At 40.1% G+C, this 240,043-nt stretch overlaps 2 protein-coding genes across 6 annotated transcripts; one reads left to right on the forward strand and one right to left on the reverse strand.

The window, feature by feature from the left end:
* Positions 1 to 5,522: 5,522 nt before the first annotated feature.
* On the reverse strand, positions 5,523 to 92,527 carry SHQ1 (SHQ1, H/ACA ribonucleoprotein assembly factor). Of its 5 annotated transcripts, none has more exons than XM_001373278.4 (11): positions 92,043 to 92,525; positions 85,253 to 85,317; positions 83,243 to 83,365; positions 82,152 to 82,312; positions 78,500 to 78,612; positions 72,094 to 72,224; positions 56,199 to 56,353; positions 53,005 to 53,058; positions 51,241 to 51,364; positions 40,118 to 40,238; positions 5,523 to 6,394 (listed from the first exon to the last, which is right to left on the reverse strand). In XM_001373278.4, the coding sequence occupies exons 1-11, from the start codon at positions 92,183 to 92,185 to the stop codon at positions 5,911 to 5,913; spliced, it is 1,674 nt and encodes a 557-aa protein (XP_001373315.1). In that variant the 5' UTR covers positions 92,186 to 92,525; the 3' UTR covers positions 5,523 to 5,910. The 5 variants fall into 5 exon arrangements, with proteins under 5 accessions (XP_001373315.1, XP_007500156.1, XP_056660408.1 ...); XM_007500094.3 differs by lacking the exon at positions 92,043 to 92,525 and adding an exon at positions 90,818 to 90,841; XM_056804430.1 differs by lacking the exon at positions 92,043 to 92,525 and adding an exon at positions 88,215 to 88,395.
* On the forward strand, positions 92,337 to 216,644 carry GXYLT2 (glucoside xylosyltransferase 2). Its single transcript, XM_016424446.2, has 8 exons — positions 92,337 to 92,567; positions 129,162 to 129,826; positions 153,040 to 153,229; positions 159,142 to 159,273; positions 181,883 to 182,134; positions 184,872 to 184,995; positions 205,083 to 205,255; positions 210,876 to 216,644. The coding sequence occupies exons 1-8, from the start codon at positions 92,337 to 92,339 to the stop codon at positions 211,059 to 211,061; spliced, it is 1,953 nt and encodes a 650-aa protein (XP_016279932.2). The 3' UTR covers positions 211,062 to 216,644.
* The last annotated feature ends 23,399 nt before the right edge of the window (positions 216,645 to 240,043 follow it).

Raw genomic sequence — 240,043 nt, forward strand, 5'->3', positions numbered from 1 at the left:
CCCTTTTTCAGAGCTTAAGTCGCCAAATAACCTGAGGATTCCACATTCATCCTTCTCTTCTAGCTTATCTTTTCAGAACTTTGGAGAGCAGCCTTCCTTATCTAGGAAACAAATGGCCTCTATGGAGAGCTCTGAACAGCAAAGTAATTTATCCGTTTGACACGCGTATCCCTGTTTGTTTTCTCCAGCCTTGAGACACCAATGGTGTCAGCTCTGGACGGCTATGCCCCGAGTCACTCTGGAGGCATGAATCAATTTCTCAGCCACATTTATCACTTGCTGCCTTAAATCTAATCTAATCAATGCTTCTCCTGCTTGATATAGATTGAACCTATATATAAAGAGTTTCCTTTTTTATGGATACAAAGGGGAAGAGGATGACAATAACACAGTTTGGGGAAATGGAAGTCTTCAGAAATAATCAGCAACAATTTTGCTTTTAGAAATGGAGACATTTAACAAACCAAATCATGGTAATGAGTTTGAGTACAAGTTGATCGAGTAACCATTTATCTTCTGTAAGTTATTGTTGTCAACTTGTTCAGCTGATATGGAAGCCATATTCCCTTCCGAATTTATTTATGTTCAAGGTCTTGAGCTGAATTTTCTTCCTCTTAAGATCTTTGGTAACCAGTCTTTCCCCCCTTATTTTCCCCTACTTTTCACTTTTATGTCTCCTTCCTCTGTGACTGTAGTATTCCTGATGGCTGGACCTCCCAGCAGTTGAAGCCTCCTCTCAAGTTGGTCAATACACATTTCAGCAGCCTCAGTTCCTATACCAAGTGACTACTGGGTGAACCTAGTAGCGTACATGGGGTGTTCAGGGAGGACCAGACCATTTTCAGGGTTGTTTTTATCCACGTCGGGGTCCACTTCTCATTCAACTCTCCCATGATTCCAAGAAACTGTAGCCCAAGTGTATCCCAATAAAACTGTCTTAGCAGATATGAAATTTAGATGAACTCCACCCTACTTATTCTTTAGAATTTTAGCCATCAGGAATGTAGATACCCCCACACTTAAGCAAAGATGCTGAGGTCATCCACTGCATCATTCTGACTTTTGTCTTGCCTCTGGACCTCAATGACTTGGGAAGAGAGAAAGAGGCTGATGACTTGTGCAAATCTACCTCTAAAATCTAATCCGTGTGCAAGTCAAGACAACACCCTGGGAAGTCATTAACAACTGAGTGAACAGAACTTGGTCCAGCTGAAAGTGGGTCCCTCTTGCTCAGGCTTTGTGGGTACCCCAGTTCTCTCAGTTCCTCAGTTCTTTATCCAAGTACTTTCCTAGCTCAGAGCATTGTCACAGTACAATCCCAAACCAAGAACTTTTGAATTTTGAAAGTCCAGGAGGGGGGGTAGAATTGAGTTCTGTTGCAAGTGCATGGTTCCTTGTACTACTGGATTGTAGATGAGGGAATGAATTAGGGGTTGGGGATTAGTCTTCTCTTTTATTAATTCACTGGCATTTTATCACATGCGTTCATGGTGTCCTAGATCAGAAGTATCAAACTCAATTAGAAACAGGGTCACTAAGCCATTCATAAGGATCCCTGCAGGCTGCATATTAACTTAAATACCATTTATTAACATTGTCTATGTTGATTTGTGTGTATATATATATATATAAATATATATATATATATATATATATATTTTTTAAGTATAGGCATCCCTTCCACATTGGGGTGGGGGTTAGGGATGTGGTGCCAATCTAGAGTCAATCTCCAAGCCACGGCACAGTGTGAGATCAGGAAGATGCAAGACCGATGGTGGGAAAAAAAGGCAGAAGAAATCCAGTGGTTTGCTGATACAAAAAACTACAAACAATTTTTCAGTGCCCTCAAGACTGTCTATGGGCCATTAAAACCCACCACCACTCCCTTGCTATCCTCTGACGGTGACACTCTCATAAAAGATAAAAAAGGCATCAGCAACAGGTGGAAAGAACACTTCAGTCAGCTTCTCAACCGACCCTCTTCAGTCGACCAAAGCGCCCTTGACCAGATCCCCCAAACTGCACCACTGAACAACTTGACGTCCCTCCTTCAATAGAGGAAGTCCAAAAAGCCATTAAACAAATGAGTTCAGGCAAGGCACCCGGTACAGACGGGATCCCAACCGAGGTGTACAAGGCCTTAAATGGAAAGGCACTCCAGGCATTCCACATAGTGCTGACCAGCATATGGGAAGAGGAAGACATGCCCCCAGAACTCAGAGATGCCTCCATCATAGCCCTATACAAGAACAAAGGCGCACGAGCAGCCTGTGACAACTACAAAGGGATCTCACTACTCTCCACTGCTGGAAAGATCCTCTCCCATGTTATACTCAACAGACTCCTATCATCTGTTTCAGAGCAGAACCTGCCTGAATCACAATGTGGCTTCCGACCAGATCGCAGCACCATCGACATGATCTTCATGGTGAGGCAAATGCAGGCAAAATGCCTTGAGCAGAACCTGAGTCTCTACATTGTCTTCATAGACCTGACAAAGGTGTTCCACACAGTGAACAGGGACGCATTGTGGGTGATCCTTAGCAAGCTCAGTTGCCCAGCAAAATTCGTCAAACTGATCCGGCTCTTTCATGTCGACATGACAGGGGAAGTCCTATCTGGCGGAGAGACTTCTGATCGCTTCAACATCTCCAATGGTGTGAAACAAGGCTGTGTCCTCGCTCTGGTGCTATTCAACCTATCCTTCACCCAAGTATTACGACATGCTGTGATGGATCTAGACCTGGGCGTCTACATCAAATATCAACTGGATGGCTCACTATTCGATCTTCGCCGCCTGACTGCAAAAACAAAGACAACAGAGAGACTCATCCTGGAAGCTCTCTTCGCAGATGACTGTGCTCTCATGGCCCACCAAGAAAATCATCTCCAAACCATTGTGGACAGGTTCTCCACCGCAACAAAACGGTTTGGCTTGACTATCAGCCTCAGCAAAACAGAGGTGCTGTTCCAACCTGCACCAGGGAGGCCAACGAACCAGCCGTGCGTTACAATTGACGGCACGCAGCTTTCTAACGTCAACACTTTCAAGTACCTGGGCAGCACCATCGCCAACGATGGGTCCCTAGACCACGAGATCAATGCCAGGATCCAAAAGGCCAGCCAGGCACCTGGGTGGCTGCGCTGCAAAGTCCTCCAACACAGCAGTGTAAGCACTGCGATGAAGCTCAAAGTGTACAACGCAGTGGTCCTCAGCTCGCTCCTGTACGGTGTGAGACATGGACACTGTACCGGAAGCACATGAAACAGCTGGAGCAATTCCACCAACGCTCCCTCCGGTCAATCATGAGGATCCGATGGCAGGACCGAATCACCAACCAGGAAGTCCTCGACAGAGCCAACTCCACCAGCATCGAAGTCCTGGTCCTCAAACCCAGCTACGATGGTCTGGACACGTCATCCGCATGGACCCACAGCGAATACCAAGACAGGTATTCTAGGGTGAACTGTCAGCTGGACTCGGGAAACAAGGCTGACCAGAGAAAAGATTCAAGGATCAGCTAAAGTCCAACTTGAAGTGGGCTGGCATGACACCAAAGCAACTAGAACTCGCTGCCTCTGACAGAAGCAGCTGGCGAGCCCACATTCACCAGGCCGCCACCACCTTTGAAGATGAGCGACGTCGACGTCTTGCCCCTGCGCGTGAACGCCGACACCAGACCACAACCGCACCTCCCGTAACAATTGGCGTCCCAGGCCCCGTGTGCCACACACTGTGCGCCTCAGCCTTTGGACTCCAAAGCCACATGAGGGTACACCGTAGACAAAACTGCACAAAGACAATAGTCATTCTCGGTCACCGAGAGACTACTACTACTGCCAATCTAGAAAATCCATGCAACATGTTTCGGTCCTCCCTTCTTATATTAGAGAAGAAATTCTTTTTCTCTTATGGGTATTTACAGTACCTTATATGCATTTAGATGCATTGATGCATTATTACATTTTTTAAGATATCTCTATTTCTAGGCTTTGTGTGTCATAGGCTGACTTTTGTGTTCTTTTTGTATATTTTAACTTTCTTACTTCTTTTAATTTTTATAAAGAAATCATATATGTTTATGGTATTCAAAGAGAAAATATGTTGATATTATACAATACTATACACATATTTTGTGTATTTCTGAGTTTCTAAACCTTTTCTGTATGCTGGTCTTCACATGTCATCCAGGACTTCCAAAGACCTCCCCAAAATTCCTATTTAATTTCTTATGACAACTCATGAGATATCAAAGCTACAATGGGGAAAGTCGCGATGTGGAAAGGATGCCTGTATTTCTCAGCTATATTTTAATCTAGATCAGATGGAACTCGGGAGTTTTGGGGCCAACGTGTTTGATATTTCTGTCCAAGACTGTGGAGGAAGCCGAAATGACTTCATCTCTTGTGTATAGTGCTATTTTGAAGAGGTTTGAAAAATGTTAAGGATTGGAGGAATCGTCTTATTGGTGCTGTGTCCCTGTCCTTGTGTAATGGATAGGACTGATGCCTATGTTATGTCGCTTACTCCTCTTCTGCCTTGGACCAATACAGTATTGATTCTAAGACAGAAGGTAAGGGCTTTTTTCTTTTTTAGTCTCATTAATTCGGGGGCAGCTAGGTGGCTCATTGGCTAGAGTCAGGACTAGAGACAGAAGGTCCTGGGTTCAAATCTGGCCTCAGACACATCCTGGCTATGTGACCCAGGGCAAGTCACATATCCCTCATTGCCTAGCTCTTACTGCTCTTTTGCCTTGAAATCAATGCACAATATTGATTCTAAGACAGAAGGGAAGGGTTAAAAATAAATTGGGGTTATCGTAATGCCATTCCACTGATTTGTCCACATTCTTCTGAATTAAAAAAAGAAAACCAGCTGCTCAGAACATGCCTGTGCTGAAGGAGTCACACTGGAAGATGTCTAGGCACAGAGATGTAACAGCCATAACGGGGTCTGGCTCTATAACCAACGAGAGGTTAGAATGAATGAATGAAGCAGGGCATCATAGAGCTGGATCGCTAGGGCTGGGTTTCTTGAGTGACGGGCACTCACGACAGCTTCTGTGTATCCTGCTGCAAATTCTGCTAATAACTGTTTTGCCAGCGATGACTAGAATCCCTGAGACCTTTCTTCATAGTCCACAGGGAACCTAACGATTCTCATTCTCTTCTTTACATTTCTCTCTCTCTCTCTCTGACTGAGCTCTTCTTATCAAGGTTATTTGCTGGATTTTGTTCACTCTTGCCTTTTATCATCACGGGCAGTTCCCACGGATGCCCCCCACTTCCTGATACCTCCATTCTATCCTTGACCAACCTTTGTGCACTGGTTGAAACATGAACTTGGGTCCACCACTTGCCAAATTGCCGATTTTTTTTTTAATCAATAGGCCACAGCTTCGGTGGTCCACAGGAGAGGTGAACAAAAAGGTAAAATTTATGCAAATATTTTATAAATTAAAGGGAGAAAAATGCTTCTTATTTTTGAAGTAAAAGTCCTCCTTAAAAGAGACCAATGACTATTCAGTTTCACCAGCTTTATTGTTGAATTTGTGCTAGAAATACATTTTAGATTCATTTCAACAAACACTTATTAATAGTCTACTTCATGCCAGGCACTCGCATTGTGCGCTGGGACTACAAAGACAAAACCAAACCATCTTCTGCCCTCAAGGAGCTTACAGTCTGCTAGAACTCTCAGTGTCACTTCAAAAGTTCCTTATGCTGTCACAATGCTTGAATACTTTATCTGTAAAATGGAAACACGGATACTGAACATTTTTATATTAATATGTCAAAATGTTGCTACAAAAAGAGGCAGTGCACAGCGACAGACTCAGGATGGATTTTATTCAACAGTAGCAGCAAGACAGTAAGAGATGTTTATGCATTTCAGCGGGGAGCCTGCCTTCATCCGCTGCTCAAGTTTCCTTCTGTTAAGAATGCTGAGGTTGTTTCCATTTTTTCTTCCAATTCTATAATGAGTGGCGCAGGAGCCCCAGGAGGCTGGGAAGAATCGACCCGCTCTCCTTGGCCTCTATCAAGTGTCCAGATGTCAGGTTTTGTACAAATTTCAAAAGAATCCGTCACCGGGGGAGCGTTTTCTTCCACATGATTCATTTTCTCCACCTTGCACTCACTGGACTTAGCTTGGGCTTCACTCAAGTCCTCTGTCTTAGAGGATGAAATCCCGTCTGATGCCGCAGAGCCAATGGTGAGTGAATCCAAGCTGGGGAGCGGGAGCCTGGAAGCCGTCCAGAGGACGTCTAACATGTTTTCCTCCCCCTGCACAAGAAGGGCAGCGGATTCGAGTTCTTCTATTTCTAATCCCAGCTGACCCTTCACAAGGACAGTTTTCTGGAGAGTTTCAGCGAGACTGAACAACTTTTTGGACCTTAAATAGACAAAATGAAAAGACACATTAGACAACGCTGCAAAAAGCTCTTTTCCTTGGGTGAGAACCATGGCACACACATGTGGAGGTGGGCCCTCTTAAGCTATGAACATACTGAAGATGTTCATTATTAAAGTGGAATTTTTAAAAATGCACCTGACGACATCCTGACATATGGCATCCTCCCTGCCCCCAAGTCACCATCTTTCAGGGAAAAGCCTCAGGCAGGAGCCTCAGCCAATGGAGTCTGGGGCTGGGCATGGGGAAAGGTCTACCATCTTGGAGCATGGGCTGTGGGCCAAACTGGATCAGGGTTAGTTAAGGGTTCATCTTCCCCTGCGTCCCAGATTAATATCCTACAACAGTCGTCAGCGCAGCACAGTGTGGGGCAGGGCAGAAAGTGGGTCAAATTTAGGACAAGCACCAGCCACTGCATCGGTGTTGAGAGCACCTGATGTTCTCCTAACGCCAGCCCTAGGCTTGAGGGCAAGAACTCCCAGAGTGCCTGGGAAAGAAGGGAGCATCAGACTGGGGCCAGCTTCAATCCCGTGTCACTGACAATGGTTCTCCGCGAAAGGGAGAGGAGACAGCCAACACCCCAAGAAGAGGGCAGTGCAAATCTGAGAAAGAGGCCAGGGTTCTGAAATGACCACCGGCACATGGGTCTGGGGGCTCGAGGGTAGAGTCTGGAGATCACGCACCAGCCTTTATTCCCCAGGAAACTCAACACTGGCCTGTAGCCTCGGTTTGGCAAGCCAAGACGACCTTTGGATTTTAAGGGGGAAAAAAAAGTTTAATCTTAAGATGAAGTCACCACTTGCTTCTTGTGGAATACCGGAGGAGACAGCTTTTGATTTACTGTGAACAAGCCTTGAGGCAGTGGGGTACAGAAGAGGGGAGACCCTCTGAAGGTCTTGTGCTCCCGGTGCCCACTGCCCTCAGTCAGGGAGGATTCCTGGGAGTTGGAGGAGAGCTGACCGGACCCAGCTCTTGCAAGGGAAGGCCTCGTGGCTGGTGCCTTCTCCTTTTCTGGCCCACTTGGTGTTATTTCATAAATAATTATAAATGAAGATACCGTTTCTAGAGAATTTTAATCATAACATTCTTAAATGATTAAAACACTTTTATTAAGTCCATTTTTCCTGCATTCCTCTTACCACATGGGCTTTACTCATCAGTGGCCTGTCTGCCAGGAGATTTCAGGGTATCAAGAAGCAGGGAGGCTGCTGGATACACAGACCAGGCACCATTTGAGGATATGGATGAGGGGTTCTGAACTTTTTGTGTGTCATGGACTTCCCCCACCCTTGGACCCTTTGATGAAGCTACAGACCCCTTCTCAGAATAATCTTTTTTTTTTTTAAACCCTCACCTTCTGTCTTGGAGTCAATACTGTGTATTGGCTCCAAGGCAGAAGAGCGGTAAGGGCTAGGCCATGGGGGTTAAGTGACTTGCCTAGGGTCACACAGCTGGGAAGGGTCTGAGGTCACATTTGAGCCCAGGACCTCCCGTCTCTAGGCCCGGCTCTCAATCCACTGAGCCACTCAGCTGCCCCCCAGAATAATCTTTAAAAAAAATTTTTTTTTTAAAATACCACGTAACATCTCCCATAACCTCAGCTCCCGAGCCCCATATTGTCTTACTGGTTGAACTAGAGAAGTCACAACTATAAACATAGTCTTGACCTATGCCTTCAGGATCCAGAAGTAAAAAGAGCAGGCTGCCCTGGACCCACATCCTCCTCAAGAAATATTTTGTTTCCAAATATTATCATTACACTTTAAAGAGACCATCCTATAATACATGTATAACCCAGAGGAACTGCTTGTCAGCTCTGGGAGGGGGGAAGGGAAAAGGGGAGGGAGATAACAAGAATCGTGTAACCATGGGAAAAAAAAACTATAACTTGAGGGCAGCTGGGTGGTTCAGTGGATGGATGGAGAGCCAGGCCTAGAGACAGGTCCTGGGTTCTAGTCTGGCCTCAGACACTTCTTGGCTGGGTGACCCTGGATAAGTCATTTCACCCCCATTGCCTAACCCTTACTGCTCTTCTGCCTTGGAGCCAATACACAGTACTGATTCTAAAGTGGAAGGTAAGAGTTAAAAAAAAAAAGAGGCATCCTACATCATCACACTAATATAACATAGGTAGAAGAGACTATATTATAGAGCAGTGATGGTAAACCTTTTAGAGATGGAATGCTAGGTCTCCCCCTCACCCCCCCCCCATTCCCTCCTTCCCACACACAGAGGAGGGAGGAGGCACTCCCATTGGGCTGCTGGGCAGAGGAAGTCAGGAATGTCCTCAGCAAGTGTAGAGAGGGGGAGGGAGTGGCCTGAGCCCTCTGCTTCCCTCCACCTCTGTCACCTGTGAGCTGCCCACCTCTGATCCACCCCCCCCCCCACCTCACTGACTGCTGGGCCAAGGGGCAGGGATATGAAAACATGTCCTTAGGCATGGTGGAGAGGGGGAGGGGAGCAGCTCCTCCTGAGTCCTTCTGCCTTTGTGGGGGTGGGGAGGGAAGCAGCATGTCCACAGAGAGTGCTCTGCATGCCATCTTTGGCACCCATGCCATAGGTTCACCATCCATGTTACAGCATAAAGCAGCAGGCTGTGAGTCAAGAACCTGGTTTCCCTATTTCTGCTGTTCATAAGCCGGGCGACCCTTGGGCAAATTCCCTTTTTAGCCTCATTATAGGAGGGCGACAAATCCCTTAACCTCTCTAATTAAGTAAGACGTTTTGATTGTAGCCAGACACACACACACAGGATGCATTCTAAGCTCCTTAAGAATGGGGCTTACAAAAAGATGCTTTATAAAAATTTCAAGCTTCATTGTTACAGAATATGAGTCTGAGGAATAAAAGGAGAGTTCATTCTTACTCAATTTTCCTGGACAGAGAACTTAGTAATGAACATCTGAGGCACAGGAAATTACCCCCTCCCCAAAAAAGAGAATCCTGAAGGGCAGTTTGTCTTATCAATCACTAATGAAATCATACATTGGTTTTAAAGCTGCTGTTCTGTTTATTGATTGACTGTCATTAAGACTGGGGGTGGGAGATGGTTCAGTGTAAGGACAGCCAGGCCTAGAGACAGGAGGTTATGGGTTCCAATGTAGCCTCAGACACTTCCTAGCTGTATGACACTGGGTAAGTCACTTAACCTTCACTGCATTGCCAGTCCTTACTGCTCTTCTGCCTTGAACCAGATGCACAGGATTGATTCTAAGATGGAAGGTAAGGGCTTAAAAAAAAAAAGACCATCCAGATACTTATCTAATGTCAAGGAGTTCATTGATGAATTAACTACATGACAATGTTAGCTATTGTTAATGTCATGCCCCTTTGCCTTCCCTCTGGTCTCTCCTCCTCAAGGCCCCCCATTAGGGGGAACCCCCAGACACTCCCCCACCCACTCACCTGTCACACACACCCTCTCTCTTGGCTTCTCTCCCTTCTCCCTTCGCAGCCAAACTTGCACAAACAGACTTGTCTCTTCTACAACCTCCCCAACTCCCTCCCTTTGCTGTCACTTCAAGGTAATTAATCATTCCCCGAAAGCTGATAGCCAGGATCCATTTGTTAGTCAGTCAGTGCACCCAGTGTGGGGTGCACAGGCAGGAAAGAGAACAATACCACGTGCCCGGAAGCCAGAAAGTGTCTTGGGATTTCACAGAACATGGAGAAGCCAGTGAGGACAAGCCAGGAGGGGAAGGGAGAAGGAAGAATTCTAGCTACAGTGGCTACCTGTTTAGTTTGTTTTAATTCCTATCAATAACTTTCTTTTGAACATTGCTTTCATACCCTAATATCTCACTCTCGCCTTGCCCACCCAGAGAGCAAGCCTTCTAAAAATGAATAAGAGAGAAAGATCTGGAGGAAAAGGCAGTAAAAAATGAACACGTGCCCCTCTCGGGGTAAAGCTGGTCAGGATTCTCAACAGTTTTAGTTTTCAGTGGCTACTCATTACAAGGTCACAGAAAATGTGTCCGCTGTTGTCCAGGTTCTTCCCATTTCACTTTGTATCCTCTGACTCTTCCCCACTTTTTGGAATTCTTTCTATCTGTCATTTCTTAGCAATCACACTCAGGCACCACCTGTCCCACTCTTTTAGAAACTCCTGACCCAAACGGGCAGCTAACCTTCCAATTCTTTACCACTACAAGAAAAGTCTGACTTTACTTGGTTGAGTATCATGCCTTTCTATCATTGAGGCACTTGCCTAGAAATAGGATCTCTAGGCCAAAAGCTAGAGACCTTGTTACTTTCTAAGCATAATTCAACCTGCTTTCTAAAATGGCTAAACTAATTTCTAGTCCCACCAACAGCTTCTTAGCGGCAGGCTTTTCTACAGACTCTCCAACAACCAATGTGACAAAGACCACAGAGGCTGGAAAGGAAGTGAGCCCATTTGTTAACTTATTCTGGCCAAAAAGAGAAAATGAAGGGGAATAGGTGTGAAATAATCCTGCAAAGACATCTGGGAGTTCTATCAGAAAGGAATCTATAGGCTTGGTTTGGCAACAGGGAGCTAAGGAAGATTTCTGAGTGGAGATAAGGATGATGTGGGCAGATCTGTATATGCAGAATGTCAGTCTGGTGGCTGGGCAGAGAATGATGTCATGCAGAGGCAAAAGTTGGAAGCAGAATAATATTCTAATAGTTTAGAAAATAAAGTGGTAAAACTTATACAACTTATAGACTTTTTGAGAACTAGACTAGATCAAAAAGAACCAATGACTCCATGCAATAGCAAGAAATATTAGAACAAAATAAAATATTTTTTTAAATGGAGGCAAATGTAAAATACTTGATACAAAAAACAAGTGACCTGGCAAACAGGACAAGGAGAATCTTGAAATCATTATGCTTCTTGAAAACCATGATTTTTAAAAGTCTGGACATTGTATTTAAAGAAATGATGAATGAGAACTGCCCAGATCTATTAGAACTAGAGAGCAAAGTGAAGAAAGAATCCACAAAACACCTCCTAAAAGGAAATACAAAAGGAAGTCCCAGGAATGTCACAGTCAAAACTTAGAGCTTCCATCTTAAAAGAAAAAAAAATACCACAGGCATCCAAAAAGAAGAAATTCAAGTACTAGGACACCATTGTCAAGATCATAGAAGACCTAAAAGCTAGAGAAAAAATATTGGAAGATAGCATTCTAAAAGTAAAAAACCAAAATAACTTAGTCCATAAAGATAATTATCATCTTACAAGGGAAGAAAATGAAACTTTAATAGAGAAATTTTCCAGCATTTTTTGATGAAAAACCCCTGGCTGAATAGGAAGGAACTCTGATATACAAACACAAAAATACAGAAAAACCTAGACAATTAACTTCATCTAATCAAGTGGAAGGAGTTGGAGGATGCTTAAATGCTAATGTTGTAATAGGGGAGAAGAAGCAAGTGTCCTTTTGGAAATTTAATGTCTTTCAAGGGTCCTGAGTGTGTTAAATAGGAAAAATAGGGAAGTTGGGAGGAGGAAGGCTGGTTCTACACAGGAACTTTCAAAGAAGAAAGAGGAAGACAGGTAAAAAGAATACACTAGTATAGAAAGGAGGAAGGTGGTAGAACTTGTTATTTTTCCTAACTGGGGTACATGAAGACAGCAATGGGTGGATCCAGTGTCAAATGAACCCTGAACATGCCTCACACTGATGTATATGTCAAACTCAATCAGGAACTTGTGGGAATGGGGAGTAGGGTGGAGAGATGGGCTAAGAGAATGGATAATGCCAGGGAGAAGGAGACGTGGGTTTTGGACACTGACACTATAAGGATTTGTTTTTCTTGACTATGCTCATTACAAAAGGTTTCCTCCGTTATAACTAGTTTTTTAATAGGAGAGGTTGTGAGATGGAGAACAGGTTAGATAAACCCTAAATGGTCAATGAAACATTTTTTAAAATGAGCAGATGAGAAGAAAACTCAGAAGGAAGCACAGACAAGCAAGAAAGTTTTGAAAATAATGGGAGGAATTTAACATATACTTTTTAGTATGAAATGGGAGATTCAGTTTCATATAGATTCTTCTTTTTATGTTCTGCTGTCTACGCAAATTCTTGTTTTTTGATGTTTGAAGTTTGAAGTTCAGAATAAAAAATGAAATTACAAGTCTTCCTAAGGTTTGCTGAATTCAATTCCTTGTCTTTATAATTTCTTCTGGAGGCAATATTTTATTCTATTAGCATATTAAAGTTAATTTATAATAGCTATAATTTATATAGCATTTTAAGGTTTGCAAAGCATTTCATTTCATTTCATTTGATCCTCACAAAAACCCTGAGGAGGAGGAATTTATAAGAAAGAACACTATCCACTTCCACAGAAAGAACTGTGTAAGTAGAAATACAGAAGAAAAACAATTGCTTGACTACATGGGTCGATGGGATATGATTGGGGATGTAGACTCTAAACGATCGCCAAATATCAGTAATATGGAAATAGGTTTTGACCAAGGACACATGTAAAACCCAGTGGAATTGCGTGTCGGTTACAGGAAGGGTTGGGGGGAGGGGAGGGAAAGAATATGATTCTTGTAACCAAGGAATAATGTTCTAAATTGACTAATTAAATAAAAATTTCCAAAAAAAAAAAAAAAAAACCCTGAGGAGAAACAGGATTCAAACTCAGGGCATCCTACTTCAAGTCAAACATTACCCACTAAGGCCCTGGTTGCTGTTTAGATTGTGAACTCCATTAATAATAGGGTCTGTGCCATGTTACCTTTATATTTACTCTAATACAATGCCTTTCTCATAGGAAGTACTTTAAAAATGGTCACAAAAATGAGATGTTGGTGGGATTATGGCTCTATTTGAGGTATCATGATTTTTGGAGTATTATCAGAATACTTTGTGAGAGGTTAAAACAACAACCAAACACTAAACCCTACGATTATGATCTCCCTTTCACAGCACAGTTTAACCACAGCTGTGCTGATACCATTTTAAATTTGGTGTATCGATTACACAAGCCTTCATTGGACCGCGGATTTATTGATCAACAGCTGAACCATGGTGCAAGAGGCGCAGAGATGCAGGAGAAGAAAAGTGGGTAGAAACAGAAAGCAGCCATCCTGCTCCTTGCTGGAGAGTTCTGCCACAGACCATCAATCAGCTTTTCACCACTTCCTGCCAACAGCGGGTCTACTATAAATCCTGCAATAACTGACGAAGTTTCATTTCCTTCGCCCAAAGCGGCCAACCTGCGAGGCAGACGGGGCAGCGGAGGGACCACAGTGAGAAGCTGTTCTCTGCTCAGATTTTAAAGCCTTTCTGTTTCCTGGGGCTAGTCATAATACAGAATTTGGTTTAATTCTATTTATGAGGTGTGGAGTGGAAAAAAGCAACCAGCGAACATTCTTGAAGTTGTCCGGCAGGGCTGAGCGCACTGGCTGCCCTGCCTCGCCAAGGATTCTTCAGAATCCCGAGAGGCTGTTCCACGTTTTACTCCTTTAAGCTGTGCCTGTGCCAGCAACACTTTCTCCATTTCTTAGGATCAGACGATCTGCAGAATACATGGAGCCCTGACATGTTGCCGGGGCCTATCTCTGAGGTGTCTCTGCCCCATGACAGCGTCAGAGTCCAGTCTCAGGAGCTGATGAGAGCCGCCCGAGAGGGATGACCCAGTGGCCCCGCTGAGCGGGCAGCACTCAGCCCCACCCCTCCCACTACAGAGTCTGAATGGTGCAGAGACTCTGGAGGAGGGCGGGACGCTGGGCAAGGCCTCTATGTCTTCATCTGTAAAATGGGGATCCTAAGAGCACCTACTTTCCAGCTGTTATGGGGCTGTGTCTGGCTCACAGCAAGTATCACTTCCCTCTGCCCCACCCCCCAAGATGAACATGACAGAAATTACATGAAGAACTTCACAAGAAACTCCAAGCCAACATCCATCTTGGTGCTCAGTGACCCCCTCGAAGTAAAGACAGTCCTGGGGGCAGCCAAGAGAAACCATCCTGGAAAGTGGAGTTTGGAATGGTGTTCATGAAGAAGGCCAAAGAGGGGCAGATTATTCAGAAGCCTCAAGGCTGCCCACCATGAATATATTCTTTTTTTTTTTTAAAAACCTCATACCTTCCTTCCATCTTAGAATCAATACTGAGTGTTGGTTCCAAGGCAGAAGGGCAGGAAGGGCTAGGAAATGGGGGTTAAGTGACTTGCCCAGGGTGACCCAACTAGGAAGCGTCTCAGGTCAGATTTGAACCTAGGACCTCTCGTCTCTAGGCCTGGCTCTCAATCCACTGAGCCACCCAGATGCCCACATGAATATATTCTTAAAGAAAAGTATATGAGATGGCAACCAGAACCGTTAAAAAAATATCATTGATTGTATCTTAACAAGAAACAACTGATTGCTGACCTGGGAGTTATTTTTGAATCAGCTATTGGTACTCAAGCAAATATTAACTGGTTAAAGCAAAAGTCAAAATTAACATCAAATTAGGATGAAGATAAAAAGACAACCCTGTGTAATTACAAAAGCTCCTACCTGACCTATTTAAATAAAATGTTGATGATTTTTTAAAAAGCAACATGAAAAATAGTCACTGATTCTGGTTATTGCCATTTGAGTAATTTGAAAGATATAAATAAAAATTGTCATTAATAGGAGGCCAAAGAGCTTGACTTTCTCATCAAGCATTGGATGAAAGCCAAGGACAACACAGGCAGCATTCATGCTCAGCCACAAAGCTCTAATGGGAGCAGGGTGACCAAAAGTAACAACACAGGCAGAAATAAGAGGAGAATAAAGGGAACCTGCACAAAACTTGGCCTAACCTCTCCAGGGCTTTGGTCTAGCTGCTCTGGGGCCAGGCTGCCTCTGGAGACCAGGTCCTCCTCTTCATTCCCTGCACCTTGTGAAAAAGAGATTACTACACCAGAGAAATATTGGCAAGCAAATGCAAGAAATAGAATTTTGAAGGAACTGTCAATCAACCAGAAGGAAGGAAGATTCTAATAGAATCTGAAGGAGTAGGCAGTTGGGAAAACCAGCAGCTGAAAGGGAGACTTTTCTTCCTGCTGTCTGGGAGGAAAGATCAACTGAGAGATAAGTTTTGCTCTGGATTCCTGTCTACTCACTGACTCAATATTGAAAAGATTGGAGCTTAGCTCTGAAGAAGCTTTTTAGTCTATCAACAATATCCCTACATAGACAAAATTACTTTATTTCCCTATAATGAACCCCAAAAGAGATTAGGGAGACCTTAACTTCCCTCTTCCCTCTCCCTTATTCCTTACTTCCTCTAAATGAAGAATAAAACCCCTTTCAGATAGGAGCTACAGTATGAGATTAGTCCTTTGAAACTTCAAATAACTTACTATATTGAGAAGAGGCATTAAGATCATCTGAGAGAGGGACAGGAAGTGGAGTTGGGGGGGGAAGGAGTGCAAACCCTAGCCTTTCCTCTAACTTATTTCCTGGTGTTATCGCTCCAACACCTCTCTGTTACCATAAATATCCTACTAGGAACGTCTATTACAGCCTCAGTGGATGATCTAGGGGCGGATATTTATCATTCCCTGGATGGCAGACAGTCACTTCCTCCTCAAGTACCAGCTCTCTCCTTCCAGAAAGCAATCTGAATTTGTTTCTTTGCTTTAGTTTAGTGGTCTTTCTTTATTCCTTCTAGTTTAGTGGCCTTTCTTTATTCCTTCCTCCTCTGGGGAACATTTTTCTCCCCTCTAACCTCCAAACAGAAGTCACTAATCAATTTCCCTTTTTATGCTGAAATCCTTGTTTCTGTTTGAAAAGGGACATGTCATTATGTGATAATCTGGCACAAAGAAAGGTTTTTTAAGAGCCCTTTTACTTTCTCTTAAGGAAGCAGACTAGTCAATACTTTTTTTTTTTTAAACCCTTACTTTCTGTCTCAGAATCAATACTAAGTATAGGTTCCAAGGCGGAAAAGTGATAAGGGATAGGCAACTGGGGTTAAGTGACTTGCCCAGGCTCTCATAGCTAGAAAGTGTCTGTGGCCATATTTGAACCCAGGACCTCCCATCTTTAGGTCTGGTTCTCAATTCATTGAGCAACCTAGCTGCCCCTGAAGTTTTTAAAAAATATAATCAAATCATGAGATAATAACTGGAAAATACAAAAATTGAGAAATCACACTACACAACATTAAAATTAATAGAAATCTGAATAAATAAATTGAAAGAACAGGTAGAAAGGAATGAAAAGGAAACCACATCTCTTCATGAATGTGACGAAAGAGTCAACCATTTTTTAAAACACCAAATTTAGAGGTACACCATATGGGCACTGAATCATAGAATGAGATTTGAAAGGAACATCATAAACAATCTAAGCCAACCCAAACCTGAATCCTTTCTACAACAAAGGACCCGAGAGCTGGAAGGATCCATAGAGGCCATCTAGTCCAACACACTGATTTTACAAAAGAGGAAAATTAGATTACACAACTTGTCCAAATTCACAAAGTTAGTGGAAGAGCAGAAAATCAAATGCAGGACCTTCAGCTCCAAATCCAGGGCTCTTTGCACGTGACCCAAACAAACAGGAAAAAATACTTGGAAAAAGAATAGAAGGAACCGACTTTACTTAGTTAATCTTTACAGTTGTTAAGATAACTACCAAAATGGAAGATCCATCCCTCTTAAGACAACAAATTACCTTGATTGTGGCTTGTCCTTATATGGGCTGATTTGTTTTCCTTTGGTGTAGTTGTCTATATTTCCATTCTGAATTGTGTCTGGAAACTACTGCCAAGTGTAAAACTTTAAATGTAGATTTAGCACTTGTAGATTTAACTATATAAAAGGATTTTCTTCACCAATTCATTACCCAGGCTAGTGGTCAGTAGAATGTGAAAAGAATGCTAGGACTATGTAGAAGAGTCCACCTACAAAAATGGCTCCTGAAAATACTTGTTCTTTAGTAAAAGACTGTAAATACTGAATTTGGGAGCCCTGTGTAGACAGAGTTTAGAAGACATCTAGACAAAAGTATAGGTTTATTTTACTAAGCCTAGGCAGATTTAAAGAGTAGATAGGAATTTAAGATCCTTGATTGATTTCTATTTCTAATTCAGTTATTTCACCTTAGAATAATGGCATAGTCTCTATATCTCGATTAATCAAGGTACTGAAAAAAGATAACCACTATGACTCATGTCAAAAACTCAAGTTATAAGGCAGCAAATGTTTATAGTGTTGGATGAAAGGAAAGTGTGCTGACTGAAAAATAAACTGTCAATCTGTCAAAAAAAAGCACCTTCATTGTATCCCCTTGAAATCAACACTATATCCTTCATATGAAGACTTCTAGTGAAGAAGAACCCATTCTCTTTCAAGAGCCTTTCCTACTTTTGGAAAGTTCTAATTGTCTGTACGATTTTATCATGTTGAGCCCAAATATGCCCTGGGCAACTTTTCCCTCTCCTTCTAATCTGGTCCTTTTGGACAAAGCAGAATCATTCTCTCACAAGCCAGCCCTTCAAATGCATACATGAAAACAGGTACAATGTCCTTTGAATCTTCTCTTCTTCAGGCTAAGCATCTCCTGTTTCTTCCATTAATTCTCCTGGCCTAGTATCAAGATCCCACACTAACCTGGTCACCCTCTCTGGCTTGTCACTGTCATTCCCAGAATCTGCAACCCAGAATGGACTGTGCTACCTGGTCGGGGCAGAGTTCAGAGGAATTCTCCCTTCCCATGTTCTGGACAGTCTGCCACAGGCATACGAATAGAAAATGCTGTCACATCACCATCAAATTATTTATGGGGTACCAAGTGTTACAGAAAATGAAAGACTGTGTAATGTCCACATTTTACCCACAGGTCCTTCTTCTGTTCCTCAGGATACATGGGAAGCAGGAGAACTAGGGGGAGTCACAAATAGCTGGGTGGAATGCTAGAGAATGAACCAAATAGAAGAGAAGAAGACAGAAGAGGCACAGACAGGAGGGGGGTTTGGGTGAACTATGCAAATGCAGCAAAAGGAGCCACAGAAAATTGACACTCCATTAGCCCAGATGACAAGCAGTGTCCAAAATAGGACAGGGATCAGCCCTCTGAGCTCTGCCCAGGCCAAAGTCCACATTTGGCTCTCAGCTGCACACCAACAAGCTGGAAAGCTTCTAGAGATGGGTGACCAGGAGGTGAGGAACTTAAGAGCAGACTTTAGGAGGTTTCACAGAAGGAGTGGGGGATGATTAGCCTGAGAAAAGGCTGAGGATGTTAGGCCTGTCTTCACGTTTTTGAAGGGCTAGCATGTAGAATAGAAAGGACAATTCTTCTCAACATGACATTATCTCTTAGATGTGCCAATGGCAGGCCTACAAAACATAATGAGGGGGAAAGTTCTTAAACTTTTGAATGAAAAGGAAAAGGAAAATGTTACTTTAATTTTAGCAGAGGAAGTCTAACTTTTAGTTGATGATAAAAAAAGAAAAATATGTAGCTAATGCTACAAGCTCAAAATCAAACTATTCTTTTAAGGACTGACTGTCAGTCAAAATTTTATAAAAGTCCTTATCAGAAAATATAATATATAACTTTTCAAAAAAACTGTAAAGAATATTAAAATAAAATTAAAATATAACTATTGATTCTTCTTCAGAAAATAATGATGAGTATTCTAATGAGATGCAAAAGCTTCTCATAAAGGCAACAATCCCATTCACTTTATTGCTATGCAATTGTCTCTTTTTTTATGATTAAGCTTTTTATGGGTTCATTTTGCCCTTTTTATCATTTTATCAGGCTCTGTCTACTGTTTAAGTGAAGGAAGCAAAAATTAACATTCCTTTTTCATTAATTTCCCATTCATATAAGTAATGCATATTTGATATATGGAATTATAGATCAAACAAAATGAAGAGAGAATATTCTTAACATGTCATTTAAATACTGTAGTTGCTGAACTGTGATGACAGTGTCAGAAACTTATCCCAGGCTATTTCAAGTTGGGGTGAATGCAGGATTATCAAAACCGGGCTCAACTGCCTAATTATTAGCATTTGCATATATTGGTCTGTTTTTTAAAGGCGGGCATTTTTAAAGGAAGAAATCAAAGATATCAATAGTCATATAAAAATGCTCTAAACCACAAATAATCAGAGAAATGAAAACTGAAACGACTCTAAGTTCCACTCCACACTCGCTAGATGGACAATATTAAAAGAAAAGGAAAATGACAAATGAAGGAGTTGAGGGAAAGTAAGACGTCAATGCACTGGTGGCATAGCTGTGAGTTGGCCATCTATTCTGCAAGTAATTCAGAACCGTGCTCCGTCACTAAATCGTGCATACCACTAGACTTGCCTCCTAGCGATCAAAAGGAAGGGGAAAGGATTTCAATCTACCAATGTGTTTAAAGCAACTCTCTCTGTAGTGACAAAAAGCTGAAAACTTAGGGAGTATCCACCAATTGGAAACTTGTTAAGCAATTTATTATCTGTAAATACAATGGGCTATTTATTACTGAACTGCAAGAAATGAAGAACAGGATTATTTCAGAGAACCTGGAAAGAGTTGTATCAGCTGATATACAAAAAAGTAAAACCAGGAGACCCATTTATGCAACATATAACATTGTAAAGAAAAGCAATTTTGAAAAACTGTAAGGACGTTGGCTGATGAATTATCCACCTCTAATGCATAGGATTGACAAGGAAGCATGCTGCCCACCTCCTTACAGAAGTGACAGGACTGAAGATGTAATTCTTTTGGATGTGGCCAATGAGGGAATCTATGTGTTCTGTCCCCACGCCACCCCAAACTGGTGAGGGGTGACCGGAATAGATCTTTCCACTCCCCCTCTGGCTCCAGAGACAAACATAAAGAGGAAAAGGGCTTTGATTATATTGGATATATATTATATATATATTCTATATTGCTTTGGGGAAACTTTAGTTTTGTGGGAAGATCTATATGAAGGGACACAAAGTGACCTGAGCAGAACCAAGAGAACATTGAACACACAGTAACAATACTACTGTAATGATGATCAGCTGTGAAAGATTTAGCTTCTCTAATCAATACCATGATCCAGGACAGTCCCAAAGAAATCATGACGGAAAATGCTACCAGAGAGAGAAATGATGAACCTGAGTGCAGAATGAAGCATATTTTATTTTTCTTGCCATTTGGGGGAGGGGGCGATGGCTAGTATGGAAATGTTTTGCATGATCTCACATGAATAGTTGATATGAATTGCTTGCCATCTCAATGAGGGACAGAGGGAAAGAATTTAGATCTCAGATTAAAAAAAAAAAAGGTAAAATAACGTACAGGTGGTCCCTTCCAGATTGTGACTTTCCCCACTGCGGTTTCTATATACCTCAGGTCAGCATAAATTAAATGGGAATTTGGGATGAGTTTTGTGGAAGCCACAGACAACATGCAAAGACCAGCAAATGACACAGAAAAAGTTTAGAAACTCAAAAATGCATAAAATAGGTCAAGACTCAGATATTTAACCCAAATTTTATAATAAGGTACTGTAGACACCCCATAAAAGAAAAAAAAATTCTACCTTTTTCTTGCTAAAACATTTGATGTGGATTTTCCAGCTGCTGGGAGCACTGCCCTCCGTCATCCCGTGATGTAGAGGGGCCACCGTGTTTTTTAAACTGCAGTGTTTTTAACAATGTGAAACAAAGGCTCATCTTTTTCATGATATTCTTCCAGTGATGTTTTAGGGCTGTGAATCATAGAATTCAATTAAATTAAGAAACAATTAAGTGCCTACCACACGCATGGCATTAAGCTCAGCATTGGCATACCAGAATGAAAAGAAAGCCAATCTGAGTGCCCTCTGGGAGCTTACGGTCCCATCAGAACGAGCGGCCCGATCTCTGGAGGATTCACACGATGAATCATCACCTCGAGAACTGAAAAGAGGTTCAGTGAGGCCATGCACAGGCCACGACACATTCCAAATTAAACACTGCACGAGAGACAGCTCTGGGGAGAGATCTGGCCCCCGAGCTCCCGTCTCATTGTGAAGCGGCAGAGGCTCTGGAAGTGAGAGTCGAGCCAGCAGAGTGGAGGGAGGCTTGCTTTAGGCCCGGAATAGATGTTTGTTAGGAAAGAATCAGCCTCAGTGCAGAGCAGCCCTTTGGAGAGGGGCTACAAGTGTATGAACTGTTAAGCTGTGGCAACTCACAGAAATTTCCTAAGGCATAAATCAGAAAGGGCCCCGGCAAGGCTCTTCAATCACAAGCAAGAGCCCGTGTAGTTATTTCACTGAATTATGGGAAGGCAAAGAGGCATTTTTAGCTGTTTTTTGTTTGTTTGTTTTCAACTCATCTTCTGTCTTAGAATGGATGCTAAGTATTGGTTCCAAGACAAGAGAGGTGAGGGCTAGGCAAGGGGGGTGAAATGACTTGTCCAGGGTCACTCCACTAGGAAATGTCTGAGGCTAGAGTTGAACCCAGAACCCCATCTCCAGGACTAACTCTCAATCTACTGAGCTGCCCAGCTTCCCCCGAGATAAAAGTTCAATATTAACATGTTACTTTTATTATTTGGCAGTCTCAAGAATAGAATTCTACCTATCAATCATTTCTTAAAAACCAGCCCTTGGAGATGTCCCTGGGCCATGATCCTTGAGGCCACGTCATCAGGAGGCTCCCAGCACGCTGCCTTCAGGTCATTCTGCTTCGCCTCCAAGGTCTCCCCGTGCAGTGCAGCCAGCATGGTCGCTCTGGCCCCCTCGGCAGGGCGGGGGATGTCTGCAGACAGCCGTTGTCCTGGCTTCACCGCTTCTCTTTGTCACAAGGAGGGTGCAGAGAAGAGGCCGGCCTTCCTCAAACAGTGACAGATTGAACAGCAAAATGGCCTCAATAAAATGTACTCTGAAATTATTTTCAACAGGGAGCGGTTTCCTGAGCGTCTCTTCCAGCCTTGACGGCGAGCGGCCCGATTACACTTGCTGGAGAAAAGCGTCAAGAACGGCTCGGGGTTGTCCCTGTGCCTGGGGCCAGAGGAGAACTCCGAGAAAGCCCACCCCACATCAGCAGCCGCTTCTGGAATTACTCCTGCTTGGCCTTCAGCGCCACAAGGGGGCCAACATGTCCCCCCGTTGGACCCAGAGGCCCATCTAAGGTTATGGATCGCTCCCGACCATAGAGAGGAAAAGTCCCGTGAGATTTGTGCGTTAAAAATCAGAGCACAGTCTAGGGTCCTCTGCCCATCGGCCTTTCACGGACCAAGAAACATGGGGTGGAAGAAGCCCCCTTAGGGCTCCCTTTCAAACCAGGATATCCAGGTCCTCCCTGCAGGCTGCGGAAGATCCAGAGTTTGGGGGGAACACGAGGAAGCCAGTCGGGCGGGCGGCGCAGGAGCAGGGATTTGCCTGGAATGGCTGTCACAGCCCACAGGACTCACAAAGGCGGGAGGGAGCCAAGAACACGGGACACGGACGGGAGCAGCTCCTCCCAGCTTTGATTCTCCAAAGCCTGAGCCTGAGCAGAGGCGGCCCTTCTTGCCCAGGCCTAATAAGGGGGGGGGGGGGGGGAAGAACTCCACCAAAGGGAAAACCCCCCAGGAAACCACCCCCAGCCAGAGGAAGTGCCTCACGCAGGCCCTCAGGCTTTCACCCTTTGGGGCTATTTTTGTCTCTGGGGTTGGAAAAGGAAGCTTTAGTAGATCAGCTTCCTGTCTACACCGGGCACTACACGTTTGGGGGTTTGTTTTAACCCTATTTTCTGTCAGACTCACAGGAGCGGTAAGAGCTAGGCCGAGGGGGTTAAGGGACCCACCCAGGCTCACCTAGCTAGGAAGGCTCTGAGGCCACACCTGAACCCAGGGCCTCTGGAGGAGGCCAGTCCTGGTCTCAGCCCGGAGCCCCCTTTGGTTTCAACTAGAAGCAGAGCCTCCCCCAGGCCCTGGGCAGCCTCCTGGCCAGCTGGCGGTGCAAGGCATGTGCCAGGCTATTGGCCGATGCCAGGTTTCCCACCCGCTCCCACCCGCTGCATCTTCCCGTTGTCAGCGCCAGCCAGATGCCCCAGTTCACCGGCCTCTCCGCAGAGTCATCTCTCAGGCTCTTCCCAGCACCTGGCAGGGATTTAATACTCGTTTGTCTCTTTTTTGAAGCCTTTTTTCAATTCCAAGTGTTTAACAGCATGAAAACTGGTCCCCATTTCTGTGAGATTCGTGTTTATTCTTGATTTCAGAGGGGCCCCAAGGAGGGGAGTCACCAGGGAGCGAGACTTTCCATCCTAGTCTGGGGACAAGAGCTCAACAGGGCGGCCTCTCGGGATTCGGATCTTTTAAGTTAGATTCTTCATTGGCAGTGGGTAGCACAGTGGATGGGGCTCCTGGGTTCAAGTCCGGCTCAGGCACTGCTTGGCTGAGTCGGCCCCTTAAGCCCCCCTCTTCCAAGCAGCCCTGCCTTTACCTGTCGCCGCCTCTCCTTTCTTGGCAGGGGTACATCCTACTGATTCTAAGACAGAAGGAGCCTTCCATGAAACAAACCACTGAGAAGCTGAAGCTCCTCCTTTCTGGGCTGGGGGAGGAGGGAGCCAGAAGAAACAAGCCAAGGGCCTATTCTGGGCCAAGCCCTTGCCTTTGCTCGAGGGGGCAGGGCCTTCAGAGTCCCCATTTTACAGATGAGGAAATGGAGGCCGACAGAGGAAGTGCTTCATCCTGCTGGGAAGCATCTGCAGCAGGATCTGAACTCGGGCCTCCCTGATGCTCTTGGGCGGCCCATAGAGGACCTTTGACTGCCCAGCTCCCTTTATACAGCCAGCTTTGCAGGATACGCATGGGCCGCTAGTGAAACAAGGAAACAAGGAGACGAGGCCCACTTAGCAAGGGAAAAAGGGGTGGCACCAAGAACACAGACCAGAATTCACCAGGACAGGAGAGAAATGGGGGGAGAAAGCCCTTTCCCTGCTGGGGAGGGAGAGAGGGAGGCTTTGGTCAGCGCATCCAGCTGGGAATCCAGAGAGGACTCTGGCAGCAGGAGCGATCCCCCACCCAGGAAAGGAGGGCCTCAACGAGGACCCCAGGTGGGACAGGAAGGAGCCTCATCCTGGCAGACCAGAGAGGGGAGATCCTGGGTCACTGCCCCTAGCACGGGTGGCCTGGTAGGGGGAGATCGAGGTCTATGTCCAGCCAGAATTCATTAACATGAAGTGGACAGTATAGAGGCTCACCTTTTTCCATTTTAACCCATCAATAAGAATAAAAAGCTGACATCCTCTACGTGATTTTTGAAGGATGTAAAGAAAACCTAAAATAGCACGATTTGTTTTCCTTGAAGTCTGACAGAAAACAGGTGTGGGGTTCTTCTCTCTCCTGCCTCTCAAAAGGAGAAGAAAAAAGCTTTTTGGTTCTAACAGGTTGTCTTAAATCATGGTTTGTTTGTTTGAGGGGAGCAGAATCTCAGAAAATAAGGTGGTTACTATAGACGCTGCCCTGCAAATTCACTTTGCCACTTACACCACCCAGCACGGAACTGTAAATCTGCGATGTAAAATGACACGGCCGGCACCACAGCGTTAAAAGAACAGGCACAAAGGGCAAAGGCAGTGTTACCTTACAGCGGCGCCTGGCTGGAGCCCTGCCGAGCATTTTAAAACTCTTAGAGAAAGCTACGTTCAAAGAAAACTGGAATTTCTTTTCTTTCACACACTTTCATTTGGCTAAAACTAAAATCAAGAATGTCAACACACAAGGAAAAATGTAGACTAGAAAACAACCCCAGGTTTCTTCATTCAAAGATGGGGCAGCATACATATCAGAAGTGAAGTAATCAATGATAACTGATTCAGCCTTCATATTTTTAATTTTTAAAGCCCTTCCAGGTCTAAAAGTCTGATTAATTTTCACCTTGCAAGCAAAATTATAAAGATGCTCTAAAGGTTATTCTGAAGGTTCTTCCTTTAAAAATAACTGTCGGGGGCAGCTGGGTAGCTCAGTGGATTGAGAACCAGGCCTAGAGACGGGAGGTCCTAGGTTCAAATCTGACCTCAGACACTTCCCAGCTGTGTGACCCTGGGCAAGTCACTTGACCCCTATTGCCTAGCCCTTACCACTTGTCTGCCTGGGAGCCAATACACAGTATTGACTCCAAGACAGAAGGTAAGGGCTTAAAAATAAATAAACAAATAAATAACTGTCAATGCTATTTCAAAGCTACGACAATCAAGAACACGTCGAGCAGGCTTTTTTTACCCAGGGCCTTCTGAGCCACAAGAGGTGTATGGATAGACTTCTAGGATTTCTCAATTTGGATCAGAAAAAAAGTTCATCTTTATTTTCATTCATCCCTATCTGAAATGGGGCATTTCTTTGAGTTATGAATGTAGGTAACAAATATGGTTCTGGAATCCATAGACTTTGCCGTATTCCCAGAGGTGTTCGTGTCACAAAATGATTAAGAACTCCTTCTGTGCGGGAACCATTTCATTAGCATCAATAAATGAAAATTTCATAGCTTTCTAAACACTTTTAAACCAATATACTTTTTGGAAAAAACAGCAACAAAGTGAAATTACCTGTGTACCTTTGTACACCTTATTCATGCAGGTGGTATGGACGACAAATATTTTCTGCTGATGGCTGTGCATCAACTTTAGGAGTTTAGACATATTCTCTTCCCTCTTCTCATCTAAGTCTTTGGGAAGTGACCACAGGCTGTAGGTAATCAGTAAAACATGGTAAGTGGCTTATCTGCCAGTTGTTTTCACTCCCCAATGGGACCCGCATGCTGCCAGGCTCTCTGGCTTATTAACGGTTCCAGCGTTCTCTCTAGCCTGGTTTCCTTTAGTGAAGGACTGTCAAGTCAACAAGCGCTGGATCATCCCTTACTCTGTGCCATCAGGGCTAGGCCCTGAACGACAAAGAAAAGGCAGGACAGCCTGGTCTCTAGGACACGCGGTGCCCACAGCTCTGTGCCAACCCGAGACCCAGAGGAGAACCCGGGGAATCTCCGAGCAAAGGTGGTGGGAAAGGCTTCTTTAGAGGACAAGATTTCAGTGGAAACTGGAAGGAAGCCAGGAGGCAGCATAGAGGAAGCTAGTGAAAAGGCCTGGAGTCATGAACAAGGAGGCCGGTAGCCCTGGACACAGAGGACGTGAGGAATGAAGGAAAGCCTTGAAAGGGGGAAGGGAAGCCTCTGCCCTGGACCAGGCGGGCAGGGGAAGAGGAGGCAGAGTGAACTTCAGGAACATCAGCAGGACCACTGAGTGCAGACTGGAGAGGGAAGAGCCGTGAGGCAAGGGAAACTGGCCAACAGATACCAGGGTGAGGAGGGCCAGCGAAAGGTGTGGCCAGATGGGCTGTACAGGGGGCCAGGGTGGCTGCTGCGGCAGCATGGGGACCCTTGTCCCTGGGGGCACCCCCTCCTGTCTCTTCTGCTCTCACTTTCCCTTTTGAAGAGGGGTGTTCAGGGGGTGCAGCAGGAGGTCTTGGGTAGCCCAGAGAGAACACAAATATAGGGGGTCGGGGAGGGTTTGCTGACCCCCACAGAAGGTCCCTTCCCAAGGGAAAGGCCAGATGTGCCCAATTTAAGATGCTGACCAGGCAGTGGGGGACAGAGGTTAGGGCTGGAGGATCGGCTCAGAGATTCCCCTGCAGAGATGACATTTGAGTGGAGGGAGGCTGAGGAAGCCTGGGGGCCACCCAGCATGAGCAGGCAAGCAGGAGGATCTGGATGGAGAGAGCCACGAGAAGCAGGAGGCTGACGTCGTTCCCAGCAGCAGGGGGGTCCGGGGTGGAGGACCGAGAAATGGGTGTTAAATGTTGTGGTCACAACAATGTAAAGGAAAAGGGCAACCACACACCCAAGTCAAGGGAATGTAACAAAACGATAATCTTGCAGGCACATCTAGGAGAGGCTCCCCCAACCCACCCCTTTGTGAGGACAGGAGCCCCACCCATGGTGTGACAGGGCATGTTTGTTCAAGGATCAATCAGTTGCTGATTTTTTCCCAAAGATGATTCCCTCTACTGGGCAGCCCTCTGGGAGGGGAAGACAAAAGATCCTGAGATAACAATAAGTGTGTGAGCAACAGAAGACATCAATAAATGTGTTTCAAGGGCTGTCCTTGGTCACTCTGGGGAAAGCCGGACAGCAGAGGAAGAGGGGAAACGAAGGCCAGATGACAGATGCCTTTCTCGAGGAGTCTAGGGAGGGGGAAAGCGAAGCAGGCTGGAGGAGACGTGCGTAAGTCACGCTTTTAGGTTCTCCCATTGCAGCTACCAGAGAACAGCTCTTGATAAATAAATAAATGTGTTTTTAAATTTAGTCCTTACTTTCTGCCCTAGAAATGATATATGTATCAATTCTAGGGCAGAAGAGCGCTAAGGACTAGGCAATGGGGGTCAAGTGGTCCAGGGTGACACAGAGAGGAATGTCTGAGGCCACATTGGAACTCAGGACCTCCCACCTCCAGGCCCAGCTCTCTATCCACTGTGCATCTAGCTGCCCCTGCATAAATAATGCTTGATTCTTTTTGTCCCCGTTCCTCTAAAAGTGCCAAGGACAGTCGGTTAGGATCTGATACTCAGGAACACCAAATACTACATGCCAGAGCTTAAGATGGAAAGATTTCCACAATGTGAAATATGCTGAGATGCTCTGATGAATCTGTGACCTCCTCAAAGCGGTTACTTTCTCATCTCCATGTCTTCTCACATTGGACACGACTTTTTCCATAGCAGAAATCGGGATGGTCGTGCACAGACCTGCCCAGAACACTTGAACACTCGCTTTTGGTCGTACCAACACCGCGCCCCGCCTGTCCCTCTATGGCCTCTCATCTTCACTGTCTGTAGCCAGTCCACTTCCCTCCCATTCCTGTATACCCAGGACAGAGGCTGCAGTGGCCAGGGCAAGTCAAGAAAAATCTGCTCTCGGGAGGCTGAGAAAACATGAGCGACCTAAGACCTGAGATAATCTTCAAGGGGCCTATAACTGCTAGGAATGATCATTATTATTAAGCGGAGCAGATCCTGTTAACAAAGTGCTACGGGTTACCCAAGGTAGATTCATTTCATATAGTGAGAAAAGGCAGGAAGCCAGCCATAAATAAGCCCCAAGGCCCACCCACAGCCAATGTCATGACAGCAAACAGTCATGAAGGTTAGCCAACAACAGCAACCACAAAGGCCTGAGAAAAATGTCTGGTGGGCAAAGTGCACTCAGGAATAACGACTGCTAAAGAGTGCACCTCTGCTTTCCCACCCGTGCCAAGGAAGAACTAAAGTGCTAAAGAAGGGCTAGATGAAGGGTTTTTCGACAGTTGAAGTTAATAAGGAAGTCTTCCTTGAAAGAACAGAAGACAAACTTAAGAAAGAAAAACCAGGAGGCAGAGAGCAAGCTTCACCTGTGTTGAAAGGTTGGAACACTGACCACATACAGGCAAGGAGCAGGTAGAAGAAGGAGCTGAAGCCTCTCAAGATAAAGGGCCTTCCTGGGCTCTGAGCAATAACGACGTGCATCCTCAGACAGAGAGGAGGAAGAGAGGAAGAGCAGTGAAGGGATTCAGGGGTGCTTGTTGCGGGGTGACACAAACAAGGGAAATGTCTGCTTCCCTCCTGTGGCAGCCATCCTGGAGATGAATGAGAATCACCAGGAGTTTCTCAAACCTGATGAAAATTAATCCCCAAATGGTCCTTCATGTGAAGACATAGGATATTCCTCAAGCATGAAAACAAGAGTATTAGATCCAGAAAGCATGGCTAAAAATGATGAAGTTCTACTAAAAAATAAAAAAAAAATTTTTTTAAGGGAACAAGTTGTAATTCAGCCACACCTACTGATTGAAATTGGGGCTTCTGGAACAAAGGAGGATCTGGAAAAGGAACACAACAAGATGGTTTATATTTGGATTTTTGGACCAATTTGGATTTCTGGACCAAAGATTAAAATATAGAAATAACGATTAGATCTCTGTACCTAACAATAGCTTGGTTTAAAAATAAATATCAAATAGTTGCTTGGAGTCTTGGGAATTTAAGCTAGAGGTCTTGTCATCTTCCATGGGAAGGAGAGTAGAACACTGTCCACACAGAGCTGGCCAAGTAGACAGGGTCACACAGGAGCAAAGATGGCAGAAGAAAGGCCTGGAGCAGGCAGCATCTTCACAAGAGCTTTAGCACAAAGTTCAGGCAACGAACAGAGTGAATTTCAGATCCTAACCTAAGCAGGCAGAAAAGCCCCTCTCCCCCACTCTGTGGGCCCAGACCTGTGCTCTCTCTAAAGCAGGCCCTTATGGAAATGCTTGTCAATCAAAAGGACCTCACTGGAAAGGATGGGCCAGCGGTCTGGGACAAGGCTTTGGGTAGGACGGGCCTGGCATCTCAGTAGGAAAATAATTAGCTTCATGGAAAAGGATAAGCAAAATTGGATTTATTGGTAAGTGTCAGTAAACCTTTTATAAATTATTTATATGTGTGTGTGTGTGTGTGTGTGTGTGTGTGTGTGTGTGTGTTCACACACACACACTTTTTAGCATAACAATGAAATAAACAAATTATTCTGCATTCTTTGCAGTCGTGTCCAACCCTTCGTGGCCCCATGAGCAATAGCTATCCATGAGATTTTTCTTGTCAAGATATTGGAATGGTTTTGCCATTTCCTTCTCTAATGGATCTAGTGGATCTTTTTGTCAGGCATTCAGAAGTTAAGTGACTTGTCCAAGGTCGTACAATTAGGACGTATTTGAGGCTAGATTTGAACTCAGGTCTTCCTGATTCCAGGCTGTGAAATTTCGATTACTCCACCCTACTTAGATCTTACTTTATGGAGAAGATGAAATTGTAATCTACTGATTGAACAATGAAGGTACTTAGTTCATACTTTATAGTGAAGCTAAAACTTTAGGCTAAGTCTATTTTAAGATCTTAATACAAAAAGGTGTTAAGTAACTATAAAGGGTAAATTAATCACAAAAAGGTTAATTAACTAACAAAAGGTGAACTTAACAAAGGGTTAAGTGACTCAAAAGATATAATCTAATCAAAGAAGATGAGAACTAAAGAATGGGCAGTCCTAGAGAAAAGCCTCTGATAAGATTAGTAGATGTGAAAATTTAGAGGGGACACAAGAGTAAAAGGTCTATATATTTCACATCACTTCCTCTCTCTGGTACCTTGGGCGGCGGAGAGTTGGTTGGTGGCAGCTTGCTGGGCGTTTCAGCATCTTGGCATGGTTACAGCTATTGTCCGGTTCAATGGTAAGTTTCTGGCTGAGTTTTCCCTCCTTTACTTTCCAAACTTTATCCTCTTAGAAGCCTCTAATCTCCTTCAGAGGCCTAGCAGTGGAGATCTTGAACTCCCCCTGGCACAGGCCAGGTGGGAGAAACCCTATACACTCTTCCCTCTTCTCCTTAAACCCTTCCCTCTATATTAATTAAAATTAACATAAAATTCCAGACTGACTTGGGTATTTTATTTGGGATTTTCCCTGGTGACCAATTAATTTAGATTTTAAATCACAACCCTTAAATTATCTTTATAAGGCCTAGCACTTTAACCACTAAGCAATAGCCGCCTCTCTAGTCTTTATTAGGTCAACCTAATCTATCTTTCAAAAGTCACCCACCTTCCATAAAATGACTCTACATTTTATATTTAAGTGAACATAGAAAATCATTAATGTTATGCATGGACAGAAAAAGTATTAGTCATATAAGAAGAGTAAGAAACCCTAAAGAGATCAACTGAGTGCTTCATATGTGAGCTGAAGGCAGAATGGCGCGAGTAGACAGCATATCTACACTACTGAGAGTCATTTCACCGAAGCAAAGAAGGTATCCCAAGTGAGAGAAAACAGAAGGGAAGGAACATGATTTCACTAAGGAGTGACCTTTCCAATGGGAATTGAGGGATAAATGATATGCCCCACCCTGCGGGAAGGATAGTTTACTTTCCCAAGGTAAATGCATTTTTAAAACTTTATTTTCAATTCAACTGAAAATATAAAAGAACAAATGTTTCTCCACATTTTTTCTCTTTTCTCTTAGGCCTAACTCTCAAATCCAAGGACCCAGAATGAAGGTTGAGAACCATACTTAGAATGAAATACATCTCCTGCGTTTCCCTCCCCATGGAAAGAATGGTTAGCAACGCCCAAAGGGCCTGACCCTCTTTCCTCATTTTCTGAAAAGCCCAGCATTTGTTTTGGGCAGTCAGTCTTAGAGGGGATGGCTTAGGAGAGTGACCTTGCTCCATTAAATGAAGCAGAAGGGGAGTTCTCACCAAACTTGAGTGCTGGAGAGCTACCTGAGGGTGTGTGGGTGTGTGTGTGTGGGGGGGTGTCAGGTCATTTGGGATCTTTCTCCAAGACAGAAATGTCTGGATTAGAAGAATGACAGATTTTTAAAGGCTGTTTCTGGAAGACAGGTGTATACTTACACGCAAAGTACAGTATTAATTTGGGGGGTGGGGGGGGGTGGAGGATATCAGTAAAAAGGAATGAATGTGTTACTCCAAAGACATGACTGAAGTTTGCTGACATCTCGGCACCCTTTAAGAAAGAATCTAAAAAAACACATATTAGAGGTCTGAGAGATGGCACACATCCACATTTATTCTAGAACTCTATACTATGCTACTTCTCAAATTGGACGTCAACCAATAATCCTTTAAAAACAAAAAAGAAAACTTATTTCAGTGTACACTTTCCAGATGGTTTCATGTAACAAAGGAAATACTATCTAAGGACTAATTTTGATACAGGATTACATGACACACAGTATAATTTTTAACTTCTATCACCAGACATTCATCCTTAATGATAGCCTGAATTCTAAGATCTTCTTTTCCTCAAACCAAGCAGCATTTTCCCCTTTCTCATTCTTCTCCTGACTGCTCTGACCACCCTTTTGCCCTCCCCAGTGTCATTTCATTTCCAATATGGCTCCGGCTGCCACTTTTAATGGGCTGGTCCTCACCCCAAAGAACCGTTCTGCATCTCCTCTCTCTCTCTAGTTCCAGATCTCTGTTCTGGGTCTCAGTTTCCTCATCACTAAAGGGATTGCACCAGATCTGTGTTGGCAAATCCATGGCATGCATGCTGGAGTAGGCTGCTCCCCTCCTTCCTCTATGAGTGTCTGAGAATATTTCTCCATCCTCCACCCCTCTGCCCAGCAGCCCAATGACAGCACTTCCTCCCTCATGTCTGAGGCGAGGGGGCAGCTCCCAGGTGGCGTGAGGGTAGTTTGGGCACTCAGTCTCTAAAAGGCTCACCATCATGGCCATGATCTCTAAGGCTCTGAGCCCCATGTCCCACTGGCCATCTCCAGCTAAACATTTTCTGGCACCTCAAACTCAAAAAGTTCAAACATGAAATCAAGATTTTCCCACCCAAATCCATCCATCTCCCTTTGACCTTCAGTCTTGGTTTCTGGCCCCGCCATTTAGTACATTTTTTAAAGGCATATCATGGCACCCCTCCCCAAACCCTCTGCTTGGCATTTAAGGTCCTCCAAGGTCCTGCTCGCCCTCCTGCACACAGCGCTTCCTTCACACCATTAATAATCCAGCCAAGAGGCCCTTCTCACTGTGGTTCCACAAAGAGGACAGCCATTTCTTATATCTGAGCCTTTGTCACGATTGTCCTCCACACTGGGAATACACACTTCATGTTCACCTCACAGAATCCCAAAGTTTCCTTCAAGACTCAGACCAGGAGGCGTCTTTGACATGAAGCTTTTCCCAAAGCCCCCCCATTCTTCTGCTGCCTTCCTCCCCCCAAAAACATGCTCGTCTCTCCCCTGAAGATACAGAACAACGGTGTCCCTTTTATTCGTTATTTCTGGCTCTTGGATTGCTGATTCACTCCCAAATCCCCTCCCAAACAGCCAGAGTTAAGCCCCCTTCCTTTGAAGCTTCAGAACATCCATCTCACACATGGTCACAGGCTTGGAATTATAGTCATTGGTTCAATTCAACAAGTACTTTTCAGAAACCCACAATGTGCCACTGTGCTAGCCACCCTAGATTAAAAAGTTGAAATAAGACACAGTTCTTGCCTTCAAAGGGTTTATAATTTAATTCACATTTTAGCCTACTTATTCCCCTACCTGGTCCTACAAATATATCTTATATTCCTATAGATCAAAATGTAGTCTAATTCATTTTTGTAGCCTTCTGAGTGCCTTTCATGGGGTAGTTGTTCAGTAAACTGTCATTAAAATACTGAATTGAATTTTAAGACATTATTCATGGAAAGTTACATATCTGGAAAATGTGTTTTAACTATTTAGAATGTCAGTTATTTCACTCTTTCTTTTAAACAAACAAACAAAAAATACATTTCCTAGATCTTATCATTTGGTTAGTTTCTAACTGCCACAGAAGGAGTTAATTCACAATTCCTAGAGCGGGAAAGGAAAAGAAATGAAAAATCATAATCAGTCTTATCACCTTCATGCCATAATGTAAAAGTAATTAATCTGGTTTATTTAGGGGGTTTCACACCTCTCACAATAAAATACCAACTCTCTAATGACTTCAGTTGAGGTAATTAAGATACAAAATGGATTGAATTTCAATCTCAACTAGCAGAGGAAAAGAACATTCTACTAAACTGCTTGTTAATTTAGGAAAAAAGCTTACTTTTACCTCCATTCAAATGACTCTCCTGACAAAGCTATATAAAACACAGATTTTTCTAGGTGTGGTGATTGTACAACTGTTTCTGTATTCAAGGATTCAAAATCTGTTACCCAAGTTTTATGTTAAATACAATCCAAAATACTTTTTAAAATGTATGTCAAAGACTTCTAGAATGATTTCTAAAATTGTAATTAATTAGTTATCAGCCATACTCATTCAAAGTACAAGTGAATACTCTTCAGGATGCAAAAAGATTTATGAACAAAAGTAGAGAAGAACAATTTGTTCACCCAAAATTCAATCAAAAACTTGAAAAAAATTGAAATCCAGGAAGCAAAATCACCAATCCTCTAAATCAGCTACGCCAATATCAAAAGTAATTCCCAAACAAACAAAAACATCCAAGACATGAATTGTGATTTTGGCAACTTTTTGGTCTAAGAGGAATAAACTAAAAAACAGTTTATGAAACTCAAAATTGTTTCTTGGGTAAACCTATAGTACTTTAATTCAGGAAACTTGTTCTCATCAGTCTCTGTTGGAAAAATATTATTTATCTATCATAAATTGATGACATTCAAAAATTTATTTTTTTCAAATTAAAAATATTAAAATAAAAATTCCACTAAATAATTTTTCATTAGCTTCCCCCTACAGCTGAAAATGTCATAAAGATGATGTATCCAAAAGTATTGTTGGTGACAAGGTCATTTCTATTTTAAAATGTAATATAAATTCTCAAATGTCCCCATCATATTTTGTTCAGACCTCAGATTTGTGATAATTTTTATAGTTGTGTGCTTTAAGTTCTTCTAAAGAAAGATGTTGCAAAATTCAAAGAATTTTTTATTATGTAATTAAATTATTTCACTCTATTTCTAGTAAGTACGAGTCCTTTTTACAGTTCAGAGAATAAGTATTGCTGAATTATGTTGTCGTTCTTAGCAGCAAATCTTAAAAGTGAGGGGAATAATTATTTTGCAAGGTTTCTCCACGAGTATATTTATGGATAGCATTCGTATCTTTATAGTTATCATATTACTTGCCTTCTCAATGGGTTGGGGAGAGGAGCTATAAGAAAAGAGAATTTGGAACTACAAATGATAAAAAATAGAAAGACACACACAATTTTAAACTATATATGCCTGATAACCCAGCTTCACTATTAAAATTGGGGATCCCGTTAGGTACCTCAATAGAAGCTAAGTCAGACTCTTCTTCAAAAAGGCAAATCCACCAAGGAGTTGGGGAAAGGTATTTTAGTTACAGGAAAGGCCAGGCTTTTCCCCTTTACAGAAAGGATGGAGAAAAGGAGAAAGAGCTGTAGGAGAGAGAAGTAGAATTCTGGGAGGCAACATGAGCATTCTAGACCAAATTCTGGCACTAAATCATTCTATTTCTTCCAATATACAGATTCTCAATTATCTCACCTATATGTGATAAAGAAATGTCACAGGGTTAATGAAATAAACCAGGATCCACACGCAAGAAATATGTAGTCTCTTGGCCTAAAACATTAGTTTCTTTTCCATAATTTAAAACCAAATAAAAACAGTTTTAAAAGGAAAAGACTCATTATTTCCACTATAACTTGAGGTCATCTATATTCATGAAATTTTCTTCCTTTTCTAAAATTAAAAGGAAAGTCATGAATAAATAAAGCAACTAATGGAAACCAAATGCAGGTATGTATGACAGTCATCCTATAAGTTTATATCATCCTTGACCTGAAATACCACTGCTAACAAATGCAAAATCCTGCATGAACAGACAAATTAAATTTAATTTTATTACAAAAACGAGAGTAATAACAGGAAATGACAGCAGGGTGTTTGATAAGCTCAATTAGCGGGAGGATCAAGTGAGGTGATGACATGCCATTATGACCTCAGGGGTTAAAGATGTAATTTTCCATCTGGCTGAATCTGGATTTTCCACACAAACACTGAGACCACCTGCTGTACATTAATATGAGTTGTCTTTAGCAGTGTCTTAGCATTTTCAGTATTAAAGGCTAACCTAATTATCTCTTTATTTCTTTAAGTTGTGAAATATGACTACTTCCCGTAATCAAAAGTTGAAAATAAAAAGCCACTTATGCCAATTCTAAACCAAGGTATAATTATATTAGGTATTAAAAAGCCATCTACAAAAGACAAGCCAGTTTTTAAAGGAAAACGTGCCTGTGGATTTGAAAAGAAATCCAGATGAATGCTCTCCCATTGTTTTTGAACACTCATTTCAGTAAAGACATGGAATTAGGGAATCAGAGAAGGACCCTGAGTTCAACCCCTTTCTGAAAGATAAACCCCTTTTCTATAACATTCCTGACAAATTACGGTCTACAACTGTGAGTGACCAACCACAGTCAGGACCCACCACAGACACGGAGGTTACGACTCCAGGACAGAGCTGAGTTGGCCGGCTCTCTCCTTGTCCCCGGAATGCTGAGAAGGTGCTAGCAGGCAGGGCGGAGAAGATGAAGCAGGTCCTCCAACCCTCCCAGGAAGCTTCCCCTGCCCAATAGCACACCTTTTTACCTCCTTGGACACGAGGCATATCTAGGCCGGAGTGATCATCGTCACTCCAGCCAGTTTAAGCTTTTGACAACTCCACATCACCAGAACCCTCTAGGGAAGGGGAACTTATAATTGTTCAGAGTAATTTCAATTATGGGTACCTGTAATTGTTGAGAATTTCTGATCTAAAATGGAAAGAGCAACAAACCAGACTGCTTTCTAATAATTATAATGGCCAAACTCGGCACAAAGAGGTGATATGAACTCTGCTTCTTTGCAGAGGTGGAGAACCATGAGTGTGAAATATGCATATATCCTGGCTGGCTTTGACTTCTCTTTCTTCTTCTTTTAAAATATTCTTTATTATAAAGATGGTTCTCTGGTAGGGAGGGAGTTAGGGATGAAACACTGTGGAAAATGTAGGTGATGCAATAAATAAGATACTAATAAAAATTACTTCTATAAAGAAGATTTTAAAAAATCATCCTGGGTCAAAATCCACCTCCTTATAACTTCTACCTATTGGTCATAATTCTGTTCTATAAGTCTAAACATAAATCAATTAAAAAATATTTCTTAGGTGTCTCCTAGGAATCAAATCATCATACTGGAATTTCCAACTAAGATGGCAATCTGGAGAGTTGTAGAAAAGCCCAGCTCTCCCACATATACGCCTTGCAAATATCTGAAAAGGATCCCAGGAAGACAAAAACAAAGAAATCCAAAGAACAGGTCTTCCATCCAGTCCAGAAATACACAGAGACCAAGGGTAGCTAGCAGAGGTTAGGTACATGCAGAAAGAAGCCAGTGGGTCCAGTGAGAAGAGCTGCCATCAGGGAAGAGAATATAAACTCAGACAAACACAGAAGCTTGTGGAAGTAGTAATAATCCAGGGAAACCAGTTCAAACTCAGGTAACTCATGAGTTCTCACAAGTACTCCCGATAGAGGGCAGTGCTCTGAAAAGGGAGGTAACAAGCAAGCCTGTCTGTGCACCAAAGTAAGGGGTAAAATATTTAATTTTTTTTTAATGTCCAAGAAAACAAGTCAAGGAGTAATAATCTAAGAATCATTAGGCTGCCTGAAACCAAGACCAGACAAAAAATTTGAATACAACATTTCAAGAAATTACATAACTGCCTAGGATCTATTAGAACTAGAGGGAGAAACCTGAAAATTGAAAAAAAACTCACCTTTCCTGAAAGAAATGCTAAATTAAAAACATTCACAAATGTCCTGGTCAAAATCTAGAGATTTCAAGCCAATTTTTTAAAATATGTATATTCTACTCAGCCAAAAAGAAAGAGTTCAAGTAACCACAATCAGGATCACACAAGACTTGGCAGCAACAACCAAAAAAAGAAAGGAAAAATATCCCCAAAAGCAAAAGATAGTGGCTCACAAAAAAGAAAACTTATCCTGAAAAACAGTATAATCCTTGGGGGAGAAGCTGAGAATGGATTTTTAATAGAGCAGTGAACTTTTAAGTATTCCAGATGAAGGAACTAAAGTTGAGGAGAAACTATGAAATACAAATATACAAGAGTCAAGAGAAAGAATTGTAAAAGAAAACAACTTTGAATGACTAAAGAAGTATAAACAGTACACTGATTGGTCACTGTTCAGTATGATAATGAATCACGCTTCTCTTCTTCTGACAGAGAAGTAATGCATTAAAAGTGCAAGAAACTTTTACATTTTTAGGCCTGATGTATGCATTTGTTTTGTGTAATTTATTAGAGGGCTTTTGGGGAGAGTAGGGGGAACATAGGAGGGAAGTATAGCGATAATAATAAGAAGAGAAAAAGGTATCAATAAAAAAAGTTTAAAAATATGGATGGAACACAAGCAGAAAGAAGTTCTTAAGGGGATATATATAGGTGCTGGTGACACAAATGCACTAATCAAAGTCTTCATCTTCAAAGAAAGCCTACATTATGTTGCGGGGAAAGAAGAAGAGACAGCATTTATACAAGGCAGTATAACAAGGCAGTCTCCTGAAGCTTATTCTGAAGGAAGTAAGGCAAGATATCCCAGATAGCATAAAGGGCCAGGGCACAGTAACAGAGGCAAAAGGTGAATAATCCAATTCCTGTTCCTTTGGAGACGCATTCAAATATTTGAAGAGTTGTAATTTCCCTAAATATCATGTATTCCTTCAGTGGACTTGTACACGACAACCTCCCACATGCTCAGTTAACAGAAAACAGCTCATAAAATGGAAGGCTCTAAAAACACTTTGGGATCTCCATTTCCTCAACCATAAAGATGCCCTGGACTCAATGTAAGGTTTCTTCTAACTCTAAATCTATGCTGTTATGGATCCTTGGAATCCATGATCCATGGAACAAATAATCCAGATACTTCACCAAATTAAACTCAGTTGCATCTTTAGACTTAACACAACATGTTTCTTATTTCTTGAATAAAATGGAACACAGAACAAAACCTATAAAACTCCAGATTTCCATGTGCGATTGCTCATTCCATACACCATTAGTTACAGGTATTTTTAAGAATTGACCCAGAAAATGGTTGAAGAAATTTGGCAGATGATGGTGATGGCATACTACTGTGCTCTAAGAAAGGATGAACAGATTTCAGAAAAAGCTGGAAAGACCTTCAGAGTGAGGCAGAGTGAAGTGACAGAACCAGGAGAACATCGTCCACAGTAACAGCAATACTGTTCAATGATCAACTGGGAAAGACTTGGCTCCTCTCAGCACTTCACTGATCAGGGCCTCTTGGAGGGACTCGGGACAAGGAATGCTCTCCGCCTCCAGAGAAAGAACTGCTGTGGTTGGAATGCAGATCAAAGCACACTATTTTTCACTTTAGTTTGTGTTTTCATTTGGGGGTTTTGATTTTGTGTGAGTATTCTCTTGCAACAATGACCAATATGGAAGTGTGTTTTGCATGACAATCTATGTATAAACCAGATCAAAATTACCATCTTCTGGAAACAGGAAGAGAAGGAAGAAGGAGAGGCAATTTGGATCTTATAATTTCAGAAAATGCATGTTGAAAATTGTTATTACAGCAATTGGGAAAATAAAATATTTTTAAAGAAAGAATTACCCTAGATCACTTGTTACTGTTGAATCTGACTTCCCTCAGACCTGTGAACCTCAGCAAGGCACAAAAGGTTCCTCAACTGAAGAGAAGTGGAGATCACAACAGCATCTATTTATCCCAGGGTTTTTGTGAGGAGTATAAGAAATAATACATCTAAAAGGGCTCTGCCATGCTATATTATACTCCAAAGGCTCTGGATGATCGACAATCTGTCCTGTCAATGGCTACATTCTTCTCCTCAGGCCTTTTAACTGTAGGCAGATGTCCCTTAATACACAAGATCTGTTTTGAGATGTAAAATTTGAACAGTAAACAAAGAAGCACTGGATAGGTGAGCATCAGTTATACTAGACAACGTATAAGCATTAAGACTCCTTCAACAACTCAATACTATTTTGACTAAAGAGTTCAGTCAGCTGCCTTCATCCCTTTCATTTTTAGGTATTGGCGCGTTTAGCTTTCCTTCCTACTCAAATTATTTCATATTTACGCTCACTAAGATGTTCAGAAAATAGGCTCGCTTCCAATGCTTTAACAGAGGCACATTCACAAGCGTGTTCACAGCTTACTTGGCTTTCTGAATCCATATGCAATAATCCGAGATATAGAGATCGTTTAGAATATATGCTGGGTCATTCTCTTGAAAAATTTTGTGAATGTTCAGGAGACACTTCAAAATAGCACTTTTTCCTGGAGGAAGAGAGAAAACACAACATCACAACTTGTTTCAAAAAGGCTAAGGATAATGTTCGATTGGAGTTGCACTAAAAATGTTAAACTTGTTGGAAAAGGGGAAGGGGAGAAAGTCTAACGTGACTTGTGCAGACCAATGTTCTAACACTTAGAATATCTTCCTACTCCTTTATTGCCTGGGAACATGTCGCTACTATCTGAGCTTATCATGTTCCATGTCTGGCATTCACTCAGTCCTTGATTCTATCAAAGTAAGTACCACTTGCTACATGAAGCCTTTTCTCCCCAACAACTTTGTATTTATTCTCTTTATGTCTGTCCTATATATAAATATATTTGTGCTTTTTGTGTCCCTGACTAGAAAATACACTCTGTGGGAGCCAGGATGATTTTATTCTAATAGTAGCTCTAATACTTAGCACAGTGTCTGGTACACAGCAATTGACTGAAATATGACTGTTGAAATGCAAACTTTTTGGGGCAGCTAAGGTAGTTCAGTGGATAAAGTGACAAACCTAAGTCAGGAGGTGCTGGGTTCAAATCTGACCACAGAGATTTCCTATCTGAGTGACTGTGGGCAAGTCACTTAACCCCAATTGCTTAGCCCTTGTCCTTCTGTCTTAGAACTGATACAAAGATAGAAGAGAGAAAGTAAAAATCAAACAAAATAAATAAGTAGATTTTTCCCCCCTACTTAGGCAAAACTAAACCTTTAGCTTCATCTCTACATACAGATAATGGCCTACAAACACCACCGTAGCTTCATAACATCATTAAAACAGGATAAACCCCCTCTATAATGTTGTTCATATAAAATAAGTTCCCCTTTAAATGGCTTCACGTGATTACCTCCCTCTCTTCAACACTCCTATACCTTGGAGAGATATGGTTTGCACGGGTGTGGCCAGCAGCCAGTCCCCTGTTAATGAGTCTCTCCAAATTAGGCTGATTCTCAGATGATGGGTAACCACTAACTGCTTACATACTTGAAGCTTTTCTCATCTGCTAAGACTCGCTGGAACTTATAATTGGCCAAAATACCCTTTAAGTGTTTAGCATCACCCCCTTGCCACAACAAGGTATTAGAACAAGGTTTTAGTGGATGCTGGATAAAATGTTAAAAGTAATCAAATGCTACAATTCAACAAGAATTCTCCATATTCTAAAGTTCATGAGATTCCTTTAAAGTGAATAATCATGAGGCAAATGACTAAATCTGCAGCACCTTCATCTATAAAATATGCTTTTGGCCTTGTGTTTTGCTTCATGGCGATCAAACATGACGTGTATATGAATTTGATGTGATGATGATATTTTGATCATTTCTTATTAGATTCCCTTAAAATGGTGTAAAAGCAGAGATTCGGTGGATTGAAAGCCAGGCCTGGAGATGAGAGGACCGGGGTTCATATCTGGCCTTGGACATTTCCTAGCTGTGTGACCCTGAGTAAGTCATTTAGCCCCACTTATCTAGTCCTTACCAGTCTGCTGCCTTGGAACCAATACCTGTACTGATTCTAAGACATAAAGAAAGGATTTTTTTAAAAATGAGAGAGAGGAGCAGAACCAGGAAAACATTGTACACAGAGACTGATACACTGTGGTACAATCCAAGGTGATGGACTTCTCCATTAGTGGCTGTGTAATGTCCCTGAACAACTTGCAGGGATCTAGGAGAAAAAACACTATCCATAAGCAGAGGACAAACTGTGGGAGTAGAAACACCGAGGAAAAGCAACTGCCCAACTACAGCGGTTGAGGGGACATGACAGAGGAGAGACTCTAAACAAACACTCTAATGCAAATACCAACACCACGGAAATGGGTTTGAATCAAGAACACATGTGATACCCAGTGGAATCACGCGTCGGCTATGGGAGAGGTGGGGGGGGGGAGGAAAAGAAAATGATTTTTGTTTCTAATGAATAATGTTTGGAAATGACCAAATAAAATAATGTTTTTAAAAAATGAGAGAGATAGAAAAAGGGTTTAAGACTGCTATTTTTTAAAGACAAAGGTCCCCTTCAATAACCGGATTTCAAGAATCTGGATTGTGCCTACATTGATCCCATTGATTAAGTGGGTCTTCCCTAGAAGGCTGCTCTGCCCAGCAGTCATCCTTCCCTGGCTCTCCTCCTGACTCCAGACTTTACCACCAAACTTTGGGCAGGTACCATCTCCTTTTCCCTTTCTCCCCCTTCCAGTTTCCTTTTCCTGCAGTCAGTCTTCTCCCTCCTTGAAGGCAGGGTCTGTCTTTAATTCTGCTTATATTTGAATACCCAGCCCTTAGACTGGCACACAAAGTAAGAGTTTAATAGGATGACTATTTCAAGCCAGGAATACTTGGCCAATAACCAAGGTAGCTATTTTCATGATTAAGAACGATCAAAGATTCTCCAGAATCTATCAACAAACATGCAAAAGACACTTACCTTAAGTTAATTTTGTCCATAGAAAGAAAATATTTATAAGCTTTATGAAAATTTTACTTTACAGAGAATTAAGAGTTCTTAGTAAAAGAGGTACATAGTATTTGTGAAAATCTATCATTCCTACCACCTCACAAGTTGTGTGGGTAGGACTATCTGACAATTCCTTGAGCTACCTAATATATCTATTCTCTTATTAGCTTTTCCTAATATTGGAGAGTGTCCAAGAAAAGGAGATTTTTCAGTTTCTGACAGATATAATGATTTCCGGGGTTAATTTCTATCTTACAGCCTCATTGTGAATGCGAGACAAGTTCAGATTGATCTAAATTAGGTCAAATTGGCTGTTTGGAATCTTACATTATTAACAGACTTGTTTGGAAGACAATGTGTATTGTTCACAATGACCATCAAGAAACCTATGTAGTCTCTTGACTAGGCAATTAAAAATTATCTAGGTTCGGATCTGGGCATGCTTTTGTGGGGTTTTAACTCAATCAATTAAGCAGGCAAGTATCAATTAAACACCTGTTATGTACCAAGCACTATCATAGGTACAAACTAAGTTTCTCCAGTTTCTGCCTTTATTTTCAATTATTCACATAATATAGCTGATTCTATGTGTTTTACTCTGTGCTTAGTCCTGCCCTCTAGAGGCTCCACCAATACAGGACAGTGAAAATAACTGATGGGTGAATAAGGGATGAGACCCCATGATTTGGCTAATAGAGGCTTTAGATAAAATCATTTCTAAATATAAATATACTCTTCCTACTATTTTTGAAGATAGATTTGAACAATAAAGCTGGCTGGATACACTTTGAATTATTTAAACTTCAATCTTAATAATAGTCTCACTTCTAGCAAAAGATCAAAAAGGCCCTTTTAGGACACAGCAAGTCTGTGGAATTAGTTTCTTGTTACTTTAGTTTAAAGAATGCTTTTCTCTATGCTTTGATGAATTTTCTGAAAGGAACGGAGAGTCTATCTAATTATAATTTGACTAAATACTGAAAAAGGCGAAGGGGGATAAAAGCCCTGGAAAACTAATCAACTTAGTTAAGGAAGGTAAGTGTGATCATTCTCCTTTAATTCAGGACACTGGTGAGACATTACATGTGCCAAATCACTAACAACAAAACATACACAGCCAATTATGATGAGAGCGCCTGAATATGTGGAATTGCCATTTTAAGTCCTAATAATTCACGCTATATCAGACAACAAGCATTTCTGAAGGGCCCTGTGTGGGCGATGCTCTGGGACTACGAAGCCCACATCCAGGCGGTGGCTATGTAAGCCGAGAGAAAGGGAAAGAGCGGGAGTTGTGGAGGTGGAAGCGGATGAGATGGAGCGGAAAGAGAAAAGGGAGAGCCGCGGAGGGGTACAATCACGGGTCGCCAAGCTGGATGGCGGAACTGTTAAGAGGAAGATGGAAGGCCGGAGGCAGAATACGGCTGGGGCATAGAGGATAGGTAACGAGGGATGTGCCAGGAAGGTCTAGCAGGCAGGCAGACATGTGCAGAGGGAATTCAAGAAACGTTGAATCCAGCCTGGGAAGGAGTAACAGGCCATGCGAGCAGAAGAGAATACCAAGGAAGAAGCGGCTGAGCTATGAGGCTGGAGGTGGCGTGACACACACCCTTGGCTGTTTGGGACAAAAGACAAACGATGGCCAGTAAAGGAGATCCGGGGAGGGGGCAGCTGAGTGGCTCAGTGGATTGGGAACCAGGTCTAGAGATGAGAGGTCCTGGGTTCAAATCTGGCCTGAGACACTTCCTAGCTGTGTGATCCTGGGCAAGTCACTTGACCCCCATTGCCTAGCCCTTACCACTCTTTTGCCTTAGAACCAATACACTGCATTGATTCCAAGACAGAAGGTGAGGGTTAAAAAAAAAGAGAGAGAGAGATCCAGGGAGACAGGCAGAGCACTTCGAGAGAAGTGAGAGAGGGCATCTAGGAAGAGGAGGAGTGAGCCATCTGGGGCAGAACCTGGACCAAAGGAGAATGAGGCCCGAGGGGAGAACAAGTGCCTTTGCACGGCATCCTGAGGCCCTGATGAAGAGCACATGCCTTTAAAAGTAAAGGATCGTGCCAAATCCGGGCAGCTAATCCCCATTCATTGAGGGCCCACCATGTGCTGGCACTGGCTAAGCTCTAGGGATGCCGAAACAGGACAGTCGCTGCCCCTGATGAGCTCACAGCCTACCGACGGAGACTCAGGGAAGCAGAGATGAACACAAGCGACATCCAGGACAAACCCACTACATCCAATAGAAGGAAGGCTTCCTGGACAAGGTGGCATCTTAGTTGGGTCTTAAAGGAAGCTACAGAAGTCGGTGGGCACACTTCCTGGCTGGGTGACCCTGGACAGGTCACTTAAACCCAAACCGATACTTCGTATTGATTCCAAGAAGAAAGTAAGGGTTTAAAAAATACCATCTTCTTTCATTTTATTTATATTTATTATATTTATATATATTATAAATATTATAATATATTATAAAATCTTATTCAAAGATTTTATCTTGGAAATGATAGGAGGTTCCAGGAGCTCACTGAATAGAGAGATGTTACACGGAGAAAATCTCTTTAGTGGCTAAATGGAGAAAGACCTGGAGTAGGCAGAGTCTTGTCCAGGGGGAGCTGGGGAGGGCCTGTACTCTTGGCAATAGTCTGAGGGCTGGAGCAGAGGCCAGGTCTCTGCCATAGACTGGATGAAGAGGGTGAGACAGTGACAAGACCAGGAGGACTCCTGATTTTCTGGCCTGAGACAACAATGATGCCCAGAACAGCAGAGTGAATGTAGTGAGAGTTCGGAGGAAAAAAGGAGCCAAGTTTTGGAAGTGCTGACTTTAAGATGTCTATCAGACATCCCATCTGAAATGTCTGAAAGGCGCTTACTATGTCAAAATAAAGCACAAAGAAGTTTATACTCGAGATGTTTCACTCAGAAGACATTGCTAAATGTAATTTGTTTTTAATTTCCATTTTTCTAACTACTAATTTAGTTATTAAAAAGGAAACACTAAACAATGTAAATAGAATTCAATTCTAACAAATTTTCCAGGTAACAATCTATTTTCACCTCTAATTGCTTTTGCTTTTAGTATGTTTCTACCAATTTCCTATGCATATACATCTTCTATGGATGCTTATAGGGAGCAGAAGGTTCAATTTCTCAAATCTTATATCATCCTTTGACTCTCCCTAGAGGAGAGAAAGCAGTGGGAAGAGAGCCGTATCACTCCACTATGGCATAAATTTGTCTTGTACTTTATGGGATGTTATGGCCAATGATCAGGATAATTAGACCTGCATACATAGAGAAAACACCGTCTCTCTAAAGAGGATAAGAAAGGACTCTCAGAAAGAGAGGCTGATTTTGAAAATCATTTAAATTTTAATCCTAGCCCAGAGTAGCTTCCCAAACAGATTCACCAGGGTTGTAAGCCAGGCAACATTTCTAGTCATTAAGTTAATTATTCACTGGTTGTGCTGAAAAAGGGAAAATCGACAAGTAAACCAAACAGTATGTGCTGCCCCCTAGAGCCTGTGTTAGAGGATTTCCAGGCAGTTTCAGTCCAGCGGAGGTCACCTAGTCCTTTGGACTCTGAGCCTCTTCAAGGCTCCTTTTGTCCCCCCAGCACGTGACCTGGTGCTGGGCCCTTAATGATGTCTCCTGATTATCCACTGATTGTCGCCACTAGAGAGACAGCCAACCCAGAGGACTGGTTCTGCCATTAACTATGTGTGTGATCCTGAACAAAAATGAATGAAGGAAAGCTTCCTGAAAAATAAAGCGACTCTCGTGCTTCTACACCCAGGAATGCAGCAGCCTCCAAGAGGGATGCCTGAGCATGGCCCTGAGAGGCCCAGTCACAAGGAATCATGCAAGTGAGAAGTGAGACGAGGGTGAGCTGGCCCCCGGGGGCAGCCCAGCCTAGCCATCGCTCTACTCTCCCTTCCATCCACCCAGCACTGTGTAGCTCGTCAGAGAAAGTTCGGGCTGCCCTTGCCGGCCCCTTTATTTTTAGGGTCTGCAGGCACAGCGGCCACAGCACAGGAAGCCCATCTCAGCAGCCTCAAACCCCCCCAACCAGGAGACTCGAAGTGGGTGGATGATGCCAAGTCATTGGTTCTGAAGCCTGGGCCAGGCATCCCGGCCTTTGTCTCACCCCTGGACTTTGATGAGTGGAAGAGTGACCAGGGGCCACGGTGCCTCACCTAGAGATGTGACTGGCCCTCTTCAAAAAGAGGAAAAACACCAGTTTTTATGAAAGTAAATGTAGAAGTGGGTGGATGCAAGCGTGCACGTTACATGTGATATGTGTAGACACATTAAATGGGATCCACAAGCTTGTGATAACAGATGCAGATTGAATAGCATTTCCAAATGTTATTTGAATTCATATAAAGTAAACTTTCCCAAAGCACTACTTTTCCTTAGAAATAAATACACTAGGGGGCATCTGGGTAGCTCAATGGATTGAGAGTCAGGCCTAGAGACCAAATTCAAATCTGGTCTCAGACACTTCCCAGCTTCTATTGACTCCAAGATGGAAGGTAAGGGTTTAAAAAAGAATAAAAAGAAAAGAAATAAGTACACTAATCATTCTGCAATGGGAAAAGGAATCTCAAATGGACCAGAAAAGACACAAGAATTGTTCAGAATCTGTAAGAAGGTATGAGAATTATCTTCTTTGGGTATTTTATTAACATAATTAATTTGATTTATGACTATATACTTCAAGCTAGAAAAACAGATACAATTTTGCAGGAAAAATTGTATAGTAAACCCAAGAGCCAATTACTAGGTCAGTATTAACAATTTAAAATCACAGCAGTTTTATGTTTTGTACTTAAGAGCAGATAAGAAAAGGCCTATTAGCAATTCCCACTTTTCCAATGATTTCTGTTTATTTGATTTTTTTTTTCTTAAGAGTTACAAGAACTGCCAAATGTTAGTACTGGAAGGACCTTGGAAATAATCTGGCCACATGAATTCAATAAACGTTTAATAATGTTACCATACACATGGTATTAGGCATTGGAGATTGAAAAAAAAGGGACAAGATAACCAAAAAATCCTGCCCTTCAAGAGTTCTACATTTTGCTAGTCTAACTCTATCAGGTTAATGTAAAAAAAAAAATCCCAAAGAGAGAAAGGTCACAGAGTGAATCAGCACCTGAACCAGAACTAGAATCCAGGTCTCCTGATTCTTAAGACAAAGCATTTTTCATTGGGGGGGGGAGGGGGCACGTGCAGAGAGCTTCTATGTACAGCACTGGAATGTAATGCTTTAATTCTAGTACTTTTTACAACTATTTTTTATATAAAAATTCTGAATTTGCCATGAGTGTTGGTGCAAATAGTAATCATGGCTTAAAATGTAAAGACTTTCCAGGGGCTTATTAAAAACTTAAGACAGTTTTGGAAATAAGACTACTTCCATTTCCATTGACCATCAAATTTTACCCTTTTGGGGGGGCAGGGGAGGATTCCTTTCCAAATCTCTCTCCAAAGTAACTAACGATCCTTTTATCAGCCCTCTCAGCCCTGTTGGCTCTGCTTGTCACTCTCCCCTCTCTGGGTCCTGTGGTCTTCCTCCAGGTCATACTCTCTAACCACAGCAGGGTCACCATTTGGTCCTGGGCGCTCTTCTCATATCCCTCTACGTGGCTTCACACCTGCTTTAGGGATAATCTCGAAGCTGTAGATTCTTTCCTGCCCCAACTGCTCTGCTGACCTCAGGTCTCTCTACCTTTCAAGCACCTCAAACCCAATGTCCAGGAGACACCTTAAACTCACTATGTCCAAGGCGGACCTCAGGGTCCTCCTCCCCCCACTACGACAGTTCCTGTGATTATAGAGGACAACCCTTCAGCCTCACAACCTGCAAGTCATCCTGACCTCCTCACAGCCTCTCACCCCAGGGGGCCACAATCTAGCTTTGTCCAAGGCCTGGGCATTTCAGCTTTGAAGCACAGTCGAGTATGAGCCAGTCTCTCCTCCTCCACACCGGGGCTACTGTAGCGGTCTGTCCAGGGGCCAGCCAGCCTCAGGTCTTTCCCTATTCTAATTCATCCTCCATTCAACCACCACGGGGATTTTCCTGAAGCCTCAATCTGGCCCTGATGCCCCCCTACTCCAGGCTCCAGGGGGCTCCCTTTCACCTCCAGGACCACATACAAAAATGCTCTGGGTGGCACCCTGGCCCTTTCCACTCTTCCTAAGTCGGCTTCGGGCATGCAGGCCAGAGATACTGGCCTCCTGGCTGTTCCATGAACAAGATCTTCTATCTCCTGACCCTGCACATCCTCTCCAGAATGCTCTCTCATTCTCTCCCTGACCACTGATCCCGCCTCATTTCCTTTAAGTCCACCTAAAATCCTACCTATTAAAGGAAGTCTTTCCCAACTCCTCTTATTTCCAGGACCCTCCTTCTGCTAACTGCTTCCTATTTATCCTGCATAGAGCCTGCTTTGAATTGCTTTGCATGCGGCCTCTCTCGTTAGATTGAAAGCTTCTTGAAGACAGGCACTATCTTTTGCTTCTTTTTTATTTCCATGCTTTTTAGCCCAAAATCAAGTCTTGGTAAGTGCTGGCACATAGCAAGTCCTTAATAATTTGTTTTGTGAATTGAACTGAACCTTTGTAACAATTTCATAAATTTATGTAACTAATTTTAAAGAAATAAATGATCATATTTACTGAATAGTTAGAAGTGGAGCAGTCTCTATAGAAATGACCATTAATAATTCATGACTAATTTTTTTAGATTGTTAATTGTCTAAGGTAAAAATGACAAAGTAGTTTTTAATTAGTGACAAGGACCAATCTTCTGAACTTTTTCTCAAATAAGCTTCCCTATGTAAAGCTCTGCTTTGCAGAACCTTAAATCATTAGCCTTCATAAAATATCTTCAGTACAAAGCAATTTCCAGTAGCCTCAAGATCTCTCACACAATTGTGCTATTTTAAACAGAAAAACACTGCTGCCAGAGCAAAAATGAAATTTTCATCTACATAAGGACTGGAAAAATAAAGAATACAGTAGATTACTTAAAGTGCTTTAATAATGTAGGCATATTTAGAAATCACATTGCTGAAATATATATTTTCGAAGAAATCAAGGTATATCTTAAATTGTATTATTAAATGGCAGAATTTATCAGCTTGGGGTGAGGGTAATACCATCTCAAACTATAATGAAATGTAAATATTAATACAAAAAAAGGAATTAGGACTACGTGGCATATAAATCACCGATAATAATGTAGTTAAAAAGTGTCACCCAGAACCCAATACACAGGATAACCATTAAAATTCTGAAAATATTTAGAAAGCCTCCTGACTCTCTGCCCTTTATCCTGTATTTTCAAATGTCTAAGTGAAAACAGTGATATTTCCAAGCAGGATTGTTCCGGGCCTCTCCAAATAAATGGCACATGGGTGTGTAAAGCTGTGACCCACACCACCAATGCTTCCACCTGACTGTCAATCTTAGAAATCAGTTATTGACGAGGGAATCTCCGCCCCAAACATCCCAAGCAGCCAGACCAGAGAGCACAAAGAATTCCTCTCCTATCACACCTGACTTTTGCCCTCTGCTTTAGGGAAGCAGCGGCTCTTTGGAACGCTGGACCATCTGTCAGCCACGCAGGCCGGACCTGAAGGGGAGCCAGCGGACCCTGGACAGGTGAATGGGTGATGATTGCCCAACAAAGGGAAGGACAGCCACTGCCTTCCCCAGGGGACATGCAAGCGGGATCTCGGCTTGTTTTCTATTGTACAAAAACAACAAATGTGGCAGCTCATTCAGCTCCCCCAGTCACAGGTGGACACACTCGAGATTCGAGCACTTCAATGATTGGCCTGAGCTGCCAAAGGTGCTGAATGTAGAAACGAGCTGCCCGGCATCACAGAGGAAACAGATGTCGGAGGCACAAAAGCCAACCTGAAGTCCAAGAGTGGGAGGAAAGGGAGTCCCCCACCAACAAGGCTACAGCCTCCCAGGAAAGGCCAGAGGAAGTGACAATGAGGCCTTCCGCAGCCCCAACCCCCAACGGAAACTTCAGAGTGGCTGGGGAGCCCAGAAAGGGGCCCTGGAAGCCTGGGCCACAGCCTCGACCAGGACAGTTCCTACACTTGAAGAATTGGAGGCAGCGAGACTCCACCGAGAGCTGTGGAGACCCCATGGGCTAACCCTCAAAGATCTCAAGCAGCCTAATTCCGGGAGGTGGCAGTCAGGGTAGGAATCCGGGAGCCAAGGTAAGGTCACAGAGGCCCCTGACACCACCCAGAACAGAGATGGATGAGCCAAAGAAGACATCAACCAGCATAAAAATGACAATAAAAGTCAAGAGCTATCCAAGCATGAGAGAGTGTTGCTCCCACAACTGCTTCTTCTCAGCTACAGTGGATAAAGGAGAGTGGGCCATAAACACCAGCCCCACCCCCCCACCCCCCAGACTTCTCAAGGATTATAGATAGATAGAGAATTCTCCCAGTTTATTGGAAGATGGGGGAATTTCTCCCAATTTAGGATGCAGGAAAATGTATCTTACCTAAATGCAATATCTTTACTGTGTCGATATGAGCTTTTGTCACCAGCTTGAAATGTCGATAAAGTGGATAACATAAAACTCTTCTTCCAAAAGAAACCAGGATTTCATGAACATTATTCCAACTCTGTTAATGGTCATTGAAAGCTATTAATTTCCAGAAAATATTACATGAAGAAAAACCCTTAAGCATTATATAATTTTCAATAAAAGAACCCCAAAACATGAGTATTACCACCAAACCAAGTACACAGAAAATACTAGCAGGCTTGAAATGAGAATATTTTAACTCTTTACCATAAATTATGAACTTGTTATCTTTATTATTCCTTTTATTAGATCAGTATATTAGATCTTCTCTTTTCATTGTATATTTTGGTTATAAATAGCCTTTAAAAATAATATAACTAAATTTAAAACATATGGCATTCCAGAACACATAGATATATGAGATTTTTTAAAATGACCTGTTTTATATTTCTTCCTTTCAAAAGTTCTGGATATTGCAGATGGAGATACATCTCTTCTTTATAAATTATATTTTCTGTCAGCCTGGATAAGCAATGAAAACTCATAATTTATTTTAATGGTAAGGTAAATGAGTCATAATATAATGCACACTTCTTTTTAAAGATAAAATACTGTATTGCTGACTTTTGAAATATGGGTCATATACTGATTACTAATTTAAAACCTACTAGAAATTGCATGAAGGTAGCACTGATTAAAGTTATATAAATTGTTCATTTCTTTTTAAAAATGGATTTTTATAAGCAATGTATAAAATGGACAGTATAATTACAAGACTAATTAAAAACTCCAAGAATTGAAACAGGTGCAGAAGAACCAGGATAACACTGTACACAGCAGTAGCAATATTGTAAAAATGACCAAATGTGAAAGACTTGGCTACTCTGATCACAACAATTATTCAAGGCCATTCCAAAGGACACCTGGTGAAAAATATTATTGGTGAATTGGTGAACTCTGATTATAAATTGAAGTACACGTTAAAATTTTTCTTTTACTTGAGATTTTTATATGTATATTTTCTTTTGCAACAAGACTAATATGGAAATGTTTTGCACGATTTCAAATGTATAATCAGTATCATATTGCTTGCCTTCTTGAGGGTTGGGAAAGGGCAGAAGGGAATTTGGAACTCTGCTTTTTTAAGCTTCTCACAGTAGACCTTAAATAACCCCACTACTCCTATATACCTAATTGTCCATATCTCTTTAAATAATGAAAAAGTGCTTTAGAAAGCATTAAAACACTATTCTAAGATGTTAGAATTATGACAGTCTACACCTTCTACTCCAGACATATAAACAGATTTCTCTCTTGTGTTTGTATATTTTCCTTTGCTCTCTCATCTCTGGACCATCACATAGATCCTTTATCCCACCATCAGGACTCTTTGTCCCCTATTCCTCTCCACTAATGTTCTCGATCTTTCTCACAACTCATCTATCAAATAATTCTACCTGGTTCCCATCACTTGCACTGTTTCTTACTTCTTCAGACTCCCTAACTTATGAGATGCTGGTAACTGAACTAATCTCTTCTCATAAAAGATCACTACAATAACATTTAAGTTGTTGAATTACTGGTACCAAAATGTGGCACAAACATATTAATAGAACTTACAAAACACAATTTCCATTTAAAAAAAATAAAGAATTGGTTTTATTCTCTAAGAAGAATGAAACAATTTCTAATCAATTTATGTAGAAACATTAGCTTTTAAGAGTTAGAAAATCTTACCTCAAACCAGCACAATGTTCCACTTAGTTTTCTGATATTCCATGGAGATTCAACCTTTATTCAGTAAAGGAAAAAAACTGTGTTCATCTTAAATAAAATCATTTAAAAATAAAACAAATGCATATTGAAATGGATGACAGTAGTTGAGTTTCTAAAGCTGTAACTGAGTCACAGTAATATACTTTTTGGAGAATTTAAGGATTAACAAGTACTCATGACTACAGAATGAAAATATAGTTATGGGTTATCCATGAAACAACAATATATCCATTCACTGATTGACAAATAACTGAATGATTAATTTTTGGAAAAAAAACACTTTATTATCACTTTTAATTTCCATTTGTAAAGAAAAATTTTATTGTAACAAAGAAATCTCTTCAACTCTTCAAAGATATTGAGATTTCATTACATTTTTTATTCTATATACTATGCCCAATTATTATAATGGAATAAATTCCTAGTAACTACTTCATACCAGAAGCTTCACAATAAGAAGATCTTATTATTAATTTAAGATTTACTCTGGAATGGAGGTTTAGAGCAGTTTAGAGGAGGTTTAGATCTTACAGCTCCCTTGGTATTAAGACAATGTTGACAAAAAGGAAATTTTCAATGGTTCATTACTACAACTATCAGTAACTTCAGAATTACTGCCCAATCAAGCATCATGACCAACCCTTTACAAGGTTAATTTTTCTGAGGTTAGTTAGAATTACTGTTTATTAATAATTCTAAATAAGTATCTGGCTTTTAATTAAATGCATTATGTCATGTTTCCATTTCCTTTTTTTTTTATCCTTATCTTCCGCCTTAGAATCAATACTGTGTATTGTGGTATGTGTGGTACTGTGTGGTGTTGGTTCCTTTCCTCTGGCTGTCTTGATATTTCTTCCTGTTCCTACTGCTGAGGCTACAGAGAAAGTGGATTTCTGCTGGTGCTGGTGATATTTCTCTGGGACTGCTGTCTGGAGCAAAGAAGGACTCTTAGATGTGAGATTTCTTTGGGCCCTGGTGTCTGTGCCCCTACAAATCTCTCTCTAACTTTAATTACCCTTTTAATTATTTAGTTTAGGATAATTTTAGGAAGTTTAGGGTTTTAATATCTGTGGTGGGGTTAGAAGTAAGGTTCTGATTCCCTTCCTTTCCCTCTTCCTTTTAGTTAAATAAACTTTTATTTTCTATATATAGCTTGTTTAACCCTTCCTTTTAACCCTCTCATAACAGTGGTAAGGACTAGGCAATGGGGGTTAAGTAACTTGCCCAGAGTCACACAGCTGGGAAGTGTCTGAGGCCAGATTTGAATCCAGGACTTCCCATCTCTAGGCCTAGCTCTCAATCCAATAAGCCACTCAGTTGCCCCCTCTATTTCCACTTTTAAAAAGACACAGACATTTATTTTTCATTATTTAATGCCAACTGGCAAAAACAGTATAACAAAAGTATTTTAAACCTAGATTAAACACACTTTACCTAATCAATTAAATGTTCTTTATGCACTAATTGCTTCAATAAATTGAGGAATGGGGTATACTGCCAGGAACCAAATTTCTACTTGGTTTATGGAAAAGTTGGAGGAACAATAAAATGTTTCTATTATTAAGTATAACAAAACATTAGAAGAACTAAGACAGTAAAAACAAAGTGCTTACTCAGTCTTTGTTCTTCTGAAGTTACTGGTGCCTGCAAAAGCAACATCTCTCACCAAAGAAACTATCACAGCTATTGTCAGCTATTATCATTTTTTAAGGTGTTGTTTCTAATTTTAAAGAGTTTTCTGTAGCCAAGAGTTGAGAGTATCAGTAGATTCTATAAATCTCAGTTATATTTTCATGCCTTCAAACATGCAAACTTCAAATTCAAAATGGTAGCCAAATAAGGTATGCAAAATCCTAGCCTGTCATTTTTTCCCCAACAAAAATCGCAGCATGAATTTTTAAAAGGTAAAATATTTTTGCTATTCACAAATTTATGAGACCAACTGTAGTGTCTTTAATAAATAAAGTACTTTTAAGTCATGCTATTCTAGGAAAGCATTTTGACATATAAATCTTGTTCAGTACAGGGAAAAAATAAAGAAATCTGAAAAAAAGATCTTTACTACTGTAAAATAGAAATCCTTTCAATATGATGATAAAAATTGACATATCAAACTCAAGCTCTACTAATATATTCAAGTAAGAAAAACAATAACTATACACTTTTTGATTCCCCCAGGATTTTTCAATGGATTACATAAATGTGACCATTCAGGTTTTTTACCTGGTTTCAAATTCTGCCTCTGACATTAATAAGTGACTCTAGGAAAGTCACTTCTTTGAACCTCAATTTCTAGTTCTATAAAATGAAGATAATATTACCACATATTCAGAATTTTTCTATGTACCAAATGAGGCAACATAATAGAAAGCATTCTCAAAACTAAAGGCTTTATATAAAGTTTAGCTCCTGTTACAACTGCTACTAACTTAGTTTCTGTGTGAGGCCTGCCTGAAACAACCCAATATATTTCAAAATCTTAATTTCCAAAAATAGTGGGTGATGGTTTGTCTTTTACATAACAAGGTGAATAGGCTAGGACCTAATCTGATCTGGAACACTTTGAGGGAAGGGAACTGAGGCCTAAGATGGGGCATATAGAATCAAAGAGCCTCAAGGGGAGAAGCAACTTCTCCTTAAACATCACCCGCTCTGCAACATGCCAGGAAGTAATCGTGCAGCCTATGCAAGGTCTTTGAGTAAGGAGTCCTTTTAAAAAACAAACTGCCTTCTCCTAACATCTGTGAGATCCTTCTGACGCGTCTGGTGGCATGTGCAGCCACATCTCTTTAGCTCCAACCATGAGGAAGTTTCTCCACAGTCAAGCCTAGACTGGCTTTTTGCAAACTTCTGCCCAATTCTCTGGGGGCAGAGCAGAGAACAATGAGAGTTCCCCAACTGCCCAACCACCAGGTCAGCCCTGTGAGGCTGCTTCTCTAGGGCCGGGCACTCTCTGGTTCCAGTTTGGCTGCCATTTCTGACAAAGAGGAAGAGCTAAACCAGAAGGTTCCTGACACCCTCCTGCTAACGCCTTTACGTCCTATCCCTAATCAAGTCCGGATGGCTAACAAAGCCCACGGGGTTCACATTGCATGGGGTTATTTGCAAAGAATCATATTTAAATAGTTGAGCGACAGAAATAAAAACATACTTACGTTATTCTCTCCTTCAGTAACCCGTATTTCATAGCAGTAAGCCAAAAGAATGTCAATCAAACCATAGTACACATGATATTGAGCTCTTTTATCCAGCAGATAAGATTTATTTTTGAATTTTAGCAGTTGATATTTCTCTTCGTCAGAAAAAGTAACTATAAAGAAAAAAAAGAAATTTTCAAAAATAGAACGTTAAAGAAAAATAGTGTTCTCACCATTAAAACATCTTGATTTGTCAAATGTCACGTTTTACAACTTCAGTAAAGAAAAAATCTGAATCACATTATTCTAATTTAGCTTTTAGAAATTTCAACAATCTTCAATAAAGACTTTATATGAACGTCAATAGGTAAAGTTATTCTGTCAAAAGATCTTCATTAAAAAGAAAATACAAGAAAACAAGAGTTCTTAACCTTTTTTGTACCATAGACCAGTTGGGCAGTCCAATGAAGCCTACAAACCATTTTTAAAAATGATATGCTTAAATATATAACATAAAATGCGTAAGATTACAAATATCAATAATAAAAATGTATTTTTTTCATTCAAACTTATGGACCCTCTGAGACCTATCTAGATTCCACAGGGGACTGCAACTCAAGTTAACAGTGCCTAAATTGCTAAAAGGTTATCTTTTCTTACTGTCATAATATTTAAGAGGTCATCTCCAAACCTCTACCCATTTCTAAAATAAAGCCATTGATAAAAGTGTTTCTAATACTAGTTTTCAAATTTGTGAAGAAAAAAACTTTGAAGAAAATTTTTTTATGGCTGTTCCTATGCCAACTATTTAAATATTAACATTAGGTTCTTTACAAACAAGACACATTGATTTCAAGTCACCAAGCATTAATTACGCCCCTAATCACCAACAGAATCATGTGACATTGTGAAAATTGTCTCATGATTAAGATAAAATGAAAGAACTAATGAGTTATTAATTTCCGTACCACCACACAAAGAGTTCAGATTGTTTTCACGTTATTTATTCTTCATGGAGTTATTTCTAAAATCTGCTGGGGAAACATGACCAGATTCCATTCTTATATCCTACAACATCTTTATATGGATTGCTGCCTAAAATATGCAGAGAGAAAAATAAGTCACAGAGGGACTAAATAAACTCTCAACAAGAATATTACAAACCAGTTAATTGAAAGAACAAGACCAGAAGTCAGGGCCCTGGATTCCTGGTACAGACCCTGCTCAGTCACCATCTGACTTCTCCAAGAGATATGAGAAGCTTTATGTAGCTTCATGAGCTGAATGCAAATACTACTGACAATACCATGTAGCATCCTTCTACTTTGGATTCTTCATCTGGAAAATGGGACTACCTGTTCCACCCTATCTGCTAAGGGCAATATTACAAAGATAAATCAGATACAAAATGTCTGTAAAATAATTCAAACTTTCTGAAAGGAAGTGACAGTGAATATGAGAAGGAAACATTTCTACTCAGAGCCACAAGAAAAGGCTTTGCTTTACTCAACACAGACTCTCTTGTATAAAATTCTAGCAGTTATTCAAATGGACCAATATTAGCAGGAACAAATGATCGCTATCTGGCTTTGTGCCACCACCCTTACAAAGAAAGAAGAGAACAAAGATAATTTGTTATAAAATGCTCAACAGTGATGTCACTTTCAGCGCTCAAAGAGAATATTCTTAATAAGCTTTTATTTTTGTGGCATAATTTTAAAATTTTTATCTCATTTTTATTGGTGCTTTTGGTTTTTCCAGCTAATTACTTTCTAAATATATTCCTCCACTTCCCAGATGACTATCCCATATATTAAAAAAAAAAAAAAAACTGGGGGGATGGGGGGGAGCATTTCGGCAAAGCTAGTCAGAGTATTAACTGAAAGCAAAATAATTCTCTATATCCAGGGTCATCTACTTTGGTAATAATGAAGGGAGGGAGAAATGAGAGGGTTGACAATATTTCACAGTGTGGTATTAATGTTAAGAGCTGGGCTGAGAGCAGAGTAAGAGGGTAATCTCAGTCAATGAAAAAGGATTTATCAAGCACTTATTATGTGCCAGGAATTATATTAAGGCCCGATACAAGGGAAGATAAAAATGATCTCTGCCCTCAAGAAACTCACATTCTAATGGGGTAGATAGACAAGACATAAATAACAAGGTCTATATGAGGCAGAGAGAGAATAAATGGGACATATCTCAGAGGGAAAAATTAGCTGTGGAGACTGGAAAAGACCTCCTGAAAGCAGGATTTGAATTGTGACTTCAAGGAAGCCAAGGAAAGTAAGAGGTGGAAATGAGGGAAGAGGAGGGGAATTCCAGGCTTGGAGAGAGCCAGCACAGAAGCAGAGGAGATAGCCAATCTCCTGTGTATTCTCCTCTAGGTTTTCTAGATGCCACTCTCTACCTATCTGCTACCCCCTGATCTCTCCTCAGTGTCCTTTGCTGGATCATACTAGATTTTTAGGATTTAATTTAATTAAGAGAATCCCATAATGTATCAGAAAGCCATATCATTTTAATCTTTTTCTAGAGGCAATGAAACAGTTTATGTTAAATTGCTTGAATACTTTAAAAAATTCCTTCTAATTTCAGAGAATATAGAATATTCTATAGAATATCTACATTGTACAAAATATGTTAAAAGAGAATGCTAGCATTTCCAGCTGATCTGATCTTAGGACAGCAACATCCCTACCATTGTCTCTCTTCTTTCTCCTTTCTGTTTCCTCCATGCCGTCACACTTTCAGAGGACTGTTCATGCTCCCTAATTCAGACAAAACCCTCCATTCTCTAGCTATGATCTCTTCCTCTGGGTTTACAACCTGGACCCGACAGATTTTAATGGTTCAGTTTGGAATGCCTTCTCTAAGTCCATTTTCTTTTCCCAAATGGGGTCTTACGGCCTCACTTCTTTTTCGATTTCAGGAGGTTTATATCCAGTCCTTGTCCCAATATGACCTTTTTTCCCCTCTCATGCCCTCAGCCCTCGATCTGTAACCTAGGTGGGCCCCTTGCTGCTTGTCCCTTTTGTGCTCCAGGGCCTTTTCTCCTTCTTCTTCCCCCTACATCAGACATGCCAGGCACTACTCCTGGGAAGTGTGGGTGATGGCAAACTTTCCACCACCCCGGCCAGGAAGGAGAACTTTGATCCTGGCACCAGCCTGGGAGCTGGGCTGGGCCAAGAAGTTTTGTGGGAGAGTTTTAGTGTACTACCTGGGTTTGATATGAGCCCAGTCTCACCTGGTGCTAGTTTGTTTGTCGTTTTGTTTGAGGAAAAATTATGCAAATTAGAACATTTAAGTGTAAATGTTTAGGAGGCAGCAGGGTGGCTCAGTGGATCAGAAATGGGAGGTCCTAGGTTCAAATTTGGCCTCAGACACTTCCTAGCTGATCCTGGACCAGTCACTTGACCTCCATTCCCTAGCACTTACTGCTCTTGGGCCTTGAAACCAATACACAGTATTGATTCCAAGAGAAGGTAAGGGATCAGGAGGATCATTCACTATGATCAAATAGGATTTATACCAGGGATGCAGGGCTGGTTCAATATTAGGAAAACCATCCACATAATTGACCATATCAACAAGCAAACCAACAAAAATCACATGATTATCTCAAAAGATGCAGAAAAAGCCTTTAATAAAATACAACACCCATTCCTATTAAAAACACTAGAAAGCATAGGAATAGAAGGGTCTTTCCTAAAAATAAACAGTATCTATCTAAAACCATCAGTTAACAGCATCTGCAATGGGGATAAACTAGATGCATTCCCAATAGGATCAAAGAGTGAAACAAGGATGCCCATTATCACCTCTACCATTTGACATTGTACTAGAAACACTAGCAGTAGCAATTAGAGAAGAAAAAGAAATTGAAGGCATCAAAATAGGCAAGAAGGAGACCAAGTTATCACTCTTTGCAGATGACATGATGGTCTACTTAAAGAATCCTAGAGATTCAACCAAAAAGCTAGTTGAAATAATCAACAACTTTAGCAAAGTTGCAGGATACAAAATAAACCTGCATAAGTCATCAGCATTTCTATATATTTCCAACACAGCTCAGCATCAAAAACTAGAAAGAGAAATCCCATTCAAAATCACCTTAGACAAAATAAAATACCTAGGAATCTATCTCCTGAGACAAACACAGGAACTATATGAACACAACTACAAAACACTCTCCACACAACTAAAACTAGACTTGAGCAATTAGAAAAAACATTTACTGCTCATGGGTAGGATGAGCCAATATAATAAAAATGAACATCCTACCCAAACTTATCTATCTATTTAGTGCTATACCCATTGAACTTCCAAAAAATTTTTTTTACTGAATTAGAAAAAACCATAACAAAGTTCAGTTGGAAGAACAAAGGATCAAGGATATCCAGGGAAATAATGAAAAAAAAAAAACATAAAGGAAGGTGGCCTTGCAGTCCCAGATTTCAAACTCTATTATAAAGCAGTGGTCATCAAAACAATTTGGTACTGGCTAAGACACAGAAAGGAGGATCAGTGGAATATATGAGAAAGATTAGGTTTGGATCAACACCTCACAACCTACACCAAGATAAACTCAGAATGGGTGAATGACTTGAACATAAAGAAGGAAACGATAAGCAAATTAGGCAAACACAGAATAGCATACATGTCAGACCTTTGGGAAGGGAAAGATTTTAAAACCAAGCAAGACACAGAGTCACAAAATGTAAAATAAACAATTTTGATTACATCAAATTAAAAAAGGTTTTGTACAAACAAAACCAATGTAACCAAAATTAGAAGGGAAGAAACAAATTGGGAAACAATCTTCATAACAAAAACCTCTGACAAAGGTCTAATTACTCAAAATTATAAAGAGCTAAATCAATTGTACAAAAAATCAAGCCATTCTCCAATTGATAAATGGGCAAGGGACATGGATAGGCAGTTCTCAGATAAAGAAATCAAAACTATTAATAAGCACATGAAGAAGTGTTCTACATCTCTTATAATCAGAGAGATGCAAATCAAAACAACTCTGAGGTATCACCTCACACCTAGCAGATTGGCTAACATGACAGCTATGGAAAGTAATGAATGCTGGAGGGGATGTGGCAAAGTGGGGACACTAATCCATTGCTGATGGAGTTGTGAATTGATCCAGCCATTCTGGAGGGCAATTTGGAACTATGCCCAAAGGGCAATAAAAGACTGTCTGCCCTTTGATCCAGCCATAGCACTGCTGGGTTTGTACCCCAAAGAGATAATAAGGAAAAAGACTTGTACAAGAATCTTCATAGCTGCACTCTTTGTGGTGACCAAAAACTGGAAAATGAGGGGCTGCCCTTCAATTGGAGAATGGCTGAGCAAATTGTGGTACATGTGGGTGATGGAATACCATTGTGCTAAAAGGAATAAAGTGGAGGAATTCCATGGAGACCGGAACAACCTCCAGGAAGTGATTCAGAGTGAAAGGAGCAGAACCAAGAGAACACTGTACACAGAGACTGATACATTGTGGTACAATCGAACGTAATGGACTTCTCCATTAGGGGCAATGCAATGTCCCTGAACAATCCGCTGGAATCAAGGAGAAAATAAAAACACTACCCTCAAGCAGAGGACAAACGGGGGGAGTAAAAACACCGAGGAAAGGCAACAGCTTGACTACAGGGGTGGAGGGGATATGATTGAGGAGAGACTCTAAATGAACACCTTAATGAAAATACCAACAACATGGAAAATAGTTCAGATTGAGGACATGTGATACCCAGAGGAATCAGGCATTGCCATTGGGAGGGGTGGTGGAGGGGGGGCGGGAGAAAAAGAAAATGATCTTTGTTTCTAATGAATAATGTTTGAAAATGACCAAATAAAATAATGTTTAAAATTTTTTTAAAAAGAGAGAAGGTAAGGGTCTAAAACACAAACAAACAAAACAAAACAAAATAAGTGTAAATGTTTAAAATCAGGCATTTGCGTGTTTCTACAAATGATGTCCAAAAGAGACCTTCTCTCCTCTTGTATCCTCTTTCTCCTTTTTCTTCCTCTTTTAAGAGTCTCGTATTGGTTCTAATAAATGGTTGTATTTCCAAAAAAAAAATGAGAAAAACAATGCACATGGTATGTCTCTTTTTTTAAAAGTTAGTAGCAAGAGCAAAAAATGTTATTTCCATTCCCTCTACTAAGAGAATTAATTTCTACCACCTACCCATGTGTTAGCAAGCCAGAGCTACAGAAAAGGAACTTCTCAAAATGGGATGAAGATGACAACTAAAAACATCTAAAACTTGAGAAAAACACAGAAAACCCATATCTAACAGCAAAGCCTCAAGTGACTCATTCGCTACCTGTACCAAAGCATTCGCTAGAGTCACAAAAGCAAAACAAAAAAACAACTGCTCCCCTCATGTCTAGATTTATTGCAGAAGTCATATTGGACCTTATTTCTTATATTTTGTGTTCAGTTGTATTGATGGTGTCCAATTCTTTGACCCATTTGGGTTTCTTGGCAGATATCCTGGAGTAGTTCACCATTTCCTTCTCCAGCTCATTTGGCAGATGAGGAAACTGAAGCAAGCAGAGGCAAGTGACTTGCCCAGAGTCATACTTATTAAGTGTCTGAGGCCAGATTTGAACTCGGGAAGATAAGTCTTCCTGACTCCAGGCCATATATAAAAAGAGAATGCAATTAAATAGCTTCTCACTGATCTTCAATTGTTTTGAATTGCTTAGTCAAACTGCTTTTACCTCCTATATCTAAAAGAAAAAGATATCACATTCACCTTTTTTTTAATGTTAAGTTTGTTGGAGAGGGACAGCATGGTGGCTCAGAAGATCAAGAGCCAGGTCTGGAAAAGGGAGGTCCTAGATTCAAATCTGGCATCTGGCCTCAGACACTTCTGAACTGTGTGACCTTGAGCAAGTCACTTAACCCCCATTGCCCAGCTCTTACCACTCTCCTAGTCTTGGCACCAAAGATCCTATGAGATGGTTTTTCTCAGTCACTCAATTTATCTATCAACAAGTATTTATTGAAGCACCCTGAGTACTGTTTGCTGGGGATACAAATTTAAAAAGGAAGACTGTTTCAGCACTTAAGAAATTCACCTTTTTTTTCATCTTTTCTTGAGAAATGTCAACTGCCTAATCAGTAAAAAGCCATTTAATTGCCCAAATCATTCCCTTCTTTTTCTTTGCCCAAGGGTAAGAAATGAGATTTTCTTCTTCACACAGCTCAGTAAACCCAGAAAAGAGAAAATATTCAAAATAGTCCTTCTCTAATCAAACTGGGATAATTATCTTTTCTCAAAGGAGAGTCATTCCTCCCATCATATTTTTGAAAATATAACTTTTTTGCTTTTACAGACTTCAAAGCTTTCCACCTTGGCCTATGATACAGACTTTTGACACAAGCTTTTTCTAGATCTTAGAGTCTAGCTAGTCTAGTTCCTCCACTCTTCCCTCCAAAAATGCATTCTTACACACAGAGTTATTATTTATTTACTTATTTTTAAGCCTATGCTTTCTGTCTAAGAGCCATACTAAGCACTGATCCTAAGGCACAAGAGTGGTATGGGCTGAGCCACTGTGGTGAAGTGACTTGTCCAGGGTTAAGCAACAAGGATGTAGCTGAGGCCAGATCTAACATCCCATTTGCAGGCCTGGCACTCGATCCCCTGAGCCACCTCACTGCCCCTGGATCTGTCTCAATACACAGCAATGCCTCTCACAAATTTTAAGTTTAATATCCACAAATATTATTTGTATGAGAAACTCTGTCCAAAATACTTATATATGAAAATGCAATCAATTTGTAGCCAACAAGTTAGAGGAATACCTATTAAAAGTAAGAACTGAAACATAAATGTGACTCCTAAAAAGGCCTAATACAGAGGCAGAGTCAAAGTGGCAGAAAGTTTTTCTGACCAGCATGCATAGCACACCTCCTTTACAATCTAGAAAATGTGCCAAACCAAATTTTCATCAGGAAAACTAAGAAAAAGTCACAGTGAGTTATTTTTCTAGTCCAAGGAAGCTTAGGGATTCAGAGAAAGAGGTCTGGGGAGCCTGGACAGAAAAGGTCCAGGAGTAGCCAGAAGCTGAAGTAGGGAGCATCCTAGCATCCAAGGATGGACAGAAAGAGACCCCAGGGGAAACCTAAACTAGCACACAGTACAGAAATAGGTGCCATCTGGCACCTCTGTTGCCCATCACCCAGATTCATCATCACCATTCAGTAAAGGGTCTTTGAAAAATAAATTAAAAATGGGAGATTAAAAAAATTAACTGGAAACTAAATAAGAATCCTAAAGAATGCATAGGTAAGAAAATTAAAGAAACAATCAAAAAATTCATTAAAGATAATGATGGCAATGAGACAGCATACCAAAATTAAATTTGTGGAATGCAGGCAAAACAATAATAATGGAAAAATTTATCTCTAAGTATTTAAATTGATAAAAGAGAAAAAGAACAAGCAAGATTCCACAGGTTACCTCTTTATCATCATACAATCAACTGAAAGGAGTTTTCTACAAGATCATATTGTGTTGATTGTTTCTTGTCCATAAAAAGGATTTGATTCAGTAGAAGCAGATGCTACCTTAAAAGCTCTCCTGCAAATCAACAACTTTCATGTACATGGTGAAATGATAAAGTATTATTATCCAATGACAGTCTGATCATGAATATGGAAAAACAGGGAAGCTCATTCACAGGAGCAAAGTGGAGATCCAGAGCAATCACAAGTTGGAGAGGGCTCTCCTAGAGATCCAAAATCTACCCTATCTTCACAGCAAACAATTCACTCTATAATCTCCTTCAGACTCCTAAAAATATGGCAGTGATAATCACCTACTTATTATTAATTCTCCAAAAGACACAGACAATTAATTAGTATGCCAACCCATACCCTTAAATGGGGAGCCCTCTCCCACTCCTCAAGTGCTACAGCTACAGGTTTTCTTTCAGAATTGACTGATGATTCCATCTCAAAACACTAAGTTCACAAGAGATAAAAAGGGCATTCTCGATAGGAAGTACAATGACTATAAACTTAAATTTTATGTGCCATTAGAACAAACAATAAGAATAAGCCAAGATTCTTAGACTGAAATGAACTACTCAAAGCCATCTTCCAGAAATCAGATCATCAACAAAACATCTGACATATCAATTTACAAGTCCTTGGGGGAAGAAACCTAGATAACTTCAAAGATAATTACTTTAATAATAGCCACAGTATCACATTTGGCTATAAGATTAGAATAACAGCCCCATAAAGAGGCCAAAGCACTTTACACAACTATAACTCAATTTTACATATTCAGGTTAAGATCCCTTTGATGGAACAATCAAAATCTAAAAGTCTCTTGTTACTATAACTTGTGTTAACTTCTTTAAGGGACAAGGGAGAAGAGGGCAGTGAAAAAAGTAATACCCTTCAGTTCCTAAGAATGAAGCCTTTCAGGAAGGGAAAAAGGAAGTGATGATAACAATCTCCAAGGAATGTGGACATAGGCCACTTTTTTTTTTTTTTAAACCCTTACCTTCCATCTTGGAGTCAATACTGTGTATTGGCTCCAAGGCAGAAGAGTGGTAAGGGCTAGGCAATGGGGGTCAAGTGACTTGGGAGGGTCAGGCATCTGGGAAGTGTCTGAGGCCAGATTTGAACCCAGGGCTTCTCATCTTTAGGCCTGGTTCTCAATCCACTGAGCTACCCAGCTGCCCCGACACATGCCACTTTACCACATTTCTGTCCTTCCGTCCGTATGCAAGATTCAAAAATCTTGACTTAGGAATTATCATTTCCTTTAAGGCTCATTTTTTTCAACCCATGTGTCATCCCAGTTAAAGAGAAAATGAGCTGGTCCCCTGGTGAGAGCAAGGTTTAACAGGTGGACAACCAAAGTGCTCTATGGGAAACTTTACAATGTTGGAAGACATTGAGTCAGAACTACCTGAGTATCTATTACACACAACATTTTTTTGAAGTTTTCTTATATTAGATAAAAAAATATACACAAGATTTAAAAAATCATACTTCCTATGCCTCAAATGTTTGTCTTAAAAAGAATTTTTGAAAAATCCCATTGAGACCATACAAAAGTATATCTATATGGAAAGATAAGAACTATCATTTTACATAAAAAGAGTACACACACATACTTCTTCCTCAATTCTACTATGGAACCTTGGAGAGATTCAGAAGCATCACTGTTCTATAATCTATTTCATGACCTTCCACCATGCCTACAAATAACCTGCTTTTAAAATGACAGCTCCTAGAGGGAATGTGGGCAAACTGGGACACGAATGCCCTACTGGTGGAGTTGTGAACTAATTCAACAATTGGAGAACAATTAAGAGCTATGTCCAAAGAGCCATAAAACTGTAGGTTTATACCCCAAAAAGATCAATGAAAAAGGAAGAACAAAAACATTTATAGCAGCTCTTCTTGTAATGGCAAAGAATTGGAAATGAAGAGGATGTCCAACAATTGGGGAACAGCTGAACAAGCTGTGTGGGATATGACTGTGATGGAGTACTCTTGCACTAAGAAGTGATGGGAAGGATGATTTCAGAAAGATGGGGGAAGACTTACATGAACTGATACACACTGAAGTGGGCAGAACCAAAGCATATTGTATACAGAAAGTGCAATACTGTAATGATGGTCAGCTTTGGAAGTCTTCGCTACTTGGATCAGTACAATGATCCAAAACAATTCCAAAGGACTCATGATTGAAATGCTATCCGCCTCCAGAGAGAAATGCTGAACTGAGTGCAGATCCAAACAGAGGATCACTTTACCTTCTTGCTGTTTTATTTTCAACATGGCTAATACAGAAATCTGTTCTGCATGACTTCACATGCAGAAAGCTTATCCTATCATTTGCCTTCTCAGTGAGAGGGGAAGAGGCTGGAGAGACGGAGAGAATTTGGAACCCAAAATTTTAAAAAGAATATTTAAGAAACCCTGCTTATAATCTAATAGTTATATTGAGTCTTACAGCATAGGCACAATAGCCAGGAGATAGAGAATACATTAAAGATCAAAGAAGATCAAGAATGAACTCAGGTCCTTAAATGATATTATATAGAGAGTTATCTTTGTAACATCCTGTCAGAGAAAATTAAGAATTTAAATAAAAGAAGATGGTTTCTTATGAATTTTGGGTAACCAGAGCTCAAACTTACAAAAAGGACACTGCAATGTTTTTTGCACACTACCTCTTTTTTTTAAAAAACCCTTACGAAGGTAAGTTTTAGAATTATTCAGAATATTGTTTTAGAATCAATACTGTGTATTCTAAGGTTCTCTGAAGCAGAAGAGCAGGTAAGGCTAGGGAATGAGGGTTAATTGACTTGCCCAGGGTCACACAGTTAGGAAGTGTCCAAGACCACATTTGAACCCAGGACCTCCTATCTCTGAGCCTGACTCTCAATCCACTGAGCCACCCAGCTATCCCCACACTACCTCTTTAATCTGATATAATTATAGCATAAGAACTGCTACTCAACTGTTAAGATTCAAAATTTTTCTAGGTATGTCATAACGTGCTAAGCAGGTCTAAGTGGCTTTTAGCCTTTTATTTTATAGCTGGTTATATGAAATTTATTCAATTTTGGAAAATGTCATTTACCAAATCAAGTGAAATGTAGATTCTAGAATATGTTGAAATAAATGTATGAATTTTTATCAAGAAGTCATTATAAATGTACTTTGATTACTAAGTAAGCCCAACTCTAAACTTTGTAAAGCGTAATTTCTTTGAAATCACACAAACTCCAACAAAACCATGTGGTCTTTCTTTCCTCTCTTGTGGCTTTGGAACCTCATTACATACTTCAATGTTTAGGGCAATGAGGTAGAGTACACTAATGCACTGAAAACCTAAAGGGCAGGATTTCTTTTGGGGCATGAATCTTAAATTCTTTTCAGGTTACACTTCTAAAATAACACAATCTGAATATTCTCAGGAATATTGCAAAGGGGATTATTTTAAGAAAAAGACATTTTACAGATTAGATTTAGTTTTCAAATTATGATATGGCAACTAATGCTGTCTCATGGAACCCCTCTGCTGTTAAGTTGTCTTTGATAATAAGTTGGACAGGTGGTCCACCTGGTGTTTATAACCCTCAGATGCAGCAATAAACTCTTGTCTGATGTCTCATAAAATCACCTCTAACAGATTTCAAACAAACATGTTAATTCATTTAACCAAAAGAGGGATGGAGAGAGACTATTTTTCTATTTTTCTGCTATTCAACTGTCCTTCCAACAATGAGACATTGAGAGCCCAAAGAGAGGAACAACTTAACATACTAAGATACTAATTTCTTTGAACTTATTAACAAGTGAACCTTAAAAATCAAAAGACATTTAAAAAAGTATTTTCCAAGAAAAAAATAGCTGAAAAGTTTCTCTTTCACTCAATTCAATATAACAAATACTATATTAAAGTGCCTGGCACTGTCCTAAGCCCCGGGGATATGAAAACAAAAATCAAAGTCCTTGATCTCAAGGAGCTAACAATGTAATGGAGAGATACAATGTGTGCACAGAGAAGAAAATATGAAATGATGTGGAAAAAATGACAGCACTAAGAATTGGACTAATCTAATATGACAAACCAGAGACCTTTACCCCAAAGAAGTCAAAGAAAAAGAAAAGGGCCTCATGTACCAAAGAAATTTAGAGCACCTTTTTTTGTATTAGCAGAAAACTGGAAACTAAAGGGGAATAAGTGAACAAATAATGGCACAGAAATAAAATGTGTCGTAAGAAATGATGCAAGGGATAGTTTCAGAGAAAATGGGGAATAACTGTATGAACTAATGCAGAGTAAAGTGAGCATACCAAGAGAACAATTTATATAATCACAATAAGCACTCTAAAACAAACAACTCTGAAAGCTATAAGAATTCTGATTCATACACTCCAATCTTGATTCCAGAAGACCAGTGATAAAGCACATTACTCACCTCCTAACAAAGGAATAAGACTCAGGTTGCAGAATGAAACATGTTTTAGATATGAACAATTTAGAGATTTTTTTTGCTTGACTATGTATAATTGGTTTTAAAAGGCTTCAGCACAGGGGGGGAAGGGAATGAATGATAAGTGGGTAAAAGAAAAATATCAATTTTTGTCCATTAAAAAATTGTTTTAAAAAAATAATCTAATAGATCAGGTCTATACTGAACACAAGAATATATTCTTCTTAGCTAAAAAAAACATTAAAGATTATTTTAATTCTTTGGGGGAAAACAAGTACAGGACTAATGAGGAAAATCTTTCTGTGGTAGCCGGTTCAGGCTTTGAAGGAAGCAAAGGGTCCTAAGAAGTGGAAAGGAAGGACAGGTGCATCCAAGAAATGGAAGGTAGAAAAAGCTCTTTGGAAAAGGGCTAGCAGGTCAGCTTGGCTTGATCATAGGGAGAAGTGATAGAATAGAAAATAAGTCTGGAAAGGCAAGAGCTAGTATGGAAGGAGCTTTTGATGCAAGGATAAACAATTTGTATTTTATTCCAGGGGTTCTCCAGAGCTACTAAAGATTTTTAAATAGAAGAGTTAAACAAGCAAATGTGTATCTTGTAAAAATGAATTCAGTATCTGACAGAAGAAGGACTGAAATGGGAGGAGAATAGCTAGAGGTAGTTATTACAGAGAAATGATAATGGCCTGAATTAGGGTGGCAGCTCTATGAATGGAAGGGAAGGCATGGTGAAATACAACCAGGCACCTGACAATGACTGACAGTGAAGACAAGGAGGGAAAGGGAAGAGACGGATGAATCTAGAATTTCAAACCTGGACAGCTGGACGGACGGCAGTGCTTTCACCAGAAAGAGATGTTTGGATAAGGCATGAATATGGGACAGGAAACAATGGAAAATGAGAGAATAGTTCAGAAGCAAGATTAGGGCTAGAGGGATTCAGTTCTCATAGATGCTGAGGAGACCATCTAGAGAGAAAAGACTAGAAGAAGGCTCAGGGCAGAGTTTTAGGGACACACTCATGCTTAGTGGGAAGGGGGTGAGGATCCCAAATCAAAGCACTGACAAGATAGCAAACACATAGGAACAGAACCAAGAGAAAGCAATGCCATGGAAGTCAAAGGAAGAGAGGATCCAGAGAAGGAGTGGTCAACAGTCAAAAGCAGCAGGAAGGCCAAGATGAATGCAAAATGAAAAAAGCCTGAAGAATTTAGCAGTTAAAAAGTACAAGCAGAACCAGGAGAACATTGTACTGAGACGGATAAACTGTGGTACAATCGAATGTAAATAACTTCTCCTGAGGGACTCGGGAGAAAGAAGTTCTCCACATCCAGAGAAAATCGTGGTAGCAGAAATGCAGAAGAAAAACGTGATCAATCACATAGTGCAACAGGCATGGAACTGGGGTTTGGATGTTAAAGGATCGCACTACTGCAAATATGAATAACATGGAAATAGGTTTTAAACAATGATATATGGATAACCCAGAGGAATTGCTTGTCAGCTCTGGGAGGGGGAAGGGAATCATGAATCATGTAACCATGGAAAAATATTTTAAAGAAAAAAAAGTACAATAATATTCATATAAAATCACAAGCTATTCCTAGGGAGCAGTCAGGTAGCTCCTTAGATAAAGCACTAGGCCTAGAGGCATAAGGTCCTGAGCTCCAATGTGGCCTCAGACACTTCCAAGCTGGGTGACCCTAGGCGAGTCACTGAACCCCCAAGGCAGAGCCCTTACTGCTCTTCTGCCTTACTTAGATCAACCCTTAATATCAATTCTAAGATAGAAGGCAAGAGTTTAAAAAAGCTATTCCCAAAGAGACAAATAGTCAAAGGATGTGCCCAGACAAAAAAGACCTGCAAATTCTTCACAACTATAAGAAGGAATGTTTCAGGTACTAAATAATATGAAAAATGCAGAGAAATCCTGGCGATGTTAAAAACAGACAACATTGATAAAAATGTATGTTGGGAAATGATCGCTGATGATGCTGGGGAAGCATTTCGGCTGAGTGCTGCAATCACATTCCAAGCTGCCTGGAAGGAAGAGACTTGAAGGTGGCAGCACAGAGGCCACCCCTTAAAGTGTCTCCCTCTCATGTGAGCGAATGGCTATATGAAGTGAGAAGAGGCCCAGGCACGCCTGCGGGAAGCAATGGAAAAAGAGGCTGAAAATGGAGAAGAATGAGAGGCGCTGCTGCGGGATGGGGTATCCTTGGCAGCACAAGCAAGGCTGTGGTTCTGGTCGAAAAGAAGGGTGGCTGGAGCAGGTGTGACAGGAACGAGAGGAGAGAGAAAGTCTGGGAAATGCCGAGTAGAGAAGCCACAGATTGACAAGGATGGCGTCTGTTTTCTGTGTACAGTAGGAGGCCCGAGAGGACTCCCTCCACTGTGAGAGAAGGGCGGAGGCTGCTGCAGGGGACCGATGGACCAACAATCTGGAATAATCACTGTGGGAAACGTGATGAACCCACCTCAGAAATACAGACATACAATTTCATGAAAATTAGTGCCCAAGTCCTCCCTCTGCACAAACCCAAACAGTGACCCTGTCAGGGTAAGCTGCGGCAGACAAAAGGATTCATCACCACATTTCCGGAGAGTCGCTCCTCCAGATTTAGCTCAGCCTATACGTGAGGTCTGTCCTGGAAGCCTCTCCAGCTCTGAAGGGCCAGCCTCCCACAGTCTGTACTCTGTTGGCACAGCTCTGGAAAACCCCAAACCCCTCCAAGGCCATGAAGAGACTGGAAGGAGACTAGAAGGAGAAATGAAAACTGAACCTCTGCACTATACAGGGTAGTGACAGTGTTGCCTTTAGTCAAAAAGTTAAGAGAGGGGGAAAAATACCCCAAAACTGGTAGCTCACGTGGACAGACCAAAAAGAGCAAAAAGAAGGTCATTGTGAGCTCACCCTGAAATGCTTCGTCTTTATTCTGCTCCGGATTTTTTCCTATCGAGTCCATCATTTTTGAAAAGGCTATCGTCCACCAGGGCTTATACTTCAAAAGGTGTCGAATAGCCGCATCTTCAAAGTAGTCTGCCCTGGAAAAAGAAGAGAGGCACTTGTTACAAAGAATAGTCACATAGTCTTTATTTTTAATCTTTCTTTCCGTTAATCACCTTAAATCAACTATATATATATATATATATATATATATATATATATATATATATATATATCTTCACTCTTTGCTGCCATTTCCCCATCTGTCAATGAACTGGAGAAAAAAAAATAAGGGCATTAAAGTAATTTCACTCCTAAAAACCATTGAACAAAAATAATAATCCTGGAAGGAAGAGTGATGTCCAATATATTCTCCTAGTAATTTCTAATTATATTTAACTTTTTCTCGTTGCTAATTACCAAGTAACTAAAGAACAGTACACATTGCAAAAGAGGTCATCCACATGTCTAATATCTTCCAAAAATAAAAGCATTCCCCCCACCAACCCCCCCCAAACACTTCTATCATTGGTATCCCACGGTGGAGCTGTGTGGCGGCACACAACCGTCTAACATTGCACCACACACATCAGGTTTTACAAAGGCAAAGGTTTTTCAATCAAATTAGCAAAAAAAAAAAAAGGGAAAAAATCCCCATAAAGCCACAAGCAGTTCCTGGAATCTCCACAGACAGATAGCCAGCATCTAGGTTGGATGATTTTCCTTATTTTCAGGGCAGTCTCCAGCAGTGCTTAATACAATGAAAGTGCTGGGCCAAGGAGGGGCTCAGCACATTAATTTTAGTTACCATCGCTGCTAACACGTAGGCAGACAAAAGGGAGAAAGGGGAAGTTCCAACCATCTCTCCCCAGCTTGGCCGGTTCTTCCACTGTGTCGTTTGTCACTCCCTCTCCTTCCTTCTTTCTGCCCCAGACACAGAAGACAACTTCTAAGATTTGTGTTTTCTTTTATTCTACTCCTTGGTGGAAGGCACCCCGGCATCAGGAAAAACTACTGGAACACAACATTCCCTGGAGGGGAATTTCTTTCCCATTCTCATTAATCATTCAACTTAAAGTCTTATTTATCGCTTCAAAGAAAACAGAAAACTATGCTAGAGAAATAATTCGGTACTTGGGGAATTGTCATAGTGGCTTCATGTCTGTCCCAAAGTTATTGTATTCCTCTTTACATGTAGTCCAAATAGAAAAGCAAGACCAAGTAGAGAGCCTAGCTAAATAAGCCATTTTTTAAATGGGGGGAGTTGGGAAAAGGAAGGTTGAAAGAAAAATTCAAGGTATGTGAATAAAGTCCTATAGCCTTTTAAAATTTTGAGTTTTATTTAAGAGTACCAGCCTCACAGTCAGGAAGATCGAAGTTTGAATCCAGCCTCAGATATTTTCTAGTAGTGTGCATGCGCAAGTCACCTAACCTTTGTCTGCCCAGTTTCCTCCACTATAAAATGGGGAACCTAACTCACAGGATTATAGTAAAGCTTAAATAAAATGAGATATTAGTAAAGTTCTTTGAAAATCTTAAAACACGATCTAAATGTTAACAATTACTCTTTATTTGTAATATTACTATCAATATTGACCATCACAAGACCAAATACACAACAACTTGGTAGGTTGATTACATGCAGTATTTGCAATGACTTTGAACTTTCTTTAAAAATACTTTTACAACTGTTTAAATACTTAAATCAGTGACATTCAAGATGATTTTGGAAATACAACATCAGCAGTATTCAGGCTTATAAAATGGAAACCACTATTTCTACCCAAAAATGTCAAAGAGAAGGGAATGTAATGGAAAATAATAAAAGCACTAATACCAAAAGACTCTATTGGCATTTTGCATAAAATATAATTAAGGCATATACCTGATAGTATTCAACTGCCAGGAAACTTTCAGATAAAGACTAAATTTATTTTAGAAAATTACCAGCACATTGTAAGTTTATCTATGCCACTCTGAGAATACACTTTCTGACAAGATTTTACCCAATAAAATTCACAGTTAAAAATTTAATCAATTAAGCTCAAATCCCTTTTTCAAATTTTGTTCTTTCAAATTTGGTCACTTCCTTTCCTTAGAGGAATAATATACTGAACATAGTTCAAATTTTCTTTGATGATTCTGATCAAAATTCTGAACATACAAGCCTTATTTTATAAGAATAACCCAAACACTACCTCTTTAACTGATGATTTTCCACAATATCCGTTTTAAGCACATTTCCTCACAAGAGTATGAAATCCTGTCATAATGTTTTGAAGTCATTAAATACATAAATCACATAATAAATTCTTATTTTAAAACTGTTGGGAATCTCTGAAATGTCCCTTGATAAAAAGATTCCTTCTTCTTTCTCTCTCTGATTCTACTAAGATACCTCTGTTTGACTTCACTATCACTTCTTTGCTTTATTTCCACCCCACCTTGGCCCCAGATGCCTGATCCCCAGTCCCTGCACCTCCCCCAGTCTGAGGAGTCAGGTCTTACTTTTCTTTAAGCCAAAAGATTACATCTCTAAAAAGCCAGTTCTTCCCTGCCCTTTTCTGGGAGATTTCAGCCACTCTTTGCAGAAAATAACAAAGACTGAGGGAAGAGTACAATTTAGAAAATTAGTCTAAAACTTCCATAAAGACTCTTTAAACACATCATATGTATGTGTGTATGTGTGTATACATATAAAGAGGTGTTTTGTAAAAATAATAAGCAATCAATGAATTGATTATGGATATAAATTGATTAGATACTCTGCTTGCTGAGCTTACAAAGTATCTTCAGTTTATGTAAGTGAAATGCAGCTCATAAGTGAACTTCTCTTCAGGGTCAGGCGCAAGGACGCTAAGGAGACTCTTTTTATACAAAAATAAACTATACATTGAGAATATAAGGATATAAAAGGATTTCTAACTGGAAGGGATTCTAACTCCACCCAAATAAAACTCCCTGGTTCCACAAGAAACAGTGTCTCCTGTTTCCAAAGGCTACACTGATCCTTCCTGATCTGACTAATCCAAATTTCCCCTAATTTAAAATAGTATAAACTAACACTATTATCCTCATAAGAAGTATATAATTCTTAACATTGTCTCCAAGTTAAAAAAATAACAAAGGCCAGTTGGCTGAGCCTCAGCAAGAACCAAGTTAGGAATCTAAGTCTTAGCAAACTCAGATTCCAAACCAAAGACCAGGTCTTTGTTTGGTCTCCTCAGAGATAAAACAATCTATGAAACAGCAATAGACAGTCACTAGTGTTTTCCAAGTTGGAAAAGGAAATCACTTTGCTCCTTCAGGTTTTTCCTTCTTTCCTTCTACCTTCAGACAGTGTGAAAAGAGAGAAAAGAAGATGTCACCTGCTCCCAGCACTCCAAGAGTGTAACTGCCACTCCCTGAGGCTACCACAGAAAAACTGTTATACCTCACACACACACTGTCAACATTTGAAACTGACACTCTGTCGCAGATCTGTTTCAAACTCCAATTCTTTCTCAAGCTAGCTTCTTCACTTCTTATCTCTAAACTAATGTAACAAGACTTAATTTCTAATACCATCCTTATAGGTTTTATAATCAATTTTGCTTCTTTCCACCACCAGAACTTATCTTTCATTTATAACACTGTTCTTACTAAACTAGCTATAGTATTGTTGCTTCTAACATTAAATTTCACAGAACTAATTAATGACTCTAGGAAAGGTATGCCTACATAATAATTCAGAAGAAGATGTAGTAAGGTAGGAGATTAAGGTAAATTTATATTAAGCCCAATAACTATTTTTGTCACAAATGGGGCATGGCTGAAAAAGCTGTGGAATATGAATGTGACTGCCTATAAGAAATGATAAAATCAGAGAACCCTAGGTAGTAGAACTGATTCTGGAGGAAATTAGCAGAACTGGAATTTTTTTAATTTAAGAGCAGCAATATTATTACAATTTTTTAAAAAGGAAATTACCAGGGCAGCTGAGTGGTTCAGTGAATGGAGAGCCAGGCCTAGAGACACTTCCTAGCTATGTGACCCTGAACAAGTCACTGAACCCCCATTGCCTAGCCCTTACTGCTCTTCTGCCTTGGAACCAATACATAGTATTGATTCTAAGACAGAAAGTAAGGGTTTATAAAAAAGGAAATTACATAATAACCATTTCCCCAAGCCAAAAATGTTAAATAGGATAAATCACCTCTTTTATTTCTAGGATGCCCAAGAAAATAAACCAAAAGACATAAATAGGAGAGGGGGACAAGTTTTTTTCTAAAGGATTCTTTTTCTTGGGGTCACATACCAGTTGAGAATGAAGTCTCAGTCTGTATGTCCAAGAAGTTAGGCTAGTCTCCTATCAAAATATGGGGAGCATGTAATTCTCACCCACAGTCAATAAGTATACATTTGACTTAGCAATTAACATTAATAACCTGTAACAATCTGTGAAATGATTAAGATATACAATTTCTAACATCACAAAATATCAAATGGCCCAAGACAACACAGCTTCCATTCTCCCATTTTCCCTAATTTTGAGACTTAATTTAAAATATTTTTTCAAAGGTTATGATAAAAAGAGGTATTATTTGTTAATAAACAGAGAAGATCATAGATCAAAAGAAAATAAACAGAAAAAACTAAAGTAATGAACTTCTGGGGAAAAGAAAAGGAAAAAAGGTGGAGAAAAATACAATTTTTATATTATTCTTCTAACTATAAAACCAAATTTCTTAACAGTTTTAGCCCAAGAATTTATTTTTTGTTCCCTTTTATAAAAGCTAGGCCATTGTTCTAATTAAGCTCCCTCCTTCTCAAACCTTCATGATGTCCTCACCCTCATCTGGAAATTTGCTGACAATAGAGATTCCATTTTAAATATTCAGCATGAATTTAAATGGGCTTCTTCAAACTGCTCTTCAGCAGACCTTTAAAACCATCCATTGGTGAGATAAACATAATTAGAAATGGCAACATAAATGGGATAGAAGCTCAGATGTCCTCTAAAATATAAAAGATATCCTGTTCTGAGGACCCTGTATAATGTCCCAAAGTCTTGCTACTTATCACTGTATCATATAGTACATGACATTTGCACACAAGATATACTTTATTCCAATTAGCATTATGCTCTGACAGGAGATAAAATATTAATTACCAGAGGAACAGCAAGCACTCAGATCATACATAAGAAGGAATTAAGGGGGGAAAATGTTACTGCTTTCTCTCATTTTAACAGCAGATCCCAGTTGTCAAAAATCTGTATCCCAGAAAAAGACAAATTTGCCAAGAATGAGAGTTTATGTTTGGAAAATAATCTGGAAAAGTTTTTGCAAGGAAATGACTCAGTCAAAATGTCAAAGTAAGAATAAAAAAGTTTTTTAAAATATATTCGTAATTGGCACATAGCATTATTAAAATCTGTAAATGTTTGAATAATCCCAGTTAAGTTCAAATAAAAACAAACACACAAAGTTGTCTATCCCCTAAGGGAGTCACACACTTAACTACACATAGCAAAGCCTGTTCTTACAACAGTGGTTTAGAACAATGGAGGTTCCTAAAACACTTTGTGATGCTTGACAGAAACATAGAACAGTCCCAGAGTCAATGTGAGAAAAGAATTCACACTGAGAGTAATGAAGCACTTTCAAGTTTGCCAAGAGTTTGACAGGCATCGTCTCCCCACTTCAGAGACAAGGAAGTAGAGCTGAGGAGAGGCAAGTGACTCAGGGGCAGAGGAGGGATTCACACCTGGCTCCCCAGGTCACGGCAGCTCTCAGAACTCAGCTCCAACCTCTACTCAAGAACTACTTCATTAGGTCTTGTTGAGAAGACTAAGAAAAAACAAAATTGCAATGTTAGAAGCAGATGACAGCTAACAGAGGAAAACGAGGGGGGGGGGGCATATAAATATTTCTATTAGCATTCTAGTTATACTTTCTTGGTGAAGAATTATTCATAAGTTAAAGACAGGATTTAGTATAATGAAAGTATTGACCGAGCCTGGACCCTTGCTAAAAAATGCCAGGTAGGTAAAAACTGGAACTATACTTATGAAAATTCACAGAGATGCATTTGCTCATGGCTTTGGATTTTTAAACCAATTAAATGATTAGCCTTAATACTCTATTTTACCCTCAACAAACAGAGCTTGAAGTATCCACTAAAAGCGCCAACTACGAAATAGCATTTGACGTCTAAATGGATCCCTGTCTTGTTCCTGGAGGTGCTGCCCTTAGAGGTGAGGTCAGGGCCCAGTTTAGCTAAGAGAAGCCACGGCCACAGTCAGCTCCCAGCTGAAGCCTGGCCATGGCCTACAAGAAGCAACAGCTTCCTCCTCTCTTGGGGATGGGAGTGAACCTCACACCATACTTACAAGTAATGGTCAGGATCAAACTTGAGTTCTTCAGTGGCCAGTCGCTGGCGTCTGCGCTCGGCAGGGGGCGTGGAGTCAGGCTCTCGGATGTCCACCACGTCACTCATTTCATCCTAGAGGCAGTCAGTCAAAAAAGAAGAGGGTGAATCACGTCACTGAAATCACACAAGCCACCTCAAGACAGAAAATGCAGACCAAGCATCCAGCAGAGCCATCTAGCTTGTCAGAAGTTGATGCCAGAACCCACCGGTACCGGAGCCTAGGAGTAAAAAGGAAATACATAGGGAGCTGCTGGGTTCCTCAGAGGATAAAGAGCCAGCTTGGAGACAGGAGGTCCTGGATTCAAATGTGACTCAGACACTTCCTAGCTGGGTGACTCTGGGCAAGTCACTGAACCTCCCACCATAGCCCTGACCACTCTTCTGCCCTGGAACCAATACACAGCATGGATTCTAAGACAGAAGGGGAAGGTTTGAAAAAAAAAAACAACAGAAGATAGGGATTTTAAAAAGGAAATAAACAGCTTTTTAAGATGATTAATAAATTGATTTTTCTACTGAATTCAATAGCGTTTCAATAGATGACATTTAATGAACTTATTATGTATACTACCTTAGATTCACAAAATGTTTTTAACTGTTCAAAGGGCTTTCATATTCATTTACAGAGAAAAGCCTCCTTAGAAGTGTTGTTGGACTTTTTCACTTAGGAAGCCAAAGACCACACCACACAAAAGCATTTTCAAGAAATTCATGTGTGCAATAAACCATTTCCCCCTCCATATACCCATCTTTCCCAACCAAACAGGAATAGAGAGATGGCTAAGAGGGTCTGCTGGAGCCACCATGGCCAGTGGCTCATCCCCAGTGACCAGGGGGTGCCTGCTGCTGGCTAGGAGGAACCCAGGCAACCCTCGGGTCATGGCTGGTTCCAGCTCCCTGGGTCAGGGATGCCACAACAAGCTGCTTAGTTATTAAAATGCAAAATCGTAATGAGTAGCACAGAGCAACAGGCGACAGAGGCGCCCCTGGGCTGTGGCGGGAGTCCAACAGGGCCCACAATTTGTACAGGCATCCCCAGAGGGCTTCCCCCGCAGAAGCTGGCAGCACTTTGCCCCAACATGGATCAACCCCAGCCCTGGGCTGCAGGCCAGACTGGCAACCTGGCTCTGGAGACTTTGGGGGGAAGCCCCTCTTGGCTGCTTTTTCGGTTGGCTTTTGGTCTTTTTTTTTTTCTGACTGCTTTTTAATCTCTCCACTGGTTCTTGTTTGTTTTTATCCTCAGCTTTGCTATTGAATAAGGGCTGAGAGTAGAAGAAGAGGATTTCAGAAAAAGAACCGTTTGTTAAAACCCTCCAACGCAGTGACCCTCGGCACCAAGTGCAGGACAGCAACCCAAACAGACACACAGACAGTATCTGCTCATTTAATTTTGGATGGTCTTTTCCCTGGTATTTCCAATTATTAAAGAGGGAAGTGGAGAGAAAAGAGCGGAATCAAGGGAGATCTGGGTGGCAGCCAGCAACAAGCCCAGGCAGAGTTCCAGGTGCCCAGAGGCCCTCAAACCCACAACCCTCAGGGCAGGACCATTAAATGGCTGGTCCAAAGTCAGGTGAATAATAAGCCTTAGAGGAGGGATTAAAAGCCAGGTCTGCCTCCATAGTCAAAATAACTTTAAGGAATTTATCTTGTCCAAAGACCCACCCTAGCTCCTCATCTTAAATGTGAAGGCAGTATTTTAAAGCATGTGAAAGTTGACTTTAAATCTACAATTTAAAATTAGTAGCAATTTCCTCAAAGCTATTTAATTCATGCAGCAATTATTTCAATTTCTTCTAACTGCATTACTGGCATGAATTATTAAAAGGGTCATATTTTTAGTCTAAAGCTATAAATCTGTTTTAATCACACAGAATGATTATCATAAATACAGTACATAAAATTACACTGGAACTCTGCATATAAAACCAACTATGCAAGTTTTTTGAGAAATTTCTAGACTAGTGTCCATAAAACACAGCTTTATGCCACATTAATATTCCCCCCCAAAATAGACTTTCACATCTGACATCTCGGTTTGCATGCATTTGTGGGAAGTTCTAGTTAATTTCTTAATGTTCATGAGCATAGTGTGTTAAAATTAATGCAAAAGGAAAAAAAGAATAATTTTACAAAATCTCAAAACTGGAAAAGACCAAAGAGATCACCTATCTAGTATATCCCATGCCTTGAAGAAAACCCCTTTTGAGAGTTAAATAGGTGGCTTTACTTAAATAAGCTCATTAAGTCTCTTTTTTATATGAAGAAAAAATTTAAACTAAGATTCTATTAGTATATTTTCTTTTCTTTTTTTTTAATCCCTTCTGCCTCAGAATCAATACTAAATATTGGTTACAAGGAAGAGGAGTAGTAAGGGCTAGGCAACTGCAGTTAAGTGATTTGGTCAGGGTCACACAGCTAAGACATGTTGGAGGCTAGATTTGAACCCAAGGCCTCCATCTCCAGGCCTGGTTCTCTCTCCACTGAACCACCTCACAACCCTAATAGATTTACTTTTCAATGAACATATTTTAGTATGAACACAGACTAATAAATCCTGTATTAGCCTGGCATCAGGGAAGGAAGCTGAAGTGACATAAAGCATTCCTGAATTATAACAGCAGCTTGTCTAGAAATCACTAACCCCTTATTTAACTATCTAAGGAAAGTCTAATCAAGGTAGAAGTAGCCTAGTTAAGAGGCTTCTTCCCAAGCAAATCACTGTTTCAGTGTGTTCAGAGGTTTATACATGCCACATGAGCTCATGAGCTCATGACAAAATAAATTGAGGCTCTGAAGAAAGGAAGGGATGAGCCCTGGCAGAAGGCAGGTGAAGAGTCAGGCCTCCCTCAAGCTTCCCTCACATGCTCGCAGGCAACAGAACCTCCTAAGAACTGAGAACCTGGAGCCCAGGCAGGGACCTCGGGGTGTTAGAACAGCATGAAGGGCCGTGACTTAGGATGTTCCTTACAAACAACACAGAAAAGATGGCCAGTCCCAATTGGAAAAATGACTGAAAATGTCTCCCCTTTGGGTCATTTATCGTCCAAGAACACAGCGTGACATTCACGTGACAGCAGAGAGGAAAAAGTCTCCCCTTGGCTGTGGCTTGTCCCTGTTTCCATCCCTATAGACGGATGTCAAGTGCCTATGGAGGGGATGACAACCAGAGCTGGCATTTGCAGAGCCTGTGGGATGGGCCAGGCACTGTGCCAGGTACTCGACCATCAGAACCTCACAGGATCCTCACAACCACTCTGGGAAGGAGGGCTCTTAGTATCCCCTTTTCACAGCTGAGGAAATGGAGGCAAACAGAGGTTCACAGACTTGCCCAGGGTCACACAGTGCGTCAGGGTCTGAGGCTGGATAGGAACTCTGGTCTCCCTGATGCCAAGCCCAGCCATCTGGGCCCCACAGCACCCCCTTGCTGTACCCTGGTCATTACGAGCTTTGTATGATGATGATGATAAGAATCATAGTCAACATGCACTGAATAATAACTCCCATTTTTAACAAACACCATGGCTTGTAAAGCAATGACTCTTGGTTTGTGAAATGCTGAATTCTCAGCTAAGAAAGATGTCCTGGAGAGTCTTCAAAGGAAAACCACAAACCTGTAGTCTCTTAAACACGCCTGTGCGCAGGTTTCCAAACCCATAAAAGCACTGTGAACTCAGATCATTTTCAGTTAATTCTTCGTAAGGAGACTGTTCGATTTCCCAATCAAAATCTTCTTCCTCATAATCGTTAAGCTCTGCAGAATGCTCAGAAGAACCTAAATGTGTTCAATGATATGAAGAAAGTGGGATTATTTTCCATATATTATTGGTTTAAGAGTTTCTTATCAGTGATACATTAAGGCAGGGGTTGAAAGTCAAGTTTTCAAAAGGCAAAAGGAATCAAGTTTTTTACAGTTCCCAAAAGACTTTGCCTTACTTTAAATTGTTCTTGAAATCCATTACAGATGAGTTTCTTTATTTAAAAATATATGGCAGGGACATCCAGGTGGATGGAGAGCCACACCTAGACACAGGAGGTCCTAGGTTCAAATCTGATCTCAGAACACTTCCTAGCTGCATGACCCTGGCAAGTCACTCATCCCCCAATGCCTAGCTCTCATCATTCTTTTGCCTTAGCACCAATACACAGTATTATTCTGAGAGAGAAGGTATGGGTTACAAAAGAAATACATGGTAAAATAACAATGAAAATTGCAGCAAACATTTATATGGCACTCATTATGTGTCAGATGCAGTGCTAAGAACGTCACAAATATCTCATTTGATCCTTATGACAACCCTGGGAGGTAAGTGCCATTTTTATTCCCATTTCACAGATGAGGTAACTGAGGCAAATAGAGGGTAAGGGAGTATCTCACAGCTAGTGTCTGGCACCAGAAGTGAATTCAGACTCCCTAACTCCAAGCCAAAAATATATGAAAAAGATTCCCTTTTGGGAGATAAGCACCTATTTTATAACATTCTCTGAACAACAACTTTCTAAGCAGCATTTACTTCCAGCTGAGGAATCCCACTCAGTTTCCTAAACACTGCTATCTACTGTTCAGTCCTGTCTGACTCTGGGAGTTCAGTCCTGTGGGCCCTTCTCCCCTCCTTTCCAGATCCTGCCCTCTCCTGCCCGCACAGCTCCCCCTTCTGCCATTCCCTCAGACCCCCAGAGCCCGCCCTCTCCCACCAGTGTTTACCTAACACTTCCACCAGCGATTTAGCGGTTCTGGATTTCCTGGGTGCAAGGAGGGCTGTCAGCATGTTCAGCCCCTCGAAATGCTGGCCAGGAGTCTCTTTTGACAATCGAAGTGTAAAGATTCCTTAAAGACGGGAGAATTTTTGAATTAATGGGATTTCAAATATTCTAAGATACACTGATAATAGGGAATTAGAAATCCCTCCATCAACATCGCCATCCCTTTATCCAATCACAGGTACAAGTCGGTAAAGGACCCAGCAGGGCCCTGCAAGATGGAGAAAAGAGGGTCGGAGCTGGGCACATCTCTGGGGTTCGGGTGGTACAGAATGGCGAGGCGGAGGATCAGTGCCTGACTCTCGGCCCCTGGAAGCCCCCTTCCTAGCAGGTCTATGTGGGGCTCTCCAGAAGATGCTGACAAGCTCCATGTCCACCCTGTTGCTTCAGTCTTTGGGGACCCCTTTGTCAGAGAGTAAAATCATGAACCAGCCGCAGGCTTCAGAGCCCTCTGGGCACTGCATAGAAACACCTCGGCTGGGGGGGAGTGATGATCACTGAGGGGCCCCACTGCCGGCTTAGTCAATAAAGATTCTTCTTGAACTTTGGGTGCCTCAGCTCCTTTTTCCATGTCCTGCTCCAGCTGCTCTGTCTTCCTTTTCAGCTCTCCATGTTCTCCTTAGAATGTCTGCAGGTGTCCAGGGCCTCACCTCCAGGGCAGGCTGCATGTCCCCAATTGGTTCAAGATTTTTCACCCCAAGCCCACTGCTTCTTCATCCCAACGGAACCTCGATGGGGTCCCTGAGGCCAGGATCCAACTCTGGACTGATCCTCCATCTTGCTGTCTCTACCGGCACCAAAGGGCCCCTTGCTTCTCCTCCCTCCACCCAGCCTTCAGGTCCAAAGAGCCTCCAACCAGGGTCTCCCCTCGCTAGTCCTTCGTGTTCCCTGCAGCTAAAGGGATATTCCTGAAGTGAAGGTCTGCAGGGACACCGTGTGGGGCACCAGATTGCCTCCCCAATACATGATGGTGAGTTACTTTCTGCCTTCGTATCCGTGGGAAGGCTCCACTCTTCTCTGGCCCTTAGCTCAGCGCCCAGCCCACATGCTCCTTGGCTGACTGACAGCTAAAGGCAGCCCGCCAAGGGCCAGGAGAGCCAGTAATGAACTTTATTAAATACAAAAGAAGGCCTTCCCAAGATCTGTGAGCCAAAGCTGGGGATAAGGAAGCTCATTCTAGTGGCAATGTACAGAACACAAATGATCAAGATAAACTATGTGTTAGGGAACTATTCTAACTGTCCAAGTCATGGGCCTTGAACTAGGGAGGGTATTCGAAATAAGAAAATAAAGTTAACAAATGTAATAGACATTGCTACATAAACTAACAAAATAAAAGTTCTTGGGAACTATGTAAAGAAAATTTAAACTGCCTTTAAATGTCTTCATAATTATTTCTTTTGATACTGGCAAGCTAAGGTGTTAAGTTTAAAATGGCTCAAGATTAAGATGAAAACTGCTCAAAAATAAGATACGGGGCTATTATTTCAGTAACAGCAAAAAATTCAGATTACTACCATATTCAGAAATTGTCTCACATTTTCTGATTCTTAAATATTTCTTGATAACTAAAAAAAAAAGGATAAGCGGAGAATAATGACCACCAACACTGCTGTCAGATTCACTTTAAAAATTCCCAAAGCCCTTTCTATGATTCCATTTAACCTGTGCTAATATGAAATCTTGGAATTCTAAAGGTGAGAATGCACTCAGTGATTATCTAGTTCAATTCCCTGATTTTACAAATAAGATACATTATGGTAAAATTTAAAAGATTACAATTATTGGGGTAAGTAAGTGCATTTTTAAAAAATGTTAAACACTCTATTCCTATTATTAAGGAATAAATGAAAAATAATGATCTGTTTTATTAGACTGATCCCTCAGACATATCCATAGTGCTTCCAGTTATACTGATCTGGTCGTTCCTGAAACAAAGAACCCACTGGTGTACCTTTGTCCATATCATATGAACCATCTTCTGTTGCATTTTCTGATATTCTTCCGGGAAGGGTCAATCTGTAAGTTTGAAAAAAGTCTTTATTAAGCACAGAAATCAAATAGCAGTATGTTTGATCTATTTAGTGACATCACAAAAATCACCATAAAAAGGACTGACCTAAAAAAACAATATTTCCTAGTTGTGTGACCCTGAGCAAGTCACTTAACCTCCTCTGCCTAGCCCTTACCACTCTCCTGCCTTGGAATCAATACATAGTATTAATTCTAAGTCAGAAGGTAAGGGTTTTTAAATAATTAAAGCCCAACAAAAGGAATGAAATCACTTTTGAGGAAAAAATTATTTTGTCTGCTATTAATCTTCCCCCCCTTTGAGGGAGCAGGATATAGACATATGAGTTTGTTATTATTTTTTCTAATTCTCTAAAGTTGTTTTTTTTGTAATTTGATAGGTATGACTACTGGATTTGTACCCCAAAGAGATAATACAGAAAAGTATGTGCACAAAAATATTTGTAGCCGCTCTCTTTGTAGTGGCAAAAAATTGGAAGATGAGAGGATATCCCTAGATTGGGGAATGGCTGAACAAGTTGTAGTATCTGATGGTGATGGAATATTATTGTGCTGAAGGGAATGATGAACTGGAGGAATTACATGTGAACTGGAAAAACCCCCAGGAAGTGATGCAGAGAGAAAGGAGCAGAACCAGGAGAACATTGTACACAGAGACTGAAATACTGTAGCACAATCAACCATAATGGACTTTTCTACTAGCTGCAATGCAATGATCTAGGACAATTCTGAGGGACCTAGGAGAAAGAATACTATTTACATCCAGAGAAAGAACTGCGGGAGTAGAAATACAGGAGAAAAACATTTCCTTGATCACATGGTTTGAAGGGGATCACACTATTGCAAATATTAATAATATGGAAATAGGTCTTGAAAAATGATACGTGTAAAACCCAGTGGAATTGCTCATTGGCTATGGGAGGGGGATGAGAGGAGAGGAGGGAAAGAACATGAATCATGTAACCGTGGAAAAATATTCTAAATTAATTAAAATTATTTTATAGGTATGGCTCTGAATAAGTAAATTAATAGGTAGGATTGTCATTTTTATTATATTAGCTCATCCCACTCATGAGCAATTAATGTTTTTCCAATTGTTTAGATCTAGTTTTATTTATGTGGAAAGTATTTTATAATTGTGTTCACAGAATTCCTGTGTTTGTTTGAGTAGATAGAGTCCCAAATATTTTATATTGTCTAGAGTGATTTTAAATGGAGTTTCTCTTTCTAACTCTTGCTGCTGATTTTTGTTGGAAACATATAGAAATATTGATGATTTATATTGACCTGTGAGTTTGTTGATGTGGAATATGCATCCACAAAAAAAAAAAAGGAATGCTAATAACAATCTGACTTTAAAGCACTAATGCCCCACATCCCCAGCAAGTACAAGTTGCTTTAGCTGCCAGAGAGACTAAAGAGGTTAAATGACTTGTCCAGGGTGTGTAAGAGAGAATTAGCAAGGCAAGCATGCAAGACAGAAAGCTGAGGACAGAAGAGCTGTCAATCAAAAGGAACATTCCATTTGTAATGTTCCCAGGAAAGACCATTGGAGCCAAGCCAGCAGCTGAACTGGGCTGAACTTACTTCTGACCTAGGCTGAGAGACCTTTTTGGCTTCTGACAGAGTGGTGGAGAAGAAGCTGGGGTTTCTGGTTTTTGGACTAAGTTTTAGCTGTTTGTGGCTGATGGTGAAGACCCTGAAGCTTTTGCTGATTGACTGATATTTACCTGGCTGGTTAAAAGAAGAAAAAAAATATTTGTCCTCCAAACTCTCTGTCCCTGCTAGTGACTGATTGCCATTTCCCCAATATCCTCCTAACTTTTTTGTATAGACTAGGGAAAACCCCACCCCTCTTACCTCATCCTCTATCCTTGTCCTGTCTTCCCCAAATAAACCCCTTGAGAAATCAAGAGAAAAGAGTATTTCCTCTGAAATCTCATAGTGCACTCTGAGTGAAACTGGAGACAGGGGAGGGGAAGCTAAAGGCTTCAGAAGAGGGAGGAAACCGGGAGGTGAAGGGTAGAGGGTAGGAAAAACCTTTGATCCATTAGTCCTCTAGAGAATAGACACCCTCAGAAGTATCTCTCTATTAGGAGTATCCCCTCTATTACAAGGGTCACTCAATTCATTTTTGTTTAAGGTGGGACTTGAAGTCAAGTGCTCTGACTCCACCATTGGCCCTCTATCTACCAGGGAATGCTCCCTTTCATTAGCAGCTTTCTAACCAAGATTACTTAGTCAATTGGCAGTAGGGTGGGAGAGAGGTCTGGCCTGAACATTAAAAATACCTGTTTTTTAACTGGCTAAGAGACAGAAAGGAGGATCAGTGGAATAGACTTGGGGTAAGGAACCTTAGCAAAACAGTCTATGACAAACCCAAAGACCCCAGCTTTTGGGACAAAAATCCACTATTCAATAAAAATTGCTGGGAAAATTGGAAGACAGTGTGGGAGAGATTAGGCCTGGACCAACACCTCACACCCTACAGATAACCTCAGAATGGGTTAATAACCTGAACATAAAGGAGGAAACTATAAGTAAATTAGGTGAACACAGAATAGAATACATGTCAGATCTTTGGGAAGGGAAAGATTTTAAAACCAAGCAAAACTTAGAGCCACAAAATGTAAAATAAATAATTTTGACTACATCAAATTAAAAAGGTTTTGTACAAGCAAAACCAATGTAACCAAAATCAGAAGGGAAATAAACTGGGAAACAATCTTCATAACAAAGCTCCCTTGGATCCAGTTAAGTTTGTCTGAAGACAGACAGCAAACCGATCCCTCCAGGCCTCCCCTCTAGTCTGAGCCAGCCTGCATCTCCACCTGGCCATTCCATCAGCGTATCCAGTGTCATATATCCAATAAGAAACTCCTTACCTTTCCTCCTAAATCCTCTGCTAAGGACCCTGTTCTTCCAGTCACTCACATTCACAATCTTGGAGTCTCTGAACTGGGCGTCCCGCGGGTATCTCTAACTTGAAACGCCCAAAATGGAACTCATTCCCTTGATCAGTAAGCTCTCTCATCTTCTCCACTTCCCTACTACGTTGAGGGGCAACTCCATCCTCCCCCATCCCTGAGGGTCCCTCCTGTCCCACTCCACAAATGCATTTTTACTTTTACTTGGTCATTTTTACTTTCACTGACCATCTTCACTGTGGACCCTTCTTTCCACTAATCCAGCCCCACCGTGGGGCCGGCTTTGGGCACTTTACACCTGAAACAGTACAAACAAAGGCTCTTGTGTGCCCAGGCTGGCTGCTCTCCCTGCCTGGAGCCCCTCAGGCGCCCAGTCCTTGGCTTCTCTGTCACCTTCCCAAAGGGCAGACCAGACCAAGTAAGTTGCCCACTCGTTCATTCACTCCCTCCCCTTGACTCATTTACTCTCCAGGACCCTTCAGGCTTTTTAAAGCCACTTCCCTACACATTCCACAAACTTTCACACCTTCCACAAACTCCACATCCAGGGACCCTGGCCTCCCTGCTGTTTCTCACTCACTCCATGCTTCAGCACGAGGGCTCACTCACCCCTTGCACACTCTCTCACACCTCTTAGCTTCCTTCACAATTTGGCTCTAACTCCACTTTCTGAAAGCAGTCTTTCCTCTTGGCCCCTCCCACACCAATGCCTAGGATTGACCTCCAGTTTACCATACATATTTCAAACCTTCACATCCATCTCAGAATCAACACTAAGTCTTGGTTCCAAGACAGGAGCAGCAGGGGCTGGGCATCTGGAGTTCAGTAACTTGTCCTGGTCACACAGCTAGGAAGTCCAAGGAATGTACATACTATAGATATTTATACCAATCAATCAACATTTATGAAGCACCTATCATGTGCCAGGCACAGTGATAAGTGATTGGAGATACAAAAAGACAATCTCCATTGTCAAAGTTCTCTACATTTGGGTGGGAATGGCCCCTATGCAAAATACTGATAAGATAAATGTGGAGAAAACGCTAGCATTTTTTTTTAACCCTTACCTCCTGTCTTGGAACCAATTTCCACGGCAGAAGACTGGTAAAGGACTAGGCAATGGGGGTTAAGTGACTTGCCCAGGGTCACACAGCTAGCGAGTGTCTGAGGTCAGATTTAAATCCAGGATGTCCCATCTCTGAGCTTGGTTCTCAATCCACTGAGCTACCCAGCTGTCCCTGGAAAACGCTGGCATTAAGGGGGCTGACAAAACTTCTTGGAGACAGAATTTTAGCTAAGACTTGAAGGAAGCCAGGAGGCAGAGACGCAGTAGGAAAGTATCACCGTCATGAAGAACAGTCAGGGGAAATGACCAGTCTGGAAATGGGGTATCTTGTTGAATAAGGAACACAAAAATCAGTGTAATTAAATGGCAGAAACAGGGGAAGGGGCAAGGAGAGAGAGGAGGATTTAGGAGACTGGAGAGGTAGGAGGAGCCAGTGAAGACTTTGAATGCCATAAAAAGGATTTTATATTTGACTCTGGAGGTGATAGGGAGCCCCAGAAATTGACTGAATGAGGGAGTGACATAGTCAGATTTATGTTTTTGGAAGGCCAGTCTGACCACTGAGTGGCTGATGGGCTGGAGTCCAGAGAGACTTGGGGGAAGCCCAAGCAGCAGATCATTGTGATAATCTACTCATAAGGTGATATGGGGCCAATGCTAGCCTGATGACACATCAGAAAAGGAAAAAGCAGGGGGCAGCTGGGTCTCAGATAGAAGGTAAGGGTTAAAAAAAAAAGGAAAGGAAAAAGCAGTATATTTCAGAGATGATATATCCCCTACACACCCTACCTCCCCTTTCCTGCTTCCTTTTGGGTGTCTTCTTCCCCATTAGCCTGTAAGCTCTTTGAGAGCAAGGGTTTTGTCCTAGAGCTGGCACATTAGCAGACACAAACAAATTAACTGAATTGAAATGAAATTATAAAGATAAAATCAGCAAGCCTTAACAATAGAGGGGCGGATGTAAGGGAGCCTGAAAAATCAAGAATGATATCTAAAGGTTGTAAGTAGAAATTGGGAGGGTGCTGGTCCCCTGTCCAATAAGAGGGAAATTCAGAAGACAGGGTAGTTTCAGCAGAAAGTTCAGGGGCACCTAGGCAGCTCAGTGGATACAATGACAGGCCTAGTATAAGGGGGGAAAAAAGGATTAATTATATAAAAAAGTTGGACTGGATTATTTAAGAATAGGGTCGCCAGGAATTTAATTTATTCCAAAGAGATTTATTTACAAAATATGGAAAGAGTAAAGTAAGAAAATCAGAGAGAGGATAAGGTAAGATAGCCTAATCACGAAGTCATTTACTTCTGGCCCTTGGCTCAACCTGGGCAGGGAGTTAGTCCTTAGCTGGCCTAGGCAAAGCCAAGGACCTAGGGAATTCTCTCTCAAGAGGTAGGTCTCTCCTGAGGCTATTTTTCTTTCCAGAAAATCCAGGAAAGGAGTCAGCCTTTTCAATCACCATGTGTCACTCCAAAGGAAGAAATTTAAGAACAGCCTCACCAGGAACAGGGACTCGGGTCCAGTAAGTAGATTTTTCTCCAGTCTCAACTTCAAAGAATGAAGAACTGCCTCTCACAAGAAATTCAACTCCAAGTCAAAACTGCATTCAGGAAGTTATAACTCCCTTTTAAAGACACTTCCTTTTGTGTCACTTCCTGTGTCTTCCCCTAATTTTATGTCTACCAATCACAGTTGAAGCTTTGCTTTAGGACTGCCCAGGTGTAGTCGGTTTAATTCTGATTCCATTGCACAATGGATCACAGACTTCCCCACTCAAGTGTTGAATGGGGAGTTTACACCTTTGGTGAGTAAATCTAAAAAATGGGCAAGGGTTACAATTTAATCTTCACAATCAGGGGAAAGTTAAGTTCATTTTCACAATCTGGGGAGAGTTAAATTTAATCTTCACACTGAAGAAGGAAGGTCCTGGTTCCAAATATGGTCTCGGATACTTCCTAGCTCTATGACCAGGGGCAACTCACTCAACCCCCATTGCCTAGCCCTTATTGCTCTTCTGTCTTGGAAATGATACTTAGCATCCATTCTAAGACAGAAGGTAAGAGAGAAAGGAAGAGGAAGGAGGTAAAAAAGGAAGGAGGGAAGGGAATGAGGAAGGAAGGAGGGAAGGGAATGAGGAAGGAAAGAGGGAGGGAGGGAGGAAGGGAGGAAGGAAAGAGGGAGGGAGGGAGGAAGGAAGGAAGGAAGGAAGGAAGGAAGGAAGGAAGGAAGGAAGGAAGGAAGGAAGGAAGGAAGGAAGGAAGGAAGGAAGGAAGGAAGGAAGGAAGGAAGGAAGGAAGGAAGGAAGGAAGGAAGGAAGGAAGGAAGGAAGGAAAAAGTTCTGTTTTGGACATGTGGTTGAACATGCTGAGTTTAAAATGTCTTCAGGACATCTAGTTTGAGCTATCTCATATGCACTGGGAAATTAGGAGAAAGAGGTAAGGGCTAGATCCTTGAATCTAAGAATCATCAGCATAGAGATAACTGAAGACAGTCTTGGGAGCTACAAGATTACTAACTCAAGTCTATATACTTGATGTCAATACCAAAATGATGTAAATGTCATCATTTGACAAATGGAAAGTATCTCCCTATCAATCTCGGTTGGCCTCCCAGCATTTACCGTGCAGATGGGTCATCGACCTGGGGTCTCACAGCCTTCTTACACACACACACACACACACACACACACACACACACACACACACACAGCCTAGCCCCGACTCGCCTGAGGAAGTACGGCTTAGCGTAGAACTTGAAATCGACCCCTTCGTAATAGACTTCGAACTCCGAGGCGCGCGAGTAGGGCACGCGGATGGCGATCGTCAGCGACTCGGCGTCCTGGCTCAACTCGAACGCGGGCGTGATCATGATGCAGAGAGCGCTCGATCTAAGGCTCGGGGACCGGAAGGCCAGGCGGAGAACCCCCCACCGCGAAGACAGCACACGCGGCTGAGGAAACCACGGGCCGACGGAGCGAGGGTAGATATTCCTGCTCCCGGAAACCTTTCCGCGAAGAAAAATGGCCCACTTCGAGAATGTTGACAGACCAAAGCACTGGAATTGCTCAACCCAAGCCAAGGGTTGGAGGAACGCGCACCGGTGTCGCCAGGACAACGCCGCAGCCGTTCCTTCCTCAAGAAACTTAGCATTGAGTTTCCTGGTCCCGACGGAAACGGCGCTAGCGTGGACCGGAAGTCCCACCTCCAATTACCAGTGGGACACTGCTGGAGTACACGGATACACAGCTAGAGTAAAGAGGGCATAAAGGCGGGCGGAGCCGAGACGAAAAGGGAGGTCCGCCGTCACCAGGACCTGCTTTTCGCCTTTCTTCTCCTTCCTACCGATGCCTGGCAGAAATATCCTGGCTAGTCCCGGGTGGCTCAAGTCAGAGGCGCAAGAGTCAACCAGGTGGCTTTTTGAATTGAGAGCCAGGCTGAGATGCAAGGTCTTGGGCTCAGATTTAGCCTCAGACACTCGCTAGCTGTGTGACCCTGGACAAGTCACTTAAGACCCATTGCCTATCCCTTACCCCTTTTTCTGCCTTGGAACCAATACACAATGTTGATTCTAAGATGAGAAGTAAGAGTTTAAAAAATACTAGTAGTGGTACACTAAACCTATACACTAAGGAGAGCAAAGAAAGAGAAAAGGGTTAGTTGTATAGATTAGGATCTATACAAAGTATTTCCAGCAACTCTTTTTGTGGTGGCAAAGAACTGGAAACTAAGGGGGTATGTAGTGATCATTTGTTAGGAAGTGCCAAAATATTTTAATTAATTGTAAATGATGAAAAATGTAGTTTCAAAGAAATTAGGTTGAGACCTGTGTGAACTTAGCAGAACCAGAACAATTTATACCATGACAACACAAAGACCAGCTACTTTATAAGATGTAAGAATTCATATCAATTCAATGACTAATTAGATATCTAACAGACTGATGATAAGTTATGATATCCATTTCTTGGTAAAGAAGTGATGGATTCAAATTACAAAGTAAGACATTTTCCGGCAGAGGCAGCACCTGAATGTTTTTCTTGACTGAATCTGTTGGGATGGTTTTGCTTTTCTCAATGGAAAGATAGAGCAAAAATGAATAGGGATAGGAAAGAAAAGAAAAAATTAAAAAATATCACTGAGACAACTTTTTTAAAGGGCCTAGAAGAGAAGAGAAGGAAGCCTGGAGAGAGATACAAGAAAGCTACAAGATATTCTTATGTAGTTAAAAAGGAAAGAAAACGTAATTGAAATCTCTGGTTTCATATATTAACCTCTTATTACTATTATATAGTTGGAAATGTTCTTTTTATTTGGTGTTAAATTCATTTTTTTAACTCGTACCTTCTATATTAGTATCAGCTATAAGTCAGAGGAAGGGTTAGTCAGTGAGGTTAAGGGACTTGCCCAGGGTTATATATGAAGTATTCCAAGCTAAATTTGAACCCAAGTCCCCTGATCTCCAGGCATGGTGCTTTATTCCATGTGCTATGTAGCTGCCCCTGTTAAGTTCATTATAAAAGTAATTATTTTTAAAAATCAGTTTCTCATATATGGAATAGTGGAGTCAATAGGACCAATGTGTAGAAGTTGCAGAGAGGACTATTTTAATTCACTAGGGGAATCTTCAGAGGCCACTTTGAAGAAGCTCTTTGCTCAAATTTCTTTGATATACTGATGGGTGGGACTCTGAGCAAGTCACTTAATATGAGTACTATGGACCATAGTTGTGAAACACAAATAGAAATTAAACTGTCCTGAGGGCCTCATTTGGATTTAGAAAACCACATAATAACATTATTTGTGTTCTATTGTGTTTTGTTGTTGTTGTTAAATATTTCACAATTACTTTTTAATCTAGTTTACTTTGATACCTCTGCTGTAGAAAACTCCAAACTGGGAAGGTACTGACATCATTGAGAGGGAGTTACCTCATCTTGGAGTTCCTTATATCAGTCAAATTCCAGATCCATTTCCTCTTCCTTTCCATAGAAGGGAAAACATACAAATAATTAGAGCTATTCAAAAAAGTCATGGGATCTCTCAGAAGTGGTTGTTTAATAACAACTTCTGGGGAATTCAATTCCTGGACATGTATGGATTGGACTAAATAACCTGTTTCCTTCCAACTCTGAGCTGGAATTAATGGAAAAATATTATCACGATGCTTATATTATTCTAGATATATACAAACTCAGGTTTATTTTTTCTATACCCCCCCCCTTGTTATTTTGTTTTGCCTGTATTTTATGTTGACATCTGTATACATACTTTGTTCTACTTTCCCAACTCCCATCCCCCACTAGACTATAAGCCTGAGGGTTCAGGACAATTTCATTTGTGTCTTTGCATCAGCACTTAGCATCATACCTTACACATAGTAGGTGCTTAACGACATTATTAGCCACTTTGATAAACTATGTTTTCTTAAAGTAAACTTTATTTTATACTGTAAACCTTAACATTTCTTAGACTTATGAATGTTGGAAATTTCCCCATTGGGAAATTTCATACTTGAAAAAAATTTCCTACTGATAGTAAGAACTCTATTGGAATATGAAACTCCTTGGCATGGGAGGATCCTTCTCCTCCCTACTTAAGACTACTTTAGGACAGAAACCTTTTGCTAAACAATGGAAAGGGCTTTGACCTATGCTTAAGCATAGAACAGGAAGTTCTTTGAGTCATGATTGATTTTAGAATTGATACAATAGAGATACTTGGAATGACAGAACCAGGTCTTGGAAACTACAATCTCCACCCTACTCAGAGTAACAGGATTTAGGAAGGGCTGCAGCAAAGATCAAGATTTAATTATTTGAGAATATGACCTTCAACAGACATGTGCAAAGGAGACAGACCTCTGGGCAGTCCTGGGTTAAGCTAGAGCCACCATTGACACAGGGGAGACATCGACAGTGATTGGTAGATGTGAGAACTGAGGGGAGGGAACTTAGATTGTTGGCTTAAAGATGGCGAGGTCTGAGGTTTTGAGAGAGAAGAAGAGAGAGGATGCTCAGAAGGAGGTCTGAGAGGAGAGAGGTCCTGGAGGGAGAGTCCTTGAGAGGTCTTGAAGGAGGCTGTGGAAGGAGAACTCAGGAGGAATCAGGAGGAGAATTCTCTGGAAACATTTCTTGAAAGGAGGCTCTCTTGAACGTGGAGCCTGAGGTTGGCATGAGAAGCCTTACCTAGAGAGATCTTGGGTGAGTGATAAAACCAACTGACTGATTTATCTCTTAGGACTGAGGTCTAGGCCTTATTGGCTTGAGGCCCTTCATTCTTATTCCTTTCTTACTTTCTCTCTTTTTCTATTGATTAATCAGTGTATTATAAATTAAATTTCTCTATAAAACCCAGTTGGCTTGGGCATATTCATAAATTGGGAATATATTCCCTGGCAACCATCTTATATTTATATAAAACCAAGACACAGTAGAAAACATATTTCAGCGGTCATAATTGTTATATATTTCCTTTTCTCCCAAACATTTTAATTATCACATTTTATGGCTCCCACTCTCTTATCTACAACTATTTAACACTCAAAACTATTTTAAATCTAACAATACACACCCTTATATTTCAAACATCAGATTCAGCAAATGCTTTGTTCTAGACTATGTTAGGTTGTGGAGCTACAACAGAATTTACACATTGATTAGAAGAAAGAAAAACATAAATTAATATGAACTTATTGAGAGTTTTAAAACACTTTGATTTTCTCTCTTCACCCTCACAATAATTCCTACTACAGATATCCACTTTTTATAGTTAAGGATATGGAGAAATTTAAGTATCTTGCTCATGACCTCACAATAAGTCAGTGTTAGAAGAAGGATTTTAACCCAGATTTCTCCTAACACTAGCTTTAGTACTCTTTACAATACACCAAACTTCTTCCAAGTGCAGAGAAGAAAGAGATCCAAGAAAAGTATTTTTCTCATGTGTAAGCCATGTCTATATAAGACTTACAAAACAAACCAATTCTTAAATAAATATGATGGTGTAATCCAATGTAACCCCCATTGCTTAGACCTTACTGTTCTTCTAACTTAGAATCAATAGTATTGATTCTATGTGAATTGTTTTGCTATAAGTGAGGATAACAGAATAAACAAAACTTATCCTTTTATTTAATTCTCTGGCATTAGAACTATGATGTTCCCCAATCAATAAACAGTCAAAGAATATAAACAGGCAGGCAGTTCTTAGAAAAAGAAATTAAAATTATCCAGTGATATGAAGAAATTCTCCAAATCAATATTGATTAAATAATTTCAAATTAAAACAACTCTGAGATATCTCACACCTAGCAGATTGACTAAAATAATCAAAAAGTAAAATTAGAAATGTTAGAGGGAATGTGGGAAAATAGAGACATTAATACACTGTTGGTGGAACTGTGAACCAATACAACTATTCTGGAGAGCACTCTGAACCTATGTCCAAAGGACTATAAAACTGCACATACTCTTTGACCCAGCAATACCACTACTGGGTCTGTAATGTAACTGTGAAAATGTGGTTTGCCAAGACTGTGAATTACCAAAATTGTAAAGGTTTCAGCCAAACTGTAAAGATAATTTTTAGTGTCTTGATTTAAAATCTAAAATTAGTGGTCGCCATGGGAAATTCCCAAAATATGAAAATACCCAAGTCAGCTGGGATTTATGGAGATTTTAATTAATACAAATGAAGGAATTAAGGGAAGGAGAGAGAGAGAGAATAGCCAAGCAGTAGAAAGGGCCTAGGCCTGAGCCTAAGGGAAAGCGAGTCAGTCTTTATCACTCACCTCAAGATTGTCTCCAAGAAAGCTCCAGTCCTCACTTCAACTCCAAACTCCATCTAACTCCAACTGACTTCCAACTAACTCCAACTAACTTCCAATCCAACTCCCTCAAATTTAATAAGTCCCTTCCTTTTAAAGAAATTTTCTCTAATGTCACCTCCCCTAAATTTTCACATCTACCAATCACAATAGATGCTTTTTCCCAGGACTGCCTATTCTTAGTTCTCATCTTCTTTTGTTCTCACCTTCTCTGGTTATATTAAATCCTTCGAGTACTTCACACTTCTTTTGTTAAGCTTGCCTTTTGTAAGTTGCTTGACCTTTTAGGTACTAATTTAACCTTTATAGGTATTTAGCACCTTTTTGTATTAGATCTAAAAATAGACCTTGCTTAAGGTTCTAGCTTTACTATAAGTATGAGTTAGGGACTTTTCATTGTTCAGTCAGGAGTTTGCAACTTTATCTTCCCCTAAGGCACTGTCTGAGTAGGATGGAGTAATTTTAAAAGTTCTCAATACATTCCTGATCCTCCATTGTTAAAAATGGGGAATAGCTTAATCAAATCTTCTGAAGTAGAGTCTGAGCAGTTTTAAGATTCACAGTAACCCAAAGAGATCATAGATTGAGGGAAATGACCTACCTGTACAATATATATAATTTTTTTTAAGCAGCTCTCTTTTAGTTGCCAAGAATTGGAAACTGGGAGTATCCATCAATTGGGAAATGATTGGACAAGTTATGATATATGGTTGTAATGGAATATTATTGTGCCATAAGAAATGATGAATAGGATGAGTTCATAAAAATCTGGAAAGACTTATTTGAATTGATCCAAAGTGAAGTGAACAAAAACCAGGAGAACAATATATACAGTAATAGAAATAGTATACAACAATCAACTGTGAAGGACTAAACTATTAGCAAAACAGAGACCCAAGATAATCCCAAAGGACTCATGACAAAAACCACTATCCAAAGCCAAAGAAATGTTAAGGTAAGATTTGGGGTAAGGGAAAAGCAAGAGGAAAACATATAAATAAATTCTGCTTTATTGTTTGGGAAGGGTAGGAAAGGAATAAGGGTTTAGGAATATACTTATACTTAATTTAAAAGATTATAACTAACTAAGCTATTACTAAACTAAAACATTAGCTTCCCAAATATCCCAATCTCACACCAGGTGTCCAAATCAAATAGAGCCAGGATCTAATGTTGTTAGATGTCCAAGTAAGTCCAGACTGATGCTGCCAGCAGCCAGATCCAGAAAAACTCCTTCCTCCATTGATCACAGGCAAAATCCTCTTCAAGGTCTTCCAGGAGAGCAGACTCTGAGAAGACAAACTGTTGAGCCTAGAATCTTCCCAGATCCCAAGGCTCAGGCTCCCATGTGACCCATGCTACTGTTAATCATTCCCTGAGATTTGCATTTCTCAGTTTTTGCAACAGTTTTGCAAATTGCAAACCATTTCATCCTTTATCACAGAAGGAACTGTTGGAATCTGATTGTAGAGCATGCCTTCTTCCACTTTATTTCCTTCATGAGTTGTTTTATTATATATAATGTGTATCTTTTGCCATGGCATGGCATATTCCATGGCATAGAATATGGAAATGTGTATTGCATGAAAGCACTGATATACCCTTTATCAGACTATTTACTCCACTGGGGATACGAGGATGGAAGGAGAGAATTTGAATTGAAAAATGTCAGAAAACAGTTGTTGAAAATTGATTTTACATGTAAGTGGGGGGAAAAAAAGTACCATGTTTGTGACACAAATGTCAACGGACATATAGAAACTTCTTTGGAGATGTTATTCACTGAATTTTTCTGGAATTCTAATTTCCTATTTTTCACTTTAAACCAACAGAAAAATGAAATAGTTTTTAGATGGTTAATCAACTAGTCATTTTAGTTTTTCTCCCCCAACAAAACTATTTTGGCAAACTATTTTGGAACAGTTTCAGTGCCAATTCTAACTTAACAGTTAATCAATATTTGATGAAAATCCATAATGTCCAAAGCCTTTTTGTGGGTTTTTTCAAGCCAATGTTGCTAGATTTTTGGATCGATTATTATAAAACAGAAGGAATAAGAACAGATTATCTACCATATTGCTAAATCTAAAAACCAAAGATTTATTCTTTTAAATTAATGGTATCAGAGTTGAAAAGGACCTAAGTGGTCACTTAGTTTAATTTCCCATACACATACTAGCCCTAATCCAAAGCCACAATGACATATTAGACACAATGGCATGGGCTCGCACTTACTCCTAGTTCTAGCCAGTAGGTATGAAAAATGAATAAACATTACCACAAGTGATATTGTCATTTATTTCTGCTGCTGTTCAACTGAAAAATCTCAAGTCTCAAACTTCCAAGTGACAAAAGGTTAAACTTCACCTTCTTAGACATCCTAGAGAGTTACCAAATCCCATCACTCTGCAAACAACTTCCTGAACTCAGGCTAATGCCAGGGCATTCTTTTCCAGACCAGTAATTCAAAATCTTTATAGCCTTATAGAAGTTTCCAGAAATTGTGCTCCGGTAGTATAGCCTTTGAGAGCCTGGAGAATCAGCTCTGAACCTTGACAATGCATAAGAAGAGGACTTGCATAGAAGCAATGGAATGACCATATTTCCATTTTTTTAATACCTCAATTCCTATGCAAGCTAGATGATAATACCAAGTAAGAAAATAAGAAAGAGCTGCAGGATTTAGAATTTCTATTTGGTTGTGAGCTTCTTTTTATACAAATGCCTTGGGACATGAACAAGTCTCTCACACAATGGCTTTAACTGATTCAAGGACTTATTCACACTTGATTTTGATTGAATCAATCAAGAAATATTCTTTTAAAAAAAACTTACCTTTCATCTTAGCAGTAAGGGCTAAGCAAAAGGGTTAAATGACTTGCGCAGGATAACACAGCTAGAACATGTCTGAGACTAGATTTGAACCCAGGACCTGCTGGCTCTTAGTCCTCTGAGCCACCTACCTGCCCTTAAGTAATATTCTTAATTAGCCAAGATTTTAAGTACATTATTATTCTAAATCTAGGTTTGTTGTTTTCTGTCTTCGATGGTCAATTCTTGCTATCTCAAGAAATATAATAGCCCTGTGGTCATTGTCCCTTTAAAGGGAACAAAAACATATTTGCCCTGCCACCATTTTTGTGAGGCTGCTTTTCCAGGCCTTACCACTCTTTTTATATATCCACCTAGAACTGATTGACACAGAGAAACATTGTTATTTTAGGATGTCCTTTATGTGTGTTTCAGTAAGTAAATAGTCTACTAATGGCAAAAAGCAGTGGAAAGATATAAAGTAGCATAAATCCTTTTAATATTTTATTAACTGCGACTAGAGGAAAACAAGAATTCAAGTGACAGATGGAATACACGCTCATCCAGAAAATGAACAAAAAAGAATGTAGGCTGGTCATTTATTGAAAGCAAAGGTAAAAAACCTGATTACTATGGTGGTATTATGAAGAAGGGATAGCTAGGTGGTACAGTGGATTATGAGTTCTAAATCACGTAACCTCAGTTGCCTCAGTTTCCTCATCTGTAAAATGAGTTGGAGAAAGAAATGGCAGTTTCCAGTATCTTTGCCAAGAAAACCTCAAATGCGGTCATAGAGTCAGACAACTGAAAAATGACAATACCTTTTCAGAGGAAGGTCTCTAATATATTGACTATATTCTCTATAGAGATGGGAAAACATAGGGGGAAATTGCGTTGATTAAGAAAATGTGATGGCTCAGTGGATGGAGAGCCAGGCCTGGGGACAGAAGATCCTGTTTTCATCACACTTTCTAGCTGTGTAACCCTGGGCTGTCACTTAGCCCTGGTTGCCTCACTTAACTGCTTTTCTGTTCCTTGAAACTAATATTTGGTATAAACTCTAAAACAGAAGGTAAAGTTTTTTACATTTTTTTAAGAAAAAAAATGTCGGTGGTTATGTTCTACTCCTTTTAAGAAAGTACATTTAAGGGTTCTATGATACTCTGACCTTGTTAAAATGTGTTCAACCTTCTTAATCCGGTTTTTTTCTTTTCAAGTTACCAAAGAAACATAAACTTCTAAAATTGCAATGTGCTTTTAAATTGTTTTAATTTATATATTTGTTTTGATAAAATCAATATTTCCCAACAAACTCATTCCTAGTAAATTACAGGGAAACAGTTCTTGGGAAGTATTTTGAAAATCATTTGATTCAACCTCCTCATTTTTATAGATGGGGAACAGGATAGCAGATGTGAAATGACTCCTTCCAAATTCAAGACTTGAATCCAAATTTCCTGACTCCCAGTCTAGGACCTTTTCTTCCACATCAGAACCCCTACCCTCTGAATGTCCTATTTCTGCATTCTTTTTCTTGCTACTTCTATATTTTTATTATTTCTTTCTGAATAAGGAGAACAATTGCCTGACAGTCTGACATTTTGTTTTTCTTTTTACCAACTAACTTATTCAAAACATGTATATAATTTTCTTAGGTTAAATCAAAGTGAAAGTTAGAATGATGTGTGTGAAAAGCCAGCATTAAAACCAGCAAGATCTATCTTTCTAGAAAAGACCTATCTCAGTCTTCTTTTGGCTTATTCTGCCTGGCAGATGCCAGGCATATCAATTAACCTCTCAGTTATCTGGGCAATTTTCTAGGATTTTAAATTGTAAAGAAGGTTGGTAGAGGGAATTTCCTCACCTCACAATTCCCTATACCATTGAAATCATAGGTCTAATCCCTATCCCTATGTAAAAGAAATATATTCTCTCTTGCTATAAACTTGATTGAACTTCTAAGTCACATTCGTTAGCTATAAAATATTTTAAACAAATAATCCTACCTTCAGCCTTATGAACATTTCTGTTAGAAATATTTCTGATGAGATACTATTTGTTCCCAGAAGGTGGCAGGCCTACAGGATATCAGTGGCAAAGGATTATCGTTAGAGGTTTAGTTTTTTAACCACTTTGAAAATAATTTGCTGAATGAATGAGCTATGGCTCATTTTCCATGCTAGTGCTTTCAACAACTATCATTATCAGAATCTCTCTATAGAATAAAATTAATTAGTAGCAAAATAGACTTTCATAAAATTCAGGAATAGACTCAATAATCGATATACCATAATTTCCAATTAGGTAAAAGTTGGAGGAAAGGGAAAACATCTTCATTAGTTTAACAAGGTGCAAGTAGATTTCAATGAAACACAGTCTTCTCTATGTAATTAAGCTAATTACATGTACATTTCATTAAAATTACAATACTTTCCCCCAAACATGTGCACTAACATCAATTTTGCTTAAAAAAAAAAGAGAGAATTATTCCAGAAAGAAAGAATAACATTTATACATGTTGATAGCAATTTTGCTCCTATTTTAAGTAAATATTACTGAAATTTCAAGTTTGGACTTTTTCCTTTTATATTAATTTTTAAAATGTTATTCTCTAAACTTGATTTTATTTCCTTTTTCATAATACATATATGTTCTCTATGTTATCTGTTTGCCAGAGGCCTTTGTGACAGAGGGCCCAAGTTATATTTTAAAAATATATTTTTAAAACCCTTACCTTCCATCTTAGAATCAATACTGTATATTGGTTCTAAGGCAGAAGAGTGGTAAGGGCTAGGCAATGGGAATTAAGTGACTTGTCCAGGGTCACATAGCTAGGAAGTGTCTGAAGGCAGATTTGAACCCAGGTTAAAAGGGAAATGAGGCAATCATCCATTGATAATCTTCCCAGAAGTCCCCTCTCTCCCACATTCTAATTTCCCTGTCTGTCATCTTGCTTCTTGCAGTGTTTCATTTCCACTCTGTGTTAAAATATCCACTTACACCCAGGACCTCCTGTCTCTGGGCCTGGCTCTCAATCCAGAGTTACCTAGCTGCCCCTGCTCTGAAAATTTTTTTAAATTGTTTTTATTCTGAAATAATAAACATACATAAAAATTGACACATGCATAGTAAAACACAAAAGAGGGGTTTCATATGAAAACATGATCTCTATTTTATACCACTTGTTTCTTTTAAAATGTATAATTCTGTTATAAATTGACATACATATCTGTTTTCTTCTTAGCTGTTTTCTTCTTTCTGTTCTCTTTTGTGCATTTAAAAATATTCATAATGGTCCTCTTTTTTGAGGACATTACTATTGCTAATTTCTCTATCCTCTTAAAAAACAAGAGAAAGAAAGAGAGAGAGACAAAGAGAGAGAAACCTTTAAGAAAAAAGCATACTCAAGTAAAAAGAATCCACATAGTGCCCACGTCCAAAAATAAATGTTGTTTTCTGTACCTCAAATCCATCACCTCTATGTCAGGAGGCAGGTAACAGCTTTATCGCAGGCCCACCATAGATATTCTTGGTCATTGATTAGAGTTCTTAAATCTTTTAACACTATTTTTCTTAACAATGTTGTTGTCCTTGTATAAATTTGTTCTCTGGTGCTGTTTACTTTCCCTTTCATCATTTCATACTACGTAAGATTCTCTGAAATTATCTAGTAACTTCTTACAACACAATAATAGATCATTACATTAATATGACGCAATTCAGCCATTCCCCAATGGATTGGCACTCCTCTGGGAGTTTTTTCCCACTCACTTGGATCAAGTCTCAACCTAGAATCCCAAGTTAATATTTCTGCTGGAGAATCAGAAGATTAGTGACAATTCTGTACCTGTAAAGGATGCTGACAACCACACAAAAAGGCAATTAATTTGAAATTAGAAGGTTGTTCTTAAGATGTACCCGTTGTCTCTTGGAAGAAGAGTTAACTCTACTTTTTAGTCTCTGCTATGATATTCTCTCTCACTTCTACTTACAGGATACAAACAAGACTAATGGTCCGTGTCAATTCATGTGGTTCTTTTTGATTTTCAAATCCAGTGCACCAAGAAGATAAAGGTACTATTTAAAAAAAAAAAAACCCTTCTATTCAAATTTGGTAGTTCTTAAGGGCTTAAAACATGTATTCCTCTCAAGTTTGTTTCTGGATTTTTTTCAGTCGCTGAAGAAAAGTCAAAACTTAGAACTTTATATTTAGTTGTGGTGGCCTATTAGGTCACATCTGTCCTAAATTAAGTTCTATCAGAATACAATATGAAGCATGTGTAGAAACAAAGAGGCCAATAATCTCCAACATTTATATGTTGTAAATACTCCGGTATCCTAGGGTCATGTGAGCTATGTGAACCTTTTCTCAGAAGGATTTAGGACCTGGCTTTGACTAGAAGTCATACTGTCACTATCAAGTGAGAAACCAAAATGTCCTGGGACAAAACTCTTCCATAAGTCTTTAATAACATCTGCACACAAGTGAATTAATGGGATTTTTCTCTGAGATTAAATTACAGAACAGGGAGATGCATAAGAAGAGAAGAAGGCAGAGAAGAATATGATGTGCCCTAATCAACTAAAAGGTTAGTCACAAAGGGAAAATAACACCCATACTCTCTCAGGAAGAAGAGAGTCTTCAGGATATTGAGCAAGAAGGAAAAGAGAGGAATTCACAAAGGACAAGAATGAAAAAGTAACCTTATTTCCATGGTGCAAATGGGTGCCAATGATGAATGTCCCTGTGAGAGAAGAGAGATATTCTATGAAGGAAAATGGGGACCTTACAATAGGTATTATCTATAAGTATTTGCTATTTAGAGAAAGTTCTCATCGTGTCTCAGAAGAGGAATTAAAGTTCTAGGGAGCAACTAAAGAGTTGGAGAGCGTGGGCTCATAGAAAAGATTTTGAGGACAATGGGGAAAAATCACTGAAGAGAGAGCAAAAATATTTGTAAACTGAGGATCACATATAGGGAAATTAATTACATAGGACAATATTCAATCACCTGAAGGTATTTGTATTTCTTTTTTATTTCTTCCCAATTACATGTAAAAGTAGTTTCTATTATTTTAAAAAGAATTTCAAATTATCTCCCTCTCCCCTCACCCCACTGAGATAGTATGCAATCAGATAAAGATATTACATGTGCAATCACATAAAACAATTTTCCCATATTAATCCTTTTGAATAAGGAAACTCATCCCCTCCACAAAACATAAAGTAAAAAAACAAAAACAAAAATGTTGTTTTGGTCTGGATTCTGATTCCATCGGTTCTTTCTCTGGAAGCAAATGACTTTTTTTTTTCATCATTTTGTCATTTTTTTCAAACATTTATCACTTAGAATTTTTATTATTTGGAGATATTTGGGATTATTTTGAATCCTTGTATTACTTAGTACAGATAAGTTATTTTCCATTGTTCATGGTACAGTATTGCTATCACTAAGTTCAATATTCTCCTGGGTCTGCTTACTTCATTCTTCTTCAGTTCATGCAAGTCTTTCCAGATTTTTCTGAGCTCCTCTTCATCACTTCTTACAGCACAATAGTATTCCATCATAATCATATACCATAATATTATGCAAATTATATGGTAAAATAAGCAAAGAAGGAGTCCTACCAAATTCTTCTTGTGACACAAATATTGTGCTAATAAACAAACCAGGAAGATCAAAAATAGGGAAAGAAAATTATAGACCAATTTCCTTAAAGAACATTGATGCAAACATTTTAAATAAAATGCTAGCAAAGATACAATAGCAATATATCACAAGTATTATTCACTATGACTGGGGGGAATTTATGCCAGGAATGCAAGACTGGTTTAATATTAGACAAACCATCAGCATAATTGACCATATAAATAATCCAACTAACAGAAATTGCATGATTATCTCAATAGATGCGGAAAAGGCCTTTGACAAAATATAACACTCATTCCTATCGAAAGCACTAGAAAGTATAGGAATAGAAGAGCCTTTCCTCAAAATAATAAGTAGTATATATTTAAAACCATCAGCAAATATCATCTACAATGGGGATAAGTTAGAAGCCTTTCCAGTAAGATCAGGAATGAAGCAAAGATGCCCATTATCACCACTATTATTTAATATTGTCCTAGAAATGCTAGTTTTAGCAATTAGAGAAGAAAAATAAACTGAAGAAATTGAAGTAGACAATAAGGAAATTAAACTATCACTCTTTGCAGATGATATGATGATATACTTAGAGAATCCTAGAAAATCAACTAAAAAACTAATTGAAATAATTTTAGCAAAGTTGCAGAATACAAAATAAATCCATATAAATCATCAGCATTTCCATATATTTCCAATAAAACCCAGGCACAAGAGTTAGAAAGAAAAACTCCACTTAAATCATTTGAGACAATATATATACTTGGGAATCTATTTGCCAAGACAAACACAGGAATTATGTAAACACAATTAAAAAACACTTTTCATGCAAATAAAATCAAATCTAAAGAACTGGCAAACATTAAGTGCTCATGGGTAGGAGGAGCTAATATAACAAAAATGACAATCCTACCTAAATTAATTTACTTTTTCAGTGCCATATGTGAATCTTAAAACTGCTCAGCCTCTACCTTAGAACATTTGGTTAAGGCTATTCCCTTATTGTAACAAATGAAGATACTTGATCAGGAATGTATTGGGAATTTTAACATTATTCCACCCATACTTAGACAGTGCCTTAGGGGAAGATAAAAGTTGTAAACTCCTTACTGAACAATGAAAAGTTCCCAACTCATACTTATAGTGAAGCAAAAACCCTTCAGCTAGGTCTATTTTTAGATCTAATACAAAAGGGTACCAAGTACCTATAAAGGTTAAATTAATCACTAAAAGGTCAAACAACTTACAAAAGGCAAGCTTAACAAAAGAGGTGTGAGGTTTTAGTCTACCCAAAAGAAGAGTGAACTAATAATGGTCAGTACTGGGGAAAATGTCTTACTGTGATTGGTAGATGTGAAAATTTAGGGGAGGTGACATAAGAGAAATTTCTCTTTAAAAAGAGCTGGTTCTCTGAACTTAGGTGGGAGTTCGGACTAGGGGAAGTTTTGGAGTTAGTTTGGAGGAGCTGGCTCTCTGAACTTAGTTGGAGTTTGGAGTTAGTTGGAGGAACACTCAGTTCAGGAGTTGAGGATTTCAGTGAAGGATTGGAGTTTTGCTTTAGGACGATCTTGTGATGAGTGATTAAAGACTGACTAGTCTCTTAAGGCTCAGGTCTAGGCTATTTGGCCTAGGCCCTTCATACTATTTTCTCTTATTCTCTCTCTCTCCCTTCCCTTAATTCCTTCATTTGTATTAATTAAAATCTCCATAAAACCCAGCTGACTTGGGTATTTTCATATTTGGGAATTTTTCCCATAGCAACCACTTATTTTGATATAAAATCAAGACACTAAAAATTATCTTTACAGTTTTGGCAATTCACAGTCTTGAAAACCATATTTTCGTGGTTATACATACCAATCAAACTACCAAAAAACTATTTTATAGAACTAGAAAAAATAATAACAAAATTCATCCGGAAGATCAAGAATATCTAGGGGAACTAATGAAAAAAATGTGAGGGATTGGGACCTAGCAGTACCGGATCTTAAATTGTACTATCAAACCAATCTGGTACTAGCTAAGAAATAGAAGAGTGGATCAATGGAATAGACTAGGGGTGAATGACCTCAGCAATCCAGTGTTTGAAAAACCCAAAGATCTATTAAAATTTAAATTGTTAGTTGGACTCTGAAATATATTAATTAGGTGGTCACCAGGGATTTAATTTCCAAATCCCAAAATAAATTACTAAAGTAAATGGAATTTATGGTAGTTTATTTACAAATATTTACAATAGAAGGAAGATATTAAGAAATGAGAGAGAGAAAAAAAACTCTGACTTCTTCTTATACCAGTTAGAATTTCTAAGTCCCAGCCAAGGGAAGAGAGTCTCAAGAAGTTGGGCCTTACCTGGAGGCTTCATGCCTCCAAAAAGGCGAGGTCACGAAGTCAGCTTTGCACTCACCAACGGTAACAGTCTAAAAGAAGTCTGGGTGTTGGTCTTCCAGTTGTTCCTCCAAGTCAGTGTTCGAATGTCCATATGAATCTCCAAATCTCTGAATGTCTGTCTTACTTTCAGCTCTGAGTGACTGATCCTTCACTCCAAGCCCAGGTGACTGACTGTTCTTCAGTCTTTTTTCCCTCTATTTAAAGATCTTTTTCTCTTGCGTCACACCTCCTCTAAATTTTCATGCCTATCAATCATAGCAGATGCTTTTCTCCAGGACTTCCCATTCTTTAGTTCTCACCTTCTTTGGTTAGATTTTCTCCAGGACTGTCCATTCTTTTGTTCTCACCTTCTTTGGTTAGATTATATCTTTGTGGGTTACTTAACACCTTTTTTGTTAAGTTCACCTTTTGTAGTTACTTAACACCTTTTTGTAGTTAAAATCTAAAAATAGATTGTAGCTTACAATTCTAGCATCACTATAATATAATAATAATATATAATAGAATTGTTACAATCAGGAGATAGCTAAATGCAATCTTCACAGATCCCAGCTTTTGGAATAAGAACTCACTAACAAAAACTGTTGGGAAAATCTGAAAACAGTTTGGCAAAATTAGGTTTAGATCAATATCTCCTACCCTACCAAGATATCCTACCAAGATAAGGTCAAAATGGATATATGATTTAAATATAAAGAGTGATATAATAAGTAAATTAGGGGAACACAGAAGAGTTTACCTGTCAGATCTTTGGAGAAAGGAAGAATTTGTGGGGAAAAAAGAGATAGGAAATTTTACAAGATGTAAAATGAATAATTTTGATTATATTAAATTTAAAAAGATTTTATACAAACAAAACCAATGCAACTAAGAGTATAAGGGAAACAACAAACTGGGGGGGGGCAGAATTTTTATAACAATTTTCTCTGAGAAAGGTCTCATTTCCCAAATATATAAACAATTAAGTCAAATTTATAAGAATCCAAGTCATTCCCTAATTGCTAAATGGTCAAATGATATAGAGAGTTTTCAGATGAAAAAATCAAAGCTATCATCAATAATCATATAAAAAATGTTCTAAATCTCCCATGATTAGAGGAATACAAATTAAAACAATTCTGAGGTACCACCTCATACCTATCAGATTGGCCAATATTACAGTAAAGGAAAATGATAAATGTTGGAGGTAATGTGACAAACTTGGAACACTAATGCATTGCTGGTGGAATTGTGAACTGAACCATCCATTCTTGAGGACAATTTGGAATTCTGCTCAAAGAGCTATAAATGAATGCATAACATTTGATCCAGTAATACCACTACTAGGTCTGTATCCCAAAGAGATTTTTTTTTTAATGGAGAAGGACCTGTTTACACAAAAAATATTAATAGCTGTTTTTTTTTGTTTGTTTGTTTGTTTTTTGTGGTGGCAAAGAATTGAAACTAAAGAAATGTCCCTCAATTGGGAAATAGCTGAACACATTGTGGTATATGATGGTGATGGAATACTGTTGTGTTATAAGGAATGATGAACAAGAAAGAGATGGAAAGACTTACGTGAACTGATATGCAGAGTAAAATAAGCAGAACCAGCAGAAGATTATATACAATTAATTGCAATATCAGTTGATATCAAACAATCAAATGTGATAGACTTTGCTACTAAAAGCAGTACAAAGATCCAGGACAATTCTGAGGGATTTATGAAAAAGAATGCTATCTACCTCCAGAGAAAGAATTGCTAGAGTAGAAATGTAGATGAAAACATACGATTTTCACTTGTTCATTTAGGTATATAATTTGAGTTTTTGGTTTTATAAGATTATTCACTTATAAAAATGAATATGGAAATTTAAAAAATTTAATTATACAATCATATACTATAGCTAACTCATCCATTCCCAATTGATAGATATCTTCTCATTTTCAGTTCTTTACCCTCACAAAAAGAGCTGCTTTAAATATTTTTGTATATCTAAGTCCTTCCCCTTTTTGTTTTTTATCTCTTAGGGATACAATTCTAGTAATGGTATTGCTGGGCTAAAGAATATATATGTACTGTTTTATAGTCCTTTGGGCATAGGTCCAAATTGTTCTCCAGAATGGTTGGATAACTTCCCAAGTCCCCCAGCAGTGCATTAGTGTCTCAATTTTCCCACATCTGCTCCAAGTTTTCTCATTTTTCCTTTTCTGTCATAATAGCCAATCTGATAGGTATGGGGTTTAATTAGCATTTTTCTAATTAATAGTGATTTAGAGAATTTTTTTATCATGACTATAGAGAGCTCTAATTACTTTGTCTGAGAACTGCCTGTTCATATTCTTTGACTATCAATTGGGGAACAACTTGTATTCTTATATATTCACTCATTTCTCTATATTTGAGAAAAGGAGTCTTTATTGGAGAGACTTGTGGCAAAAAAATATTTTCATGATTATAATTACTGTGTATTACTCGAAATCCTATTCCCCTGATCCCATTTATCTTTTTCTCTCTCCTTTCATTTTGTCCATTCTGTCAAATCCACAAAAAATGTTTAGCTTCTGACAACTATGTACACCAATTTTCCCCCTTTTCTATCAACCCCTCCCCTTCTCTTATCCTCTTCCCCTCTTACTTTCCTTTAGTGTAACATAGATTTTTAAACTCAATTGATTTTGTATGTTCTCTTTTTCAGCCAATTGCAATAAGAGTAAGGTTCAAGTGCTTCCCTCCCCACTGCTCCCATCTTTTATAGCAAGTCTTTCCCAACCCCTCTTAATTTTGGCATTTTCCATTAATTAGTTCATATTTATCATTTATATCACTTCCTTGGAATATATTTATTTGCATGTTGTTTTAATAGATTTTAAATAAGTTTCTTGAGGGCAGGAACTATCTTCCTGCTTAATTAAGTTTATTGATCAACTACATGAGTAATCTATATCTTGAAGTCATTCCTATCTCCCAAATTTACATTAAGAAAAAATATTTAAATAGATGATATACTAGAGAACTGTATGATTACAAGAAAAAGTAGATATTGTATTCTAATTCTGACAGTGAGGAACCATTCAGAAAAACAGCTAATGAATTTTATGTCAGATTCCTTAAGAATTCTCTCTAAAGGAATGTTTCTTGATCTAAAGCTATTTTCTAGGTCACTGATTTAATTTCTCTGGATTTTATAGTCCTTGGTAGTCTTAAGTACTGTTGTTGTTCAGTTGTTTTTCAATTATGTCTGACTCTTTGTCACCCATTTGGAGTTTTCTTGGAAGAGAATGGATTGCTTTTCTATTTTCTTCTCTCACTCATTTCCAATGAGGAAATTGAGCCAAAAAAAAGGGTTAAGTGATGCCCCGGGTCACCCAGTTAGTAAGTGTCTGAGACCAGATTTGGACTCAGGGAGATGAATCTTCCTGACACCAGGCCCAGTACTTCAATCACTGCATCACCTGGCTACATTGCCTACTCTTAATTATACCAGCACGATAACTTTTAGTTGAAGTTTTTGTCATTCTGTTGATGTTTTTTAAATATAATTTTGAACTGGGTGTACTACTTTACCACTTACTCATTCCTCAGCCCCAGCAACCTGACTTCTGTCCTTCCCTTCTCCCCAATTCTAATCAAACATTTTTCTCCAAAGTCATTAATGTGAAGATAGAATTAACTCTTCCTTTGTCTATTTTTAGCTAAAGTCAAGAACTCAAAGCACCCCTACTCTAGTACCACATAGTAATAGAGTAAGCTCATACCTCCAAAGGCTACTGCCACCCAACCTTGGGCAGTGCTAGGCAAATTAAAAGACTGCAATTAGTTCCTGTAAAGTGGGGAAATGACAGGAAGTGACTTCGAGAAAACTGCTTTAAAAAGGCCAGCTTGAGGATTCCGGACTCTGTGTTAGTGAGTCAGATTGGAGGAGGAGAATCTTTCCTTGGCTCCTGTGGTAGTGAGTAGAGTGATTCCTTACTTAGTTCTTCATTGAGGAGATCCTTTCTGCTCATTGGCATTTTGGTGGGACACTCCCTTCAGTGTGAGTTCTGGTAATTTTATTAGCGGTCTTAGCCTTGTGTACACTGAAAGTTCTCAGCAGATTCCTCAGCAGTCTTGGCTCTTCAGATGTAGGCTTCCTAATTAGGACTTTGTTTTCTGGTGAGTTTGCTTTAGGATTCACATTTGAGGTCTGGAGACATTAGGATTAAACTCAGGGTATTTGTAGCTAGGGGAGACATTAGGATTAAATTTAGGGTATTTGGTAGCTAGATAGTACTTTTTGTCTCTTTATCTACATTTTTCCTCTTTCACTCTTTCCACCTCTTTGTAAATAAAGCTGCTAAAAGTCATTTTGACTTTAGCTGTAGTATTTTTAAATCGTTGATGACAATATTACTTTAGAATTCTCATATTTGGCATATAACCTAAATTTAAATTCTTATCTTAATAACATTGTTTCATCCAGTGACCTGTTTTTCCTCTTCCTCTTCCTAGACCTTTCTGGAATATTGAACATTCCTCATTCTTCTTGATTCTCTATCCTACCTTGGTTTCTATGACAGTGCTCTTTCTTCTACCTCTTTGTTTATTCCTTCTTGGATAAGTAATTTATCCAGGATATACAATATTCTTGCCTCCAATACCTCTGCTGGATGTCATTGGGCAGGTCACTTAACCTAGCAAACAAAGCATAGTGCCTTTAAAAATAAATAAATTAACATTTCTTTTAAGCCCTTATCTTCTGTCTTAGTGTTGTGGGAAAAACACACACAAGTTTGTAGCAGGGTCTCACCCCAAGAATAGGAGGCTCAAAACTCAGTTCAATTCATAAAAGTGTGAAAAAATTTTATTTGAAGAAGTTTTTAGATAATATTATAGCCTAAGCTAGTGAAATGGCCTTGAGGCTGGAAGGATAGCCTTGAGGCTAATGGAATAATCCTAGAGCTGCTAGAATAGTATAAAGGGTGACTCTTCAGTGGATCAGGATTTGCATATTTATTGATGATCTTGGGGGCCCATTGCCTCCCATTCCAGGGAAATCTCTACTTTTTCCTAAGATAGTCCATACCTGGGCATTACTGGGCATTATGAGCTAAGAACCCCAGAAAATGAGCATCCAATTTCAGGTGGAGATATGTTTTGTGCTTTGACACCTCTTTGGTGTTCTCAGGAACACCAAAAAAGGAATAAGGATCATGTGCAGGTTTGGGGAATTTCTCTGTACTGCCAGATTCCTTAGTACATATGTCCCATGTTCCTCCCATTGTCCCACCTATCATCATTTGTCAGTGTAGGAGAGGTCTTACTACTCTTCTTGAATGCCTTTATCAAAGATGTGGAGTACAGTACAATAGATGAGCACTCTAGGTAAATAATAATGCCTAACAGTTTAGAACTAAAGTACATATCGAACAATATGAGCAATTAATAACAGAACATTACAGATCCAGTACAGTTGTTTAATAATATAGAATGGTTCACTGATTAATAATATAGATTCTATAATTTATGCTTGACTAATGCTAAAACTACAGAGTTTATGGTTTATATTTAAATAGTGCTAACTAGTGAGAAATACAAGATTTCAGAACATGAGGGTCCTCCTGCCTGTTGCCCACTCATTAATGTGGGCACCATTAGAATTTGGCTAAGGAAAAAAAGGTGTAAGGGCTAGGCAGTGGAGGCTAAGTGACTTGTTCAGAGTCACACAGCTAGGAAGTGTCTGAGACTAAATTTGAACTTAAGACTTTCTATCTCTTGGCCTTGTACTCTATCCACTGAGTTACCTAGCTGTGACAATTTTGAGTTCCGTGTTCCTTTCTCTTCCTCTTGCTCTTCTACCCACTGAAAAGGAGAAAATTTGTGATCTCAATTATACATATGAAATCATGCAAAACTTATTTCCATACAAGCTATGTAGCAAAAAGAAAAGAAAAGAAAAACAAGAAAAATAAAGTGAAAAAATTACACTTCAGATTTCACTCAGTGTTCATTAGTTCTCTCTCTGGAGGTGGATAGTATTCTTTATTATAAGTACTTTCAAATTGTCTTAGATCATTTCATTGATCAGAATAGCCAAGTCACTCACAGCTGATCATACAAAATTGCTGTTACTGGATATAATATTCTTCTAGTTCTGTACACATCACTCTGTATCAGTTCATATAAATCTTCCCAGGTATTTCTTTCTTTAAAAAAATTTTTTTTGATGGAGAATATAAACATTTTTATTTTTATTTTTAGTGGAAATTTTTTATTTAATTAATTAATTTAGAATATTTTCCCATTGTTACATGATTCATGTTCTTTCCTTTCCCTCCTCCCCCTGCCCCGTAGCTGATGTGCAAATCTCTTTTTTAAATTTAAAAAAAATTTCCAGGTATTTCTGAAACCATCCTGTTCATCGTTTCATATAGCACAATAATATTCTCTCACAATCATATAGCACAGGTTGTTCATCCATTCTCCAATTGAAGATCATCCCCTCTGCTGGAGGCCATAGGACCCTGACTGGCTGAAAAGGCTACAGTCTGGGGAAGTGGGGTCTGCAAATCAGCCCCCAGAGAATGAGGCCCCCACTAATCCCCCCCACCCTGACTTCTCTCTTTAACTTTCTTCAATAATGGATGATTATTGTTCTCTCTCCAACACAAAAGAAATAATATAAGAGCAAAGACTTGTAGAATAAAGATATATCCCACCTTAATCCCCCCCAGACTATTACCCTAAAAGATTACATTCACAGAATTAAAGACAGAGAGATCACTACCCATTGCCCCCTTCCTTTCCTTCTCCACAGAAGTTACATTCACTCCCATTACAAGCCAGGCAAGCCAAGAACATCAATCACCTTCAAGACACACTCCACTGAATTCTGTTTATGGACAGAAACCAGGCAACATTGCCAGATGCTTTAAAGTAACACAAGAAAAATAGAACTTGTAAATTGTGGAAAACCCCAATCTGGTCTGTCATTAAATTGCCCTCTAACCTTGCACCTAGCTACGAAATGTTTTGTTACCCATCTTCTAAGTAATTGTGACGGACTGTGAAAGCTGACCAAAAGTAACAATGATTCTCCTAGGTCAGGGAGAACCAACCTCTAGATCACCTTGTCTATGTCATTCATCTATAGCAACAATGTTTTGTTGACTATCTCCTTAGGCTACGTGCCTTGTTGTTGAGTATCATGGAAACATATATGCAGAAAATTGATTGTGTGCCAAAGAAGTATGTACTTGAAACCCTACATAATAAATGAACCTCTGTGCTATGGCAGAACACTGTGTGACTGCTATGCACATGGGCCTGAGCACACGCTGCTTCTCATCTCCATTACCTGATCAGATCATCATATCTAGACAGAGTCAGCCCTCACCCTCAGAGAGACCACTGGACAGCTCCCAAAGCCCCTCAATTTCCAATTCTTTGCTAACATACACAAAAAATTATACATATATGTACAAATAGGTCCTTTTCCTTTTCCTTTAATTTTTTTGGGTTACAGATATAGTATTGCCAGGTCAAAGGGTAGTCAAAAAAATAAAAATCATCACATCAAATGAAAAAAATCTTCCAAATCACTATTTATTAGAGAATGCAAATTAAAGCAACTTTGAAGTCCACCTCACATGTATCAGCTATGACAAATGCTGGAAGGGATGAGGGAAAAATAGATACACTAATGTACTATTGGTGGAATAGTGAAATGGTCCAACTATTCTGAATAACTATTTGGAACCAGGCCTAAAGGGCTTTAAAACTCTACATACTCTTTGACCCAGCAATACCATTAGATTGTGTAACAAAAATCAACGATCCCCCCAAACTCTGTGGTATTGTTATCCTGGTTTCTTCTTAGAGTGGGTTCAGACTTAGCACGGTTTCTACATAGCATTGGAATACTTAAGTTCATACCTAAATGTGGCATTGATACCAGTCTTTGTTTCAGTTACCCCTGAGCTGTATTCCTCAAGGTGTTGGTGCTAGCTTGACCATAAATCTTAAGATATTCTTCATTCCTGGAATCCTTGTCCTTTGGTGGTTCACTTTCTTGATCTTTAAAAACTCAAGTTTATAACTTCCAGATAATTGTCCTATACCTAAAACCAAAGGAACAAACACCAAAAGTATTAGGCATGGGTGTGATACCAGTGCCATATTAGTTCAGGATCAATTTGGGGACGAAATGAAGTTTTCGTAAGTTAACTAACTTAGTTTTTAAAGATCAAGGCAAGGTGTATGGACTTGAGTGATCTTTAGATTTCTACCAAGTTGGGAGGGCCTCAAAGCCACATGGGATATTTTATGCCCTTGGATGACACAAAGTCAAAAGAGATAGGTGCCTTACTGCTTTTTAGGGGAAACAAATCTATTTTTTGGGGTGGGAGTTAGAAATCGGCATGGATATTGTCATATTGCAGAAGCTAAAAACCAAAAGGCTTATATTCATAGGTCACATTGTTGACTTATTGTTTATCACCAGACTCCATGGTCAGGAAGAGGTCACACAAGGAGAAGGGGTCAAACTAGGAAAAAAGGGAGAAGGCTGATCAGGGCTTTTTTTTTTTTTAATCCCATCCATTCCAGCAATAAGATTACAATCGTTTCAAGGAGGTCCCCCTCACAATTCAAAAACAGTTAGGAAATGTCTATTCAGGGTCCAAAGGCTCTTTAAAATGCTTCCACAATATTATTCCCCAATTCTCTTGGGCATTGATCCCCCAACTTCTTCCATTTGGGGAAAGCACTCTGTGCATGCTCTAAACTATTAAATTCACTAGTCAATCCTACTGTTATATCTCAAAAGAAGGAAATTTATTCCACATCTGGAGTAATTAAAGCTGAATTCAGAAGATAGAATAAAAATGCCATACATGTTACAAATCTCATTGAATTATACCAGAGAACTTAAATATGTAAAACTCCTACATCTACCACCCTATCTTCTAGTAGACAGCATAAGTTATATCATGGGCTTGTTTCAGCATCTGGCTATATAGATTTCTGTCTGTTTCCCCACAATATTGACTCAGCATGATTTCCCCCTTCCCCATCCCATCCCAATCATTCCACAAGGGACAGAAAACATTGACTTTAGGTAGCCATACAAAAGAAAATGAATATAGATTTGGGAGAAGGACCACACGTGGAAAATATGGCAGTACAGCTGGTTAAAATGAAGAAGTTTTTGTGTTAAAAAACAAACAAACAAACAACAGTGAGTATGAACCTAGGTCTGGTCAGATCTCTACACATAGAGTTTACAAACTACAAGGCATAGAGTGTTTAAATTTCAGCTTAATGTCAGGATTACTGTGCAGTTATAATAAATCAGAGGAAAGAATGGAATAAACTATTTGAGAAAGCAAAGGCATTTAGCTTGTAATCCAAAAAATAATCTATCCTGCAAAGTTGAATCTAATTATTAAATTAAAAATTCAGATCTTCAATAAAAAGAGAAACATTTGAGATTCCACAAAAATAACAACTAGACATATACAGAACATTCGATTTATAAGTACTTTAAACAAAAAGAAATTAAAGGCAAAAGGTACATCATTTAACAAAAGAAAAGTGATAAAATGAATTATTTCAAAATCATATGCTGTTTTTACAAATTGAATTGAGACTAAAAGAACAAAGAGGAATAACAAGAAGCAAGAATTACATAAGATGCCAAAGATATAAATGGAACATAAAAATCTATAGAAAAATAAAGAAGATCTCATAGACTAAAGCCCATCCCTCTTGTAAGGAAATTAATAGCTTTAATGAGGGAGGATGACAGTAGAATAGGAATTCACTCAATCGAGGAGAGTAGAAGGAAGAGACAGAGAGAAGAGCAAAAGATATACCCTTCCTCATCTACATACATACACATACACAGTCTAGAAATGAACAGAGATGACATCCTTTTCTTTAGTGTCTCAATAAGTGTCGGGTTGGGGGCAAGTGGGAGGCTGTATTAACATGAGTGCCATAAAAGAATATTTCTGTGAGTATGCAGTAAATATCAGTGGTAAGAGCAGGGCTAGTAATGGATTTTATCTAGGCAGAATAGACACAGTAAAAGACCATATTCTGTGACAAAGGTTGTGCTTCTCCACATCACATTCTACCCAGAAGAGAGGCTTAGGAGGGGTGAGTGATGAGGATGAAGACAAGGCATACATAATTTTGTGTGACCTCCTACTGTGCAACATTGCTTCCTCCAGGAACTGATATTTCTAAGAGTCACGAATAACAGGAAGTACCAAAAATAAATAAACATACAATGGGAAGGAGAATAGGATGGAATCTACAGATATAATAACATATAAATAGAATAGTGAAGGAAACTCAAACATTTTGCTATAGAATCTCTTCCTCTCAGGGACAAAAATGGATAACGAGGAAGAAACAAGTAAGGAAATACATTCATGAATATAGAATAAAATTCAAAATAGTTTAGAAAAGGAATTTCAGTGAGGAGCAGAACAAGGTAAATAAAAACATCTTGGAAAAAGATACCACAAAGTAATGTTACTTGAGCTAAGAAATTGCAGGGAAGAAGGGAGATTTTGCTCCAAATGCTTAACTGAGAGGGGAAAGAAAGAGTCAAAAAACGGGGGAGGGTGGACAGCTGGGTAGCTCAGTGGATTGAGAGCCAGGTCTAGAGACAGGAGGTCCTGGGTTCAAATCTGGCCTCAGACATTTTCCAGTTGGGTGACCCTGGGCCAGTCACTTAACCCCCATTGCCTAGCCCTTACCACTCTTCTGCCTTGGAACCAATACACAGCATTGATTCCAAGATGGAAGGTAAGGGTTAAAAAAAAATGGGGGAGGACTGGTTAGGTAAATAAATAAAAAGAAAGTAAAATTAATGATTTTTAATAAATTAAAGAAACGTAGGCACTTAGGATGAGGCAGGTAAATTGGAAGGTAACAGAGTAGCACTGAAGTGGTTTGGGCAGCTAGATGGCCCAATGGGTAAAATACTGGGACTGGAGTCAGGAGGACCTGTAGTTGTGTGATTCTGGGCAAATCACTTAACCCTGTTTGTCTCAGTCTCCTCATCTGTCAAATGAGCTAGAGAAGGAAATAGAAAACCACTCCCATTTCTTTGTCCAGAGCACCAAAATAGGGTTATGAGGAGTCAGAAAGACTGAACAAAGCACTAGCTTAAAAGAGGGAATAGTGGCTGCTAGGTGACTCAGTATATAGAGCATGAAACCAGGAGATGGAAAGTCTTGGGTTTGAATCACTTCTCAGCTGGACAAGTCATCTAACCCCCATTGCCTAACCCTTATTCCTCTTCTGCCTTGGAACTGACTGTTGATTCTAAGAAAGAAGGTGTAAGTAAGGACTTTAAAAAAATAATAAATAAAGGGATACATGAATGCAGCAGTAATAAGTGGAGGAAAATACAAATACAGCCATCGTGGCCTTAAATATGAATGAATTAATATTACATGACAAAATGGAAGAAAGAATATGAGAATATTTTTCCAGATATTAGAAACATCTAAAAAATCAAAGGACATACAGAATAAAAATGAAAGACAGGAACATAATTTACTATGTGCCAGATAATGCCCCCAATTTAGAAACTGTACTTAGGGTATCAGAAAAGCAAAAATAAGAATTTAAAGGATTGTTTCTTGGAAGAGAGAGTAGACTTGCTTTGCTTGACAGCAGAATAAACTAGGAGCACCTGAAGAGATTTCAAAGAAGTAAGTTTAAGTATAATACAAAGATGTTTCTAACAAGGAGAGTTATCCAAAAGTGGAATGAACTTCCTTGAAAGGGATTCGGTTGGGGGGCAGCTGGGTGGCTCAGTGGACTGAGAGAGATCCTGGGTTCATAGCTGACCTCAGACACATCCTAACTGTGCAACCCTGGATAAGTCACTTAAGCCTCCCCCCCCCCAATTGCTTAGCCCTGACTACCTTTCTGCCTTGGGACCAATACATAGTATTGAGACTAAGACAGATGGTAATGATTAAAAAAAAAGGGGGTAATGATAAAAAAAAAGGGGGGGACTCACAAGAACTCTTCAAGCAAGGGCTAGACAATTATAACTATTTATGTTGTAGAGGAGATTCTTGACCCGTTATGGGCCACAATAGAGATTCCTTCTGATAATGAGATTCTGCGATTCTGTAAAATCACTTCTCTCTCTGAAGATTGACTCTAGATCAAGTGCTCTACTTGTCTCAATCCCAGACCCTCTAGAATTCTCTATTTTCCTGCCTTAATCTAAACCAGAGAAGTTATTTGTCAAAGAAACAGAAATTTAGGGCGATAAGGGGGGCCATGTAGCCTGACCCTCCCATTTTACAAATAAAGAAACTGAGGGAAGAAATTAAATAGGTTGTTCAAGGTCAAGTTTAGGTAAAAAGTGGCAGCTGTTGGTTGTTGGTTTTTTTTTTAAGGGAATTCAATTACTCAATAAAGCTCAGTGCCTAAGTGGGCCACTCTTCTTGCTCAGAAAGACTCATTTATGCATTACTGTCACTTCATTTCATTCAATTTATTTTTAGCTTTCTGTGATCCTAGTTTAGAGAATGAATGTTACAAAGCCATATGGATAAATTGAATGGATGATATGAGATGAGGCCTTTTTTTTTTTTGATAGCGGAAACTAATCTCATCCTGCAATCATAACACACATGATGTTCTGAATGCCAATATTTGAGTTCAAAATAACTTACAAAAAGTGTTCAATTATGCTTTATGACATGCCTGTGAGTCACCCAGTAAGGTAAAATGATCTTTTAGAGATGGGAAAAATAGACACGAAATATTTTTAATTAATTTAGTGTCAAAATAGAATAAACTGAATATCCCCCATTTTTGTACTCTCCTTGCAAAAGCAGGGATAAGGAATCGGACTTTTCAACTGGGAAGAGACCATTAATATTAGGTATGTGGGTGTCCCTCTGCCCAATTGCCCCTCTAGGAAAGCCCTGCCCTCTGTGAGTATGCATGTGTGTGTGTTTTGTTTTTGAAAATCACTCAGTAAATTGCATTTTTTCTCATGTAGCATTATTGGCCAGGATTCATATCTAAGGCACAGAGAAAAAGAGGAAGGGTAGTTTTCCCTTGTAACATTTGTGGGGGGTTCCTTTAAGGATTACCCCAGTAACAGCTCCATTTCCTAGGCATATCTTCTCATTGGGTTTAGCAACAGCATCCCACCCAAGAAGGGATGGGGGGCATGCACACAGGTATCAGACAGAGATGCTCAGCCTTGACTCCCTGCATGACTCTAATATGGTGTCAAATGTCTATAATCCCTGCTCTTGAGGGAAGCTAAGGCTGGTGGATTCTGGGAGTTCAGAAGTTCTGAGCTGCAGCAGGGTTAAAGCTGATCGAGGGACCATATTACTTCCTGGAACAATATGGTGAGCCCTGAGGAATGGGGCCACTAGAACACCTAAAGAGGGGGTAAAATGGTGACTTTGGTTGGAAATGGGACGAGTCAAACCTTTTGTGATCATCAGCAGTGGGGCAGGGTGGTGGTGGTAGGAATAATATTGATTTTTTTTTTCCTAAGCCCTTCCCTTTCCTCTTAGATTCAATACTAAGAATCATTTCCAAGGCCAAATGTGATAAGAACTAATTGAGGTTAAGTGACTTGCCCAGGATCACACAGCTAGGAAGTGTTTGAAGTCCAATTTGAATCCAGGACTTCTGGTCTCCAGGGCTGACTATCTCTATCCACTGAGCCACCCAGCTGCTCTGGGAATAAGTATTTATATAGCACCTGCTATGTGCCAGGTATTATGCTAAGTACTTTAGAAATATCTGATTTGATTATCACAACAACCCTCTGAGACAGGTGCTATTATTATTCCCATTTTACCGTTGAGAAAAATGAGACAAACAAAGAATAAGTGACTTTCCCAGGGTCACATAGCCAATAAACTTTAGTTTAAATCTGAACTCCTGGACCTTCCTGACTCTTTCCTGATGCCAACTTCCTGACTCCAGGTCCAGTGCTCTACCCACTGTATCACCTAGTGGCTGATGCACTTTCAGCCTGGAGGAGATATTCAGTCATTTTTTTCAGTTGTGTCCAACTCTCTGTGACTCCATTTGGGGTTTTCTTGGCAAAGATACTGGCGTTTGCCATTTCCCTTTCTAGCTCATTTTATGCCTGAGGAAACTGAGGCAAACAGATGACTTGCCAGGGTCACATAGCTACTAAGTGTCTTAGGCTAGATTTGAACTCAGGAAGAGGAATCTTTCTGACTCCAGACCCAGACCTCACTGCCCCTGGGTGATATAGGTGGATCCAATCTCAAATAAATGAATACAATTTTTAAAAGAAAATAAATGGAAGATGAACTCCCCCTTACCTGCCTCCTCACTCTTTTTTTCTTTCTCTCTTAGAATTCTCCAAGAAAATAGTCTTAGAAATCTAAGTTCAAAAGTCAACAACCAGTGAACACTGGGCTAGTTAGTGTCCGATTGAGTTTCTTTTCTCTATAGCAAATCTTGAAACATAATTCCATATATATAGTATATGTTGGCTCCAGGATTGGACATGGGCACTGTCCCAATTTTCCAAAGGGAAATAGATGGAATCTCATTTTACTCCCTGGAAATAACCATAGAATATGCTTATAGCTGGATTGGAGTAAACTCAGGGAGCATGGCCTTCAATGGCCATACCATAGAACACGCTCTGAGTTTCCTTGACAACTGCCAGGACACGTGTGGCTCAGAATTAAAGGAATTGTACATCGAGATGACAAAAGAATCCTTTTATTAGCCACCAAGCATCCGAGCCACTGACTCAGTAGACCTTAAAAGGAAGTGGCTTTGTCCTGTCTGTCTCCTTCTTCCTTTCTGCCAAGGGGGCCAGGACTCCTCAAGCTCTTCCCCCCTCCCCAGCAAAAAATGAGGAACTTCTCTCACATAGCAGTCAACTTATGTGCTGGTTTAGGTGAACTTATAGCTGAATCTTCCATCACCAGCTGCCTTTTCTGTATTGTGTCTCTTGCCTGAGTTGGGGTAATGGAGCATTAATCTGGAGAGGCTTACCATTCCAGGCAGGGAGGCAATTTTGTAAAATGTGAGAAGTTGACCCATCTTGGGTTTTCAGTGGGTGCTAGATATGGTACAGAAGCTACCCTTGGCATCTTCTCAAGAACTTCTTAAAGAAGAGAAGGACCACCATCAAGGAGAGGACCTTTACCAATGGTCTAGCTTGCCAGAAGATTTAGACATTGAGGAAAAACCATCCTGGGTTTTCAGTGGGTGCTAGATATGGTACAGAAGCTACCCTTGGCATCTTCTCAAGAACTTCTTAAAGAAGAGAAGGACCACCATCAAGGAGAGGACCTTTACCAATGGTCTAGCTTGCCAGAAGATTTAGACATTGAGGAAAAACCATCCTGGGTTTTCAGTGGGTGCTAGATATGGTACAGAAGCTACCCTTGGCATCTTCTCAAGAACTTCTTAAAGAAGAGAAGGACCACCATCAAGGAGAGGACCTTTACCAATGGTCTAGCTTGCCAGAAGATTTAGACATTGAGGAAAAACCATCCTGGGTTTTCAGTGGGTGCTAGATATGGTACAGAAGCTACCCTTGGCATCTTCTCAAGAACTTCTTAAAGAAGAGAAGGACCACCATCAAGGAGAGGACCTTTACCAATGGTCTAGCTTGCCAGAAGATTTAGACATTGAGGAAAAACCATCCTGGGTTTTCAGTGGGTGCTAGATATGGTACAGAAGCTACCCTTGGCATCTTCTCAAGAACTTCTTAAAGAAGAGAAGGACCACCATCAAGGAGAGGACCTTTACCAATGGTCTAGCTTGCCAGAAGATTTAGACATTGAGGAAAAACCATCCTGGGTTTTCAGTGGGTGCTAGATATGGTACAGAAGCTACCCTTGGCATCTTCTCAAGAACTTCTTAAAGAAGAGAAGGACCACCATCAAGGAGAGGACCTTTACCAATGGTCTAGCTTGCCAGAAGATTTAGACATTGAGGAAAAACCATCCTGGGTTTTCAGTGGGTGCTAGATATGGTACAGAAGCTACCCTTGGCATCTTCTCAAGAACTTCTTAAAGAAGAGAAGGACCACCATCAAGGAGAGGACCTTTACCAATGGTCTAGCTTGCCAGAAGATTTGGACATTGAGGGAAACAACAGTGCCCAAATGAGAAGAACTGAAATCCCTATTCAGCAGCCCTGAAATTCTCCATATTTTGATATTTTGTGCATCAACCTCTCAGAGTACAACAATAGTTACGTTACTGCTGCTAGTTTAAGTTGTTTTTTTTTTTAATCAAGGTATTTTATAAGTGTCTTGCATTTCCTCTTATTGTGTGTGTGTGCCTAAATACCTGCCCTATACTGATTTATATTTCGTACTAAGTGCCCCTCTAGTCTTCCTGTAGAGAGAAGGTCAAAACCTAGGCTTTAAGTGATCTTTTCTTCATGTCTTTGGGGATAAAGAGCCAGAAACTTTGAGAAAGAGCTTAGTCACTTTCTTTAGATGCCAGACTTCCCTAAGATTAAACCTGGGCCACGTTCTGAGAGGGGTACCTTTGTGGAGAAGAAGAAGGAGAGGATACTTGCTCCTCTAGGCCCAACAAGAATCATAACTGTTAATATTCCTATTAGGGGCAGCTGGGTAGCTCAGTGGATAGAGAACAGAACCTGGAGAAAGGAAATATTGGGTTCAAATCTGGCTTCAGATACTCCCTAGCTGTGTGACTCTGGACAAGTCACTTAACCCCCATTGCCTAGTCCTTACAACTCTTCTTCCTGGGAACCAATCCATATTATTGATTCTGAGACAGAAGGTATGGGTTTAAAAAAACAACAAAAAAAATCAACTAAGCTCAAATCCCACCTACTATAGGAGGCCTTTTCTACTCTTTCCCTTTCATATTTCCTTCTATCTACTGTTTGTGTATTCATTAAAGTTTACATGTTGTCTTCTCAGTTAGAATGTTAACTTCTTGAGGCCAGAGCCAAAGCTCTTGCCTTTATATCCTCAGAGTTTAGCACGGTGACTGACACATAGTGAGTATTTAATAAATATCTTGTGAACACAGGTTCCTGCCTCTACTTACCTGAATTACCAAAGCAGCCTATCATAAGGACACAGGTAACTAAAGTTCCCAAGGACATGACCCATTTTCATCCCCTTCTGACTCAGAGAAGTGTTCATAGTTAGTAAAGGGATCACTGGATATTTCTTCTTTATTCCCCCTCATCACTTGTAGTGAAATCCTGCAACTATATTAACTGTTCATCAAGGATCTGAAGAGGAATCTCATCTAGGAAGAGCTCTTAGTGGCTGTCCAGTTCAACCAGGAGTATGCTGGTTAACATTTAACAAAGAACTTTCTGGGGAAAAAAAGATACAGGACACACTTTGCTCTTTAATCTGTACTGTCAACATTTTTTCTAATCCTTTTTAAAGTCTAGACCAGTGTGATGCTAGGCAAGTCACCTCACCCTGATTGCCTAGCACTTGCTGTTCTTCTCTCTTAGAATTAATAATAAGACACAAGGCAAGGGTTACAACAAATCAAAAAAAAAAAAAGAAAGTCTAGTCCAATGAGATCAAACTCAGATAGAAATAGGGGTCACTAAACTGTACATAAGGACCCCTATAGACTATATTGATTTAGAGAACTACATATTAAGAATATCTATGTTCTATTGTGTTTTTTTATTTGAACAAAGTCATCAAATTTCCCTGAATTTGTTTTCTCATCTGTAAAATGAGTATAAAGCAAGTGAAGTACTTTGTAAATTTTTTGTCATTATAAATAAATTGGAAGCTCCTTGAGGATCATAGAACTAAAACAGATTTTAGAGGTTGTCTAGTATATTCTCCTCCTTTCACAGAAGAGAAAACTGAGGCCTAGACAGACTAAGTGACTTCTTAAGTTCACACAAATAATAAGTCAGAAGACTGGTCAATGGTACTGTGGAGGGAGAGCTGTTGATTATCTCTAATTTTTTCTGTCCATAGCTTTTTTTGTACATAGTTATTCTTAGTTATCTCTCCCATTCGACTGTGAGCTCTTTGAGAGCTGGGTCTATCTTTTGCCTTTCTTTGAATCCCCAGCTCTTAGCACAGAGCCTGGCACATAGTAGGCATTTAATACTTGCTTATTTATTTATTTATTTATTTATAAATCATTATCTTCTGTCTTAGAAGCTATTGCTTTTAAGGCAGAAGAGCTGTAAGAGCTAGGCAATTGGAGTTAAGTGACTTGTATAAGGTCATACAGCTAGAGAGTATCTGAGGTCACATTTGAACCCAGGTCCTCCCAACTACAGGCCTGGGGCTCTATTCACTGTGCCACCTAGCTGCCTCAGTACTTATTTAATGACTGTTTGGCTAAGCTTCAATGACTAAATTTGGTGTTGTGGGACCTGAGCTCAAATCTCAACTCTGCCACTTACTACTTGGGTGAACATTTATGAATCTTTACCTCTATAGGCTTCAGTTTTATCTATAAAATGAGAATAGATCTTTGCATGACTTAAGTTAGAGTCCACTGGGTTCCAGTCATATCTCTGAACATAAAGAACTACCTATATGATCCTGAGCAAGTCATTTAATTTCTGAAAAAGAAATGTATCTCCAAAAGGAGATATGTGGATAAAGAGGGACCCAGATGGACTGGTGATGAAAAACCCACCTAGGGACCTTCCCAGGGCCAGTGAAGTGGAAAACCCCTTGAGACAATATGAAAACACAATTCTTAAGGTAAGGGAAGTGATAGTTAAGATTCAATAAGTCCCTGACTCTACAGAGCTCTCTCTCCACCCACTTTCTATGCCTCTCTCACAAGAAAGCTCTTCTGATCTTCTATAACCCTTCTTATCAGCTCCCTGATCTTATCTAACCCCCCAAATCCATCTGATTAACTATCTATACTAAGCATCTTAGATTGTTTATCAACTAACCTTAATTGTCCCTAAAAGGGCTAGTGAGAATGGACTCACAAGTGGACTGAGTCCTTCCCCAGGTTGGCTTCTTAGGGTAAAAAACCCAAAGTCCCTGATGTTAAACCCTTTGGTTTACCTTAGCCAAATCGCCACAGCCAAATTATCCACAGCACTGCAGGGTAACCCAGATGTCCTCGTAGGTATATTCCAAGCCCAAACCCTCCAAGTTTCTCCATGAAACTAGTCAGGTTACAGGAGCTGATGGGAGCAGCGGTTCTCCCTCCCAGCTCAGGGACAGGACCATTATGTATAGATACAGTTAACTCTCAAAAACCCTCCTCTGCAGTGCCTTCTCCTTCTCGAATCTTTTCCCAGGGTTCATGGCTCAATTCTCCTCTCTCCCTTTTAGAGACAATTTTGCATTTTCCCTTATCCCCTATCCCTCTATACTTAAACTTCCCTGAGTGTCTGTTTCCTTCTTTACAAAACAAGGGCATTGGAACTTTGAAAGCCTTAAAAACTCTGATCAATGCAGCGACTAATCATGATTCCAGAGGACCAAAGATATATCGAGATACCCATTTACTGATAGGAAGGTTACGGATTCAAGTTACAGAATTAAATACATTTTAAAGTAAAATTTTATTTTATATTCACATAAAGATGTAACATCTCTTCTCCTTCTCATATCCCATTGAGAAAATACAAAAAACCAAGCCAGGTCAAAAACACCTAGAGTCAAACAAAACAAATTCCCAAATTGACCAGATCCAAAAAAAGTCATGTCTAAAACTGAAGCTGTCAATCTTTCTATCAAGAGATGAGCAGCATGTTTCATCATGAGTCTAGAATTGTGCTTAGCACATTACCTGGGAACTTTTTATTGAGTCATATCTGTATCTGGCTCTTCATGAACCCATTTGGGGTTTTCTTGGCAAAGATACTGGAGTAGTTTATTGTTTCCTTCTTCAGATTACTTTACAGATGAGAAAGTGAAGCAACCAGGGTTTAGTGACTTGCTCAGGGTGGCAAGTTAGTGTCTGAGGCCAGATTTGAACTCAGGAAGATGAATCTTCCTGACTCCATGTCCAGCACTCTATCCCCTGTGCTACCTACCTGTCTGTCCATCATATCTTTGTTAATAAATAGGACATCAATCAGGTAATTAGTGCAGAAGCAATAATAAATGAATGAAAAAGAATTTATTAAGCTTTGTGTAAGAAGGAGAAATTTGAGGAAGTAATCAATTCAGAGTATCTGGTACATAGTAGGTACTTATTGTTTGATTGACTGGTTGTCATCGTGGTCATCAGAATTCCCAAGTTATATAAGACATACATGGCCCATATAGGAATTTGTTTTGCCTGACTGACTGCATATTTTTATTTCATTCATTTATTTATTTATCAAACTTTTCCCTTCTATATTAGTATCAATTCTAAAACAGAAGAGTAGCAACAGAAGAGAGCCAATTGGGGTTATATGACTTGCCCAGGGGCACACAGTGAGGCAGTGTCTGAGGGCAGAGTTGAACCCAAGTCCCTTTGAATCTGAGCCTGGCATTTATCCACAGTGCTACCTAGATGCTTCACTATTTTCACAAGCTTCTTTCCTGCCCCTTTTTAAAAAGGTCTTACTGATATTTATTTATTTTCTTACATCTCCATAGATACCCAATGTATCCTTCCTCTTCCTCTTTTAAGAGAGCCTTTCTTTATGACAAATACTATTTTTTTAGAGAGGAAAACAAAGTCAGTACAAGTGATTGATACCCAAAAAAGTCCCCCAAAGCGCACAATATGTAGCATCTGTGGACATTTTACTGCTTGCCCTCTCATGTTCTTCTTTTGAGTCCTGTTTGATACTGATCATTTTGTTACATTTACTTTTGAATTGTGGGTTGATCTTTTCATTCCCCTTATTGTGGTTATTCTGTGTCTTGTTTTCTTGGCTCTGCTTCCTTCATTCTGCATCAGTTCACATAGATCTTTCCAAATTTCTCTTTGTCCATCACACATTTCCTACAGCACAGTCATATTCTGTTACATTTCTGTGCCACAATTTGTTTGGCCCATTCCCAACCGCTTTTCTCCTCTCTTTTTTTCAAAGGGGGAGGTGGAAGGAAGAGAAAAGAAAACAATGGGAAAAGTTGGGTCCCTTCCAGCTTTAAATCTCTGACTTCTTCAAATGCAACCCTCTTACAAAGAGTTTAATAATCTCTTTTTCATTCATTCATTATTGCTTCTGCACAGCTACCTGGTGGGTATTCTACTTGTTAACGTAGGTACACTGTAGCAAGCAGGCTGTCGTGCACACAGTAGGCGCCAGGATAGATAAGGGGGGGTGGGGCGCCCGAACATCTGGGCTCCTCCTGTTCCTCCCACACCCCTCCAGCTCCCAGGCCAGGAGAGCGGCTATTCTATACAGTACGGTAGCGACTCGGAGCCCCTCCTTCGAAACCCCCACCTCCCTTGGCTCTCTCCCCTCCTCTTCCAGCGGAGCCCCGCGGCTGGCTCAAGAAGCCGCGTTGGCGCGCGCGCCGCCGGGCTGCCCCCCTCGCCTGCGCCGGGCTGCAGCGGCCGAGGCAGCTAGTCCGGGCACTCCTTTGCGCCGCGATGAGCAGTGGGGCGGCCGCGGCGCGCCCGGGCTGCTCCGCCACACCATGAGACTCTCCTGCAAGGTCGTGGCGATCCTGCTGTTCCTAGGCAGCCTGCTGCTGCTCTATCTGCTCGGGGGCAGTGCGGACGAGGCGACCCCCAAAGCGGCCCCCGGCAAGAGCTGGCTGCGCGCTGCGCTCTCGGGCCCCGGGGGAGCCAGCGCGCCCTCTCCCTTCGCCCGGGTCCGACCCTTGGGAGCGGCTCAAGTTTCTAAGCGACTCAGGCAGCCACGTCTCCACACGAAGCCAGGCAGGAGAAGCGCGGGGAGGCAAGACAAGTTTTCGAGCGTTAGGTAAGCTATTCCAAGGGGATGGGGAGAGATCTAGCCAGGCGGAGCCGTCTGCTAGAGGCTCGGAGTGGTCCCTGCAGCTCTAAGCCCAGGTTTCCCGCCCCCCTCCCCTTTCCTTTCCCCCTCTAGTTTGCCCAGGGCGAGAGCCGGGTAATCGGAGCCTTGAAATGTAATTGACCGAGAATGTTGTCAGTTTCATCCCAGAGACTGAGATGAAACCCTTCTTTAGATCCGTCCATCCCTTCGTGGCTTCAAGTTGTACCCAGATGGCAGCCCCTTCTTATTGCTTCAGAACCAGCTGTATTTGTTCTTGCGATTCTAATTATAAATCTGTAGTTCGGGGAATGTCTTTACTTTTGGGGGACCGGGGCGGGGGAAGAAGGTAGGGAAAGCCCCCGTTTAAAAAATCTTCTTTAAAGGGCCGGGGGCTTGCAGTTTTGTATCACAAGATACTGTGGTTGCTTTTAAATGTGTATGTTTTTCTTGATGCAAGTTCTAAATGTTGTGGGTATTCATCAAAGGGTTCTTTCTGTCTGACCTTAACCGTGCCTTCCCATTCTCTTGCAGTTTAGGGATTTGTGTTCATTTCCTTTGTTGTGAACAGCTTTTTACAATGTCCTGTCTGTTGGACCTTTTCCCTTTAGCCTGATTAGAGCTTTTGATGTTTCTAACTTGCTGCACTTCAGATGCAATGCACATATTTGTTGGAGTCTTTAATAGCTTGCAAATAATTGAAGAACTTTTTTCCCTCCAGCAGAAACTACTAGATCTGTTCTAGTGTTTTGGCAGATACTAACTGCAGATAAATGGAATGCAGCCAGGTGTAGAGAAAAAACACTAAGCTTGGAGTCAGAGAACCGAGTCTTGGTATCTGACTCATTGGATGACCTTGAGCAAATCACTGAAGCTCTGGGAGACTCACTACTTATCTATAAAATGGGAATAAACAGCGCCAGTTTTTGAGGGTCCAACGTGTCCGGAAAACTACTTTGTAGAGTGGCTGATACTTTATAAATGTGAAGTATTATTATGAAGTAAAAGAAAGTAAATCTTGATTCAATATCTTTACATTTGCCCATTCATTCAGTAAGTACTTATTGAGCTCAGACTTTATGCCAGGAATTGTGCTACCTTGGAAAGATACTGACAAAACAAAAAAAGAAAGGAAGAAGAAAAGAAAGAAAAAATATCAGCCCCTTCCCTCAAGGAGCATTTATTCCTTTAATATTATGTGGATGTTTATTGGAGGCTTTGGAAACAGAAGAGAGCTGGTACTGTAGATTGAGTACTCCTATTCCCAGTACCTAGCACTGTGCCTGACACAAAGTAGGTATTTACTGAATTATTAGTTAGCTGGGTAGGATAAAGGATTAATGTTGATGCAATATAATATATTGGAAAATGTCCAGGTTTTCATGTCAGAGGACCTGGTTCTGCTATTTACTGTGTACCCAGTGGCTCCTCTGTTAAATGAAAGAATTGGATTATTTTTTTTTGTCCTCCCCCACACCCCAAACCCTTAACATGTGTCTTAGTATGTGTTCTAAGGCAGAAGAGTAGTAAAGGCTAGGCAGTTGGGATTAAGTGACTTGCTGAGGGTCACATAATTAGGAAATGTCTGAAATCAGATTTGAACACAGGACCTCCAGTCCCCAAGCCTGGCTTCTTATCAGTGGATAAGTCACCTCACTGCCCTGAGTTGTATTATTTCTAAGGTTTCCTTTTTCTCTGAAGCTCTGAGAAGGGTGAAGTGGTATTCTAAGTGTAGCTATAGCACCATGATCTCTTCTGAACACAGCCTTCAATGTTATGGGAATTAAGGGTTTTTTTGTTTTTTTTTTTGGCTTAAAATATTCTCTTAGGAAATTATTCAGATTTCAGAAAGTATATCCCATGGTTCCAAAATTTCCTATATTGGGCTCAAATGCAAGCTGATTAGGATTGGGAGATTTAAAAAAGCCACCCTTATTTGAGAGTAGACAACATAGCAATTTAATTGTGCTCTGTGTGCAAATTCATGCACCAGATACTGAAGTATCTTAAGAGTTTCTCCTTGCTCATATTCAGAGCTCTATTTACTGCCTGAATAGAATGCATGAATATAGGAAAAGTGCTAGTTCATCTTTTTACAGAGATTTTTCCAAAGGAAATAATATAATGAAAGACATAAGAGACTTTCAAAGTTGGTAAGAAAAATTTGGGGAAACAAACACATTTGGGTGGCATCTGATTGTCCAGGCAGCCAAGTTTGCTCCGACAAGGAGCCAGTCATGGGCAGAATATAAATGGATGTTTTAAAGCAGGATTACTTCCATGAACAACAATACCTCCTGAAGTCATTTTTCTTTTGAACATATCGCTTAGATTATCATGGAAATCATGGCCAACACTGGAGGAATAAGGAATAAAATTAGAAAACTCTGCACAGGGTAAATAAGCCCCAGGAAGTCTCTGCCTCAAATGAATAAAGATGAAATTTATTCTCACATCCTCTGGAAGAGTTGACAGTTTTTAGGACCTTATTTATTCACTGTTTCTTGAGCCATCTTGATGGGCCTGCTACCAAATGCAGCCCAGTCAAGGGCCACTGCATTAAAGTACTCTTTCCCTTTTTCCTGACCAGGTTACATTTCTCTCATTAAGTAAGAATAGGGGAGAGTAAAAGGCTACATGTGTTTTGGAATACAAATGCTTCATTCCCTTTAAGTGGCTAGAACCCAAAAGAAATGTGGAGCAATATGGGTGACCTCATCATTTCTGGCCTAAGGAAGGTCAGACTTGTGGTTGTGGTGAGCAAAAAAAAAAGTTTGGAGTTGGATGAGTCGCAGATCACCACCTGCCCACCATCCATGATGCAGGGAACTATTCCCCCAGGATGCTGGGGGGAGGTGGAGTCCTGCCACGTTGATCCATGAAACACTCTGCTCTTTTTTTCTTCCAACATCTTGTTTTCATTTTAATTAAGTTTCCAGGGATTTGCTTAGGCTCATCCAGACCCTACAATTTTACAACTAGTCATTTGACTGCAATGTTGCTCTCAACAGGCGTAGACTCTGTAAAAAAAGGGAGATGGGCCCTGGGATAAGGCATTCCCTTTCTTGGTGGGGTCTGTGAAACGAGACCACAGTGGAGTTACATGCAGGAAAGCCAGAAAATGAAGACTGAATGGCCAGTCTAAAACTGGAAGTCGATGGGGGCGAAGAGGCAGCAGTTCTGTGGACTAGGTTGAGTAATAGATTATGTATGAGTCACCAGGTCTGAGGTCTGGTCCTGGCTCTTCATCTCGCCTCCCCCAGGCTCAGTTTCCTGGTTTGTCCAATGAAGAGTTGGAGTAGATCTGGATTTCCAGGGGTCTGTGGTTGGCCAAGGGGTGGGAGAACATGGATCAGGGGGAGAATTGACGCCTTTATTTTCACTCATTCTAATTGAAATTTAGCTTTTTTTCTTAAGTGATCTTCAACACTCTTCTGAGAAGGAGCCCCAGCTTTCCTGGGCTGCCTGAGGTTTCCATGAGACAGAAAAGGACTGGGTGATCTTAAGTTTGAATCTAGCTCTCGTGCTTTTCTGGGCTTTCTCGGATGGTGTGAGATGGTGATTGAAGGCAGTGTTTAACCTCAGCCCTCTGAACAGTGACGGGACAGTAACAAACTGTCGTAGCTTCCAGCCTCTCCTTACAAAACTTTATGCCAACCATGGTGCCAACCAGACTGTTCTCACTGTCTGTAGTTTTACAGTGGGCTGTGTTTTCATTTGTCTTTCCTAAGCTTCAGTAACCTCTATGAAATACCCCCATTTTCCAATGCCTATAGTAGTACCTACCTCCCAGGATTATTGTGAAGATCATCAGAGAATATGTAAGAGCCATTGGTTGTCTTCAAAGCACTATGTAAGGGGGCAGCTGGGTGGCTCAGTGAATTGAGAGCCAAATCTGGGGATGGGAGGTCCTGGGTTCAAATGTGACAGCTGTGTGACCCTGGGCAAGTCACTTAGCTCCCCTTGCCTAGCCCTTCCCATTTGTATTCCTTGGAACCAATACCAAGTATTGATTCTCAGATGGAGGGTAAGTGTTTTTTGGGGGGGGAAGCACTGTGTATTTGGGAACTCTTGTTTTTAGATCAGTCCCTTAATTTCATTGGTATAGCAAACTCCCAGTGAAAAAATGCCCTCTACCAGTGTAGACCATCACTTGCTTTGCAATCTATAGATTTAGAGAGTTCTTGGAGTACTGAAAGTTGAAGTGATTTTCTGAAGGTCACTTAGTATTCATCAGAGAGAGTATTTGGATCTCAGGTCTCAGCCCTAGTGGAAAGAGTGCTAGACCTGGGTCAGGAAGACCTGAGTTCAAATTCTTTCTCAGCCACTTGGTGGTGACTCTGGGGAAGTCCCCTTAATCTCTCAGTCCCCTAGACAATTCTCTAAATCCTCAGGGCTCTTTAGGTCTAAGATCTTTCAGCCTCAGTTTCTTCACCTGTAAAAAAGAGGATGAAATTAATAGCACCTACCTCATAGGATTGTTGTGAGGATCAAGTGAGATAACACACATTAAGCACATTGTGAAGCTTAAAGTGCAATAGAAATGCTAACTGCTATCGTCCTCATCCATTCTTCTTCCAGGCTTCATCTGTTATTTCATTGCTGTTATTTCTTTTAAAAAGGAGGTTGCCATAGTCATTTGTGAACTCCCTCTTACACTCCACTATCTCACGTTTCCCCTTTCTGAAATACTTCATCTTCTCTCTTTGGCCAATTTCCTCATTTCACCTTGGGTTCTGAGAGAGATCTTCACAGAAGTCTAGCTGTTTTATTGGCTCAGTGACAAACAGTGCCCCAATAGACAAAATGGTGATGGAATGAGTCTCTTTCATGGGCTGGTATTGGTTGCCAGAAGATGTCACCTTAGAAAAGACCCTTCACAAAACTGCCAAGAATATGGAATTTCTTGACTTTCAGTCCCCCAAAAGGATTGATTTAGGAGCTATTTGGTAGATTTTTGAGATCTTGTCATCTTTTGAAAGAAAATTTGTGTGACCCTGGGCAAATCACTTGACCCCCATTGCCTAGCCCTTACCACTCTTCTGCCTTGGAGCCAATACACAGTATTGACTCCAAGACAGAAGGTAAGGGAGGGAAGGAAAGAAAGAAAGAAAGAAAGAAAGAAAGAAAGAAAGAAAGAAAGAAAGAAAGAAAGAAAGAAAGAAAGAAAGAAAGAAAGAAAGAAAGAAAGAAAGAAAGAAAGAAAGAAAGAAAGAAAGAAAGAAAGAAAGAAAGAAAGAAAGAAAATAAACTAACACAAGATGAGGTCTTTGGGATTATAGAATTAGTAGAAATCTTGGAAATCATCTAATCTCTTAGAGACTAAATGGTAGGGGCAGCTGGATGGTTCAGTGGATAGAGTGCCAAGTCTGGTGATGGGAAGTGCTAGATTCAAATGTGTCCTCAGATACTTCATAGCTGTATTGTCCTGGACAAGTAACTTAAGCCCAGTTGCTTAGCCTTTCTCATTCTTCTGACTTAGAATTTATATTTAGTATCAGTTCTAGGACAAAAAGTAAGGATTAAAAAAAAAAGAAACCAAGAAACTAAATCTTAGCCTGGTACAGAACGTAGTCAGAGTCTGACGGGTACACATCTTGGCTTTGTCACTTTCTCCTTACATTATCATGGGAAACTGAGGGTCAGGTGGCCCACTGGTCCATCTAGGGTTGAGGAGGTTGGACTAGATTGCCTTGTAAGGGCCCTTCCAGCCACAAACCTATGATTCCAAGAGGTTTATTATTGATTGACTCGGTCAAGAGACTAGCTAGAGAATCTCCTTGAGGGCAGGGACCTTTTGCCTTTCTTTGAATCTGTCCCCAGTGTTTAGTATAGTGCCTCACCCATAGTAAACACGTAATAAATACTTGTTCAGTGACCAGGAACTGGGTGTCTTTGACCAAGGAACTTCCTTCAGTCAATCAGTTGGCATTTGTTAACTGTCTACCATATGCCAGGCACTGTGCTAAGAGCTGGAGGTACAAAAAGAGACAAAAGACAGGCTTCCAATCTAATGGGGAAGACAACATGCAAACAAGTTATATTAAGCTGGAAGGGACCCTAGAGATTATCTAGTCCAACCCTCTAGTTTTAGAGATTTGGGAAAGTTATGAGACTTGCCCAAAGTTACACAGGTTGTAAGAGACAGAGCTGGGATTTGAACCAAGGGCCTCTGGCTTTGAGCCCAGTGCTCTTTACACCACACTAAGCTCCTTTTCCACTTGGTCTCTTTTTCCCATAATCTCTTTCCTTCTGAGTTAGAAATCTTCACAGCTTTGAGGCAATCAGAAAAGACCCTTTCCAGAAAGGATTCAGGGGAGTCAGAAAAAGGGAACAAAGTGGGAAATGTGATGGACGAATGCACTAAAAATTATGCAGTATTTTGTTTGTTTCGAGTTAAGACTTGAAAAAAAGTGACTAGAACCCTTGGGCTGTAGTGCAAGGTTTGGATATTTATTGAGTTGGAATCTTATCCCTCCATCTAATTTTTAGTTTTGCCTCTTCTCCAGTGGCCAAGAGCTAGGATCGCCTAGCTTGGAAAAGCATGGAGTAAGTTTAGAGTTTTCCTGTGAGTCATGAGTTTTCCCAAGAAATCAAATTCATGATCTCCTAAAGACGCTTCTCACTTTTGTTCCTGAACTTTTTCTTGGCTGTGTCTGACCTAGAGGCTCAGTTTTTTTTTCTCCATGTTTTCATGTTCCCAGTTTGTATATTGTGTGTTTAAGTGAAAAAATTAAGAATATTTTAGTTGCGTGGCCACTTATAATGATAAATTTTGACCCAGAAGGGACCGAAGAAGGGACATCTAGTCCCAGTCCTCATTTTAGAATTGAGGAAACTGAGTCAGAGAACTTAAAAGTCCATGGTCAGGACAGATAGGTGGTACAGAAGATAGAGTACCAGGTCTGGAGTTGAGAGGAGCTGGGTTCAAAAGTGCCTTCAGATACTTCCTGGCTGTGTGACCATGGGCAAGTCCCTTAACACTAAACAGTTTGTTTATCTCTTGCCCTTCTGTTAAAGTTGTTACTAACATGTAAGGACAGTAAGGATTAAAAAAAAGAAAGAAAAAGAAAAAGAGCTCATTGTCACCCAAAGGTGGGATTTGAACCCAAGCCTTCTTGACTTCAAATTTAGCACACTGGCTATAACTTACTTGCCCAAGGTCCCATAAGCAATAGACTCACCTAGAATTTAAGCCCAGGTTCTCAGACTCCAAATTCAGTGCTTTTCCCCCCACTCTACAGTTCTCTTGGGGGAAGCTTTGCAGAACAGAGGACTAGTGCAGGCTGGACTGTATTTGAGATACTATTTGGTGTTTTAAATAAATACAAGCTACTCTGTGATGCACAATCTCATCTTTCTGGCAGCATTATTTTTCTGGTGGTGGCTGGATGACTACAAGTGATGGAATCCACAATCTGTGGAAGCGTGATGCCCATAACCATTTACTCTCCAGGGATGAGGTCATAGGAGCTGATAACAAAGGATCTTAAGGCTATTCTTTTGAGCACAGAGGTACCAACTTCAGTGAGAAAGACATGCTTCTGCTGGGGGAAGTTTCTGAGTTATTTGAAAGTCTACTCATTAAGATTATCACTTGCCTAGCTAGAAACTTTGTGATGTAATTGATGTGATTAAGTCCTTAGTGCAATCCCTTTGAAATAGATCCCCTTACAAAAATTTCTATTGGTGAGACTCAGGTGGGTGTAATTTTATCGAAGACACAGTTTCTCCTCTCTTCTCATTGCCATCCCTAAATATCTGAGCCTTACTTGGGAAGAGAAAATGGTACTCTCTCTGTTTATAGGACATTTTAGAACAAAGAAGAAAAACTACTTAGTCAATTCTCTTCCTTAATAGGTCAACAGCCAGTTAGTTACTTCTAACATACATTTCACATGATACAGTTCACATTTCTCTAACAAACTCCGAAAAAAAGAGAGAAAGTATAGAATAAACTGGAATGAAATCATATGGTCTGAGTAGGGATGGATGAAGCAGGCATAATTCCAGGCAAATTATAAATAAATCCAAGTAGACAGAAAAAAAGATGCAGGAAGGTATCTGCCTCACTCTTCTGAAGAGAGGAGTGATTATGGGAATGGAATACTGCAGACATGAGACTTTTTCGTGTATTGGTTAGTTTTGTTCAACTGGTTTTCTTTTTCCTCTTTTATTCTTTGTTATAAGCAATGGCTCTTGGAGAGGAAGCGGGATTACACTGGGAAATGTAGGTGTTAAAAAAAACCAGAAGAGATCAATAAAAGTTATTTTTTAAAAAATAAAACAAAAATAAGGGGCCACTTAACAGCGTGGGTCAATTACAACACATTTTTAAAAATCAGCATTTTTGTCATTATCACCATTGAAGATTTATTGAATTTCTATTGCGTGGCAGCCTTTGTTTATAAACATCATCATTTTTCTCCTATAAAGTTCATGAACCAAATTCAATATGATGAATTGATTTGTGAAGATTCCTCTAACATTTACAAAAGAGACATTTTGATTTTATCCTTGAGTAGTTTCAGATGCATGACTCCTCTTGGCATGGTGCTTGTTGCAGAAAGTAATATTCGGATCCAAGTCAAGTATCAGATTTCCCATCAGTCAGGCCAAGCCAATTACACTTAATGTAAAGGCAGAGCCCTAAACATTGGCTACCACAGCAGATTTAACCAATTAGTAAAGCCCTGAGTGCCTTCACTCAACAATCCATCTACCTTTGATGTTCCAGGCATCCAATTATATCACCCGATATGCATCCTTGCTGGTTGCCATCTGTCAACCTCCAGGAAACCCTGCCACTTTCTTCAATAACTTTATCACCTGGCTGTCAGTCTTCCCTTACTGCCTAGCTTCTGATGTCATTTGGGCGACTTCATTCTTATTCGTGATCCTTCTGACGCTCTGACCTCTTCAGTTGCCATGTCTTCATTTCCTCATCATTCTACTCCAGCTATATACATACATGCACACATACGTGTATAAGCATGTACATAGAGGGGATTTACCATCACTTAAAACTGCCTCCTGTCCAGGATCCTCAGTTACGAAATTCCCTTCTCTGAAAGTCTCATATCCTGCTTTTTTGCCAGGAGATGCCTCTACGCTTCACCTTGATCCTTGTTTCCCCTTATTGTGACCTGTAGTCCCTTGATGGTTCCCTGTTCTCTTGGGGAGAGAATATCCCTCACGCTCTGGCTTCAGAGGCTCACATTTCAGAGTTAGAAGGGACCCTTAGAGGCAATTCCATCTGAAAAATCTGCTCTCTATTAACTCCCACAAATAATCATCTAGCCACAGCTTAAATGAACCTCCTAAGCTTCCTACCTCATTAAAGAGCGAAAGAAAAAAAATTCCCTTGTAATAACTATAGTGGAGCAAATTGAATGTACGATAGCTGTGTCGAGAGTGTATGTTTCTTCGTGTTCATTGCCTCTCTGCCAGGCGGTGATAGCATGCTTCATCCTGGGGTCTCTGGAGGCATATCTTGACATAAGCTCATAAGTCTTTAAAGTTATTTTTCATGACAATCTTGCTGTCCTTGAATGATTGTTCTTCTCACTTCGCTCTGCATCCATTTATGCTACCCAGGATTCCTCAAAGGCGTCTCTTCTTATCTTACAGAGCGATAATATTCTATTATATTTATATGCCACAATTTATTGAGCCATTCCCTGATTGTCTTAGAGGTATCAAAGGCACCTTCTTAGATTCTAGTTTGGTGTTTTCTTCCTCTTTTAATCTCCACTTCAGGATTAGGAAGTTTGTTTTCAATGTATCCTATATATATATATATATATATATATATATATATATATATATATATATAAAATATGTATATAATATTTTAAAGACAGAGCAAAAGCATAGATGATGGAGGATGACTATAAAAAGACGGACAATCTTGTCAGGAATATTAAGATTCAGAATGACCTGAGGCTGTTGGAGAAAGAGAATAAAAATGAGCCTGTTAATAGCTATATTAATAGTTTTCTTGCTTCAGAATGATCTGAGATTCATCTGATACTGGCTCTCCTCACGCCTTCTTCTGTGTTTGTATCCCCTTCTTCTCAGATATGCCCCATTTATAACAAATAACAAGCGGTACCCTTTTCTTCCTCCATTCTATACTAGTGGATCCCCCCTTTTTGCCTCTCCTCTTTTAATCCTCAGAACAGAACGAATCGACTTCCCTGCTAAACTTCTGTTTTTCTTCTTTTCGTCCCTTAATAGTTTTGAAGATAATAAGATTCTGAAGGGACATCTGTTTCTTTTCCTCCATTCTAATGTTAGTGCTATATTATTATACAGCTCCTTCTAATTACACAAATAAACTTCTCTTTTAGGCTTCTCTGGACTCGTGTTTGTATTTCAAAGTTGCCACTCAGCTCTGTTTTGTTTTTTGTTTTTTTTCCAGAAATAAGTGAAAGTCCTCTATTCCATTAAAGGGTCATTTGCGCATCCCCTCTCCCCCCTTGAATGAGACTGAGCTTTGCAGGGAAAATTATTCTTGGTGGCAAGCCTACTTCTTTGGCCTTTTGGAATAGTGTAATTCAGGATCTCCTTATTTTTAGTATGGATGACAAGCCAGATGAAATCGATATACCATACTAAAAAATAAGGAGGAAAATTTGACTTCATAGATATTACTGAAACTTGGTGGAATGAGACCCACGACAGGAATGTGACCATGAAAGGGCCATATCTTTTTTTTTCATTAAAAAATATTTAACTTAATTAAAACGAGCATTTTTATGTAGATTATAGGAGAGTAGAGGAGTGAAACTCTATTGCGCAAAACCTTTCTTTTTAAATATATATATATATATATATATATATATGGCACTAGCTGATGAAAGCCCAGTTCTTTTAATCATGTACAGTGTACTTGGCTTTATGCAATCCCATATGTGGACTGCAGAAAACACGAAGATATTGTATTACTGTTTTCTGGTCTGCTTAGCATGTGGTGAAGAAATAGGCCTTGTGGCTGGCTGCTGAGCTGGAACTGCGTGTTTATTCAGAAGGGCCAAAGAAAGCCTTCTCTTTCCTGCTGGCAAGTGAGGCAAGGAGTGCTATTAGCCCCTGAAGACATCAGGCAGAGTTTTTTCACAGACCCATAAGGGCCAAGCTCTCATTGGCCAATTACCTGTTACATCTATTAAAAAATTCAATATTTAACTTTCAAAATTGTTCCGCTTGTCTCTAATTCCTTCTGGCCTTCATTGCATTCTGCTCTCTTTTTTTTGGAGAAAGGAATCCTGTCCCCAAATCCTTTCTCCTTCCCATGTCTAATATTAAACAAATAGGCAGGAAAACAGGTCACAGGGATGGTTAATCAGTCCTCAAACTGGCCATTTAGCTCTTACTATATGCCCAAGAATGGGGACAGAAAGGCAGAAATTTCTCTCAAGGAGATTACAGTCTAGAAATAATTTAAGAATCATTGAAGGGGCAGTTAGGTGGCTCAAATGGATTGAGAGTCAGACTAGGAGGCTTTGGGTTCAAATCTGGCCTCAGACACTTTATAGCTGTGTGATCCTGGACAAGTCACTTGACCCCCATTTCCTAGCCCTTATCACTCTTCTGCCTTAGAACCAATACCCTGTATTGATTCTAAGATGGAAAGTGAGGATTTAAGAAAAAAATCATTGGACTCCTTGAAAACTACGATAAAAAAAAAGCCTCGACACTGTATTTTATATTATATTATATATTATATTATATATTATTAATATATAATATATTATATATTATAATTTTAAGAAATTATAAATGAAAATTTATTTTTTATTTTTTTATAAAATAAATAAATTAATAATAATAAATAAATAATAAAGAAAAAAATAAAAAAATTTATTTATTAGAACCAGAAGTTTCTTGATTCCCATCTTCTAGAAGGAAAACCAGCTTTCACTGGGAGTGTACAGTAGAGAACAATTCCTCGACCGTAGTGGAGAGGTAAATGTATGCTCACTGTGAAATTCCTGGGTTCTCTGTGTCTTCTGGAAGCAAGAGCTCCATCTCTATAGGTCTTTTTAATAGCTCTTCTGGCCAGTATGTCTGGAGAATGCGCCCTCTCAGCATCCTTTCTTCCCACCAAAGTGGAATTAGAATCCTCTTCTCTGCCGCAGCCCATAGGCTCTCCTGTTGAAATCCTCTGCCTCTGAAGCCAAGCTTGGGTGCAACTTCCTCCATGAAGCCTTCTCTGACACTTTCCCTCTACCTAAAAGAAAGTTATCCCTCCCTCCTCAAACCCTTATCTTCTGTCTTAGAATGAATTCTAAGACGGAAGAGTGGCAAGACAATTGGGGTTAGGTGACTTACCCAAGACCAAACAGCTAGGCAGGGACTAGAAAGAGGTCCATTTTGAACCCAGGTCTTCCTGATTCCAGGCATGGCACTCTATCCACAGTCCTACTTAGAACATTTTTTTAGGATATACTCTTTGCCCTTATTACAAAATTTTAAAGTATCATATGTATTTGTGTTACCCCCACATTAGATTATAAGTTCTTTGAGGTCAGGGACCATTAAAAAAATTGGATGCAGGGGCAGCTGGGTGGCTCAGTGGATTGAGAGTCAGGCCTAAAGATGGGAGGTCCTAGGTTCAAATCTGGCTTCAGACACTTCCCAGCTGTGTGACCCTAGACAAGTCACTGATCCCCCATTGCCTAGCCCTTACCACTCTTCTGCCTTGGAGCCAATACACAGTATTGTGTATTGACTCCAAGACAGAAGGTGAGGGTTAAAAAAAAAAATTGGATGCCCATCACCTAATATTATGCCTTTCATAAAATGCACTTCCAAAAAATGATCTTGTTTTAATTCTTCCTGAAAACAAGTGGACAACAAATAGTGCCTATTGGGTGCCCACTTCTGGTGGGTTCTTTCTTCCAGGCGCAGAGAGCAGTATAAGAACGGAGCCCAAATGCAGCCTGTTCATTTCTGGGCATCCAAAAATAGGCAAAAGACAGTCCCTTGTCTCAAGGAGCTCAGTCTTAAGAGAGGAGACAACCTGCAAACAAATATATTCAAACAAGGGCTGAGCACTGTACCTGGCACATAGGGCTTAATACATGTTTGTGGATTTGCCTATAATTACCCAGCATTCAGTTCCTTTGTTTATTTCATTGAATTTCCACATCTGAAATTGGTGCATCCTCTATAGCTCCATAGTTGGGGCTCCAAATCCAGATCCTGAGACTGAAAAAGTCTACAATCCCTGCCTGTCCTCATGAGGAACCGAGACGTCAATGTGGTCCTAATCAGCTGCTTGGAATTACCCCATGGAATTAAGAGGAAGAATTAGTCACAGCCAGCTAACCAGAGCTGAGTGAGGACTTGGCAGGTAGATTGTAGGGAGGGTTCTTGTCCTGGTATGGCTTGGACCAGATGGCCTTGAAGGCCCCTCTCTGAGGTTCTGTGATTCTAAAATCACAAGACCCCAGATTTAGAGCCAGAAGGGCCCTTCCAGGCTATGGGGTCCAACCCCTCGTTTTACAGATGGTGCTCAGTTGTCATAAATGATGTCCTTCTGGTAGGAGGAGAATGTGGCCGCAAGGCAAAGATAATTATGATGGGACCATTGAAGAAATTCTTCTAGGAGGCAGCTAGGTAGTCCAGTAGATTGTATTAAAAAAAGATAAAAGGGGAACGTTTTTGTACCCCAAGGGAAGCTTAGACTTTTGGTATGGAGAGGGGGAAAAAGAGGAGAACCCCCTTCTCAAAGCAGGGTTCAGGGGAGACAGCAGATGTTTAGGGTTGGCTCAGAGAGAGGAGAGGGGCTTTGAAGATTTTTCCCCTTCTGCCTTCCCTCCTTGGCTAAAGCTGCTCCCCCCAATTTGCTCTTGTCCCTCTTGTCCCCCCTCCACTGCTTGAGACCAAAAGGTCTCCCCTTGATCCGTTCACTCACACTTAGCTTGGGGGAAATACTTCTGTCTATTATTAGTATTCCAATTAACATTAGAGGAAAGGAAGAGATATGTGAAGGATGGAAGGGGAAAGAGGGAGAGAAGGAAGGAAGGAAAGAAAAAGAGGAGAAGAGAGAAGGGATAGAGAGAGAGAGAAATAGAAGCAAGAAAGGAAGGAATGAATTCATCTGAGGAGAGAGCTGGGCTAATGTAATGCCCTGTAAGTTGAATACACCATCCTTTAAGTGGGAAACATCTGTCCCCCTTGTCTGATGTCTTTCAGCTGTGGAGTTATTTTTCATTCACTAGTTATGGAAAGCCTTAATTTGGGTCTTATTTTAAGGGCTGGTTGCTTTCCTAATAATAATAGCCAGCATTTATAAAGACTGTTTTGGTTTTTCCTAGGCTATCTTGTTTGATCCCCACAACCCCATGAGGTAGATGCTATTATTTCCCCCATTTTACAGATGAGGAACTGAGGCCAAGAAAGGTTAAGTGACTTGTCCAGGTTCATCAGTTAGGAAATGTGGGGGGTGAACTTTGAATTCAGGACTTGGTGCTCAAAGATCCTCATTCTAGTTGCTCTGCCACCTACAGCAGTACCAAAAGCTCATTCATTGGTCAGTAACAAAGCTTCACATTTATGCCCAAGCAAGCTCCATGAGGGTAGGGACTATAATTTTTGTTTTGTCTCTATCCCCAGTCCACTGCCTTGGGCATAGCAGGCATCGTGATAAATGACGGTCGGGTTGGATTGGATGATGAGAGGGAACAATAAAAATGGATGTAGAAGAAAGAGGAAAGCCTCTGTGTGTAGAGTCAATTATTCACTTTAATAATTCAGTGTTTTTTGCACTAATGGGCTGGAAAGTAAATACCACTTCACATAAATGCCGTATTTCATTATTTATAATCTCTAGAAATTGAGGTTTAATTAACTCTAACGCCTGAGACTTTTAAGCTATTAAGAAAATGTTACTTCTCAGGCAGCCGGGAAAACAAGCAATGCCATTTTTTCAGATACTCAGGAATTTCTAGATTTCTTTTGAGGAGCCTTAACCCTTGCTTTACAGATGAGGAAATGAGGCAGGAGTGACGGAGAAGGGCACATCAGAGGTCATGTCCTGATTTAGGAGCCGAACCCAGGTTTCCTGACTCCCTCTCGCCATTACATCATACTAATGTTAGCATTTCTTTCCCAAATCTTGTTTTTGTCTGGGATTCCTTGGAATGGAGGGCTCGAATCAAGAGCATATGTAATTGCTGCTTTTTTTCCTGGATCTTAAAATATGTCTTTTCTTGCTTCCAAAGTCAATTTCGTAGATAGCTTTGTAAGCCTAATGGAGAGGGAAGCTGGTAATGAGTCTTAATTGATGCTCTCACCTTCTTTCTTTAGTCTGTTAGCTTTGTGAAGGAATTCTCCCTGATACTTATAATGGTACTCTTCAAACTCCCAGCTTCTTTCAAAGTTTAGCTGAGATTCCATCTCCCTTTCACCCCTGATGTTAGTCTCTTCTTCCCTCAAATTGTCTTGTATTTATTTATTTCATGTGTAATTTATGCAATTTACGCCTACTATCCCTCTGGGCAAATCACCAAAACCCTTCCTACTTTTAGGCCATTGGTTCTAAGGAACCTTTTTTGGCCTCAGAACTCTGTAAATGTTATTGAGGATCCCCAAAAGCTTTCACCTATGTGATATATATGCATATATATTATATTGGAAATTAAAATGGCATAGTATTGCTTTAAAAAGAGTTTTGGGGGGCAGCTGAGTGGCTCAGTGGATTGAGAACCAGGCCTAGAGATGGGAGGTCCTAGGTTCAAATCTGGCCTCAGACACTTCCCAGCTGTGTGACTCTGGGCAAGTCACTTGACTCCCATTGCCTAGCCCTTACCACTCTTCTGCCTTGGAGCCAATACGCAGTATTGACTCCAAGACGGAAGGTAAGGGTTTTAAAAAAAAATAAATAAAAATGGAAATGATGGAAACTATCTTGGACCCCACCACTATCACCAATGGTCCTCAGACCATACTTTGAGACCCCTTGCTGCAGGAAACTCTGTATGAACTGTTAAAGAAAAAAATTCCAATCCGTAGCTGGAGAGGGAGTTTCATCACCTGAAACCTCCCTACATCCATGAAATCACAGATCCATCCCCTATCCTTCTATCTAAAAGATGTCTACTTTGGGGCATGTTGTCTCCTCCAATAGAAAGAACTCGGAGGCAGGGGCTCTATTTCGTTTATATCTCCTTGTCTTCAGTGCCTGGCACATAGCAGACATTTAGTATAAGCTCGACTGATTGATTTTTGTAGTAAATGAAATGGACTTGTTTCAAAATTGCTGCTTTTTTGCAATCACAGGATTATAGAATTTGGAGTGCGATGGGACCTTTCTCTTACAGTCGAGGGACAGCTATGCACCGAACCCCTCCGATCTGGTGTACTTGAAAGGTTCCTAACGAAGACTCCGGAGATCTGGGTCCTAGTCTCTGCCACGAACAGCCTTCCTGGACGAACCTCTCAATCTCTTAGCCTTCGGTTTCTTCACTTTTTTCCCCCAGTATGAAGAAGGTGACAAGATGAGGACTGGAGAAGAGGAAAGGCTTGAAGCACTTGCTATGGAGTCATGTGGCAAATAAAGGAATGCATTACCCAGCAATATTCAAAGCCCCAAACTCCCATTTTTTCTCCAGATGTGTTCCAGATGTCTTCGGACTTTGTTCCCATGTGAACCAATAGAAATCTGTAAGATCCGTAGGTTTTGATGCCGATAGGCTCTCTGTTACACTTTTATACACAAGCAACATATTTCTCAGTATTTCTTTTTAAGAAATGGCAGTGCTTTTGAGCAGGACCTTGCCAGAGGACCGTGGATTGATTTGGAGCTGAAGGGACTTGGGGGGCCAAGCCCAGCACCTACATTTGTGTAGATAAGAAAACAAAGACCCAGCAAGGTTAAGTGATTTGAAATGGAGTCATCTACCTGGTGTCTGAAGCAAGATTTGGTATAGCACTCTGTCTGTGACACCACGTCTGGCTGGGTTTTAGACTACTCGGATATACCCTCACATCTTTAATTGCTTCCATTTGGCAAAGTTAAATTTCAGGGGGATAATTAGGTCTGTAGGTACAGTGCTATAAAGGTCCAGATTTGGTTACCCACATCCTTGAATCGCCAGAATTACACACGGTAAAAGCTTTTTTAAAAACAACAACAAAAAACGTTTTTACAGAGATATCTGCAACTATAATAAGGGATAAGAGTGCTGGGCCTGAGTGAAGGAGAGCCAGCATGGGCAGGGAGCCCTGAGTGGGGCTGAGCTGCCCCAGGAAAATGGGGGGCAGGGGATGAATTCTGGGGCAGCTGCTGCCAGCTGTGAAAATATCCAGCCTTTTCAAGAGCAAGAGGAAGAAGCCTCTGCCTTTAGAAGGGAAGATTTTTGGTTACTGGTTTCCTGTCCTTCTTTACCTTGGCAAGAAGGAAGCTCTGAACCTGGGGTTGGGGACAGCAGCTGCTGAGCAGTTATAAATTCCTTCCAAGCCCTTGGCATGGGTGACAGGGTGGATCAACATCTGAGAAAAAGGAAGAAGGGAGGAAGAGGAGGAGAAAGGGCTCTTGCTAGTTCTCTATACAGTACTGTCCTGTGTAGCACATGGTAGTTTTGTGGATGCTTGTTGAACTGATTTTAATCGACCATAAAGTGACTTGGAAAGATTTGTCCTTTGAGTGGTTAGCACAACTGTGTTACAACTGGAGTTTTGTGTGGCTGCAGTTTTGCTGTTCACTGGTCCAGTCCTGTCCAACTTTTCATGACCGCATTTGGGATTTCTTGGTTGGCCATTTTCTTCTCCAGTTCATTTTACAAATGAGGAAACTGAGGCTCAACAGGGTTAAATGACTTGCCCAGGGTCATACAGCTAGTAAGGGTCTGAGGCTGGATTTCTTCTTCACTCTAGATCCATGATGACGAACCTATGGTATACATGCCGAAGATGGCATGCCGAGACCTCTCTGTGGGCATGCACCACCTGCCAGAATTAGTTACCAGAAGGGCAGAGGGACTCCTCAGAGCTACTCCCTTTCTCCTCTCCACTGCCCCTCCCCACTCTTCTGCCCAGCTGAAGTGCTTACTCCCTCCTCTGAGTAGAGCACCTGGACCACTCCCCTCTCTTTCTCCCTCCCCTATCTGGGATAAAGTGTTGGGGCACAGCACGCAGTCTCTAAAAGGTTCACCATCACTGCCCTAAACTCTGAACTTTATCCATTGCACCACCTAGTTGACAAGCTGCATTTAGGGGTGGGTATTAATACTAGAGTGGGGGTAGCTAGGTGATCTAGTGGATTTCGAACCATGGCCTCAGACAGCTGGGTGACGCTGGATGAGCCACTTAACCTCATTGCCTAGTCCTTACTGCTTTTCTACCTTAGAACCAATGCACATTATTGATTCTAAGATGGAAGGTAAGGGTTTTACTATTTAAAAAATACTAAAGCAAAAAAAGCAAACTGTGAAATTTTAATTCATGATTGCATTTAGAATCCTGTTTTGGGGTTGTGTGGTATGAACAGAAATGCTTTTTTTCGGTATCATATATAAATAAATGGCAGCGAAACGATGATGTTTGGACATATGGAGCTGCCTGATTTTCCTTTGAGCCTGTCTTTATGGAAGCGTGTATTTATTACATTAGAAGCTGCTGAGCAGACACTGTAGGTCTTCTTGGTTCAGCACCTGGCGGAGTTCCATATGCAAACAATGGATTAATAGATACCTTATGGGGATATTGGTAGTAGGCACAGGTATAGGTGATTGACTAGCGATGCCTCTGGTTAGCATTTTTAGAGTTGGAGTTCTTTATCCCCTGGATGGGAATCACTGTAAAAAGGGACTTTCCCTGCATAGTTCTCAGAGTCCTAAATTCCATCCATGCCCAAGATGATTAATGAACACCTCAGAATGTGGAGTTATGGGAGGAGAGGGGAGGCAGGTGGCCTTCTCACCTGGACCTGTTCCTATAGCTGGAGATACCTCACAGTGGAAATAGAAATGGAGGAATGTGAGGTTTTTTTAAACCCTTACTTTCTGTCTTATGAACAACTCTAAGAAAAGCAAGGGTTAGGCAAATGGAGGTAAGTGACTTACCCAGGGTCACACAGCTAGGAAGCATCTGAAGCTAAATTCAAACTTGGTTGCTCCCAAGTTCTATCCACAGAGTTACCTGGCTGCCCCTAATGTGAGACTTTTATGTGAGGGGACTGTCTAGGAATTGTAGTGGGTCTCTCTGATTTGAAGAAGACACACTATCTCTTTGAAAGGGAGTCTTACAAGCCTTGGGGGGGGGGAATGTTGAGGACCTTGCTTTTCTTCTGTGTAATTTGGCTCTGGAACTTTTAAAACCTAAAACATGAACAATGTGCCACAGTGAGGGGCCTTGGATCAGAGAGCCAGATATGGCCCTTGTGTGACTTGTCTTGCTGAGGAGGAGAGGAGAAAAGGAAGATGGACTGGAATTCTGATAGGCTGGATTAGGATTCAGCCTAGGATCATGGAAATAAAAGGGAAAGGCTTTGAGCAAGTCTGAATGGATGGAAATTGCCATCCAAATGTCTGGAGCAAGGGATGGAGTAGAGCTTAAATGATCCCAAGCCTGTGAAAATGGTGGTCTTGTTGTATCATTCATTAACCAGAAATAGATACCTTTTGGAAGAGTAAATTCTATATTTTGTCAGGGCTAAATAATTATTTCTTGTTTGGAATTGCTTATTTTTTGGTAGGAGGAGGGGAAGACAGTAAGCTGTAGTAGAGAGAAGAGTGGCCTGAATCATAGATTAGGTGCTGGGAAGACCTTAGAAGTCATCAATTCCAACCTCTTCATTTTTAAAAAACCCTTCTTATCTTCCATCTTAGAATCAATACTGTGTATTGGTTCCAAAGCAGAAGAGCAGTAAGGGCTAGGCAATGGGGGTTCAGTGACTTGTTCAGGGTCTCCCAGCTGGGAAGTGTCTGAGGGCACATTTGAACCCAGGACCTCCCACCTCTAGACCTGGCTCTCAACCCACGGAGTTGCCCAGGTGCCCCCCAAATCCCCTCATTTTACAGATGGGAAATTGAGACCTTGAAAAGTGAAATAACTTACCCATAGACACACTTTCGGTAAGTATATGAACCAGGCTTTGAACTCGCGTCTTCCTAATTCCCAAGTCCTCTACTCTATCTACTGTGCTGCCCAGGAACTAGGAGGTCTCCTATTTAGATGCTATTTCCACCACTTGCTGGAGGATGTGACATTTGGTAAGTCATCTGAGCCTCAGTTTCCTTATCTGAAAAAATAAGGAAAATGGATGGATGTTCTCTAAAATCTCTCACGATTCCGATCCTAACTGATAGCAGATTGTGGCAATAGGAGGATTGTAAAAGAGGGATGTGAGAAGCCTTTTAATGGCTGTATCTTCAAGTTGTGATGATTGTTTATATACGGAGAGAGAGGAAAGCGTGAAAAAGAACTAGGAACACGCTTTGCATCTCATTTAAGAGGATTCTCGAAGCAGTTCCAGCTTCCGCTGCTACTAAACCACCATCTTGGCTTTGCCCCCTGCATCTCATTTAATGAAGGAAAAAATGAAAGCAATTAAATAGTAAAAAAAAAAATGAAGTCAATCTCTTCCCAAGGTGTAAAGCTCTGAGGGCAAAAAAGAAGGCTCTCGCCTTGAAAGCCAGATTCTCCGACATCATTAACAAGTACTGGCCAGCAAAGGATAGCCAGCTAGGTTTGCCTCTCACAGAGGAATGGGAAAGGTGCCCACTTCAGTGACCTAAAACTTGATCGTCCATTGTGCCTGCACAAGACAGATTCATTACGTGAAGCCCGAGATGACTGGCGTAACGTGAGAGGGAGGCACAGGGGTGCTGCAGTGTCTCCGGGGGCTCTTATTCCTGCTACTCTCCGTAGAGTTTTTAAAAGTGTTTGTCACCGGACACCAGGACGGGCAGCAATCCCTGGCTCATTGCTTTTCTCCCGTGTGTGGCTGAAAGGGTAGAGAACAGCTGAAGCTGGCCAATTGGCTCCTAATTCTGACCCAGGGGAAATAAAGTGGCATCACTTCCCCAAGCACAAGCAAGGCAGTGGAAATCCCAGGTTAATTACAGGGAGTGAGTAGCAGCTGGCACATAGGAGACAGCCAGAGCAGGATGGAGTAGGGGAAAGAATGTGCCAAGGCTCCCTAGACCCAGATGAGATGGACCGAGGGATGTCTGCTTCCTAGGAGACAAGTGAGCAGCTCAGTGGATGAGACGGGAGGTCCTGGGTTCAAATATGGCCTTAGATAGTTCCTAGCTGTGTGACCCTGGGCAAGTCACTTCATCTTGATTGCACAGCCACTGCTACTCTTCTTAGAATTGAACCTGTCTCTAGACCTGGCTCTCCATCCACTGAGCCACTAGCTGCCCCCCAGCCCCCACCCCCAGTGCCTCTTACTGACCTCTTCCACTCTCTTCTTAACAACACGTTTGAGAATTGGCTCCCTTTCCTTGTTGGGAACCAGGAGAGGAAGTGTTTGTTCAGTAACTGCGTTAGAATTCTGGCCTCTCACATTCAATTTCCAGTCCAGCAGCTGACTCAGTATTTCATACCTTGATATTGAAGGTCGGCCAATTGCATCCTGCCTCGGTTTCTCCTCCAGGCAGAACTTAATTCTCATTGCCTCACCGAGCCTGCAGCGAGGCGTAGCTAGTCACCAGGCTTAGAAATCGAATGTTTTGTCCTCGCCTCCTCCCATTCTGTCTGACTTGCACATTCTCCTTTTCTACTGGGGTCATGCATTCCACTCTTAAAATAAAAACATCCAGATGGGGGGCGGGACGTGGCGTCTTGTTCATATTACCCGGGAACGTTGGGAAGAGCCCTCCCACTAACTTGTTGTTGGGGTTATGCCCAGATCCCCTTTCCATGGCCCGTGCAGATAGAAAACCAGTTCAGCCGTCAGGAAGACGGCGTCAACTGCTGAAGATCAGGGTTGATATTTCAGAATAGGCTGCATTAAACTTTCAATCGGAGCCCCGAGGCAGAAATGGTTCAAATGTCTGTAACAATCCAAATTCTTTATTCTCCTGCAACTGGTGTGTGTGTGTGTGTGTGTGTGTGTGTGTGTGTGTGTGTGTGTGTGTACGTACACTCACAGGCATATAGATACACATACATGTTTGTATGTATCCATGTGTATTAGGGGCAGCTAGGTAATAAAGTGGATAGAGTTCAGATCTAGAGTCAAGAAGACTCATCATCTTGAGTTCAAACCTGGCTTCTAATCTGACTAGCTATTTGACCCTGGTCAAGTGGTTGAACCCTGTTTGCCTCAGTTTCTTCATCTGTCAAATTAGCCAAAGAAGGAAGTAGCAAACCACTCCAGTATCTTTGCCAAGAAAACCCCAAATGGTGGGGGCAGCTGGGCGGCTCAGTGGATTGAGAGCCAGGCTGGGGACAGGAGGTCCTGGGTTCAAATCTGGCCTTAGACACTTCTCAGCTATGTGACTCTGGGCAAGTCACTTCACTCCCATTGCCTAGCCCTTACCACTCTTCTGCCTTGGAACCAATATGCAGTATTGTTTCCAATTCAGAAGGTAAAGGTTTTTATTTAAAAAAAAAAACAACAAATGGAGTCAGGAAAAGTCAGACGTGACTGAAACAAGTGAATGACAACATGTGTATGTTATAAATCACATATATGAAACGCTCTCTCCTGCCTCTGTTCCCTTCTCCAAAATATTCTCCCTCATCTCTTTCCCTTAGAATCTCTTTACTTTTTTGAAATCACAACACTAGTATCTTTCTAGGCAAAACCTTTCTTGACCCCTTTCACATAGTGGGGCTTGATCCTTCTAGAAATAACATTTTTGTTTATTATTTTCCTTTATCCATGCACCGATGGTATCACCACTGGAGCTACTTAAGGGGAAGTATGGGTTTAGAGAGCTATCTTTGTAGCCCCAGAGCCTAGCACCGTTGCCTGTATTTGCTTAATAAATGGTTGTTGAATTGAACGAAGTAAATATAGGTCTAAACTTGTACTTCTCAAAAAAACAGAATTGTCAAAATGTTTAGCACATCATAGAATAGAACAGATTTTGTCTGTTGTCGTGTTTTTTAATTGGAGACTTCTTATACTTAGCACTTAAATGCTTGTTGACTGACTGATCTCACCAGTCCTGCGATGTTTTGATGCATTTTACTTAGTAATGTTTTTATATTTCTCTTCCCAGAAAGCATGGGGAGCCAAAACACTCCCAGTCCATGCCAGCGGAACAATGGATGCACCTGGCAGTCGTAGCATGTGGGGACCGTCTGGAAGAGACGCTCATTATGCTCAAATCAGCCATCCTCTTCAGCTATAGGAAAATTCGATTTCACATCTTTGCTGAGGACTCACTGAAGCCTGAATTTGATAAGAAGGTGAATTTTCAGGAAACTGTCGTGGCTGTGTATAAATCCCAAGGGAAAGAAAACCTAAATTTGGGCAGATGTATGGGACTGCTAAATTTATTTGTGGTTGAATTGATAATATATTTATATGGGTGGTCACCAGGGATTTAATTTCCAAATCCCAAAATAAATTACTAAAGTAAATGGAATTTATGGTAGTTTATTTACAATATTTACAATAGAAGGAAGATATTAAGGAATGAGAGAGAGAGAGAAAAAACTTTGACTTCCTCTGAGTCAGTTAGAAATTTCTAAGCCCCAGCCAGGGGAAGAGAGTCTCAAAAAGATGGGCCTTACCTGGAGGCTTCATGCCTCCAGAAAGGCAGGGTCACTAAGTCAGCTTTTCACTCATCAAAGGTGACAGTCTAAAAGAAGTCTGGGTGTCTGCTTTCCAGCTGCTCCTCAAGGGTCTGTCTTCCAGTCGCTCCTCCGAATCAGTGCCCAAATCTCCAAATGACGAATGACTGTCTGAATCCGAATGAATGATCCGAATCCTTGAAATGCCTTTTGGTCCTCTTTTTAAAGATCTTTTTCTCTTGTGTCACCTCCCTTAAATTTTCATGTCTACCAATCACAGCAGATACTTTTCTCCAGGACTACCCATTCTTTAGTTCTCACCTTCTTTGGTTAGATTTTCGCCAGGACTTCCCACTCTTTAGTTCTCACCTTCTTTGGTTAGATTATATCTTTTTGGGTTACTTAACACCTTTTTTGGTAAGTCCACCTTTTGTAGTTACTTAACAACTTTTTGTAGTTAAAATCTAAAAATAGATTGTAGCTTACAATTCTAGCTTCCCAATAAAGGAAGAGCTAAGTACCTTCATTGTTACAATCAGGAGATAGCTAAATCCAATCTTCACAGGGCCTAATGAAAATTATTTTCTGATAGGTGAGGAGGGCTTGGATCACAAGGCTTCTCTTTATTCTAATTTCATGCATCAACCATGGACACTGTCGATTTATTCTGTTACAAAATCTGTTTGTAAATACTTTATATTTTCTCTTTTCATTTCCCTTTAATTTGACAAGTTCTGAGGTTTTTGGCTTGGAGGAAAACAAAGAACCTTTGTTGTTTCATCCCTGTCTTCTCTAACCCCCTGTGCTACATCCTGCTTCTGGGCTAGTTATAGTAATGAGAAATACCAAAGAAGAGTAGATTGGGTAGAAGGTTAATGATTTAAAAAAAAAATAGCTAGGAAATTTTCTAAGCAAAAAAAAAAAAAGAGTTTAATGTCTTCATCAAGAGGAGCCTGAGGAATATTTGGAATAAATTGGGATCATAAATTGGTTTGAAAATGCCAGAAGAAAAGCTGGAATCAACCGGGAAGGGAAGAGGAGAAAAGGGGTAACCTTTTTGTAGTGGGTCATCATTGTTCAGTCATTTTGGACATGTCCGTCTGACTCTGTGGCTCCATTTGATTTTCTTGGCAAAGATACTGGAGTGATTTGCCATTTCCTTCTCCAGCTTATTTTGCAATGAGCAAACTGAGGCAAATAGGGTGAAATGACTTGCCCAGGGTCTCATAGCCAGTACATCTCTCATATCAAATTTGAACTCGGGAAGATACATTTTCCTGACTCCAGGCTTGGAATTCTATCCACTTTGTCACCTAGCTACCCTTACAGTCAATCAGCTACCACCGGATATCTTTTGGTAAAAATTTAGGCATCAGCCATGCATTTGTTGTTATTTTTTAAGTTTTGTTGGGCTTTTTCCCCCTTTTTAAATCCTTTCTTTCTGTCTTAGTAACAACTCTAAGCCAGAAGGGCAAGGGCTAGGCTGATGGAGTTAAGACACAGAGCTAGGACGTGTCTGAGACCAGATTTGAACACAGGTCCTCCTGACTCCAGGCTTGGCTCTCCATTTATTGAGCCACCTCAGTGCTTTTGACCTATTTGTTTGCATGCTAGACAATTCCTTCATCTCCCTCTCTCTTGGTTGAACCTTCCTTGGAACAAAGAAAAGCATTTTAGGCAGAGCCCACAGACACTTTTGATGGACAGACTGTGTTGTGTCGTACTAAGGATGATGCTCTATTGCTGGGGAGGATGCAGAAAGAACCAAGCCTGGCCTTGCCCTCAAGGAGCTCACATTCTAAGATGAAGACCGCATGCAGTTACTTAACTGTGCACATACGAGATAATACAGTGTGGATGGGACTTCATCTTAGGAAAAGGCTCTAGCCATGGGGATGGGGTGGTGGGGATTGCAGAATCCCACTTGCAGAAAGTGGGATTTAAGTTAAGGCTTGAAGGAAGCCAAGAAAGCCAGATGGCAAAGGAGTAGAAGAAGAGCATCCTTAGTCCTCATCTGCAGTCTGCTTCTCTTGTTGTTTGGCCCTCGTTTTCAAAGAGGGCCAATGAGAGCACAGGGTCATGGCTTGACTTTTGAGAGAAGCGGATGCAACTTTTCTGTTGAGAGGAGGGGAGCGTCTTTTCTTAATCTCTTCTCTGGGGCAGATATTAGTCATTTCAGTTAATAAGAGCCTGAGTTGGCTTTTAGTGTTAAAATTCCATTAACATCATTGCAACCATGTCTTTTGTCTTTGTTTTGCTTCATTCCCCCTCTTTCCCACTCCCCTAAATTTTTCCAGAGTTCCCTGAGACTTTCCTGTTCCTGCTGAGGGTACCGCTGGCCTCCCAGTCATCCAGGCTTGTGGGAAAGGGGCCATTCTCCTCTCTCACCCTCCATGTCCAGGCAGTGGCCAAGCCTTCTCATTTTTACCCTCTTTTATAAGCCCCTTTCTTTGCCACAAATCTGGTAGAGGCCCTTTTTCATCCCACATCTGGGCTGGGAAGTTGGTCTCCCTGACTCTCCCTGTTCCTGGCCACCTTCCACTTAGCTGTCAAATTGATCAGGTTTGACCACGCTACCCTCCAGTGACTTATTACTTCTGAGAAGCAAACATAAAATCCTGTTGGCTTTTTTGTTGTTGTTAACCCTTATCTTCTGCCTTAGTATCTTGTCACCTTGTTTAGTCAACTCCAGTGACTTATTACTTCTAGAAATAAATATAAAGTCCTCTTTGAATTTTTTTAAACCTTATTTTCTATCTTAGTATCACTTCTAAGACAGAAGGATGACAAGAGCTAAACAGTTAGGGTTAAATGACTTGCCTAAGGTCACACAGCTGTCTGGATTTGAACCTAGGATTTCCCATGTCCAGGCCTGGCTCTCAATCCACTGAGCCAGCTGGTGGCCCTCATTTGGCTTTTAAGCCTTTCTCCCTTTCCAGTCTTCATGCTTCCTTCTCCATTCTGTATACTCTTCAATCCACTGACACAGGTTCCTCACAACACTCCATCTCTTGGCTCTAGATGAGAGACTGTATCTGCCTAGCTGGCTCCCATGTTGGAAGTCTGCCACCTAGCTTCCCTAAAGTCTCAGCTAGTATCTCATCTTTGCAAAGAAGCCTTTTCATTTCTTCCTTAAAGTGAATGCCTTTCCTTTGGGATTATTTCCCATTTATCAGTCAGTCAGCAAGCATTTATTAAGCACCTACTAAGTGTTGGGAATGCAAAGAAAGACAAAAAGCCAGTCCCTTCCCTCAAGGAGCTCCTGATCTAATGGGGAAGACAACATGTAAACAATTCTGCACAGGGAAGCCGTATATCAGATGAATTAGAGATAATCAAGAGAGAGCAGGAAAACATTTATTTATCTGTGTGTATATGTACATTTAAAATTTTATTTTTACCATTTACATATAATAAATTTCCACATCCATTTTCCTAAGCTATACGATTGAACTTATCTCCCTCCTCTCTCCCTTTCCCATCCCAGTGCAGGCAGGTGATTTGATCTGGGTTATTGTAATAGTTAAAATTAAATTAAGAGGCTGCTAGTAGTGTTAATAATTGTATTATCTCAAAGTAGTGATAATAAAGAGAAGGAAATGTAGGAAAGAGGTAGAGAGTAGCTTAGCTTACCACCCTATTTGCCATTCTTTTGGATTGAAGCTCACCACTGACAGGGTGGTTCCAAGCTCTAACTAGAAGAGTGAACAGTCTCCTGGTCTCACCTTTAAGCAGTTTTCTCCACCCACTAGCTCTCCCAGGTCACATCTCAGGAACCAACCATAGTTCCTTAATTTGCCTAAGAGCTAAGTCTATCTCGGTGGATCATTCCACAATATTTCATTTATTGTGCACTACGTTCTCCTGGTTCTGCTTATTTCACTCCGCATCAGTTCATGTAAGTCTTTCCAGCTATTTCTGAAATCATCTGGTTCATTTCTTAAAGCACAGTAGTATTCCATCACCATCATAGACCACAATATTTTTAGCCATTCCTCATCTGATGGGCATCCTCTCAATTTCCAATTCTTAGCCACCACATGCTATTTCCTTCTCATTTTACAGCTGAAGAAACTGAGATACATAGGGTTAAGGGATTTATCCAGGATTGCACAGCTATGAATTGTCTGAGGTCAGATTTGAACTCATGGAGAGGAATCTTCTAGATTCCAAGCCCAGTGTTCTATCTACGGTGCCAGCCTTCTTAGAGAATAACAATATGCCTTCATGTCTCAGTTTATTCAGCTCTTCCCAAATCCATTGGCACCCACTTTGCAATTTTTTGCTACCACAAAAAGGCACCGTCTATGTCTTACTCTGTTGGGTTTAAAGAGGGAATCTGTGGAGGGATGGGGAGATAAAAGACCAAGACACGTGCTAGATGTTATCCATGAAGTCTTCCCTTTATTCCCCAGAGGCTGGAGGGTCTGGAGAAAACAGAAGAAAGTTTCAAAGGCTGCCTTAGCCTTTAGGCAGGAGGGTAAACTTGATGCCATTTGACTTCATGCTTTCAATTCCCCTTGGCGCAGACTCTCCAACAACCTTTGTGTGCATCCTGCATCTCATTCCATCGTTACTTTGTTGACTCCTGGGACAAAAGAATTCATAAAAAGGCTCTACTGTCTAACAAGGGCTTGTGGATTATATCATAGGAGAATGAAGTAGTTAAAGAAAAACAAAGCTCTCAGCAAGTGTTTACCACGTGCCAAGCACTAATGATACACGTAGACAGAAAAGAAATGGAACCGTTCGTCCTCTGAAGGGTTCACACACTTGCACAGAAAAGCATTTAACTTCTGGGTGGATGGAAGGGTTGACGATCCAAAGGAGGCAGCGGCGAGGTGGATGGCAAAGCCGAAGGCTCTTTAGCATGAAAGTTCCCGGGGATCTAAAGGATGATGGTAACAATAACAATAACTCACATCTATGTAACACTTTTAAGGTTTGCAGACCATTTTACACATAGTATCTCTTCTGAGCCTTTCAGCATCCTTTTCCGGTAGATGCTGTTCTTTAAGGAAACAGGATCAGAGCTGTTCAGTGACTTGTCCAGTCACACACTTAATAAGTGCCTTAAGTGGGATCTGAACCCACATCTTTCCAATCCCAGCATTTTATATGGTACTATAAGTTGACCGATCTAGAGCCAGGACTCACAGAGGATCTGTTCCAACACTTTTTAAAGGCTCATATTGGATGAGTGACTTATCCAAGGTCACAAAAGACAATTAAACAATTGATTTGGACCGAGCTTCCCTGACCCAAAAGCTCATTCCTCTTTCAGGTAGTGGTTGTATTTTTACCCATGGGGGAATTTTAAGTACCATCTTGGAATAGGTTGTGGGAGATGGTTAATACCCTTTTGATGTTTTATGAATCATACCTAGTCATATTAAATGAATTTCAATCTCCTCCAACTCATGTGTGGGGCTAAAACTCCAGACAGATGCTCATATTTGGGGCTGGTGATACTGCTTCATGGTTTATCTGTTGAACTCCCTCCCTCCTGTGTTTAACAGCATTACAGGTCGTTTCCCCTTTTCTTGGGTCCTAATCTCCTCTCTCTTGCTTCCCGTATCTTTCAGTTGCGACAGTGGCCTCCCTCCTACACCAAGAAATTCGAACACAGCATCTACCCCATCACATTTTCTGTGGGAAATGCTCAGGAGTGGAAGAAGCTTTTCAAACCTTGTGCTGCCCAGAGGCTCTTTCTTCCGGTAGGGATGCCTGTGTGGTTTTTAAAATTAATATTCAATAACTATTATATTTTAAACATTTTATTAATAATAACTAAAGTAAAAAGAACGACCTGAACCCAGCTCAGACGTGAGAGAAAAAGAGAGTGAGGGAGGAGTTACAGCAAACTTAAATACAAACGAGAGGAGAGGAATTTTGGGAAATACTGAAGGACTTCTGGGGGATGAAGTCCAGGGGTGCAAAATTCTACTCATACACCAGGTTTTTATCCAATGCAATTTGGCATTGGAGTACTTGGGGAAGTATGAATAAATCAGGCGAAGTGTATTTGGAGATGACTTTCTTATCACTAGAAATACAGTCATTTTGGGTTTGCTGGTCAAAAATGCACCAGGGAGAAGAATCTCTGAGACTCTTCTCAGAATAAATAGACTTAGAGGCAACTCGGTGGCTCAGTGGATGGAGAGCCAGGCTAGAGAGAGGATATCCTGGGTTCAAATGTGGGCTCCCACACTTCCTAGGTATGTGACCCTGGACAAGTCACTTAACCCTCTTTGCCTTGCCTTTACTGCTCTCCTGCCTTAGAACTAATACCCAGTAGTGATTCCAAGATGGAAAGTAAGGGTTAAAAAAAAAAAGTAATTAGAAAACATGGCTTGCTATGCCAGGGGCTATACTAAAGGCAAAGTATAGACACACACACATAATATTAAACATACCCAAAAACTACATTATACAAAAATTATCTTTGGGGGTGGTACGTATGTATTTGTTGTTCAGTCGTATCCAATTCTACTTGACTCCATTTGAGGTTTTCTTGGCAGAGATACTGGACTGATTTGCCATTCCCTTTTGCAGCTCATTTTACAAGTGGGGAAACTGAGGCAAATAGGGTTAAATGAATTCTCTGGGATCACACAGCTAGTAAGTGTCTGAGGCCAGATTTGAACTCAGGAACATGAATCCTTCTAACTCCTGGCTCAAGGCTCTATCCACTGTGCCACATTGCTGCTCTGTGTAAATAAATATACATCCATACGTGTGTGTGTGTGTGTGTGTGTGTGTGTGTGTATGTGTATGCACATACCAAAGAAGAAAGTTGTTTTTTGTCCTCTCAAATCAATGGAAACCGCATGTGAGCCTACCTCGACCTTGAATTGTGATTTCCTTTCGGCCACCGAAACAACCAAACTCTTTGCTGTTGGTTTCCATTCATTCTCTGCTGACGGGATGTTCCCCTTTGAATGAAAAATGGATGCCGGCATTTCTTATCTCTGTTGATAATAGAGAACAGCCCTCACTTAAAACAATAAAGGTAGATTCCAGTTGACAGTGCATTTACCTTTTTTCAGTAGTATATCATGGCATCAACTTACAAACTTGGCATTTTGGAGGCGTAGTAAAGATATATTGAACCTCGAAGTCATTTAAAATCGTCTAGGTGGAATTTTGCCTTGTAATCCATCTCTTTAAAAACCAAGTCAGCTCTAGATATAGCACAGACCGTGGAACTCTTAAAGCATAAGCATCCTCGTGGAGTCCATTAGGAAGCGCCACAGTGAACTCTTCTTAGCCACGTGGCAGGAAATCACACCAGACTGGTCCCTGAAACAGAACCAGAGTGGAGCTCCAGCCTTCAGAATTACAGAATTTGAGAGCTGGAAGAGACCTGGGTGGCTCAGTGGATTGAGAGCCAGTCCTAGAGATGGGAGGTCCTGGGTTCAAGTCTGGCCTCAGACACTTCCTAGCTGTGGGCAAGTCGCTTGATCACCATTGCTTAACCTTTCCTCCTCTTCTGCCTTAGAGCCAATACAGAGCATTGATTCTAGAATAGGAGATGGTAAGGGAAAAAAGGGGTCGAGGAGAGCACCATGTTGACCAAATCATACCTGGAAGCCTTTCTCCATGGGCATACCTGACGAGGAGTCATCCAATCTTTGTTTGAAAGCCTCAGAGGGATGGGAAGCCACCACTTCTTCACGCAGCGCTGCATTCAGTATTTGGACAGCTCTCCTTGTTCAGGAGTTTTTCCTGACATCCATCCTAAATCTGTCTCTTTGCAGCCATCCATTCTTCCTAATGCTGCCTTCTGGAGCCAAAAAAAGAAGTCAAAAACTTCCTTCCAAGAACGGCAATGACAGCTATTATTTCCCCCCTAAGTCTTCCTTCTTTAGGCTAAACCTAAAGGGTTTAGGCTTTCCCTCTCCTGGTGGGTCTCCTCTGGACAGGCAGGCAGGTGGAGAAGCAGCCATCAAATATTTATTAAACACTCTGGGCAGCCCAGGAAAAATGGAAAGCTGTAGTTGGCTCCCGAGACATGATGTGCGACAGTTAGTGGGCAGAGCAAAGGTTTGATAAACTGAGGCAAGAGCCTCTCTCAAGATTTTGCTCTCTTCTCTTCCATGTTTGTTGATGACTGGACTTCCACGTGAGCGTGGCCAGGGGGCCCTAATGGCAGCCACAGAATAGCAAGCTAAATGGAGCAATAAGTAAAGTAAACTATGCTATCTCCTATTTTTTCCATCTTTTCCCCTACTCCTTTTTGATTAATAAAATGATTAATTCATGACGAGTGTCATAATTTTCACTCTTTTACAGCTTGTCAATAGTTTTCTTAAGCAGTGATATCCTCTTTTAATGATTTATGGATGGATTTTTACCATTGGCATGATGCAAGTACAGAAAATTTCACAGTATGGAATTATTTCATTCTCAGTCTTTTGTTTTAGTTCCCGCAATTTGGCTTTCACGACATCTGGGGATAGGGCTGAAGTTTTTACCTTCAGATTTAGAGGCTCGCCACAAGTCTTTGGATCTCTGTCCAAGGAAACCAAAAAGCCTCATCCAGTACAATCCAGGACAGCAGTCAAAATCCAGGATTTTTCCTAAGCTGGATCATGATTTTGGATTTGGGAACTAGTGAGACAGACTAATGTAATACACTTCTCTAAGCCTTCTCCTCCCTTAACTAGCTCAGATGGACTGATCCCAAGATATCCAGGCTGTGGTCAAGGTTGGATACCCATATGGACTCGAATAAATGTGCACAACTGATCCAAGGCATTGGGAGTGGAGTACTGGAATAGAATCGTCACTTGCACCTGATCTTGGCAAAGAGAGAGTGCAAAGGAGTCTGGGTCCAGGATTAGGCATTCCTGAAAACCCATCAGCTAGAATTACAGCTCTAACTCCAAATTTGGTGCCTGAAATAGTCATCAGACTGCAAACCAAGTAGAACAAGAATGATTTTAACACTCCATAAATATTAGGTGAATTTTGTGCCAGTCTTAGTCATACAATTAATGAGAAAAACAGTTGGACTTGATATTTACCTACTGGCGGCAGATTTAAACATTTCAATTTCAAGATGGGGGGGGGGGGGGCGAGGCAGGAAATGCAGTAAGAGATTATTGCATCTTTTAGTAACCATTCAACTTCTAGATGAACTAATTTATGGCCACAAGCCTACCCTAGTTTGAAAAACACTCATCAGGGTATTTAGATAGCACAGTGGGTAGAGCAGCACGGCCAAAGACTGGAGGTCTTGGGTTTAAATTTGGCCTCACATACTTCCTAGCTGTGTGACCCTGAGCAAGTCACTTAACCTCCATTGTCTAGCTGTTATTGCTCTTCTGCCTAGGGTTTTTTTTTTTAATCAATTCAAAGACAGAAGGTAAGGATTTAAAACAGAAAACACTCATCTGCATCAGTGGCATAACATAACCCAGGAGATTTTGCCTTATTGATGTTTACTAAGGAGATATTCAGTGACAACCTCCTCAAGAAGCCAATTGGAAATTAGGTATTTAGAATCAGATTTTGTGCCTCAAAGAGATTTTTTAAAAGATGTACCCTGATGTACAGAAATATTTATAGTAGTTCTTTATGGTGGCAAAGAATTAGAAACTTAATATGCTTCCCATAAATTGGGAAATAGCTGAACAAATTCTAGCATATGGATGTAACACTACTATTGTGCTGCAAGAAATGATGAAGGCAGTGGCTTCAGAGAAACTTGGGAAGACTTCTATGAACTGATGCAGGGTGAAGTAAGCAGAACCAAAAGGATAGCTTATATAATAATAATAACATTGTGGTGCAAACAACTTGGAAGCATTTGAGAATTCCCTAATCCACAATTCCAGAGGACCCAGGATGGAGTATACTGGCCACCTCCTGAGAGAGATGATATAGACTCTAGGGGAACATATATTTTCTTAATGTAAATTTGTCTTGCTTAACTATGCACCTTTGTTACAAGAGTTTTGTTTTTCTTTTCCTTTTTAAAAATCAAATGTAGGAGAAGGAAGCAGAAGGGACAGAAAATACATTTTTGTTACTTGAATAGCTTAAATTAAAAAAAACAACAACAACCTTAATTTGAGGGAGCAATAGAAGTGTGTGTGCAGGTGCATGCATATAGAATGACTTTACTCTAAAAATTTCTTTTAAAACAAAAAAGAAAGAGAAAAATAGAACTAGAAACAACTTCTTTTGAAAGATACTCCCTCAGGATTATCTGGCAGCTAATCTAGATACCTTGTGAGTGAAGATTCTGCCATATTCCTCTCTATGACAGGTTATGTGTCCATAAGTTGGGATCCATCTACCCAAGAAATGGGAGTTTGCTTTAAATGAATTGTTCTGAAAAAACAAACAGGGATATCTGAAATCAGCATAAAAAAAGATGGATGTAGGGGCAGTTAGGTGATTCAGTGGATAGAGAGCTAGGAAAGGGATAGGGAAGTCCTGGGTTCAACTCTAGCCTCAGAGACTTCTTAACTGTGTAGACTCTTGGCAAATCATCGTCTAACCCTCACTGCTCTTCTGTTTTGGAATTGATTCTAAGACAGGAAGTAAGGGTTTTAAAAAAAAAGTTGGATATACACTCTGGCTGGTATTGCAACACCTGGTTAAAAGTGAGGGATGAAGAGGGCAAATCAAAGGAAGAATCAAAGCAGTTGGAAAAATACATGCCAGTGGTTGGCTAAATTAGCTAAACACACAGAAATCAGTTCCCTTAAAATTTAGAAGCCTTGACTATGACATCACGTCTTTGTCTACAACATTGGCATCATAGTTAAGATGGTGGAGTCAAACACTAAACCCAAGTTAACAATCCAGAAACACAGGAGGACCATATCCTAAATAAGCCATTCTGCATCAGCTAACTTGCTCCAGTTTGGATGTTTCTAAGACCAAGACCAGCTTAATCAAACACATCACTCCAGTGAACCAAGGAAATGTGGAGATGGTTGCTAGTTGGATCTAAGTATCTTCTTTGTTGATTCCTTGAGAAGATCTACGTAATCAATTAAAATAATAAAAGAAATAGAGACTTTGTATGTATGCCACTCTGGAAAGATTGTTGGGGCAAGTAGGTGGCTTAGTGAAGGGAGGGCAGGCCATGAGATGGGAAGCCCTGGTGGCCTTAGACACATCCTAGCTATGTGACCTTGGGCAGGTTAGCTCTTCCTGCTCTTTTGCTTTGGAAATGATACTTAGTAAGGGTTTTAAAAAGGTAGAGAGAGAGAGAGTGACAGAGTAAGAGACACAGGGAGAAAGAGAGAGAGACAGAGGGAGAAAGAAACAGGGAGAGAGAAAGAGAGATACAGAGTGACAAAGTGAGAGATGGAGAAAGAGAAACAGGGAGAGATGGAGAGAGAGAGAAAGACAGAGACAGAAGGAGGGGGGAGAGAAAAAAGATACAGAGAGACAGAGAGAGAGACAGAGGGAGAAAGAGAGAGACAGAGACAGAGGCAGAGGGAGAAAGAAACAGGGAGAGAGATACAGAGAGAGAGACAGTGAGAGATGGAGAAAGAGAAACAGGGAGAGATGGAGAAAGAGAAACAGGGAGAGATGGAGAGAGAGAAAGACAGAGACAGAAGGAGGGGGGAGGGAAAAGATACAGAGAGACAGAGAGAGAGAGACAGAGGGAGAAAGAGAGAGAAACAGGGAGAGAGAGAGAGAGAAAGAGAGAGAGAGAGAGAGATAATGAGAGACAGAGGGAGAAAGAGAGAGAAACAGGGAGAAATGGAGAGACAGAGACAGACAGAAGGGGGGGGGAGAGAAAAAAGATACCGAGAGAGAAAGAGAGAAATGGAGAGAGAGAAAGAGAGAGCACGAACAACAGACAGGAGAAGGAGGGAGAGAGAGAGAGACAGAGAGAGAAAGGATTGTTACACATCCACACCTCCAGTGGCAATCAGAGTAAAGCTATTCTGTGTAGGTCACAGACCACCAATCTGAATAGATTAAGCTCTCTTATACAGCAATCTGAATACTCTGCAGATTTGTTTCAGTGGATATTAGAGAATAAAAACATGTTTCACTCTTGAGGAGATCCAAGTTTCCATCTTGGGATGTGTGACCATGAACAAATCACTTAATCTCTGTACCCTAATCTGGACGATGTGAGGGTGGACCAGATGTACTGAAGGATCCCCTCTTCCTAAGTCCATGATCCTAGAAGGATGCCTTTGTCCTCCATAAAGGGCTATAATAGATCCCTGCTCAAATTATGAATGTGGAATTCCACAAGGGGGCACAATTGAAGCAAAATAGAAATTAAATGCATACATCTCTCTTGGTTGTTTTTCTGGCTATGTAGTGATACAGTGTGAACTTGGAGAATTAAGAACACTGATGCAGATTTTTGTTTTAAAAAAATGCCTACTGTATTTTTGCTATTCAAAAAGCACAGTATGCAGACAATTACCATGTATTCAGAGTTGTTTCTTCTGATTTCTTTAAAATATCTGGCACTTTCAGAGGGTTTCTCCCATGTGATTGCATTTAGTGTAGGACAGAAAGTTCTTCTTTCATTGCACAGTTAGAATAGCAGGAAGATATCTTACATTAGACCCCTGGAAAAAATATTTTAGATATTTACTTAAAACAAATAGATCATCTAAGAGCACTACATAGTTCTATCTTTACACAGAAAGTGTGGAGCTGGTCTGGGTACCTGTTTCTCTGTGTAAATCACTTTATAGGCTTTTTTTTTTGTCTTTGAATAGAAGTGTATTTTGCTGCTGCTGTTGTTTTTCTCATTAGTGTAAGGAACTCCCATCTTCCCATGTAGACTCAACTACCGGATAGTTTAGAAAACTACGTAGGTCTTTGAGACTAAATAACTTGCCCATGGACATGCCAGTATTTTGGTGGCAGGACTCGAATCCAAGTTTTCTTGCTTCTAAGATCAGCAATCTACATGTTAGGATATACAGCCTCTTCTACATTAAATAATTATAGAAGGGGGCAGCTGGGTAGCTCAGTGGATTGAGAGCCAGGCCTAGAGATGGGAGGTCCTAGGTTCAAATCTGACCTCAGCCACTTCCTAGCTGTGTGACCCTGGGCAAGTCACTTGACCCCCATTGCCTAGCCCTTACCACTCTTCTGCCTTGGAGCCAATACACAATATTGACTCCAAGATGGAAGGTAAGGGTTTAAAAAAAAAAATTATAGAAATTAGTATTGGGGGGGGGAAGCTAGTTGGCTCAGTGGATTGAGAGCCAAGCACAGACAGGAGGTCCTGGGTTCAAATCTGGCATCAGATATTTCCTAGCTGTGTGACCCTGGGCAAGTCACTTAACCCTCATTTCCTAGCCTTTACCACTCTTCTGCCTTAGAACAATACACAGTATTGATTCTAAGATGGATGGTAAGAGTTTAAAAAAATTTTTTTAAATTAGTATTGGAAAAAGAAATATTGCCATAGTCTTTTTCATCCATTATTATTGTTAATTAACTGATTATTAAATAGCTAATTATTAATTAATTATTAGTAGTATTCACAGATTCCCCATAACTTGTGTTTTTCAATTAATTACAGTAGATTTTGTATTAGGTGCCTTCTATGTGCCAAGCACTGTGCTAGGCCCTAGAGACACAAAGAGGACAGAAACAGCTCCTGCCCTCAAGAAGATTATGTTCTATCTTGTATTTACTTATCTGAGTTCATGTCATATTTCCCTTCCAGTAGAATTTAAATTTCTTTAGGGAAAGGATCATGGTGCTGATCAGAGTACCTTGCACAGAATAAGTAAATAACATATATTTGTTGAATTCAATTGAAGGTGATTTGAAGAAGGAGAAAGTCCTAACAACTGGCAGGATCACGGAGGTCCCTTAGCTTCTTAAGATCAGGGAAAATCTTTCACCTTTTTCTGTATCCCCAGCGCGTAGGACAACACGTGACACATCGTAGGTGTTTAATGATTGTCTACGGGTTGATTGATAGAGAACCTTAAATGAAAGATAAAGATTTCAAGAGGCAGAGTTGGCATAAGTGATAACTTTTGGGAAATTGACATGCCATATTAAAGGAAGTCAATAATTCTGTCCCTTTTGGCAGGAATAATGAGCGAATGAAAAAGAGTGATGAGAGGAAAGGGAGGTGGGAGCTAGATGATGGAGATCCTTCAATACCAGGCTAAGAAACTTGTGTTTGATCCTACAGACTAAGGGACCAGTGATAGTTTTTGAACCAAGAAATGACGTGGTTACATCTCTGCCATAGGAAGATTTGAACCCAGATCTTCCTGCCTTTCTGTCTAGCATTCATCAGGACAACATCATTTAGTTTTCCTCCAGAGAGATGGCTGTGATCATGCAGTGACAGATGAGAGGAATTTGATAAGAAGAGTGAAATTTCCAGCCGTTCGTGTTTGTGGATAACATGGTGCTGATTGCTTTGAGCCTCTTGTGTTCTTTGGGCTCTGGATTCTGAAGTTGGTGCAAGTCATCCTTGTTATAACAATGTTCCATTCCATCCATGTACTAAGATGGGTTCTCCATTCCTCTGGCATGGTGCGTTTCCAGATTGTTGTTAATATACATAATGCCGCTCTTGGTTATCTGAGGCATCTTGGTCTTTTCTTGGTGCCATGAGCTTTCTTGGGATATAAACTCAGCAGACCTCTGAAAAAGTCACTCGATAGAATGGGTAAAGTTAAGTCAGCAAGTATCAGAAGTGGGGCTATGGAATAAGAAACAAAGAAAAAAAAAACACTCCCTGCCATCAGAAAGCTCACCCTCTAAGGATGGAATGATAACCTTGGAGTCCAGAAGATTAAGATTCAAACCCTGCCTCTGACCCCAAATGACCATGGGCTTGAGCCATTTAACCTGTAGGAGCCTCAGCATCCTCATTAAAACCGAGATATTTGCCTCATGGTGATGGAGGTACAAATGAAATCCTGTTGATAAAGTGACCTTAAAGTGCCAAATGAATGTCAGTTATGGTTAATGACTTGATAACTTTGCCTCACATAATTCCAAATGATCTTCTAGAAGAGTTGGATTCCCATTCTTGTCTTTCTGTATCCTTGCCATCATCATGGATACCCATTTGAAGAGCATGAGGTAATACTTCAAAGTTGTTGGTTTTTTTAACCCTTGACTCCCATCTTAGAAATAATACTGTATACTGGTTCCAAGGTAGAAGAGCAATAAGGCTGGGCAACGGGGGCTAAGTGACTTGCCCAAGGTCACACGACTGTCTGAGGCCAGATTTGAAGTCAGGACCTCCCATCTCTAAGCCTGGCTCTCTAACCACTGAGCAACCTAGCTGACTTTCAGAGTTGTCTCTCCGTGATTATTAGTAGTTTAGAGAAATTTTTTTCCCTTGACATTTGTTCTGCTTTCCTTCAAGTCAATGCTAAAATCCCAATCTTTCTTATCCTTCATTCTATTGATTCTACAAGGGGAAGCTGACCCTTCCCTCTACTGATTACTTCCAATGAATCCTGCATATATCTTATTTGTACATAGTTGTTTGCAGGTTGCTTCCCTCCTTGGAGAGTGAGCTCCTTGAGGGCAGCCCTTGTAGCTCTAGCACTTAGCACGATGCCTGGCATAGAGGAAGTGGGCACCTAATGCTTCTTTACTTACTGACCAGTTTGCATTTCTTCCTTGGGAAGTTGTTCACATGAGATTTAGGAGTTCTTAACCTGGGATTATTTTGGGAGGTTTGTGAATTTGGATGGAAAAAAGCACATCTTTGCTTTCACAAACTTTTAACTGGGATTTAGCATTTCCTCTGATTATTTTATTGTGAGAAGTAGTCCAAAGGCTTCATCAAACTTGCAAAGAGGTACATCCTTCTCTTTTCTCTCTCTCTCTCTCTCTCTCTCTCTCTCTCTCTCTCTCTCTCTCTCTCTCTCTCTCTCTCTCTCTCTCTCTCTCTCTCTTCCTCTCTCTCTCTCTCTCTCTTCCTCTCTTCTCTCTCTCTGTCTCTCTCTCTTCCTCTCTTCTCTCTCTCTCCTCTCTCTCTTCTCTCTTTCTCTGTCTCTCGCTGTCTCTTCCTCTCTTCTCTCTCTCTCTCTCTCCTCTCTTCTCTCCCTCTCTCTCTCTCTTCTTTCTCTCTGTCTCTCTCTCTCTCTTTCTCTCTCTCCCTCTCTCACTCTGTCTCTCTCTGTGACTCTCTCTGTCTCTTTTTCTCTCTCTCTCTCCTTCCCTCCCTCCTCTCTCTCTCTCTCTTGCTCTCCCTCTCTCTGTGTCTCTCTCCTCTCTGTTTGTCTGTCTCTCTCTCACACACACATGTTCACACATGCACTTTAAGAATAATGAGCCCTGATATAATTGAAAATTATTGAGGAGTAGGTTTATGCCAGTCCCTATAGAATTTACACATATATATAATTTTAAAATTGAAAATAAGATCTCAGTAACCCTGTACTTTTTTCCTCTTTGGAATTGACATTGTTTGCTTCTTCAGAATTTCTTTGAGAACTTTTGGGCCATCTTTCCCTTATTGAATTGTAGTCTTGGCATCCAAACTATTTTTCCTTGTAGCAGATTGAAATCTGATTTCCTCAACCGTGATTCTTATTAAACTAGTCCTAGATTTCGTCCTCTCTATCATAAATTCCAATGTGGAATAATCGCTCTCCAGCTGTTGCCTGCCTCTTCCCCCAAAACTCACCATTTCTGCCCTACCAACCAATTTATTTTTAAACTCTTACCTTCCATCTTAGAATCAGTACTGTGTCTTGGTTCCAAGGCAGAAGAGTAATAAGGGCTAGGCAATGGGGGTTAAGTGACTTGCCCAGGGTCACACAACTAGAAAGTGTCTGAGGTTATATTTGAACCCACAACCACCCGCCTCTAGCCCTGTCTCTCTATCCACTGAGCCACCTAGCTTCCCTCAAGCAACCAATTTTTAAAAATCTTTATTAAAAATCAAAAATTTAAATTAAAACTCATAAAAAACAAGTTACTGAAAAGGCTTTGGTTTCACACTAGAGGCAAAACATTTACTCTTTACCAGTCTAGGCTGCAATATCTGAGATTTCTAAAACCTTACTCCAAAGTCAGAACAGAGTGAGGCCTCCAATCATTTTAGGATTACTCTAGCAAGTCTTTAGGAATGTCGGGGGTCATAGAAAGCAACCAATTCTTAGTTGTTGATCAGAATCAAGTCAAGAATACCAATTCTGGGGCAGCTGGGTGGCTCAGTGGATGGAGAGCCAGACCTAGAGATAGGGGGTCCTGGGTTCTAATCTGGCCTCAGATACTTCCTTGCTGTGTGACCTTGGGCAAGTCACTTCACCCCCATTGCCAAGCCCTTCCTTCTCTTCTGCCTTGGAACCAATACACAGTATTGGTTCTAAGACGGAAGGTAAGGGTTTAAAAAAAAAGAATACCAGGTCCTCATGTCAATTCTCTTACCTTTTGAAGAACAAAACCATATAGCCAAGAATTTATCAGCCCTTTCACTTTCTGCAGAGAAAAAGTTCCAGTGAATATTCAGATAATTAAAGCTCTGCGTCCTTATCCTAATGTCCCCCCTTCCTACCTATGCCCAGGTAGTCTACTATATACCCTCGTGACAGTCTTGTTGCTGTTACTTCTACCATTGATTCTCCTCTAAATGGTCTTCAATGGGTGCTTCATCTGGTTCTCTGGGTTTCCTCATGAGGATCTATTGTTCCTATGCCTCACCCTTGCGATCCATAACCTGGTACCTCTACTTTTATTGACTGTGGCATAACCATCTAAGGCCATTTTCCATTATTGTGTCCCAAACCAGCAAGTCTCAATACCAAGACATAGATTTTTGGCCAGTCTGGGAATTTGCTTGGCTTGTATGTTTGTTGCAAGGGTGTTTCTTTACCTTTCTTTGTTTAAAATGGTAGGGGAAGAGGCAGCTAGGTGGCTTAGTGATTAAAGAACTAGACATAAAGATGGGGGGTCCTGGGTTCAAATTTGACCTCAGACATTTCCTAGCTATGTGACCTTAGGTGAGTCACTTAACCCCTATTAGAGTTAGCCCTAGCCCTTACTGCTCTTCTGCCTTGGAACCAATATTGTTTCTAAGACAGAAGGTAAGGGCTTTAAAAAATTGGTAGGAGAAGTAAGAGGGAAAGAAAATAAATGTTTGTTAATTGAAAAAATGAAATAAAAAAACTTAGTATCTATGAAAATGGATTTTCTTCCTTGCCTTTACTATTTTATTTCTGTTGGTTATTTTCTTGGCTTTTGTGTCTGGTGAATTATTCTACCTTTATATTGCTATTCTTCATGTGTCCTCCCCCCCCCCCTTTCTTTTTTTACTGTATGTATATATAAATAGATATTTGTGGATTTTTTTTCCCTCTCTCAGATCCTTTCCTTTCAAAACACTTTTTAAAAAGATTTTCATTAATTCATTTTTGTGAATTTTTGTGAATGTGGGAGTGACTATGCACATTTGGTACAAGGATTGTTTTTCTTTTTTTCAGAGAGGGAGAGAAAATAAATTCCTATTAATTGAAAACACATTTTAATCCTGCCCCCAAACCCAAAATAAAACAAACATAGTTTGTGATAATAATCCAGGGGAATAGATTTTTACCACTCCTCATTTGATACACTTCATTTGTGGCCAAGAGTTCATCATTCCTATTTTTTCTGCACAAGTCCAAATCTCATCCTTGCTCCTTTTCCTTTATTAACTGATCACTGCCCGGTTTTGTTTTGTTCTTCTCTTCTGAGTCTTTGTACCTCTCATTGGTAGCAGTGGTTATAAAAAAAACCCACATCCACTGAGCCCATCCTCAGTATTTATTTTCAGTTCCTTCTGGTGGCGTTCTGTACTGCTCTATGAATGATCTGATTTGGGTCATGGTTGTCAAGTTTGACAGTTCTTGGACACTTTCTCTGTGGTTAATGCCACTAGGATAAATGCCATCCTCAGTATTTATTTTCAGTTCCTTCTGGTGGTGTTCTGTACTACTCTACGAATGATCAGATTTGAGTCATGGTTGTTTAGGTTGCAAAGAACAATAACATGAATCTATGGCTGACATCAAGACAGTGGACACCTAGTAGGAGTCAAGAGGAAGAAGAGGGAGGCGATAGTGGTTGGCGATTCCCAGATGGGGCAGTATTGAATCAAAGACTTAGGAGTAGAAGACCCAAACCCCTCATTTTTACAGATTTCAAAACAAAACTGAGCTTACAGAGAGATAAAGCTACTTGACAAAAGTCAGAGTAGATAACTGAGCCCTTTCCTGAGGCTTTCCTGACTCTAAGCCCACCCTTTTAGCCATTTCCTTCTCCGGCTCATTTGATAGATGAAGAAAGTGAGATAAACAAGGTAAAGTGACTTGTTCAGTGTCACACAGCTAGTAAGTGTCTGAAGAGATATTTGAACTCAGGAGGATGTCTTCCTGATTCCCTGCCCAGCGTTCTATCCACTGTGCCACCCAGCTGCCATTTGCCAGAAAACAGATCCTCGGTTCTTGCCTTGTTTGTTGATAGTTAATAGCTTTTGTGGCTAACTCAGGATAATGGTGCCACGGCAACCTCCTGATTTAGCCTGGTGAGAACGTAGTCTTTGGGATCTCCTGGCCATCTTTCCTTATGGCAGTCTTTCCTGCCTTTCCCCACTAGCTTGCTCAACTGTCTTTGATTGACAGTAGACAGCCTCTTGCCAAAATTCCCATGCAAACAGAAGGCTGTGTACAGCTGTTGTCTTTCCAATTATCAGCCATTTCATAGCTCTCCCTCTGTTCTCTCCGCCCCTGTTGAACATATTTTAGAGGTCCTCTCCCATCCTGACCACTTTGTTGTTTCTGCTGCTCATTTCAGTTAGAGTTTAGCATTTACCATTAACTCCTTGTAAATTTTACCCATCTCCCTCTGATATTTTTGGACAGAAATATAATATTTGAGACTAAAACCACTATTTTCTTTATTCATATTCATTCATCTCTAAATTCGTTATTCTCACAGCAATTTGATGGACCAAAGAGCTTGTTAACGTGAATATTCCTTCCTCAAGTGTAGATAGCAAACTGTACCTATTTTCTCAACCTGTGCAATTTTTGCCATATTTCTTCTATACCTGCTCCATAGAAGATCTCCTCAGGGTGATGGGCACCTTCTTCCAAGTCCTTGAATATTTTGCAGCTAGCATTGCGAGGCTTGGGCTGTCCGTTTGTTATTGGTAGCTTTTTCTAAGCATGCCTGTCCTAAATGTTATCTTTTATGCCACATCTCACCCACAGAATCATCTTTGGCAGTATGCTGTTTCCTGCCTATACTCACCATATGTCTTCTTTTTTAAAAAAATGTTTGGTTGATGCCTTTTGGTTTTCATCCCAGTCATTTCCCAATACCCCTACCTCTCTTAAAGACAAAGAAAACAACTGATCAGAGCCAATGGACTCAGGAGCTACAGTTGACCCTATCTGCCACATTTTGCACCAAGTTTACCACCTCTCTGCCAAGAGGAATTGCCATGCATCTTCACATTGTCCACTACAAAGGTCACCTAGCATGCTGATTCTTTTGAGGTTGTGCTCTTCCATGGATTGCAATTATTTGTGAAAATAGAAAACAAAGATGTGCCTTTTTCCATCCAAATTCACAAACCTCCTGAAATAATCCCAGGTTAAGAACTCCTAAATCTCATGTGAACAACTGTTAGATTTAAATTTAGGGTTAAAGACTGATTATATTTATTATAGGTCGCCGAGGATTTTACTTATAAAAATCCTAAATGAAACACTCAAGTCAGAATGGAGTTTTATGGTAATTTAATTATAACAGGAGAAAGAAATTATTAGAGGGAGAGGGGGAGAGAGGGAGAGAGAGAGAGAGAAGGAAAGAGGGAGAGAAGAAAAGAGGTTAACTCAACCACTCTGGCTCAGGCTGAGCCAAGTGGGAGCTTAGGGCCTTGGTGAGCCAAGGCAGAGAAGGGAGTCAGTCCTTATCACTCACGGGACCAATCTGAAGGGAAGCTGTCTGCGGGGCTCCTCCAAGCTCGAGCTCCAGGATAGAACTGGCATCTAGCCCTCTCCACAGGAAGTGATGAGAACCCCAGAGGCTGTTCTCTACTTCACTTCCTGCATCTCACATGTGCCAATGGTAGCTCAAGCTTGGCTTAGGACAGCCTAGGGGGGTAGTTAGATGTTTCTGATTTGTCATTAGCTAGCACATGCCCATGTAGTGTGGGTGTGCACATTCTTGGGTGCTAGACCAAGCAAGATGGAGAAAATTTAAAAATCACACAACTTCACGAGGAAGAAATGCAAACTGGTCATGTTAGAGTTCGGTTATTATAGGAGGGAAGAACCTATGTTCTCCTCAAGCCCATTCTCTTTTCTTCATATTCAACTCAGGGTCCAGCTCATCATCCGTGGGCTTTGTCTTGCTAACGTACATGTATTTTGTTGTTGTTATAAACCTTTACCTTCTGTCTTAGAATCTATACTAAATTCTGTTTCTAAGTCAAAAGAGTGGTAAGGGCTAGGCAATGGGGGTCAAGTGACTTGCCCAGGGTCTCCCAGCTAGGAAGTGTCTTAGGCCAGATTTGTCCCATCTCTGAACCACCTAGCTGCCCCCTCCAACAAATATGTAATGATGGACTGACTTTATGGGATTCTTGTCTGAGCAAAGCACTTTCCTCATCCACTTGGGGTTTCCTCTGCAGATTGCGGAACTGGTTTCTTTTGAGTAACTGACTATCTCTTTGAGGAGCTCTAATGGTGTTTCAGAGCTAAATTCAATCAGTACGATGTCATCCACATCTGGCAACTTCACCCCCTTTAAGGAATCCCTCCCTCCCTTGGACTTCATATCAGAGACCCTCTGTGACACTGACAGTCCTTTTGTAGAGCTGCTTAGTGGATGGAGTACTGGTCTTGGAGGCGGGAAGATCTGAGTTTGAAAGCTGCTTCAGACACTTTGTAGATGGGTAATCCTGATTCCCAACCTGTTTCCTTGTCTGTAAGACGTGGCTAATAATAGTAGCTACCACACATTAATATTGTGAGGATTGAATGAGATTAAAATGCTTTGCAAACCTTAAATCTCTACCTATTTATGATGATAATGCCTCAATTGTGCCAGGTCTACTTGACAAAGACAATCAGTGTTTAGCCGGGTCAGTTTTGACATCATTTTGGTGGTTATTTTATGATCATAGTAAATATCTTTCTTTTTATCTATTTCCTGTTTTTCAGAATCAGTGGCTTGTTTAGCCAGGTTTAGTCAAAGCGGTTTACCCACAAAGCCCTCATCGTCGTTACCTATCCTTGTTATTTGGTGTTAACTCTGACCTTTAACCATTCAGTGATCTGAAGACAGAGCTAGCAGCTTCTGAAATACCTCCCACCATTGTTTCCTGTCTGTTACTATTTTGTCAAGTTTGGTTTTTGGTGTTTGCTACCTTCGGTGTCTAATACCTTCCCATGGTGTTCTTAAAGAATGTTTTCATGTGGCTTAGCATGAAGCTTCTGAGTAATCCACACACCTTGACCTCTTTGATTTATAAATACGAAGCCACATAAATATTTTCAGCTAGTCTTTATCTTCTAATTTAGTTTTCCTTGTCCTCCTTTCTGTTGAATCACTGGTGATTAAGGTACACGTTGACCTTGTTTGGAGGAAATTGTCATCTTCTTTGGAGAATTTCTCTACTTCATTCTCGGCAACAGATGTTGGCATATAAGCTACAATTATCTTTATGGTGGACTCTCTACTTATGCTCATTGTAATCATAGCAATTGTCCCATGAAACATTTCCCGTTGTCTCTGTGCCCTCGACTAAATCATGTATGCCAACTTGTTTAATTTGTCTTTCTGAGGCGGATGTGTGAACTGTCCTTCCTTTTAGCGGTAGTTTATGCTTTCTAATTTCATTGATTGCTAGAATAATTCACAGAATTCACTGAATCAGAAACTATAATAGCTGAAAACTATGGTGGGGACTGGAAATGTGGGGACATCTAGATCTACTATTTCGCAAGGCAGAGTCTCATTCATTTAGACACTGCTTATATTTAAGAATCTTTTCCTTATGTCAACCCAGAATCTTTCTGTAACTTCCACATTGCTCCTAATTCTGCCCTTGAGCCAATCAGAACAACTTAAATTCATCTAACACATAAAATGGGCTTTCAGATACTTGACAGCAGTCCATATCTCCCTCTTTCTCTCACTCCAAGACTTTTCCCCACTTTTTTCAACCAATTATCATAAGCCACAAACTGAAGGCTATTCACCATCTTGCTTGCTTCTTCCATGTGTGATCTCTGGTTTATTGATTCCCTTCCTAAAACGGGGTGCCTAGAACAGAACACAGTAGTGGCAGGGAAGTCTGACCAGAGTGTAGACATACTTTCGTCTCTTTCATTTTAGCTTTAAGACTTTAAATACTTATTCAGGTAGAATATTGGGACAGAAATAACTTAAGTGACGATCAGATTTCTCATAGAATCATAGGATTTAAATTTCAAAGGAAACTTAAAAGGTTCCCACATTTTGGATAGAAGGAATGTGAAGCCCCAAACTGGAATTCCAACTCAGATCTCTTGACTCCCAGATTCGTTCTTTCTCCACATTGTCCAGCAGCCACATGAAATTTGCCAGGATAGGAAGTAAGCTCTGTCAAATCAGAAATGCCCCCTAACTAGGCAATATCGTATAACCACAGAGGGGCCAATTAGGGCAAGCTACAAAGGAACAAATTCTTGATTTTCAAAGATTTATTAAAAATAAGTCCCTGGACGTGAAATGATGCCTAGACAAATGGGCAGAACTAGGAGAACATTTTATAATATGATTGCAACATTGTAAAACTACATAACTCTTACTGGGTAAGACTTTATGCTAACTATGCTCAATTGAGCAATCCCCTGTTCCCAAAAGTCTGATGTTGAATCATGCCTCCTTCCTCTTGGCAGAGAGGCGATGAGCTATGGGTGCAGAATGTGACGTACCCTTTTATGCAAGCATTACGTAGATTTGCTTCTAATTGTTATACAGAAACCCTTTTGGGGAACTCTATCCAAAAAATTACCCATTTTGGCAATCAAAGAAAGAAGTAAAAAAATATTTACACTAGCTCATGTGTGTGTGAGTGTGTGTTTGTGTGTGTGTGTGAGTGAGCAAGGAATTAGAAACTATAGGGGTGCCATCCACTGGGGAATGGCTGACCCAATTATGATAATTGAATGAAATGGGATTTTATTGTACTCTAAGATAGGACAAAGCGGATGGTTTCAGAGAAAGCTTGGAAGATGGGTATGAACAGATACAGGATAAAGTAAGAACAAGAAAGGGCAGCAAACATTTATTAAACGTTTACTATGTGTACTAAGAACTAGGGCTTAAAAAAACAAACAAACAAAAAAAAAAACAAGAATCAGCCCCTGTTCTCATGTTCTAATGCAAGCATATGGGATAAATTGGAGATAATCTCAGAGGGAGGGGACCAAAGTTTAACAGGACTGGGAGGAACAGCTAAGTGCCTCTAGGAATAGAGAGCCAGGCTTAGAAATAGGAGGTCCTGGGTTCAAATATGAAATCAGACACTTCTTGGATGGGTGACCCTGGGCAAGTCACTTAACCCCTGTTGCCTAGCTCTTACTGCTCTTCTACCTCAGAACCAATACACAATATTATTCTAAGACAGAAGGTAAGGGTTTATAACCAAAAAATAAATAAGAAAGATCAGGAAAGTCTTACTGCAGAAGGTAGGACTTTGGTTGAGATTTTAAGGAAGCCAGGGAAAGCAGGAAATAGAAATGAGAGAGAAGGGAAGCTCAGGAAAGTCTTACTGCAGAAGGTGGGACTTTAGTTGAGATTTTAAGGAAGCCAGGGAAAGCAGGAATTGGAAATGAGAGAGAAGGGAAGCTCAGGAAAGTCTTACTGCAGAAGGTGGGACTTTGGTTGAGATTTTAAGGAAGCCAGGGAAAGCAGGAATTGGAAATGAGAGAGAAGGGAAGCTCAGGAAAGTCTTACTGCAGAAGGTGGGACTTTGGTTGAGATTTTAAGGAAGCCAGGGAAAGCAGGAAATAGAAATGAGAGAGAAGGGAAGCTTGGGTGGCTCAGAGGATAAGGCAGCAGACCTGGAGATAGGAGGTCCAGGTTTTAAATCTTGTCCGAGAAACTTGCTTGCTGTGTGACCCTGGGCAAGTCACTTAACCCTCATTGCTGAGCACTTATTACACTTCTGCCTTGGAACCAATACAAATTATTGGTTCTAAGATGGAAGATGTAAGGATTTTTTTTTAAATGTATATGATTCAGAAGCTCTGGCCTTTGTGACTTTGATTTGTCAGAAGATTGGTGACTAAGCTAGAAATGATAGCTATAACTTGAGCATTTGATGGTGAGAGCTCTTGTTTGTCTAGGTGAGCCTGAACTGGTTCCTCAAGTCTCTGCCTGACTCTTCCATTTTGGCCTTTCTTCCCTGAACCCACTTTACCAAAAATGATCCCAAGAAACAGATTTTTTTTAAGTTCTGGAAATAAGCTCATGAACCATAGAAACACAGACTTGGAGTCAGAGTTAATAAACCTTTCTAGGTGCCAGAAAATGTGCCAAGCTCTGGAGATTCAAAGAAAGGCAAAAAGAATCCCTGCCTGCAAGGAACTTATGTCTAATGAGGAAGGAAACAGTATATAAACAGGAGTGAGGGGAGGTACTGGGCATGAGCCAAGATGGGAAGTGATGGGCGGAGGTGTGAGTTTCAGAGTTGATGACATCTCGGATGATGAGTTTCTGGAGGTCCAGGAGAGCAGCCAAGTGGGATATGATGAAGTACATGCCCCGGGTGGATTAGGGAGGAGCTCTCCAGAGTCTGCCCTCCATTCTCCATCCTCTTCAATCAGACAGGAGGGCTCGAGCCACAGAGGGTACCAAAGAGGCATGAGCTTCAGAGTGGACGTCATCTTGAAGGATGATGACTTTCTGGAGGCCAGGAGAACAGCCAGGGGGGGCAGATGATCATCTTAAACCTGGAGTGATCATTCCCCCAGGAGAACCAATAGAAAAGTATGAGTTGAAGGGGTGGCCAAAAGGGAACTCAGTTTGTTACATGTCCATTCTGGAGAGAGGTGAGAAAATAATTGTATCTAGAACTGATTGTCAATAAAAAACGAAAGGTATCGATCGCCATAAATTTATTAAATGCCTTCCTTGTGCCAGGTGCTGGGGACACAGATAAAGAATGAAAGATTCCCTACTCTCCTAAACTTTCTAGTCTGTAAAACAGTTTAAATTCACTTTCCTGTTATTCCCTCTTTTATCCTCAGCCCTCACTTCCTACCTCTTTCTGTCCAACCTCTGCTCAGGCTCTAAAAGAGCCCACTTCAAAATCTGTTTTTTTCCATTGAAACGTGTCCTGATGAGGAATATTCTTCCCACCTTACAGCCATAACTCCTGGGTCTCAGAGACTCAAAATGAGCTTATACAGACACTTTGTTTGAGACTTAATTCAGGAATCATGTTAATGAATTAGTTAATTCACTTCACTTACATCAGAAATCTCCTAAAACTCTTTTTGGAGGCTCAGCATGGCAAATTGATTCCTTTTTTGTCACTTCTTCCCATTTTTATTGTTTAGTTTAATATTTTTAAAATAATTTTTAAAAAATCTGTTCCTCCCGCTGTTCTCTTTGTTGATTCTCAAAAGACTTCAATCCAACTTTTCCGGATGGTACTGAATGCCTTGCTGTTTTATGGTTTGGTTTGTGGCCCAAATCAATTTTAATCAAACTTCTTAGATAAAAAAAACATGATCTGTGTTAAGTGCTATTATCTTACAAATTAATCTAGCAATGGATTTTACAAAATTTGACATTTTGTGCTGGTGCTAGCCATGGCATGCCTACATTGGTTTGGGGTGAGAGGAGCAGCATGATGGGGAAGGGGGAAACAATTCCTCATATCTACCATTTTCATATCTGATTTTTTTGCTTTTTGCATAAATATTCATCCCCTTCTACCTCTACCTCCAGTGCCTGTAATGTACTCTCTCCTCCTTACATCTAAAGTTTAAAGTCCCCAGCTTCTTTAGGAGTACAGCCTTTAGGGGCAACTAGGTGAATAGAACACCAGGTCTGGAGATGGGAGGTCCTGGGTTCAAATCTAACCTCAGACACTTACTAGGTATGTGACCTTAAGCAAGTCACTTAACCCCCTTTACCTAACCCTTACTACTCTTCTGTCATGGAACCAATACTCAGTATTGATTCTAAGACAGAAGGTGAGGGTTTAAAAAAAAAAAAAAGCTCAGTTTGTATGAGACCTTTGGGACAGACCCACAGTGGTTGGTGCTCTCTTTCAAGAGAAATTCATTCTATTGTGAAATTGACCCTCAAGAAGATATATGAAAAGACATTCTTCCCATTTGTACCCCCATTCCTTAGCAGAAGTTGAGTTCCACAGGCGTAAAATATTATAGAGAATATTAATTTTTTTGTAATGCATTGGTCCATTTCATAGAATTTTTTCTCTCCTTATTTAAAAAAAAATTCTGTTATAAGGGATGGTTCTCTGGGAAATAGGAAAGAGATGAATGAAGGGGAAATCTAGGTAAGTAAAAACAAGATATTAATAAAAATCTAAATATATATACATATTTAAAAGTATTTAAAATATGATTTTATTAAAGTTTTACATATGTTTAATATAAATAAAATCTATTTAAATAAATATTTTAAAAATAAACATATCCATATCTCCATTCTCCACTCCCCTGGGTGAATGTAAGTTCCCTAATGGCAAATATTGTTCCATTTTTTTTGGCTTTAAAGCGCTTGGTTCATAGTATATGTTTAATAAAAGTTTATCTAATTGAAATTAATAAAAGGAAAACTGAGTAGTTAGTTATTCATTCAAGTCTTTACTACTAAACCACCTATGATTTCAGCAAGTACATGACCTCATCTCTAAAACTTTCATATTTTTTTTCAGGTTTTATTTTAAATTTTTTTCCATGGTTATATGATTCTTGTTCTCTTCCCCCTCCCGAAATTGGCAAGCAATTTCACTGAGTTATATGTGTGTGTGTGTGTGTGTGTAACCATTCAAAACCCATTTCTTTTGTAATAGAGTAGCCTTTTAAAATCAAAACTCTAAATCCTATACCCATATAAACAAGTGATCAATCATATGTTTTTCTTCTGCATTTCAACTCCCACGGTTCTTTCTCTGGATATGGAGAGCACTATTTTCTCATAAGTCTCTCAGAATTATCCTGGATCCTCATATTGCTTTAGTAGCAAAGTCAGTCACTTTTGATTGTCCCACAATCCTTAGACTTTATAGTTTATCAGTAAAAAGTGAGTCATGTGATTTATAATTATTTTCTCCCTCCTTTTTTAAAAAAAAATGTCTTCTTCCCCAAGGTGATTTTAAAGGATGTGGACTCGCTTCTCTATGTAGACACCGATGTCCTTTTTCTCCGGCCCATTGATGATATCTGGAGGCTCCTCAAGCAATTTAATTCTACCCAGCTTGCAGCCATGGCCCCTGAGCATGAGATCCCCAAGATCGGGTGGTACAGTCGTTTTGCTCGCCACCCTTACTATGGAATGACTGGAGTCAATTCTGGAGTGATGCTAATGAATTTAACTAGAATAAGAAATACACAGTTCAAGGTAAGATGATGGATGCAGCATCACACAGGAAAATCTCTCCTGCTTCCCCTCTCCTCCCCAAATTCCCTGTTTAGGAAACTGAACTTATATTCTTGTGCCTACAATGACATTTTCTTGGATGAATACTGCATTGACTTAGTCCCATGAATTGGGTGAGGCTGTTGGGGGGAAGAAAGAAGCTTTATTGTTTGAAATTTGCAGTCTGTGGTATTACTGAATGAGGAGCATCATCGTAGTTGGCATTCAGAAATATCAGGGTTCATTTTAAAGCCCTTTAGTCATATTTGGTTAGAGGCAGCGCCTGAAGCTGGGGAATTCTGGGAGATTTTGTTTGAAATCTTGATTCTGACGTTTACTAGCTTGGTGACCCTGGGAGAGTCAGTCACTTAATCTCCTTTCCCTCAGCCAGGGAAGGCATAGATGGGTTATGATCCGTGGTGGAGTTGGTGAAGGAGTTTCCCACACTGGAGGTTTTCTGCCCTTCCACAATCACAGATGACAACAATAATGACATTGGGCACTTGCAGAGTTTTGAGGTTGGCAAATGAGCACCATCTCATTTCCATCAGCCCTGGGAGGTAGGCACTACAGGCATTTCCCTATTTTTACTGATAGGGAAACTGAGGCTTGTAAAATTAAATTAGTTTCTAGTAATGAAAGTATTATATTTTGAGGTTTATTAATGATTATTAGAAATCAAGGAATAAAGAAAATACAAATAAGAAAACCATGTGCCTTGGGCTGATTAGCCCATTTAAAACCCCCGCTCTTAGCTTACTTACTACATCATTGCACAATGGAAGAGCACAGAGAGCGAGAGCAAAGAAGAGCATAGAAGGGGCTGAGGTAGGTGTTGCTGCCAGTTTAAATACTAATTGTGATCTCCTCTAAGTGGAGACTCAGGTGAGATTATAGGGAATTGTGGGAAATACCAAGGACTTATGGGGATTGAAGTCCAGGGTTCAAATCTCCATTTTACAGGCTCAACGTTACATGACTGGTCCTTTATACATTTAAAAATTCATTTTAGAACTAGAATGTTGGTTCCTTGAATTGAATTGGCTCAATTAGATTGCCAGGAGTCCAGCAAGAAATGACCATGGTTCTGTTATCTGTATTCTAATTTTTTGTGTTATAATTTTCAAAGTCAAGATTGAACTTTGGGGGCAGCTGGGTAGCACAGTGGATAGAATGACACGCCTGGAGTCAGGATCCTGACTTTAAATCTGGGCTTCAAATACTTCCTAGTTGTGGGACCTTGGCCAAGTCACTTATCCCCAATCCCTAGCCCTTGCCACTATTATGTCTTAGAACTGATAGAAAAACAAAGTAAGGAGAAAAAAAAAAGAAAGGAAGAAAGAAAGAGAGAGAGAGAGAGAGAGAGAGAGAGAGAGAGAGAGAGAGAGAGAGAGAGAGAGAAGGAAAGAAGAAAGAAAGAAAGAAAGAAAGAAAGAAAGAAAGAAAGAAAGAAAGAAAGAAAGAAAGAAAGAAAGAAAGAAAGAAAGAAAGAAAGAAAGAAAGAAAGAAAGAAAGAAAGAAAGAAAGAAAGGAAGAAAGGAAGGAGGGAGAAGGAAAGAGGAAGAAAGAGAAAAAGAAAGAAAGAGGAAGGAAGGAAGGAAGAAAGAAAGAAAGAAAGAAAGAAAGAAAGAAAGAAAGAAAGAAAGAAAGAAAGAAAGAAAGAAAGAAAGAAAGAAAGAAAGAAAGAAAGAAAGGAGGGAGAAGGAAAGAGGAAGAAAGAGAGAAAAAGAAAGAAAGAGGAAGGAAGGAAGAAGGAAAGAGGCAGGAAGGAAGAAAGAAAGAAAGAAAGGAAGGAAGGAAGGAAGGAAGGAAGGAAGGAAGGAAGGAAGGAAGGAAGGAAGGAAGGAAGGAAGGAAGGAAGGAAGAAGGGAAGGAAGAAGGGAAGAAAGAAAGAGGAAGGAAGGAAGGAAGGAAGAGAAAGAGAGAAGAGAGAGAGAGAGAGAAAACTTTGTAATGAAATAGATTAGATTATGTAATGAAAATGAATAGATTATGATTGGGAGAAGCCATGGGCCGTAATAGAGCAGTAGCTTCTGCCATGATTACTGACTTACGACCCAGTAAAATTTTCTCCTGGGAAACCCTGCCCTATGCCTGATTCAGCTCATGTGTGAAGGTTGTTAGAAGTGGGGCTCTTACTTTATTCCCATGAGATGGATTTCTTTGGGCCTCTCATAAAGCCTGTGGAGCCCTTCTCAGAATAATTTTTCTACGTTCCCTCCCATACAAATCATGACAAAGGAAGCCAATTCTATTGAATTGTGGCTGTCAAGATATCTTTAGAGACTGAAACATCTCAGTGGTGCAGTGGATAGAACACTGGACAAGTCAAGAAGACCTGAATTCGTCTCCCTTGGAATTTACTACCTATGTGACTCTTGGAAAGTCATTAACTTCTCAGTTTTCTATAAAACAGGGATAGGAATAACAGCTGCTTCACAAATGAATCAACATGTAGGATGTTTTGCAAACTTTAAAGTACTCTGCAAATACTTATCATTATTATTGTTAAAATACCAAATTATTATCATTATTATTATTTTCAAAATAAATGAATGGACTGCAGGTGAAGAGCCCCTAGGTAAGAAGAACATTTCCCCCCATTTTGTGTTTGTCTCATTTCCTTTAAAGCATGAAAATGGTCCCTCTGCACTTTTTGTTAGTAAGGGAAACCTGGTAGCCTTTAATCCCTTATTGCTGTGCTTTTTCTCTTCTACAGAATAGCCTGATTCCAACGGGCTTGGCTTGGGAGGACATGCTGTACCCTCTGTACCAGAAGTACAAGAATTACATCACGTGGGGAGACCAGGATTTACTGAATATTATTTTTTACTTTAACCCAGGTAGGTCACCCATTGGGAGGGCTATGTGCGTAGGAGGGACTCCCACATGAGCCCCAAAGAGCACATTCCAGAGCTTGGCTCTATTACTGAATAGGCTCAGATTGTACACAGTGGCAGTCTGTGTGTTCCTGGCAATCGCTGCTTCTCCTCCGTGCCCCCCCCTTTCTTTACTCCCCCCCCCCCCCATCGGTGTAGGCGTGTCCTCACTACTGCTAGCACAAAAGGCCAAAAGCTGAAGAATCCTTTGCTGGACTAATTTTTGAGATAATCTCTTTCCAAGTATGTAATACTTTGCATCCAGCTAGTTCCATTAAAGTTGATTTGGGCCACAAACCAAATTTATATAAACCCTGGATTGGTGGTATTTGATTCTTGGGATTTTCAAGCCTATAAACTCCTCTAAACCAGGTTTTTTTCCCCCCCTAAGATTGGGTGTCCCTGTCTCACCCATGCTGGAGGTACCAGAGCCACTGGTAGGCCTGATTCCACCCCTGATTGGCAAGGAAACGTCTACCTGCTCCCTTTCTGAGCCGGGCCAGTTTTCTCCTTCCTAGAGAACGTTGGTGGCCCTCCCTGAGACTCATTATATAATGGTGGATTTATTTCAGACATCCAATCAGCGTAGCCTACCGCAGCTCCAACCTTCCATGCTCAAAAGATCCACCAGCATCAGCATCCAACTGGGATTCAGGCATATATATGCCACCATGGCTGGCCTCCTTTGGGATTAAAAAAAAAATGAGTAGAGAAACCAAAAATTATTCCATACATACAGTTGTCACCATGGCGGAGGCCCCATCATCTTCCTCTGCTTGGTCTCCTTGTCTCAGATCTTCACACTCCCATCCACGTATCACTCACTCAGCAAAGTAATTTTCCTAAAGTCTGACCACATCATCCCCCCTACTCGTTAAACTGCAGTGGCTCCCTATTACCTCCAAGATCAAATATGAACCCCTTTATTTTGCATTCAAAGCTCTTCATGAAGACATATGCAACACAAAACTCTTCGTAAGTTCATAGCGTTTTTCCTGTCTCTGCACTAACCCTTCATCTCCCATCCTTTTCATGGGCTCTTCCTTCCTGGCTGGTCTACTCTCCTTCCTCATCTCTGCTTCTTGGCTTTCCTGACTTGCTTAAAATCTGAGCTCAAATACCACTCGCAGCAAGACCTTTCCCTTCCCACCGAGCGTCTTCCTTTTGAAATTACATTCTGTAGGGCAGCTAGATGGACTGGGCTTGAAATCCAGAAGATTTATCTTCCTGAATTCAAATCTGGCCTCAGACACTTACCAGTTGTGTGACCATGGGCAAGTCACTGAACCATTTTTGCCCCCAATTTTTAAGAATTAAGAATTTAAGAATTAAAAAGAATCTTTTTAGAATTTTTTAATTGTTAAAAAGTTTTTTTTTTAAATTTTAAGTTTTTTAAAGATTTTTAAAAAGTAAATTAAGTGACCTCCAAATTTTTATTTTTAATTTTTTTAATTTTAAAAAAGTAAATTAAGTGACCTCCAAATTTTAATTTTTAATTTTTTTAATTTTAAAAAAGTAAGTGACCTCCAAATTTTTATTTTTAATTTTTTTAATTTTAAAAAAGTGACCTCCAAATTTTTATTTTTAATTTTTTTTAATTTTAAAAAAGTAAATTAAGTGACCGTCTCCAAATTTTTATTTTTAATTTTTTTTAATTTTAAGTTTTTAAAAGATTTTTTAAAAGTAAATTAATTGACCTTCTCCAAATTTTTATTTTTAATCTTTTTTAATTTTAAAAAAGTAAGTAACCTCCAAATTTTTATTTTTAAGTTTTTTTAATGTTAAAAAAGTAAATTAAGTGACCGTCTCCAAATTTTTATTTTTAATTTTTTTAATTTTAAGTTTTTAAAAGATTTTTAAAAAGTAAATTAAGTGACCATCTCCAAATTTTTATTTTTAATTTTTTTATTAATTTTAAAAAAGTGACTTCCAAATTTTTATTTTTAATTTTAAAAAAGTAAATTAAGTGACCTTCTCTTTACATTGAGTGTATTTTGCTTGTGCACTGTTCTTGGCATACTATCTCCTCTTCTAGAAAGTGAACTTCTTGAAGGTGATGAGAACTATATTTTTGCCTCTCCTTGTATCCCCAAGAGCCTAGCTTAGTGCGTGGTACTATAAATGCCTGTAGACTCTCTGGATTCACAGGACTCAGAAACTCTGCCTACTACAATTGGATGAATTATTCAGATGGAATGCTTAGCACATCTACCCAAAAAGAGCTTGAACCAGCAGAAAGTCATCATTTTTAAAACCCACACTATAGGAGCAGATATGTTGGCTCAGTGGATAGAGAGCCAGACATGGAGGGAAGACAACCTTGGGTTCAACTCTGTCCTCAGATACATATTAGCTGTATGGACCTTGGGCAAATCCTTTAATCTCTATTAGTCCAAGTTTCTACAATGGTAAAATGGAAATAATAAAAGTGTTTATCTCCTAGGTTTGTTGTGATGATCGAACGAGATATTTGTAAATCCCTTAGCACAGTGCGTGCACATAAAAATTGTTTTATTTATTTATTTATATGAAAACAGAAATTGTGTGTGTGTATAAATATACACATGTATGTATGTGTACCTATATGTGTGTACACACACACACACACACACACACACACTCACACACACACACACTCTTATTCTCTTCTCCCTTTGCCATTATTATTTTGTCCAGGTCCATTTTGGGGTACCATATTTTAAAAGGGACTTTAATAAATTAGAGCATCTCCGCAGGAGTGTTCCTGGTTTGGTAAGAGAACTTAGAACTTACAAAGGGCCGTGTCCTGATCGGTGAAGGAATCCCCTCTGTCCCCAGATTCATTAATAATGAAAACACATTCACAAAGTTCTTGAATCATCAAGAAGATGAGACCCCAAGAGGATTGGTCGTGGGAACTAGGAATGTTTAGTCTAGGTAAGGGAGGACTTGTGGGTGGGGGCCATGCAAATATTTCATGGTTGGCAAGTAGAAGAAGATTAAACTTTTTCTCCTTGGCCCTGGAGGACTGTATGAAGTCCAGAGGATGAACCCAACAGGAGGGTGGATTTGGGGTTAACTTAAGGAAAATATTCTTAAGCATTAGCATGTACCAAAAATGGAATGGGCTACCTCAGGGCAAAGAGCCCCCTTTTCCTGACAGGTCTTTGGGTAGAGGATGAAGGAACCCTTCTCTGGGGTGTTGTAAGTGGGATTCATCCATTATGGGGGAGGGGAACCACATGACCTGAAAAGTTCTGTCCTTCCCCTATATTCCCTGATTCTGTGATCATCCAGATTCCTCCTCACCCCCCAAGCTTCTGGGGGTAAAAGAATGGGCAGGGCAAAGAGAAATCTTTATTTGCATTCAAAACAATGCTTTGAGAAAATGAAGGTGATTAGAATTTGGAGATACAATTTATTATCAGATTCACACATGAAACTAATACATTTTCCTTCCCTTTTACTCACATCTGGTGAGTTTTAGCCTTATTTGGTATCATCCCCAGCATGTGTGTGTGTGTGTGTGTGTGTGTGTGTGTGACACACTCCCCCCTCTCTTTTTCAGTCCAATTTTTGAAAGTTTGGGTTCTCTGGCCTCTGCATTATGCCGATGGGTTTGAGCCAGAGAGCGTATTTTATCCAGATAACCACAGCTCCTATGAGCAAACCAGGGATGGCTTCATCTTATTTGCTTTCAGGTTGAAGTGGAATCCTCTAGCCCGGCACTGCACTTCTTGGAAGTGTTTGTACATTTAATCCCATTCGCTCCTTGAGGACAGGGACTGACTGTTGCCTCTTTTTGTATCTCCTGGACTTAGCTCTGGTCCTGGCACATAGTAGGTGCTTAATAAATGTTATTGAATGAATCCATTTGGGAGTATGTGAAGGATGCTCTCCCCACTTAGGAGGCTGCACTTTTAACCCTGACTAGGACCAGGGATTGAAGAGTTAGAAGACCCTTGTAGGTCAGGTCTTCTAGTCTAACTTCATAATGTGTATGGCTAGTGTAAAATCCAGAGGCTAAATCATTTGCTGAAGAACTGAATTCTTGTTTCAGATCAGCGTAATTCAAAAAGCATTTGTTAGTTGGCAGTTTGTGCCCAAACTGGAGGGACAAAGACAAAGACAAGAACACTTCCTGTCTTCAAACCATTTTCCTTCAACAGTGGGGGTAGAGGAGTGTGTGAACAGATAAATCAATGGGAAATATTGAGAAAATAGATGGTCAATCTGAAAACACACAGAACCATCAAAGCAGTTAGATACAAACACATCCTTAATAAGGATAAGGGAGACACCACACAGTCATATATCCACCAAGCTCTGGGACTCTGGGACACTGTCTCTGGGAAGAACAGCAAGAATGGGAATTTCTATCTGTCTGAAGACTTGGGGGTCTTCTATATACTTTATTTTTTTAACCCTTATCTTCTGTCTTGGAATCAATACTGTGTTCCAAGGCAGAAGAGTGGTAAGGGCTAGGCAGTGGGGGTCAAGTGACTTGCCCAGGGTCACACAGCTGGGAAGTGTCTGAGGTCAAATTTGACCCTAGGCCCTCCCATCTCTAGGTCTGGTTCTCAATCCATTGAACCACCCAGCTGCCCCCTTCTATATACTTTAGGGAGTATAGGAAAGGAAGGGCAAGTGATTGGTTTACATGGAGGTTAGGGGAAGAATACCAGGAGTGACTCAGATAAGTAAGTAGACAAAAGAAGGCCTAAGATTTGATTATATTTGCTGATCTCATCTAGGGTGATCAATGGGGACTTAAAGGTTCATTGTTCAGTCTTGGGACATACTGATCAGTAGGTAATTAGAAGTTTCATAAAACAAGGTTGTCAAGATGTAACACCGTATCCAGGAAAAGGGAGAGAATTCTAATTGGGAGGAGAATCAGCCCAGGCTTTGTATAGGAGGTCACTGCAGTGAGACTTGAAGGGAGTGAGTGAATTTAAGAGGCCAAGGCAAGGGAGAAAGGACCAGAGTGGCCTCCCCCAAGGAAGGGATATGGAAGGTGGGATGTCCTGGGGCGGGGGGGATGGAGAGGGGGTAGAGGACAGCAAGTGAGCAGGTTTGGAAGAAAGATGGAATATACATGAGACAGTCCTGGGTAATCAGCCTGCAGTAATAGGATGGAACTATCCATGAAGTATAGATAGCAAATACCCAATTGTATTTTCTCCTAGAGGGAGCAGGGAACCATTGATGTTTCTATTATGTAGTGGGAGAGCTGTTTCTGGCTCAAGAGGAGTGCTCACCTAAGGAATTGACAGGCTCCAACAATCTTTAGAAAATAAAGAAATGCATTAGGAGAGAAGGTCAAATGGCTGGGAGACAGTGCAGGTAGAATCTGCCTCCCTGGCAGAGAGAGAGTTCAGGATTTCAGTGCTTAGGGCATCATTGAACTGTAGAAACTTAGGACAATGCCAGTAAGCCAAAAGTTACTACTCAAAAATCTTCATACGTGAATAGTATCATTTCTTTCCATGGTAGAAGCATTTGAGTACCTGCTACATCTTCTGTATCATCACTTAAAATTTACCTGCTGGCATTGCTGACATTTCAGCTGTCACAATACTTTTTATTCCCAAATTTAAGAAGACACCTCTGATTAAGCCATGTAATGCTAAACACTTAGGTGCATGATCTGAATACTGTTTTTCTGAAGGCATCTGAGACAGAAATTCTAAATATGTTGTCTTGAAGCACATAGTTACCCTTAGATGATTCATCCTTAGATTATGAATTTGTTTCTTTGATTCATCCTTAGATTATCAATTTGTTTCTTTGATTCATCCTTAGATTATCAATTTGTTTCTTTGATTCATCCTTAGATTATCAATTTGTTTCTTTGATTCATCCTTAGATTATCAATTTGTTTCTTTGATTCATCCTTAGATTATGAATTTGTTTCTTTGATTCATCCTTAGATTATGAATTTGTTTCTTTGATTCATCCTTAGATTATCAATTTGTTTCTTTGATTCATCCTTAGATTATCAATTTGTTTCTTTGATTCATCCTTAGATTATCAATTTGTTTCTTTGATTCATCCTTAGATTATCAATTTGTTTCTTTGATTCATCCTTAGATTATCAATTTGTTTCTTTGATTCATCCTTAGATTATCAATTTGTTTCTTTGATTCATCCTCAGATTATCAATTTGTTTCTTTGATTCATCCTCAGATTATCAATTTGTTTCTTTGATTCATCCTCAGATTATCAATTTGTTTCTTTGATTCATCCTCAGATTATGAATTTGTTTCTTTGATTCATCCTTAGATTATGAATTTGTTTCTTTGATTCATCCTTAGATTATCAAGTTGTTTCTTTGATTCATCCTTAGATTATCAATTTGTTTCTTTGATTCATCCTTAGATTATCAATTTGTTTCTTTGATTCATCATTTGATTATGAATTTGTTTCTTTGATTCATCCTTAGATTATCAATTTGTTTCTTTGATTCATCCTTAGATTATCAATTTGTTTCTTTGATTCATCCTTAGATTATCAATTTGTTTCTTTGATTCATCCTTAGATTATCAAGTTGTTTCTTTGATTCATCCTTAGATTATCAAGTTGTTTCTTTGATTCATCCTTAGATTATGAATTTGTTTCTTTGATTCATCCTTAGATTATCAAGTTGTTTCTTTGATTCATCCTTAGATTATCAAGTTGTTTCTTTGATTCATCCTTAGATTATCAAGTTGTTTCTTTGATTCATCCTTAGATTATCAAGTTGTTTCTTTGAAAACTGGTTCAAAAATCTTTTTTCCCTCCTTTTTCCTTCAGGGCTGGTAAGACTGTTTCTTCTACCTCTTGCAGAAAGGAAACCATCTCCCCAAAATGTCATCCCTACCTACTTCAGTGGTATCTGTGAATAACAACATTCCCCATGGATAGTAGCAACAATAATATCCATAGGTAGCATTTGTATAGCACCTTCCATGTGTTATCTCATTTGATTCTCCTAATAACTCTGGGAAATGGATGCTGTTATTACTCCCATTTTTCTGACTTGCAGATGGTCACATAGCTAATAAAATAAACATGTGGGGCAGTATCTGAATTCAGGTATTCTGTCTCCATGTCCAGCAAACTTCCCACTGTACCATCTAGTCACCTGTATATATATTACAATGGAAAGAATCACAGACATTGGTTGAAATCTTAAATCTGATGCTAATGTCAACCACAAAATAAACCAAGTATCAAAGTAGTTATAATAAAAGGTTTTGAATTATGTCCAAAAGATTGCAATCTGGGTTCCCCCACAGCACCCTGCACCATGGTCCTTGGGTTCCCCAATGAGACACCAAGAGGGATGAACATCTTTTAGAAGGAGGGAGGGACAAACTGAAGAGGCTTTACAAGGTTTGGGTTTGCTACAGCCAAAAGCTAACTAAGATGGGTGTGAGTGGGACTTTGTTTTGGTTTGATTGTCCTCGTTTAAATTCAGTCCTCTGGGTAGGAGAGAGATAAAGAATCTTCTGGAGGCTCTATCTCTATTAGAATGCAGACTCTGCTGATTTTCTTTGTAGAGAGCTATAGAATTCCACCTTCCTTGAACTGTTGGCCAAGCTTAACCCTAATTCCATATGGCATCCAGATGTTTTGCTGTAAATTGTAAGTCTTACTCTTTGCAAAAAATGATGTAATAATTCAAAGAACTGATTCATAGCAGCATTAAGTAACTGACAAAGTTTTTTCTCTTAAGATCATTAGATAATTCTTTATTTGATCTTTTTATCGTCCCTATTTGGCACATGAGATAAAGGTGTTGAATTCCAGGGATTGTAAAGGTCTTCATTCTTGTTGACTAGTAGAATGTAAGCTCCTAGAGGACAAGGCCTGTTTCTGGGTTGTTTTCTATCCCTAAGTCCCAAAAGTGAGTCATTCCACCTGTCAGTAAATATTTATTCAAGCCCACTGTGTGCCAGGCACTGTGCTAAAATTTGGAGACAGAAAAGTTAAAAAAAAAAATCCCTTTTCTTAAGGAGCTAGTAGTCTGATGGGTGAGACCACATGCAAACAATTATGTACAACAAAACTATAAACAGCATAAATTGGAAATGGTCAACAAATGGAGAACACCACCATTAAGAGGAATCAGGAAAGACTTCCTGGAGAAAGTGGGAATTTTTTTTTCTAAACCCTTACTTTTAGTATCAATTCTAAGATAGAGGAGCCACAAGAGCTAGGCAGTTGGCTTAAGTGACTTGTCCAGGGTCATATAACTAGGAAGTGTCTTGAGACTGTATCCAAACTCAGGTCTTCCTGACTGCCAGTCCTGGCACTCTATCCACTGTGCTACCCAGCTGCCCCAAGGTAGGATTTTAATAAATTAATAATCCATTAGCCCACTCTGGGCCACCAGTTTCAAATGGTCCATCCTTCTCTTTCCTCCAAATGATTCTAAACTCCATTCCCTCTGGTTTGCTATCTAAAACATTCCTTCTTGGCCAAAACTTCTATATATGTTATCTTTTTTGAGATAAGATTCTTGAAGACAGGGATTATTTGGTGAGAAAGGTGGCAAGTTTTATTTCTGTTAAATTTAATACATTTAATTAACGTTGACAATCATTGGAACTATTTTCTAGAAAAGAATAACCTGCTTTTGAATAAAAGTAAAATCTTTATTATTATAGAAAAAAGCATCATGGTTTCTTGGAAGCCCTACAGGTAGGCTTATTGGTAACACAGACATGATTGTTTTTCTTGGCCAGTAATTATTTTTGTGATCATTTTTTGTGATTTTGTGAAGGAATACTGTACTTAGCTTAGAATAAGACTTGGAGTCAAATCCCACCTGGGACACTTCCTTGCTGATGGGATTGTCCCTTAATCTTTCTATGCCTTAAGCAGTTCTGTAGGCTTTATATGCTAGATTACAGATTCATAGACATCTCCATTACTGGAGTGAATTCTCTTGCTAGGAGTTTCCCCATATTGGAAGAAATTGTTCATCCTACATGGCACACTCCATGTATTCTTGTAGTCTTTATTGAGGGTCAGTTTTGAGAATGGAGTTTTCCTCCAGATGAACAAGGGGCAGGCTTGTAATAACTCTTCCAGACTCTCCCCATTCTTCTTACCATGTCATAGGTACCCCATATCAGATCACGTTGCCCTTCAAATAAAAAAAAGGGGGGGCTCTCTCTGTTGTTCAGAAGAGGATGACGATGATAATGATGGCAGGAGAAAGGACTATCTGGAGAGTTCTAGGAATAAGAAGTTGATCCAAAGGACATTTCATTGACACACTTTTACTCCTTTTCCAGGGAAAATAGTAGTATTGACTTCTTTACTGAGCCCAGAGCAGAAAAGGAAAAAAAAATGAATGAGCATTTATTAAAGCCTGGCACTTTGCCTTGTATCCCCAAGGTTACAAATAGGGGAAAAAAAAAAGCAAGATAATCCCTGTCTTTAAGGAGCTTACTTTCCAAAAGACAACATACAGGGAGAAGTTTTGGCCAAAAAGTTGATTTTTAGAAGGAAAACCATTGCGAATGGAGTTTGGAATCATTTGAAAGAAAGAGAAGAATGGATTGTTTGGAGCCAGCTGCCCAGAGAGGGACTAATTGAATTTGTGTTCCAATTGTCAAGAATCAAGATGGCTCCACTTCTGACCAGAAGGGCTAAAGCATTGGGAATTATCCCCGACAAGGGACTGATGGGCATTTTTCCCAGCCCCCTGGCCAGATCAGATTTCCGGAATTTATAGAAGTAAAAGGGGAACTAATTGGATAGGGCAAATGAGGGGAAGATGACTTTAGGGTGGTGATAGTGACAGAAGCAGGAAGTCAGAAGAAGGGGGTAGAGGAGGAATGATCTTATTTTAGAAGAAAGATGGCAAGTTTTATTTCAAATGTCATGTTCCAAGTACTGTCAGAGTACCTAGTGGAGGTGGCTAGCAGGCAGATGGAAACGTATGTCTGGAGGAGAGTTGTCAACAGCTCATTAATGCATCTGTGAATGAATGAGTCAGAAAATTCTGTTCAGAGAATACCCTCTTCCCAAAGTTGTACCTAAACGAACTGGAAAGGGATGAATTGGATGAACTGAAGTCAGTAGATTTTTTCTTAAGTGCCTACTATTTTCAGAGAGGGGCAGCTAGGTGGTGCAGTGGATAGAGCACTAAACTTGGAATTAGAAAGACCCGAGTTCAAATGTGGCCACAGACATTTAGCTACATGACCCTGGGCAAGTCATTTAACTTTTTACTTCAGGTTCCTCATCTGTTAAAAAGAAGAAAATGGTAAATCACCTTCGTTCCTCTGCCAAGAAAACCTCAAATGAGGTCATTAAGAGTGGGGCACCACTGAAATGACTCCACAACATTTGTTCAAGTCTGTAATAGTAAGAAGGCTTATATGTCTCAGCCTTTTATCTGTTGATCAGATAGAAATATGATTCAATATTTTGTGCTCCCTCCCTCTGGGTTTATCTACCTTAGACACACATAAAACATTTTATGTATATCTTCCTCTAAACTTCTCTGGCCTTCCCCATTCATAAAAGTGATCTTTCTCTCCCTTCAACTGTGGCAGTTATTATCTTTATAATTCACGTGCTGTCATATGACAACTAATTTTTTTTTTGGCTGCAATTCAAATCTCACTTCTATGTCTTTTCCCCTCAAATAGATTCTAAGCCCTTCAAAGGTAGGGCTATGGCTTATGTTGCCTTGTATCCCACAGAGTACAACACCCTGCACATAGTTGGCCCTTAATAAAAATGTGTTATTTCTAAAAAGATTAAATACTATTTATAATTCTTTGTACTCTGGACTCTTGGTAATGAATGGCCATTGGCTGTTAAAAGGAAATCCCCTTTTTCCTTGCCATCAGCCTCCAATTCTTTCTCAAGCCAGCCACTCTACTTCTTATCTCTAAACTAATAAAACAATACTTATTTTCGAATATCATCCTTCTACCTGCCATTATTCATTTGCTGGGGAGCAAGGCTCCAGGGAGTCCCAGAACCTTGGGATTGCATCCTCTATGAACTTAATAGAACTTCTTGCCCTGGGCTGATGTTAAATACAAATATTTAATCCCAAGTGGGCTCTCACTACAGCAAGGCAATCCTTTTATTCTTCTCTATTGCCCCACAATGACAGTTCCAAGTTTTTATTTTTTTTTCTCAACCTACCTTTCAACAGACAACCTTGATTCTTGCTTCACTGCTGAGAGAGACTATTGGTCAGAGATTCTACCAGTCTCCTAATCTACACTTCAGAACCCCTCAACTGTACCCGCCATTGTCCAGTGTCTGATGAACAGCTGGTCCCTCTCTCACCTAGTCAACAGCTCTTTTAGTGCCTTTGATCTTCTCGGTCAGCATTGCTGTAGTCCAGTGGCGAGGTGGCCCAGTGAGTAGAGTGGCAGACCTGGAGACAGGAAGACTCATCTTCCTGAGTCCGACTTTGACTCCAGTCACTTACCAGCCATGTGATCCTGGGCAAGACTTAATCTTGTTTGCCTCAGTTTTCTCATCTGTAAAGTGAGCTGGAGAAGGAGATCATAAACCATTCCAGTATCTCTGCTAAGAAAATCCCAAATGGGGTCACAAAGAATCAGATATGACTGAAAAATTACTGAACAGCAACAATATTCCAGCCACTATGTTAAGTCCTGGGGATATAAGGAAAAGCAAAAATAAGTCCCTGTTCTCAAATAGCTCGTCCTAATCTATTTTCTCCTTCTCTCCACCTTTCTCTCTCTCTGTTCTCCCTACCTTTTCTCTTGTTTGACCTCAGTCTTGTATAAGGAAAAGCAAAAATAAGTCCCTGTTCTCAAATAGCTCACATCCTAATCTATTTTCTCCTTCTCTCCTCTTTGATTTGATTTTTCTCTCCTCCTTTCTCTCTCTGTTCTCCCTACCTTTTCTCTTGTTTGACCTCAGTCTTGTATAAGGAAAAGCAAAAATAAGTCCCTGTTCTCAAATAGCTCACACCCTACTCTATTTTCTCCTTCTCTCCTCTTTTTTTTTTTAAATATATTTTATTTGATCATTTCCAAGCATTATTCGTTAAAGATCATTTTCTTTTCCTCCCCCCCACCCCCCATAGCCGACGCGTAAGTCCACTGGGCATTAGATGTTTTCTTGATTTGAACCCATTGGCTTTGTTGATAGTATTTGCACTAGAGTGTTCATTTAGAGTCCATCCTCTGTCATGTCCCCTCAACCTCTGTATTCAGGCAGTTGCTTTTTCTCGGTGTTTCCACTCCCATAGTTTATCCTTTGCTTATGAATGGTGTTTTTTTCTCCTGGATCCCTGCAAGTTGTTCAGGGACATTACACCGCCCCTAATGGAGAAGTCCATTACGTTCGATTATACCACAGTGTATTAGTCTCTGTGTACAATGTTCTCCTGGTTCTGCTCCTCTCGCTCTGCATCACTTCCTGGGGGTTGTTCCAGTCTCCATGGAACTTCTCCACTTTATTATTCCTTTGAGCACAATAGTATTCCATCACCAACATATACCACAGTTTGTTCAGCCATTCCCCAATTGATGGGCATCCCCTCGTTTTCCAGTTTTGGGCCACCACAAAGAGCGCAGCTATGAATATTTTTGTACAAGTCTTTGTGTCCATTATCTCTTTGGGGTACAGACCCAGCAGTGCTATGGCTGGGTCAAAGGGTAGATATTCTTTTGTCGCCCTTTGGGCATAGTTCCAAATTGCCCTCCAGAATGGTTGGATCAATTCACAACTCCACCAGCAATGAATTAATGTCCCTACTTTGCCACATCCCCTCCAGCATTCATTACTTTCCTTTGCTGTAATGTTAGCCAATCTGCTAGGTGTGAGGTGATACCTCAGAGTTGTTTTGATTTGCATCTCTCTGATTATAAGAGATGTAGAACACTTCTTCATGTGCTTGTTAATAGTTTTGATTTCTTTATCTGAGAACTGCCTATCCATGTCCCTTGCCCATTTATCAATTGGAGAATGGCTTGATTTTTTGTACAATTGATTTAGCTCATTATAAATATGAGTAATTAAACCTTTGTCAGAGGTTTCTATGAAGATTTTTTCCCAATTTGTTGTTTCCCTTCTGATTTTAGTTATATTGGTTTTGTTTGTACAAAAGCTTTTTAGTTTGATGTAGTCAAAATTATTTATTTTACATTTTGTGATTCTTTCTATATCTTGCTTGGTTTTAAAGCCTTTCCCCTCCCAAAGGTCTGACATGTATACTATTCTGTGTTTACCCAATTTACTTATGGTTTCCTTCTTTATGTTTAAGTCACTCACCCATTTTGAATTTATCTTGGTGTAGGGTGTGAGGTGTTGATCTATTCCTAGTCTCTCCCACACTGTCTTCCAATTTTCCCAGCAGTTTTTATCGAATAGTGGATTTTTGTCCCAAAAGCTGGGATCTTTGGGTTTATCGTATACTGTCTTGCTGAGGTCGCTTTCCCCCAGTCTATTCCACTGATCTTCCTTTCTGTTTCTTAGCCAGTACCAAATTGTTTTGATGACTGCTGCTTTGTAATATAGTTTTAGGTCAGGGACTGCAAGGCCCCCATCGTATGTGTTTTTTTTCATTATTTCCCTGGATATCCTTGATCTTTTGTTCTTCCAAATGAACTTTGTTATGGTTTTTTCTAAATCAGTGAAGAAGTATTTTGGTAGTTCAATGGGTATGGCACTAAATAGATAAATAAGTTTGGGTAGGATGGTCATTTTTATTATATTGGCTCGTCCTATCCATGAGCAGTTAATGTTTTTCCATTTGTTCAGGTCTAGTTTTAGTTGTGTGGCGAGTGTTTTGTAGTTGTGTTCATATAGTTCCTGTGTTTGTCTTGGGAGATAGATTCCTAGGTATTTTATTTTGTCTCCTTCTCTCCTCTTTGATTTTTCTCTCCTCCTTTTCTCTCTCTGTTCTCTCTACCTTTTCTCTTGTTTGACCTCAGTCTTCTTTAAGGAAAAGCAAAAATAAGTCCCTGTTCTCAAATAGCTCACATCCTAATCTATTTTCTCCTTCTCTCCTCTTTGATTTGATTTTTCTCTCCTCCTTTCTCTCTCTGTTCTCCCTACCTTTTCTCTTGTTTGACCTCAGTCTTGTATAAGGAAAAGCAAAAATAAGTCCCTGTTCTCAAATAGCTCACATCCTAATCTATTTTCTCCTTCTCTCCTCTTTGATTTTTCTCTCCTCCTTTTCTCTCTCTGTTCTCTCTACCTTTTCTCTTGTTTGACCTCAGTCTTGTATAAGGAAAAGCAAAAATAAGTCTCTGTTCTCAAATAGCTCACATCCTAATCTATTTTCTCCTTCTCTCCTCTTTGATTTTTCTCTCCTCCTTTTCTCTCTCTGTTCTCTCTACTTTTTCTCTTGTTTGACCTCAGTCTTGTATAAGGAAAAGCAAAAATAAGTCCCTGTTCTCAAATAGCTCACATCCTAATCTATTTTCTCCTTCTCTCCTCTTTGATTTTTCTCTCCTCCTTTTCTCTCTCTGTTCTCTCTACTTTTTCTCTTGTTTGACCTCAGTCTTCTATAAGGAAAAGCAAAAATAAGTTCCTGTTCTCAAATAGCTCACATTCTAATCTATTTTCTCCTTCTCTCCTCTTTGATTTTTCTCTCCTCCTTTTCTCTCTCTGTTCTCTCTACCTTTTCTCTTGTTTGACCTCAGTCTTGTATAAGGAAAAGCAAAAATAAGTCCCTGTTCTCAAATAGCTCACATCCTAATCTATTTTCTCCTTCTCTCCTCTTTGATTTTTCTCTCCTCCTTTTCTCTCTCTGTTCTCTCTACCTTTTCTCTTGTTTGACCTCAGTCTTCTATAAGGAAAAGCAAAAATAAGTTCCTGTTCTCAAAAAGCTCACATCCTAATCTATTTTCTCCTTCTCTCCTCTTTGATTTGATTTTTCTCTCCTCCTTTCTCTCTCTGTTCTCCCTACCTTTTCTCTTGTTTGACCTCAGTCTTGTATAAGGAAAAGCAAAAATAAGTTCCTGTTCTCAAAAAGCTCACATCCTAATCTATTTTCTCCTTCTCTCCTCTTTGATTTTTCTCTCCTCTTTTTCTCTCTCTGTTCTCTCTACCTTTTCTCTTGTTTGACCTCAGTCTTCTATAAGGAAAAGCAAAAATAAGTCCCTGTTCTCAAATAGCTCACATCCTAATCTATTTTCTCCTTCTCTCCTCTTTGATTTGATTTTTCTCTCCTCCTTTTCTCTCTCTGCTCTCCCTACCTTTTCTCTTGTTTGACCTCAGCCTTCTATAAGGAAAAGCAAAAATAAGTCCCTGTTCTCAAATAGCTCACATCCTAATCTATTTTCTCCTTCTCTCCTCTTTGATTTTTCTCTCCTCCTTTTCTCTCTCTGTTCTCTCTACCTTTTCTCTTGTTTGACCTCAGTCTTGTATAAAGAAAAGCAAAAATAAGTCCCTGTTCTCAAATAGCTCACATCCTACTCTATTTTCTCCTTCTCTCCTCTTTGATTTTTCTCTCCTCCTTTTCTCTCTCTGTTCTCTCTACCTTTTCTCTTGTTTGACCTCAGTCTTGTATAAGGAAAAGCAAAAATAAGTCCCTGTTCTCAAATAGCTCACATCCTAATCTATTTTCTCCTTCTCTCCTCTTTGATTTTTCTCTCCTCCTTTTCTCTCTCTGCTCTCCCTACCTTTTCTCTTGTTTGACCTCAGTCTTCTCCTGTCTTCCTCCTTCTCTGCTTCTCCTTGAAGCCTTTCTAGATTCCCACAGACCTCAGATTATCATGTACATACTTACCTGTTTATAGGTTGAATCCCTCTAGTAGAATATAAGAACTGTAAAGGCAGGGACAGTGCATCATTTTGTCTTTTTGTCCCCAGCACTTAATATAGGACCTTTAGAGTCAGAGTGAGAGGGCGTAGAAATGGTGATGAGGCAAAGTCGCTCTCAAACCTCCTTTTTATGTAAAATAAAGTCTGTTCTTGTTTAGTGTGTTTGAATAAAAATGGTAGTTGTCTTTCAACCTGGAAGAGGAGCAAAATGATATCCCTGGTGATGTCTTTTGATTTGTGCATAAATTGCATCTAAGTGAGGCAAAATTGCATAATGATGCGGGTCTCGTTCTCTCCTCCAGAGTCATCAAAGTCCAGTGGCGAGACAAAAGTCAGGACCACTGCTGATGGCTCTGGATGCAGTCGACGGCCTGGCGTGGTTTCTTTGATTTCTAACTGAGCTCTAAAGATTCCAAAGCTCTCGATTCTATTATTCTCATGGCCTTTGGATTTTCTCATTCACTTTTTCTGCTGGGGGAAGTAATTGGGGTAGACACCCTCTAAATCACTGTGGGTTACCCTCAACCCGGTTTAGCCCATCTTCCAAGATTGTTGACCAGTTTTGGCCTCTGCCTTTTGTTATACCTTCATGGAGCCACAGATGAGTGAGTAGCCCTGAAATGGGCTTGGCAAAGTCCTCACAGAACATCCTGTATATCTGTAGAATAAAAATAAAAATTAAAAAATAAATATAAATAATATATAAATAAAATAAAATAAAATTTAAAAGTATAAACATGTTACTAAGGAGGCTTCAAGTGGATGGCCAGCAGAGTTTGCAAATGTTCCCAGTTAGAGAGCGAGCTAGGAGATGGTGTAGGAAAGCTTGTTACCCAGAGCCAGAGGGACCCAAGCATGACAGGAGTCAATCAGGATTCCCCCTGCCTGTGGGCTTATCGTAAATACCATCAGATTGTAATATCTATTATTATCTGGAGTGGTTCCACAGAACTGCTGCTTTTCAAGTAATCCTTGCTTCCTAGAGCCAAAAGCATTTATTTGAATGTGATTTTAAAAGCATGTTAAAATCCTCTTTTAGAAGCTCAACATCAAAAAGAGGACATCCTGTAACATGCTTTACTGGAGCTACAGAGGAGGGATTTATAAAACTTTAAATTTTCAGCACCCCCCCCCCCCCCCGGGAGGGCTTTGTCCTTGGATGTATCTAGTGGGCATCATCATCATCATCATCGTCATCATCATCATCATCATCATCAGGAAGGGAACAAGCATTTATTTAGGTCCTACTATGTGTCAGCCCCCATGCTAAATTTATCAGTATCTCATTTGATCCGCAGAACAGCCATGGAAGGTAGGTGCTATTATGATCCTCACTTTACAGAGGAGGAAACTGAGGCAGGCAGTGGTTTAGAGATTTGCCCAGAGTCACCCACACACAGGCTGGGATGTATGAGGTGTTCCAGGAAAACTAGCTCCTCCACTGTAAAGACTTGCCAAGTGCTTTTTGGGGTTCTTTGACCGCTTTTTGGTGTCAACCCTTCCCTTGTGGCAGCAAGAAGCTATAGCATGGGCAGAGGCCACAGCCTGGTAAAACCATCTCAGGAGGCCAGATTGAGGGTAACTGTCGGGTCTCAAACCCATCAGTGAGTTAGGGGATATCCTGGCAGAATGGGAGGGTGAGAACGGCGTGTTTCTAGGGACCATGAAGGCAGCTAAAGCAACCACTGTGGAATGCTAAAACCCTGAAGACACCAAAGTCATCCACTGCATCTTCCTTTTTGGTTTTGCAGCTCTGCCTCACATCTCATTTGTGTGGCAGTCAAGATATTACCCCCAGATGGAATTAGACCTCTTGGAAGAATTAAGGAAAAATAAAGAACAGGAAAAAAAAAAGAGAAAAGAAAGGACAGAGATTAGAACTCTTTGAAAAATAAAGGACAGAAATTAGACCTCTTTGAAAAACAAAAAAAAATGATAAACTGGATTTAAACTCGTCTTTTTGACTAGCAGCCTGGGCCACCTTGCTGATAATAACATCTCTCTAAGGTTTACCAAGAACTTTACATGTATTGTCTCAAATGATCTTCACCACAACCTTGTGAGGTCTGTACTACTGTTATCCCCATTTCAAAGGTGAGGAAACTGAGGCTAAGTGAAGTGACTTTCCCAGGATCACACCGGTAATAAGCATCTGATGGAAGAGTTGAAGGGAGGTCTTCTTTGTCTTTAAATCCAAGCTCCAGAGGGGTGATAAGAGTCTCAGGTAGGATCCTGGTGCAGTTTTCTGCCTCTCAGAAGGGCTCTTAATGCCTGCATGACCTTAGACAGGCTGCTTAATGTCTCTGAGGCTCAGATTCCTCACCTGTAAAGTGGGGTTCCTAGTTCTTACAGTACAGTAGCTCCCAGAGCCATAGAGAGAAGGGAAGGCTTCTTTTGGGAGCTCTGATGCACTCTAGAAATACAAGCCGTTGTTGTTTTTATAGCGAGTCCTCAGGGAGGAGAAGGAAAAGGAGTCCAAGGGAAACGAAGTCCCACAATGAGTCAAGTTTCTAAAACTGAACAGAGTAGTGGAAAACCTTTTGGTTGAGAACTCCTTCTGCCCTGTTCCATGGGGAAGGTGCTGGGTGAGGAACAGAAGCGATCTGGCATAAACAGATGATAAAAACAAGAGGACACAAATGGAAAGAAGAAGCCTTTCTCAAAGCATTCTTTCTTTTTCCCCACAAGGTATTCTTTAAATACTCGAGATGCTTTCAGAAATGAATATAGACCTTCTCAGGAAAACCTGCAGTTCTAAGGAAAATCAGTTAATGAATGAATCAGGGATCTCTTATTAAACACTTTCTGTAGGCTAGTCAGTGAGCTAAAGGGCTGCTTTATCTCTGTAAATTAAAGAATGAATGAACAGGGACAGAAAACCAAAAGACAGATTACTCCAAAGGCATTTGTGAGCTAGAATTTCACAATATATATATTGTATTGTTTCCACGAGGGCAGCAAGGAGAAGCTGAACATTTTACAGGACTCGGAACTAAAAAAGGACCTTAGTGATGACTTAGTCTAACCCCTCATTTTATGGATGCAGAGAACTAATGCCCAGATGGGTGAGGGGAATTTAGCAATGGCGCCAGAGAGTCAATTCGCCTTGCCATCTTTTTTAATAGATCATTTGTGTATTTCACATGTTAATTTCCTGTTCAATGGATTTTTTTTTCACCTTCACATCATAACCTCTGGGAGTATGGTGGAAGGTGTCATTAACTTACATAAAATTTGGACTTTGAGTCATAATGTCCTTTGGCCTAGGGTAGCACCGAGCACAACCAGGTGGCACAGTGAATAGAGCATTGGGCTTGGAATTAGGAAGACTCATCTTCCTGAATTTAAATCTAGCCTCACTTACTACCTATGTGACCCTGGGCCAGTCATTTATCACAGTTTGCCTTGATTTCCTCCTCTGTAGAATGAATTGGAGAAGAAAATAGTAAATCACTCCAGTATCCTTGCTAGGAAAACCCCAAATGGAATGAGAAAGAGTTAAACATGAATGAAATGACTGAATAACGAGGATGGATGTTGAATGCTTTGATCAAAGTATTTGATAACATTTCTAGCCTTTCCTTTATCAAACTGGAATGATGATTATGAAAGAGCTTTACCAATATTCTCACCTTTTATCTTCACCACAATTTTACTGTTATTTTACAGATGAGGAAACTGAGGCAGAAAGAAATTGAATAACGTACAGATAATACACGTCTAAGGTTGACTATGAACTCAGACTTCCCGCTCCATCCACTGTGTCATTTCTTTCACAAATCTTTGGACATTACATGTATTATTCATTGTTGGAAGGAGGATTGGAATTTGGATCCAAGCTCTTTTATTTACTAAAAGCGTTCTTACCTGGGTGACTTTGGGCAAATTTAGGCTTCAGTTTCTTTATGTGTAAAATGAAAGGGTGGAACTGAATGACTTTTCTGGTCCCTTCCTGCTCAAATGGAGACTTTTACAAGCCTGTGATTTTGATGAAATGGGCTACATTCCTAAAGGCAATCAAAATACCCTGCTTGAGTGCAATTTTTGGTTTAATCTGGGTGTTAAAAGAATATTATGCCAAGTAAAAATTTGCCAGTGGACATCCATTTCATCAGTTTTAGCAGATTTCAATAAAATTGGATGGGCAAAGATTATGGTGGTCTTGAAACATATGAAAGGAACTTTTTAGTAGATAGAACTAATATTTTAAAATATTAGAATTGCAAACTACGACTGAGTCAATTGAATGAACATATATACATGTATGAGACATATATGTATAAACATGTCTTTTTGCCTCCTAGAGTGTCTCTACGTGTTTCCATGCCAGTGGAATTATAGGCCAGACCACTGCATGTATGGCAGTAATTGTAAAGGAGCAGAACAAGAAGGAGTGTCTGTTCTTCATGGTAACCGAGGTGTCTATCATGACAACAAGCAACCAACTTTCAAGGCATTATATGAAGTGATGCGTGATGTAAGTTCTAGGCCTGGGGATAAGCTTGTTTCAGGTAATCTAGCCACCCCACCCCACCCCTTACCTTCCATCTTAGAATGAATTCTGTGTATTGGTTCCAAGGCGGAAGAGTGGTAAGGACTAGGCAATGGAGGTCAAGTGACTTGTCCAGGGTCTCATAGCTAACAAGTGTCTGGGGTCATATTTGAATTCAGGATCTCCTGTCTTTAGAACTGGCTCTCAATTCATTGATTCGATTTCTCATGATACATCATAGGGATTTTAGAGCTATATCCTACTTGGATCAAGTACCAAACAATCTTCAAGCACTTTTTAAGCACCTACTGTGTGCCAGGTATTGGGATGCAAAGACAAGAGGGAGCCAAATCCTCATCTATCTTTGTGGGTGTGTGCAAGTCATGTATGTGATTTGTTGGAGACTTAGTTCTTCATCTATACAAGTAAAAAACTTCACCCATAATTCTCTTGGGCTTATTTTGTATATATTTTTCTGTTATATCTCATATACCTGGCACATAAAAATACTTAATTCAAGCACTTAAAATACTTAAGCACATAAAAATACTTAATTCAGGCACTTAAAAAAAAAGTACTTGAAGACTGATTTGGTACTTGATCCAGGTAAGACACAGCCCTAAAATCCCTTGATATGTCATAAAACAATCCAGACAATGGAGCGAGTGCCAGACATAAATAAACCCTTGCTGCCCCCTAGGCAATCTAGTTTTGATAGGGGCAAAGAGGAAAGGAGCTCCTTTATTCTTGTTTGCTCTCTCTCTTTTCTCACTCGTGCTTTCTCAAATATTAAGTGAAATACTATTTTTAAAGGAAAAAAAAGCTCTTAGGATAGTGTCTGGCACATAGTAGGTAATACTTAAATACTCATTTCCTTTCCCTTCCCAACTCTCCTTTCAATATTCCCTTTTCCTGGGTTTTCAAAGCCTGGGAAATAATTAGGGAAAAGAAGTGGTTTCCTTTCCCTTCCCAACTCTCCATTCAATATTCCCTTTTCCTGGGTTTTCAAAGCCTGGGAAATAATTAGGGAAAAGAAGTAGTTTCCTTTCCCTTCCCAACTCTCCATTCAATATTCCCTTTTCCTGGGTTTTCAAAGCCTGGGAAATAATTAGGGAAAAGAAGTGGTTTCCTTTCCCTTCCCAACTCTCCTTTCAATATTCCCTTTTCCTGGGTTTTCAAAGCCTGGGAAATAATTAGGGAAAAGAAGTAGTTTCCTTTCCCTTCCCAACTCTCCATTCAATATTCCCATTTCCTGGGTTTTCAAAGCCTGGGAAATAATTAGGGAAAAGAAGTGGTTTCCTTTCCCTTCCCAACTCTCCTTTCAATATTCCCTTTTCCTGGGTTTTCAAAGCCTGGGAAATAATTAGGGAAAAGAAGTGGTTTCCTTTCCCTTCCCAACTCTCCTTTCAATATTCCCTTTTCCTGGGTTTTCAAAGCCTGGGAAATAATTAGGGAAAAGAAGTGGTTTCCTTTCCCTTCCCAACTCTCCTTTCAATATTCCCTTTTCCCGGGTTTTCAAAGCCTGGGAAATAATTAGGGAAAAGAAGTGGTTTCCTTTCCCTTCCCAACTCTCCTTTCAATATTCCCTTTTCCCGGGTTTTCAAATCCTGGGAAATAATTAGGGAAAAGAAGTGGTTTCCTTTCCCTTCCCAACTCTCCTTTCAATATTCCCTTTTCCCGGGTTTTCAAAGCCTGGGAAATAATTAGGGAAAAGAAGTGGTTTCCTTTCCCTTCCCAGCTCTCCTTTCAATATTCCCTTTTCCTGGGTTTTCAAAGCCTGGGAAATAATTAGGGAAAAGAAGTAGTTTCCTTTCCCTTCCCAACTCTCCTTTCAATATTCCCTTTTCCTGGGTTTTCAAAGCCTGGGAAATAATTAGGGAAAAGAAGTAGTTTCCTTTCCCTTCCCAACTCTCCTTTCAATATTCCCTTTTCCTGGGTTTTCAAAGCCTGGGAAATAATTAGGGAAAAGAAGTGGTTTCCTTTCCCTTTCCAATTCTCCTTTCAATATTCCCTTTTCCTGGGTTTTCAAAGCCTGGGAAATAATTAGGGAAAAGAAGTGGTTTCCTTTCCCTTTCCAATTCTCCTTTCAATATTCCCTTTTCCTGGGTTTTCAAAGCCTGGGAAATAATTAGGGAAAAGAAGTGGTTTCCTTTCCCTTTCCAACTCTCCTTTCAATATTCCCTTTTCCTGGGTTTTCAAAGCCCGGGAAATAATTAGGGAAAAGAAGTAGTTTCCTTTCCCTTCCCAACTCTCCTTTCAATATTCCCTTTTCCTGGGTTTTCAAAGCCTGGGAAATAATTAGGGAAAAGAAGTGGTTTCCTTTCCCTTTCCAATTCTCCTTTCAATATTCCCTTTTCCTGGGTTTTCAAAGCCTGGGAAATAATTAGGGAAAAGAAGTGGTTTCCTTTCCCTTCCCAACTCTCCTTTCAATATTCCCTTTTCCTGGGTTTTCAAAGCCTGGGAAATAATTAGGGAAAAGAAGTGGTTTCCTTTCCCTTCCCAACTCTCCATTCAATATTCCCATTTCCTGGGTTTTCAAAGCCTGGGAAATAATTAGGGAAAAGAAGTGGTTTCCTTTCCCTTCCCAACTCTCCTTTCAATATTCCCTTTTCGTGGGTTTTCAAAGCCTGGGAAATAATTAGGGAAAAGAAGTGGAGCACTTCTGGTTTTGGTTGTAATCGACACCTTTAGAGAATTAAAGAGGTGTAATAGATGGAAATTCTCTCATAACTTCTCTCTTCTCCACAGAGGGGAAGCAAGATCCTACTAGAATGCAAAAGTAAACCAAAGTGAACCAAAGTTTTGAGCCGCTGGGGGCAACTTGTGGGTTTCTTTAGCTAAGAGACAGTTTCCTTTTCCACCAAACCAATATTGTATCTGAATGATGATGTCTAGTACTTGAACAAACTGTATCGCCTTCCTGGTCACACGTGAAACATTTAAGATCGTGCTTGGACTGGTTCTTCAGAGACACGGTATTGAGGACCAAAAAAATAGTTGCTTGATAAATGGCTACTTCAAATGGGTTATCCCAGAGGAATTACTTTCTTGTCAGAGCCCACCCCTCTTTGCTTTTCTCACTACCTCCAAGGAGCATCCTGGTCCCTGTAAGGACTTTGAATAGCTCCTCATTACCATTTGAAGATAGCGTGTCTCTACTTTTGATAGGGGCAAAGAGGAAAGGAGCAGAATTGCTCTCTAGGTTGACTTTCTTCCAGTAGACCTGCCATCCCCAACTGCCCTCTTTGTTACCGCTAGAGCATCATTCCCTGCAGCATAAACAAAGGGCCCCTGAGAAAATATTAGGGTTAGTGATATTTCCTCTTCTAAAACACTGAGCAAAAGAAATTGCTCATGTTTATAGAATACATTAAGGTTGGCAAAGCAATTTTCCCATAATGACCCTTTGCAGCAGGGAGTACAAATGTTATTATCATCTTCCTTTTACCAATAAAGAACCGAGTCTCTGATGGGTTACACGACTTGCCCACAGTCACAAACCTGTTAAGTGTCTGATCTGGAATGTCAAACAAAGGTTGAACAGCCATTATTTCACCTCACAAGTCTGTCTCTTGGAATTGCCCTAATCCCTCTTGTCCCAGCAATTATCCCAGATCCTTCGACCCCCTGGCCAGGCATTTTATGGATTTGGGGAAGATACTGCAATCCCCAAAGTTTTCTGTGACCAAATTAGTTTGGGAAATGCTATAATAAGTACATTCCACAGGAAAACAGTCCCAAGAAATGAACCGGAGAGACCATATGGAGTGTTTTTTTTTAGACATGCCCTGATGATAAATAAAAAGTAAAAAGCTATGAAACCTGAATTTTCAAATGCTGTGATAATGACTGACCTACAGCAGGGTCTCTCTACTTCTACTCTCCTCAACTGTTAGTAATTCTCTCCCCCTCCAATTTCCTTGGGCTTATTTTGTATTTGTCATATCCCATTAGATTGTATAAACTCCTTGAGAATGAAGATAATACCTAGCACATAGTAGGTGCTTAATAAGTGCTCGAAAATTGATTGGTACTTGATCCAGGTAGGACACAGCTCTAAAATCCCTTTACTGAGAGGCAGTGTGGTGGATTGGAGAGCATTCTGGCTTTGGAGGGAGGGACTCTGGGTTCTAATCTCAGCTATGCACATTTTACTATCTGTAATCTTGGACATCCAGTTCTATCCCTTGGGGCCTCAGTTTTCTCCACTGCAAAATGGGAAAATATTTCCCAATTATATTGTAATCCGATTTTTGCATCAGGGAGTCTTGTAGCTCTGAGCTTGATACCCCTTTTGTGGAGGACCTTGAAATGAAAATAAGCATCTGCCATCTCCTAGGTTCTCGATGCCTCTTATGTTCCATTTTTATGTACCAGATTTGATTTTTTTTGTTCTGTTTTGTTTGGAAACCTTTACCTTTGGTCTTAGAAAATAGAAGAGTGGTAAAGGCTAGGATATTGGGGTTACACAACTCAGAAGTGTCTGAGGTCAGATTTGAACTCAGAACCTCCTATCTCCAGGCTAGATGCTCTATCCACTGAGTCACCTAGCTGCCCTTATGTATAGGATTTGTAAAAAGCACAAACAAGAATGCCTAAAAAACAAACCATGTTTTCACCAAGCAAAAACTTTATTGAGTATTTCTTAATCAAACTGAACCCATCTTTGGAGAATCTGAATTTAAGATTTAGTTTCCTTTGAGATGGAATGCACAGCTAGGTGGGACAGTAGATAGAACACCTGGCCTGATGTCAGGAAGATCCCAGTTGAAATCTGGCCTCAGGCACTTTCTAGCTGCATGACCCTCTGCTAGTCAGTTAACTCCTATTTGAATAGGAGCCCTGGAGAAGGAAATGGCAAACCACTCCAGTATCTTTGCCAGGATAGCCCCATCATCAACAACAACAGCAGCAGCAGCAGTCATACTCATTCCTTCTACAGATGAGGAAACTTGGACCCAAAAATTGATGGATCTGAGGCTTAGAGGAGGAAATTGACTTCCCCAAGGTCACACAACTAACAAGCCAGGATTTGAATTATGACCATATGACTCCAACCAACATTTTTAGGACACAGCTAGAAGTAGATGTAGTCAAATGACTCCTTGTCCAGCATTCTTTCTACCATGCCCTGCTTACAAAAGCCCTCAGACTATCCCCCTTCTTTATCAATATTGATCCCTTACCATTTCTGAGTTTCCAGTAAAAAATGGCCTATGTTTCTTTCTTTAAAGTGTTTTTTTAAACCCAAAAAAATAGTAAAATATAAAAACAAATTAATGTTTTATAGACCCGGGGGGAAAAGAATTTTCAGAAAAACAAAAAACAAGAAAAAACAAAACCCCCCCCAAAAAAATAGTAAAATATAAAGTGTTTTTTTATTTAAAAATGTTTATTTTATTTTATTTTTTATATTTATATAGATTTAAACATAAATTTTTTTTCTTACCATAGTAGAATGCAAAAAAGATTATTCTATGTGAAACCCTGTACCGTTTATACCTTTTCTGTAAGAATGGTTTGCATTTTTTTTTCTTCAAATAGCGTATTCAGTTGCCAAAATTAATTTGCTATCCTTCGTCTTTATGTGTTTTCTATCTTTCAGTTTCCCTTTCAAGACAATCTTTTTCAATCCATGTATTACCCTCTTCAGTTGAAGTTTTTGGAAACTGTGCACACTTTATGTGGACGAATTCCGCAGGTTTTTCTGAAGCAGATTGAGAAAACGATGAAGAGAGTGTATGAGAAACATGTCATTGTCCACGTCAGATCCAACCGGATGTATTATTAATTGCACCTTGTGGAGTCTTTTTGAGGGGGGGATACTCTCAATTTGGTTTATTGTCAGCAGATGATTCGCTTCTCTTTTGATCAAGAAGATACAAAAAGCTCGAAGCAGGCTGGATCCTCTTTCATAGTCAAAGACTGTCAGTAAAAATGCTTGCGAGAATTTTGCTGTATTGATTTGTTTCAGTGGAGTATGCTTTTTGTTGAAGGATCTTTTTTTTTTAATCCCTAAAAACTCTTTCTTGGTAGGTTTTCCCATTATTGCTCCTAAGACATTGTTGGCAATTGTATGAATTAGCTGTGAAAGAGTCCTCGGGAGCCTTCTGCCTCCTATCAACGGCACAAAATTATTAAGGGTCTCCCTGCTCCTTACCTCCATCCAGGCTCCCAAAGGAGACAGTCCTTGTTCAATTGCTTTTTTCCATTATAATACATCTCTTAGGGATAGCGTAAGGCAACGTGGGCACATCTACCAAGACTGTCGATAGCAGCCTTAGAAAAAAATAAGAAACAAGATGAATTTCGTGTTTACGGTGCTCCGTTGGAAGCCTCTTGATAGAACTCCAGAACGACTCTGGGTTCCCATTAATTAGGTTTTTATGAGGCAATGTTGCAGTTGATAGTATTTCTCAAGGTGCTTCTTAGGAGAAATTTTTCCATGTCATTTGGAGACTGAACCAGAAGGATTCGCTAAGCAACAATAGACTCAACTAGGAAATAGTGTCATCATGTGAAGCCCCTGGAGGAGCTTATTGAGCAAAGGGATGGGAAGATGTATTTATACCCATACAGTGGGATTGTCTCGCTTCTTTCTCTAGGAGTCTCAGTGTCTTGTGTCTCTGAGCTCTTTGGCAAGAGAAGAAAACTGAAAGGCAACTCCATTCTGTTCTAATAGACACCAAAGAGTTTAGCCAATTGAACTGGCAGAAAAGTTGACTTCCTCTTAGCCACAGAATTTTCCTGTTTCATACTTTGCTTTAGGTTTATGCATTCACCAAGAAAACCCTCAAGTCCTGCAGAGAGGAGGTGTTCACCTCTTACACAGGGATCCACCTCATCTCCATTTGGTGCCAGGAGGTGGTAACAGTTTAGAGATGCCTTAGATCTGTACTTTTCAAAGGGTCTCCTGCACATACTCTGAGAGGCAGTGTGTTTCAGCAGAGACCACTCAATTTGCAGCCCATGGACAAGAATTTTAAACCCTGGTTCTGCCACTCTCTGTGACCTTAGGTAAATTATTTAAGTGTTTTGGACTTCTGTTTCCTTATCTGTAAAATGAGGGAGTCTCCCCAATTAGTTTATAAGCTCTTTGAGGGCAGGCAGGGACTGCCTTTTGACTCTTTTTTGGATTTCCAGTGCTTACAACAGTGCCTGGCACATAATAGGTGCTTTAAAAATGTGGATTGATTGATTGACTAGATAACTGGCTTTCCACTATGCCACAGAGACAAGAGAAAAATTGCTGGCTTTCAGGTCCAAGGACTTGAGTTTGAAACATGGACCTGTTACTCACTGCCTGTGTGATTTTTGCCCAAAACACTGAGCCTCAGTTTCCCATCTGTAAAAATGAGAAATTTGAACTGGATAGCTTCTAAGGAACTCTAAATCTCTGGTTTCATTTGACCCTCAAGACAATTCTTTAAGGTATTTTTGGGGGGTGGGGTGGGATAGATTTCTCCTTTTTAAGAGTTAGTTAACATAGAAGTAAGCAGTCTTACTTGCCAAAGGTCACACATACACCTCTGAAAAAGCAAAACCTGGGAGCCCTGTTGTCTGCCTCCTTATCCATCATTAGACATCCTTTAACCCTAATGGTGGTAGCATTCAGGGTTTAAAAAATAAAAATTGTTTCTGAACCCTGAACTAGATAACTCTATAAAAAGGTTTTCTTTTTCCTCTACATATTTCTAAAAGAAGTGCCTTTTTATTATGATGAATATATTTACAGTTTGTTCACACTTCTCAATGCCCTTTTTCATAAGAGACTTGCCAACAGCCAAAATGGGGAAAATCCAAGTTTTGCTGCTGTAGTAGGCAGGTAGCTTACAGATCCCACCCCAGAGTCCAGGACTCTACCCAGTTAAGCCTAAGAAAAAGTGTAACAATGTAAACATTGTAAATCCTTTTGTGACTTCTTTGCATCAAAATATGTTTGTTTTTGGCTAAAGAGTTTTAGTAGCCCCAGAGGGGGAAAGGAGACAAAAGAAAGCCTGTAGGTTATCAGGCTGGAAATTTGGACCTCCTAGCTATCAGAGCCTTAGAAGAATCAGGACCATGACTGCCTTCCAGAAGACTTCCTTCCAGGGAGGCAGTGTGGTGTGGTGGGCAGCTAGGAGGTACCCGAAGACCCCAGTCCAAATTTATCTCAGATACTTATTAGCTGTGTGTGACTCAGGACACGTCACTTAACTGCTCTTTGCCTGAAGAAGGAAATGGCAAACTACACCAGTTATCTTTACCAAGAAAACCCCAAATGGAGTGGGGAAGAGTTGGGACACAACTGAACAAATGGTGTATTGGAAGAAACAGTGGCTTCAGCATTAGCCTCTCTGGGTCTCAGTTTCTTCATCTCTAAGTTGAAGAAGTTGACTTCTGGGATCATTTCCACCTCCAAAACTGTGCTCCTATAACCAAAAGAAAGAAAGTTTTGGTTGTGGAATAGTGTATATTCAGAAGCACTTGGGTTAGACAAGGATGGGGGCAAACATTGGACAAAGATCACTGGAAAAAGAAGAGATGCTCTATTGTCATGGATCTCCTCGGGGAAATATACAAAAGATACACACAAGAATTGAGATGGATCCGGCTCCATATAGGTAGCCCTCTATGCCTTCTTGTGTTGTATAAATCATGGCTTCCATAAAGCCACCCAGCATTTTAGACACAATTCTCTAGTTCTCATGACATCACATGGATCTCTAGAGTCTCTTTTTATCAGCTGAATCCCTCATTCTTTGGGGAAAAAAAAAAAAGCTTCTTTGGATTCTACTTGAGCCTTCAGGCTATCATTCAATTGTTGTTTAGTCATTTCAGTCTCTGCTTGACTCTTCAGGAATCTATTTGAGGTTTTCTTGGCACAGATATTGGAGTGGTCTGCCATTTCCTTCTCCAGCTCATTTTACAGATAAGGAAACTGAGGCAAACAGGGTTAAGTGACTTGCCCAGGGTCCCACAGCTATTAAGTGTCTGAGGCCAGATTTGGACTCATAAAGATGAGTCTTCCTGACTCCAAGCCTCACATTCTAACCACTGAGGCTCCTCCCTTTCTCTTCCAGCTACTAAAATAAAAACTATCTGCATTTATTACATTATTATTTTACGTTATTACATTCTCTTTCCCTTGTGGCCTACCAATAAAGTATTTGAACTATCCATTAATTATTCCTTACTTTAGTCTTAGGATCCAGCATATGGACTAGAATCCCAAAGGATGAGAAGGGATGGAGAACCTTTTATTTGCCAAACGCTATCCCCCGCCTAAGTATGTATATTCTTATTGTGTTACACTATAGGATCATCTTTTTCTAATCAAGTCAGCTTAAAAATGGAGATTGTATCTTATAACAAGGAAGTTAGCAAAAGGAAATATTTATCCTTTTTCTTACCCCCTACCCCATTTAATGGGATTAATTTAATTCCAATCAAGCTGCTTCATTATAAAACTCCAGAATCTTAGAACAAGTATCATGTTATTAATATCCCTTCTAAACTACTGGCTGTCAGAAATTCTAAAGCCACAAATGAGTTTTGGTTGAGAAAGAAAATAGTAGGGTGGTGTTTGGTTTTTACACTGTAAAACATTCATGACTAATTGTGGTTTCATTTGCTACTGAAATAGAGTTCCTGATAGAAAACTAAAAGTATCCTGGTATAATAATAATAATTTTTTTAAATCCACTGAATTTGAATTCAGAGAAGTCTGGGATCCTCTTTGAGTTTGTTCCTTCATCTCTGAAAAATATTAATACTAATGATGAAAAATGAGGGTACGTTCCCTAAATAGTTCTAACCTCAAGCATCCCAAGAACTTACCCTCATTTTTCATCATTAGTATTAATATTTTTCAGAGAAATTTTCAGTAAATGCTTCCACAAAGCATGGAATTGTCTGTTTTATGCAAGAAGGGATTTTGTATGTTATCAAATTTAACCACTTCATTTTTCAACTGAGGAAACTGAGGCCTGTTTGAAGTATTTTCCCAGCAAGCCCCTTCCCATTGTGGTATAAGTGGAAAACGCCAGCATTTTAAGATAATGGATACCTAGAAGTTAACTTATTTACTGCCATTTCAGAATCGTGGGTTCATTTTTCTTTTTGGGGTGATATATTTCATTTCTCGCTTGAAATCATCCATACTGCAAGCTCAGTGCACTCATTGCAAGTTGCTTGTAAGTTATCTGGCATTTATTTTGATGACAGGAATTTGTAAGTCATGAATATACAATTTTTCATGTTACAGTTAAGGTATTGGTAACCTACTATAGGAAAGCAATCATAACCTTGTCATTTACACAGTCCTGAAAGAATGGATGAAAAAAGAACAGCACCGTCAAAGCCTCTCTAACTCACATGAGATCATTATGCTTGGAAGCCATGACAGAATTGCATGTGTTTGACCGAAAGGCTGAATGGGATACGTTATTTACGTTCATGAAATATTTTGAATTGTGTGTGTAGGGAGGAAGGGAATGAATTTTCCCTCTCTATTGAATATTAGCAAAGGTCAACAGCTTTTGTAGCATTAATGCCAATGGGTAAGGGTAACCTAGAGGATTGGTGGTGGGGTTACCGGTCCATTCTCATGTCCTACATTCTATTCTCTTCATTCTCTTCCCCCTCATTCCTTGTTTGACTTAAGATCAATTCAAGTCACCTGGCAATTTTTATTTTTAAAAAACACTTTCCATCTTAGAATTAGTACCAAGTATTGATTCCAGAGTAGAAGAGGGGTAAGGGCTAGGCAGTAGAGGTAAAGTGACTGGCCCAGGGTCACACAATAGGACATATAACCATCTAGCTGCCCCCATCAACAGGCATTTATTAAGCACCTTATATATGCTAAGCACTTGGAATATCCATTCAAAATGGAACTTGCATTCATCTACTTCATTCTGGGAGAAAACTGTATAGGCATTGTTCAGTGGCATCCAGTGCAAAAGAGGCTGATAATAATGCATATTTTCATGTTTTAATGTTACTAGAAATGAAAAGAGGGTTAAAAAAAGCAGGAGAGGGACCTGGAGCTCCAAATGAGGGATCATAATTTGATTGCACTCTACAGTCTCATTCAATCCTTGAAATTAGATGTGATTTGGCCACGCTTTGCAGTAATTTTTTTTTTTACAGAACAAAACTGGAAATCACCTTTTGAGTCTTCCAGAGAGAGAGAGAGAGAGTGAAAGAATGTGAGAATGCGTGTGTATGTATGAATCAGAACCCATTACTATATCATTATTTGAAAATGTCTCATTTGTTTCACTTGACAAATGCACCACTTGTTTATTGCTCCTAAGGAGATTGTTACAGTGCATTTTTATGTTTGAAAATTTTTCTGCTTACATTGTGAATAAATGAACTTTTAAAGGAACTTACGATGTCTTGGGGGTTTTTGTTATTAGAGCAAATTGAAAAGAATGGAATTATTAAGTACTACAAAAAATAATTAGTGTCCTCGATCTCTGTAGATGTCACTTTCTGTTTCAATTTTTATTAAAAAGCTTTTGAAAGCTTTGTTTTTAAGCATTATTTTGGGAAATTTCAGTTTCTTTCCTTTTGTAATATCATAGGCTTAAATGACAAACGTAGCCTAATTGATTTTAATATGGGATTTTCCCATGAATTTTAGTGCATTTTAAAGCTTTATTGCACTAAGGATATACAGTGGGTTTTTTTTTGTTTTTTGTTTTTTTTGGTTATACAGTGTGCTTTTAGGTCAAATAATTGTTTTGCTTAGCAAGTCACTGGTTACAACTCATTTGCTTTTTAAAAATTAAGTATGGTAATAATAAATTGTGTTGTTTAGTTAGAATTGCTTTATTATGTTATAAAATTGAATTTGAAGAATGTGAAAATTAAGCCCCTAGATCCCTTCACTTATTATGATAAATAAAAAAACTAAGACCAATCTAATAATGAGAGGGCACATTTTTCAAAGAACAACTTTATAAAGTAGGTAATTAAATGGTTGTTAGTTCCATTTTACAGATAGGAATGACTGAGGCTTAGGTGGATTAAGAGCTAGTAAGAAGCAGACCCAAAGAGAACTTAAAGCTGGGTCTTTGACTCTACTTTCCATATGGTAAATAATTTGTTAAACTTAGTTTTAAAAATTGTTAGTTCTATATCAGCTGAATTTTAATTTTTTTCCTCTTTATTTTTTCCCACCAGTGAAATGTTACAAATGGATTCATTTAATGTGTTTTCCCTATTCATACATCTATTTCTAGAGTATGTGGGTAAATAATGATTTCTTAAAATACTGAATCTTTTCTCAATGTTTACAACCTTAAACTATCTTGAAATGGTTCTTGATGAAACCTGGAATCCATACTAAACAGTGATACCGGTTGAACTCATACATTACCAGGGATCCATAACCTTTTGACCATGGGTTGGAGTACAAGAACACTTTCTTAGTTAGGACCAAGTATGAGGAGAAAGACCCTTGGAGGATTGTAAAAACAGCACGAGAACAAAAGACCAGGGACCTGATTTCTAATCTACTCAGTAACTTTGGCTATGACCTCTCAGGAATTAATTTTCCTCATTTGTATAAGGGTTTGTTGGTTCCATGATTCCAAAGTGCTTGTAGAGGAATCAGATTTGCTGTCTTGTAAGCTTCTAGCACAGTGGATGCTCCTACTTCTTGATGGGCATAGCAGAATCCAGAGGGGGACAGAGAAAAAACCTGTCTCTTTATTTCCTTAACATCATTACAGGATGAGTGTGGGTAAAGAGAAGGGAATGCAAACAGCTACCAAAATAAGATTAAGGCTTTGGAGAAGTAGGTCAAACCAGACAAATGGTTAGTTCCCTGGAATTCCAAACATTTATGCCTCCTAATATAAGATTGATCTTCTTTCTCTAGCTCTCCTAAAAGCCAGTTCCTTCTCTTCCCCTTATTTCTTGAGCTTCAGTGGTCTGAAGATAGACTCATATTAACCTAGTCTGGATTATTGGTTTACACTTTCTCAACTCTACATTCTCCTTTGTTCCTTACTCCCTCCCTCCCTCCTCCTTCCCTTCCTTTGTTCCTTCGTTCCTTCCTCTCATCCTTTCTTTCTCTTCCCTTTCTCTCCTTCCTTCCTTCCTTCCTTCCTTCCTTCCTTCCTTCCTTCCTTCCTTCCTTCCTTCCTTCCTTCCTTCCTTCCTTCCTTCCTTCCTTCCTTCCTTCTTTCCTTTCATTCTTTCTTTCTCTTCTTCCCTTTCTCTCCTTCCTTCCTTCTTTCCTGTCCTTCTACCCTTCCTCATCTTTTGTCTTAACATCAATTCTAAGACAGAAGAGAAGTAAGGGCTAGGCAACTAGAGTTAAGTGGCTTGCACAGGGTCACAAAACTAGGAAGAGTCTGAAACCACATTTGAATCAAAGTCCTCCTGATTTGAGGCTTGGCACTCTCTCCACTGTGCTATCTAGCTGCATGATTCAGATTATTTTTATCCTGTATCATGCCATTCCCCACCAGGATATTCACCTAATCACCCATATGTGTTAGCCTAACAGCAAACTTAATAGGACTAACAGTGCATTGTAGTGGCAATCATTTGATAAATATTTGTTGAAAAGAACACACATTATTAGAGAAAGGATTCATTATTCAACAAAAACTACTGAGAAGACTGAAGATTGCAGAAAATGGGGTTAGACTAGTATATTGCACTATGGGAAGAACAAATTTGTAATTTCATTGGGATAGAAAGCTCCAGTAAAGCAATTCCTTTTCCCAGTGCAGATAGCCACTGCTCTGCAGTTTGAAGACCTGGAAAATTGTAGCACTCTAATGTTATAACTTATGGCATAATAATCCAAATAATGACTTAATATTGAAAAAATTAGAGGATATTGTAAAGTTATGCCTTTCACAATTGTAGAAAGGGTTGTAAATCTTGAAATTTCTCAGACTTGTGAATGTTAAGAATTTCCACATTGAGGAATCCTCCATTGGAACAAATTCCCTACTGGGAAACATTCCCCATTTTGATGTGAGAACTTGACAGGATCAGAAATGGGAGGACCTCTACTCCACCCGCACTTAAGACTGCTTTAGGGGGAAAAAATCTTTGCTATGGGAGGACCTCTACTCCACCCATACTTAAGACTGCTTTAGGGGAGAAAACTCCTTGCTAAACAATGAAAGTACTTGGACCCATGCTTATAATAAGGCAAGGAGTTCTTTGAGCCATGCCTGTTTTTTAGAATTGATACAATGAGATGCTAGGTACCTAAAAGGGTCGGGGTCGGGCAAGTTTTCTCTTAATGAGATTAGTTGACTCAGCTGTGTTTTCACTGGTTCTGACTTACTGAGGAGATTAGTCAACACAGCAGCATTTTTTCTGGTTCAGACTTACTGAGGAGAGTTGTGGACTTAGCAGGAATTCAGATGGGCAGTCCTTTGGAAAACGTCTACAGTGATTGGTAGATGTAAGGACTTAGGGGAGGTGACATAGGAGAAAAACCCCTATATAAGAAAAAGCAGAATCTCTTGAGAAGATCCTTTTGGAGGATCTCTGATGAGGATTGCTTGGGAAGAATCTCTTGAGAGAGGCTCTGGAGAAGGGAAGCTCTTAGAGGAGAATCTCTAAGGAGATCTCGCTGGAGCTCCTCTGAGGGGACTCTGTTCCTCTGGAGGCTCTGGAGAGAGGCCCTTTGGAACAGTCTCTGGCTGGAAGGCTCTTTAAGGAGGACTCTGGCTGGAACTCTCTCTGGTGAAGTCAGCTGAGATGGAGCTGGCCTGGTGTCACTAGAATCCTTGCTTAGACAGACCTTGTGGTGAGTGTTAAAAGACTGATTGACTGATCTCTCTCTCTTAAGACTTAGGTGTAGGCCATGTTGGCTTAAGGCCCTTCATACTTATTTCCTTTTTCTCTCTCTCTTTAATTCCACATTTGTATTAAAATCTCTATAAAACCCAGTTGACTTGGGTATTTGAATAATTGGGAATATTTCCCTGGCGACCACCTTATATTTGATTTAAAACCAAGACACTGTAGTGAAACATATTTTCTGCGGTCAAATTTACTCACCCTCTCTTATATCTATCACAATTTATATCTTCCACCATTTTAACTCACTACAGTTTACAACATCACTCTTTTAATTGTTACAGTTTAAGGCCTTCAACCATTTTAAATCTAACAGGGTGTAGAAATCTTAACCACTTAACCTGCTCTTATTATGAGGAAATTACAAAAGTTAAAGTTGATTCATTAGAGTATAGTAGAAGAAAAATGTTTTTATAAAACTAAAATTAATGCAATGAGAATTGAAAGAGAAGATAGAGGTTAGGGGGGAAAGTCTTTCCATTAAAGATTTCTGATAAAAATCTAATTCAAAATCTTTAAGGAACTGACGTGTTTTTAGAACCATTCCTCTGTTAGACAAATGGTCAAAGGCTACTTCAGGCAGTTTTTAAATAAGAAACATGAGTAATGGTCAGGATATTTACTAGATTACTATGATTTCATTGGTATAGAGCCATTATGTTGAACCTTTTAGAGATGGAGTGTCCAAACTGCACCCTCACACTGCATGTGGGCTGCCCCCTTACCCCAGACAGGGAAGGGAGGAAGTACTCCTATTGGGTTACTGGGCAGAGGGGTGAGTGAAGTGAAAAATGTTCTCAGGCACAGTGGAGAGGGGAAGTAGAACAACCCCACTATAGCACATGTGCCATAAGTTCACCGACATGGGTATAGGGAACTTAAATGTGAGTAAAAAACCCTTCTACCAATACTCCCACAACTCATAGCCTTAGAGAGTATAGGACAGGGATTGGTAAATTAAGGCTGCTGGTTTGTTTTTTTTTTAACTGTAAAAACCATAAAATTAATAAAATAATAATAATAATAAGCCAGTTATTAATTTTATAAAGTTTATTAATAGGAAAGGTAAATCAGCATAGTTTAAAATTTCTTTCTTACTCTAAGCCCTCCTACCATGTTTCCCTTATTCTCCATCAATCTTTCTCTTCTTCACCTGTCTCTCCAGCCCTGCCCTGTATCAGTCCAAGAAGCCCAGGTATGACCCACCTACTTTCTTTTATTGATGTTCAGACGTTCACTGATGCAAACTCTGATATGTGGGGAATGATGACCAACTGGGCTGGCCCTCCAAGAGGAATCCCCTCGACACAGTCATATATAGTTGAGGGGGTAGCTAGGTTGCATAGTGGATAAAACACCAAGCCTGGAGTCATGAAAACTTGGGGTCAAATCTGGCCTCAGACACTTGTTAGGTGTGTGACTCTGGCCAGTTCACTTATCTCTGCTGCCCTTCTGTCTTAGAGTTGTTTTTTAAACAGAAAATAAGTTTAAAGAAAAGTTATCAATGGTTTAACCATTCTGGAAGCAGCTTGGAATTATGCTTTAAAAAGTGGATAAAATGTCGTTACTCTTTGATCCCAGAAATCCCCTTAGAGGTCTATATAACACAAGAAAGTCCATGATAGAGAGGTCTCATATACTCCAATTTCTAGTATCTCCTTTTGTGGTATCAAAGAGCTAGAATCTAAGGGGATGCCCATCAGGCAGGGCATGGCTTAACAAATGGTGATACAAGGATGCAATGGAATACTTTAGTATCATAAGCAGTTAGTATCAAGAATTCAGAGAAGCATGGTGAACTGATACAAAGTGAAGTAAACAGGAAAACAGTGTAATTGGGAAGGAGAACTAGCATTTATTAAGTGCCTGCTATGTGTCAGGCACTCTGCTAAGTACTTTGTAGATATCTTGTTTCATCTTCACAATGACCCTATGAGAAAGAGTTCAGGAAATTAAAGCGGACCAAAGTTAAGTGACTTGCTCAGGGTCACACAGGGAGGAAGCATCTGAGGTTAGATTAGAATTCAAACTTTACAGGTCCAGTGCTCTAACTACTGTACCACCTATCTCCCTTTAAGATAATAAAGGACAAAAAAAAAAATAAAAACTAAGTTTGGTATAATTATAATAACCAGGTTTGGCCCTAAAGTAGAAATGAGAAAATGTGCTTCCGGTCCTTACTTGCAGAAGTAGGAGGTCTGGAACATCGAAAATATTAACTTGTTGGTTATTTCCCTGCTACTTATTACTTCTACGACATCTCTGAGTCTCAGTTTTCTCATCTATAAAATAAGGGGATTGGATTAAGTGGCTGTTAGGCTTCCTTCCAGCTCTAAATCTCTGATCCTGCAATATGGATTGGATGCATTTGTTGAACCTTTTTTTCTCTTTTGAAACCTTGGTAAGAAGGGATGGAGGGATGGCCCATTGAGGAGGATGATATTTTTTAAAATATAAAGGTGATAATAAAAACAAAATACTTCAGTAATTTAAGAAATTAATACAAATGTTTGTTTCTTTTAGTAATCGGTAAAGAAATAAACTACATATATAACTATATATAGTAAACCCATATTGACAAACCTGTGGCATGTGTGCTGAAGGGGCTGCTCCCCTTCCCATTGTGAATCTTAAAAATTCTCAGACCCTACTTCATAAGGTTGGGTTAAGACCATTCCCCACTTTAAACAATGAAGGAACTTAGATCAGGAATGTGAGACCTCTACTCCACCCCCTACTTAAGCCTGCTTTAGGGGAAGAAACTCCTTGCTGAACAATGAAAAATACCTAAACCCATACTTATAGTAAGGCAAAAGTTCTTAAGCTGTGCCTATTTTTAGATCTAATTCAAAAGGGAGCTAAGTACCTATAAAGGTCAGGCAGCTTGTGAATTTACAAAGAGCCAAGAGGTGAGAACTTACTCAGAGTTTTTTCAGGTATGAACTTAATCAAAAGTTTAAAATCTACTCATGTGTGAATTAAGAATGGTCTGTCCTTTGGAAAAACGTCTACTGTGATTGGTAGATGTGAGAACTTAGGGGAGGTGACATAGGAGAAAATTCCCTTTAAAAGGAGGCCTCAGGAGAGATAGAGGGCCATTCAGCTGGTGGAGTCAGCTGAGATGGAGCTGGCCTGGTGTCTCTCTGAACCCTAGAATCTTGCTTGGGACAAATCTTGTGGTAAGTGGATAAAAAACTAACTGATCTCTCTCTTAAGGTTGGCCTAAGCTGGTCTAAGTCCTTTTCCTATTATTTTCTCTTACTCTCTCTCTTTTATTTATTCCTTAATTTTGTATTAATTAAAATCTCTATAAAACCCAGCTGACTTGGGTATATTTTATATTTGGGTTTTCCCTGGCGACCCCCTTATATTTGATTTAAAAACAAGACACTGTCTTGAAAACATATTTTCTGCGGTCACAATTTTAACAACCACTTTATATCTGCCACAGTTTATGTATTCCACTATTTTAATCACTACACCCTCCCCATGTGTGCCTGAGAACATTTTTTAAATCACCTGCCACTCTGCCCAGCAGCCCAATGGGAGTGCTTCCTCCCTTTCCTATCTGGAGTAAGGTGGTGGTTCACATGAGGGCATGAGGGTACAGTTTGGGCACTTGGTCTCTAAAAGGTTGGCTATCACTGTAGTAAACTATATGTATACATCATTAAATTGCTTTGGTTCCCTTTTGTGCTTTTTGAAGGTTAGATTTGTACATGTATTTATGCTTGCTTATGTTCTTTTTTGTCTTTCATATATATTTGCATGTTTGTTGAAAGTTAAAATTTATCAATCATTGGGAGGCTGTTGATACAAAAATGTTTTTGAGCAAGTAATATTCTCTTAAATAATTTAATCAATTAGCAATTAAAAGTTAAATTAAATTTTAATTTACATGTCAATACAATTTTCAGTAGTCATTTTCTGACATTTTGTAATCCATGTTTTCTCTCTCCTTCCCACTCCACTAAGAGAACAAGTAACATGAAATAGGATGTACATGCATTATCCTACAATACATATTTCTATGTTCATCACATGAAAGAAGACATATAATAATTACACTAAAGAAAACATTTGTGGAAGAAATAAAGTGACAAATGGTATGCTTCAGTTTGCATTAAATCTTTGTCCATTCCTCCTTGCTTGTCATGAGTCCCTTGGAGTTGTCTTGGATCTTTGCATCACTGATAATAGCTAAGTTATTCATAGCTGATTGTACATTATTGCTGTTACTGTGCACAATGTTGTTCTAGTTCTGCTCAATTCACTTATGTCTTTGCAGGTTTTTTATGATTGTCCTGTTCGTCACTTCTTATGACACAATAGTTGGACAATCCTTCAGTTTCCAATTCTTTGCCACTACAAAAAGATCAGTTATAAATATTTTTGTACAGGTAGGGTCTTTTCTCCTACCTTTGATCTCTTTCAGATACAGACCTAGTAGTGGTATTGCTGGATCAAAAGCTACCTAGAGTTTTATGACCTTTGGGGCATGATTCCAAATTGTTCTCCAGAATGGTTGGATCAGTTCGTTGTCCCACCGATGTTGCATTAGAAACCAATTTTACTACATCCCCTCCAACATTTATCGTTTTCCTTTTTGTCACATTAGCTAGTCCGAAAGGTGTGAGGTGGTACCTCTCGTACCCAACTGACAGGGGTTTGATCCAGGAGACAATGAGACCAGAGTGGGGTGATACAGCAAAGCTTTATTAGAGGAAAGAAGCAGCAAGGGGCAGTCAGTCTGATGCCAGTGGAGGTGGCCCGCAGAATCCCTCGCACATATTATAGCTTTAGGGGTAATACAACTTGGGTTGCCTCTCTTGGTTGTTTCTGGGAAAGGTGAGCTACTTGGATTAACCTGTGAAAATTTTCATAGATGTCAGGTTGGGAACCAAACTGTTGAGATTTTTATAGTACTTCTTCTCTTCATGAGCCCTTAATTTACTAGATGTGGGCATGAACAGATGAGAAAGATTTTCACAAAATTGTATAGTTGTGTAACAGTTAAAATTTAGGGGAAACTGAGGCACGTAGAAATTAGCTTCACTCTGAAAGGAGTATTATATTTTTAGAGGTTTATTAAAGATTGAGAATTTAAGAAAAATACAAGTAAGAAAGGCACGTGCCAGGTGGGCCAAGAAGCCCAATTCAATTTCACTCATATCATGAGATGTGTCTGCTTGCCAGCGGAACCAGGAAGAGAAGAGCACCCCACACACACAGCGAAGACCCTTTAAATTATAATTTGCAGGTCCTAGGTTCAAATCCGGCCTCAGCCACTTCCTAGCTTTGTGACCCTGGGCAAGTCACTTGACCCCCATTGCCTACCCTTACCACTCTTCTGCCTTGGAGCCAATACACAGTATTGACTCCAAGACCGAAGGTAAGGGTTTAAAACAAAAAAAATTATAATTTGCTCTCCACCCAGGTGAGAATTCAGTGAGATTACAAAGCATTCTGGGGAAGTGGAGCAAGGACTTCTGGGGATTGAAGTCCTGGATTCAAGTCTCCATTTTTACCGTTGGAAGGGACCCATATGCAAAAAAATCCCCTCTACAGCATACTCCCCCAGCACCCATCCAGCCTCTGGTTAAGACCCCCAATGAAGGAGAACCCATTACCTTCCACAGTAGCCCTTTCAATTTGGAGCCAGCTCTAATTGTTAGAAAACTTCATGACATCTAATCTAGATATCTAGTTTAAGACTTTACAACTGCTGCCCATTGTTTCTCCAGCTTCCCTCTGGGACCAAATTGAACAAGGCTAATTCCTCTCTCGTTTAACTCCATTTTAATCATCTGAAAAATAGGGATAATAAAACCTTAGTAACTTTCATATACTCTTTCTATACTTGAAAGTGCAGCATAAACGTCTACCATTGTAATCATTAGTGTAATCAGATGAATCATATTGCTGCATCATTTCTGTATGGGCTGCTTGACCCTGAGCAAATCATTTAATCGCTCTCTTCCTCAGTTTCATCATCTATAAAACGGAGACGACATTATTGGCATCCATCTCTCTGCATTGTCATACTCGTGATACCTGGGAAAGTAGATTGTGCTGTGTGTTAATATATGAAATCAAGTTCTTTGTGAATCAAGTTCTCTATATATGCAAGTTATTGTTCATATATTAGATAACAATATTATTAGATTATTGTTAGTATCAGATGCTATGTTATTAGACGTTGATATAATTGTTCGATCCCTTTTGGATCTGTGATGCTATAAATTGAACTAGAATAACATTTCTTTTTGAGGACAAGTGTTGGAAGAAAGTACCCTTTCAACCACACTTTCCTTTGCTGAGTTTTATTTTTTAGGGCAGGCATTTTCTCCTACTTTGATGCCAGGCATAATGACATTTTGGTATAACGACAGTATCGTGTCTTTACTTTGGAAAGAAATGTGTTGTTTGAGTGTCCAGCTGGAACCTAGTGGTACTGCTGGCTTGTGTCAAAACAGGAAAGAGAGTGTTCCCTGGGCATGTGTTTTTTTTTTCTCCCTCTATTAAAAAAGTTCTATAAACCTGATGAAGTGCTTTTCTCTAAATCCTTTCTAGAAATGTTTCAACAGAGTTGGAAAAATGAATAGATGATTTAAGAAGAATTGAATTCTTATGAGGCTGGTCTCTCATCTCTTTCCCAGCTCAGAAACAATACTTAGAAAGTCATTCAGTCAACAAACATTCTTAAAAAACAAAACAAAAAACAATAAACCGTACCTTCTATCTTAGAATCAATACTAAGTATGGGTTCCAAGGCAGAAGAGCCTTGTCCAAAGTCACACAGCATCTGATGACAGATTTGAATTCAATTACTGCCTCAGTTACTTACAGGCTGCGGGACTGAACAAATCATCTAATTTTTCTCTGCTTCAGTTTCTTCATCTATAAAGTGGACATAGCATTGACATCTGCCTCCCAGGGATATCATCCTCCTATCTCCAAGCCTGCCTCTCTATCCATCAACAAACATTCATTAAGCATTTACTATGTGAAGACAAATAGGAAAAAAGAAAGACAGAGAGTGCCCTTGAGGAACTTTCAATCTACTGGGGGGAGATAATACAAAAGGATGCAGGAAAGAAGGGGGAACTTTCTGGGGTATAATGGAAAAGACTGAGAGGTCCCAGAGTAGAGCAGCCAGTGAAAAAGGAGATGCTCTGTGCTGGTCTGTCTCTGAAGTGGCCATTTGACGTTCTTGGCTCCTTCCTACAATCAGAAGAAAAGCGGATGGAGATGAGGTGGTAGGATCAGGTAGTATCTAAAGTCATCTTGACGTTCCATCTCTCTCCTTGTCAGTGTTCCAGAAGGAAAAAGCACACAGGTGGTTTAACTCTGTCTAATGACTTTTAGTCCAACAGGACAGCAAGTGTTGTTCAACTCTCAGGTAATGGCACCTCCCACTCTGGACCGTAACCATCATCAGTTCAGTTGTTTCAATCATGTCCTATAATCCGTAGCTCTGTCTGAGGTTTTCTTGGCAAAGATATTGGAGTGGTTTGCCATTTCCTTGTCTAGTTCATTTTACAGAGGAGGAAACTGAGGCAATAAGGTTAAGTGACTTGTCCAGGGTCACATAGTTACTAAAGTATCTGGGGCCAGACTTGAAATCAGGAAGATGAGTCTTCCTGACTCCAGGCCTGGCACTCTATCCACTGTGCCATCTACCTGCCCTAAAGTTCAGTCAGTTTCATGTTGGCTGTAATCCTCTAACCATCCTAGATCTTGCAATCTACTCTCACCCACTTAAGCAAGATCTCAGGCTCTCTCCTCTGCTAACTTCTCCCCATACAATAGGCCCACCAGGAGCCTGTTTGGTCTTTAATTTTGTGTGTGTGTATGTATCAGAAGAATACCTAGTTGCTCTAAATGTATGCTGCAGGATGCTACCCAGTGAATTCTAGGCACTGCCTTCTGAGAGACATAGGCAATAGAGATGAAGGTACCTGTACAGGAGCCTGGTACCGAAGTGCTTAATAAATATTCATTGGCAGAGCAATGATATAAACAATTTGGCCTTTCTTTCCATTTCATCTATACCGTAATATTTTAATTTTGTCACCCCTTTATTCTGGAACTCCACGGTTTACAGGATACATAAACTAGTCCTACCTACCCATCAACCTGTGTAAGTGTTAAAGGTTGGACTAAATGTATAAAAATGTGGTTGCTGAAAATATATTATTCACGTCAGGATGACTTTTTATGATAGTTTACTTACAAAAGGAGAAAGAGTGAAAGTAAGGGAGAGAGAAAGTAGATAATTACTCTGGCTGGGTCTGAACCAGGCAGGGCTTCAGAGGCTCCAGCAAGGAGTGACCCAGAGGTAAGTTACACAAGGGTTCTAGCCATAAGGTCTCCTCCAAGACGAGGGGCCTCTCTGGAGACTAGTACCTCCAGAAAAGCCAGGAAAAGGAGTCAGCTTTTCACTCACCCATGGAGTAGTTCAAAGGGAGAGATTCAAGAACAGTCTTGCCAGATTTCAGTCTCAGGTCCATGAAGCAGATCCTTCACCAGTCTCCAACTTGAACTCCAACTCCAACTTGAACTCTGAACTCTAGGAAGTTGCCACTGCTTTTAAAGGTGCTTCTTTGCATCACTTCCTGTGCATTCCTTCCACTTTATTTGGACCAATTGTAGCTTTAACTTTGCTTAGGACTGCCTGGAGGGCAGGCAGTTGTTTCTGATTCATCACCCACTATAGCACATGTGGGTCACAGACCTCCCCATTCTTAAGAATAAATGGGGTATATATGCTTCTGGTGATTAAATCTAAAAGTGGGCAAGGGGAGAGTTAATCTCATCTTCAAAATCCCCCTATGATCCTTTGGAAGACTATTCTCCCCAATGGATCATTTGACATAATCATCTTGTACCCCTAAAACTCTTCTAACTACAGGTGCATACAATATTGTACCTTCTAAGAGGAAACTACAATAGTTAGAGATAAGAGAGAAATAGAAAAGAGAGAAAGAGCAAAACCAATGTTTTCTAGGCACATTGACAAAAAATCAATTAGGGGGCAGTCCCCTTTGGCATAAGAGTTTTTACATTCAAAATTACTGTGTTCAACTCCCTTCAGTTCAATCAATTATACCCCAAAGTTCATTCTTGATCTTCTGATGTAATGTAGGTTTCTGTAGGCATCTTTCTCCAAACAGTTCATTTTCTGGATTCAAGGAGTTAGCAAGCTTCTTTCCCTGAAAATTTTTTCAAACAAAATTTTAAATTGTGAATTTTATGAAGAATATATATAACCCCCCCCCCCCCAGGAGGGTGTTGACCAAAGCCTGGATCAACTCAGGATACATGGTTGAGTTTTAGGGTATATAAATCATGTCAAAAGAAAATCAATCATAAAAGAAGGAAAAACAAATAGAAAAAAATAAATTTTCGGGAGAAAGAAAAAAATTTAAAGAATCAAAATATCAAAAATCTGTATATAAAAATTTCTGAGTAAACAAGAATAAATTCATAACAGGCTCTTGTATTAGGGTCCAATTGAATAAATTTACAACAGGCCCTGTATTAGAATAATTGTATTATCCAATTAAAGTAATTTCTGTCCCACAAGTCTGTAGGACAAAATGTAGTAATATTGCACTTACCCATTTGCAGCCAGGACTACAGGAAATTGCCATACTCTAAGAGAGAAAAAAGGACTAGATTTTCTTGTGAAAGGGAAGTGTCGTTCCCTAGTCTGATTTTACCTTCACTCTCTGGGATAGGGGGAGCCAGGATGGTAGCCAAACTTTGGTACTTGTCCAAATGTGGCATGGGGAAGGCTGGATATGATGTATGTCAAACAACTGCAACCTTGAACCTCAAACAAGTCCTCTTGACACAGATTCTCATTAATCTCACTGGGATTGGTTTGGTCCTTTTTGACCTTGTTCTCATAGAGCAAATTTAATGACAATAGCAAACAAACCTGCTATCAGATTGCTCTTTGTGTTCTCCTTGGCACTGCTGTGGCTCTTTTGTTCCCTTCTCTTGGAATCAGACACAAACATTAATCATAATCTCATAACATTTTTCAATAAATGGCAGGTTTCCATAGTCTAAAGCTTTTGGGTATATATTACTATTAGAACAAATATATATTTTAAACTTATATTACTGCAATATAAAAAAGTTAACATTGGTAACATGCTTCAAGTACATAAAATGAGAGAAAAAAGAAAAATCAAATACTCTAATGCACATACAAGGAAAATCATTAATAAAAAAAAAAATATATATATATATATATATATATATCATAATCAGTGACAGACTGTATTTGCCCAAGGAGAAGCAGAATACAAAGTTTTCTCACCCCAAAATGGAATCTATTTCCTTTTTAACTTGGCCATGATTCACAGTGTGAGTGCAAATGACTTTTACCTTTTCAAAACAGTAGTATAACAACTAATTCACATTCAAGAAGTATCAAAATTCCCAAAATCATAAGAGCAAATTTAATGACAATAGCAAACAAACCTGCTATCATATAGGATTCACACTGTGAATTTTAGATTTACTCCACCCTGCTTAGTCTTTAGAATTCTAGCAAACAGGAATGTATACACCCCTATTTAAGGATTAATTGTTGAGGAGGATGACTGACATGTGCTAGCAATTGACAAATCAGAAAACAACTGACAGACCCCCTGGGCCGTCCTAAGTCAAGCTTAAGCTACCGTTGGTACATGTGAGATGCAGGAAGTGATGTAAAGAATGGTCTATATATTTCAAATGACTTCCTCTCTCCAGGGTCTCTTGTGGAGACGTTGGGCTCTTTCAGCCTGGGAAGCTCTGTGGTGGGGTTTTGGCATTTGAGGTGGTGAGGTTACTGGGAGAAGCTTTGCAGTGTGGTTTATGTGAGGCATCTTCCCTGAGCGACCTTGGTGAGTAAAAGGCTGATTCCTTTTTACTTTACCTCCTGAAAGGAGACCCCTCATCTTGAAGGAGGCTTTGTGGCTGGAAGTCGAGCTAGATTGAGAAGGCCCCTTGGCCTAGGCCTCTGAACTCCTATCTGGCTTGCCAGAGCAGTCCAATTCCCTTTCCTCTATCTCTTCTTCTTAATTTCTTCCTTCTATTATAATTAAACCACCATAAAAATCCCAAACTGACTTGAGTATTTTATTGGGATTGAATTTTAATCCCTGGCAACCACTAAAATAATATATACAATCAACACCCCTAATTTTTACTCTTATAACACTTGGTCTGCTGCTCCTTTTCAATATAAACCCCATACTCCAGCTGGGTAATTCTATTCTATGATCCTAGGCATACATGTTCATTCTGAAATATAAGCCTTTGATTATGCTGGGATCCCCTTGGAATTATCTTCCTCTCTGCTATAAGCATCCAAATGTAACCTGAGTTGATTCTGACCTCACTCTCTGAGGGTCAGGTCTCTTAGCTCTCCCCTCTTAGGACACATGGGACGGGCACCCATATGGGATTGGAGTATCTCTCTTGTCTGCCATCAACTCAAGTCTCCTACTGGCTGTGTTCCTCCCATTTTTAGGGGGCTATTGACTAGCATTCCATATTCCACAAAGGAATATTTACTTCAAGTTCTAACCAGAAGCAAAAATAAACATTTGTCTCAACACCTCTGGGCCATTTAACTCCCTGTATACCACTTTAGTCACTAGGGATGGAATTAGACTTGCAGTTTAGCATACTTCCTACATAGCATTGATCTAACTAACTTCATGGCTACTGACTTCTACTGGGCTAGCCCCTTGGACACTTTTTCCTCAGGATATTGCTGCTGGTCTGGATCCAGAACATGGCCTGAATTTCTGGACCCCTGGATACTCAGGACTTGGACTCCTGACCCAAATCAGAAACTCTACTTCCTGTACCTTAGAATGGAAAAGAACAAAGGAAAAGTCCAAAGATCCAGAATCTTCCTTTTGTCCATCCTCTTCCTTCAATTTTTCTTTTGTGCCTGTCCTTGCTCTTTCTCTTCCTTTCTCATTTTTCTTTCTTTTCTCCTCTTAACTTTTTCCTTCTTCCTCTTTTCCTCCCTCTCCCTCTCTTGCTCTCTCTGTCTCTGTCACTGTCTCTTTCCTTTTCCATATCTCTTCTTGACTACCTGTCTCTGTGACGTTGAATAATCTCTTCATTTTCTGGGCCACAATTTCCTGCTCTGCTTTTCTTGATCCTTCTCTTCTTTACTTTTCCTCACCTTTATGTTCTTTCTCATTTTTCTACTTCCTTTTTTCTTCTTTTCCCTCTCTAATAAACAACTTCCATCATTTTCATCTCTTAATTTGATGAACTATTTTTCTTTCTTTTCTTCTCTCCATTTCTTTTTCTTCTTCAAATATTAATTGATACAAGACAAAATGTGACAAATACCATATGATAAAAGAAAACCCAGTTGTAACTGATTCATCTTCAAGTGTAATAGTATTTCCTTGGGCAAAAAGTATGGTCATAGTTGTTACAGTTAAAAGAGTGGTTGTCATAAACTGTGACCGCGAAAATATGGTTTCAAATCAAAAATATAGTGGTCGCCATGGGAAAATTCCCAAATATTAAATATACCTATCAACTGGGTTTTATAGAGATGTTAATTAATACAAATTAAGGAATTAATGAAAGGGAGAGAGAGAGAGTAAGAGGAAATAATGAGAAAAGGGCTAGGCCAGCTTAGGCTTAAGCCTTAAGAGAGAGATCAGTCAGTCTTTAATCCACTTACCACAAGATTTGTCCCAAGCAAGATTCTAGTGTTCAGAGAGACCCACCAGTTCAGCTCCTCAGCTCAGTTAAGTTCAGCCAGAGCCCTTCAATTCAGCTTTGGCAAGCTCAGCTTTTTTAGAGGCCTTCTGACCTCCTTTTAAAGAGAATTTTCTCCTTTATCACCTCCCCTAAGTTTTCATGTCTACCAATCACAGTAGACATTTTCCAATGACCATTCTTAATTCACACCTGAGTAGACTAAAGTTTTGAGTAATTCACACTTGAGTAGACTAAAACTTCACACCTCTTTTTTTTCCTGTTGAGCTTGTCCCTTGCAAGTTTGCAAGTTGCCTGACCTTCATAGGTACTCCCCACCTTTTTGTATTAGATCTAAAAATAGACCCAGCTTAAGGTATTTTAGCTTTACTTTAAGTATGGGTTAAGTACTTTTCATTGTTCAGTAAAGAGTTTATAACTTTATCTTCCCCTAAAGTATGCTTAAGTAGGGGTAGAATAGAGTTCTTACATTCCTGATCAAGTACCTTCATTGTTTAAAATGGGGAATGGTCTTAACCAAGTGTTCTGAAGTAGGGTCTGAGAATTTTTAAGATCCACATAGTCAATATCCTTTGTTAGGAAAATGGGTAATTTCTCATTTTTCTCATGCTTTTGGTCAAGATAAACATTTTTTCATTCATTTATGTATGTACACTATATTGATTCTAAGACAGAAAGTAAGGGTTTTATAATTAAATAAATAAAAAGGTTTATAATAAAAATACTATCCTATTCAGTATGTTGCACACAATAAGTAATGATGACCATGACACCCTATGATCTTTAACAAAAACAGAACTATGCATTTCTGTTCAACTTACCCCATTTTTGTACCCTATTTTACTTATATTTGCCTATTCCTTTTTAAAAATCACTCTCAGGGGCAGCTAGTTGGCTCAATGCATTGAGAGCCAGGCCTGGAGATCAGAGGTCCTGGGTTCAAATGTGTCCTCAAATACTTTCTTTGTTGCCTAGTTCCTACCGCTTTTCTGCCTTGGAACACAATATTGATTCTAAGACAGAACGTGAGGGTCCAAAAAAAATCTGGAACTCCAGGGATGTAACTACTGGACACATGGCATGGGATCACCCATAAATAGTCCCACAGTGGAGACTTTGATAACTCAGGAATACAGAAATATCTTGAATTTAGAAAGAATTCTAGTAGGAGGAGAACTTGGGGTGAGGCTTCTTTTAGATTTAAGGTGATTTCCTGTCTAAAGGCCCAGCCCTCTTTTGCCCTGCTGCCTAATTTCTTCTAATTGCTCTTGAAGAAGGGCTGGACCTTCACCTCATCATGAAGTATGCTTTTAGTATTTTTATTATCTTCAGTATCTGAGTCAGATAGTCAGATATTTACTGGGCATTCACTAAGCAGTTTAGCTTGGTAGCCAGATTGGAAGTGGCAAATTAATTCAAAACAAAAGGAATCTAGTCAAACAGTGTAGCAAATAGTAATTTTAAAAAAATGGAGGCAGCTAGGTGGCTCAATGGATTTAAAGCCAGACTTAGAACCAGGGAGTCTTGGATTCAAATTTGACCTCAGATACTTCCTAGCTATGTGACCTTGGGCAAGTCACTGAACCCCAATTGCTTAGCCCTTACCACTCTTTTTTCTTACACCCACTGCACAGGATTGACTCTCAGATGGAAAGTAAAGGCTAAAAAAAAAAAGATTCCCTGCCTTCTTTGTCCTCAACTATATAGACATAGTGAAATTCTTTCACAGGTAACCAAGTCTCCAGTGGAGAAGTGGATATATGACTAGTGATACCATATGAAGGAAACATATGTGGCCAGGCATACATATGGAAAGCACATGCAGTGGGTACTCATACGGCCAGAGCACACTCACAGAATGGACATATGGAAAAGCTTGTCACCAGAATAAAATTGTGGCCAGGTCAGGTCACACCTCTTATACTACAGAACTATCAATAGCCAATGGTAATGCCATGAAAAGGCTCCTCTCTCCACCCCAACTTTCAACTGGCTATTGCCTCGTCTCTGCTAGGAGTCACCTCTCCTCTTCCTTATATCTGCTGGGCATCTCTTCAGGTCTTGGGCGTAGCACAAAATACACACAAATAAAAATCTTGTTGAGTCCAAGGGACTTGGGATGAAAAAGGATCTCCATTGCCCTAGAGAGAACAGAGCGAGCCTGAATGCAGATTGAAACAAACCATTCTTCACTTCATTTCCTCCATGAATTTCTCTCTAGTGTAAGCAATGTGTTTCTGGATTCACAACCTGATGAAGAGGAAAATACGTATTATATGATAACATTTGTACAACCTATATCATATTACCTGCCTTCTTGGGGAAGGGAGAAGGGTAGGAGGGAGGAGGAAAAAAAGAATGAGATATAGATTTTTGGACTTGGATAATGTGAGAATTTGTTTCTCTTGGATATGCATATTTGTTAGAATTTATTACATATTTATAACAAATCATATGTATCATATTATTGTTATGTTACATATTATACTATATATAAGAAAAGATAACCAAAAAAATTGTTGATTGATTGAATGATTAATTATGCTTCTCAAGCTGTTCTTTGCTACCATCTGGAGGGTGTTATTCCATCATCTGCTACTGTCCATTGAGCACTAGGGTGTATGAGTATTCAAAGCACCTTTGGTGTGAGGGCTTGCCAAGCCCTTTTAAGGGCAACTCATCCACCACTGGTGGTCATTTCTCACCAAATCTCACTTGTGGCCCCAAGAAGCTGTAGCATGTCTAGTGGCTATACGTTGGTAAGTCATATCAGTAGAAAGGCTAAACCATGTTGAGGAGTAACCTATGAGCCACAAATCCTTTGGCGAGTTGGGGGGGGGTTGTCTGCCCCAAACATGGGAAGGCTTTCCCCTATGGAATGAGCAGATGAGAACAATTTGTTTCAACAGCCATGAAGGCAGCTAAAGCAGCACTATAGAGTGCTTACAGCAGTGACGGCAAACCTTTTATAGACCAAGTACCCACACTGTAACCCTCATGCTGCATGATCCCTCCCCTCTTATCTGAGGCAGGGGAGGGAGGAAGTGATCCCGTTGGGCTGCTAGACAGAGGGGTGGGTGATGTGATCAGTGTCCTCATGCACACGTGGAGAGGGGTAGAGGAGTGCACCCTCTGACACATGTGCCATAGGTTCACCAACATGGACTTAGAGCTTGGTCAGACATGAAGATGCCAAGATCATCCACTGTATCGCAGTCATCACCAGTCATCATGATTTTTGTCTTACCATTTGACTTTGATGATTCTGGAAGAGACAATGAGGCTAATGACTGTAAGGGTAAAATTTCCAAGACTGTTGAGGGTAAATTTAGGGTTAAGACTGAATATAAATTTTAATTGGTTGCCAGGGATCTAAATTCTAAATCCCAATGAAATACTCAAGTCAGCATGGAATTTTATGGTGGTTTATTTACAATAGAAGGAAGAAAATTAAGAATGAGAGAGAAAGAGGAAAGGGAATTAAAACTCCAGCCCAGCTGAGCCAGGCCTTGACCAAGGGGCCTCTCCAGAAAGTCAAGGGAAAGGGGAGTCAATCTTATCACTCACCATGTGACCATCTAAAAGGAAGCAGTCTGAGGAGCTCCTCCAGGCTCGAGTTCCACATGTGTCTCACATGTGCCAATGGTGGCTTAACCTTGGCTTAGGATAGCCCAGGGGTCAGTTAGTTGTTTCTGATTTGTCACTTGCTAGTACATGCCAGTCATAGGCCTTCCTCCCCAACACTTAATCCTTAAGTGGGGGTGTATACATTTCTGATTGCTAGAATTCTAAAGACTAAGCAGGGTGTAGTAAAACTAAAATTCACAATCCCCCCAATGATGATTGGGGGACTAGTCTCTCCAATAATCATCTTGTACCTCTAAAATCTTCTAACTGCTAGTGCATACAAAATTTTAACTTCTAAGAGAAAACTACAATAGTTAGAGATAAGAGGGAAATAGAAGAGAGAGACAGCAAAACCAATGTTTTGCTGGGCGCATAAACCAATTAGGGGGCAGTCCCCTTTTGGTATAAGAGTATACATTCAAAATAAATGTTCAATCAACCTTCAGTTCAATCAACTGTACCCCAAAGTTCATTCTGGATCTTTCTAATGTAGTGTAGGGTTTCAGGCATCTTTCTGCAAACAGTTCATTCTTTGGAATTTAGGAGTTAGCAAGCTTCTTTCCTTGAAGATCTTTCTTGAACAAAAATTTTAAATCTTGGATTTTATGAAAATACATTACTTCGTACAACTCTGTCTCACTTAAATCCAATTTGTGCACAGGTCAGGATGCCACCCTGTTATTTCATTGGTACACTTTGAAAATGGAGGATAAACAATAATTGTTCACCACTGAAATGGAGTGCCTAGAAGCCACAGGTGCAATGCTAATATTCCTTTAGTATGTAGCTGAGACAGAATCCAGGCAGCCAAAAAAATCTAGCAGAATACCACAGGCTGAGCTTGTCCCTTTTTTTGGTTGCTTTTCTCAGGTGCAGACTCAGGGCCTTTGACTCCAGATACATATTTGATTGGGTTAGACAATTCTGTTTAACTCCTTTTAAATAATTGTGAGCCTGCATTCTTGAAACGTCTTTTGGAGTCTTGAAAAAAAACATCCAAAGGCATTGTGGGAAAGCTAGGCTACAGAAGCTTATCTTGTTCCCAAGATCCTCTTTGATTGCTGTGCACATGAAGCTAAGGACCCCAACAAAGATTAAGCGAAGGAGTCAAGAACATCATTATTTAGCAAACATGGTTCATATTTCTGTCTTGATAATGAATATCTATTGGGAATAAAACCTCAAGATGTAGAACCCAGGTCTAAGCAAACAATAAATTCTGAGTGGGCTGAACATTTTCAAGGGTAGATTAAAAAAGAATGCCCAAAGGTTGACTTGGCCTACAGAGCCTTTTTTTCTAGCCAGCAAGAAGTCTTGTTGGCTACCCTACAATAATAAATAAAGAAGGGTTAAAATGATGTGGTGTAAATTAAAAGTGTAATAGGAATGTCAAAGAGAGGGTGAGGAAGGCGTCACAACGCAGGTGAGACTTTGGCTGTACTATGATAAAATGAATAGTCAATGACATATAGTGATAGAATGCCTCCTGTGTGCCAAGGTGTGGGGCTATGTTTTTGAAAACAAAATACTTTCAAACCTTTCCTGACTACTTCAAATTCATAAAATTGGAGACTTGGCAGGGAACTTATAGATAAATTTCCCCATCCTTCTCAAGGAGTTCATGATTTTTTTTAGGGAGAAAAATATGTGGCCAAATAAATATGACACAAGGCAATACTGCATTAATGCTCTGAGAGAGGTGCAAATAAAGCCTTAAGGAATTTCAGATATGGGGAAAGATTGTTGCTTCTAGCCATGGGAAAGGTTTCATGGAGGACATTTGAACTGGGCCATCCATATATCAATTGCTTAGGTCTTTCCTCTTCAATATATCAATAAACCAAAGATCTCAATAGTGGCCACTCCTTGATCCATGCATGTCACATCTCTTTCTTAGAGGCTTTCAGAAGCACTATTTTGCATCACATTGTCTTGAACTCCTTATAAAGTTTTTTTGATTGTTTTAAAACCCCTTACCTTCTTTCTTAGAATCAACACTGTGTATTGGTTCAAGGGCAGAAGAGCATTAAGGGCTAGATGATGGGAGTTAAGTGACTTTCCCAGGGTCATAAAGCTCAGAAGTATCTGAGGTCAGATTTGAACTAAAGACCTTCCCACCTCTATGCCTGCTTCTCAATCCACTTAGCCACCTAGCTCAGTATACTGTTAAAGTACTATTTGGGCTATCACCTATTCAGATCCAGAGCTCCCAGCTCCTATGACTCTATATTTATACCAGATCATGAAACAGGTTAACAAAGTAAACAGCAAGGAATTGAATCGGGTTGTAAATGTTCTTTGTAGCTGCTCCAAATATTTTCAGCATTAATCAATCCTCCATTAATTCCCTGGTCTCCTGAACACAGCAAGAAGATGGCACAAATCATTCATGGCACTGATGTTGAAGATGGGAGTTTAAGGATGTTCTGCTCTCATCCCATCCTATCTTAGAGGTTGTATCAGTCTGGAGAGTGCTGACTTTTCTCACAGCCATCATGCACATCTTCATGAGATGCTCGAGTTTCAGTGTGCCCAACTTTGTACTACTTTATGCCCACCTCTCTCCTCTCTCCTCTAGACCCCATCTTTCCTGACATTGTGGATGTTTTCACCAGACTCCCTCACAAGACTCTGCTGTCCTTAAAGCTACCAGAGAGAAGCTTCAGCACCCCCAACCAAGTACACAACTACAGATGCCACCATGTGATGAGCTCATTAAGGGTCTTCTGAAATATATAGTTCAGAGAATTTACCTCTAATGAGTAAAGTCTATTTAGTTTCAGGAATTATAGGAAATGAATAGTCCACGGATGGTTCCTCTATACTATGACCACAAACTGTCATTGTTTACTGGCAATCCTTGATTGGTCCTTGGACAACTATCCAACATAAGGTTATACTTGTTATACTGTTCCCCTTAATTATCCCTTTCAGTAGGATTTCCAGTCTGTGAAGACTGGATTTAGCTCTCCTCTGATTATAACAATGAAGATACTTAGCTCTTTCTTTATTGTGAAGATAAAATTGTAATCTTCTGATTGTAACAAAGAAGGTATTTAGCTCTTCCTTTATAGTGAATCTAGAATTGTAAGCTACAATCTATTTTTAGATTTTAACTACAAAAAGGTGTTAAGTAACTACAAAAGGTGAATTAACCACAAAAAAGGTGTTAAATAACTACAAAAGGTGAATTTACCAAAAGAGGTGTTAAGTAACCCGAAAAGATAAAATCTAACCAGAGAAGGTGAGAACTAAAGAGTGGGCAGTCCTGGAGAAAAGCATCTGCTGTGATTGGTAGACATGAAAATTTAGGGGAGGTGACACAAGAGAAAAAGATCCTTAAAAAGAGGACCAAAAGGCATTTCAAGGATTTGGATCATTCAGAGTTGATCATTCAGATTCATATCATTCATTTGGATTCAGACATTTGGACAGTCATTCAGAGATTCGGGCACTGGCTTAGAGGAGTGTCTGGAAGACAGACCCTTGAGGAGCAACTGGAAAGCAGACACCCAGACTTCTTTTAGATTGTCACCTGACTTAGTGACCCCTCCAGGTGAGGTC

The sequence above is a fragment of the Monodelphis domestica genome, chromosome 7 (assembly GCF_027887165.1).
Source record: "Monodelphis domestica isolate mMonDom1 chromosome 7, mMonDom1.pri, whole genome shotgun sequence".
NCBI lineage: Eukaryota > Metazoa > Chordata > Mammalia > Didelphimorphia > Didelphidae > Monodelphis > Monodelphis domestica.

Excerpts from the sequence above, each read along its gene's own strand:
- SHQ1 (XM_001373278.4), bottom strand. The coding sequence starts at position 92,185 with ATGATCACGCCCGCGTTCGAGTTGAGCCAGGACGCCGAGTCGCTGACG. Across the intron at positions 53,059-56,198 it reads TTACTGAAGGAGAGAATAAC|GTTGAATCTCCATGGAATAT; the intron begins GTAAGTATGTTT and ends TACTGAATAAAG. Across the intron at positions 40,239-51,240 it reads AGTAAAGATATTGCATTTAG|GAAAAAGTGCTATTTTGAAG; the intron begins GTAAGATACATT and ends CTCTTCCTCCAG.
- GXYLT2 (XM_016424446.2), top strand. The coding sequence starts at position 92,337 with ATGGCCCACTTCGAGAATGTTGACAGACCAAAGCACTGGAATTGCTCA. Across the intron at positions 129,827-153,039 it reads GACAAGTTTTCGAGCGTTAG|AAAGCATGGGGAGCCAAAAC; the intron begins GTAAGCTATTCC and ends TTCTCTTCCCAG. Across the intron at positions 153,230-159,141 it reads AGCCTGAATTTGATAAGAAG|TTGCGACAGTGGCCTCCCTC; the intron begins GTGAATTTTCAG and ends CGTATCTTTCAG.